At 35.5% G+C, this 288,358-nt stretch overlaps 1 long non-coding RNA gene across 1 annotated transcript; it reads right to left on the bottom strand.

Moving 5' to 3' along the window:
• Positions 1–102,582: 102,582 nt before the first annotated feature.
• LOC145674642 (uncharacterized) lies at positions 102,583–240,374 on the bottom strand. The gene is made up of 3 exons (XR_014129006.1): positions 240,338–240,374; positions 171,961–172,201; positions 102,583–102,691 (listed from the first exon to the last, which is right to left on the bottom strand). It is a non-coding gene; the product is annotated as an uncharacterized LOC145674642 (long non-coding RNA).
• Positions 240,375–288,358: the final 47,984 nt, after the last annotated feature.

Here is a 288,358-nt window from a genome sequence, read left to right as displayed (position 1 = left end):
TGAAAGTGATGAAAAAGATGCTCCTTTGGTTCCAATAGCTTACTGTTCTCGTGCTGTAGGGCCACACGAGAGATCATATCACCCATTTAATTTAGAATTAGCAGCTTTGATCTTTACGCTAAGACGCTTTAGATATTTTTTATTAGGACGTCACTTTTATTTGCGAACCGATTGTAGATCGCTGGTTTATTTACGTCAAACAAAGAATGTGGCTAAATTTTCTCGAATTCTTGCGGAGTTGGAGACCTATAATTACACTATTTCTCATATTTCGGGTGCTTCCAATAGTCTTGTAGACAGTATTAGTCGCCATGTAGATTGCACAAGAGACGAAGAGGATGAACAGAAGAATCTAGAAGATCCCCGGGTCTTTACTATAGAAGAAGATGATAAGTTAAAGGAAGAACAGCGGAAGGATTCCTGTTACAAAGATATCATTCTCTTTTTAGAAGGAAAAATATCGCAAAATTACGATATTGAACGACAGGCACTGCGATATGAGATGAAGGATGGTTTGTTGTACCGAAAACATAGACGTCCAACTGGTACACAGTTGCTGGTAGCTATTCCTGCTTCCTTACGAGAGAAAGTGTTTCAGTCAGCTCATAGTTCTTCTTTGGGTAGTTCACATTCAGGATTTACAAAAACATATAATTTGTTGTTAAATTCAGTATATTTTCCATACATGAAAAAGTTCGTCATTCAGCGATGCAAAAGCTGCCAGGTGTGCCAACGTTTCAAAAAGGTACCGGGTTCGCCTCCAGGTGTTTTACAAACTATGCCTAGCGTGCCTCCTTTCTTTCGTATTGGTATTGATGTAGCTGGGAGGTATTCTGATGCCAATATTCTGCGGCACAAATATTTAGCAATCGCAATAGACTACAATACTCGTTATGTAGTTACGGCTACGTTGGGTGAACAGACAGCCGCTGCTTTGGCAGATTTTTTGTACAATCATGTAATTTTACGCTTTGGTCTGTTCAAAGAAGTGATTTTAGATAGATCTACGGCGTTTACGAGTTCTTTATTTCAAGAACTATGTAATATTTTAGATATTAGAATGAACTTTGTTAATCCTTACTTTCACCAGACCAATGGACTTGTTGAGACTTCTGTCCGCCATATTGAAGCACTATTGAAAAGGAAAGTGGATTCTAACAATCATGGTAGTTGGGTGGATCACGTGCCAGCCGTCACTTTTGCCCATAATATCACTGTGAACCATTCCACGTCATTTAGCCCATTTAAACTGTTACACGGAGAGGGTCCTTATTTAGAACACCAGGCTATCATTAATGGACCGTGTGTACACAGTGTGAATCAAGAGCGTCTAGCCACTCTTGTTGACATTACAGAACAGGCTCAGGATAAACTTTTTAATCGATTTCGTACTTCAGAGAGATCTTACAATAAACATCATAGATCCGTACAGTTCACGGAAGGACAGCGTGTATGGATTTTTGACCCTTCAAGACGGAGAGGTAATGCCAAAGCATTTTCAGGATTATTTTTTGGACCTGCTGTTATTGTACGAAAAGATTATGAAAATGCTTATTTTGTGAAATACAAAACTTCAAAGGGAAGAGAAAAAATTGAGTCGATTGCCATTACTAGACTTAAACCGTATTACCCGGATGTTACCCCAGAACCGATGACAGGCGAGGAAGAAGAAGAAGAAATACGTGACATGCAAGTGATAAATATTGCCAAAGATTATTCTGATCATAATATAGAGTTTAACCAGCTAACATTCACCACTGCACTCAGTGATCCCGTGGAAATTCAGCGAGTTGTGGATGTGTTGGAGCTTCCAACTTTAATGGATTCGTCTCAGAAATTCGCATACAAGAAGCCATTATATAGTTATAATGAGGACATTAACAGGAAAGTGAGTGTATATTATGGTAATATTGCGGATCTGAAGTGTGACATCGTGGTTAATGCAGCGAATGAGACCCTTACTCCTTTGTCTGGAGTCGACGGAGCAATTCACAGAGGGGCAGGGAAGGAACTAGCTGAAGTTTGTAAAAAGCTAGGTTCGTTAAAACCTGGTGAAGCTAAGATCTCTTCGGCTTTTAATTTACCAGCGGAATATGTGTTATTCACTTGCGCGCCTAGAGATAATAATAAAAGAATTTTACGACAATGTTACACGAATTGTCTACAACGCGCTTTGGAGAATAATTGTCGGACGATAGCGTTCCCTAATTTGGGAACTGGGAAATTCAATTTTGGTAAGTTTCAGGCAATGAAGATTGCTTTATCCACGATTCGAAATGTTCTGGAAGCTAATTTGCAAGATTTCGATCGTATTGTGCTATGTATTTTTGATAAAGAGAACCGGAAATTATATGAAAATAATATGTTTGCTTATTTCCCAGTGCGGATTAAAAAAAAAAAGACAGTGGTTAGTAGCGCATATATGAAGGTTAGTAGAGTTCTTACAGCTATTCTTACCTACATGTATTACTAATGACTTAAAAGTAAAAAAAAATCACTAATGTTTCACATATTAGTGCATCACGCACGCACGGCACTGTATCAGGCACACACTCTCACTGATCACTAGTCTTCGGTTATATAGATCTTGGACGAAGGGTTTTCCTTTCACTTACCTGCAAAGGAAAAAAAGAAATTCAATTTGGATATTTATTATACTTTGATTTGACGTTAGTTTATTTTCTATTCAGATCATAAGCTTAAAAAAAAATTACCAATCATGACATTTTTATACTAGCTGGTCTAGTACTTATTTTATTTATTTATTTTGCAATTTTCATTATGACTATTTTACTCGAGTATAATTGCGTAGATCATGATCTATATATATATATATATATATATATATATATATATATATTGCATATTTACCTAATTGTGTATTTTATCCTGGTCTGTGACGTTTGAATTTCACTGAATTAAGACTTTAAACTGCAGTTTTCCTATTTTTGACATTAGTTTTCTCTATTTTGATATTAATTTCCTGATTATGACGTATTTTTTAAAATCCTAATTTAGTCTATATGCGCATTCTATGATATAAGTTTTGGTTAGTTGTGTTACTAATTACAATATATACCTGTTTGACTATCGATTTTAGTGTTATTTTTATTACAATTATGTCTTTATGACTGCTACGTTACGGTTTTTAAGTAATTTCAACATTTTATGAGAAGTATAGCAGTTTAATTTAATGGTACTAAGCTGAGTACTAATAAGAGTAATGTAATATTATAAATGTTATATTTTATGATTATTTCATAAAAGGTATAAATAGTTTATTAAATGGTTAGGGTTTAATAATTGCATAATAATTAAATAAATAAAAGTAATATAATATTATAAATGTTATCTTTTATGATTATTTCATAAAAGGTATAAATTGTTTATTAAATGGTTAGGGTTTAATAATTGCATAATAATTAAATAAATAAAAGTAATATAATATTATAAATGTTATCTTTTATGATTATTTCATTAAAGGTATAAATTGTTTGTTAAATGGTTAGGATTTAATAATTTGTATAATAATTAAATAAATAAAAGTAATATAATATTATAAATGTTATTTCATAAAAGGTATAAATTGTTTATTAAATGGTTAGTGTTTATTAAATGGTTATGGTTTAATAATTTGCATAATAAGTAATATAATATTATAAATTTTATCTTTTATGGTTATTTCATAAAAGGTAATAAAGTGTTTATTAAATGGTTTGGATTTAATAATTTGTATAATAATTAAATAAATAAAAGTAATATAATATTATAAATGTTATTTCATAAAAGGTAATAAAGTGTTTATTAAATAATTAGGGTTTATTAAATGGTTAGGATTTAATAATTTGTATAATAATTAAATAAATAAAAGTAATATAATATTATAAATGTTATCTTTTATAGTTATTTAATTAAAGGTAAATAGGATAAGAAGGTAAATGATAATTATGATGATGAGTGAGTTTATGAAAATGATTCAGTTTTTATCATATTAATAATGACTTTGATGAGGTAATCCCATAAAAGCCCTATACTAACACAACACACTAATATATGTAGACAATTGCAGGAGTGTACAAGTATTAGCAGTTGTGTTAGGAAAAATAAGTATGCTAATGTTGGTATATATAACATGAGAAAAATATTATGAAAATGAACTAAAATTTGGTAAATATATAAATAAACGATACAGTATTTTTTCATATAAGATGAGTATAAATAATGTTAATTTTACTGGTGAGGAGATGAAGGAGATGTCGATTACAAAACTAAAACTAATATGTAAAGTCAAGAAAATCCGTAACTATAGTTCTTTAAATAAGAGTGAATTAATCAAAAAAATCGAACAATATCAAAATGAACCAGATGAATTGAAAGTTATATACACAATGAAAGTTGATGAACTAAAAAACCATTGTAAAAGGAAAGGAATAAAAGGTTATTCTAAATTAAGAAAGGCTGAACTTATTGACCGCATTAAAAAATATGAAGATGAACAAAACAGATCACAAATTAGAAACATATTTCCATTTAAACAAGATGTTTTTGAAGAATCGAAACCACAACGAATACCAATTAAAGTAGAAACAAAGGAAACAGCAATACAGGAACGATTACAAACTATCACAATTGAAAACATAGGAGGATATAAAGATCCAGTGAAGTTTTTAAATATAAGTGGGAAAGTAGTTATTAATAAAATCAAGGAAGAATTAAAGCACCACCCATTAAAAGTTAACCTTGTATTCATTTGTGATTATATTAAAGATAAAGAAGTACAAGAACGCAATTTTAAAACTATGAATGAAAGAATATTACAATCAACTGACTTAGATGAATATATAACCTATGCTAAACAAAAACTATGTAGAGAGATGGAGGAATTTCAAGGTAGAGGATCAGGATGGACATTACATCAAATTAAACATTTAGAAATCAGACTAAATAAATATGTACCATTACGAGCTTCTTCACATATTGACCTTCCTAAACCAATTAAAGATAAGAAAGCAGTAATCAATATTAAAAATCAAGATAATAAATGTTTCTTATATTCAATTGCAAGTCATTTAAAACCTATTGATAGATGTTCTCAATATCAACGACCTTCACACTATACAGAAATTGTGAATGAGTTACAAGATAAATATTGTAATGGTATTGAATTTCCTGTACAATTAAAAGATATAGTAAAGTTTGAAAAGAGAAGTAACATATCCATTAACGTGTATAGTTATGATGATGAATATAATATATACCCACTTCAAATCACAAAAAATAAGCAGGACAAGCACGTTAATTTATTATATGTAAAAGATGAAAATAATAATCATTTTTGTTGGATAAAGGATTTATCGAGATTAATAAGAAGTCAAGTAACAAAACATAAGGAAAAATTGTACTTTTGTGATAGATGTTTGGTAAGACATTTTAGAAATGAGGAGCAATTACAACAACATGAACTATATTGTAAGGAGCATAAATCTGTTAGAATAGAACTTCCAAAACCATATGATAATCAAATACAGTTCCAAAATTATAATAGATCATTTAGAGTACCATTTACGATATATGCCGATTTTGAATGTTGGTTATGTAAAATGGAAGTAGACCATAATTGTTCTAAAACTGTGAAGTATCAAAAGCATTTACCAATGAGTTTCTGTTATTACATCAAATACTCAAATGGTGTGTATAAAAGTCCTGTTAGTTATATTGGTTTAGATGCTGCAAAGGTGTTTGTGGAGAAGTTAAAACAAGAAGCAATAGAAATAAAGAAAATATATAACAAAAGAGTTGAAATGAATGGTCTAACTAAAGATGAAGAAAATAGATATAATAATTCCAATAGTTGTCATATATGTGAGAGAAACTTGAATAATTTACCACCAGCAATTGAAAAACAAATAAATATGTTAAATAAGAAAATACAATTCGCTAAAGATAATGATAGCATGATTGAAAAGTTAGAAGAATGGAAACATGAATTAGGAAAATGTTTAAAGGATATAAATAAAAATAAAGCAAAAGTAAGAGATCATGATCATTTAACTGGAAAGTTTAGAGGTGCAGCTCACAGTTATTGTAACTTAAGCTATCGAAATCCTAATTTTATTCCAGTATTTATTCACAACTTAAGTGGTTATGATACTCACCTGTTTGTTAAAGAACTTGCTTATGATAAGAATGAAATAAAACTAATTGCAAATAATGAGGAAAAATATATAACATACTCAAAATATGTGAAGGTTGATAAAAAGAATGGAATTAATTTACGATTTCTAGATTCATTTAGGTTTATGCCAAGGAGTTTAGCAGAACTAGCAAATAACCTTACAAAAGAACAATATAGAGAAACGTCAAAGTACTTCCCTAATGATTTGTTAGATTTAGTAATTAAAAAAGGTGTGTACCCATATGATTATATTGACTCAATTGAAAGATTAGAAGAAACAAAACTACCTTCAAAAGAAATGTTCTTTAATAAACTTACTAAAACCCACATCAGTGATGAAGATTATGAGCATGCGAAAAATGTTTGGAAGTCATTCAATATTAAAAATCTAGGTGAATATACAGAACTTTATAACAAGACAGATGTATTAATATTAGCTGATGTATTTGAAAGTTTTAGAGATGTGTGTTTAAAAGCATATGGTTTAGATCCTGCTTGGTATTTCACTGCTCCTGGTTTATCGTGGGATTCAATGTTAAAGATGACTAAGATCAAACTAGAAATGTTAACTGACTATGACAAAATATTAATGATAGAAAAAGGTATAAGAGGTGGAATTTCACAATGTAGTAAGAGGTATGTAAAAGCAAATAATAAGTATATGAAAAATTATAACAAAGACGAACCTTCAAAGTATTTAGCTTATCTAGACGCAAATAATTTATATGGATGGGCTATGAGTCAGTACATGTCTTACAAAGACTTTAAATGGGTTCAACCTTACATAAACATAATGAATGTTCCAGATGATTCAGAAACTGGCTACATATTAGAAGTTGATTTAGAATATCCAGAATACTTACATGATAAACATACAGATCTACCATTAGCACCAGAAAATATGTGTCCACCAGGATCGAAACATTCAAAATTATTAACAACGCTTTACAATAAAGAAAGATATGTTATTCACTACAGAAACTTAAAACTATATATGTCACTTGGGATGATATTAAAGAAAATTCATAGAGTATTAGAGTTCAAGCAATCAAACTGGTTAAAGGAATATATTGATCTAAATACAAATATGAGAACAAAAGCTAAGAATGATTTCGAGAAAGATTTTTACAAGTTAATGAACAATAGCGTATTTGGTAAAACAATGGAAAACATTAGAAAGAGGCCATCTATTACCTTAGAATGTGATCCAATGAGGGTGGAAAAGTTAATAGCGAAACCAAACTTTGATTACAGAACAATATTTACTGAAGATTTGTGTGCGATACATATGAAAAAAGAAAAATTGACCTTCAACAAACCTATATATGTTGGTATGAGTGTGCTAGATTTGTCAAAATTATTAATGTATGACTTCCATTACAAGATTATGAAACCTAAATATGATATTAATATAGGCTTATGTTATATGGATACTGATAGTTTTATATATGAAATTAATACAGATGATTTCTACAAAGACTTAAAAGAAAGGGTTGATTTATTTGATACAAGTGAATATGGAAAGGATAATCAATATGGAATACCATTAGTAAACAAAAAAGTATTAGGAAAGATGAAGGATGAAAACAATGGTAAAATAATGACAGAATTTATTGGGTTAAGATCAAAGATGTATGCCTTTAAAGTTGAAAATAAAGAGAAGAAAAAAGCAAAAGGAATAACAAAATGTGTAGTAGCAAAAGAGTTACAATTTGATGATTATAAGCAAACCCTATTCAATGATGTGAAAACATACAAAAATATAAATCTAATTCGAAGTTGTAAGCATGATGTATATACTATAGCTGTAAATAAGTTAGCATTAGATTCGAATGATGACAAAAGATATATACTAGAGAGTGGTATAAGTACATTAGCTTGGGGGCATTATAAGATATAGTTAAAATGTATTTATGTGTAGTTTAGTTTTAAGTCATATTGAATTAACTTTTATGTATATTTTATTTTTAGGTCATATTTAATTAACTTTTATGTATAGTTTAGTTTTAGGTCATATTTAATTAACTTTTATGTATAGTTTAGTTTAGTTTTAGGTCATATTTAATTAACTTTTATGTATAGTTTAGTTTATTTTTAGGTCATATTTAATTAACTTTTATGTATAGTTTAGTTTTAGGTCATATTTAATTAACTTTTATGTATAGTTTAGTTTTAGGTAAAATTTAGTTAACTTTTATATGTGGTGTAGTTGATAGGTGTTAGTGAGTAATAATGTATAGTTTAGTTTTAGGCAAATTTATATTTTTAAGTCATAAAAGTTGTTTTTGTAATTTTATCCTTAGACATAGACAACCAGTAAATACATGAAAATAATTGTTTTGTAGTCTAGTATTTATGTCCTGTTTACATTTCCTTAATACATTCTTACATAGTGAAGATTTTTGATTTTTTATAATTTTATCCTTAGACATAGACAACCAGTAACGCGTTAGAAAAAAAATTATAAGAAAATAGAAACCATTTACCGTTTGAATTTTGAAAATCGGTTAATATTTGACGATTGTATAGCAAGTTCAAAATTTCGGGAATTTTTTACGGGTTTATTTTTGAGTTTTCGGGAAAATGTTATTCTTTAAAAAAGTCTTACAATTTTATTTGACTTATGGTATTATTTTTATTTTTTCGATTTGTTGAAATTTTGTGGAGATATTGAAAAAGGGAAAATTATCCTTTGGGTTGTGCAACCATTTATGCATTTTAAAAAATTCGTTATGTTATTAGTATTCATTTGTCGTTTGAATTTTTGAAATCGGTTAATTAGGGACCGAGGTATTAAATAATAACGTTATTTGGGGGTGGGACTCCCCAGTGTTGCCAACTCATTTTGAACAATTATCATATTTATTAGTAATGGGGTGAATTCATCCCGATATGTTTTAAAGCGATATATTGAAAAATTAAAATCCTGGAACGTTCCGAAAAAATATATGGAGTTGGAGACACTGCATGGTAAAACATTAGTTTCGTTGGCGGGTTTATTTAAACAGTTTCTCGTTCATGCTAGCTAAGTAACAGGGAAAGTTTTTTTAATTTGCATAGTTGAAGTTGTCCGTTCAAAAATTTTCATGAGCAACGATTGTGAATCAAGAAATCGAAGACAAACACAGACAGACAGAAGACAGACATGTATGCTGTTGCCTCTCTCAAGCAAACTGAATTGTAAATGTGTGTGTGCACAAACCTTATGTGTTGGGTTGTATAAATACAGGCGGCAAAATGCTAAATTCGTTATTTTTTATCCGATTTTGATAATTCAAACGACATTTAAAAGAGTATATATCAGAGTTTAAAATGCAATTGTTTATTCTTGTTAAATGTCGTTAGATTTGGTATTTTTTTTGTTTTTGTAACTAGATTTAGTGATATTTTGTAACCAGATTTAGTGATTTTTGAAGTCAAAACCGGTTATAACCAGATTTTGTAACCAAATTTAGTGATTTTTAAAGTCAAAACCGGTTATAACCAAATTTTGTAACTAGATTTAGTGATTTTTTTTTGCTTTTGTAACTTGATTTAATAATTTTTTGTATCCAGATTTACTGATTTTTGTAACTAGATTTAGTGATAGAATGCATTAGAAGTTATTATGAGTAAGATAGAAGTTATTTGAGATGTGATAGAAGTTATTTGGGATGGGGAGTGCGCTGCAAATTATTAGGGGGGTAGATTAGAAGTTATTAGAGATGATGGGGTGACATATAGATTAAATGGGCTAATAATGAATTTGTCTGCAGAATCCCCATTATCTATCTACTCTTTCATGTCTTATTTAGTGCGCGTTATGCAACCACATATGGCACGTATAAAACTGTTCACCATTTTGTGTTTGTGCGAGATATCCACTTAGTACATACGCATTATTGCTAGCAGTTTTGACAGCTATTCATCCGTATCCTTTTCGACCCATCTTTCTTGACAGATTATCCGGGAATCCCTACGCTCCTTTGGGGAATCCGTTGTGCACGAATTGCACGATCTCGACCTAAGCATTTTTGAATACAGCAGCTTCGGTGCCTTTGACGTGACCATGCCGCATTAGTTCTATCATTCACCATAGTCGAGCTATAGAGCTTTGAATGTTATTTTCCCACGCTTTCGGCACCTTGTAGCTTCGAAATAATGTACGTTGGACAAAAGTTTATTTGAACTTTCTTTCTTGTTTCTGTGTCAGGAATCATCCCTTAAATTTTGTAACATAGTTACGCGGTCACCCTGTATATATACGTGCCTGTGATTTGGTCTAGAACTGTAAAATGTCCCATCAAATAAAAACTGCACTTATAGGTCATTTTTGTATTCCATATTTTGATTACTTAATCAAGTTCTAAACACTGAATACTCAAGGTTTTACGCACCAAACAATGAAGATTTTCAACCATAGAAATTAAGCGCAAGTCACTGAAATCGCTAGTGTTGGAGGTCACGCCTCTCTACCTTTACACTCGCAGCTGAGAGGGATCGAGAAATGCAAAGTCCCAATCATCTCCTCCACTAGGACACATATCATGCTTTGTCAATTGATATTTAAACTTGGGAAGATTTAAATAACAAATCGATAGGCAACGTGGTCGGTTACGTACGAGCTATCAAAGTATCAAAATTAGCTTAGTTATTATTTTTCTCTTTTCTATTTTGGTCTAGGAATTAATTCGTGCGGTTGGTACGCACACATTGAAGCTGTAGTACAAACACAAAATACATAAATACCTTAAGAAAAATATTGTCCATCGTTAGCCACCATTTTCGCCCATCTGTCAGGCAATGTACGGATTCCGTGGCGAAAGAAGTCCTCATCCTTGGAAGCGATCCAGTCAGAGACCCATGTTTCGATATCTTCTGAAGAAGTAAACCGCTGTCCAATCAAATCGTTGTTCATGCAATCGAACAAGTAGTAGTCCGAAGGAGCAACGTCTGGTGAATACGGCGGGTGGGGTAAAACTTCACATCCGACATTTTCTAAATAGGTTTTGACCGGTTTTGCGACATGTGGGCGAGCGTTATCATGTTGAACAATAAGTTTATCATGTCTGTTCTCCCATTCTGGTCGTGTTCTGGCCAGAGCTTGCTTCAAACGCATTAATTGTCGTCGATAACGTTCTCCATTCATAGTTTCACCCGGTTGCAGCAGCTCATAGTACACCACACCTTTCATATCCCACCATATGCACAGCATAACCTTTGCACAGTGAATATCTCGTTTTGGTTGTGATGGACCTGGTTCACCTGGTTTCACCCAGGCCTTTTTTCGTTTAGGGTTCTCGTAATGGATCCACTTCTCATCACCCGTAATAATTCGATGCAGAAACCCCTTTCTGCTCTGTCGTTGAAGCAGCAATTCGCAAATGGTTTTTCGTCTTTCAACGTCTCTGTCTTTCAATTCATGTGGAACCCAATGTGACATCTTTTGAATCATTCCCATGGCTTTCAAGCGTTTGGAGACTGTTGTTTGATTAACACCTAATGCTGCTGCAAGTTGTTCCTGCGTTTGACACGAATCCTGCTGTCCAGCTCGCTCTTGGTCTGCCAAGCCGAAATCACCACTTCTAAACCGTGCAAACCACTTCTGACACGTTCGCTCAGCTAGAGCATGGTCACCATACACTTCCACCAAAATACGATTACTTTCAGTCGCACTTTTCTGCATGTTAAAGTAATGCAGCAGGACACCCCGCAAAAACACTTTATCAGGCACAAATTGCGCCATGTTCACTTAACTACAAACTGGTGTTGTTGACGCTTTAATCCACTGCCCTATACTACGAACGATACGCGATGACAGGGGTTTGCAACACATGTGTGGATACACGGAACTGTGGGACGCTCCGTTCGTTGCGCCATCTCTTGTCCACCCGCACGAATTAATTCCTAGACCAAAAATACTGTTTATACTTATTGTGAGGGATAGCTCGTTACTTCGACGTTGGATGCGAAGCACATCCCGTAACCTGCAACCTCGCGTTAATGAACGAATAGAATTTACAAAACGAAATGATTACTCAAAGAGTAATTACGTTTAACTACTCATATTTTTACTTTAAGATTGTTACTACATTTGATATTACACTTTGATTATCATAGCTTTATAACCCTCGAAATATGTAAGAACACTACGTAAGAAAATAATAATGTTTAGAACATTTACACAATATAGGCCGTTAAAATAAGAATATCAGATGTTAACTTTTGATAATTTCAACTAACTATTTCTCTTTCTCTCTTTTGCATTAATAATAGGTTGTGCACATTACTTATATGTAAGTGGTTCGTTAAGAATGAGCAATTGCGCGCTGTTACTTTTTTTCTGCAACGGTACTTTACGAGCTGGCGCGCTAATTGAGCATGTTATATTATTCTTTCAATATGACTTTCGAAATAATATTCCTCTGGCGATCCTAACATTGCTTTCTTCTTCTATCAGAAATGCAATTTTGGGGCTACTTACAATTTTCTTCAGTGTGTCAACCTATGGCACGGCTTATGCTCGACTTTCCTCCCGTGATGGGGGCTTCTTCTTCTGTTCACCGTGGTACACGTAACTGGCAACCACTCACCCAATATAGCATTGTCCACTATTGGTTGATGACCAAAAATTGTATAATCACTAATTAGTTTAGATGTCATTTAAGCAACTGGGGTGACTTGCTAATTTTCGTTCTCATGGGAACTGAAGTACAAAAAGTCTCTCAGCAACTTTTCGAACAAAGATTTATTGTTCTACGCACATACACATATATAAAGAAAAAGTTAATTTTGGCGTCTTTAAGTCGAAACTCATAAGACTGGTTTTACTGTTGCCAACTAGTGTCCTTTTCACTAAAATTGGTTGGGAAAACTAATAAAATAAAAGTTTTAATTTTCTTGCTTCGATAAGCGTCCCGCTGTCGATACCATCATGTCGATGAATGTAGGAGTAGCTATAGCTTTACACTTCCAGACCACTCGAATAAATGGTGCGACCTGGTCGAAAGCTCGAGCAGAAATGCTGACGTACCGCGTCACTTTAGCTTCCACTCAAACTATAAGCTTGTTAAAATAGTTTCGTATAAGAATATAAACAGTATACTAATGATCGTAAAAGGAGACGTTCCTCTTGTGAGTGCCACAATGACTTACTTGAGATATAATTATTTAATTCAAAAACAATGTTATATATACCTTATACGAAAATTACCTGGTTGGGGTGCAGTTTAAAAAGAGATTGGCAAGCATTTAACTCTTACGCAGAAAAGCGTGTTCGAATTCTATCCTGGCAATTATTTTTTTGTTTATTCGAAGGTGTGGTTACGTAATTGGTATTGTAATTCTGTTATTTCCTCCTCATCATCATCATTATTATTATTATTATTATTATTATTATTATTATTATATTGGAAATTCGAGATGTGCTACATATTTTATATTTTACGAAGTTTTGATTATTCAATTTCAAGACATTTTCTTGATATGGAACAGGCCTGAAAAGGTGAATTGCTACAAACATTAATATTTCTAGATGTTGTACTATTAGAAGAAGTAGTAGAAACTTCTAAGCAATTATAACTGGGACGTAAAACTCAAAGATTTCATTTCATTTTTCTAAGCAATTGTTCGGAGACAACCTTTGTTTTCGATCAGAAATATTTTGGATACATACTAACAATATGGATGACGTATTCATCAATTGCTGGTAACAGTACTAACCAAGGTTGATATAGCAGGGGTGATCTTCTAGTCGTGTTTCGTTGTACATTTTTATTGCAAGTGCATTGAATAAAGTCGTCTGAACACTAAGATCTAGAGAAATTGAATATTTTACATGTTTTCTTGCATTGGAATCTCAATATTACAAACGACAAAAAAATTAATTTAATTACCTAACCAGAATCGAACCCAGGACCACAAGTATGTGAATTCTATGCTTATTACACTAATCTAAGACATCGCTGTTAATTAAGGGAGGAGAAACTTGGGTGAAGTATCTTCAGCAAATTGCACACTTTTATCATTTCATTGCCGTCAAACTTGTTTCGGTCATAATAAAATAGAAAGTGTTATACAGAAACAATAGTCAAAACAATTCAAGTCTAAGTTCTCAATGTAAATTGTAGAAAATTAGTGATAGGGGTAGTATTAGTTGATGTCTTTGCAGCATTTAGATATCAGAAAGTTTATCACCCTGCTTAAGCATCGAGGCTAATGTTAAGTGAAACTACAGTTTAAATATATCTCTTCGGGTACTTCTTTATAATTAGATTTTTTTCCGAGCTAGTAACATATTTTGCAGATTGTAGACTTCAACATTTTATCCTCTTTACTCGATATTGTGGCAATAAAAATCTCTAACCGTTCGCCCGTGAAAACTAGATGTGTGGCCCTCGTACTCAAACGTACTTTTTACACATATTCCCTTTTCACTTTGTTTTGTATGGAAGTTTTCTTGTTGTTAAATATAAAAAAAGAAAACTTATTATGTAAACAACCTATTAATCAAGCTATCCCATGATGGAGACGTCGATGGACAAGCGAAAGCCAACTAACTACCTCTCGAAAAAAATGGATGAGCCGCAGCGAAAATCCGCTCTGGCTCCACTTCTGTTTTCAAAATTATACCACCAGCGTTCCACCAGCGGCGGAGAAGCGAAAAAACACCAACGAACAGCAAATTGACTCCCCTGAAATGTGTTAAATCGCCTATATGCGTTATTTGTTTACATTAAAGTGAGTCTGAAAAACACTACTAAGAGTACCACGAGGTGGGTGCACACCACCAGCTTTATGTTGCGTAGACGCGTGTTCTTCCGGCTTCGCCATGGAGGTGATGAAGGAGACCTCTCATGTAGAGGGATAAATCATTCAGATCAATTTAATGTGTACAATGAGAGTTTCCTTTAACCATATAATTTCGAAGATAACCGTTTGGGATCAGACAAAATGCGTTGGCCATGTAACTTTATAACAAAATTACGTGCACCTGTTCACCTTATTCACTTTCTAATGATCGGTACAGTAGCCATTGAAATTCATACAAGTTTTCGCACTCATCTCAATATTATTCCATTCGTGATGTAGAGTCAGGCTTTACTCTTGAACCTCCGTATCTCACTTTAAAAATAATTCAACTCGAAAATATCAAGTGTAAAAAACCGTGTACACATGACTGACGATACGTCTTCTTCGCGACGAACAGGGAGTAGTCCTCGCCAAAATAAAGTCCTCGCTTCCAGGGGTGGACTGGTTCGAGTGGTAAGGTGATTATTCCCGCCTCTGTCCCTTAAATTCAATAATAATTAGCAGAAAAAGAAGAAAAAGAGCAGGAGGAGGGAAAGGAAAAAGAAGAAGAAGAAGAATTTTCACATACTACCAATGCAGCAAAATTAATGTCGTGCTACGCTACGCTATTTTAAAAGGGCGTGCACCAATAAGCACAAGACTTCATTTTTACAGGCAAAGTTAAAGATATATTTTATAAAGAATGATGAACAAATGGCAGAACAGCCCTATCGTCACATTTATTAGTTATATTGAATACAGCTATATGAAGTAACTCAACACCCGATTCCGAGGCCTTGAAGAGTAGCCGGGACTCGTCCCGAATTTCCTGCGGTGGAATTCCCTTGAGATGATAATCGATTAATGGTGTTATCAACCAGTGGAGGCTGTTCAGCTTTGCGCCCCCCAGCAAAATATTTTGAACCCTCTTCATAGTAACATAATTTCACGAAATTGAATGGTTAGCAATGAAACGGGGTCTAGAAGTGCCACACTTCCCCGAGATTCCAAGGAACAGAGCCTGTAGTCGGGGGTCTAATTCCTAAGAAACTTTCAATTTACTAGAGTATGGCACATTTGGCAAGGATGTTCTTTACACATCATTCTGCATACTAGAGACTCACGCGAAAGAACTCTAAAGTAGGGCCCTGAAATCCTTACTCTGTAAGGTCTGTACTTGGAGCCCTATAATTTTGCGCTTAAATTGGATTTCGCTTGTGTTGCATACTTGGAAAGAGCAAAGATAATTAAAATTGAACATTTCTGGTAGATGTTGTATACTATTTGAATATCAATCAAACTATTTGAATTCTAATGTTGTAACCAAACGATCTTACACGTTACCTGATTGTTTTAAATTTGTGTGTATGTCGTTATTCATATCAAGCCCGATACGTTAAACTGTACGTTAAACTCACAAGTCAAGAGAAATAAAATAATTTAGATTTTTATCCGTGTGTACTACCAACGAAGTCATGTGAGTTAATTACTTGTCTTACATCTTACGTAGTTATACTATTTGTTAGTAATTGCAATAATTGAGAAATTGAATAGCTAGAATACAGTATGCTATATTTAGGCCACTTACGATATTTAGGGTGTATAAAAAATTTAGCGTACACTATACCTTATTGTTACAAACTAATATTAAACCTATGAATATCAGTCACAAAAATCCTAACCGCTATATGTAGGGCCGGACCCAGGATTTTATGACGGGGGTGCACCAGTACATTTGAAATTATTTGATTTTAAGTGCCTTTATACCTCTGCGGTGTGAATGAGTAAACGCCCTGAAAAAGCTGTGTGTCCGGTTACGGGAACTAAACCCAAAACTTTCCGAAATCGAAGTCAATGCATTACCAACGGAGCTAAGGCTGCTTTGAATCGGTACACTACAATTTCCATGATATAATTTATTTGATTCTTTAGATCTGGAACTTCTCTAATGATGGACACTTTGAAAATTATGGATACTTGTATCATGAGGAATCGCTAATATCTTTCAAAAGTGAAATAGTAGATCCACAATTACTTAACCCTCACTGGTGTAGTGAATTTTTAGTGCAAAGTTAGTGACGTGAGGTCCCTGGGACCCCTTATTAATTATTAAATACTAAAACTAGCACAATTACTTTTGAAAGACAAATTTGTTTTAAATATTCATTGTAGCTATAGGACATAATGCACCATAAGTATAATAAAGAAATATAGCAATGTGCATGGATATAACATGATCGAACCAGTCTGGTATAAGTTTTCTAATATGAATATAGATAGCTATATATATGGCTACACTGACACTTACATGCAAATTATAATAAACGAACTCCTCAAATTTATTGTCAATGGAAGGCAAGACATTGAACGATAAAAAGTGGTTATAAAGTTTTCAAAATGCATAAAATATTAACAGTGGCAAGATCCTTCATTGCTATTGATTTTCATGTTGCGGGAACAATTAAAAGAATGTAAGCGGTATCCTTCCAAAAATCACATTTCTAAAAACGTGTCAATTTTTTTGTAAAAGTTAAATAACAAACACTGAGGTTTTGTAGTTTTCTCAATATTAAAAATTGTTAACATGAATTTAAAACATTACTGCGTTGATATATAAATGAAAAATGGAAAATTAGAAAATAACATTATTTTAACAATTTTGTTCATAACAAACATCATTAATACAAATTTTATTTGTTTCAAAACTATTTTAACTTTCCATCTGTTGTAAAAGCCAAAGGCTTGGCTTTCAGGTTGTTTAAATTAAAGAGCACTCTGATTAGCCAAATTAAAAAAAAAAGAAATAAACTCAACGATTTATTCCTCTATATATGACGTCTTCTCCATCGTCTACATGGCGAATTTGGAAGAGCACGTGCGTACGGATTATAAGATTGGTGGTTCGCGCCCACACTAGGAAACTTCCTTAGTGTTTTCCTAGACTGACTTTAATGTAGCAAATCACTCATGTAGGTGATTTAACATATCTTGGGGGAGTAACTTTTTCGTCCATTGGCGTTTCGTCTCATCTCGCCGCTGGTAGAACGCTAATAGTGTAGCTTTCAAAACACAAGTGGGGTCACAGCAGATCGTCGTTGTAGGGCACCCACTTATTGCCTAGAGGTTACTAGTTGCACATACCTTGTCCACTGACACTATCGACATAGAATAGCTTGAGTTTCAGCTTGTTTACATTATTAGTTTTCTTTTTATACATGTCACAAAAGAAAAGCTGCCATGCAAAATAACGTAATACACAGAAAATATGTATCAAAAGTACGATTGAGTCACGGGACACACATCACGACGGCGAACGGTTAGAATTTTATTTCCCCAGTCTTGAGTAAACTGAATAAAATGTTGAAATCGACTATCTGCAATGCATATTAATGTCTTGTGAAAGAATATAATATAAAGAAATACACGAAGAAATATACTTAAACTGTGATATGTAACGTGCCTCTAAGTGCTCCGTCCTGGGCCGCTGGTTATAAAAACCAGGACAAATAATGGTATGCGGGATTTGTATTTTCAATGAATAATGGATATAATTGTAAGTTAGCATTTAAATATTTCCTTGAGATCCTAATCGGGTTTTCATCCAAAAATAGTATTAATACTCCAAATAAAATTGTGAAAAATAGGTAATAATGATAATTGAAATAACCGATTTTAACTTGAAAATTTTATAACAAAACTTGCAAAAAAATAAATATGAAATACAAAAATATGTTTTCAAAAAATATAAATCTGAAAGGATTATTAAAGCTATATTGAAAATTATATTTATCAATAATTAACTTGCTTTGTAAAGCTAGGTTAAATGGTACTATGATTCTTTTCTAATTTCAACAATTTATGTAATATATAATGGACCTCCTATATTCTGTAAATCCGACAAGAAATCTATATTTGTTCCATAGAAAATTTAACTATATAAAGAGAAAAATATACAATCAAAAATAACACTCACCCAATATATTTAGTATTGATTAGCCATCGTTCACCTTCGGGAGGAAGTGTTTCGATACGCCTCTTATTATCTGATAATAATTTCACACCTAATGTAGAAATTTCGAATACTCTCACAAATAAACAGGTAGATAATTTAACAACTATTTTCAAATTCACCTTACTCACGATTTAGAACACTATAATTTTTTTACTGTACAACTTTTATAATGACCATTATAGAATTCACAAATTCAAGTAGAGATTAACCTTGCCCAGTTCGACAAATCGTTTCGAATGACTGCTCAGGCTACCAGCAGCTCATTCGAACGTATGTGGTTCAGAAACTTCCACTAGTGGCGCTCGAGTACCCTATAGGTTCGGAACTGAAACCGTAACCTTCTAGGATAACAATGACTATATCAACTATATATATATATATATATATATATATATATATATATATATATATATATATATATATATATATATATATATATATATATAGTGTGATAAATCATCACACGTAACACATAACATTAGCTTCGATGCTCAAGCAGAACATTAAGCTTCCTCATATTTAATGAAGCAATAACTTTCACTAATATTACTAAGCAATAACATTCATTTTCAAAAATTTACTTTGACAACTTCGATTTGAATTCTCTTGCCTGCTCTTTCTACATAACACGTTCAATTTTATTGTGAGGGAAACATTAGTTTACGACATTGAATGCTAAAAACGTGCAATTTGAAGAAGAAACTTCACTCGAAGCTTTCCTCCTTACTTAAAAGCGATGTCCTAGATTTGTGTAATAATCGTTAGTTTCGCATGCTGGTGGTCGTGAGTTCGATTTCCGTTGGAAAATTAGAGGAAATTTTAATAATTTTTAATATTGATACTCCAATATAAGATAACGTAGAAAATAGTGAATTTCTCTCGTTCTTACTGTTGAGGCGACTTTCTTCAGTGTACTCGCAACAGAAAAGTGACATACGAAACACAACTAGATGACTATCTCAGCCGTATCGATCTTAATTCATACTGCCTGGGAACGTAATGTGATTACCGAACAATTGATGAATACTTAAGGCATATCGTTAGTATGTGTCACAAATGCGTCTGATTAAAACAAAAGGTATTGATTCCCAGGAATGGCTTATAGGTTTCTGCTACTCCTTGTACTACTACTACTACTAGAAATATTTTTTTTAAGTAACTCACATTCCATATTAAGAAAAATGCTTGAAATTCAATCAAAAACTTCATATAATATAAAATATTTAGCCAAGTTTCCATTTTCCAGTAATAAGAACAATAATAATAATAATACAGGAATAACATTATTACAATACTAATTACGTTAACAATAACTTCCAAGTAAGAAACAATAGCACGAGATTCGAACCCGGGTCTCTGGCATACGAGTTTTAAGCTCTGCCACTGTGCTGCAATTTACTTATACAAATATAAGAAAATAAACTAGTAGTTAGAGAAGATACAAATATATGTTTCCATTTCTACACATGTTGAAACATTTGAAAAAATGCGAAACAATATCTACCATCTTTTCTTCTTTGCAAAGTATTGTAAAGCCTTACCATTACTGAAAACGATGAGGTAGCCTCAACTTGAAGAACGTTTCGTGATATTTTGCTCATTCACGAAGGTCTGTATAACTTCTTTCTCAGTTGAAGAAGGAAATCTCGAGGAAGAAATTATGACACACTTATAAAGTCGGGGCCATGGATAAGCGACTATTTTTCCTGGAAGAAGGAAGACTTTCCTCTACCCCCTGTGGCTTAGTAACCGCAAACTGCACTGGAGGTCGCGAAGGACTCAATGATGCCAGATTTCTAAACTGAATGAACTGGTTCCTCTCTGTTTTGAAGGTTTCCATTCCAGATTGTCATATGGGAACAGCAGAAGTAAAAACTTGTTTTTTAGTTCAACCTAGACACAACTTGCATTATGTTAGTATTCGAAAGTTTTCGATAAAGTGATATGTTTATTTATTGCCCATAAAATATCTGTAGGGAAAATGAGCTAACCAAGTATCTCATTTTTTAAAAACGGATTCTATTTTCTTCAGGATGACATTTTTTAAAAGGAAAAAAGTGTGGAAAGGGAAAAATTTACGCACTTAAAAGGTAAATATTTATTCTCAATTTCTGCAAGAGCCTAACTTTTGGCGCTATAGTTTACAACTAAAGGCAGGTAGTAGGGTGATTTTCCTTTCTTCCCTTTTTAGTTTTCCGATTTTTGCAAGCCATAATAAAATGAATCATATATTTGTAAATTTAAGCATGAATTTTTTAAAGTTCATATATATATATAGAAGAAAGAAAGAAAGAAAGAAAGTATGTCTTACGTCTTCATCCACGATTGAGTAACAACACAAAAAGAAGTTAAAAGTTAAAACTTTTTTTGTATTGTTCTGCAAATTAAAGAAACGAAGAGAAGGAAGTAAAAATCTTAGCTTGGAATGCTTTCTCAAAAATTTGCATTCCTTATAGAACGCTTCAATTTATTGTTTATGCCATCAATGTTTTTCACGGTTGTCAGTTGGTAAGTTGTAGTTCTCTACTTTCCCTTGAGATTTTGTTCGAAGAGATTGTAGTATGCTGGTGGTGTCTTCGTATTTTCTTGCTGATTGGAAATGTCTAATTTCTTTCGGCGGTACCAGATGATAAGCAACCTAGTCCTTCTGGCCAGAAAAGTCTAAGTAACAAATAAAAGAATCAGGTACTTGGAAGTGAAGCAAAGCAGAGGAAGCAAAACATGAAAGTTTTAGGGGGCTGAAGGTGGTCGAAAGGGGCTCAAACCCTAGCTACCCCTAGCTAGGGTCTGGTTTCGATATGAATATTGGTTAAGATATCCGGGCGATATGTATCTTTTTTAATTAATGCAAATTATTCAACACTTATCCCCACAAAGCATTTAATTTTCTTATTACTAAGTGCAAAAATTGGCGTACATTACTCTCAAAAGTCAAGGATATAAAATTACTTAAAAAACGAGAACATTTTCGAAAGAGAGGATAAAGAATTATTTGAGAATCGAGACAAGACGAGATTTCTTCAACCTTAACAAGACGTCTCCTCTCGTGGACAACACTAGTCAAGGCTGAGTTAAATAGTTTTTGCTCGTCCCAAACCAGTGACCTTACTTTACTCAAAGAAGATCACATATCGGAATAATATAAAATAATTCTAAACAACATGTATTTAATATCACCAGTTTATTGGCTTCAATGATGAAACCATAGACCCAGCCCACGTCACTAACCTTAGGATACGTTTTCATGTAAGATACTTGCACTCAATTGAATTACATTGATTTCAATACAAAAGTAAAATATTTACAGATATCATTCTCAACAGCTTGTTTTCAATTTTATTTTAAGTTTCGGTACTGACAGATTTATCAACCGAGTGCTAATCAAATTTGCAATTTTGCTGACATTTTTCACTAATCTTTGTTTCTAATTACCCGAGGATATTTCTTTAGTAAAACTAAAATTATAATATTATAGAAATTGACCCCATTTCCCCTTCTCAGGAACAGAATTAAAAAAAAAAGAAAGAAAGAAAATCCGAGGGCGCGGCCTGTAATATTTTTTTAATGAGAAGTGTATGTGCTGAATTTTACGCCTTCTTAAGCGAATCCTCACATTCGGCATTTTCCAAACAAATAATCAGCAATTTGAATATTAATAGAAACCCCCTTTTTTCTCCTATAGGAGCGAAGTTTTTGCAATAATTGAAACGTGTTTTCTGTTAATTTTAATGAAGAATTTATCCCTTAGTTCCATCTTCTTAACTTCAAGAATTTATGATATATTGTATTTTTAGTATAAAAAAAATGAACTCTCTTTGTCTCCTATAGGACTTTTTTTTTTAAAATTGTTTTATTAGCCCTTGCCTTTTGACAAAGGAATATTCTGTACAAATCCATGTTTCTATCTATAACACTAGTTAACAAATTTAAACTTTTTGTTTGTTACATGAGAAAAATCACCTGATCTTAGAGGAACTTTTTGCGCTGAATTCGAATATGCACTCGGTTTCTCTCCATCACGTACAGTTTTCCCGTAACAGAGGGATTTTCGGGAAATTCCCTCAAAAATTTCCCTTTTTCAGATATTTTATTCCCCTAGCTCCTGTTCCCTTACATATAGTAACATAAAAATTATACCTAAGTATACCTTGATTTATATTTAATAAACCCTAAAAGTTTCGTAAAAATTTCTTTCTAGAGAAATAAATATATTTGTATGTATACTGTGTGCACTGTTTATTGCACCTGATAGTAATGCTTTCAGATCTCCTGAGTTGGGGTAAAGACGATTTGCTTTATTACTACAAACACAGACATAAAAATGAATATTTACAATAGTCAAAAACACACTTGTATTGCTCTCTGTAAATTAGAAACGTGTATAAAAATAGAATGTACTTCCAACGTATATTTTTTTTAACGTACAGTATATGTATATCTTAATACATATATATACAATTCTCCAAGTTTTTTCGTTTTGTTCATGAAATGGTTATCAATATTTGTTATCAATTGTAACAGAATGCAAAAGAACTTCCACTTCCCGAGCCCCCTACCAACTGGGAAGAGATATGGCCAAAAGACTCTGATGATCATGACCTTGATGAACCATCGACATCAACATGTACATCCAATGATCCAACATTCATCCCTGACTGTGTTCGCGAGCCACATTTCATCCGGCAATGTGAACTTAATGACCTAGTCCGTGATTTGCACCTGACAAAACAAGAGGCGGAACTTATGGGATCAAGGCTCCAGCAGTGGAACTTATTGGATGCAGAAACGAACATATCAGTGTACAGGAAAAGGCATGTTCAATTTTCAAGCTATTTCTCAATGCAAGATAATGTGTGCGTATGTACGGATATAAATGGGTTGATGGCGGAGCTAGGAATTCCTTACGTTCCAGAAGAATGGAGGTTATTTATCGACGCGTCAAAGGTCAGCCTTAAAGCTGTCCTTTTACATAATGGAAATAAAAAAACCTTCTATACCACTTGCGCACTCAGTGAAGATTAAGGAATCCTATGACACCATGTCAACTTTGCTAAATCTTATAAATTACAAGGACCATTGTTGGCAAATATATTGTGATCTCAAGGTAGTTGGTATTTTATTAGGACTGCAGTGCGGATACACGAAGTACCAATGTTTTTTTATGTTTATGGGATAGCCGAGCTGATGACAAACATTATGAAGTGAAGGAATGGGAACCTAGAGTGAACTACGTACCTGGATAATGCAACGTCAAATACGCTCCTTTGGTAGATCCTAATAAGATATTACTACCGCCACTTCATATCAAGTTAGGACTTATGAAAAACTTTGTCAAAGCCATGGACACATCTGGTGAAGGTTTCAAGTATTTGCGAGATAAGTTCCCTAACCTGAGTGATGATAAGATTTCAGCGGGAGTGTTTATTGGTCCCCAAATTAGGAAATTAATGCTTGATGATAGCTTTGACAGCAAGTTAAACAGTGCTGAGCTAGCTGCCTGGACAGCATTTAAGTGTGTTGTGCGCAACTTTCTGGGCAATAACAAAGCTGAGAGTTACACAGAAATCGTACAGGACATGATACAGAAATACAAAGAGTTGGGTTGTAGGATGTCTTTAAAAATCCACTTTTTGCACTCCCACCTCAACTTCTTTCCTGCTAACCTAGGTGATCTCAGCGACGAACAGGGGGAAAGATTCCACCAAGATATAATGGCAATGGAGAAAAGGTACCAGGGACGATGGGATCCTTCAATGATAGGGGACTATTGTTGGGGTCTTGTTAGAGAATGCAACATTTCTTACAAAAGAAGGAAGTAGTGTACGTTTTTGTAACCCAATGGAAGTTTCATATATTGCGATAGTTTTGATTGTCTTTTCATGACCTTTTGGTACATTTGTATTATTGTTTATTGTAAATTGTCACACTTGTAAATTATATTGTATTATATTTTATATATGTGTTTGTGGTAATAAAGCAAAACGTTTTACCTCAACTTAAGAGATCTGAAAGCATTACTATAAGGTGCAATAAACAGTACACACAGTATACATACAAACATATTTATTTCTCTAGAAAGAATAAAGCGATTATTACGAAACTTGGAGGGTTTGTTAAATATGAATCAAAGTATGCTTAGGTATAATTTATATGTTAGTATATGCAAGGGGACAAGATCTTGGGGTGTAAAATAAACGAAAAGGGAAATTTTTGAGGGATTTTCCCGAAAATCCCTCTGTTACGGGAAAATCTACGTGATGGAGAAAAACCGAGTGCATATTCGAATTCAGCGCAAAAAGTTCCTTTAAGAACAGGTATTTCCTTTTATGTAACAAATCCTTTGTTAAGTAGTGTAATAGTTTGAGTAAGGTATTGATGAGTAAGTCACTTTAGATATAATCTTTTTTTTAATTTTTTAAATATGATAGTGTATATATCTTTTTAAAAACTCATAAATAATTCGTGTTCAATTTTGGTATTTTCGCCCTATTTGAATTTTGTTGGCACTCGATCATAACATTTTTCTTAGATCGCTTCTTATTACACAATTCACGAGTCAATACTTTTCTACTACGGTTTTCTCAATGGCTCTCTCCAGAAGAAAGAACATATTGTGTCCAGACATTTTCAACAAAAAATGTGACAACCTTGTCCCTCAGCACGTGCAGAAAACACTTTTGTGGTCACTTGTGGTCATGCTTGTGGAAGGAGCTGTTTCTTACGAAGGGTATGGGTAAGGGTCGCTTAACGGTGGCCGCGACTTTACGAACATCGGCTTGTACGATCGATAGTTTATTATGATAGTATTACATTCAACGATTTTAACTAGCTAATATTTTGACTGGAAGCTGAAATGACGCGTTAGGTAAGCGGTTAGCGTATTGAATTCCTATTCGGCGGAACCGGGTTCAAATGACTACATTCCCAAGTCAGTGAACACTTACTCGCTGTAAACACTGACTGGCGAATGGAAACCCCCAAACGAAAAGAAAACATTCTCCTGCATGAGTTGACAGTTAAAAGAAGAATAAACAGAATTGAATATCATTGATATAACAAGCAACCAGAGAAGTAAGTACTTACGGAAATTTTGCCAAGTGTGCATTTTGAATTTTCTCGCATTCCTCTGATAGAGACATTCTTCACCAGTGCTGCTGTGGGTGTGATAAGACAGTGTTACAACTAGAGGAAAAAAACGAGCTTGAGAGCCTTCACTGGACTAACCATTCATCCTACCTTATTTTTCTTCACAACAACGAACTTTCAATTGAATTTATGAACGAAACACCTCCTGGAGTATGACGTCATTACTTAATACTTTGACCCCATTCTGCTTAAAAACACAAAACGCGCTTTGTTGTGTGTTATGGTATACTAAGGACTAACTATTCCAAAATTATCAGAGTTTTTAAATCCAGGCCCATTGGAGATATTGGACAGTGAAATATGCCAAATTGCCATAATTCTCCAACTTTACGATTTTTTCAGGCATTTGGGAGCAGCTATAGGTCTGTAAATTTTTGTGTATTAACTTATGACTACATGCACACCTCAAGTTCAGACTTCTACGTCTGTTCCTTACTCTTGCCAAAATGGTTTCAATGTCAAAAAATTGGTACTATAGGCCCTGATTTCACCCATTTCAAGTGGTTTTAGGCAAAAATGTTAAGAGATCGAAGTTTTAGCTCTGCAAAAGTTGGAAACGTACAGCAATTTTGAATTTCGTAGGACAAATACGTGCTTAAATATTGAAAACAACGTAAACGCCTGAAATAGAAAAGAAATTGGGGCACCCGCTGCGGCGCCATGGGATGTTGCAATAAATAATTAATTCTGGTTTTGAAGTACCTGATATAGGATAAACATTGATGAAAAAAAAAATTGAGATGGTCGAGGAGAACATGCTTTATCACTTAGAATGGATTGACTCAACATCAATTTATCTGAACTCTAGGTAATAAAATTAGAGCACTTAGGGGAGGACATACTTTTACTGGTAGCTGTACTGTTAGTGGAATCTGCTAGTGTATTACTTACATGTTTACACACAAAGTTTGGTTTTATGATACAATTCGTGGAGGCTTTGTACTAGATAACATGTGCTGCAAATACACTACTGACGAACTAACACATAAAAACTGAAGTAAGGAGTATTTACAGGGAAGCAGATACGGAAGCCGATGATGAATCATGCAGGTATATAGAATACGATGGGTAAAGTTGAACTGCTGGGTTTTCAAATTTTAAAAATGTATTAAGCTAATTATTCTTTGGTAATAACAAGGCTCAGAACTACGAAGAGCTATTCACCTTTATATTACTATACTTCCGACGATTGGGATGTAACATGACTGTGAAGCTACACCTTCTGCATAGTCACTGGATTTACTTCCCAAGTAACTTGGGACAGTTCAGTAATTTAGATGGGAGAGGGTTCACCAAGTTAATAGCCTCGTGGATAAAATATATCAATGAAGGTTCAATTTTAACTTGTATGCTGACTTTTATTGGCTTCTAAAGAGAGAATGAAGTTTTGCATTATTTTCTCTCTGAACTATCTTGATTGTTTAAATAGTGATTGTTATCGCTTAAATATGACTTACAAACCACTGAAATACTTCCATTTATGTATCTGTGTTAGATGGATATTTGCTGCTATTGTAATTACCAGGTGTTTTAACGTATGTTATATAGTACGTATATAAATATTAATATTGCTACTTCAAATATTACGAACACCATCATTCGATTAAAGCATTGCAGAAACATGTTTAGATGTTTTACATGAAGGTATAAGTATCCCTTGGTGAAATTAAAGTAATGATGCGTAGAGGTTCGAATTCTTGTTTATGTAATACATATGCGTAAGTAGATTTTAACGCATATGTAGATTAAAAGCATATGTAGAACTAATTTAGCTGTAGATTAAAAATAAATGTGCTACAGAAAAGTAATTATATTGGAAATCTACGCACATTTCTGATTTCAAATCATAGTGAACATTCTATTTATCTTGAAAGTCACATTATATATATACGTAGTAGTTTTCCCCTCTGTGGACACTTTTTTTCAACACTTCTTCATGTTAGCATAAAACGAAGTTCATTTGCGTAATCGTCATCCTCAATTTACATATAAACAGAAGAAAAATCTTAGTCATCAGAAACTTCATGTCAAAATTACGGATTGTGTAATATTACTCGCAAATATCAGGGACAATTAATTGAATTCATTCTTTTAAATGAATATTTATTCAAATTAAATTTGCTTCTTACTAGAGAAATAAATTGATTGCGTTCAGTAATACTTTCATTAACGCTATGTAAGCCTTTAGTAATACTAAGAATAAAACAGCAACTTCGCAAATTGTATTGTTTTTGTTTGCATGATTCATGTAAAGCGGAACAAGAAACTTTTATTAACTGCATAAATTACTAAAAGTAAATGCGATACCCTAACTATTTATATAAAATCTACATGAGCTGACATAAAATAAAGGGATACTTCTGGTTGACGTGGAAAGTCTAAATTTGGCATGATTGTACCTTTCCTGGACTAACCCACAGGACAATTACCAGAAGTTGATATTTTTAAGTTCTAGGGGGTCTAAAGGTGGAACGAAGAAATTTCCCATGTTATTTAAATGGGGCTTTTTTGAGATACAATTTCATGTTTTAGGTACTTTGAAATGGAATATAAACTTGATATTCGGTATGTTTGTACGTTCTCGCAGCGTTACCTAGATAAATAACTAAGAATAAAAATTTCCAAATCTAGAATCGTTTTATGGTGAACTGAAAAATTTTCCTATGCTATCTACATGAGACATATTTTATACCCCCAAATTATTGGGCACTTCCTCCAGGGCCTCAATGATTAAATTTGATATGATTGTAAGTTCTCATGATTAACTCACAGAAAAGTTGTCAAAAGTGAATATTTTTAATTTTTACGGGGTCTACGGGGAAATCCTCCATCTTATTTAAATTGCTTTTATTTGGACCTATAATCTCATAATTTTGGTATTTGAAATTGGAATAAAAACGTGGAATTCGGTATGGCTACACATTTTCGTTAGAGCTAACTAAGTAAACCGTCAGAACTAAATATTTATAAATGTAGAGTTGTCTTATTGAGAACTGGAAAATCTTTTCCATGTTATTTACATGGGACATGTTATACACCCCAAATGTTTAGGATCTTCCGGCAGGATTAAAATAGTGAAATTTATATGCTTGTAGTTATCTGGGACTAACCCACAAAAAACCCAAAAAATTAATAATTTTAGTATTTAGTGAGTACAGAAGAGGGATAAAGAAATTCCTATGTTATTTAAATAGGCGTTTATTTGGGATACAAAATCTTATATTTTACTTAGTTTAAATATGAAAAGAACTTTAAATTCCGTAGAACTGTGGGTTTAACTTGTGCGAGGCCTTAGGCAGAGTAAACTCGCTGGTCGGGGGCGAAGCACCCTGCGTGGCTAAATTCAGGAAATGTAATTGAAGAACAAATGCACGAAATTAACTCTTGACGCAAATTCGGATACACAAGAGACGTGAGACGTAGGCCGAACAAACGCGAGGAGTCTGGGGCGGAGTCCCCAGTTAGCCAAAAGCTAGTCAGAAACTAAAAGCAAATGCTTAAAAAAACTAAATTCGGAAAATAAAAGACGTTTTTCGTTCAACGAAACATTTGGACGAGAAAAATGCAAGACGTATTTCTTCATAGAATTAATAATAATGCCTCAGTTTTCATGTGAGAAAAGTGTTTACGGATTTGTCACTTACGTTTGTTTTGAATAATAATTGGCAACCATATATTTATGAAAGGCCAATTTGCTATTTTTTTGCCTATATAGTTTCTATCTGATCAAATACTTTCTGCTGTAATATGTATGACTACGCGTTAGGTCAACACAATGTGTTAAACTTTTTTTCTAATTTCAACACAACGCAAAGTAACTCATTATGGTTGATGAGAACCGAAACTTATAGTCTAATTTTTGAACACTTGTTATAAATCATTTGAATGTTAGAATTTCAAAACAATTCTAACCCTACACTACGCAAGGTATTTTTCCCTTAATATACGCAAGGTGAGCCTCTGAGGCTCAAGGCAATTTTTATAATTATTTCAGTATATATTTTCACTTTTTAAAGAATAATATTATCTTTTGTTCGTGGTCAGTGTATAAATATTTATTTTCATTCATTTCATTACATTCTATAAATATATCTTCACTCCATACATTACATCACACTTTTTAACGTATTACTCTGGGTAAACGGCTCTTGAACGGGACGTGTTATCATCTCCATGATCTTCAAATACACTCTCAATAAGTAGTGAGGTTTCTAGCTCAACAAGCCACTATCGCACTTCACATCTCTACAACTGGCGTTTGATAGTTGAATGAACTTTCTGTTTTTCCTGAAATCAGCATTGCAAACCTTCTGTCTTAAGATAAAAATTGTTAAATCTAAATATTTAACAGAATAAGGAGGTATCACTAATAAGTTTAATTTCGAGAATACACTAAGTAATACGAAGTACGTCGCACATAATCTTATTATTAACTTCCTGGTAATTATAGGAGACAAGACTTGAAACTTAAGGCTTTTATAAGATTTAGGAGTGGTAGTTAATCTTGCGAGTAAGATCTTTCTGGACTATCTTCTCAAACATGAATCAGTTTTATCAAAAACGACCCAGATGATTCTGCTTATATTTCATAAATAAATATTTAAATCCAATATCGTAAGACTAATGTGCAAAACAAATTCTTATATTAAAAAAATATATGCCGGAAAGGTAATTTCCTGTTGGGGCTGACCTTTTTTTCTCTAATACGGCGTGCGATTTTATTCATTAGTCGAACATACTTTACCAGAGCTTCGCTCTGAAGCGCCACTGAGAGAGCAGTGACGAGTTTTGTAAAGATCCTTCCTTTTCCATATCCTGAGCTCTTTCTCTGTCTCATTTGCGCGAACCGTCTGTCAGACTGATCAAGCCAAGGGCAGCCGGTTCTACAGATAGAGGCAGGGGACCTGCTCCCCCTGGACAACTATCCAAACGGGTTGTCCTACCTTCATTATAATCAAGAACTTCCATTCCATCATTCATTTTTTCAATTTCAAGCGTCACGGTTTTCCAGCACACATCGTTTTTTTGCGATGGGAGATTCAGATGCTCATCCTGGGTCCTTGGTGGATGGACGCCACTCTGGCTTACCTCCTGTCTTTGTCACTCCGTCCGCTTCGACCGCGAAGGTGGTCAAGCGGAAGGAAAAGGGCAATAGGCAGAGAACCCAATCGGGCAGTTCCACAGCATCCAATGTTTCAAATGTCTCCACAAGGTCCAGGTCTCCAAGACAGCAACTCTATGCTGACACCGTGAAACAGCCTCGCCATCAAGCCAAGAAACCGCACAAAGATAATGCATCAGACTGTTCTGATATGGAAGCCGGTGACATGAACTCTTCTGCAGTCAATCCAACTCAATATTCGCCTATCAACAAACCTTCTGATAAACCAATACTTCATTCATTTCTACTACAACACTACGACACTAAGTATAGCAATGAGAAATTCATAACTCTCCAAATTCGGAAATATCTTCCAAGTATACCGATCTCAGAAGTCATCAAAACCAGAAATGGCTACATCTTCAAATCCGCAGATCCGCAGTTTCTCACCACTGTCAGGAATAAGGCTTCATATGAAATATTTGGCAAGAATGCCACAATGTCATCTCTTTCTTCTGCACGCCAGAAACAACCGCCACCTCCCAAACGTCCGCCATTTCTATCCGTCGTGATCCGTGGGGTTGATCCATCATATTCTGATGACGAAATCCAAGAGGAACTTCAACTCGCTGGTCATACCATTCACAAAGTAATACGTATACGTAACAATAATGGTGTCACATATATGGTTCGTGTTCTTACTTCCTCACAAAACACCCTCGATTCCTTGCTTACTACTGGCGCTTACATCTATCATCGCCGGCACCGAGTTGAGCCCTCACGCTCGCCCGCTCCTCTTCTGTGCGGTGCGAAAATTGCCAGACTTACAGTAATCTTAGTACCAGTTGTTGCAAGAATCCGCCTGTTTGTGGGTACTGCGCAGGATTCCATCAAACACGCACTTGTCAGAATCTCCAACGGCCACCTGAATGTCCAACTTGTCACGAACAACATCCGGCATACAGCTATAAGTGCAAAAATAAACCGCAACCTGACCAACAACACCCAGATTTAGTAGTTCCACTTCGTATCCCAGACCCTTCACCTCTTCCTGCCCAACAAACTATAGATCCAGTTACCATTCAACAACACATCAATTTCTTACACTTACTTTACAGAACATCCATCCCTTCCAGCGTACTCACATTCTGCAACAACTCACCAAGGCCGCAAAGTCTGTTTTTAATGTCAACTTTTACGCCACATACACCAACTACTTTGTTTATTTTCATACATCACCACAAGAAACAGCCGTTGAAATATGCTTATCATGGATTTAGACTTTCTGTTTCTTAATATTCGCTCTCTACCAACAAACAAAATTCTATTCGAAGCACTGGTACTTGAGGAACACGTATCTGTTTTCTTACTAAATGAAACGTTCCTAACGAAAACCATTCCTTGCAGCATTCCTTGCTATACGCTTCTACGTCAGGACAACACAGCACCAGCATTACGGGCAAATGGCGGCGTAGCGATCGGTTTTCGCAATCATATACCTTACCGCCAACAAATTTGTCCCATTCCTCACCTACCCGAACATCTAATTTCTACATTATACTTCAAGTCTATCATGATCACCTTTGCCACTATTTATGTTCGACCTGGTCACCCTATTCCTCTTGCTTTTTTCAGTCATATATCCCATAACTTTAAACATTATATCATCCTCGCCGATATCAACTATCATAGTCGCACTCTTGCAGAACGCACACAGTTCTCTGACCATATTACCACTCATACTACTGGAATTCTGCATATTCCTCCGACTCCTACTAGGCCTATTTCAAATACCACTCCTGATGTAGCTATCACGTCCAATACACTTGCTGCTCACATCACCCTTACAGTTCTCGACCTCCTCGGCAGTGATCATGCTCCACTCAAGCTTTCTTATCATATGGGCCCTGCTCGGCCCCATGAAGTCCCTCCGCCGATTGAAACACCACGTTTTGACAAAGCCGACTGGGAACATTATCGCACCTATCTTACTACTGCCATAGCACATTTACATCCTCCCACTACATCTGAAGAGCTTTTCGCCCATTTTGACACTATAACTTCAGAAATTACCCATGCATCAGAGCTGTATATCCCTACTAATAGTTCAACACCATATAAGCCTAAATTGCCTCCGAATTATCTTGCTCAAGTCAAACGCTCCCGACAAGCTTATCGAGAGTACATCAGAACACAGAATCTCGAAGCTCTTCGTCTCCACCGACAGCTGCAACGTTCAGTCAAAAATTACATCCAAGCGTACAAACGCCGTCAGTGGATAAAAACTTGCAATAACCTTGCTGAAAGTGCTCATCCTTCACGTTATTGGAAACTTCTTAACGCACTCTGTGGCAAATACAGCAAAACCTCATACCCTACCATCATCAACAATAGCCACGCACCTTCTGATCAAGATAAAGCCAATGCCTTTGCCAATTATCTGCACGACATCTTTACACCATCCCCTCATACCCACATCTTTGGTCATCCAGTCGATCATGTAAACACCACAAATCCAATCCTCCAACCAAATCTTAATCATCCTTTGCCGCCACACAAACTCACATCTCCCATCACCATTACTGACATAACAACGGTTGTTCAACATAAACGCAACTCCGCTCCTGGCTTTGATTCCATCACATATCACCATCTTAAAGAAAGTCCTATTTCACTACTTCTTCTCCTTGCCTCCATTTACACTTTTATTCTTAGAACCGGCTTTTTTCCTGCTGAACGGAAAATGTCTAAAACCCTCATGTTCCCGAAACCAAACAAACCTCCCAGCGGCGTCTCCTCGTATCGACCAATACAACTAACATCCACTTTCAGCAAAATCCTTGAACGCATCCTTGTCAACAGACTTCATCCATATCTTCGTGCACGTCATTTCTTACCATCTTTTCAAGCTGGATTTCGACCGTCATATTCCATTAACGATCAGCTTCAACGTCTAACCACCCTCATTACAAATCACTATAATTCAGTCCGTACTTCCTGCCTTGTTCTATTTGACCTAGAAAAAGCATTCGATAAAGTCTGGCACCTTGCACTCATTTTCAAACTCATCAAATGTAAATTGCCCATGTCTTACATCCGCTTTATTTTTCATTTTTTGGCCTGCCGTATCATCTATGTTAATATCAACAATCATCTGTCACATCCTATATTCTTGAACTCTGGTGTTCCTCGAGGTTCAACTCTATCTCCTTTGCTCTATTTACTGTTTGTTTCCGACTTCCCTTCTCTTCCAGACGCTGTGTATCCTTTCCAATATGCAGATGACACCGCCTTCCTTGCCCTCGGACGCACCATTAGTCATATCAACATCATCTTGCAGGAATCTATAAATCGTTTCTCTCATTGGTGTAGTAATTGGCACCTCACCATTAACGCTTCCAAGACACAGGCCATAGTATTTCTGCCCCCACGGAAACGTTCCAGGACCCACAGAAATCCTTCGCTTCTTTCTTTGTCAGTTCAAGGTACGCCGATCCGTCCATCTAAAACAGTCAGGTATCTTGGTATTGTTTTTGACCACCATCTCACCTGGGTTCCTCATCTTAACTACACGAAAACCGAAGTCTATAATCGCCTCAATCTTCTTAAACGTCTCACTGGAACTACCTGGGGCCCCAGCGCCAAACTCATACTCAACTCCTACAAAGCCTTTCTCCGGCCCGTGCTCACATACGGTTTCACTGCCTGGATATCAGCTCCCGTGTCCTACTACTACAAACTTGCCACCTTTGAACGTCATGCCTTCCGTATTGCTCATCGCATATCTCTTCCCAGTCCAACTAGATACCTGTATTCACTCATCACTTTTCCTACACTACTTTATCACCTCGAATATCTTCGCCAAAAGTTCATTACTGTCCGCTATATGCAGCAACAACCACTCCTGTTAGCCACTATGCACTACCTTGCACTTTCATCGGCACCCCCTCGATATTACCACCTCCCACTAAATTTGCTGTTTACCTTGTATTGTTATACCTTACCACCAAATCATCCCGACTCAGAACTCTTGCAGGACCATCGATTGCATGTTCATCTTCCGCATATATATCCATCACATCAAGCACAGTGATCAACCTCTGTCTCTAACAGAGCCCCCCCCGTCTCCATCGGCCTAGCGTCGCCCCAAGGCAGAAGATAACCTGCATTTGTCCTTACTAATATTTCCCATGTGTTGTGACGTCATCTGCACCTCATTCCATCCCTCATCTTCATCTTTGAAAAAAAACTGCATTCCTAAATGTTATTGTAATTGTAGTTACTATTTATTATATGATATTTAACTTACAATGTTTTATACATGTGTTATGTATTACCTTCCCCAATAATGATTATGGACGCAAAGCCCACAATGACCTACAAATTGAAGTATTTATTAATAAAGGAACATCCCATAGCCGAACGCCAGTCATACCACATCCAAATAGCTTCCTTTACAACCCTTCCCTCCAAGAGGGTGTAGCCCTCTACAGGGTAGCTAGCCCACTGGCTAGCATTAAAAAATTTATTAGTGTCAAGAACATGAAATCCATTTAGAATTCACCAATAATATTCCTTCAACTTGCAGAAATAACTCTGTTTGGAGTTGAAATACATCTAGTTTACGTGAAGTAAAAGGGGTAAATTCTACTCATGTTTCACGTTTGAACATGCTCATAAAAAAAATTTCCAGTGAAACCTACCGAATAAATTATTCGATTTTATTAAGATATGTGTACATTTATCTTCTTTAGGCATTCAAACAATCCTCACTTCCTGTGATTGAAAATAGTAGGATAAACGGGAACAAATACCCCAGACTTTTGGATTTCCATATTTTAAATAATATAATAAGAAAATAATTTTCTTTGAAGACGTTCGCCAAAATTGCTAGATTTTGACATAATAAAGCCTATAGTTTGTTTATGGCTTAACAAATATTCCAATGCATGCAGTTAAAATAGATCAAGCCCTCTCTTATTCTCCCGATATTCTGAAAGTTATTTTCATGATAACTTTCGGGAAAATGATTCGCTTTTGAACAACGTAGTCTCTCTCTCTATATCTATCTATCTATCTATCTATCTATCTTGCTATCTCTCTCTCTCTCTCTCTCTCTCTCTCTATATATATATATATATATATATATATATATATATATATATATATATATATATATATATATATATATATATATATATATCGGGTGTTGCAAAATAAGTGTTACAACTCTTGGAAGGTGACTCCTACCACTGAAACAAGAAAAAAAGTTCTCTTGAATTTTTGGCTATCGGACATAGTTTCGGATCTACCAAGTGCCGAAAGCGTGGGAAGATGAATTTCGGACGCCAATAGTTCGGAAACTATCCAACGTAAAGAGGGCGGGTAAAAAGATTCACTGAAGAAGTCATACCTGCTGTATTAAATTTTGCATGTTTCACAATCCTACCATGCACGCGCAAGGGATTCCACAAAGAAACGTAGGGAGTCCCGGGTAATCTCCCAAATGAAAATTGGTATAAATCGATATGAATTGATAGGGTTTCTACCAGGTAACAATAATTCGTTTGTATTAAGTCGATATCTGGAACAAATACAAAATGGCTGGCAACTTCATACCCGTTGTGTGTGTGGTTGCATAATCGCCAGGTACGGATGCTGGCCAACAGAGACTTTCTGAGTATTAAGTGTAGCGAATGTGTCGTCAAATGTTCTAGAAAGACATCTGGAGTGTCCGTAGAGCATAACAGATGAAGCAGGGTGATTCACATGTGTGGAAACACTTAACGAAAAATGACCAGAAATGCACTCACACTAAGTAAACGCGAGTTCAAAGCGTCAGAAATGTAAGGATTAGTGTCAAGTACATAAAAGCCATTGAGAATTCACCAATAATATTCCCTCAATCCGATGCAATATGATGTGCACGGTTGCATACCAATAAGGATGCAACAACTCAGGCCAAGTTGAAATTGTGCAAGTGAACTCACAAAGAAACTGGGTAAACTAAATGAATGTTCTAGTGGGATCGCATGATCGATATTGAAATGTGGCCAATGTGTGTGGTCATATCAACATGTAACTAATGGACAAATGTCAACATGTCCCACTACTTCTGGGACACCGTCCCACGTGCGAAAATTAGGAAAATAACGTAGTACATTCTGCTAGTACATCTGGAGCACTTTTTAGTAGAACGAAGCTAGAACACGATTGTATCAATGTCCGTTTTGTTTGGGACATTGTCCCACAGTCGACACATATGAAAAGAAATCTCTTAATTCATGGTTCAAATTCTAATAGAGCGTGAACATAACAAACTTATATCATGTCCCACGAAATATAGGAAAATACCTCCAGAAATTCGTATCTTACATACAGTGCTCATGCCAAGACAAAGACGAACATGACCCAATTTCGCACATGTAACACTACAGCTGAAACACCATACATATGGAAAATAAAACATGAGAAACAGTAAGATACGTCTTAAAGCTCTGATTGTTTACAACTGTGCAGTAGGAGTAACAAATTGAAACACACAAGCATTTCGGGAGGCTGTACAAGAGCTCTTGCCAAACAAAATGGGTACTCCTCAAAGAAATGAATACAGAGAAAGTGAGGCTCCCTCGAAGCCTCAGGCTAGAACGCTCGCTTTCACTCGTGTGGTCGCAGTTTTCAATCCCACTGGGAGCCCACAGCCTCAGATTCAAGACCCAAGTAGTATTTTCCTATTTTTCGCACGTGGGACGGTGTCCTAGCAGCAGTGGGACAGGTTGATATTTGTCCATTAGCTACATGTTGATATGACCACACACATTGGCCACATTTCAATATCGATCATGCGATCCCACTAGTGACACTCATTTAGTTTACCCAGTTTCTTTGTGAGTCCCCTTGCACAATTTCAACTTGACCTCACTTGTAGCATCCTTATTGGTATGCAACCGTGCACATCATATTGCATCGGATTGAGGGAATATTATTAGTGAATTCTCAATGGCTTTCATGTTCTTGACACTAATCCTTACATTTCCGACGCTTCGAACTCGCGTTTATATTGCTTTCGATTTATACTACTGAAGAATGGTGATAATCATAGGTATGTTATCCCGCTGGCAGTTAAAAGTCTCTTCAATAGTAACTTTCGTAAAAAAAAAAAAAAAAAAAAAAAAGTGTAATATGTGCATTGTAGTATATTATTTCTGATGCCTGAAAGTTACCGGGATTTCCTTGAGTTTAAAATCAATCAAGAATGAAGAAGGTATTCTCTTGAATATGGCTTTAAAATTCATATTGTGATGATAAATTACATTTAAAAAAATCAAAATATCGGAATCGTAAATAAGAATACTGCATGTAGTCAAAATCATATTCGATATTACGGCACTAAGGGGGAGGGGTGGAGCTGGTGACCCCTCCTCGTTATGCCACTAACTCAAAGCATAATCATGGGACATTAAATTAGAAAAAAAAAACGTGTCAGAAGAAAATGGCGATGCTTATTATTATTATTATTATTATTATTATTATTATTATTATTAGTAGTAGTAGTAGTAGTAGTAGTAGTAGTAGTAGTATGAAAAATATTTTCTACTGTTTGCTAGACTAATATTCGCGTGAAATCTAGCATTTTAAAGCCCTCTGTTTTTAGGGGGGGTTCCAGGAATTGGCACCTTAAATTTGGATGTTTCTTCGGGTCTAGGTCAGAACCCCCACAGCCAAAACCCCCACAGTCAAGAAATGTCAAAACACCCACACAAACGGTCATAACCCCCACACAAATGGACAAATCTCCCAAACGCACGAACGGTCAAAACCCCCACAGCCAAAACCCCTACATTCAAGAAATGTCAAAACGCCCACACAATCGGTCATAACCCCCACACAAATGGACAAATCTCCCAAACGCACGAACGGTCAAAAACCCCACAGCCAAAACCCGCACACTCAAGAAATGTCAAAACGCCCACACAATCGGTCATAACCCCCACACAAATGGACAAAACAGCCACACATAGCAACGGTCATAATCCCCACATAAATGGACAAAACTCCCACAAAATCGGACAAATCCCCCACACTCTGAAATGATCGTCATTTCACGTCTTTGTTGCGGCTTTTTATGAGGCCCAAGAAGAATAGTTGCAACATCAGTTTAAGTGGAATAAAAAATGTTATTAAAAAGTACAAGGGCAATACATGAGTATGGGGGTTTTGTCAATTTGTGTGGCAGTTGTGACTATTTCTGCATGTGGGAGTTTTGTCCATTTGTGTGGGGGTTTTGTCCATTTATGTGGGGATTGTGACCGTTGTTATGTGTGGCTGTTTTGTCCATTTGTGTGGGACTTATGACCGTTGGAGGTTATGACCGACTACCAGTGTGGGGGTTTTGGCTGTGGGGGTTATGACCGTTCGTGTATTTGGGAGATTTGTCCATTTGTGTGGGGGTTATGACCGATCGTGTGGGCGTTTTGACATTTCTTGAGTGTGGGGGTTTTGGCTTTGGGGGTTTTGACCGTTCGTGCGTTTGGGAGATTTGTCCATTTGTGTGGGGGTTATGGCCGTTTGTGTGGGCGTTTTGACATTTCTTGAGTGTGGGGGTTTTGGCTGTGGGGGTTTTGACCGGTTCCCGTTTCTTCAAGAGATTATTCAGTGTGGTTTCACATCCTAGGCAAAATACTCCTGGTTAGAATATCTACAAGAATTTATGACATGCGACATTCACATTTATAAAATGTCACGATAAATTATATGGTGTCTGCTAGTAGGTCCTACTAAGTAGGCTACAACCTCGAAGCGCAATATCAACTTTCCTTCACACTTTATCCAGTCTTAGGACTGGCAGTGTAATGGTAGTGTATGAATTATTACCATTACATTGACGTGCTTAAAAGTTAACAATTGTAGGGCAAATATACTTCCGTTTGTCATCATTCATTTCATTAACTAAATAGCAAGTGCAGGGTTAATATACTCCCTTTTTCAGTTATTAGTTTCGTTTAAACGAAGACTAAATGAAGATTTTATATATATATATATATATACTACGTTGTTCAAAAGCTAATACTTTCCAAGAAAGTTATCATGGAAATAACTTTCAGAATAACGGGAGAATAAGAGGGCTTGATCTATTTTAACTGCATGCATTGGAATATTTGTTAAGCCATAAACAAACTATAGGCTTTATTATGTCAAAATTAACAATTTTGGCGAACGTCTTCAAAGAAAATTATTTTCTTATTATATTATTTAAAATATGGAAATCCAAAAGTCTGGGGTATTTGTTCCGATTTATCCTACTATTTCCAATCACAGGAAGTGAAGATTGTTTGAATGCGATAAAGATAAATATACACATATCTTAATAAAATCGAATAATTTATTCGGTAGGTTTCACTGGAAAATTATTTTTATGAGCATGTTCAAACGTGAAACATGGGGTAGAATTTACCCCTTTTATTTCACGTAAACTAGATTATTTCAACACCAAACAGAGTTATTTCTGCAAGTTGAAAGAAGTATCAATAAAATCGCTCGCCGTATTAGAGACGAAAGAGGTCAGCCCGAACAGGAAATTACCTTTCCGGCATATATTTTTTTAAATAGAAGAATTTATTTTGCACATTATTCTTACGATATTGGATTCAAATATTTATTTATGAAATATAAGCAGAATCACCTGAGTCGTTTTTGATAAAACTGATTCACGTTTGAGAAGACAACCAGAAAGATGTCACTCGCAAGATTAACTACCACTCCTGAATCTTATACAAGCCTTAAGTTTCAAGTCTTGTCTCCTATAATTACCAGGAAGTTAATAATAAGATTATGTGCGATGTACTTCGTATTACTTAGTGTATTCTCGAAATTAAACTTATTAGCGATACCTCCTTATTCTGTTAAATATTTAGATTTAAAAATTTTTATCTTAAGACAGAAGGTTGCAATGCTGATTTCAGGAAAAACAGAAAGTTCATTCAACCACGAAACGCCAGTTGTTGAGAGATGTGAAGTGCGATAGTGGCTTGTTCAGCCAGAAATCTGACTACTTATTGAGAGTGTATTTGAAGACCATGGAGATGATAACACGTCCCGTTCAGGAGCCGTTTACCCATTACTGTTTTTGGGAAACCTTTACATATGCGACGAAATACTAGAATAATGTTAGTTTTGATGCTTATATCAAGGTCACACGTTTCAATTTTGGAGTGTTGCACACTTGATAATAAACACTATGCACGTTTTCTTTTGAGGCATATAGGAAACGTGCGTGAATTGTCTTGTGAAACCAAAGACTGAAGAGATATTGCTCGAAATATAGGTGGTCCATATAAGCAACTCCATAATATCTTTGTGCTCGAGTAGTTAAATTTTTACATGTGTAGCCCTAATAAGCCACGCAACGAGAGCTTTTTTTTATTTCAGAAGAGTCACATAGATTCCAAAGAGGACTTCTCGACGCAAAATGTTTCTCAGCCATAGCATTTAAATATTTCACTGTATTTATGACATCGTCCGAAATGTACAGTTCAGAAGAACCACCTGGAGTTTCAACAACTTTCAAAAGAGACAATTTACTTTATTCATTTCTGATTTTATAATATTAGATTTAGGGGTTTTCCTTGCAATTGAAGTTCTTTACTCCATACACTACCGTCTTTTAAAAAGAAACTATTACCCACTTTAGATAGTTCAGGACTCTCGTCGTCATTATCAGTTTCGTCACTGTCGAGGTCTACTTTGTCGGCTCTTCACTTTATATATTAACGAGATCCACTTCAGTATCTGTTTCAATAAAGTCACTATCACCGTCAGAATTCAAATGTTATAGCAAGGTAGCACATATATCTTAATCAGACACTTTTTGTCGAGCCATCGTACACAGTAATACTATGTCACTATAATATTCGACAGGGATTTATACACAGAATTCTTCAGCGAACTACTCGTCATTACATCAGTATGTTCCCCACCCACATTATATCAGTAAACTAGAACAATTTATTTGAGGGAATATGTTATTACTAGGAGAACGACAACCAAATCGTGTACAACTAGAAATAACTACATACGAATAGTAAATTAGATACAGTTTATATATAAAAACTCAATAGTAAAAAATATATACAAAATAAAACTTCTATAAGCAAGCTTCGCATACTTGTAACGTCCGTTTACAATATTGTAAGTTAGTGCATGTAGTATAATCTCAGGACTTATTTCATCTTCAATACATAAACTGATATCAAACACATTGCAAATGTACTCCATAAAGGAATGAAATAACACATAATAATAGAACCATTCTTTATGTCTTTGAGTCTTACCTTGCGTCAATTCAGAATCTAAATATTCTATAGTTATAACTTTTTGTGGTACACGTCTGAGTAGTCTACCCAATTTCTTGACAATGTTGTACTATTTAAACAAACAAAGGAATCAATTTGTAGTAACCAGACTCAAAATTTTATATCATTTTGTAATACTCAAATGGACGAAGGAATAAACTTGAGTGGCTTAAGCAAAGAAGGTCAATTTGTACGTTTTTGTGCTATTAAAATAAACGAAGGGTTAAATTTGAGTGACCTATTCAATTTTGTACCAAGTAGAAAAAATTGAAGAATGAATAAATTTGGTGTGCGATTAAAAAAGCGGAGAAGGTCTATTTTTAAATAGTTCAGTATTTATGTACATTTTGTACTACTCAAATTCTACTTTCTGTATCAACCACAGAAAAACAAAGAAAGACCATATTCTGCTACTCACACAAACGAATTAATAAGCTCAGAATTTCTATACCTTTTTGTGCTATTCAAATAAACGAAGGAATAAATTTGTGAGACCTATTCACTTTTAATGACCCTTTTAGTTTTGTACTAACCACGAAGAAATGGGAAGAAGGTCCCATTATAACAAGCTCGGTATTTTTATACCGTTTGTATTACTCTAATAAATTTGGGTGGTCTATTTCATCTTGTAACAATCAGAAGAAAAGTTAAGATGATACATTTTAACTAGCTCAGAATTTTATACCTTTGTGACGGATTAAAATAAACGAGTGGTTAATTTAGTTGTGGTGCTACATTTTGTATTTTTTTGTCATCCAGAGAACAATTTAAATTGCCTCTCACGTCACTAAGTAAGGCTCATAAAATATTTGAACGTGAGATTTAACAAACAAGAGTTGCGTCATAATTCAATTATAACTTAAACCGTAGCAATCAGCGTACTAAAGAAAACTGATGAAGAACGACAAATCATGACAGCATGCATGGCCATTTTTGATGACAGCAGAAGAGATCATATCAAAGTAAAAATCAGCTCACCAAGGAAAAGAAAAGTTTTCAAAGTTCCGTGTTCCATACCATCTATAAAGAGTGCTAAAGAATTCATTCTGTTGCTGCAGATATTTAAGCAACGTTACGAATGCGTTACCTAACATTTGTATTGCTAGTATAGTGAGGCTCCTAAGGTACTACCTATTGCTCAACGAATCAATTATATTTGATTAATGGAATTATTTTTAAACTTTCTTTCCTCGTCTAAGGTAAATTATGTGAAACTTAAGGTCAAAAAGACAAATATATATTTTTGCATTTATGTATTTTATTATAATGAAATATATAACTTTATGGAGTATATTTGGAAAAAATAGAACATACATCATGATGTTATATTAACGAATTATTTCTTTGTATTGCCTTGAAACATATTATTAAACACGGAGAATACATACAATGCTTTTATTGTAGGTATGTAAATAGATGTATCACACTTGAAAAAATTATTTATTTGATTTGTTTTTGCTGAAGAGCAGAAAAAATGACTAGCATGGAGAATGTTTATGTTTCACCTAGCGAAAATGAAATTCAGCGTGAAAACGAAAACCCTATACTGTTAACTCACCCGTCTGACCCCGATTTTCCAGATGAATTACGTGATAAAGTGAGAATTATATATCCAACAAAAGAAATAGAAGATGTGTATTATTTTACATGCTATAATAGATATAATGATGAAATACTCCCGGAATGTGATGATGACAGTGTTTCAAATATTAACTGTTTTGAAGTGGAAGCTAATGAGTGCGAGTGTACTAGTGAAAGTATTAGTGATGAATGTGCTATACAATTATTTAATGAGTACACAACAAATTCAGTATTATTATGTGAAGCATGTTCTGAACATAATGAAAATGATAAAGATCACAGCTGTTTGCTGCAGTATGATTATGTTATTATTACAAAAGGTTTGGACGGTGTTAATTAAACGTGAAATGAGAGAGAAGATCTATAAACTTTATTTAAAGAAGCATTTTAAAGGTTGTAATATTAAGAGCACTTATACTTTGGAGAAAAAAATTAATCTGGTATATGCATACATTACAGAGTATGATTACTATATCAAAGAAATAGTAGAAATGTTTTTAGAGAAAGGTTAATAATTATTTAATTATGTAAATGAACACTGAGACATTTTAGCATATGCATTTGATTATGTATGAAAAGAAGAACATATTAGGGCTAATAATTTGATGTAAGTTGAGAAATTACAAAAGGTTACAGAGAATTGTACTGTTAACTATATTATTTTATAAATGGATAAATTTGTATTATTGTAATGTATTGTTTTCTTTAAAAGAAATAACTAAACTGATCTGGATGACACAAAAATATACAAAATGTAGCACCACAAGTAAATGAACCACTCGTTTATTTTAATCCGTCACAAAGGTATACAATTCTGAGCTAGTTAAAATGTATTATCTTCACTTTCCTTCTGATTGTTACAAAATGAAATAGACCACCCAAATTTATTAGAGTAACACAAAATGGTATAAAAATACCGAGCTTGTTATAATGGGCCTTCGTGGTTGGTATAAAACTAAAAGGGTTTTTTTCTGCTTGCTATAAAAGTGAAAAGGTCACACAAATTTATTGCTTCGTTTATTTGAATAGCACAAAAAGGTATAGAAATCCTGACCTTATTCCTTCGTTTGTGTGAGTAGCAGAATATGGTCTTTCTTTGTTTTTCTGTGGTTGGTACAGAAAGTACAATTTGAGTACTTCAAAATGTACATAAATACTGAACTATTTAAAAATAGACCTCCACTTTTTAATTGCAAACAACATTTATTCATTCTTCAATTTTTTCTACTTAGTACAAAATTGTAAAGGTCACTCAAATTTAACTTTTCGTTTATTTTAATAGCACAAATTACTGAGGTAGTTATCATTGACCATATTTGCTTAAGCTACCCAAATTTGATTAGTACAAAATATTAGTTTTTTTTCCTTTTTCCGCTAGCTACAAAAGTGAATAGGTCACACAAAGTTATTCTTTCGTATATTTAAATAGTAATATTGAAATATTGAACTAGTTAAAATGGGCCTTCTTCGGTTTTTCTCTGGTTGCTACAAATTTAAATAGCTTACTCATATTTATGCCTTCGTTTATTAGCCTAGTTTAAAATAATATAAAATTCGCAGCTAGTTAAAATAGTCTTTTTTTCCTTTTTCTTGTTAATATAAAATGGCAGCTTGTTAAGATGATCCAGCTTCGGTGTTCCTAATTGAATAGCTCACTCAAATGGATTACTTCATTTAATTGATTTTGAGTTGACACAAATTATAAGTCCTTTGTTTATTTGAATAATCCAAAATGGTGCAATTTCTTTGTTTTTCTCTGTGGTACAAAATTAAATAGACCACTCAAATTCTGAGCCAGTTAAAATGGCATTTCTCATTGGTACAAAAATTGAATAGGTCACTTAAATTTATTCTTTCGTATATTTAAATAGTACAAGATGATATAAAATATTCAGCTAGTTCATTTTTTCTCGTTGGTATAAAAAGTAGAACATCGAAATTATTCGTTCGTTACAGAAATTATGAACTTGTTAAACTCATCCTTCTTAGGTTTTTCTGATCGATACAGAAAATAGAACATTTCAGTAGTTCAAAAGTTACATAAATTTTAAGCTAGTTAAAATGGTCAATTTTCGTTTGTTTAAACAGTACATAATTATGTAAAATTCTAAGCTAGTTAAAGTAGCTCTTCTTCTCTTTTCCAGTTGGTACAAAAGAAAATAACCAACCTACATTTTATTCATACTTCACTTCTGTTTTTCTAGTTGGTATAAAACTAAATATTCCATTCCTTCATTTATTTGAGTAGTACAAAATGATATAAAATTCTGAGCTAGATAAAATGGCATTTCTCTTTGGTACAAAATTGATTAGGTCATTTAAATTTATCCTTTCGTCTGTTTAAATAGGACAAGATGATTTAAAATTCTCAGCTAGTTAAAACAGACCTTAGCACAAAAAGGCACATAAATTCTGAGCTAGTTGAAATGGCATATCTTTGTTTTATTTTTCGTTAGTCCATCCAAATTAATTTTTTCTTTTCTTTTCAATAACCCAAACAGGTACAGAAATTCTGAGCTAGTTACAAATGAGATTTCTCGTTGGTACAAAATTCAATAGGCCACTCAAATTAATCCTCCCTCACTTTTTCTGCTTTGTACAAAATTTTCCATCGCTCCGTTTACGAGTTATGTGGGTTTAAATATTTGACCTTTTTGGGGCATGTAGTTGCTGGTGACCAATTACTGAATGTGGAAACCCCACCTCAATATATTGCTTCTTTTACGAGTCTGATTTTTGACCTCCATGGTAAGTACCTTTAGGACATGTAGTAGTTGATGACCTGTTACTAAAATGTGGAAACCACCCCTCAATATGTTGCTTCCTTTTGGAGTTTGACCTTTGACCTCGATGTTCAGTATTTTTGGAACATGCAGTTGCTGGTGACCAATTACTAAATGTGGAAACACCGTCTCAATATGTGTCTCCGTTTTCGAGTTATTAGGTTTTAAGTATGTTGAGCTTTGACCTCGGTGGTCATTATTTTGAAACTTGTAGTAGTTGATGAACTATAACTAAATGTGGAAACAGCACCTCAATATTCGGCTCCGTTTTCGAGTTATTAGGTTTTAAGTATGTTGACCTTTGACCTCGATGGTCATTATTTTGGAACATGTAGTACCTGATGACCAATAACTAAATGTGGAAACATCGTCTCAATATTTATCTCCGTTTCTGAGTTATTAGTTTTTAAGTATGTTGACCTTTGACCTCGATGGTCATTATTTTGGAACTTGTAGTAGTTGATGACCAATTACTAGATTTGGAAAAAGAACCTCAATATGAGGATCCGTTTTCGAGTTATTAGGTTTTAAGTATTTTGACCTTCGACCTCGATGGTCATTATTTCGGAACTTGCAGTCGTTGATGACCAATTACTGAATGTGGAAACACCACCTCAATATGTTGCTTTGATTACGAGTGATTGGGTTTTAAGTGTCATACAAAGGGCTTTTCCCACATAAACTATAAGACCCCGGTAGAAATAAATATAATATTCGTGATCAGTATGTCCGAAAACCCCATATACCGAGTTTCATCCAAATTGGATAAAATTGTCATAGAAAAGGCATATCCCACATAAACTGTAAGACCCAGGTAAAAATAAGTGTGGTATTCGTAATCAGCATGGTCGAAACCCCCCCCATATGCCGAGTTTCATCCAAATCGGATCATAGGACGTATCGAATCGGAAAAGTAAATGTTTCTGCGCATGCGTGTTATTTCTAGTAAATCGGATTTGACATGCGCAAACAGGGGTTGAAAAATAAGCCTTAAATAGGTGGTTGGAAAATGTGTTATCGTTCTGCTATGTAAGTGCTCATAAAAGGGAACGAATACATCCCTTGAAGATTATCTGCTCTACTATATGTTCGTAGTCTCCACCGGAAAGTTAGAATAGGTGTTCATAATAAGCCATGCTATGTTCATAGCCTCTATGTAATTTCTGTTATGTTAAAAGTGCTCATAAATGGGAATGAGTAAACCCCTGCAATGTTATATAATCTTATGTAATATGTGATATATTAAATAGGCGGATGGAAAATGTGTTATCAATCTGCTATGTTAAAAGTGCTCATAAAAGGGAATGAATCTTATGTATTATCTGTTATTGTATGTGTTCGTAGTCTCCACTGCAATGTGGCATGTGAGAGGTACGTGACTCCGTTGGGAAGGGGGCGGCGCCAGCCAATCAGCTTGAAGGGGACGGGTCCGGCGCCAGCCAATCAGCGCGGCAAAAGACCGTGGGCGTGACCGGAGGCGTGGCCGTGGGCGTGGTCGGCCAATCAGCGCCAGGGGGTGGGGTCCGGCGCCAGCCAATCAGCGTGAATGGGCGTGACCGGAGTCCGGTGCCAGCTAATCAGCGTCAAGGGTACGGGACAGGGGACGGGACCGGGTACGGCGCCAGCCAATCAGCGTAAAGGGGACGTGGCTTGTTTGCGTATGCACAGTAGGAAAAAAAACTGCCCCAAGTGTCCCCATCCTATTCATGTGCGAGTGTATATTCTTCACATAGGCCTATTATGTTTCCCTAAAATATATCCTTTTCTAAACACCCTTACTAATTTTCCGGAATTATTCTTCGGTTTACTAGTAACGTCATTAGTTTATTGGATGTTGTCACTGGAGAACTAAAGTTTAATGTGTCGTTCGGTTGTCATCAGTCAGTTCTCAATATTTAAAGTGCTAGACCCTTGCCTTTGTACCTTCAGCCTAGAAGAAGTCGGTTTCTGTTGTATCGACAGTCTACCCAAATAACAGCCCTTCACTCTATGTCTTCCTCCACATGAAAACCATTGAATCGGGTTTTCCTCTCGAACCTGACCCATCCCAGTGATCGCACTGTACAGCCACTCACAAAAATATCTCCCCACTAAGCGTTCTAATTCCATTAATTGGGGTCCAGGTCATTTGCAGTTGTGAGACCAAACTTACACGTAACTTTTCTCGGCACTGACAGCAGTTGGTAGCACTGAGTCAGGTCTTTATGCAAGTAAAATTGTGAGTAGATGACTTACAAAACATTTGTCATACTAAGATCAATCTCTCTGGTTCAGAGCTTGTTGTCCAATGAACATCATATGCTAATATCAATATTGCTGTGCATGTGATGTATAATTTCATTATGTACTGTAATTCAAAGAAATAAAAACCCTGATCCAATACGTATCAGAACATGCTTGAAAGTAGACGAAAATAACAAAAATAGAAAAACTGCTTTAAATAAACTTGTAAATCACTGTCTCTGTTGACGGACTTTCTCCTTACTCCAACATCTTTATCTTTCTAGGAAAGAGAAGATCTTGCTTGTCACACTGACGATGCATTGAAATTGAAACTAAAATTGAAACAGAAACTCTTCAAAATGTTTCACCCCGCTCGGTATTCGAACCCGTGTCTACCGAATAGAAGTTCAATGCGCTACCCACTCATCTACCGCGCCACTTAAACTTTTACCGAAACTAATACCTAGTTAAAAATCTTTCATGGAGAAATATAAACAAGATGCTCAAATATAACAGAAAACAAACAAATGTAAACAAAATATAAATAAGAAAATTTAAGCGACATGTGAGAATTTCTTAATGACATCGAAATTTCTTTGTTTAACTCAAAAAGAAGTTATATAGACGTTCCTCAATGAGGAAAATATCACGAAACGTTCTTCAAGTTGAGGCTACGTCATCGGCAGAGTCGTACCTTGTGGGTGGCAGGGGGCAACTGCCCCCAGAGAAGCTTCCCGCTGTTCGAGGTGGCCTATTTTGAGACAAAAATTTTCTTACCCCATATACGATACGAACATTAAATTAGAAATGAATCATAAAATACGGTCGCTACATTACATAAACAAAACAGCATACAACAGGTAAATAGAACAAAAATGAGTCGTGGACCCATTTTAGTAAAAAATGTCTACTATTAGGGGCTCTAGAAATAATATTTATTTGTATGGCTTTGAGATTTATCAATATTGTCCCCTTAGTAATTTTGTCATGTATGGAATGGGCCCATGTCATGTATGTATGGATTAACTAATTTAACCACAGACCTTGCTGTACGGGAGGGCCCATAGGCTCCGGGGCGCCCATAAAGATTAAAAGAAAGTTGGAAAGAGGGGTACCAAGAATTAGAAAAAAAACAACCTTTTCTAGGGGACATAAATAAGCTTGTTAATGCTTGCCCCCCAGAAACAATCAACGTTATGGTCACCGGTTGCAGGGATGTTTCCTCGGTTGACAATCCGCGGTTCTCCTCTACCATTTTGAAAATAAAACCACCAGTGTCAGAGGGGCAACAAAACTCCAATGAGCCACAAAGTTACTTCCTCAAAATATGTTAAATCGCCTATATGTGTAATTTGTTTACATTGAGGTGAGTATAAGTAACACTAAAAAGCACAAAAAGTACCCCGGAGGCGGTTCAAACCAACAACCTTATGATGTCTGGGCAGGTGTTGCTCGAATCAAGAATCTTATGATTACTGGGAGGGTGTTCTTGCAACTTCGCCAAGAACGCGATGAAGTAAACGTCCCTTGTAAAGGGATCAATCGTTGAGATCTTTTTAATTTGGTCAATCAGAGTGCTCCTTTAACCGTGTATATGAGACAATAACTGTTTCGGATAAGATAAAACTTTCGACATGGAATTTTATATCAAAACGACGCGTGTCTATTTCCTTTATTTCATAGTTCTCCCATACTCACTTTCTAATGATCGACGACAGTTGCCACCTAAACCATAAATTATCGTGCTTATCTCAAGATTTTTCACTTCATGATGTTGATGTAGGGGTAATTCTTGGTCCCCCAGAAGTCACTTTAGGAACAATTCGTCAGGAAGAAATAATATATTATAATATCCACATGCACATGACTGGCGATACTTCGCGTTGGTCCCTTCTCGATTCTCCGCGACGAATCGAAGGAGCGCGGACCAAAACGAAATCCTCGCTGCTACGCGGTGGTAACTTCAATACCCCAAGGCGAGATATCTGTTTGGACTCCATGAAACCCTGCCGCCAGTGGGGCAACAGCAGCAATCCTTCGACTCGTCGCTATATTGACGATCGACGTTTACCAACAAGTCGGCCACTAGGTGTTTTAGACTTTTACGGCATTGGGTAAGTACATGTCTCATATAGCCTCGCTGCTGAAACGGACGCTAAACTCAAAATTAACTCAACTCAACTCAACAAAAAATACAGTGTTCCGCGTCATATATCCTTATATGCTTACCATGCGCTTTATAATAATTGCTGACGCTTGTTTAATATTTGGAGCGCTTAGAGTACAGAGCAAACAACCCACAAAGTTGAGAGAAAATTAGACATAAAATTTGCAATGTAAGCTTCCGTATGTTGGCCTACGTACCTTGATTTGAGACTTTCAAATTTCATCCGTTTCTCCACTGAAAAGTATCGATAATTCAACAACGAAATAGTTAGACCATGATAATTTAATTGAAATTCATCGTAATTTTCCACATGACAAACACTTTACCATTTTATATCGTAAAGGTCAGATTCATCGTTATTGTAACATCGTTATTTTGACCGTAGAAATTGAGGCTCCGATTAGTTAGAATTTGAAAACCCGGTTTTAATACAAGTAGAAACTTTTTAATCGGTACAGAAGAGGCCATGGATCATGTGTCAGAGTTGATGACGATATGTTTTAGTGGGTTATGGTGTGGGTAGTGGGTCAAGTTTTCATTGACCCACACCATCTCTGATCAAATCTGTAAAACCAAACCAAACAAAGAGCAATAATACAAAAAAAAACGCTCAAGATATTAGCTGTTAATGACATAACCTCTGCTTGATCCGAATAACTCTAATATTTCTACAATCATCATTTGTCATATTTTACCGATACACGTCATGACTTTTCCCACATCTTGATATTTTAAATGCTGTTAATACGCAAAGTTCATTGATCTGATCACTTATTCACTTACTCTCTACGATCATCAAAACGTTTTGGGTACTTCCCGTTTATACAGAAAGATGAAATGTATTATCCAGGATTGGTGTAGCGTGTAAGTAAACACATGAAAAGCAACAGGATAGTATTTCCCTCCCCCAAACCCCCTAAAGTAGCGTGTGTTGATTTTTCAACAAAAAAACTTGAAATCCAATTCGAAAATTCATAAAATTTAAAATATGTAGCCAAGTCTCGACTTTCCGAAATAATAATAATAATAATAATAATAATAATAACAATAATAATAATAATAATTGAATAACATAATTAGAAAATCAATTACGTAAACGACACCTTCCTATTAAGAAAAAAATGATTGCCAGGACGACGGGCGTAACTTGTGGGATCAGGGGGGGGCACTGCCCCCCCACCCAAGGAAAGCTTCCCGCCGTTCAAGGGGTTCAAGGGGTTCTGTAAAGACTTTATACTGGGTATTTTTAAAAATAATAATAATGGAAATTTGAATTAAATCTGTTGATACGTCATTTTGAGAGAATAAAAGATTACACGAACAATATGTGAGAGAGAATAAAAGATTACACGAACAATATGTGAGAGAGAGAATAAAAGATTACACGAACAATATGTGAGAGAGAATAAAAGATTACACGAGCAATATGTGAGAGAGAATAAAAAGATTACACGAGCAATATGTGAGAGAGAATAAAAGATTACACGAACAATATGTGATAGAATAAAAAGAAAATGAAATCTTTGAGTCCCACCTGTTAGGCTAAAGGAGATGGTGATTATTTTATTTGTTAAAAATAAGAAGGTGAGAACACTTATAATGTGTGATACGCACTGGGATCGAACCCGGGACCCTTAGCACCGGCGGTGTATACTGTATTGTATGGGGATTGAATATGGAACCCTTAACACCAGAGATGAACGTTGCATTGTACGGGGATTGAATATGGGACCCTTAACACCAGAGATGAACGTTGCATTGTACGGGGATTGAATATGGGACCCTTAGCAACAGTGGTGAATGTTGTATTGTACTGAAAATGAGCCTGGTACCCTTAGCACAAGAGATGAACGTTACATTGTACGGGGACCCTTAACACCAGAGATGAATGCTGTATTGTATGGGGAACCTTACCACCAGAGGTGAATGTTGTATTGTACGGGGACTGAACCAGGGACCCCCAAGCACCGGCGATGTATATTGTATTGTACTGAGAATTATTGCAATTCTCACATGTAAATTGGCGAGAATAAAACATATGGGAAATACGAAATGTGTGTGTATGATTGAATGCTTTATTTATTTTGTTAATATTCATTATTTTTATTCCTTATAGTTAACTCCGTGTTTACAGCCAAGTTTGAAATACGGAGCGAGTGAATTGTTCTTCCGTCTCTGAGAGAAGGCTGTCTTAGAATGAACAGAGTTTTATTTTTGTAAATTCCATTATTTCCGGGTCGTTGCCTTACACGCTTTCTCCTTGCTTCCGTTAGAACTATGACTTGTGACACGCATGTATAGAGTGTCAATGCACTTTCTAATTTTATTTCCGCTTGTACTGGAATAACCTTAGACACCTTCTCCCTTGTTTGTTGGAACTTTGACTGATGACATACTGAAATATTTTTCCATTAACTATGATTGTCACTACGATACTTATCGGCAGTGATGAAGAAGACAGATAGAAATTTTATGTTTCTTCCCCCTTTAGAAGATGTATTTTTGTGGCAATATCTGATTTTTGGCAGAATATCTAATATCTGATGAACATGTAAGCATTTTTCCTTAATTAGATGAAAACCGTATATAGCCTGTCCTGAATGTTGATCGTTCGATACCCTGTCTGAACGAGATTTCTCCAGCGGTTGACGAACTTGAAAATAAGAAATTTTTAGATTTCTCGCTGTGGCAATGAATGAATAAACGATGTTAGCGGATATGATGACCTTATTTATTTATTTATAATTAATGAAATCGGGTTGAAAACCCGGTGAAAACATGATGCTTGGGGGAGGGACATAATGAAATCCTTATATATATATATATATATATATATATATATATATATATATATATATATATATATATATATATATATATATACAGTATTGAAATAAAGTTTGTTATTATTGTTTTTACACCGTTTCATAGTGTGTGTGTGTTGATCTTTTGTGTGTTGAACTTTTTTGTGAGTGATTTAACAGAACGAACTCTGATTTTTAAGGTGAGAACTTTTTAAATGTCATGTATTATTCACTTAATTATAATAATGAGTTTTTTGAATAATTATTGAAAAACTACACGAGTTGCTTCTGAGAAACATTATCCGGGAAATAAACCTACGACCATTTTTTGTAATCATGCAAGAGGATAAGCTTTGCGATATACTGAAAACGCTTGAAATGTAATTGCGATTTTCGATTACTAAAGTTATTATTATTATTATTATTATTATTATTATTATTATTATTATTATTTTTCACGGATCGTATGTTATACTCTGAACAAATTTATTTGTGATTATTTTATTCGTTCGTGTTATTTTATTTCATTCATTCTTTCGCGTAGCAAATTCAACTTATTTATTGGATTGTATGCTAAGCAAACTCAGAACACTTGTAGTGTGAACCTACAAATAATTTCGAAAATTGCGAACATATTAAAAATGTGAACCTACAAATAAAAGACGGACCATTTACTTGTAGAGTTTTATTTGCTTAATTATTGGATGCTTAATTACAATATGTTTGATTCATTTGTTACGATTTTTTTTAACTGTTATACCGAGCACTTTAAATCAGTTATACCTAATATATATATATGTACGTTGTACAGATGGGACTTGAACTGTTTAAGTAACCTCATTTGCCAATAGATGACATACTACTACGCTTTGGTAACACAACTGATAATCTTTTTAGGAACGCAAATGTTTGAACTAAGACTAGTATTTGCAGAAAGAAATGTTTTAGTCTTGGGGGGAGCGCTTTTCCCCCAACATTATCGTGTTTTAATAGTAAATATTACTGAATGTTAGTTATTTTGCGTGGGTGGTAGCAACATAGCGCAAACAATAGCTTTAATGTCAAGAAAGAAAATTTTACGGAAATCCCTAAACACATTGGTTATTGAACACTGTCTTTTGACTTGAAAACCTGTTGTATATCCGCAAAGCAAAAGGAAAATTACGTAGCTATAACTGGCGGGGCCCATTAGTTATAGGCGATCCTAGATTTTAGCAGTATTATCTTATAGCAAAAAGAGAATTATGTACGTCTAATTGTAGTACATTTTTACAAGTAACGGGGAGCCCTTCCCCCATAGTTATGGGTTCCTCTAGATTTTAGCAGTATTGTATTACAATGAAGCGAATTGAAATGATGTCCCTCCAACTAAGTGGCTTTTGCCTCCCAGATAGAGCCCATGTCCCTCAACGAGGGGGTTTTGCCTCTCAGATAGACCAACATAGATTTAAACAGTATTATAGCAAAAATGAAATTATGTAGTCCTATTTGTACTATATCCCTCCAACTAAGTGGTTTTTGCCTGTCAGATAGATTGCCTAAATTTACCAGTATTATAGCAAAAGAGAATTACGTACGACTATTTGTAGTATATTTTTACAAGTAACGGGGGCCCTTCCCCCCTTAGTTATGGGTTCCTCTAGATTTAAACAGTATTGTATTACAAGGAAATTATGTAGTCCTATTTGCAGTATAACAGTATAACTGGCGGGTCCCAGTCACAGGATTACTTAGAAATTTTTGAGTCCCCACAATTATGCCGGTTAGGCTAAAGGAGACGATGATTATTTTTGGTTCGTTTCTTATTTTTATATTCTCCTAATAAATTAGTCGGAGCAAATTGTATTTTCGAACTTGCAAAATAAATCGTTTGCTGTACATACTCTGAATAATCTAAGGTGTTTGAACTAAATATGGGAGCTAAAATAAGCTCTTAAAAGTATATAGGAAGTGGGAGGAAACGGGAGAACCCCGAGAAAACTTACGCATTTGATGTTTGTCCACCACAATTTATAAAAAAATAAATCCAAACAATGTTTGTCATGAAAATGTTGAAATATTTGGTGTGAACCCGGAACCCCAAACACCAGAGGTGAACGCTTTACCACCGAGCCACCGCGGCCCCCAGGCTTACTTAGATTTTAACAGTATATTACATTATAGCAAAAGCAAAATTACGTAGCTATAATTGGCGGGACCCATTAGTTATAGGCGACTCGAGATTTTAGCAGTATTATATTATAGCAAAAAAGAGAATTATGTGTTTTTACCATATACATTGACATGTGTTAAAGTTCCCCATTAGTTAGTTAGTTCTTACAATTGCGGGTTTTTCTGAATAGGTAATAACATAATGATGATAATTATGTTCAACTGAAGGGTCATATGTGTTGGTGGGTTCCCCTTAGGGATTTGTAATATAATGAACGTTTGGTGGTTTACTGATAGAAGAAGAATCAACTATGCCCTCACAAATTATGTTTTATTAACAGAACACAACTGCAAGAAGGGTACTTATTTAATGCTATCAGTAGTATTTAATGGCTAAAAAGAAATATATATTATACTGTACCTTTAAAATATAAATATATATTCAGGACTAATAATAAATACGTCAACACGGCACACGGCTTAAACTAAACTAAAGTTAATTTAAAATTTCTCCGACAGATGGCATAGAACCACAATTTTCTATTATAGTTGATTTTGTATTAAAGTAATGAAAACAAATGATTGAAGAGAATTATATAATAATTAGTATGGGGTTATTCGATGAAAGAAAGAAAAAAAATAAGTATAGAAGAAGAAGAAATGTAATTTTACTGTTTTAATATGGTTATTGAAAACACATACACAATCTTATTTATAAGTTTAAAATTGATATAGAGATGCATAAGAAAACTGATATACATTTCGTTTGTTCATTTATGACCGATTCAAGGTTTGAACTAGAGACAATGCTTATATGAAGCGAACGTATTTTATTTTTAATAATCACTTTGTTTGAGTTTGTCCGGGTGGAAATTTGATTTATATACAGTGAAAAAAATAACTTAATTTGTTTAGTCCGTCAAATTTTGAGGGAAATGGCGTGAAAGATATATTTAAATATTGCAGAATACATTTGAATGTGGGAGAATACTTTATAGCTAACTGGATTGGAGTAACATTGAATAAAACCCGAGATTAAATATAAACCTTTGCAGCGTTGTTGTAGGGCATTTAAGGCTAATTGCTTATACGCGTAAGCGCACCTGGGATTTGAACCCGAACGCCGCTGTTAAGGTGACTTTGCTTATATGCGTATGCCCGCTCGGAATTTGAACCCACGCACTATTGTTAGGTTTACGCGGAAATTAAATCCGCACGCCGCTGTTAAGATGACTTTGTTTATGCGCGTAGGCTTGCCCAGGATTTGAACTCGTACGTCAGTGTTAGGTTTACGCGGGAATTAAATCCGCATTTTAATGTTAAGGTGACTTTGTTTATGCGGGTAAACCTGCACGGGAATTAAAATTGTACGTCTTAGCACAAAAGGCAATAACATTAAAAAATTATGACATGCGAAATTTGTACTTGAGAACGGAAATATGTTTGCAGTAAAGATGATGATAACTTTAGTGAATACGGTAACATGGTTTTGTTTGCACCAATGGCAGAAGCATTAAGGGGTTAGAACATGTTGAACCATTGGAAATTAAATTGTGATTCATTTTAACAAAATGCACCATCCTTAACGTGAAACTTTTAGGATACAACCGGAAATTGAATTTGTGTTTGTTAGCAGCGTTTATTAAAATATATGACCATACTGTAAGATTTAATAATAGTAGCTTAATTTCAGTTAATTAAGGCGTTCAGCAGCATTGACATATGAGACATGAACCTATTAACTAACTAACAATTATTGGAAACTTCGAGACGTATGCTATTGCCTAAGTTAAATTGATTTTGAGTTTGTTGTTGTTTCGTTCAGTAACATGGGTATATGAGACGTGTAACTACATAAAGTGAATTGATTTTAAGTTGTTATCCCGTTCAGTAGCATGACTATATGAGACGTGTACCTACATAAAATGAATTGATTTTAAGTTTACTGTTTTGTTCAGTAGCATGGCTATATGAAACTAGTATTTTACCACCACCGGAAATTAAATCCGGGACAGTTTGTACCAATAGCGTGATTATTAGCATTAATCACTATGTTAGGCTACACAGGAACACTAGACTTGATTTAAGTGTGTTATTTTTCTTATAGGTTTTTTCAGAACAAAAACTGAAAATTAAATATATATCTCACACAGATTTAAAACTTTGCTCCTGGAAAATTTTTTAGCACCAATTGGAACCATAAAATCCACACCGGAAACCAAACATAACTTCTTACATAGCGGTCAAATCTTTGTGAAGTTAACCCCTTTAAAATTATACATAAGTTGTCCAAGGTAAACAATGTAATTGAGTTTGTGATTAGAATAATAGAATTTTTATTAGTGTAGATTATAATTGATTCCATTCTGGTGAAAATAAGTTGTACTAATAATACTTTTCTTTATTTTATTTTAGAAAGATGGAACCGCAGCCAAGCACTTCCGCCGTTGAGTCCTCCTCCTTTTCCTTCTCCTCCTCCTCCGCCTTTTCGTACCGCCACATCCAGTGGTTTAATAAGATGGAAGAATTATTGGATGTGGTTGAAGGAAGGAAAAGAAGAAGAAGAGAGGGGGAGAATAAGTTAAGTAAAAACAAGCAAAAAAGATATTTACCAGTGGTGGATGAACTACCAAAAGAAGTAATATTGGTGGAAGAAGTGGAACAGATACCAGCACCGTCATTGGAACCAATGGTAGAAGAGGAAGTGATCCCATTGAGACCAATAGCAGCACCAGTGGGGGAGGGGGAAATGATGATTTATTGATATTAGAAGATGGGGAAGACGCTGTTTTTATAGACGCGTATAATAAATGGGAACGACTTCAAAAAATAAAAAAAACTAAAAGAAAAATTTTTGTAAAATACTTGTAAATATAATGTAAATAAATCATGTTTTTGGGTGAATGGGTAAATTTTGAGTTTCCTTTCCTTTGAATTTTTAAAACCTACCTAACAAAGGTCATAAAAATGTCTAACTTTTTTTCCGTGTCATATTGAACTTATAGATACCTTTTATTAACAGTAACGTTTCGAAGCATAGAAAAGATATTTTCAGAATAAGAATTGTTGTTAGAATTTTTAAAAACCCAGGAAAAAAAATCTTTATGCTTTTCAGTACGTTGCACTATTTAGTTAACAGTTTCAATTGAAAAAGATTTTAATTATGCTATCATAACTAATTTGATTTCCTTTAATATCAAATTGTACTTGAGTTTTTCTTTTATTTTTAACCAAAATACATAGTTGTAGGGTGAAACAAGCTTAATGAGATATTTGCTGGTGTCCATAAATAAGAATTAAAACAACAACATTTTCGTTTACTAATTAGTTGTTGCTATTAAATGATAGTATACTGAAAGAAAAGTCTGAATTTTTACTTTTTGATTAAATCCGTTTAAGATGACTGAATGCATTGATTTTATTCTCTCACTTGTATAAGATGTTCGAAGAATATGTGAGAGAATAAAAAGATACTCTCCTAATAAATTACTCGGAGCAACTTATTTTATGGAGACAAGATAGAGAATTTGAATACTTTTTTCTTCTGTGAACACTAAAATGTAGATGGTAGCAGGGAACATACAATAAAATCAGTTTTTTATTCCTTGAATAATTAACTAGGTATTTCTTTTGGGTTTGAAGCTGTGGATTTGCGAGCCACGGTATTGTATATAAAATTTGTGCAAAAACAGAATAATATCCAACTATTTAAGTAAATATAGATAAAGGGTTTCAGTGTAGAATGACATATATGTTAATTGGCATACCATTATCTATTTGGATGAAATGGAGTCCCATACACTTAGGTCATGAAGATTTGTTGTCTCTTAGACACTTTATAAAAAAGCGGCCATGAGAAACACAAATACTTGTCATAAAATGTTCAAATAATTGGAGCATCCTAGGATCAACCCCCAAGCACTAAAGGTGACCACTAACCCATCGCAATCCCCAAAGACAAAAGAACTTTAGTTCAGTTCAGTTTAGATACTTAATGCTGCCATCAGAATATTTTCTTTGTGCAGCATGGAATAGAACTCTGAATAAATGTAAAGATTAAATAGCAAATTGTTTCTTAGAAATAAAAAAAATTACTTACTTACTTACTATGGTGTCTGTGTACGCTTAATTATGAAATTATTTTGAATAATAAATGAAATCTGTGAGTCCCACGATTATGTCGGATCACTTTAGAAAAGGTTATGAAATTGGTGGAATGAAGAAAAAGAAGTGGGAGAACATGTTGTTTGTTCAGCACAATTTATAAGAAATAAATCCAAACTTAATGTTGTCATAAAAATGTTGAAATAATTGATGCAAGCGGTAATCGAACCAAAAACCCTAAACAGTGAAAATGAACGCCTTACCACTGAACCCTTATGGCTCCGCTATGAGAAATGAAATAATTGATGTAAACGGTAATCGAACCAGGAATCCTAAGCAGTGAAAATGACTGCTTTATCATTAAGCCATTATAATCCTATATTGATAAATGAATACCTAATGAAGAAAAGTCTAACTGTAGAAACCAACTAGCACTGAAAAAACTAAACATTGAAACTTTGTCAGCATAGTGATCCATATAATTTTATTTTATTTTATTGGATGCTCAAGGAAATTGTATTTTCAAAAGTGTTAAAATTGAATGTGAATCATGGGACGGACCTGTTATGAAAGAATAAAAGTTTGGTCTCAATAAGAAAACAATAGTGAACTATGGCTAACGTACTTATAGATTTATTATCAAATCTTTGAACAAATCTTTTCTGTTTTGAACAGTACATAAGTAAAATTAATGAACAACTGTGTGTCAAATAAGTAAGATTAATACATACTAAAAGATGGTTGTTTTCAGGAACTTGAACTGCAAATTGTTTCTACTGGCCTTCTTTTTAAAAAAAAAAAACAAGTGGTTAAAATGAAATGATAGGAAAAGGCGGTAGTTTAGTTGACCTCCCCTTTGAACAGTAATGGGTATTTTATATAATCTTACAAAGTTATTGTTCGTGAAGAAAAGTGTAAATAAAGTGATGATGATTTTCTACATGACTATGGTTTGTCACCACCGATAACATGGACGCTATCCGTTTAGCAAATAGGAGGAGGGACATGTTGGGAGATTGAATCTAATTCAATACAATAGAGATATATAACCTAACGCATCGACATAAAAAACCTGTTTAAATAAGTAAATGATCTTTGAATATATGTCATATAGACATGAAAAAAGAATACAAATAAATAGGAAATAAATCAGTGATTACTTGTACAAATAAATAAATTTTACTTTCATGAAACTTCAGACATAAGAAGAAGAAGTTTGTGAAACAGTTTATTCTCCTTTGCCATTGCAAAAGTTGGTGTTAGTTTTTTTTTCTTTCCTATGCTTTTAACATATAGCATGCCTAATGAAAATTCACAGGAATTTCTAGCACTGATCAAATACATAATGTAGGCTTCAGTTTTAACATATATTCACAACTTACTACATGGATTGTCTACAAGATTCCTTAACATTTGACGAGTTTTTGATAGCATTTTGTTTCTCCCTATTGTACGCAATACTTTATCTGTAAACATATTTAGCGAAAGTTCAATAATTATTGTCTTATGATAACAACTGTAATAAATTTTTTCAAGTGTGGAGTATTCTGTAAATAAGATAGCACTACTCGTTGCTAAAAGTTGTCACAAAAGGAAGTAATCCACCATGTCTTAAATGTAAAATAACCAAAAGTATATTTAAAAAAAAAAGGATTTAAAAAGCATTATTATTTATCGATACGTTGGAATCCAACAGGCTAATTAAAAGACAAGTAAATACAAAAGGAGCTATTGGGGTTCAGGTATAGTGATTTCTAATTATTGCTTTCAATGTGAATATATAGAAATTCAAGCACGTGCAGTAAACGATCTGAGTGACTTTGTCGCTTGTAAAACTGATGCAAAGATGAAATATTCAAGTTAATTTGGATAAAAGAATAGTATCTAAAACTAATAGGGGGTGGGAACTATGAGTTTCAGGTCTACCTTAAACTTGTTCAAACCTGTTTTCATTGGTTAATTCAAACATGTCATTACATCCCACGGTGAAAAGTATAAATACCGCGGTTAAGAAAGCGACATAAGAATATTCTTGTACTGGTTGTAGTCGATGAAAAGATTTCTTCTTTGTATGGTGGTCAATGAAGATATTTGTGCCTAGTGTTTTTTTATTTTAGTTTGATCACTTCATATTAATTTAACCTTTCGTAATAAATTACTCGAACACTTACAGTGTGATTATTTTATTCGTTCGTGTTATTTTATTTTATTGGTTCATTTGCCTAGCAAATTCAACTTATTTATTGGATTGTATGCTAAAACATACTCATAAGAGCAGCAACGCTGCGAAACTTACAAAAAATTTCTTATCTTTTACCGATCGCTTGGTACACAAGCTCAGAGCAACTACGTTGTGAACTATTATATAATTCGTTTACTCTGTCGAACTGAAAAATGTCTAATGCTGAAAACGTATTGCTCTGTTTCTGCGATAATATTCACATAACCATTCAGTGCTTAATAAATGCTTTTCAAATGTGGGAATCTAAAAGAAGAAGTATGTTTCTTTGCAGTGGGTGTGCACATGGATTGAAAGACGCAATAAACCATGACTGTATTCTGTTACATAAAAATATATTGAAAACAAAAGTACTAGGTGTTATTATGGATATGGACACACAAAACGAAATTTGGTATACGTTTCAAAAAATGCACGACAATACTTTTAATAAATTAGAACAGTTTTTTCATATATATGATGATGCCATTCATAATGATACATTTGTTAATCAACTAATAGAAATATTTTTGCAGAAAGATTTTAAGAAATTCTTAATTTGGAATGAAAAACAAAGTGATAGTGATAGTGTTTGTGATTGAAAAAATATGAAGACGTATGGATGAAAATGTTACTCTTCTGTAGGTATATTACATGTACAAACTGTAAAAAGGCACAATTTGCCATGCTTTTTTTTCTGTGAACGTTACAAGTAAATTTTACTCAAGTAAATATCTAAGAAAAAATAGTTACTGTGTAGTGCAGTGCAGTGCTATCATACTAAACATTTCTTCAAATATTTATGTAAATGAGTTGAAAACTAATTAACACAATACAAATTTTTTAAAAACTTGTGTAAAAAAAACAATATAAACTAATGAAAGATGTTTCATATTGCTGAATAAATGAAGACTTTATACAAGCTTCATATTGCTGAATAATAATAAATCGGAGATTTTTTTTATTGTACTTTTTGCAACAATAATAATCGCAAAAGCCTTTGGCTAGCAAAAGTTTACGTACACTAGTTATTAATTGGTAGTAATTATCTTTGTACAGTAAATATATTTGCTTACCACCCTTTATTTCTGAATATATCACATAAAATTCACGACTATTAAGTTTCTTTTCAAAGACAATGATTTGGTACTTGGGTGTCAGGTATTGTTGAAATTTTTTCACATCATTAATAGTACATCCATTTCGATGCTCAATAGTAACATTAACATCATCACACAAATCCTTAGTTTGCTTCAACAATCGCTTAGGATTGTTTTTTTAATTTATACATTTGTTCATATTTTTGATCGGCCCTAGCCTTTTCGAGGATAATAGCCTTAGAAAGACATTATATGTCCTTGTTTAATGGGATGGTACACTTTTCCAAAGTGTTGTATATTCCTCATACTTGGTCGATCCACGGGTTCGACCCCTTCCCTTGCATGGATTAACAATGTGGATCTTAAAATCCACCTTTTTTCCCAAAAGAAAATGTTCATTACTATTAAGCACGTTTTCAATGGTATGGAATAATACATCAGGGTTCAATTCCTTTTTAGGACGTCATGTTGTGTACATTGTTTTAAGTTTAAGGTAGTGCTCTCGATAGTTATTCCTATATAGGTGTTCTTGTCATCATCCTTTAATGCATGAGTCATTACGAAATCAAACAGATCTCGTACCTATTTTTCCGGATCTTCGATTCCATACACTTAATGGTTATTTTTGTCCCTTTTAACCCAAAGTAAACATATGTTTGTGATATACTCTTTACTATTTCAATTCTAATGCATCCATACCATCCATTATCTTAAGTACTTCTTGAAAACCCATTTTAGTTCTTAGGTTCCCCAAAACTAGGTGAACTTGGTCGTGGTAAGCTTACTTATTAGTTTAGCATTGTCCTTAACAAATAAGTGAGCTGTTTTACATGCTGCTTGAACTTTTCACAAGCCTGATTTTTTATATCATCTTTGTGGAAAAATCCGCACTGGTATAAATCAGAAATATCAGCAGCGGTTTCACAGGATGCCAAAATAACATCCTGTCTTCCTTTAAATTGTTTTAATAACTCTGTTAACATTTGATAATATTTTTCATTGGGTACACGCACACCCTTAGAATGATAAGTATCCACCAAACGCTTCCAAAATCGTTTCTACTCAAAACTACGTACATGCAACCATTGCTATGAAATTTATCTACTATCATTTTCCATCTGTAGTAAACAACTTCGGATGCCTCATATCCGAAACGTTTTGCCATGATTAACAGTTGGGTTAGTTCGTTTTCACTTGTAGAAGTCATCTGTAATCAAAATAATGTATTCTTCTATTGAAATAATAATAATAATAAAAACCTATAAATTTGTCTATTTCCCACTCCTCTTTTACTTCGTTGGTTAGTTCACCCAAGTAGGGCTCTAATGTAAGCGAAAATTTCTCATCATAGTGTTGTACAAACATTATGCTGTCCGTGTCACAATATAATATGGCTTCAGTCCCTACAGCAGTCAATAGGTCATACAGTTTTAACCGTACCCATAACGTATTGAACGCCACAAGAACAAGGTTTGAGAATTTCCATGGTTTGTTCTTATTCTATGTATTGTGATACGTAAGAATAAGATGTTTATCTCCAATGGGTAATACGCTTTGTACTTCCTATTGTTGTGCCCATAGATAATACAATCACAAATTGCAACAAGTCCGTTCTTTGTCCACATTTTCCCATAAACCGAATTAAGGAATATCTTGGAGATATACCTCAATCTTGGGTTCTTCCTCATATTGCTATGATTTAATTGAATGCCCTCATGGGCATGATACTCTTTAATGTATTTATTTTCGTCTCCTTTGGTTTTGCACCAAACAGGAAATCCTGAAGATTCCTGCTTCATTTGAAGGAAAGAATTCACATATTCTTTAAACAAACTATCTGAATTACTAAGTTTGTAAGCACATGAATTACAATCCAATCTTGTTTTCTCTGATATCATAATTTATTTATTTATTTATTTATTTTTCAATATATATATATATATATCGTTTTTGCCAAGATTGCTTTAGCAAACACTAAGTGTTAGTAAATGAGTTACAAAGTATGAAATTGTTAATATTATTATTATTAATTTCATCCCTAACAATCACGTACATGTCTATTATTACATATAAATGTTCTAATGATATAATAATAATGGTATGAAAAAAAAGCTTTATATAATCACACCTATTTCTTTTCACGATGTATTTAGACATAACAATATAAATTCTATGCGTGCGCATACTCGTACTAGATTTTCGCGCATGTCAAATGCGTATGTATACTTGTACTTGGTCTTCGCGCATGTCAGATGCGTATGTATACTTGTACTTGGTCTTCGCGCATGTCACAATTATAATATAAAAGCGCGCATGCGTATAGCTGTAGTAAATCATATAAAGGAAGTGATACGCTGTTACAATGTACAGTCAAAAGCAATTTGTTTCCGCAGTTAAAAAGCAAAAAACAAATTCTGGTTCTTCATCTCATAATAATAAAAAACGAAAAGGTGAAATTGAAACCAATCTTTCTTTATTGCAAAGTGAATGTGTAAAATCTAAATACATTTCACCGCGTGAAAAACGTTTTCAACTTGAAAAACAAAAGAAAATTATTCTTGTACATCCAAATGATCCTGACATTCCTGAAGAAGACGCTGAAAAATATAGGATTATTTATCCAACACAGGAAATTACCATAGACGATGCTGTGTATAGACGAAATTTCAGATACCCAAATGAAATACCCTTTGAAGAGGAAGTTGTAGTAAATCAAAATACAATTTCTAATGATATTCTGATATTCAATGATGTAAAGTGTGGTTGTACTCCTAATGAAGCAAATGAAGTTTGTGTAAAACAGTTACTAGAAAAATATAAACTTTCTGAACCATTACTTTGTGAAGGCTGTGCGAATCGTAGTGAAAAAGAAACTGATCATAAATATGTAAGTGAAAGTGATGAAGAATTAAATACTATTGTGTGGAATTTCCTAATCAAAAAATCAACACGTGATCAAATATTAAAACATTATCTAAAGATTCATGTGAAATATATAGATGTAAACATTATTCCCCATCTTATAAACAAATTTAATTATTCATATCAAGAAATCACGTTTAATGATTATCATATTTCTGACTTAAGAGAAGCATATCTTGAGTACGATAAAGATGTGTATCAACAATCCAGACTGTGAGTACCAATGTCGTTTCCTAAATACATATGACAATTGCGAATATCAATGTTCTTCTTTTTCTATAAAAGAACAATGTGTATTAATGTGTATTGATCGTTGGAAACCACCACGAGAACTTTTGTGTTATGGGTGTTTTCAAAACAAGAGCAAAATAGAAGAACACGATTGTACTTTAGACTATAATATGTTATGTTATAATGCATGGCGTACAATGGTAAGCGCACAAACTTTTGATGATTTATATGAAGAATTTGCAAGAGTGCATTGTGATACTGAAATTGATGATTGGGAATTTACATGGACATTATATAACATTTTATTAAACAAAGATAACATTCAGTTAATTACAGAGTTATTCTTAGTAAAAGATTTACATTATAATATGCATAAGAAATAGTAATAATGGAAAATAAAAACTCTTCTGGTAATCAATTACAAAATAATAATAAAAACAATGTGTATAAATTAACAAAAGCAAGTGATAAAAGACTTTCAGCAATAAATTGGCCAGTATGTAATTGTGCATATACTAATATAAATATAGATTGTATTAAACAATATATCAAGGAATGTATCTGTATGTAAACTATATATATATTATTGAAATTTGTAAATAAATTTTTTTCTCATTTTATATTACATGTTTTATTTATTTCCTTACACATCTTATATATTTTACTTCAACGCGAAAATTTTTTCAATACACTTACAGTGTAAAAGTAAACTATGTTTCAAATATGACTTACAATTTATACGTAGGGAAAAATTCTTTAAAAATTTTTTCATGAAATTAGAACTTTAACAAAAATCCGTATGTTATAATTCGCCTACATAAAATTTGTTTGTGCATTTTATATTGCATGCATGTGAAAAACGCTTTTCACATTTTTTAGTTTACGGTTTTGCATTTTCACAACTTGCATTTTCACGTTTGACAAGTTGCATTTTCATTTTTTTTTTTTTGAAAATTACATTTTCACTTTTATACGGATCGCTTGGTGTACAAGCTCAGAGCAGCTACGCTGTAAACTTGTAAATAATTCGTCTGTTACACAGACTCGTTTTTTAAAATTGGTGTTATTTGTTTTTGAAAAAAACACTTTTCGACATTTATATTACATATATGTGAAAAAACTTTCTGCATGTTAGGATTCGCATTTGTAAAATTAGTTTCTGCATGTTATATTGCATGTATGTGAAAACTTTTTGCATTTTGTAAGTATATAAATCATACTATAATATTACTGAGTTTCTGTTTTATATTCCCCTGTGCCATTGCAAAGTCGGTTAATTTTTTTTATTCTGAATATATATATATATATATATATATATATATATATATATATATATATATATATATATATATATATATATATATATATTAAAAATTTGTGTGGAACTCTGCTTATGTAATGGATCGTTTGCTGTGCAAACTCAGTGTTAAAAGAGATTGTGAATATTTTATTCGTTCATTTGCTAAGCAAATTCAACTTATTTATTGGTTCGATTTCTATGAAATCTCAGAACACTTGTAGTGTGAACCTACAAATAATTTCGAAAATACTAACTAAGCTCGTTTTTTTTTTAAATATTTTATTGGTTTGTTTGCGAAGCAAACTCGCTAGAGCAGCTACGCTGCGAAACTGTAAATAAATCGTATGCCAAAGCATACTCGCTAGAGCAGCGACGCTGCGAACATTTAAATTCCTATGGAAACTCATAAGAGCAACTACAAGAAACTATGTTTTCAAAATCGCAAACTTGTCAATGTAAAATACTCATCAAACTTTTAAATACTTCAAAGTATTAGTAAAAATCAAGAAAAATATAAAACACTCATCAAATACCAATTTTAAACGATTTTCCAAAAAAAAGTAAACAATAGAAAGCATAAAGGAGTTTCACCTTGTAAAATGTCAATAATACCTTTTATTTAGGAAAGTTTTAATATTAAATAAGAATCAAGAAATGAAATTCGTATATATTTATTTCGGTAATATTATATATATATATATATATATATATATATATATATATATATATATATATATATATATATATATACAAGCAAATAATATACAAGGAAAATAATAATAATAATATATATACAATCAAAATAATAATATACAAGCAAATAATATACAAGGAAAATAATAATAATAATATACAATCAAAATAATATACAAGCAAAATAATAATAATATTACATAAAAGTTAGACAATATATACAGAATCACCGAAAATTAATATTTCTTATTCTTTAATAGTAGAATATCTACTAATTCATTCAAATATCTTGGGTTTCTTATTAATTTGAAATATTCTTCTCCAAATATGTTTGTATTTACACACATTCTATGTGAGTTTCGAAATATGTTATAAAGGTCTTTTCTCACATTTTCTTTAATAAAAATTAACCATGTCTCTGTTTCTAAAGCTTCAATGTCCATAAAAAGGCATCGGTGAGACATTTGTTGCGGACAGTCAAAAAAACAACCCTCACATAATAATACACAATTAGGGTTCCAGTTTAAAATAGTGTTTTTAATACATTTTTCATCCACAAACACTTGTATACACTTACACTTTTCTTCTTCTTCTTCATTCTTCTTCTTCATTGATAAGTCTAAGGGCTCCGTTTGTGGTGGTGGTGGTGGTGGTGCTGGTGAAGGTGTAACACTTGCATGTGGTGTATCGGGTTTACACTCGTCCAGTTCGTCAAATAAGCGCAAAATTTCTTCTTCCTCTTCTTCAGTAAATAAATCAGGTGATGGTGTTCTTTCTTCTTCATCCTCCTCATCTTCTTCAGTAAATAAATCAGGTGATGGCGTTCTTTCTTCTTCTTCTCCATCCACCTCCTCTTCTTCAATAAATAAATCAGGTGATGGTCTTCTTTCTTCTTCTTCTCCATCCTCCTCCTCCTCTTCTGCAGTAAATAAATCAGGTGATGGTGTTCTTTCTTCTTCTTCTTTACTATCTAGTATCCATTTTAAAGATGCTGGTTGAATGTTTTTTACTCCTAATAATGACGAGGATGCTGGAAGTGTTGGTAAAGATGTCCTCACTCCAACAGGAGATGATGGGATTAATACTGGATCTTCTCTTAAGTCAATAATTTCTTCCTCTATAATAATTTCTGAGGATACTGGTGAAGCTGGAGAAAAATACTGAGTTTCCTCGTCAATAAATATATCTGGTAAATCTCTCGCAGTTTTAAACTTTTTCCTTGGAGATTCTACAAAGTCAAATGTAGAATCCCAATCTACTTCGTTGCAAAGTTGAATTTCTCGTTGTACTATACTGCCAGACGAATCCATAATGATACTATGCTAGTCTTCTCTTCATACCCAGTATATAAGGAAAACTTTATCGATAACATCATATCACGTGGTACTTTAAACATTTTTCAAACAGTCCTACCACGCCAATTAAAATATTTTCACATATACTTTTCCAATTCTCTATGGAATTTTTATAAATATAGAAATAGAAAGCATGTTCTCATATAATCTTTTAAAATATCAACATTTGGTATTTTCACTTTGGTAAAATCATTCCCCACATTTTACAACGGTATTCATAAGGCGTACTATTTAATCATCTGTCATCTATGTGCAGATTTAGATACATCACGTGTAAATAAATAAATAGTTTACATGCTTTTAAAATAAAATCTGTTATTTACAACTTCTATTATTATTCATGTCCCTACATACACCAGCATATTGTCCACGTAAAATAACGGATACCACAAACTATCTTTGTATTTGCATTCATTCATTCATTATTATTACAATAATATAACAATCTTCTATTGCAATCGTATTTAACATCCCTTCATGTTTCAACATGATCATCATTCAATAGGTAAATGTTCTTTTGCATTCGCGTTCAATAACCTCATATGTTTTACCATTCGTAATATACAACTTTCTTTGTATTCATTATTAACAAACTATCATAAAACTTGTTTTTTATTAGTCTGTCTCCAACCTGTGATGTTTATCTTCCGCGTGCCCAATCTTTCTTTTATGTTTTCACCGACATCACCAAAGTTATTTCTATTAGTTTGTCCCCAATTTCTGATGTTTTACATGTGCAATCTTTCTTTTATGTTTTCACCGACAATGTCTTTTGTTCATCTACCACGACACCAAAGTTATTTCTATTAGTCTGTCTGTCTCCAACCTGTAATGCTTATCTCCCACGTCCGTAATATTCCTTTTGTTCACCTACCGCGGTGCCAAAGTTATTTCTATCAGTCTGGCGGTATTCTGTAATGTTTACCAAACGTGTCAACGGTCTTCCTTTGTATTAAAATTCAAGTTTTAGCAACGACCTGCAAGTACACATCATCACTCTTACCCACCCGGGTTTCCAAAAGCGCGCGAAAAGTTCAGTTCATGTCTTAAGTTCATCAGCAACAGACGTACGGAAACCACGCTCTGTATATGTACCATCATAGTGTATCATACCGTACACGAAGTTTTACCACGCTCACCGAGTATGCCATGCATACGATTCAACAAATTAAAAAAGTCACGTATGAATAAATATTTCCCTCCCATCATACAGTATTCAGCTCCAATAATAAGGATCCCGGGTTCGATCCCAGTGCGTATCACACATTATAAGTGTTCTCACCTTCTTATTTGTAACAAATAAAATAATCACCATCTCCTTTAGCCTAACAGGTGGGACTCAAAGATTTCATTTTCTTTTTATTCTATCACATATTGTTCGTGTAATCTTTTATTCTCTCTCACATATTGTTCGTGTAATCTTTTATTCTCTCTCACATATTGTTCGTGTAATCTTTTATTCTCTCTCACATATTGTTCGTGTAATCTTTTATTCTCTCTCACATATTGTTCGTGTAATCTTTTTATTCTCTCTCACATCTTATTTTTTTTTAACAAATAAAACAATTTCCTACCACTTTATGAGATTTCATAGAAATCGATCCATAAAATAAGTTGTTCCGACTAAATTATTAGGAGAATATCTTTTATTCTCTCAAAATGACGTATCAACAGATTTAATTCAAATTTCCATTATTATTATTTTTAAAAATACCCAGTATAAAGTCTCTACAGACACGCATACAAACTCAAAAAAAAAGACCACATGACCTTTCCATGTCATCACAACTAAAAACAAAAATATAACAACTTTCCAATACACGTAACCAGGTCAACAAACCCTAATGACCTAACACTACCGGCTGCCAACACAGCCCGTGAAAGGACATGACTTTCTATATTAAATATAAAACATAACGGTACTGGAAGAAAAAGAGCGGCGGTCCTACTAAGGATGAAAAGATGGGGCCCAAGAATGAGCAAAACTACTTTTTCTAGCGGGCGCAAATACGTGTATTAATTTTTGCCCCTTCCCCAGAAAAATCTAAGTTACGGCGCTGCTACGGCGGGATTCGAGTCCGTGTCTCTGACATACGAGTTTCATAATTGTCCAATCTACCACAAATTCCTCATACAAAGACAAAACGATAAACTAGTACTTACCGTACTAGTAGATAAAAATAGAACTTTCTTTTTGTACACGCGTTGATGCAAGTGAAAGAATGCGAAAATAATATATGCCGCAGGCACGTAGCCAAAGCGTGGGGAGTTTCAGACCAGAATTGAAAAAAAATAAGGACAGATGATAAAAATTAACGAAAAAAAATGAGAACCAGCTTTAAAATTATAAAGCTACATCAAGCGTTTGGTTACTTTTTCTTATGAGGGGCTTTATGTGGGGGAAACAGAGGAAGAGTCAACTTAAAAATGAATATTATTGTAACAGAGCATTCTATCTCTATGCTAATCCTATGGGCTACAAATGAAGATCAGATAGACGCTCCGGTAGAACTCAGGAAATACCAATAATCCCCAATACTATGAGCCTGGCAACATAGAGTCCAGTGATACTTGTTAAAGAAATTTTCAATTTCGCGGCAACACATATCCATTTCGTGGCAGGATGTTTTCACTACCGAAAGAGATTTCGTTGCCATCCATAACGGCATTAAACGAAGACATGAAAAAGAAGAAGAAAAGACAAGAAGAACCGAGTGCGAAAGACCTCGGAAGACCATGTCTATTTCATTTTTTACATCCTTTTACTTGAGATTTCTTCATACTTTGCTACTAAAATACTTACTAACATACAATCATCTTATTGTCCTAACAAACCAATTTGGGTACGTCGTTAATAAAATAGTTTAGATTGATCGAGCCTTTTGTAAATAACCACAATATTTCTAGGCACGCCCCCTCATTAAAAATTCCTGGCTAAACGAACCTAAATATTTTACCAGTAAAATAGTTTAGAATGGCCCAGCCCCTTGTGTGGTAACCTCAATATTTCATAACTTAGCCCCTTTATTACGAAATCCTAGCTACGTGCCTGTCTGCCGGCTTCCATTTTTGCGGATTCCAAGAATATCATATATCCTCTAATCTTATTGGCCGATACAGGTAAGACAACAAGAGTCATGATCCACATATAGCGGAAATTAAGGCTAACTGCTATCACCCTTCGTGGCCGAGCGTACTAGGGCAACAGTCTAGTATTGAAAATAGTTTTTGGCTTGGGTTATAACCCTGCCCAAGATTTTTCTTTACATTTTTATAACACTTTTTTCATTAAAATAAGCTTGCAGTTTTACATTACGGATCCATAGTAAAAGTAATAATAATAATAATAATAATAATAATAATAATAATAATAATAATAATAATAATAATAATAATAATAATAATAATAATAATAATAGCAGCAGTAGTAATAGTAGTAGAAGTAGTAGGAACGTGTTAAAAGCCCCGTAGGGGTTGGTTAGGTTCAGTTTTCTTGCTCAAATTTTTCTGTACATTTTACAAGACCATCTTCAAACAGCTGACTAGGGTAGCGCGTGAATACTGAAACTCTTGGGATCGGCGTAATTGCTGCCGGATTTTCCTCTTTCGAAATTAGAAGTTACGATGAGGAAAAAGGAAATGAAATCTTTGAGTTTTACGTCCCACGGTTATGCCGGGTAGGCTAAAGGAGACGGTGATTATGAGAAATGAATGAAATGGTGGAATGAAGAAAGTGGGAGAACCCCGAGAAAACCCACGCACACGGTGTTTGTCCACCACAAAGTTCATTTGACGGGGGCTGGGATCGAACCCGGGACCCCAAGTACCAGGGGTGAACGCTCTACCACTGAGCCACCGTGGCCCCCTACGATGAGGAAGAATAGTAGTAATGTAAATCGGGAGCAGTTAAAAACGATGAGATATTCTCTGCTTGAAGAACGTTTCGTGATATTTTCCTCATTGACTAAGGTCCATATAACTGGTTTTTGCGTTAAGAAAGATAAGTCATTGCGGCAATCATAAAGAACGTCTCTTTATACGAGCATTAGTATTTTATAGTCTTACATGCAAGGATTTTAACTAGCTAAAAGTTTAGATAGAAGATGAAGTGACGCGTTAGGTGAGTGGTTAGAGTATTGAACTTCTGTTCGGAGGACTCCAGTCTGAACCCCGTCCAGGTTGAAACTCTTTCAAATGTTTCAATTTAAATTGCAATACATACTTAGTGTGACAAGAAAGATCTTATCTTCTTCAGAAAGAACGTGATGTTGGAATGAAGAGAATTGGAGAAGGTCTCTCAATGGAGGCAATGTTTTACAAACTTATTTCCAGCAGTTGCTCTAGATTTGATATTTTCAGCTACTTTCAAGCATTTCAAGCATTTCCATATTTGTGTAAACATACAGTATATAAAGAAATAATACATTACCTGCAGGTCAATAATGAAATTGATATATGATGTTCTTTGGAAAACACAATCCGAACCATACAGATTCATCCTAGAATGGAGAACTGTTTCGTTAGTCATCTACTTTAAAATTTTACCTGCATAAACACCTGGATCAGGTGTACCAACTGCTGTCAGTGCTGAAGAAAGTTAAGTGTAAGTTGGGTTTCATCTGTCTACTAGTTCTCACAACTGCAAATTTCCTGGATCCCAAGTAATGGAATTAGAGCGCTTAGGCTTGGGGAGATACTTTTGTGAGTGGCTGTACACTTGTGCATTCTTTTGAAATAATTCATAACGCTGAACTTCTCTTATTAGTTAATTTAGAGAGGGAGGTTTAGAATAGCGGAACAATTTGTGCTGGACTTCTTTCTTGATCCCTTTCCATACGTACTCAAGTATTTTTCTCTGATACCGTATACCCATAAAAATAGTATGGAGCTCCTCCGTGGCTAAGCGGTTAGCGTAAGCGCCTTTGGCGCGGGAGACCCGGGTTCGTTTCCCGGCGGGAGCTCATGTGGTTCGGATTCCACGTTAATCAGTAGGTCCACGTCTCATATAGCCTCGCTGCTGAACGGGACGATAAACTCAAAATCAACTCAACTCAACTCAAAAATAGTATGACTATCTACTACACTATGTATATAAACAGAAATCAATTGTATAGGTGGTTGTAGCCTATAAACATAGCTATGTATTAATTCCTTTTTTGTCAAGGGTGACACAAACCTATAAAATAATTGACCATATATCTCTATCCAATCACGTGTAGTACAAAAGGTATTCATTAGTTCCTCATTAAATATATATATATATATATATATATATATATATATATAGCTTTTTCCTAATGGAGCTTTTAGTACCGACTCAACAGGAAACAAATTCGGTTTTATTATTTTATAAACTTCTATACCAAGTAAACCAATTTGAGAAGTTCTATTCCATCACGTTCCGGAATTTTGCTTATGTACTCCTGAAAGCTGTATTTTGCAGCATCTACCGTTAAGTTAGAAAGAGAAGTGCAAACACGAACCAACGGATTACTATTATTACCGTGAAATTCCTTATCTTGTTAATCTTTAACATCGGATTGCCTGTTCTGTTGACTATCTACAGAAACACTTTCCTAAAGACATCTACTTCGTTCTGCTTCCTGATCTACCGTACATAGCTTACCACTAAATCCTCTTACAGGGGACATCGTTCGCCTAGTCATGTCTGCAAACAACTGAGGGCTCTCGCTCGTAGCAGTACTTCTGCCCACCCGTCTTTCTACAAACGATGTGCCTTATTGCAAAAACGTTAAATCCCAGGTATCATTAATTATATCAACAAATACTCCATGATTGCCATTATCAAAATTACTTAAAATCAACTGTGAATGAGCTATGATCAATAATATACATATAATTTTAACACCCAACGTACAAGTCTCGATAATATATACAAAATATAACTATTTGAATGTAATAAATGCCAGTCATATACACTGCTGTAAATGACAACTTCAACTGAATGCTGAGCTAGTCTCTTTCTTATTATTCCACACTGAACAAAAATTAGTAAAAAACAATCGGTAGAGAATTCATATTTCCCTTCTATTAACTATGTAACTTCCATTTAATGGCATCAAATTCCATATAAAGCTTCTTATGAAACCCAACCTGCTTCTAACTTCAAAAGTAAGCAGTATAGAAAAAAATATAAAGGATATTAATACTTATGTAACGTACCTATTACCTAATACAAAATTAGACTTCAGTAACATCCCTGGGAAAAAGAGTATTGAAGACTCAATCCATTTTGCAATAAAGGCAGAAATGGCCGCATGTAACATTGAAAAATATTATCTTTATAGATTGGCTTTCACCAAGCACTTTATTTATAGGCCATACTCAACATGTTATTATAGCTTCTATAGAGTAGAAAACTGAATTACGTATATATATATATATATATATATATATATATATATATATATATATATATATATTTACATCAGCTAATGCTTATGACAACAAATATTATTCGAAGCTTTCTTGCACCCACTGGAAAACGTAAAGAATATTAATATTTATTTGCATATATTGTTATTGTAGACTGTTCCCATAATGCCCACCGACTTCGATTCTACAAAATTTGAGAAATAAATTTCACTTTTTATTTAGTGGTCAATTTGAAGGCATTTTGTTATACTACCATTAAGAAACCCATATACATCATATTACGAATCAATCATTATGGAACAATATCATGTGTGACACGCAGCAGTGGTACCAATCTTTGAAAGTTTCATTTACAACTTTTTTCCTTTTTCTTTATTAACTGATTTTGTGAGTAATGGTGCATTCAGTATAAAGCTACAACAAGATATTCTCTCTCTCACTCACTCTTTCTCTCTCTCTCTGTGGGTGTGTGTTTTTGTTTCTACTTTCCGGCGTAAGCGTGTGGATACTACCAGGTATACTTTCGTGTGTACATATGCTAGTGTGTGTGTGTGTGGCGCGGGTATATGAAGTATTAATTGGGATCGCGTAGTAGAACTTATCGATATTAGTACGTACATATAAACGGCTGTTACTTTACACGATAACTTTGGACGAATGCGAATTTTTAAATTCTGCTTTTTGCAATAAATAAGTAGAGTGATTCCTCTCGAGGGAGTTCCTCTAAATGGTAGCCCCCACCATGTCCAATTGAATCACAAATTGCCGCAATCGTTTGTACATTGTTTGTACAGAAATAAGCAGGCCAAATTTTCGTTTGTACACTATTAGGGGCGCCGCCAGAACGAAAAAAAATTGGAGGCTGTCTAAGTGGTAGCCCCCCACCAACATGTCCTATTCAATCACAAATTATCGAAATTGTTTGTACTTCGCTTGTACAGAAATGTGCAGGCGAAATGTTTATTTGTACACAATTAGGGGCGCCGCCAGAACGAAAACAAAGTTGGAGGGCTGTCTACATGGAAGCCCCCTACCATGCCTAATTCAATCACAAATTGTCGCAATCCTATGTACGTCGTTCGTACAGAAATGATCAGGTAAAATTTTCGTTTGTAGACAATTAGGGGCGCCGCCAGAACGAAAACAAAGTGGGGGCTGTCTAAGTGGTAGCCACCCACCATGTCCAATTTAAGCACAAATTTTCGCAGTCGTTTCTACATCGTTTGTACAGAAATGTGCAGGCAAAATTTTCGTTTGCACACAAATAGGGGCGCTGCCAGAACGAAAACAAAGTGGGGGCTGTTTTAATAGTAGCCTCCACCATGTCCAATTTAATCACAAATTATTTCAATCGTTTGTACACCGTTTGTTCAGAAATTTGCAGGCCAAATTTTCTTTTGTAAACTATTAGGGGCGCCGCCAGAACGAAAACAAATTGGAGGCTGTCTAAGTGGAAGAACCCCCCCCCTAGTCAAATTTAAGCACAAATTTTCGCAATCCTTTCTACATCGTTTGTACAGAAATGGCTCCCCACCATGTCCAGTTCAATCACAAGTTGTCGCTTTCGTTTGTGCATTGTTTGTACAGAAATGTGCAGGCGAAATGTTTGTTTGAAAAAATTAGGGGCGCCTCCAGAATGAAAACAAAGTGTCTAAGTGTCTAATTAGGGGCTGTGTAAGTGGTACCCCCTGATGTCCAATTGAATCACAAATTGTCGCAATCGTTTCTAATTCGTTTGTACAGAAATATGCAGGCGAAATGTATGTTCGCACACAATTAGGGGGGCCGCCAGAACGAAAACAATTGGGGGCTGTTTAAGTGGTGGCTCCCCACCATGTCCAGTTCAATCACAAATTGTCGCTTTCGTTTGTACATTGTTTGTACAGAAGTGTGCAGGCGAAATTTTTGTTTGTACACTATTAGGGGCGCCGCCTGAACGAAAACAATGTGGGGGACTGTATAAATGGTAGAAACATTAAAAAAAGTGTCGCATTTATGGAGTATTTTTCTAAGAGGACTTTGTTCACACTATTTTGTGGTTTGGTATGTTCACACTATGGTGTGATTCACTATATTGATCTTATTCTAACGATGATGGAAATAAATGGTTTTCTTCTTTTGTTTTTTTTTATATTTATATTTATACTTACAATCATTATTGCTGAGTTAGTTTATTAAACTTATTCATTATTTCTTACGTGAGCTGAATCCTTATGAGAATTCTTTTCTTTCTATCTTGCGCAGAAACCGTTATTCTCATCTCGTACAGGAAATTGATAAGTGGATGATATAACAAATTCAGAAAGTAGACTGTTAAAGGGAAAATTATAACACAGTATTTTGTTTTATTTGATCATCTTCATTAAACTCATTTTGCAGAAACTATAGAATGCATGGTGAAGTATTTTGGTGCATTCAGCATTCTGATTTACGAGTAGAGTTGCTAACTGGCCGGTATTTGCTGTGATTTTGATTAAGGCCGGTGACCGGTACAAACTTCTTATTAGCCCCCTTCTGACCGGTATTTTGGAATCTGCAATCCAGAATATAACATTGAACATCGAAATTTTTCAACAGGGCCTTTACAAACACAAATTTCCGTTGTATTATACATTATCGATATTTTTTTAATGTATGGCAGTTTTTTTTTATTTATATAACATAAGAAATTTGATAACACTTATATTTTATTGTAAAAGAAATTTACATTTATTGAGAGTAGAAAATGACTTTTTAAAGCAATTTCCTTTGTTTGCAGTGTAAGTTTATAGAGTAAATTTCATTTTATGAATCAACTATTGTTACATAAAGATAAATATCCAGTATTATTCATCTGTTTCGATAATTTTAAACAAGTGGCAATTGCTGGTAAATTAAAATTTGTGCAGAAATTTTAATTCTTGTACTGTTTTTTTCTTTATTATTATTTTTATTATTATTATTAATTACATATCAAAATTTCTGAAAAGATAATAAAATCGACTTATTCCTTTTGCTTTCAATTCCGACAATACTATAGGAACAATTTCATTCTAATCTTTATTATTATTCCAAACGCTGCTTCCCCGCATATAACATGCAATGTTTAAATCCTCCTAAGTAGCACTCTTATCACTAAAAGTAAGAATGTATACCCCGAGGTGGCAACAAATTCTTGTGACGTTGCAGACCAGCCCCGAAAACACAGTTTTTTTCTGCTTCAGAAAAACAATTATGCGAATTGCTTTCTTTTAGTTCGCATTTTAGGTTAACAAAAATAAATCAGTCTATTGAAATTTGGAAACAACTTCATAAATCTGGATTTTTTTTCTTTATAGACATGTAGAGCATGTAAAGGTGGTATGTGTAATAATATTCAAAATATAATTTTTGCCTAAATATTGTATGTTCACTGATTGCGTTCATATTGTACAACAGCTTCTAGCTTCTATAATAATTTTTAGCACTGTTGATTAAGTATGGACTATATTAATACATTATTTTAAGTTGTATAACTAGTGCGATACTGTAGTAGAATTCGAACGATAAAATTAATACAAAATGCAATATTTACTACTAATTTGTAAGATGTCCCGTTTTTTCTGTTTTCAAAAAGTATGGTAGTCTTAAAGTATGCTAAACCATACAAAATAAATTGTACTGTAAATTGTACCCCTCTGATAGTGCTCTCAAACGGGTCGGGTCGGGTTGTCGGGTCGGGTCAGTCGGGTTAGCTCGTGTCGGGTCACTCGGGTGGGGTCGTCACATTCTTCACTTATTTTCTATACGGAATACTATAAGGAGCTTTGTTGTAGAATTCAATTCGAAGTTGGAGAATGAATGATAATTGTGACTAATTGAAGGTGAAATAGTAATAAAATTTTAATTTAACCCTATATTAACTAATTGGCATTGTAATTTTAATTATTATTACTACTGACTTTTTTCCTTTCTGCGTTTTTATGTCAAGTTGAATGTCACATTAAGTGAAATTGAAAGGAAATATCTAGTTAACGTCCCACGTTACGCACCAACGCTAAGAAAGACAGTGATGATGAGAAATAATTGAAGTGGTTGAATGAAGAAAGTGGGAGGAAATGGGAGAACAACGAGAAAGCCCATGCACACGGTGTTTGTCCACCAGAAAATTTACTTGGTACGAGCTGGAATCAATACCCATGGACCTTCGGGTCAAACATCTGCCTTTGGTCAGGATATATTATTATTATTATTATTATTATTATTATTATTATTATTATTATTATTATTATTATTATTATTATAACTTTAAGAGTGCCCAAGAAAGTTCCGCCGCCTTTTCACCAACACCTTCGAACATTGATATGTAACCTAAGACGTACCTGGAATATTAAAAATCGTCTCCATCAGCCTCGACGACCTTCTGCCGACGTTCTGGAAGGCTATGGATTCCATCGCAGTCTAACTTGGTGGGACGTGAAGTGAAGAAGGTAGCAAGTGCATATTGAACCTCTACTAGCGATTTGAATTGGCGTTCTCCAAGGTGATTGTCCAAGGAATGGAACAGGTGATAATCGGACGGTACAATGTCCGTGGAGTATGGCGGATCCAATAGTGTTTCCATCCAAGGCATAGAATGGTGTACAGGGTCATTTTAGCCACGTGGGGCTTAGCGTTGCCTTGTAACAGGAGGACCCCTTTTGCGATTCAGAACTGCTGGATTCAGACAGTACACAATGACAGTACACAGTTGCATTGATGATCTGACCAGCTGGTAGCAGTTCCCGATGGACGATGCCTCGAGCAGTCCACAAAATGCACAGGAGAACCTTATTCTGGTGTAGTGCTGGCTTGGACTGTTTTTGAACCAGTTCATGGGATGCTAACCAACAATCACGGCGCCGTGGAGCTTCGTACAGGACCCACTTCCCATCACATGTCAACACCTTGTCCAGAAATTGCTCCTTCCTCAGACGAGATACCAAAGAAACACAGGTTTCTGCTCGCGTTGCTTTCTGGCTCCAAGTCAAATCATGTAGGACCCATCAACCCAACTTGCAGTGCTTCCCAAGTTGATGGTGGTGGTGTCGAATGGTTTCTCCACTCACACTGAAATGTAGTACCAGTTCCTCACATGTCTGTCTTCACCTCAATTGCTGCCTGAAGATCTGTATTTTGAACATCTGTTTGTCTTCCGGCACGTGGTGCGTCTTCGAGTGTTTCGTCACCGTCCTTAAACCGTCATACTACTGCACTCTCCGCGTGGTCACGACACCCTCACCAAATGCCTGTCATATCTTCCGCCTCGCGGAGCAGCAATTTGAACTCGTACAGCAAACAAGCCCTTATGACGCTCTGTGAAGGCCCCATGTTCACTCACTCCTTACGCACGTTCACGGTGTATCTGAACAGCCACAACCAAGTAGTATGTTTTATATACTTACTAGTGTTGCTCACGAGACCAGGTTTGGGGCATTCTCGTCTCGAAAATGTGTCGTGAAGGTAGTCTCGTCTGGAAAAGTGCATATGTTTCTATTGAAAGAGCTCTGTCTCATCTCGTACCCCTTCATGAAAATTCTGTCTCGTCTCGTCTCGTCCAACAACTGACCTTCGCCTTATATCCATTCGCATTCAACTCACGGTGTGAGGGCCAATTGAACACAGGCCTCCACAAAGAGACAGAACTTTCTTGGTCACCTTTAGATTATTATTATTATTATTATTATTATTATTATTATTATTATTGCTGCGGTAGTGATTTGACTTTCTCCGCAATAAAATACTTGCTAATTTTATATAACGTTGCAAATATCTTCTAGATAAATTAATAAGAAAAAAATAAAAGGTAATTCCCTACAGAATGATATTTCAGTGCAATTAGTTCCTTATGATTCTATCAGACAGCAACGCTGTTTTTTTTTGAATCGGAATGTTAACGTGATGGAATTTTTGTTTGTTACACAGCAAAATATATTAAAAGAAGTTCTATATACATTCCTTACTAGAAAATAATGTTGTCTTCAGAACTTTTATTCTTTTAGTCTTCAGAACTCAGTCAAATTTTATTATGACTTTCGAAGTTGATTGCCTAAATTTTAACCTTGGAAATTTGTATGTGGAGTAAAATAAAGAAGGTTAGCAGGGTAGAGAGGAAAACGAATTAGGAAATGCTGAAAAAATGCAAGAGACGAGAGCAATATTAGACGATATAAGGAAGCGAAAAAATGGACGGATCACAAGTTTCGATCTTGCTAAGGGATTGCATTCTGAGAGATGTAGTAAAGGGGAGCGAGCGTGTGTAAGAAGGTTGCAATTGATAGATTGTAATAAGGAGGGTGGTACTTTATGTTGGGTTGCGAGGCAGATATTAGCGGGAAATCGCAAAAATGGAAGCTTCTTACCTAGTTCACGGAAACTGGCCTGTCATTAATGGCCGAACACTGAAAAGGAGGAGGAGGATAATTATACTACAAATAAAAAAAGCCGAAACAATGGTTTATGCATAAGAATTGGTCAGCATTTTTTACTGGTGGCAGTTTTGTAAGGTTCTAGCTCTCTCAAACTGGTTAAATTGTAAGGTCAGGTCACTCGGGTCGGATGTCGGGTTAGGTCACCTCGGGTCGGTTCACTCTGGTCACTTTTGGTCGAGCCAATCGGATCAGCTCGGGTCGGGTTGTCGGGTCGGGTCAGTCAATTCGTGTCACGGGTGGGGTCGGGTCGGTCTTCAACACTTTTAATTTACACAAAAATTACAATATACCACGGTTTATACCTCATTGGACTTCCAATAAAACATTTTCAATGATGTGTACACCATGTCACCATTTTTGTATGAGGGAATTTCTAGAGTGATTTTGTGGGAATTTGGTGGAGTGTAGATTCCTGTGTGTGTGTGTGTGTGTGTGATACCTTACAGGATACAAGATGTCGAGGAAGTGTGTAAATAAACTGGACAATTTCTGTTATGTATGTGGGGAGCTGATATTTAAATCACAACGTCGATGTTTTACTCCACGTGTGAGGAAGTATTATCAGTTATATTTTGGTTGCTGTGTAGGAGACCAGGATAAGAACTGGGTTCCTCACTACATTTGTAGTACTTGCGTGAAACGTCTGACTGGGTGGGCAAATGGTGGACGAAACATGAACTTCGCAGTACCGATGATCTGGAGGGAACCAAAAAATCATTCTTCAGACTGCTACTTTTGTATGACACAGATAAAAGAAATAAGCAGTAAATCTAACCACACAGTACAGTACCCTAATTTGCCATCTGCAATTAGGCCAGTTCCAAACAGTGTAGAATTACCTGTACCAGTACCTCCTCCTCATCTTACGGTAAATGAGGATTACGTAGTTGAGGCAACTATTGAAGTTCCAAATGAAGAAGATGATCCTACTTATGTAGGAAGCACATCTATATTGGATCCCCATCTGATAACTCCGGGTGAACTAAATGACCTCGTACGGGATTTAAAACTCTCCAAGATACAGACAGAACTTCTTGATTCTAAACTTAAGGCTGGAATATGCTCCATCGTGACACTAAAGTGTGTATTTTTCGAAACCTTCATACAGAGTTTCAAAATTATTATTCTTAAGAAAATGATTTAGTGTATTGTAATAATGTCTGTTCTGTGATGGATACACTTGGACATGCACATATAAGTACAGAGTGAAGATTGTTTATTGACTCTTCGAAAACTAGTTTTAAGGCTGTCCTTTTGCGCAATGGCAACAAATTTCCTTCAGTGCCTTTGGCTTATGCAACTAATATGAAGGAAACCTATGAAAACATCGAAATAGTGTTAGAAAAAAATCAGTATGAGAAATACAAGTGGATCGTTTGCTGTGATTTACAAGTCATTTCTTTGTTAATGGGTTTGCAGCTCTGTTATACGAAATATTGTTGTTTCCTCTGCGAATGGGAGAGCAAGAACAAAGCGGAACATTACATCAAGAAGGAATGGCCAAAGCATGTATTAACTCCTGGACAGAAGAATGCTGTTTATTCCTCACTGGTGAGCCCTGATTAGATAATTCTACCTCCTCTTCACATAAAGTTGGGGCTCTTAAAAAACTTTGTTAGGGCAATGGACAAAAGTAATGCAGGATCTTGTTACCTCAAGGAAAAAAATCCTCGGGTTAGTGACGCTAGGGATTTTTGTAGACCCCCAAATAAGATGTTTGATTCGTGACCAAAAATTTGAGGATCTCTTAACTCTGGTTGAGAAAGCAGCTTGGTGTCCATTTAAATGTTTAATAGAGAATTTTTAGGAAACAAGAAAGCCCCAAATTACCGTGAAATTGTGAATGATTTCCGGCAATCATTCAATGAAATGGGTTGCAACATGTCCCTCAAAGTTCACTTTCTAGACTCCCACCTGCATTTCTTTCCTGAAAATCTTGGTGCTGTTAGTGATGAGTAGGGGGGACATTTTCATCAGGACATTTCCTCCATGGAAAAGAGATACCAGTGACAGTGGAGTTCAAAAATGCTATCTGATTACTGTTGGACACTTAAAAGAGATGTTCCAGAAACCAAACACAAAAAAAAATGAAATGAAGTCTTTAAGTTTTATGTCCACGGTTATGCCGGTGAGGCTAAAGGAGACGGTGATAATGAGAGATGAATGAAAATGGTGGAATGAACAAAGTGGGAGAACCCCGAGAAAACCCACGAGCACGGTGTTTGTCCACCATAAAGTTCACTTGGCGGGGGGTGGGATCGAACCCGGGACCCCAAGCACCAGAGGTGAACGCTCTACCACTAAGCCACAGCGCCCCCCGAACCAAACACAGAAGAAAGTCGACAACTGAAACATATTAGTTGAGGTAAGTAAGTGTCCATTTATTAAGAAGATACCACTCACTTCGTTTGTATTATTTATTAAGTAGATATATAATTGTGACACGGTGTATACATAATTGAAAATATGTTTTATTTCAAATCCAATAAGATATAAACCGTGCTTATATTGTAATCTTCGTGGAAGTTATATGTGATTTTATCTGCACTAATGAATATTGTAAAATGAACAGTACACACAGCATATTTTTTATATAAATATGTTTATTTCTCTAGATAGAATAATGCTATTCTTATGAACTTAGAGGGCTTACTAAGTATAAATCAAGCTAACATACAATATAATTTGTGCGTTTTTATGCCTAAGGTACCCAAGCTACAAGTATGAAAATGGTTTTAAAGAAAGAAAAAAGAAAAAGAAAAGAAATTTGAGGGGAAATTTTCCGAAAACACCTCTGTCACGGGAAAACTGAGGGTGATGGAGAAAAACTGATTGCAGATTCGAATTCTACGTGAAAAGTTCTATTAGAATCAGGCATTTTCTTTCGCATGCCAGAGAAGATTTTTTTTCGACTAGTGTAATAGGTACCATTTTTAAACTCAGCAACCATTATTCAAACCTGTTAACGTTGATCGGAGATATTAAAAATACCCACATCCGTATATTATTTATTACAAACGAAAATTTTACCTGCAGATTTCTGCACAAACGATGTATAAACGATCGCGACAATTTGTGGTTCAATCGAACATGGTGGGGTAGCACTTAGACAACTCCCCCTTTTTTCGTTCTGTCCACGCACCTGATAGCGTAGAAAAAAACTTTCACCTGCACATTACTGCTCAAACGATGTACAAACAATTGAGATAATTTTCTTTTGAATCGGACGTAGGGAGGTGCTACCAATTAGGCAGCCTATTCTTTGTTATCATTTTTTCGCGCCCGCAATTGTGTACAAACGGAAATTTCGCCTGCAAATTTCTGTACAAAACCGTACAAACAAGTGCGATAGTTTGTGGTTGAACTCGACATGGTGGGAGGACTATCGATTAGAGAGCCCATAGTTTGTTATCGTTTTGGTGGGGCCACATTTATGTGCAAACGAAAATTTCAGCTGCACATTTATGTACCAAGGCGGACAAACAAGTGCGACAGTTTGTGCTTGAATTGAACATGGTGTGAAGGCTACCATTTAGACAGCCCCCCCTTTGTTTTCGTTCTGGCGGCGCCCCTAATTGTGTACAAACAAAACTCAACCCTGCACGTTTCTGTATAACTATATTCAAACGATTGCGACAATTTGTGCTTAAATTGGACATGGTGAGGGGCTGCATATTTCTGTACAAACGATGTAGAAACGATTGCGACAATTTGTGATTGAATTGGACATTGTGGGGGGGAGACCATTTAGACATCCCTCACATTGTTTTTGTTCTGGCGGCGCCCCTAATTGTGTACAAACGAAAATCTCGAGTGCACATTTCTGTACAAACGAAGTGCAAACGATTGCGACAATTTGTGCTTGAATTGGACATGGTGGAGGGCTATCTCTTAGACAGCCCCCAATTTGTTTTCGTTCTTGCGGCGCCCTTAATTATGTACAAAGGAAAACTTAGCCTTCACATTTTTGTACAAACGGTATAGAAACGATTGCGACAATTTTTGCTTAAATTGGACATGGTGGGGGGCTACCATTTAGACAGCCCCCACATTGTGTTTGTTCTGACGGTGGCGCTAATATTGTACAAACGAAAATTTGGCTTGCGCTTTTCTGTACAAACGATGTAGAAACAATTGCGACAATTTGTGATTAAATTGGAAAGGGGGGGTTACCATTTAGACAGACCCCACTTTGTTTTAATTCTGACGGCGCCCCTATTTGTGTACAAACGAAAATTTCGCCTGCACATTTCTGTACAAATGATGTACAAACGACTGCGACGATTTGTGCTTGAATTGGACATGGTGCGGGGTATCAGTTAGACAGCCCCCACATTGTTTTCGTTCTGGCCGCGCCGCTAATTGTGTACAAACAAAACTTTCGCCTGCGCATTTCTGTACAAACGATATAGAAACGATTGCGACAATTTTTGCTTGAATTGGACATGGTGAAGGGCTTCCATTTAGACAGTCCCCACTTTGTTTTCGTTCTGGCGGCGCCCCTAATTGTGTACAAACGGAAATTTGGCCCGCACATTTCTGTAAAAACGATGTAGAAACGAATGCGACAATTTGTGATTGAATTGGACATGGTGGGGGGCTACTACTTAGACAGCCCCCACATTGTTTTCGTTCTGGCGGCGCCCCTAATTGTGTACAAACGAAAATCTCGCCGGCACAGTTCTGTACAAACGATGTAGGAACGATTGCGATAATTTGTGCCTGAATTTGACATGGTGGAGGGGGTACCATTTAGACAGCCACAACTTTGTTTTCGTTCTGGCGGCGCCATTAATTGTGTACAAACGAAAATCTCGCCTGCACATTTCTGTACAAACGATGTAGAAACGATTGCGACAATTTGTGATTGAACTGGACATGGTAGAGGGGATACCATTTAGACAGGTCCCACCTTGATTTCGTTCTGGCGGCGCCCCTAATTGTGTACAAACAAAAATTTCGCCGGCACATTTCTGTACAAACGATGTAGAAACGATTGCGACAATTTGTGATTGAATTGGACATGGTGGACGTTCTAATATTTAGACAGCCCCCCACCTTGTTTTTTTCTGGCGGCGCCATTAATTGTGTACAAACGAGAATCTTGCCTGCATATTTCTGTACAAACGATGTAGGAACGATTGCGAGAATTTGTGATTGAATTGGACATGGTGGAGGGGCTACCATTTAGATAGCCCGCACATTGTTTTCGTTCTGGCGACGCCCATAATTGTGTGCAAACAAAAATTTTGCCTGCACATATCTGTACAAAAGGTGTAGAAACGATTGCGATAATTTGTGATTGAATTGGACATGGTGTCGGGGGCTAACATTTAGACAGTCCCCCACTTTGTTTTCGTTCTGGCGACGCCCCTAATTGTTTATAACCGAAAATTTTGCTTGCAGATTTCTGTAGAAACGATTGTGGCAATTTCTGATTCAATTGGACATAGCGGGGGACTACCATCTAGACAGCCCCCAATTGTCTTCGTTCTGGCGGCGCCCCTAATTGTGTACAAACGAAAATTTGCCCTGCACATTTCTGTTCAAGCGATGTAGAAACGATTGCGACAATTTGTGATTGAATTGGACATGGTGTCAGGGGCTAACATTTAAACAGTACCCCACTTTGTTTTCGTTCTGGCGACGCCCCTAATTGTCTAAAAACGAAAATTTTGCTTGCAGATTTCTGTACAAACGATTGTGACAATTTCTGATTCAATTGGACATAGTGGGGGACTACAACTTAGACAGCCCCCACTTGTTTTCGTTCTGGCGGCGCCTATAATTGTGTACAAACGAAAATTTGGCCTGCACATTTCTGTTGAAGCGATGTGGAAACGATTGCGACAATTTGTGATTGAATTGGACATGGTGCGGAGGCTACCATTTAGATATCCCCCCAGTTTTTTTTCTGGCGGCGCCTCTAATTGTGTACAAACGAAAATTTAGCCTTCACATTTCTGTACAAACGAAGTACAAACGATTGCGACAATTTGTGCTTGAATTGGACATGGTGGGGGTTATCTCTTAGACAGCCCCCACTTTGTTTTCGTTCTGTCAGCGCCCTTAATTATGTACAAAGGAAAATTTAGCCTTCACATTTTTGTACAAACGATGTAGAAACGATTGCGACAATTTTTGCTTGAATTGGACATGGTGGGGGGCTACCATTTAGACAGCCCCCAGTTTGTGTTTGTTCTGACGGTGGCGCTAATATTGTACAAACGAAAATTTGGCTTGCGCATTTCTGTACAAACGATGTAGAAACAATTGCGACAATTTGTGATTACATTGAAAATGGGGGGGCTACCATTTAAACAGTCCCCCCTTTGTTTTAATTCTGGCGGAGCCCCTAACTGTGTACAAACGAAAATTTCGCCTGCACATTTCTGTACAAATGATGTACAAACGACTGCGACGATTTGTGCTTGCATTGGACATGGTGGGGGCTATCACTTAGACAGCCCCCACTTTATTTTCCTTCCGGCGGCACCCATAATTCTGTTCAAACAAAAATTTAGCTTTCACATTTCTGTAGAAACGATGTAGAAACGATTGCGACAATTTGTGGCTGAATTGGACATGGTGGGGGGTATAACTTAGACAGCCCCCACATTGTTTTAGTTCTGGCCGCGGACCTAATTATGTACAAACAAAAATTTCGCCTGCGCATTTCTCTAGAAACGATCTAGAAACGATTGCGACAATTTTTGCTTGAATTGGACATGGTGAAGGGCTATCATTTAGACAGTCCCCACTTTGTTTTCGTTCTGGCTGCGCCCATAATTGTATACAAACAAAAATTTCGCCTGCACATTTCTGTACAAACGATGTACAAACGATTGCGACAATTTGTGATTAAATAGGACATGGTGGAGTGACTACCACTTAGACAGCCCCCAATTTTTTTCGTTCTGGTGGCGCCCCTAATTGTGTACAAACAAAAATTTCGCGTGCGCATTTCTCTAGAAACGATCTAGAAACGATAGCGACAATTTTTGCTTGAATTGGACATGGTGTCGGGTGCTAACATTTAGACAGTCCCCTACTTTGTTTTCGTTCTGGCGACGCCCCTAATTGTCTAAAAACGAAAATTTTGCTACGATTGTGATAATTTCTGATTCAATTGGACATAGTGGGGGACTACCACTTAGACAGCACCCACTTGTTTTCGTTCTGGCGGCGCCCCTAATTGTGTACAAACGAAAATTTGGCCTGCACATTTCTGTTCAAGCGATGTGGAAACGATTGCGACAATTTGTGATTGAATTGGACATCGTAGGGAGGCTACCATTTAGACAGCCCCCCAGTTTTTTTCTTTCTGGCGGCGCCTCTAATTATGTAAAACGAAAATTTAGCCTTCACATTTCTGTACAAACGAAGTACAAACCATTGCGACAATCTGTGATTGAATTGGACATGGTGGGGGGCTACCACGTAGACAGCCCCCACTTTGTTTTCGTTCTGGCGGCGCCCCAAATTGTGTACAAAGGAAAACTTCGCCTGTACATTTCTGTACAAAGAAAGTACAAACGATTGCGACAATTTGTGATTGAATTGGACATGTCGTGGGCTACCACGTAGACATCCCCCACTTTGTTTTCGTTCTGAAGGCGCCCCTAATTGTGTACAAACGAAAATTTCGCCTGCACATTTGTGTACAAACGATTGAGACCATTTCCAATCGAGTCTGATAAGGGGGGGCTGTCTAAATAGACATCTCCTTTAGGTGCATTTCGCCAGCCCCCCACCTTGGAGTTTCGAAACAAAACATATGCCAATCGTTTGTGCTACGTTTGTGCCGGAATGTACGGCAAAAATTTTCGTTTGTACCACTTTCGGTTTGAAGTTATAAGGGATTTAAAGTGGGGGGCTGGGGAAACGGCAGCCCCCCACCTAGGAATTTCAAAACAAAACCTATGGCAATCGTTTGTGCTAGGTTTGTGCCGGAATGTACCACAAAAATTTTCGTTTGTACCACTTCCGGTACGAAGTTATAAGGGTTTTAAAGTGGGGGGCTGGAGAAACGGCAGCCTCCAAACTTGGAATTTCGAAACGAAACCTATGCCAATCGTTTGTGCTACGCTTGTGCCGGAATGTACCGCAAAAAATTTCGTTTGTATCACTTCCGGTACGAAGTTATAAGGGTTTTAAAGTGGGAGGGCTGGAGAAACGGAAGCCCCCAACCTTGGAATTTCGAAACAAAAACTATGCCAATCGTTTGTGCTACGTTTGTGCCGGAATGTACCGGAGAAATTTTTGTTTGTACTACTTCCGGTACGAAGTTATAAGGGTTTTAAAGTGGGGAGCTGGGGGAACTTCAGCCCGCCACCTAGGAATTTCAAAACTAAAACTATGCCAATCGTTTGTGCCGGAATGCACCGCAAAAATTTTCGTTTGTACCACTTCCGATACGAAGTTATAAGGGTTTTAAAGTGGGAAGGGGGGCTGGAGAAACGGCAGCCTCCCTACTTGGAATTACGAAACAAAACCTATGACAATCGTTTGTGCTATGTTTGTGCCGGAATGTACCGCAAAAATTTTCGTTTGTACCACTTCCGGTACGAAGTTATAATAGTTTTAAAGTGGGGGGCAAACTTCAGAAACATCAAATTTTATACAAATAGAGATAGAAACATAGAGTTAACGGCAATCGTTAGTGCACTTAAAAGCACTAAGCACTAACGTTAGTGCTATCATATTTTCGGATTTATTCAAGATTTTTGGTGAGGGCCCAACTTCAGAAATATCAAATTCTATACAAATAAAGGTAGAAACAGAGTGTTAACGGCAATAATTAGTGCACTTAAAGCACTAAGCACTAACGTTAGTGCTACTATATTTTGAGATTTATTCAAAAAATTTTGTGGGTGGTCAACTTCAGAAATATCAAATTCTATACAAATAGGGATAGAAACATGGGGTTAATGGCAAACGTTAGTGCACCGTTAGTGCACTTAAACGTACTAAGCACTATGGTTGGTGCTACCATATTTTGGAATTCATTCAAGATTATCGGTGGGATGGGCAACTTCAGTAATTTCAAATTCTATACAAATAGAGATAGTAACATAGAATTAACGGCAATCGTTAGTGCATCGTTAGTGCACTTAAAATACTAAACACTGACGTAAGTGCTACAATATTTTGGGTTTTATTCAAGATTTTAGATGGGGGCCAACTTCAGAAATATCAAATTCTATACAAATAGAGGTAGAAACATGCAGTAAAAGACAATCGTTATTGCATCGTTAGTGCACTTAAATGCACTAAGCATTAAGGTTAGCATTACCATATTTTGGGATTTATTCAAGATTTTTGGTGGGGCCAACTTCAGAAATATCAAATTCCATACAAACATTTAGTGTTTTCTAGAAGCACTAACGATACACTAATGAATGGCATTAATTTTTTGTTAGTGCTTGAAGTTGACGCAAGTTCACCGTGCCCTCCAAAGATATTGTACCTGTAGCACCTACACTAATGAAGTACTAACGTTAGGGGTTGGTGCACTAAGAACCACTAACAATTGCACTAGAAGATATCATTAGTGCTTTTGAATATGGCGGAAATTTGATGCGATTAAAAATTCCCAATAAATGTCTTATAGGAGTTTAGTGACATGTAATTGTCGATAACTATACTAATATTGAAGGACAAACGAAACTGTTATTGTTTTCTAGAAGCACTAACGATGCACTAACGATTGCACTATTTATAGAATAGATCATTAGTACTCTTGAATTTGACGGAAATTTGATGCAATGAAAAATTTCTCATAAATTTATTATGTGTTTCGTTACATGTAATTGGCCATAACTAAACTAATATTGAAGTTCTAACTAAATTGTTAGTGTTTTCTAGAAGCACTACCAATGCACTAACGAATGACACTAAGGTTTTAGTTAGTGCTTGAAGTGGGGGCGCTAAGTTCACTCTGGCCTCAAAAGGTATTTTAATTGTAGCACATTTACTAATGAAGCACTAACCTTAGATGTAGATGCACTAAGAAGCCCTAACAATGCACTAACGATCGCTCTAGAAGAGATCATTAGTGATTTTGAATTTGGCGGAAATTTGATTCAATGAAAAATTTGCCTAAATTTCTTGTGAGTCTCGTGACATGTAATTGGCCATAACTACACTAATAGTGAAGCACTAACGAAATTGTTAGTGCTTTATAGAAGCACTAACGAATTGGACTATTTTTTCCGTTAGTGCTTAAAGTGTCGGTGCGAAATTCACGCTGACTTCCCCATAGGTTTTTTAACTTGTAACACCTACACTAATGAAGCACTAACGTTAGGTGTTTGTGCTCTAAGAAGCAATTACGATGCATTAACAATTGCACTAACAGCGGTAATTTGTGCTTTTGAATGCGATGGGAATTTGATACAATGAATAATTCCCCATGTGTTTCTTATGGGAGTTTTGACACTTATAATTGGCCATTTCTACACTAATGGTGAAACACTAACGAAACTACTTGTATCTTCTAGAAGTAGTAACAATGCACTAACGTATAAAACTAATTTTTTCGTTAGTGCTTGTAGTGGGGGCTAAGTTCACGATAATTTCGAAAGTTTTCTTTCCTTGTAACATTAGTGCTTCCTAGTGCACCAACACCTAAGTTTCGTGCTTCATTAGTGTAGGTGCTACAAGTAAGAAACCTTTACGGATCAGCGTGAACTTGGTTCCCACTTCAAGCAGTAACGAAAAATAAGTCCATTCGTTAATGTATCGTTAGCGATTCTGCAAAACACTCATAGTTCCGTTAATGCTTAACTATTGATGTAGATATGGCCAATTATATGCCACAAAAATCCCATAAGAGATTCATGTGGAATTTTTCACTGTGTCAAATTTCTGCCAAATTAAAAAGCACTAATGATCATTTCCAGTACAATCCTTAGTGCATCGTTAGTGCTTCTTTGTGCACCAACACCTAACGTTAGTGCTTAATTAGTGTAGGTGCTACAAGTAAAATATCTTTGGTGGTCAGCGTGAATTTGCGCCCTCTTCAAGCACTAACAAAGTAATTAGTGCATTCGTTACTGATTCCTGAAAATACTGACACTTTGTATGGAATTTGATATTTCTGAAGTTGGCCCCACCAAAAATGTTGAATACATCTCAAAATGTAGTAACACTAACGTTAGTGCTTAATGCATTTAAGTGCACTAACCACGCTCTAACGATTGCCGTTAACTCCATGTTTCTACCTCTATTTGTATAAAATTTGATATTTTTGAAGTTGCCCCCCCACCAAAAATCTTGAATAAATCCCAAAATATGGTAGCACTAACGTTAGTGCTTATTGCGTTTAAGTGCACTAACAATGCACTAACGATTGCCGTTAACCCCATATTTATACATCAATTGTATGGAATTTGATATTTCTGACGTTGACTCGGAACCAAAAGTCTTGAATAAATACCAAAATATTGTAGAACTGACATTAGTCGTTAGTGTGTTTAAGTATACTAACGATGCACTAACGATTGCATGTTTCTGCCTCTATTTGTATAGAATTTGATATTTCTGAAGTTGGCCCCTCCAACAAAAATCTTGAATAAATCTCAAAATATGGTAGCACTAACGTTAGTGCTTAGTCCGTTTAAGTGCACTAATGATGCACTAATGATTGCCGTTAACACTATGTTTCTACCTCTATTTGTATAGAATTTGATATTTCTGAAGTTGGCCCTCCACCAAAAATCTTGAATAAATCCCAAAATATGGTAGCACTAACGTTAGTGCATAGTGCTTTTAAGTGCACTAACGATGCACTAACGATTACCGTCAACCCCATGTTTTTACCTCTATTTGTATAGAATTTGATATTTCTGAAGTTGGCACCCCCACCGAAAATCTTGAATAATCCCAAAATATGTTAGCACTTACGGTAGTGCTTAGTGTGTTTAAGTGCACTAACGATGCGCTAAGATTTGTGAGAATCTGTCTGCATAAAGATGGGTGGGGGGCTAACTTCATATGAAGTTGGTCTCCCACCAAAATCTTCAATATCTCGTAAACGCTAATAGCACTTACGTTAGTTCTAAATGCAGTAACGTGCACTAACGATTCATTAACGATGTGCAACGTTTGGTGTGCTTTGGGAGAGGTGGGGGGCCAACTTCAGGCACGTAATTTTTCTTCCGGTACATTCCAGTAAAAATGTACCACAAACGATTGTCATAGTCTTATCTCGAAATTCCAAGGTGGGGGGTTCTGGAAACGGCAGCCCCCTAGTTAAAACTGTCATACGTTTGTACTGGAAGTGATACAAACAAAAATGTTTGCGATACATTCCGACACAAATGTTGTTAAACGATTTGCATAGGTCTCGTTTCGAAATTCCGAGGGGGTATGAAAACGGCAGCCCCGTAGTTTGAAACACTCGTATCTTTGTACAGGAAGTGGTACAGAAAAGAGTTTAGCGAAATGTTCCTGTTCAAAAGTAGTGCAAAGAGTGGGCATAGGTTTCATTTCGAAATTCCTGGGTGCGGGGCTGCCGTTTCCACAGCCCCTCTTGAAAACTCATATAACTTCGTACCGGAAGTGGAACAAACACAACTTTTTGCGGTACATTCCGGCACAAACGTAGCACACACGATTCGCATAGGTTTTGTTTCGAAATTCCAAGCTTGGAGGCTGCCGTTTCTCCAGCCCCTCCACTTTAAAACCCTTATAACTACGTACCGGAAGTGGTACAAACGAAAATTTTTGCGGTACATTCCGGCACAAACGTAGCACACACGATTGGCATAGGTTTTGTTTCGAAATTCCAAGTTTGGAGGCTGCCGTTTCTCCAGCCGCCACACTTTGAAACCCTTATAACTTCGTACCGGAAGTGGTACAAACGAAATTTTTTGCGGTACATTCCGGCACAAACGTCGCACAAACGATTGGCATAGGTTTCGTTTCGAAATTCCTAGGTGGGGGCTGCCGTTTCCCCAGCCCCCCACTTCAAAACCCTTACAACTTCGTACCGGAAGTGGTACAAACGAAAATGTTTGCAGTACATTCCGGCACAAACGTAGCACAAACGATTGGCATAGGTTTAGTTTTGAAATTCCTAGGTGGAGGTTCCGTTTCCCCAGCCCCTCACTTTAAACCCTTATAACTTCGTACCGGAAGTAGTACAATCGAAAATTTTTGCGGCACATTCCGGCACAAACGATATGCATAGGATTTGTTTTGAAATTCCTAGGTGGGGGGCTGCCGTTTCCCGAGCCCTACCACTTCAAATCCCTTAGAATTTCGTGCCGGAAGTGGTACAAACGAAAATTTTTGCGGTACATTCCAGCACAAACGTAGCACAAACGATTGGCATAGGTTTTGTTTCAAAACTTCACTGTAGGGGGTTTCCGTTTCTCTAGCCTCCCACTTTAAAACCCTTACAACTTCGTACCGGAAGTAGTACAAACGAAAATTTTTGCGGCACATTCCGGCACAAACGATATGCATAGGATTTGTTTTGAAAATCCTAGGTGGGGGGCTGCCGTTTCCCGAGCCCTACCACTTCAAACTCCTTAGAACTTCGTGCCGGAAGTGGTACAAACGAAAATTTTTGCGGTACATTCCAGCACAAACATAGCAAAAACGATTTTCATAAGTTTAGTTTTGAAATTCCAAGTTTGGAGGCTGCCGTTTCTCCAACCCCCCCACTTTAAACCCTTATATCTTCGTGCCGGAAGTAGTACAAACGAAAATGTTTGCGGTACATTCCGGCACGAACGATATGCATAGGTTTTGTTTTGAAATTCCTAGGTGGTGGGCTGCCGTTTTCCGAGCCCTCCCACTTCAAACCCCTTAGAACTTCGTACCGGAGGTGGTACAAACGTAAATGTTTGCGGTACGTTCCGGCACAAACGTAGCACAAACGATTGGCATAGGTTTTGTTTCGAAATTTCACTGTAGGTGGTTTCCGTTTCTCTAGCCTCCCACTTTAAAATCCTTATAACTTCGTACCGGAAGTGGTACAAACGAAAATTTTTGCAGTACGTTCATGCACAAACGTAGCACAAACGATTGGCATAGTTTTTGTTCCGAAATTCCAAGGTTGAAGACTTCCGTTTCTTCAGCCCCCCACTTTAAAACCCTTATAACTTCGTACCGGAAGTGGTACACACGAAAATTTTTGCGGTACATTCCGGCACAAACGTCGCACAAACGATTGGCATAGGTTTCGTTTCGAAATTCCTAGGTGGGGGCTGCCGTTTCCCCAGCCCCCACTTCAAAACCCTTACAACTTCGTACCGGAAGTGGTACAAACGAAAATGTTTGCGGTACATTCTGGCACAAACGTAGCACAAACGATTGGCATAGGTTTAGTTTTTAAATTCCTAGGTGGGGGTTCCGTTTCCCCAGCCCCTCACTTTAAAACCCTTATAACTTCGTACCGGAAGTACTACAAACGAATTTTTTTGCGGCACATTCCGGCACAAACGATATGCATAGGATTTGTTTTGAAATTCCTAGGTGGGGGGCTGCCGTTTCCCGAGCCCTACCACTTCAAACCCCTTAGAACTTCGTGCCGGAAGTGGTACAAACGAAAATTTTTGCGGTACATTCCAGCACAAACGTAGCACAAACGATTGGCATAGGTTTTGTTTCGAAATTTCACTGTAGGGGGTTTCCGTTTCTCTAGCCTCCCACTTTAAAACCCTTATAACTTCGTACCGGAAGTGGTACAAACGAAAATTTTTGCGGTACATTCCGGCACAAACATAGCAAAAACGATTTTCATAGGTTTAGTTTTGAAATTCCTAGGTGGGGGGTACCGTTTCCCCAGCCCCTCACTTTAAAACCCTTATAACTTCGTGCCGGAAGTAGTACAAACGAAAATGTTTGCGGTACATTCCGGCACAAACGATATGCATAGGTTTTCTTTTGAAATTCGTAGGTGGTAGGCTGCCGTTTCCCGAGCCCTCCCACTTCAAACCCCTTAGAACTTTGTACCGGAGGTGGTACAAACGTAAATGTTTGCGGTACATTCCGGCACAAACGATTGGCATAGGTTTTGTTTTAAAATTGCTAGGTGGGGGCTGTCTTTTCTCCAGCCCCCCACCTTAAAACCTTTATAACTTCGTACCGGAAGTGGTACAATCGAAAATTTTTGCGGTACATTCCGGCACAAACGTAGCACAAACGATTGGCATAGTTTTTGTTTCGAAATTCCAAGGTTGGTGGCAGCCGTTTCTCCAACCCCCCCCACTTTTAAACCCTTATAACTTCGTACCGGAAGTGGTACAAACGAAAATTTTTGCGGTACATTCCGGCACAAACGTAGCAAAAACGATTGGCATAGTTTTTGTTTCGAAATTCCAAGGTTGGTGGCTTTCGTTTCTCCAGCCCTCCCACTTTAAAACCCTTATAACTTCGTACCGGAAGTGATACAAACGAAACTTTTGCGATACATTCCGGCACAAACGTAGCACAAACGATTGCCATGGGTTTTGTTTCCAAATTCCAAGTTTGGAAGCTGCCGTTTCTCCAGCCCTCCCACTTTAAAACCCTTATAACTTCGTACCGGAAGTGGTACAAACGAAAATTTTTGCGGTGCATTCCGGCACAAACGTAGCGCCAACAATTGCCATAGCTTATGTTATGAAATTCCAAGTTTGGAGGCTGCCGTTTCTCCAACCCCCCCCCACTTTAAACCCTTATAACTTCGTACCGGAAGTGGTACAAACGAAAATTTTTGCTGTACATTCCGGCACAAACGTAGCACAAACAATTGGCATAGGTTTCGTTTCGAAATTCCAAGGTGGGGGGCTGCCGTTTATCCAGCCCCCCCACTTTAAAACTATTATAACTTCGTACCGGAAGTGGTACAAACGAAAATTTTTGCTGTACATTCCGGCACAAACGTAGCACAAACAATTGGCATAGGTTTCGTTTTTAAATTCCAAGGTGGGGGGCTGCCGTTTATCCAGCCCCCCCACTTTAAAACTATTATAACTTCGTACCGGAAGTGGTACAAACGAAATTTTTTGCGGTACATTCCGGCACAAACGTAGAACAAACGATTGGCATAGGTTTTTTTTCGAAACTCCAAGGTGGGGGGCTGACGATATTCACCTGTCTTCTTTTCACCTCAACTGTTATTAAATTCTTCCTCGAAATAATCTGTAATCAACACTGTCAGTAGCTACGTCCTCGACTAATATACCTTTACAAGTACAGCTTTATTTTCGTATATTTTTCAACAGTTAACCAATTTAAAACTATCGCAAACAAGAATATGTAGTCAAGTTGTTAAATACTTCGCTCCGCAGGAACCCGTTCAGCGCTTGCAACAAGCAAAAACAACATGTTTGGCGTCTCACAAATGAAAAAAAAAAAAAAGAAAAGCAAAAGCAGCACGGCAGTGCCTTATCGCAGTCAGAGCTGACAACATAGTTTCGGTCGTTACATACGCCAATAGACCTACAAGCGGTGTACAAGAGTTATACAGTTACAATATACGTTGTGCCACGGTAGCACTACAGGCGGAATGTGCACGAACTACAAATGAATATGGTTCTTACAAGTATACATGTCACTGTTGAACCCTCTTTACATTCTACACATCCTTTTTTCTCCCACTTTTTGACCTTCACAAGCAGAAGTACCAGGCTTTCCGAGTTCACAACCATAAACTGTTTGTGTACAGAGTACGTTTTCAGTTCTTCCAATGGCTCTGCGCGCGAAGAACAGGGGTGATGATCGGGCTACCGAATACGGCAGTCAGAAACACCCGGTTGCAACTTTAAATGTAAAATACAAATATAGAGCCTTGACAATGCCGTGAGGATGAATATATATATATATATATATATATATATATATATATATATATATATATATATATATATATAATTTTATTTTATTGAAGAATTTATATAAATATCATCTTTATAAATTTAGAGGGTCTTAAGATACTAAATATTTTGCATAAAATTTAAATCTCCCTCTCTCCTCTTAATATGGGCACTTTAATCAAAGAAATACAATAAAGGCTCAGGCTGTGCTGTAATTAAGTCACGTACCAAAATTATCAAAATCACTCTAATCGTCTAGAATTGAGAAGTAGAGATAATTGCATTTATTATATACTGTGTATAAGGCGTCTTGCACCTCTCAAATCGGAATTTCCAGAAACGTTGCAGATTGGGTTGTATAATTTTAATGACTAATTTATACAACAAGTTCGATCATTTGAATTTGAGAGGATCGTGACTTGAGATACTGAAATTTTCGCATAAACTTTTAGAACCCAGGCTTTCCCGCTTAAAATGCACAGTTTAACTAAAAATAATATGATAAAAGCCTAAACTACTCAGGGTGTCAATTCGGGTGTCAAATGCTATCAAAACTGGTAGGACGGTCTAGACGGAGATCAATAAGAAATATCAGTATAGTCTTTAAAAAATGCTGGACACTGCTTTTAGTACCACACATCATTCTGAATAAGATTGAAGATGAACAGTTCATTCAGTTCTAATGGTTTATAACACATTTTAATGTTCAGCCATTTTATCTTTACAATACACTTGAACAGCTAAGGTTGTTTGTAGGCCGAGAGCTTAGGCTGTCTCGTCCCGTAAAGTGTACATTGGATTAAATTTGAGCTTACCATCCCAGCCAGCATTGAAGCTATATGGGGCGTAAAAGTACAGTTTATAATGGGATCCATACCACATGAGCTCCGACCGGGAATCAAACCCAGATCTCTCACGCCAAAGGCTCGTACGAGAACCATATAGCCATGAGAAAGCTCGGGAAGTGTACCTGCCCCAACGAAGGAGCTTTGTGTCATATCTTTTCATGAAAATTATGTATCGTCTTGTCTCGTGAGCAACCCTAATCACTTCATGAAAACGAAGAAAAAAATATATATATACTAAAATTCGAGGTATAGACTGAAAAGCCAGTCAAGGCAACTAACAACAGGAACGTTAGGGAAAGATACGCAAGTACATTTCCTAGAACCTGTATTTAAAGGCATATCATCACGGATTTGCTTAGTGTAACTGAGAGAAGCTCTGGAATAGATCTGTGCCATCAGATTCGAACTTGGTAACTCTTGTTTGCGAGGTAAAACCTGTAAACAATAAACTACACAATATCACGATAAGCCTATTGAAAAAATAAAAGATTCTACAATATTGTAAATTTCACTTAAGTATATATTGCATCATTCTTATTCAGGCTTTATTTTTCTGTTAATATATTGATGTCAAATGTAAACAAAAAAATCTTATAAATCTTACCACATTTAGTGAATGTTAATGTTAGTGGGGTCGATTTCTATATAGCTTGCCCGGGAGAGCGTTCAAATATGCTTGTTTCATTGCTACAGGGGCTCAAGAAAACTTCAGGAATTGTTAGTTTGTTTTAAGTATAGTTCGGAGCAAATGAAGTTTATAACATGGATAATATTTTATTTGCACGTTCGCAACCTTGCAAACATCCCAATATCCTTGGAACAGAAGCTCTGGTGGGTATACTGTTGGGTCTGCATTTGGCCTTAACAATGGAGAAATCAACGCCTCGTGCTTGTCATAATTTCCCTCATGTTCTTTCACGTGTAGGGAAAGTTTGGTTCTAAGTCTCAGCACAGTGCAATGAATAACGTTCAATACTTTGGCCGCCAAGTTGGCTGAACTGGACAAGAGATTGGCTCAGTACTTAAGCTATTTCAAGTGCTATGTTAACTTAATGAATAACCAAAAGGAAAAAAAAAACAATCATCAGTCATTCCTTAATCCGGCCATTTATCGTAAACTACAAATCAACTCATGGACAGCTACAATTGTCTTACTAAAGTTGAAAGTATTTGTAAGAGAAAAAAAATAAATTGGAATATCCAAATACTCCATCAACAATGCCGCCACGGTAAATATCTATCAATTCGTACACCACTACGCTGTTAATATGTAAAGAAGCACTTCGCTGAGGGCCACGTAGGGATAATTCTAGAACTGCGGTGCCAAAATCAGGTAAAAAAAAAAAAAAACAAACACCTTAACAGAAAAAAAATGAGCTGATGTTAGATGAGAGTAATTACTAAGTACTAATATAGCCTAACAAACCCAACCTAATTTATCATAAAATAATCTAATCTAGCCTAAAACCATCAAAGATACAGAAAATATACGAGGAAGGTATTTTAAGCAAAGAATTCTGGCCCTCCACATTCAATAATCCTAACCTAACTTAACCGAAACTAACCCAAGCTGAGGTAAATTGATTTAACGTAACTTAAACTACGAAAAATACAGAAAATATAGCAAGAAAGCACGCAATTTAAGGAAAATATTCAGGCCCCCCAAATCCAAAAGTACGTCTCCACGTAATGCTGGAATGCCTTGGCAATTTTAATGGAAGATAACTGGTTTATAACTCCTTCATAACACAATGAAGTGTTTGGGAGAGATTGATAAATTTAAAACAAAAAAGGAAAACGAAATGAAATCTACTACCAAGGTTTAGAGTACAATGTGTATTAAATACTCAAAATGCTTCGTATTACAATCTCTGCATTACAATTTGTATTACAATCTCAGCATATCAGGCTTTAGGTACGTGTATCATAAATTTCTCATGAGTTCAACATTTTGTTTCTTACACTCCATTTAGGAAGCTGATGATTTCTGAAGCTCAGGGAATTATTCATGACACTCAATACCTGTAAAGAAAGAATTGTATATCGAACAGTTAGTGCTTATTTTACTGGTACTCACAATTACAGCAACATCTGCATGAAAAATGGAATGAAATCCTTGAGTTTTACGTCCCACGCTTATGCCGGTTAGGCTAAAGGAGACGGTGATGATGAGTAATGAATGAAATGATGGAATGAAGAAAGTGGGAGGAAACGGGAGAAACCCGGGAAAACCCACGCACACGGTGTTTGTCTACCACAAAGTTCACTTGGCGGGGACTGGGACCCCAAGCACCAGAGGTGAACGCTCTACCGCTGAGCCACCGCGGCCCCAACATCTGCATGAATCTGCATACAAAAATTTATTTTCTTGCAAAGTAAATTTTGATTTCCAAACAAAACAAAACAGAAAATACAATGATGAAGTTTCACCACCACTCAACATTTTAAATGTTGAACAGAAAATAACACATGATCGGATATTGACTTATAGCACACACACACACACACACACGCATATATATATATCAACAGGTGTTCCAAAACAACATCGACAACGTTCGGAAGTTGATTGCTGACACCAAGATAAGACAAAAGGTATAGACAACCGTGTGCACAAATGCTTCTTTTCTGAGTTATAGGCTGTCGAAAACATGAAAAAATGATCTTTAAAGGCCCAAAACTTGACTCTATGGCACGCACCATAGTCGGGTGAAGACTTCACTTAGGAACTAGTGTTTGCCCTATCAAATATCCATCTTTCAGAATCCTGCGGTACTTCCGCAACATTTTTTATTGAGGTAGTTGGCGAGTGCTTCAGATTGTATGGTCGTAGTCAATCTTCCTCTATAAAAGTTGTTGCGTGAGTACTTTAGGATTCTTAAAAATTGATCTTTGGAGAGTGCACATATCAGTTCCTAAGGGAAGTTTTGACCTGACTGCGGTAGGTCCCACAGTTTTGGAACTATGGATCTTGAAACTTTATTTTTTCATGTTTTCGGCAGTCTATAACTCCGAAAGGAAGAATTTGTGCACCCAGGTTTGTCTATACTTTTTGTCTTATCTTGGTGTCAGGAATCATCTCCAAAACGTTGTCGGTGTTGTTTTGAAACACCCTGTATATGTATTGCACACATTTATGTGTAGTAACAGTTTGTTTTCATTATGTGTCTGGTAGAACACGTTCGTTCACTTGACGGTAAGAAGCTCCTGGAAAACATGTGAAAAAGTTCTCTGTTGAAAGTTCCAGAGGTTGGCAATGGTTCTTTAGACCATGTGATCTACTCTCTTTCCACAGATGAAGATCGTTTGAATAAATGGTTTCAATTGGAGCATTTAGGACATTTCCGTTAAATCATATGTACAAAAGTTACTTCTCGTCCCCTCCCCGGACAATGAAATCTTTATGATGATGCGTGCAATATTAAGGACTGCAACTGAATAAAGCTATTCGCTGACAACACTGTCTTCTGTGGCACTCAGATAAGGCTACTATCCTGATTACACTTCTCATCTGATGTACAAAGTTTCAACGTACTGGCACAAGATGTATGTCAAGCACTCATACATATTTCATTTGATAGAATCACAATGTAATTTCTAGTTGTTTACCATATTCACAGTAAATTATCCTTTATGCAGAGCTCCTGCCACGATCTGCAAAGATAAACACTGAAGTTTTCAGGTTACCGGTCGTTCATATAGTGCAATAAACCACATTTCATTTTTATGACCGTTGTACAGAAATAATGTCGTTCCTAAAGTATAATCCGATATAAAGTTTAGAGAGGTATGATGCCCATCTCTTAACTTACACTTTATAATAGATTTCTCCAGCTATCAAACTATCAAAGCACTGAATGCGTAGTAGCGCGATCTATTTACAATTCTCTCTCTCTCTTTCTGAACAACTACCAATTCAACCTAGAATGTACCACAAATATTCAAAAACGACCACCCATACTATCTCTGAGGGATGTTTAGTTTCCTCTGAAACCTGGAGAAATATATAAACTCGATTTTCAAGTAACAGGTTTCAAAAGTACTTCCTCTCAACCTAAAGACTCACTGGGTAGTTTGAACAAGTGCCTTACTCAACGGAACTCCGATTACACACATATTGTGCATTTAGTATAAAAAGTCGAGTATTAAGCTATGTACTAATTCATTCAATATACTCTTGCAATCACGTACGTATATCATACTCTGCGTAAGATTTCACAAAATAGGAAAAATTAATAAAATAAACCAACAGCCCTTTACACAAGCATAGGAGTATAGGAGATCTACACCTTTCTATGTAGCAATCTGATGAAACATTGATGGTAGACAGCAATGCTCCCCTTTCATCTACTCGAAATTACCAGCACTAAACTGTGCGTTGTTTATACAAATATTATATAAGTGCATAAGAAAAAATGCACCAAATAGGAATAAATAAATGTACTAAAGGCTAACAGAACTGATATATCGCTCTTACCCATAGTATAATCGTCAAAAGAGATTTATATTTTTAACTTGAACAAAATTTAAAGAAAGGAAAGTTTAAAAGCCTTCTTTCGTAGAGAGACAGAATTAAATAGAAATTTAGTCCTATGCGGGTATATTCCTAGAACATATTTTTATTTCATAAAACTATCTCTATATTTTGGCTGTTACTTAACTGTTTACCTACTGAATTAAGGAGGAAGTAAACAATAACATAAGTTAACTTGTTTTCTTTTAAATGGAAGTTAATTTAAAGTTTTATATGTTTTTATTTACAAAAATCGTTCTGCATCTATGGAATATATCGTGTTCACATTATAATTTTAACATGTTGTAAAACTATTTACGTGAGTTTGCTCTTCTATTATTTGAGTCTAAACTGAGGATAAGTTTTGAACATTAGAATTACTGTGAAGAAAAAAAATAAATAAAACTTTGAATACAGTATTGTACTACCATGAGCAAAATAAATGACGCGTCTCTTTATTTTGAAGTTTTTTGAAAATATCTCCGTTTTCTTTATATGTTCGAAATTTCGGAAGGTTTCCCCAGCAGGACAGGTTAATAACAAACCCGTTTTTAATATTTGTGTTAGATATTAGCTTAAAATAAAGAAATTAGAAGCAAAAAACATTAAATCGACAGAAATCTCGAGAATTACCAACTCTGCTAAAGTGGGAAATTTTCAAGAACGCGAGGGAATTCTGCAGTTCAACACGAAGCAGCGACATCTATGTCATTGAGAGAAGAGTGGATTAGATCTACAAACGAAAATTTTAACGAAATATTTCTAGTATGTCTTATTATATGCATTATCAGCGAACTCCAAATATATGAATCTATGCTAAGTATTAACGTATAGATAGTGCAAATAGTGGAAATTACCTATGGAAAAAGACGAATTGTTAGCCCAATTGTAATGAAAAATCGTCTTTACTGTAGAACAGGTTCAGCTTACGTAAGAGAGCAAATAGCTCAGTTAAGTAAAGCAACGAGTTTGTATACCGAAGGTAGACGGTTCGAATCCCGTGGAAGTACTGTTGTCATTTTTATCACTAAGGTTATTTTATTTATTTTTTATTTGGGAAAGAATCAAATTGTAACATATGTGTAAAACTCATGACGATACCAAAAAAAAAAAAAGAGAGAGAAAATATCGTCGCATTTGCATTAGTGTCTCTAATTTTTGTTTGCAAACAGATTCGTAATTATTTCCCCTGTGCTCACTAATGCATAACGAATGTTTTCCAGTAAATGTTAATTCTAATTTGGAGAATTTTATAGTTTCACAATGTTTCTCACTACATAGTCTTCTATCTACGTGTTTGGATATTTTGATAACAGATTTCCCTATTAAATGTTTAATTTTCTCTATAAATATTTGTCTTTAATTGAAATTGTTTTGAATTTACTACATAAGCAAAGTTGCCCGAAGGAGGGGAGCTCAAGTAATAGATATTCTACGTAAAAGCAACCTATTGTAGAATGATGATGCTTCTTACCTTCAGCACATAATCTTAACGTTAGAGAGTCAGAGAGAGAAAAATCCTGGTTTTTCCTCCTCTATGACCACCCATCTTAAACCTCTACATATCATTGTTCGTCTCACATAATTTCGGCTCTCCAAAGACATTCATATTTATTATTATTATTATTATTATTATTATTATTATTATTATTATTATTATTATTATTATTATTATTATTATTATTATTATTAATGAATATGCCACCCTTACATAATGTTGTAACTTTACACATCTTAGTTTAAAGTGCTTTCTTTAGTAATAATTTGAGCAACCACGTCACAAAATTTAAAATGTATGAGGGGGCACGACGTTTTATTTCCCGTCCTCTCTTTTCAGCACCCTCCAACAGAAGGTATATAATTTCTGAGAAGCAGGGCAGACAAAATGAATAAGAAATATATTTAGAGCATCCTTTCCTCCTTCGTGAATGTAATATCACGTAGCATTTTTTATTCTACTGAAGACGACCCTAGGCCGTTATGGTTAGGTAACAAAAGAAATACCTAATATATTTATAGCGCCCCTTATCTGTAATATTACCTCTTCTTTATTTGTTCGAGGCTTCCTTACACAACCAAGGGTGACAAAAAGAATAGGAAAAGTGTCTAAAGATTACAAAAGACTTTATATTTTGTCAGAAACAAGGCAGTATATACACAACATTGCTTTCGTTAACAAGTGTTTCACCCTTGAGTCGCTTATAAAATTATGCAGAATAACTTTTGCCGATCATTGTTCTAGAGGGATTTGTCCAGGATGGTTTGGTGTCCAGCTAATAACGATAAGTATATTTATTTACATCACTGTTAAAGAAATAGCAAACTTTCTGAAAGGAACTTACTTAGGAAACAGATCTTCCTTCTACTTAGCCAGAGCCCACTCTGAAAAATTGCATCTGGCATTCTGAGTGAAAGTTCGTTGGGACTATTAGAAAAATATATTCCCGTTTTCACGCTGATGGTAGAATTTCTTAAACAGTTATTGAATTACGTTCGAAGGGTAGGCGTAAATAGCGCCCCCGCAACAATGTGGCGAGGGGACCGCACAAGCTGCAAGGCCAAAAAATATACAGAAAGTACGCAGGGGCGGAGCAGGCCAAATTTTCACACGGGCAAAGTGACTTTTTGGCGCCCTTCCCCTAGTAGTAGCCTATATTTTACATTTTATCATAGCGTTTTTAATAGTTTAAACCAGGAGCGTCATTTCAGATTTTGCTTTGGGGGGGGGCAAGACCTCTTGATATAAGTAAAATTTCGCGTTTTTCACTGATTTACTACTATTCTAATGATAAAATCTATATACATCTCAAACTCACGGGGGGCAAATGCCCCTTCCTGCCCTCCCTATATGACGCCCCTGTTTTAAACCCATTTTCAAAAAGAAATCCATTACCTAGGAAAAGTTCACAAAGAATATGGCCCGCTATAAACAATACCAACTCACCCCCCCTGGTCTAGTGGCTAGCACGCCTGCCTTCTGTGGTACCGGGTCCAATTCCCGGTGGATTACTGTTGAACGATAAAAGTGGTTCGGATTCCACTATAATTAGTATCCACATCTCCCTTGCCCATTAAGGCATAACCGTGGAACGCTAAACTCAAGCAAACAAACAAACAATACTTAATTCCCGGCACTCTTTATTCTACATGCCATCTCTCAATTTTTCGATACAGCCCCCTTAGTACTATGAAACTCTCTTCTTCCATAGTGAAATGGAAAAAGATCATATAATTGCCACTACTTTACAAGAATATAAACCAAAAACGTCAGTAGAAAGCACATTTTAAAATTTACTTTTTGAAGCTCGTTTTGGTGCCCCTCTTTCTCTGGCGCCCCGGGCGGTCGCCCGGCCCTTAGTCCGCCCTTGAAAGTACGGACGCATAACTAAGAACTGCGGAGGAGATGTTAACCTTCATGTTATGCCACTGGTTTGACGTGTTTGAAATGTTCAGTAAGTGATCAGTTGGTGAAATAATTTCGACGGTTACTGATGTTTAAAGTTTAGCTAAGACAAAGCTACCTAATCAAATACATTTGATATCGCGATGTCACAATTTGATTTTTCCTCACATAAAAAAGATAAAAACAATAGTAATAAAAACCCTTACTCGTACTGGGCTCCTAACTAACTAACAACCTAATTCTTACAGACTAGTTGCTCTGACCAACTGAGTTTCGATTTCTTACGCGAAAGAAGTCTGTTATATTAAGAGGCATGCTTTTCATTATCAAAACTGTTCGAAGTAATACGAACATGGCTTAAGAACAGAGACGGAACTGAATTACCACTCGATTGACCTTGAGGGCAAATCACCAAAGCGTAGCTATAAACGTAAGTTCAGCATGCATTTCTCTGGAGTTGTGTTCAGTATTCCTACCTGCCAGTCATGCTTGTTCGTAGGAGTAATATGTTACAAACCTACCCATTCGATAGAGCACAATGACAGAAAATCAAAATTAATGAATTCTTGCCCTTGTGAACTTGGGATACCACCATGTGCAATAAAACTGTCGCGTATTCTGAAGTGATATTTTATCGAAAATAACTCATTTTCCTTTATATATCCGAAGTTTTTGAGGGTTTCAAAATGAGGAAACGTTACTGACAAACAAGGACGCATTTAGGGGTGGGTCCAGGTGGTCCGGACTCCCCTCTGAAATCCCAACTTCTCTGTAAATTTAGCCTAAATTTAAGGATTATCTTTTAAATTTTATTATAATTTATCCTAATATTGAAGTCGGACTTCTCCCGAAATAAATTACTGCATACGTGCCTGCTGACAATTTTCAATATATTCCTTAAATAAGTAAAATAACTAAATTAGGAGCAAAAAGCTTCAACATGGGCTAACTTTTGTCCACTGCCAATATTGTTAGAAGGGATATTAATAGCAAAAACTGCTAGGCAATGCTGAACCTTGGAACTTCACTCCGAACAGCAAGCTTATTATTGAGAACTACATATGAAACATTTTATCAAAACTTATCTAGCTTTTACCTGGCATGAAATTATTATATACACCAAAATTCACTCTCCTAAAATGTGTATCTAAACATTGCTCTACGTATCTACGAAGCAATGAAAATTATTTATCGAAATATGTGAGCAGGGAATTCTAACAGCCAGCCATTTTATTTAAATCGTAGTAAACCCTGTAACCGGGCGTTAACGTGAAGACAAAGCTTGGTCCATTGGTAAAGTGTTGGAAGAATGTAAACTCAATGTTCGTAGGTTCGAATCTATCCACTCACCATAACATTTTGTTCTTATGTAACGATGAAATAAGAAAGAAAAAATGTATAACCGTTAAGACAAAACTTCAACCAAGTCTGAAGAGAACAATACTAAAATAGTAATACAATGACGTCAACCAAAAATTATTTCATGTAGCGTTTGGACGAAATTACAGCTGTTAACAATTGCAGAAATAAAAACAGACTGTAATGCAGTCTAGACTTCTGAATGCATTTACTTCCTGAAAACTTCCGTCTCGTCATTGGTATGCCGTTAATCATTGTAAAACCTTTATATTGGAAGTGAAATGACACAAACTAAAACAGTTTTAAATCAATAAATGTCTATGTGTAAAAGTAGGTGTATTTTATCTGTAGTTCTGAGTTCCTTTTACTTTGAAGTGACAAATGAGAGAAGAAAGTATGGTGTTCGAAAAAAAAAATCAAATTTGAGATTTCAACGAATTTACACGTATTATAGCCCCTAACACCGAGAAAGTTATTTTTCGATACATGTCCATTAGTTCGTCCATCCGTTCGCTACACTTTTCTGTGCACTCGCCTAGAAGCCATACCTGAAGCCATACCTCGCCTAGAAGCCATACTTGAACATACCGTAAATTAGTTGAAAAATTTACGGTATGTTCAACTTATCTGCACCAAATTTTAGTTTAAGATTTTCATAGTATTTCCTATAGTTTTTTTTATTTCCCTCCTACTCCCAAAACAAGGGTAGTTTCCTGTACGATGAAAATAAAAAAAAGATATTTTCTCATAACTGGCTCTAATGATCTTGTTTTCTTTCTTTTTTTATAAATCAATATTTAATTAGCAACCCTATTTTGTGGTATAAGGCATTTATCTGAGAAAAATATACAAGGGGTAGTTTATACTAAGGGGGTGAGTTTTTTCTCAATGATTTTCTCAAAATGGACTCAAATGTTTTCGTTCATATTTCATAAATAAAGATTTCATTAATAACTTATCAATATGGCATAACTCGTTTGTCCTAAAAAAATGCGAGGGGTAGTTTATTCTTGGTGGAGTGTTGTCTGGGCGATTTTCTCAAAAACGACTCAAAAGAGTTTATTCATATTTCAAAAATAAATATTTCGTTAATAACCGAACAATATGGCAAAACTCGTTTGTCCTGAAAAAATATGCGAGGGGTAGTTTACTCTTGGGGGTGTTTTTCCTCCACGGTTTTCTTAAAAATGAGTCAAGCAATTTTGTTCGTACTCAGAAATAAATATTTCATTAAAAACCTAGTAATATGGAATAACTCGCTTACCCTGAAAGAATCCTCAAGAGATAGTTTCTTCGGGGAGTTATTTTTCCCTCACGATTTTCTCAAAAATTACTCGGACAATTTTATTGATAATTCATAAATAAGTATTTCATTAATAACCCTATATTTTAGTATAAGTCATTTCTATGAAAAACAATTACAACGGATAGTTTATTTTTGGGGTCAAGGTTTTTTCCCCGACAATTTTCTCGAACGACAGGCGATTTTGTTCAAATTTCGCAAATAAATATTTCATTAATAACAAAAAGTATATCTTAACTCATTGTTCGAAACAATTCACAAGAGGTAGGTTACTCCTGACGTGTTCTTTTTGAACGACTTTCCCAAAGTGACTCATTTGATTTTTTTCATATTTCATAAACAATGATTGCATTAATTGGTCTATTATATGTCTAATGAAAATGTGATCAAAGTGTGAGTTAGTTTTGTAGTATGGATTTTCTTCAATCGAAGTTTTTTATTCGATAATCTGACATTCGATGTATTTGAATAATATGATAATTCGTATTATCCAAATACACACTTCAGTAACAACTGCGGCCTAACACAGTTAAGAAATTGAATTGAAAAAGTTTAGTGCGGTGGCCCTGTAATTGAATATTTTTTGTGAAACTCCCTAGCTTTTTGTGGTAAACTCAGGCTTTTCTTTTTCGAGCGACAAAAGAGAGAAGACAATATAGTGATTGTGAAAATAATATCAAATTCAGATTTCAACGGATTTACATGTTTCATGGCGTCTACATACCGAAAATGTGACTTTTCGACACCCGTCCTTCCGGTCCGTCCGTTCGGCACACTTTTATATGCACTCGCCTAGAGGCCATACCGTTCAACTTATCTACACCAAATTTTAAACTTAGAGTTTACTTACAGGAGCTTTTCCATTTTTTCCTACCACCTAAAATAAGTGTGGTTTACAAACAGCCGAAAATCGAAAAACGCTATTTTCTCAAAAATGGATTTAACAATTTTGTTTATTTTTCATTAATCAATATTTAATTAACAACCCTATATTGCAGTATCAGATATTTCTCTTAGAAAAATTTACGAGGGGTAGTTTATTCTTGGAGGTGACTTTTTCTCGACGATTTTCTCAGAAAAGACCCTGGCGAATTTTGTACACACTTCATAAATAAATATTTGACCTTACAACATGGTATAAGTCAATTGACCTGAAAAATATATGAGTAGTAGTTTATTCTTGGACTTGAATTTATTCCCAGTGAGTTTCTCAAACACGACTAGTTGGCAACCCTGTATCTCGACAACGAAGCTGAATTCGAAAACTGCAAGAGGACCATTTGTCTCCTTTTGATGTCACGAATCACCTCCCGAAGTTTGTGCACATCTTTCAGGTTCACCCTTAATGAAGCTTCTTTTCGAAAAGTTAACTATTAACTTTAGGCATTGTTTATCTTTTTTTTTAAATCACAAATGTCGTTATTAATTTTAAGGCAGAGAACTACTTCTGAGAGAATAGATCTTGAAAAATAATTTTAAAACTTAGACTTTTGTTTTCGAGACATTCCAGACAAGACGAGACATTTTACAAGCTATCTCGTGTCCAAAACATTTGCCTCGTATTATCTTGGATGTCACAAAGCGCGTCTTGTCTCTTTCTCGAGACATGTCTTATCTCGTGCGCATTCGTTAACACTTGGGAAGGATTATCTTTCTACTCAAAGCATTGTTTTTATAATCGTTGCATATTTATGATAATTGCTGTCCACATAAATTACAGTCCTTTCAGTTGAATTAATTTTTATTATTATTGTTATTGAAATTGCAATATCTAGTTTAACGTTGGACGATTATGCACCTACGCTAAGGGAGAATGATGATGAATGAAATGGTGAAATGAAGAAAGTGGGAGGAAAATGGAAAATCTCAAGAAAACACATACCCATGCACACGGTATTTGTCCACTTCAAATTTCACTTGGCACGAAGTGGAATCGAGCCACGGACCCCCTGCACCAAAGGTCCCTGCAATGCTTTATTATTATTATTATTATTATTATTATTATTATTATTAATAATAATAATAATAATAATAATAATAATAATAATAATAATAATAATAATAATAATAATAATAATAATAATAATAATAATAATAATAATTGAAGCGAGCTTAACGAGTTTCAACCGTACGACTCAACCAACGTTTGGGTGCCTGTTCGTTCGTCTGCTCCTCTCATAAAAGACATTTCATTTTAATGAAACTAGTAAGTGCCTTCTTTTAGCTCTGCAAAGTAACTATTGCTTGGAATATGAATCTGCAAAAAATAACAGGTAAAATTAACCAAATGGTGCAAGTTTCCACTTATATATACAAAACAATTTTGCCATATCAACTACGTGAATCTTGTCCCATAAAGAAGCCGAAACCCCTACACCGAAGAGCCCTCCGAGATTTGATCATTGTCCACACGGACTGAAATTGTCATTTGAAGCCAAGACTTTAATATGAAGCCAATAATTTCTTTAAAATAGACGGAAAATTCGGAAGTTATAAGCATTTTCATATTTTTGCCTTTTCCCATAAGGGAGCCGTAGCCCCCTATACTGAAGACCTCTCCGGAGATTTGATCATTGTCCACTCGGACTGAGTTTGTCATTTGGAACCAACACTTTAATACGAAGCAAAATATTTCTTTGAAATAGACGAAAAATTCGAAAGTTATAAACATGTTAATAATTTTGCCTTTTCTCATAAGGGGGCCGTATTAGCCTACACTGAAGAGCCCCACGAGATTTGATCATTGACCACTTGGACTGAAATTCTCATTTGAAACCAAAACTTTAATATGAATCCAAAAATTAAACTTTTACATCAATTTAAACTGACTGGGTTCCAGTTCCCCCCACTATTGTTTAGTTTAGTTAAGTGGTAATTTGTGACAGCTTCACATCATCAAAAGAATGTTTCACTTCCCCTCCCCTCCCCCAGGAGTTCGTGCTGGATCCACCACTGGAATCAATAGACACTCTTCCTATTCTTTTTGTCACCCTTGATTGTGTAGGGGCTCCCTCGTACAAATAAAGAAGCGGTAATATTACAATCAAGGGGCGCTATATATTAGGTATTTTTTTAGTTGCCTACCCCTAACCGCACAGGGCCATCTTTCGTAGAATAAAAAATATTACGTGATATTCCAATCATGAAAGGGGAGAGGATGCTGTAAATATATTTCTTATTCATTTTGTCTGTCCTGCTTATCAAAAATTACTTTCTGTTGGAAGGCTACTGAAATGAGAGGGGCAAAATAAAAAGTCGTACCCCCTCCTACATGGTTGCTCAAATAAGTACTAAAGAAAGCATTTTAAACTAAGATATTTAAGATTTAAACTAGGAAACTAAGATATTCTAAATTATGTAAGGATGGCATATTCAGGATTATTATTATTATTATTATTATTATTATTATTATTATTATTATTATTATTATTATTATTATTATTATTATTATTTGAATGTTTTTGGAGCACCGAAATTTTGTGACACGAACAATGATATGTAGAGGTTTAAGATGGGTGGTCATAGAGGAGGAAAGACCAGGATCTTTCTCTGTCTGACTCTCTAACGTAAAGATTATGTGCTGAAGGTAAGAAGCATCATCATTCTACAATAGGTTGCTTTTACGTAGAATATCAATTACTTGAGTTCTCCTCCTTCGGTCTACTTACCTTATGTAGTAAATTCAAAACAATTTCAATTCAATACAAATACATTGTAAAACTTTTCCGTAATTAAACATCTAGGGAAAATTAAACATTTAATAGGGAAATCTGTTATCAAAATATCCAAACACGTAGATAGAAGACTATCTAGTGAGAAATATTGTGAAACTTTATAAAATTCTCCAAATTAGAATTAACATTTACTGGGAAACATTCGTTATGCGCCAGCGAGCATATGGTGAGCAGTGAGCACAGGGGAAATAATTACGAAACTGTTTGGAAACAAAATTAGGGACGCTAATGCAAGTGCGACAACAGCATTTTTTCTTTTTTTGGTATCGTCATGAGTTTTACACATACGTTACAATTTGATTCTTTCCCAAATAAAAAAATAAAAAAAATAACCGTAGTGTAGTGATAAAAATGGTAACGGCACTTCCACGGGATCGAACCCGCTACCTTCAGCATACAGACCCGTTGCTTTAACTAACTGAGCTATTTGTTTTCTTACGTGAACTGAGCCTGTTCCGGTAAAGACGATATTTCATTACGATCGGCCTACCAATTCGTCCTTTTCCATAGATAATTTCCACTATTTGCTCTATCTTTATGTTAATACTTAGCATATATTCATATATTTGGAGTTTGCAGATAATGCATATAATAAGACATACTAGAAATATTCGTTAAAAGTTTAGTTTGTAGATTTAATCCACATTCCTCTCAATGACATTGATGTCGCTGCTTCGTGTTGAAATGCAGAATTCCCTCGTGTTCTTGAAAATTTCCCACTTTAGCAGAGTTGGTAATTCTCGAGATTTCTGTCGATTTAATGTTTTTTGCTTCTAATTTCTTTATTTTAAGCTAATATCTAACACAAATATTAAAAACGGGTTTGTTATTAACCTGTCCTGCTGGGGAAACCTTCCGAAATTTCGAACATATAAAGAAAACGGAGATATTTTTAAAAAACTCCAAAATAAAGAGACGCGTCATTTATTTTGCTCATGGTAGTACAACAATGTGAGCTTCCTCGTGGATAAGCGGTTAGCGTACGCTCCGTTGGCGTTGGAGACCCAGATTCAATTCCCACCGGGAGCTCATGTGGTTCGGATTCCACGTTAATCACTAGGTTCACATCTCATATAGCCTCGCTGCCGAAAGGGACGCTAAACTAAAATCAAGTCAACTCAGTTGTGTAACAATATGTAATATTCAATGCAAATCAAATACAACTGGAAATACAATACCATTTTATAATATTTACAGAAAAACAACATACATTTTACATTGCATCACTATCATCTTATTTAGGAAATCAATGGGTGTTGATTATTTTCTTGCAATCAAAGCACTGCATTGTACAGTTTCTTTTTCATAAGGAAACAGCGTCCATCAACTCATTGCATTATGAAATATCCATCAATTTTAATACGTGATACAGGAATCGGTTTGTTGCCATGGTCTTAACGCCATTCTCACCTTATGGCCATCAATAATGATTTCAAGATGCTTACTCTCATCACTGTCATGTATTTTCCCATGCATAAGCCAGCTAGCTGTCACAGCAATAATCAAGCCATTTGCAAACATGTTTCACCACAAATTTTGCAGCGAAGTTTGGGACGGTAACTTGACAATAATTTGTTAGAAACATCAACTCTCCCATACGTGCATTATATATTTTACAACATTAGATTGCATTACTTCGATGTTCTTACCAGTTGATCTGAAATAATATTACAGAAGGCTCTTGAGCTCATTAATTTGATGCAAATGTGACTATTGAATTGTCATGTCATCTGGAAGCATATACATGAATAATTTTAGTGGTCAATTTTCTATTATTTCACGAATAGACCCAGTTGCTTTAATAATTTGTTTACAAAGTTGCTTTATTAAGTGGTAATATGTGAAGATAAATATCAAAAAAAAGTTCTGCTCTCTCTGGTTCTTGAAAGATGCTCAATAACTCGTTTAGTACTCTGCTCCGAAATGGTAATTGATTCATATTGCACTGCGAGAGGTACTGGGATCGCTACCGAGCATCTACACCATTTGCCCTGAAGTGCCATCAGTATAGCTCAGAACAATCTCTAAATACTCATAAAATGAATTGCACAAATTGGGGATGAAACTGACGCCCAACACGGTAAGTAACTGTAAAAGTTATGACTGAATGTAAATAAAGTTCAAATGTTTCAATTTTATAAGAATGACTTGTTCGGAAAAGGTGTGTGAGAGAGAGAGAAAGGTTTAAACTACGAAACAAAGGATAAACACTATCCTGATAATTTTAACGAGACTGGTGTCGTACTGGTCATCTGGGTTGATGGGTTGTTTTCCCTGGAAGAACCTGGGTACTCTGGAATCAGCCAACAAATGAATCAAAATCCTGTTGCCCTGCCAGGGACGTCGAGTTCTCCTGTCACGCTATGTCTTTAACGCTGTTGTCCTTCCTCTCCATTTCACTAGTCAGGTGTCCAACTCAAGTGAATATGTGGCGATGAACCTACAGAATGGTATTCCCAAGAAATTATGTTAGTCGTTCTCTAATGGTGCGTTCTGCCTCTTATGACGATCCTGCACCTATCCAAACCTTGTGGCGAATACCCCATGTAGACATGTCTTACTTGGTTTTGTTTAACAAAAAACAATGGGTCTTATATTCAATCAACTAGGTAGCGTACGGATAGGCGGAAGGGAATGCAGAAAAGCAGGAAGGAAACTAGTCGTGTTTATTACCAATTTCAGTAATAGTCATTAAGAAATACATGCTTATCCAAACCGTCCACAAAGGTGCATCATAAATAGAAGTTTTGTTTCGTTAAAATTTAAGAGTTCATGATTATGTTAAGATTTAGTTATAGATAAACGCAACTTGATAAAATAATAAAATTGAATTTAACAAATTGAATCAAGAGTTCACACAATTATCTCATAGTCACCTCACAGTTACTTCACAATATTTATTTCCATTGTAAACTCCCATGGTATAAAAACAATCCACTCCTAGACCACAACATAAAAAATTTATATTCGAAGCGGATCGACTTGCCTTTCATATGCATTTTACAAGAATAATTTCCTTATATGATGCCATAAATTCGTCGATGTTGAATCTTCTGTGGAAAATTCCGAACTGTTGAAAATTTGTGTTCAGTTTTTGCACAATTGCCCAACTTTATTTAACTTGTGTATCTGCTTTAGCTTCATGTTGACTATCACGTGTAAGATATTTTCTTTTGCTTAGCATAACTGTGGGTAAGATTCGCACGGCGACATCTTGTGAATTACACCGATACACGTCTTCTTTGGCCTCGTAGTCCCTAAGGACAAGAACACCACAAAACTGTGCAATATCCTCCCTGCAAAGTCATTTCTTAGTACAGTTCGCGGCATAGAAATTGTTACAAGAATTCTAAGTCCAAATTAATAACAAACTCTTGCCCCGCTTTCTTATGCATCCAGAAATATGTCTAAATCGAGTAATTGCTTCTAGTATTCAATAAAACTGCTCCCCCTCCTCCACCTCTCCTTGTCTAAAGCAGTGAGTGTGACGTAGTACATTCTTTCCATTCAGCTGAAAAATAAACAGGATCAAGTTTACAACGTTATAGCATTAAAGCAGTCTTTTCCATTCGTTTGTTCTGAAATATTTTTAAGAGCAAAAACTTTAAAAAAAAGTCACACAACGTTTCCAGAGCTTCATAAATACATTTAGTTTCATTCTTTCCCTTCTTTAAAGACTGCAAGCCAGTAAGATGCTCCCTAAGAAATCTATGGAAATTGCCAATAACGGCAGTAAGTTTTGTGCTTCCTAAAGTCTGTAGTGCACGCACAGAGATCTAAAATATGTACTGACAGAAATGACTATTATTCAATGATTCGTTTCATTTCTTTTCAGTAATTGTAAGAAAATGCTCAGGGGGGTTCACTTGGGCAGGATCGGAGGGTGTTATTCTCACTCCCTTAAGCGTCATAAATACGCATTGTTTGATCAAAAGTATAGTAATACACTAATAAAAAATTAAAATCTTATGTCGGCGGAGAATCCCACCCCCGAATAAATTTTAAAAGACACTGCTTTTATAAAAAAAATCCTATAGAGTTACGATGGCACATTGCTAGAGAGCTTACATTTGGTGTCAAGTGTCGAAGGTTTGATCTCAAGTCATATGAGTCCCTGTGCGACATTGAGAGAGAGGGAGAGAGAGAGAGATTCAAGTATGCAAACAGAGAGGGATGATTTATATACACAGATTTAGAATTGGGGGAAAATGATCGGACAGCATTCGTATTAGGACGTAAATTGTGATTTTGTGAAACAGAAGAAGGGAAGGTTTCGAACTGTGAGGATCACATTAGGCAGTTGTCGAATTAAGGTGGAGAACTCTTTGTAGAGCATCAGATGATTACGAAGGCAGAGAAAGATCTTGAGAACTGAGTAATTAAGAATTTTAAAAATCTGAAATTTTCGAGACGGGTTTCGAATCTCGAACCTTGTAGTTATCGAACTATGACTTTATCCAATCTCCTACGCAGAACTCTATGTACTCGTTACTTACCTTTCCTTTAGCTACGTTGAAAACTAACTTAATGGGATATATCAAACGTTGACTCGGTGGATGCGCTGTTCAGATAGGACGTAAATCTCTTGTAAATTAGTTACAATCTATCGTGGCGGATATAAATCATTGATCAGGTAAGGGCGACTGCTTTGAAACAAATGCAGAGTATGAGAATTAAATCAGTCATATCTGTGGTTTCGTGTGGAGAAGAAACAAACCTGAAAAACAAAGGTTTAAGAATGACTCAAGTTATTATTATAAAATTTGCCGAATAGTATTCACTTATATCATCATAAAAGATATACGAAAGACGTTCTGAAGCGAAGAAATACAACTTTGTAAGCGGAGGCATAGAAACCTACAGCAGAGACTAAAGACGAATTATTTACCGCGTATTGATTGTGCTTCAGTGGTCAAGGCAATGGATTAGTAATCAGAGGTTTGTGGTTGGAATCCACGTCGGACATTTTTCTTTACTTTAGGATTTTTGATGGCGATTGATCGACGATGACACAAGTTTTATTATATTCAGATATTTGAATACTCGGATGTTTCAATACTTGATCTGTGAAATCTTCACGAATAATAATAATAATAATAATAATAATAATAATAATAATAATAATAATAATAATAATAATAATAATAATAATAATAATAATAATAATAAACTAACAACAATTATTATTATCTCGTAGAAAATTAAAAGCTAAGAGCTAACTATCGCACAGTTCATACAATTACAAGCAGAAACATGACATTTGGCAAGAATATTTTGGTTTTGTCTAATGTTGTCCACGAGAAGAGGAACTTTCCATCTTGTTTCTAAAACAAACAGAAAATAAGAATTTACATTTTACATTCGAGACGAGACAATGCTAAGTCAAATTATCGTCTCGCTTTGGAGATGAGAATCGAGACGAAACGTAAAGTATCGTAAACATTTCTCGTCTTGTCTCGATTCTCGAAATAGTGTATGTCCATTCTTTAAGTAACAATTGCTCTGTAGACTGAATCTTATAGGCTTTTTGTTACTTTGTATTTCAGAGCTCAGTGAATTATGGTGTGTGTAGGTATTTTTGTGGCGAAGCTTTTATGATTATCTCAGCATATCCTAAAAATTAGTTTATTATATGCCCTACTGTTTAGTGACATTCGGTTATTTTTATTACACTTGTTTTCCTTAAAACATACATTAGAATACTTTCTGCATGAAACTTCAGTGGAAAGGTTTTGGTTAAGATGTGAGTAGTTGCAGAGGGGTGTCTTGAAGGTACGGAACCCACTTTCCGAAATCCCTACGTTTAAGTAAGTTTTGTCAAATTTTTGGTCAATTTTAAAACTTTTAATACCGTTATTTATTATTATTATTATTATTATTATTATTATTATTATTATTATTATTATTATTATTATTATTATTATTACTGAAGTGTTATTATTGTAATGGCTCACACTCTCCCACCCAGCTTCCGCCTAGTGGGCATTGTACTGAACAAACACCCTGTGTGTAGGTTTTCTCCGGGTTCATCTTCCTTCCACTTTCCTTATTCCAATATTTCTTTCATTCTCATCCTCGACGTCTTCTGTAGCTTAGCCGGCATAACCATTACTTAAAAACAAATTTTCTTACGACTCTTGTGAGTTCTGTATCCCTACTTTCTACATGAAATTTGCATCGAAACCTTCCGTTTTAACATTTAGCTAGTTGTAGGGACGTATGCAGAGGGTATGTCCTGATAGTCCTGACACTTCTCTTCATACCCGGCTATTTTTTAACTTGTGCCTAACGCTGCGGTCGATTTTACACATTTTTATACAACGTGTCCTCATAGAAAATTTGTCTTATATTATTATTATTATTATTATTATTATTATTATTATTATTATTATTATTATTATTATTATTATTATTGTTGTTGTTGTGAGAAAAATAGACATAAAATTTGTAATATAAGCTTCTGTACGTTGGTTGGGACCTTGAATTGGGACTTAAATATGTGATCCGTTTTCCCACTTAGAAGCATCGATAATTCAACAAGGAAATAATTAGACCATGATAATTTAATTGAAATTCTTCGTAATTTTACCCATGACAAACACTTTACCATGTTATACCGTAAAGGTCAGATTAATAGTTATTGTAAGAGCGGTGCTTGTGCGATTGACGGTAGAAATTCAAACTCCGATTAGTTAGAATTTCGTAACCTGATTGCATTGCAAGTGTAAACTCTTTAGTCGGTAAAGAGGCAGTGGACCATGTCAGAGTTGATGACAATGTGTTTTGGTGAGTCAATGGTTCATTATGGATGGTGGATCGGAGTGGGTCATACTGGGTGGTTTGCCATAGTGGGTCACGATGGGTCATGGTTCAAACTGGGTCACTGTGGGTGGTCGGTCGTGTGTCACGGTGGGTGCTTGGTCAGTTTGTTGTGGTTCAAGGTTTCACTGACCCACGCCATCTCAGAGTTAACTGGTTTGGGTTCGGTTTAAACTTGAAACAGAATGTGTCCGTTTATTTCAGAAAACGAACCGTAATTTGGTTCAGTTTTGTTTGAAAATAGACACTATATTGCCAATTTTCAGAGTATTCGTACATATTTTGGAAAAGTTCCAAACGAAATGTAATGGTTACGTTTTAGGGTAAGGTATTATGAATCTGCTGTTTCACTTTTGAATGGAATTACGATTCCCCATGTTATTTTTCTACATATTTTTTTGTGAAAAAACGTTAATGAGCAATGGAATATACAACTGTTTCTCGATTTGGATTTGTTTGGGTTAACAGCTTGAAAATGAAATATTTACTTTTAATGTCGAACGATTATGCCTGTTAGGTTGAGGAAGACTATGATAGAAACAAGTGAATTATCATGGACGAAATGGTGGAATGAGAAAGTGGGATTGTCCAGAGAAAATCCACGAACACGATGTTGTCCGTCTCAAACTTACTTGCCTTGTGAACGAACCAGGCACCCCGACCATCAGATAGTTCAGTAGGCGGGGTCTCAGTTTCGATTCCTAGTGGGAGAGCCTTTGAATATAAATGTCCTCGCTATATCTGTGTTCGTGTCCCTGTCGTTCAAGGTTACTGGAAATAATTGTTAAACAAGAATAACCGAATATAATAGAAATAAGTTACGGAGATACTTTCGGTCTTTTTTAAAATTTAAAATTTGAATTCTCTGGACTATAGTATTTTATCATGACCGAAATCAGTGTTTCATCGTTAAGAAAATATTGGAATCGTAAACGTTTGCAATTTACTACACAGACGCGTGTTTCTTGACCCTTACTTAAAAGAGCAATCTTAGGGTAGTGGCTTGAGCATTCGTTTCGTGAGTCAGGGGTCCGCGGTTCGCGTCCCTCCGAGGATGTTCAGAAAAGTTTTATAAATTAGAATGTAGATATTTCTGAAGTATAATAACATGAAAAATAGTAAATTTATCTCGTTCTTACAAGTTAGATTTGAAAAGACTTCCTCCAAAGGGGAAGAAATAAAAACATGACGTCACAGTCTACAATCTCGACTCCTACTGTCTCAAAAAGTTCGCGTGTTTCGCAAACAATTCATGAATACAAACGGGACATCCTTCAGTCCTAGTATGAGTCGTAATTTTTTTCTGAAACATCATTGCGGAATTGTTATTAAGTTCTTCCACTCTTACTAGAAATAATAATAATATTTTCTTTCGCCATTTTCAACACGTTCCGGATGTTCGTTCAACAAAAATTGGTAAATAGGAACAATTCTTTTTTATATTTGTTTCTATATTTTGTTAAAATATTAATGTAAAGCATACATAATCCAATGTCTATTACCCAAAGAAAGGGAATTACTATGTATCGTAATGAACACAAATACTACCTAGTTTCTGTTAAGGCATCCGAAGGTTGCCTTATAAGGCAATTCATCCTTATAGAGGATCCAAAAAGTTTTTTTTTTATTTTTCTTGACTTCAGTATTAAGGTCTGAAAGATACAGTAATAATAATAATAATAATAATAATGATAATAATAATAATAATAATAATAATAATAATAATAATAATAATAATAATAATAATAATAATAATAATAATAATCTTTATTTTAGTGCCGCGAACAGCTTTTGGCAAAAATACAGCACTTGGTATCAGAATGTGCGATGGAATAATAATACTACTAAAAATAAATAATAACAAAGAAAACAATAAAAAGAAGGGTACTAAAATAAAGCACAATATAAATAAAAGTCAGTTAAGCAGAAATAATTCCTTGTCAACGCAGTAAAACCTATCAAGTTTTCCATCCATCTAAAACAAGAAGAAGCTAAGAACAGCAGTCATAAAATTACATTTGGCTTAATGTTTCTAAACGACATTGATTAAAAACTATCAGTCAGATCCCATAAAACTTTCACATTGTTTAATACAATAAGTCTAAAATGAGCTTAAAGAATATATCTATCTTTTTAAAATTTCACATTTTCAATTCGGAGGAACTAAAGTCATGGTATTTCTTATGCTATGATTTGGCACTTTAAAACCTATGTTTTGTAAACAATATTCACTGATATAAATGTTATCTAGTATTTTTTGCATGCATACTCTGTCGAAATTTTTCGTCTATTCATAAGGCTTTCTAAACCCCAATGATCAATCCAATATTCATAACTGTGTGAGTAATAGCTCATTTTCATTTTTAAACATACAAGTCGAATAAAAAGAAATTGCACATATTCAATCTTGTTTGTCAATGCTGTTCCAAATTACCGAATCAAATTTTAATTTTGATCTTACAAGTAATTTATATAGAAATACATACGTTTTATCTCTTTGAAATACAGGCCACTGTTTAAAAATAAAACCTATTATCATTTTGGCACCTTGTACAATACAATTTATATGATTAGAAAACTTTAACTGACTGTCAAATGTAATACCTAGGTCTTAAATAATGCTTACTTTCTCAATTTGTACACCGTTGACCTCATATTTACTGATATAATATTGAGTTTTATTGGTGTATGTCATAAATTTTGTTTTCTTATCATTAATTTTTAGAAAATTATTTCTACGCCACGTGTTTACTGCATTTAAGTCTTGTTGCAGTAAATAATTATCGAACTCATTGTTGACTAATCTGAATAACTTCATATCGTCAGCATATAAGAGAATTTTAGAGTATTTTATTTTTTCTGTCAGGTCATATAAAAATAAAGAAAATAAGAGAGGACCCAAGGGCGACCCTTGTGGTATTCCGTTTTTTACATAGCCTACACTAGGATGTACAGGTCCGATTTTAACTTTGTAAGTTCTGTTTGAGAGATAGCTTTCAAACCAGCGAATGTACAAAGGTGACAAGCCAATATTTGATAACTTGCTAATGAGATACTTATGACTGACAGAGTCAAAAGCTTTTGATATATCTATGTATATTACATCAACTTGCAGTTTATTCTTCAATGCGTTATAGATAAAGTCTGTAAAATGAATTAGATTTGTTACGATTGCCTTGCCCTTATAAAAACCATGTTGAGACGAATTTAAGATATTTCTTACATTAAAATATATGTGTTTATGGACAATTAGTTCAAATATTTTCGAGAATGCATTGACAAGAGCTATTGGCCTGTAGTTGCTTGCAATCCGCCTACCACCTGATTTATATACAGGAAGAACATATACTTGCTTCCACATTGAAGGATATATAACTGTACGTAATGAAACGTCAAATATATTTGCTAAATTAGTTGAAAGTTCAGTTGCACAAGCTTTTATTACATAATAAGGAATATTATCAGGATCTGGAGTAGTGTTTGGTTTAATTGGTTTAATTGCTTTCATTACATCTAAATCAGTAACGGTAGGAATTCCGATTAGAGCACTATTACTAACGATATTATCAGGCAATACCGCTTGACCTACTTCTAAGATAAAAGCTTCATAAAACACACTCTTAAATGCTTCAGCAATTTCGATAGTGTCTTGAATTAGCATACCATTAAAATTTATTTGCTTCGGTACTTGTTTACAGTCAGACTTTTTAAAAACGTTCGAAAGATATGAGCTGTTCTTATAAATACTATTTTCTAAACCTGAATAATAAGATTTTCTTTCTTCAATGTATTTCTTTTTTACAAGTTTCCTTAGGTCTGAATATCTCTGATACCATACGTCATGATTTGTTCTTTTGGCTTTAACAAAATATTTAGTTTTTTTTTGTTTATTAGTGCTTTCAATTCTTGCGTCATCCATGGATTCTTATATTTTTGTTTACAACCAATATACTTCTTAGATATATGCTCGTTAAATACAGAATAAATTAATTTTTTTAAATGGTCAGTGGTTTCATTGACACTGTTACTGCAATTATTTATTAAGTTAATTTCTCTAATGCCCTTGTAAATACCTAGGAAATTTGCTTGTGTGAAATTATATGTATCGTACTGAGGAACGGGACAATATTTGCCACTATCTATAATTTTCCACTCAAACATGAATGGGGGATGGAAGCGATCGACTTTAATCAGTGGTGGGATGTCAAAATGCATAGAACTGTTATCCAAATTTGTCAGCAACAAATCTAATACTCTTCAAGGATTACTATGGTCATATGACTTGTTTTTCTGGCTTAAATTTAAAATATTGCTTAATTAAAATATTTTTTCTGCTTTTTTCTTCGAATAATAAATATCAGTTGTTATGTTACCTGAAATCCAATCTATGCCTCCTGCGTTAAAATCTCCTAATATAATTACATTAAAATCTTTCGTCAATACAAAAGAACATAGCCAATCACAGTAGTTACTAAAATCTTGAAGTAACATGTCAGGAGGGAAATAAACTAAACATAAAATCAATGGGGTACTGTCAGGAATTAAAATTTTTGCTATAATAATGTCTAAGGAGTCGTCAGGGGGATTAAGGATTTCATAAGAATATTCATTGTTTATTAAGAGTAAACACCCTCCACCTTTAGACTTATTTGTGAGGGTTAGATTTCTATATTTCGTATCACACTGTAGTTTCTAGAGATTTGAGAAAGATAACAGTTTTCCTTTTTATACCACGTTTCTGTTATACAATAAAAATCATAGTTCTTAGAGTTTAATCTGTAAATTCGTTTTCTTTTGTGTTCAAACCATTAGAATTTTGATAGTATAGTTGTAAATATCTCGTATGCATTGATTATGTATTAATTACCTGTTGTTGCTCTTTTCCATTCCGATCGCTTGCTGACGTGGGTACCACTATTTCATTATTCAAACGTCCCATGAACCTTGTAAACAATACTCCTTCAGGCCACATGTCTGAATTGCACACAGTATCAACATGTTTTCATGTACACTAAAGTAAAAGGATGAATAACTGTTGTGTCTTGTCTTTAATTTGGCACACTTTACAACCTCAATGTTTGCACTATCTTTAATAAAAGCACTAAGCTCATCATACGAAAGACTATGATCAAGTCGAGTCACAAACACTCACAGGTGTTTTTTTTTTTTTTTTTTTTTTTGTTTACCTTTAGTTTATCACTAGCACTTCTTCCCTGCATTAGATTTGAGCTTCTTATAGGTTCGCGCGATTCATGTTTTATTATGATTCCTGGCTGTTTTGCTGGATTAATACTCCTGGCTTACAACCTTCCATTCACTATTGTTTGCATTTTTTTGCAACTCGCTCATATGGCATGTCGTTCGCTTCATTGAACTTGACATTGTTTTCATTCGAGCACCCTTGCACTAGATCATGTTCAAGTGTGGGTGGACTATTTACAACTTCTGCAAATGTCTTAACTCTGTTCTCACTACTTGCTTTCACTAATTCGTTTAATTTGATGTTTTCTTCCTTCACAGAAATTAGTTCAGCTTTTAATGCCTCATACTTGTCACTTATTTCCTGTAATACATGAAACACCTTTTGAGTTGTTATTTGAACAAATAGTATTTCAGGTTTTGTTTTCCTCATGTTCTAAAACTTCATCATCACTAAAATCACCACAATAATTGTCTATTTGATCAGTATCTATGGAACTTACGTGCTTCCTCAATGTAGGAGAAACTGCCGTGTTGTCGTCTCGTTCCTTTTGCAATTTTCACATTTATATGTTGAAATGCTTTTTTGTGAATACATATCGTACTCAACACGCCCAAATTTGACACAGTTCTTTACATGATATCTATTGTTGCATAGACAACATGCTAGAATTAATTGTTTTCCAAAAAAAATGGCTTACGACACAGACCACACATGTCGTCAGTTGGCGCCATCTTTAATAATAATAATAATAATAATAATAATAATAATAATAATAATAATAATAATAATAATAATAATAATAATATAGAAGACAAATTCTGTATGAGGACACATTGTATAAAAATATGTAAAATCGACCGCAGCGTTAGGCAGAAATTAAAAAATAGCCGGGTATTAAGAGAAGTGTCAGGACTATCAGGACATACCCTCTGCATACGTCCCTACAACTAGCTAAATGTTAAAACTGAAAGTTTCGAGGCAAATTTCATGTAGAAAGTAGGGATACAGAACTCACAAGAGTCGTAAGAAAATTTGTTTTTAAGTAATGGTTATGCCGGCTAAGCTACAGAAGACGTCGAGGATGAGAATGAAAGAAATATTGGAATAAGGAAAGTGGAAGGAAGAGGAACCCGGAGAAAACCTACACATATGGTGTTTGTTCAGCACAATGCACCTTAAGCGGGAGTTGGGTAGAACTGGTTGAAGCTTTAAATTAACAACATTTCAGTAGTAGTAGTAGAAAATGGAACGATCTGGGCCAGTATTGGCCAGCATTGAACAACATAGAACAACTCAGAAGCCCCTGGGAAATTAAGCACCTTACACCGTGAACCCACGGTCTTTTACGACCTCCATTTTAGGGGTGTATTTGTTCCCTTTTATGAGCACTTTTTAGGGGGTGTACTCGTTCTCTTTTATGAGCACATTTTAAGGGGTGAACTCGTTCCCTTTTATGAGCATATTTTAAAACCCTTACGAACACATAGCAGAACATCAGACTACGTAACATAACAGAAGATCAGATAAAAGATAATAATATGAAACATAGGAGGGGTGTATTCATTCTCTTTTATGAGCACATTTTTAGGGGTGAACTCGTTCTCTTTTATGAGCATATTTTCCAACCCCTATTTTAACATAGCAGAAATTACGAACACATAGAAGAGCAGACACACGAACACATGAGAGTACGTAACACATAGAAGATCAGATAACAGATAAGAATATGAAACATAGAAGGGGTGTATTCGTTCTCTTTTATGATTACTTTTTCAACCACTAGCAGAGACTATGAACACATAGCAGGGGTGTATTCATTCTCTTTTATGAGCATATTTTCCAACCTTTATTTTAAGATAACAGAAATTACATAAGATTACGAACACATAGAAGAGCAGATAACATAAGAATACGTAACATAGCAAAGATGTATTCGTTCTCTTTTATGACTACTTTTTCAACCCCTATTTGAACATTTTATCATAGCAGAGAATACATGGAGATTATGAACACATATCAGAGCATAAGACTACGAACACATAGCAGGGATGTATTCATTCCCTTTTATGATCATTGTTAGGGGTGTACTCGTTCTCTTTTATGACCACTTTTCCCAAACCCTATTTGAACATAGCAGAAATTACACTGAGACTATGAACACACAGCAGAGCAGATAATACATAGCAAAGCTAATAAAAGAGTATGGCTCATTTTTCAACCCTTATTTTATCATAGCAGAGAATACATAATATAGCAGATAATCTTTTATGAGTACACCACCCCTATTTTAACAGTAGAAATAGCAGGCAATGAGCAAAGATTACAATCGAACACCCACGGTCTACAGATAGTCATTTTAAGGGTGAATTTGTTCCCTTTTAAGAGCACTTTTAGGGGGTGTACTCATTCTCTTTTATGACATTTTTTTCCAACCCCTATTTTAACATAGCGGAAATTACATAAGATTCATTCCTTTTTTTCAACCCCTATTTTAACAGACAATAAATACCTATGTAACATAGCAAAGGGGGTGTGAGCATAAAACTGTATTCGTTTTTACCCCTATTTGAACATAGCAGATAATACATAAGACTACGTACTTTTTCCAACCCCTATTTTACCATAACAGAAATTACACAGAGACTACGAAACATAGCGAAGTCCATCTCTATTTAAATATAGTCCATTTTAAGGGCGGACTCATTCTCTTTTATGACCTTCGTTTTCAACCCTTATTCGAACACAGCCAAAACTAAAAAAAAGGAGATGTACTTGTTCCCTTTTTAACCCCTATTTCCCACAGAGGCTACGGACATAGCAGATTACATAACAAAGAATTCTTTTTACCTGGGTCTTATACTTTATGTGGGATACGCCCTTTCTATGACAATTTTAACCGATTTGGATAAACCTAGGTATATGAAAGTTTTCGAACATGCTGATTACGAATACCATTTCCATTTTTACCTGGGTCTTATAGTTTATGTGGTATACGCCCTTTGTGTGACACTTAAATCCCAATCACTCGTAAACGAAGCAACATATTGAGGTGGTGTTTCCACATTTGGCAATAGGTCATCAGGTACTACATGTCACAAAATTAGTGGTCATCGAGGTCAAAGGTTAAAATACTTAAACCCTAATAGTTCGCAAACGGATCCACATATTGAGATGCTCTTTCCACATTTAGTAATTGGTCATCAACCACTGCAAGTTCCAAAATAATGACCATCGACGTCAAAGGTCAATATACTTAAAACCCAATCACTCGAATATCGAGCCACATATTGAGATGGTGTTTGCACATTTAGTAATAGTTCATCAACCACTGCAAGTTTCAAAATAATGACCATCGGGGTCAAAGGTCAAAATACTTAAAACCTAATAGTTCGCAAACGGAGCTAAGTATTGAGATGCTCTTTCCACATTTAGTAATTGGTAATCAACTACTACAATTTCCAAAATAATGACCATCGAGGTCGAAGGTCAAAATACTTAAAACCTAATAACTCGAAAACGGAGCCACATATTGAGATGATGTTTCCAAATTTTGTAATTGGTAATCAACTACTACAAAGTTCCAAAATAATAACTTTCCAGGTCAAAGGTCAAATATATATAAACGCAAATAAGTTAAACAGAGCACCGTATTGAGGTGCTGTTTCCAAATCTAGTAATACGTCATCAACTATTACATGTTCCAAAAGATCTGACTATCGAGGTCAATGGTCAAATATTTAAGGCTGTGTGACCTATTCAGTTTTGTACCAAGCAGAGAGAAGTGAAGAATGAATAAATATGACTGGCTTACTTCGAGAAAGAAAGCAAAGATATTTCATTTTAACTATTTAAACAAACGAAAGGATAAATTTTATACCAACGAGAAATGCCATTTTATACCATTTCGTTTTACTCCAATAAACGAAGGAATACCAGAAAAAAAGAAGTGAAGAATGAATAACATTTAGGTGGATTATTTTCTTTTGTCCCAACTGGAAAAGAGAAGAAGAGCTACTTTAACTAGCTCAATATGAACTGTTTAAACAAACGAAAATTGACCATTATGTAACTTTTGAACTACTGAAATGTTCTATTTTTGTATCAATCAGAAAAACCCGAAGAAGGATCATTTTAACAAGTTCATAATTTCTGCAACGAAAGAATAATTTCGATGTTATACTTTCATACCAACGAGAAAAAATGAACTAGCTGAATATACGAAATAATAAATTTAAGTGACCTATTCAATTTTGTACCAATGAGAAATGCCATTTTAACTGGCTCAGTATTTTACTAGTCAAATAAATAATTAAGTATTTAGTTTTGTATCACCGAGAAAAAAAGAAATTGCACCACTTTGGAGTATTCAAATAAACAAAGGAATTATAATTTGTGTCAACTCTAAAATCAATTAAACGAAGTAATGCATTTGAGTTAGCTATTTAATTTGAAAAACCGAAGTTGAGTATTTTATACCATTTTGTATTATTTCAACAAACAAAGGAATAAGCAAAAAGGATCATTTTATATCATTTTAAACTAGTCTAATAAACGAAGGCATAAATATGAGTGAGCTATTTAATTTTGTAGCTGAGTATTTTCACGAAAGAACAAAATTGTACTAATCAGAAAAAGCGAAGAAGACCCATTTTAACTAACTGAGAATTTCCGTACCTTTTTGTACTATTTAAACAAACGATGAGATAAATTTGAGTGGCCTGTTTTATTTTTGTACTAACCAGAAAAATTGAAAAAGGTACCTTTGTACTAGCCCAATGAACGAAAGAACAAATTTGAGTGTTCTGCTTTTTATCAGGGGTAGATAACTTAACGTAACTGCAACGTAACGAAAATAGTTCTCTGTAACAAAATTATTGGTTATTTAATGTAGGTAGGTACAAGGTATAACACCAATTTTTGTTACGACGCCGTAACGTTATTCGAGCATGTAACGTTATTGTACCGTAACTAATTGAAGGAACAAATCTGTTTCGGGTATTCCTTTCACGCTTGGTGGGAGAAAATCAACAACTGGTACAAGCTGAATGAGGTTCTTTCCTCTGCGGGCATCTAATGGAACGAAAATGTGTGGAACAGGAGCTATTTCGTTACAAATACTATTTGCCACATGAGTAACACAGTTGACCAGACAGGGTTGGTAAAGGTATTGTGTTCATCAGTTACAGATCTTATCAGATCTTTGGAGAGTTCCTCGGACATGGTATCTATTGTATTGTTCTTCAGAGGGTCACATTGAATTTCGTTCTTCAGGTGGTGAAGCAGAATGAATATTTCACTTTCATATGTTGTTATTGCAAATATGAAGTAGAGACAGGGAGAAAAAAGAGATCGATTTCTGTGAAAATCATAGGAGGAAGTCAATCACATACAAGGAAAAAGGCAGGTGGAAGGGGATAGCAGGGTCAGGGGGAAGCACAGAGTGAGACAAAAGTAGCAAAGGGGAGGGAAAATAGACAATATCTTTCATTCTTCATCTTGCTTTGTTTTCATAGCGCTCTTCGCTGTCCACAACAAGAGTAAGATTAATTTATGTAAGAACTGTTCCATGAATGGTGGGCGCAAGCCTGTGAAAATCATATTATTATTATTATTAAAACAAAGCCCACAAAATAGCTAGGAAATTGTGTGATGCATGGCTACGTCATTGGCTATCAATCTGCATTATTTTTGGAATATTTCACCGTTGTTTGCTGATTCTTAATCCAGGCACATCCCCAATTTGTTCACTGTATTGAATCAAACTATGTTATTATTATTATTATTATTATTATTATTATTATTATTATTATTATTATTATTATTATTATTATGTCTAGCGAGCATAGCCTAGTAGCTAGCGTTCTTCTTTCGCAAAAGGGAGATCCTGGGTTCAAAGCTTGTGGCCTGCTACCCTGACCGGTTTTACCAGCTTTTTTCGTTGTTCCACAAAGTGAATGTCGGGATGTTATCTTTAAGCATAAATCCTGCCTGATTTTCTCCTTTCCTTTTTCCATTATTGATGTTAAAATATTATGTTGTAAATTGGCCTTAGAAGCTGCATTTGAAATATTTTACATAAATAAATGAATGTTTAGAGCACGCCAGGCACGCGCCCAGAATTTTTTTTCTGTTTGGAGGGATCCGAAGATTTTTGCAGGTCTAATACGTATATGTAGTATTTAACCTGTGTTATTCAACACCCGAAAAGACGACAAGTAATTGTTAATTAGTGCCTCTTATTAAACATGATAGAGCTAAAGATATTAAAATTTTTAGGCTATGTCAATCATTTCGATGACAAAGAAGTATACTTATAGTAAGAAAGTTCACAAATGTTCGTCGACTTGCGAAGTTTTGTGGGAAGGAATCTGAATCCTGTGGATCCCCACATAGGTCTTGGTTTCAATTCCCAGTGGGAGCTAAAGTACTTTTCCGGCGTTGATTCAGTATCTTGAGACAATTTAAAAGCTTACGGTAGACTAGCGGGTCCGGTTACGTATTATGTGCCTTCCTTTTACTTAAGGAATAATGCTGTTGTTTGAGGTTGCAATTCATCAAGTATAAAAGGGGGAAGGGAGTTAGTAAAATCAATCTCATGTTGAAAGTTTTCACATGTAGGCCACATGGAAGACAATATTTCAATATGCACTATGTAAAATATTTATAAGTCAAAACTTGGTGTATATTTTCGGGTCGCGGACATAAGCTCACCGGCATTAAGCTCACCTATGTTCATGCAAAAGCGGACATAAGCTCACCACTAATAATATATTTGTATTATAAGATAATTTACGAAATAAAGAATATATTATTCTCGGGGTTCTCCCGTTTCCTCCCACTTTCTTCATTCCACCATTTCATTCATTTCTCACCATCATCACCGTCTCTTTTAGACGGTGGTAGGTAAAACTGAAAGATTTCATTTCTTTTTCTTCTTCTTTATTATTATTATTATTATTATTATTATTATTATTATTATTATTATCATTATTTGCTTGTTTGTTCGAAAGCAGTGTTCCCAGAGCTACACTGACATCCTTCCGGTGTAGCACCGAGACTACAGGAGATGCAGACCAACAGTCTAAGGTAGGATTTAAACCATCGTAATGCCTTCAACCTCTTCCACCAAAAATCGTCCCGGGACCACGTCCATCAAAGGAGCGGGCTCTAGGTTTTAGACCAGCAGGAAGAGCATAGGCGTTACTAAAGAGGAACTACTCCCAACTAGCAACTGCTCGTTACTCCAAAGAAGAAGAGCTACTATTATTATTATTATTATTATTATTATTATTACAAATTGTTATTATTATTATTATTATTATTATTATTACACTTCCGATTTTAGTAGAGGGATTAGAATACAGACGAAATGTATATTTTTGGGACGCTTAACTGATTGCAGGAAACAGCTTCTTGTTATCTATTATAGATTTATTCTATAACTCTCAACGTTAAAACAGGAAGTTTCTGATTTTCGACCACTTCCGGTTTGAATAGAGGTCTACGACAGAAGATGGCAGCTATTTTTAGAACGCTGAATAGAATGCAGAAAACCGCTTCTTACTGTTACAATTCCTGTTCTATGGATATGACTATTGAAACCGGAATTGGTTCATTCCTACGACTTCCGGTTTCAATTGAAGATCAATAGAGGACATGAAAGGTATTCTTGCAGTTGCGTAGCGAGAAACTCATCAAGGTGGCGTTCACACACAAGCATTTCATATATATATATACAGGCATGGGCGCCGATCCTGGGGAACCAAGGTGACCCGGGACCCCCCCCACAAAGCACATGTGGGCCTCCTTATTGTATTTAAGAAGATATAATATTTGGAATAATTTGAATGCAACTTGTTTTAAAATCCTCATATATGCCTTCTCCATCTAAATGAGGCCCCCCATTTTACAGAGAAATCGGCGCCCTTGTATACAGGCGCGGATCCGAGGGAAGGCTATAGGAGCTATAGTCCCCCCTTGACGATCAGGTATACACTGGTTAAAATGGGCTTCAATTCTGCTTTACACTGGATAAAGCTGCAAGCTATGATTTAGCCCCTCCCTTGTACATATCCTGGAACCGCCACTGTATCTATCTATCTATCTATCTATCTATCTATCTATATATATATATATATATATATATATATATATATATATATATATATATATATACAGGGCCGGATTTAGAGACTGCAAAGATGCACTTCCCTCCTTTGTTGCAAATATACACTATCTAAAATGAGAAGCGAGCAGTGAAAATAGCAACACATTCCGAAACTTTTTGCCATCATGTTTCTGTTTGGGGCTTAAAAGAAAGCAGAGCTTTGCAAAAGCATGATTTTCTGAAGGTTGAAGGAAAAGAATTCACCAAGCAAAATAATATAACTTTTGTCAAGTAAGTAAGAAAACATAAGGCAAGAGGAGAGAAGGACATTTTTGTCCTGCATTCCACTTGCGTCCCTGTTTAAAATATTTCGGCCAGTAGTTACTGAAAAAGAAGATACAACGTAGAAGACAAGTCGAGTCGAGACTGTCGGCGACCGAGCCCAGACATAATATATAATGATCTTTATTCCTTAAGCGATACTTGGAAACCAAATTTGATTTAAATCTGACCAATAGTTACCGAGAAATAAAGTACAACATACAAACAGAGCCGAACCGAGCCTGTCCTTTGCCGAGTCGGCCACCAAGTATAGAGATGTTTATTGTTTGGATAATGGGCTATCTGCACACCAAAATTCGATTATATTTGGCCAGTAGTTACGGAGAAATAAAATAGAACATACAAGGCAAGCTGAGCCGAGCCTATCGCCGACCAAGCTCGGCCATCACATGTAGTGATCTTTATTCCTTAGATGATTGGGTACTTGTACATCTAATTTGGTTTAAATTTAGCTGGTAGTTACCGAGGAATAAAGTACTACATACACACATACTTAATTACATCTGGAGTAAAACTACAAGCTCCCTTATGCTTACTAAGGAAACTGAAAAGAAAAGTTCTAACATTACAAATGGAACATACTTCATTTAAGCAGAATCCACTTTCAACATTACAACTCTAATGGGGAGAGCTTGAGGCGGGTGAGCCCCCCTGACTACGCCACTGCACTTTTGAGACATTTGAGAGCTATCCGAATGGAGAAAACTGCTTTCATCTACCGCTCTTGCTCTATGTAGACCAATATTTATTGAAACGAGAAATTACTGCAATAAAGAGTTGAGTTGATAGATATTGAGTTGAATGAACCACTTCCGGTTTTAGTAGAGAGTTAATAATAGAGATTAAGTATGTTCTTACAAAACAGAAACCCGGATCTTAATACGTATTACGTTTTTCGATCTATGATGATCAATGATCAAAACGGAAATGGTTTATTTAAACCACTTTCGGTTTGAGAAGGCTATTTTAATAACAAACTCACTTCCTAATTCTTGACTCTGTATTTTTCCAAATTTGGTGATGATCCATGAAATACTTTATTTATTTATTTATTTTTGTCACACACTGACACACGCGAATATGGTAAATATATAATGGAGTTTTGATAAACCAAACTCTAGTTATTCAAAAAAAAAAAAAAACTTACAACGAAAACTTGATTTTTGCCATCCCTGCACACAATTAATCTGTTCTAACCACAGAAACATCGCACTGTGTGCATTTTTGTGATAAATATTATAAAATGAAAAGAAATCTATCCTTCCAGAAAACAAAAGAAATAGGCAAATACATAAGAAACATTTAGACTTTTTTTGGTTGTACATTTGTGAGTGGAAGAGATTAAAGCTACTGCTTCGAAGGAGAATCCATCCGTTTCAACCAACAAAAGATGTAGAAAGCAATTGGAAAGACATTCCATACTGAGGTTACAAAGATCATTATCTTTGTTCTACGAAGTATTTTGTTGACACGTGAATCATACCAACTTACGCCGAAAAATGTGTTGAGCGGGTGTGCACGGAAATAGGTGGTGGGAAATAGGGTAAACTTCAAAACAAAGCAAAAATAGCATATACATAACATACACTAAAGATCCTATGCACAACAAAAGCCAATTACTCGGTAAATGTCATACAGTGTCCACCTAGAACCTTGTTCGTGTAGGTGTCAACACCGGTCCCAGCGCTCACGGCGGCAGGACACAACTGACCAGGGCCTGCACTAAGTGCTCCGAGTGGGTCCTGGACCTCAAACCGTTGCACTGAGGACCAGAACCATAGAAGTCAATTGTGGAAAACTGAAATGACTAACACGACTTAGGATCAATAAGGAAATCAAAGTTTGCGTGATCGCAGAAAAGTGAATGGGTGTTGTAGTGTGCAGTGTGGTGATAGTGGTATGTTGTTTTTATTACGGAAAAGTTGTGTTTTCACACACAGGAGTGTGTAGTGCTTATTTAAGCGTGCAATATTTAAATGTAAGTGTACAATAATGATGCTGAGTTCAGTGGTGCAAATATTATCATCCTCTATTAGAAGAATGTAGTGAAAATTTATTTAAAAAAAAATCACACAGGAGGAAACCTAAATTTAAAAAAATGTCAAAAAATAAAATAGGTGGAAAGCCTATCATACAGGTGAAACCTAAATCCAATGAAGATGATACAAAAAATAGGTGGAAGGTTATTATATAGGTGGAAAGCCTATCATACAGGTGGAAGGCCATCACAGGTGAAATCTAAATCTAATGAAGATGATGATAGTACAAAAATAGGTGGAAAGGATATTATATAGGTGGAAAGCTAATCATACAGGAGAAACCTGACTCAATGAGGAAGATGATCATAAAAACTAGGTGGAAAGCCTATCATACAGGTGAAACCTAGACCTATGAAGATGATGATAAACATACGAGAAAGGCTAAGTATGATAAAAGGAACGAGGATGAAACAATTGAAGACTAGAGTAAGCTAAACTTGAGTCGAGAATAGAATAGAATAGGAAAATTAGAAGATGAACAAATATTAGGTAGTTAGGAGTTTATATATAAAAAAAAAATATATTTTTTTTCTTTCTTTGTTGATTTTGTCTAAATTTTATTTTGTTGTTTCTTAGTGTTGTGGTTTCGTCCATTTTTCCATCCCTCGTCCCTGTCCTCCCTTGTCCAAATTGAAAACCAAATGAATGATGAAAAATAATAAAGCAAAGAAGATTGCAATGATGATAGCCCTGTTTCGGTTAAACTTTCAGGTGCCGAAACTGAAAGGCGCGATCTGAGCAAAAAAAAAAAAAAAACTACTATAACACTCGGACACAAAGTTGCTTTTAGTTTCTTTAGATTTCACTGGACATGAATATGGGCATATGCAGAACAAATTTAATCAAGTACTCCTTCTCTGACATATGTTACCCACCTTGGCCGCCATCTTGGATTTAACTTTCGGTTTTTCAAATGGCAATAGGTTCAAATGATACATCAAATTAATATAAACTTTTCTTGGAATTTCATTGGTGTACTGAGTTTTATCGTAGCTTGTATATACCATTAAATGTCAAGCACTTCATATTGAACCAAATAGAAAGTTGTGCAGGCCCCGTGTGTATATGCAATCTTCTATGTGTTATCGTTGATGAAATATTCTCTGAACTTATATACATGCAGACACACAGATGTCAATACGGAAATGGTAGGTCTTCACCCAAATCTGGCCGTATCTGGATCTACATTAGGCATTTTGACAGTAATACAATACTTCCTTATTATAGTATAACATGGAAGTAATAACAATCACTCATGGAAATGTAATAAGATTATGACACCTATGTTGTAAGGAGTTTACCAGTTAGAAATTGTTTTGATTTGTCAACATCAAAAACGTAAGCGTAACTGATATTAACCTGCAATGTCTATTCGCAAAGTGGCTGGAGGGAATGAACATGTAATACCTTCCAAATGGTACAAGCTACGGTAAAATACATTACACCAGTGAATGTAAACGTAAATGTCCGATGTAACACTTGCACCTATTTCCATTTGAAAAACCAAAAGTAAAATCTAATATGGCGGATCTAAGATGGCGGCCGGGATGGGTAACATGTGTCAGAAGCAGTGCTTGATCCAATTTGTTTTTCATATGCCCATATTCATGTCCAGTGAGTAACATCTAAAGAAACTAAAATGAATTTTGTGTCCGAGCGTTATGGTAGTGTATGATAGAATTCCGGATAGCTATATGAAGGCCCATAAAAATGCCAATTACCGGCATGGGCAGCTAAATTTAGTACAATACACATCGGACAGCAGAGAACTTTGTATTTAAATCAATTTTACACGAATCTCGAGGGGACACTTCACGAATGTACCTGGTGAAAACCAACATGTAGGCTACTATATCAACGAATGCCTGCGATATATTAATTTCAGAACCGCAAGAACCCTATGTTTGTTTCCTGAATACAACATGAAAAATTTGTTTCCATGATAATTCTTTTATTTACTTTTTAATATCAGTTCTACAAGTAGTACAACCTTCGACTATGACACTTTCTCGCAAGTTAACTTATAAGCATTTAAACAATGCAATGAACATTAAAAATCAAAGGGAGAAAAAGAGACAAAATAAACTGTAGATTACCACATTGCCACGAGAAGTCAAAACATTCGCCTGAGAAGAAAATAGTCTTCAGAATGGGTAGCACTTTTTGACAATTTTCTTTCTCTGGCAGATTTTTTTTTTTACAAAAATAAGATAAAATAGAAATATGATTAAAGGTGCAAAGGTGCACGTGCACCCCCTTCCTTGTAAATATACACTACCTAAAGTGAGAAGCTAGGAGTGAAAATAGCAACACTTTCCGAAATTTTCCGTTTCGATTTGGGCTTAAATCAAAGGGAAGTTTTGCAAAATCGATAGTTTAAGTCAATTTTCTAAAAGTTCAACAAAAGGATTCACCGAGAACAGATACTTAGGATATCCAGGGCATTTTCTCATTCACGCCACAGGTGCCTAAAGGCATTTAAAAAAATCCAATTCAATTCAAATGTAAGCCTACTGGTAGTTATTGGTGCACCCCTCAGAAGATCCTTTCTACCAAATCTTGTGTGTTGGTCCCCCTTGATGTCTGATATGTGTTTGATTTATAAACTAACTTGCTTGCAAGCAAAGGAAATGTCCTTCCTGCTTCCCTGGGGGCCAGTATATGTGTAACTTTGGTGTATGTAGCTCCGGGTTCGATCCTTGTTGGGAAGTGAGCTCGAGCTTCAACCACATTGGTCAGTGCAAGACTGTTGTAAAATAAATATATATGGTGACTACCGGCAGTGAGCTCCTTCATGCCTAAGCGCTTAGCGTACGCGCCTTTCGCCTGGAAGACCCGGGTTCGATTCCTGGCGTGAGCGCATGTGGTTTCGATTCCATGTTAATATGTAGGTCCCGTCGCATAAAACCTCGCTGCCGAAAAGGACGTTAAACTCCAAATCAACTCAACTATCGGCAGTGTCATCACAAGAAGTAAAAATCTTATCAATAAGCTTACATTAAAAACTTCACTCTTTGATCATTTCTCTTTTTCCTCTTTTTAAATACAGAGCAATCAAAGTAATGCTATTCTCAAAGGACATGTGCCTGAGGGTCTAAGGTGTTTACTGAATCTTAAGTATGAGGAAAAAGAAAACAGACTGAAAAACGTGGAATTTACTAGTATAATGGAGATTCTTTTAAAGCCAACCTTAGACTCCCTGTCGCCAAGGATGTTTAAACGTTACTCAAGCGTAACTCCAAGACCATCAGAATTGAAGAAGATGAAATACAGGTACAAAAGGTAACCGATAAAGAAAAGAGAAACATAGAAATGGTAATCATCATAACAAAAATATGTCTACTTACACAAAAATGTTCTGCAGAATTTCAATACGTTTCATATCGCTAAAATCAAGGAACAAAACCCTTTGGGTTCGAGAGAGAACTGGTATTCAGTGGAACCAGTTTTATCTTAACAATCTCAAGCAGGTACGACATACGTGGGTATTTCGAGTAACGCTAATCCCTTGGTGACCGTAACTACAATACCAAAATGCAGAATGTTCCATTGAGTAACGTTACTCAGCGCAACATAATTCAGAGCGTACCATTTTAAAAGTTACACTAACCAATAACGTTATTAACTAGGTGCAGAAATGGGTTACAAAATAGTAACCGTAACAAATAACAAATTGTAAATATTGCACATTTCGTTAAGTTATCTACCCTTGCTTTTTATACCAGACAAAGAAGAACCATTTTGTACTACTCAAATAAACGAAAGAAAAAGCGTAAAAATACCAATTTCACTAGCTCAGAATTTATATACGTTTTGTTTAGGTGTCCTACTTTTTGTACCAGCGTGAAATGCCATTTTAACCAGCTCAGTAGTATTCAAGTAAACAAAAAAACGAAGAAGGATCATTTTAACTAGCTCAGAATTTCTGTTGGATGGAGTATTATTTTTTGTGCCAAGCAGAAAAAGGAAAAAATTTGTACTGACCAGAAAAGGCGAAGGAGGATCTTTTTATACCATTTTGTGCTATTTAAATAAACGAAGGAATACATTTGAGTAATCTATTCAATTTTGTACCAATCAGAAAAAAGCAAAGAAGGGTCATTTTAACTAGCTGAGTATTTTTGTGCTACACAAATCAACAAATGAATAAATTTGTACTAAGCAAAAAAAGCGAATTCAATTTTGAACCAACCATGAAGGTCCATTTTAACTAGCTCAATATTTTTTGTGCTACTCAAATAAACGAGAGAATAAATTCGAGTGACCTATTCAATTTGGTATCAACGTGAAATACCATTTTAAATAACTCAGCATTTTATACCTTTTTGTGGTATTTAAATAAACGAAGAAAGTAAGGGTGGACCATTTTAACTAACTTAGAATTTTATACCATTTTGTACTAATCAAATAAACGAAGGAATAAATTTTTGTTACCAATTCAGTTTTGAAAACAAGCAGGAAAAGAAATGAATTAACAACATTTTGTACTAATCAAATAAACCAACGAATAAATTTAGGTGGCCTATTTAGTTTTGTACCAACCACGAAAAAAAAGCGAAGAAGTTCCATTTTAACTAGCTCAATATTTCTGTACCATATTAACTAACTCAAAGAAACGAAAGAATAAATTTTGAGTGGCTTAAGCAAAGAAGGTCAATTTGTAACTTTTATGCTATTAAAACTGAGTGACCTATTCAATTTTATACCAAGTAGAAAAAAATTTGTTTGCAATTAAAAAAACGGAGAAGGTCTACTTTCTGTACCAACCAGAGAAAAACAAAGAAATACTATATTCTGCTACTCAGACAAACGAAGGAATAAGCTCAGAATTTCTATACCTTTTTGTGTTATTCAAATAAACGAAGGAATAAATTTGTGTGACCTATTCACTTTTACAGCAAGCCCCTTTTAGTTTTATACCAACCACGAAGGTTCATTATAACAAGCTCGGTATTTTTATACCATTTTGTATTACTCTGTTTTATTTTTGTAACAATCAGAAGAAAACAGCTCAGAATTTTATATCTTTGTGGTGTTACACTGAAATCTCAATTTTTTTCCGGTCATTAACTACATATTTGAACGTAAGATTTAACCAACCAGAGTTCCGTTATACATTGAATTTTAACTTAATTCTGTAGAGCAGACTCCATAACAATTAGCGTACTAAAGAAAACTGATTACAATACTACAAATTGATCCATTTATAAAATAATATAATTAACAGTTCAATTCTCTGTAACCCTTTGTAATTTTAGCCCTAATATGTTCTTCTATTCTTACACAATCAAGTGCATATGCTACAGTTCATTTACAGAATTAAATAATTGTTTATCTTTCTCTAAAAACATTTCTAGTATTTCTTTGATATAATAATCACACTCTGCAATGTATTCATATACCAGATTAAATTTTTTCTCCAAAGTATAAGTGTTCTTAATATTACAACCTTTAAAATGCTTCTTTAAATAAAGTTTATAGATTTTCTCTCTTATTTTATGTTTAATTAAGATCGTCCACACCTTTTGTAATAATTCGTAATTATACTGCAGCAAACAGTTGTGATCTTTTTCATTCTCATTAAGTTCAGAACATGCTTCACATAATAATACTGAATTTGGTGTGTACTCATTAAATAATTGTATAACACATGTATCACAAATACTTTCACAAGTACACTCGCACTCATTAGCTTCCATTTCAAAACAGGTATTATTTGAAACACTGTCATCACCACTTTCCGGGAGTATTTCATCATTGTATCTATTATAGCGTCTAAAATAATACACTTCTTCTATTTCTTGTGTTGGATATATGATTCTCACTTTATCACGTAATTCATCTGGCAAAACGGGGTCAGACGTGTGAATTAACAGTATAGGTTTTTCGTTTCCACGCTGAATTTCTTTTTCTCTAGGTGAAACATAAACAATTTCCATGCTAGTCATTTTTCTGCTCTTCAGCAAAAACGAATCAAATAAATATTTTTTTCAAGTGTTCTATGTATTCTCCGTGTTTAATAATATGTTTCAAGGCAATACAAAAGAATTCGTTAATATAACATCATGATGTATGTTCTATTATTTTCCAAATATACTCCATAAACTTATATTCCATTATAATAAAATACATAAATGCAAAAATATATATATTTGAAGTTTCAGGAAAGAAAGTTTAAAAATAATTGAATCGTTCAGCAATAGGTAGTACCTTAGGAGCCTCACTATACTAGCAATACAAATGTTCGGTAACGCATTCGTAACGTTGCTTAAAAATCTGCAGCACTCTTTATAGATGGTATGGAACATGGAACTTTGAAAACTTTTCTTCTCCTTGATGAGCTGATTCATACTTTGATATGATTCCTTCTGCTGTGATAAAAAAATAGCCAAGCATGCTGTCATAATTTTTCATCCTTCATCAGTTTCCTTTAGTGCGCTAATTGCTATGGAGTCTGCTCTACAGAATTAAGTTAAAATTCAATGTATAACGGAACTCTGGTTGGTTAAATCTTACGTTCAAATATGTAGTTAATGACCGGAAAAAAATTGAGATTTCAGTGTAACACCACAAAGATATAAAATTCTGAGCTGTTTTCTTCTGATTGTTACAAAAATAAAATAGAGTAATATAAAATTGTATAAAAATACCGAGCTTGTTATAATGAACCTTCGTGGTTGGTATAAAACTAAAAGGGGCTTGCTATAAAAGTGAATAGGTCACACAAATTTATTCCTTCGTTTATTTGAATAACACATAAAGGTATAGAAATTCTGAGATTATTCCTTCGTTTGTCTGAGTAGCAGAATATGGTATTTCTCTTGTTTTTCTCTGGTTGGTACAGAAAGTAGACCTTCTCCGTTTTTTTTAATTGCAAACAAATTTTTTCTACTTGGTATAAAATTGAATAGGTCACTCAGTTTTAATAGCACAAAAGGTACAAATTGACCTTCTTTGCTTAAGCCACTCAAATTTATTCTTTCGTTTCTTTGAGTTAGTTAATATGGTACAGAAATATTGAGCTAGTTAAAATGGAACTTCTTCGTTTTTTTTTCGTGGTTGGTACAAAACTAAATAGGCCACCTAAATTTATTCGTTGGTTTATTTGATTAGTACAAAATGTTAATTCTTTTCTTTTCCTGCTTGTTTTCAAAACTGAATTGGTAACAAAAATTTATTCCTTCGTTTATTTGATTAGTACAAAATGGTATAAAATTCTAAGTTAGTTAAAATGGTCCACCTTTACATTCTTCGTTTATTTAAATAGCACAAAAAGGTACAAAATGATGAGTTATATAAAATGGTATTTCTCGTTGATACCAAATTGAATACGTCACTCAAATTTATTCTTTCGTTTATTTGAGTAGCACAAAAAATATTGAGCTAGTTAAAATGGACCTTCGTGGTTGGTACAAAATTGAATTCGCTTTTTTATTAGACTAGTTTAAAATGATATAAAATGATCCTGTTTGCTTATTCCTTTGTTTGTTGAAATAATACAAAATGGTATAAAATACTCAACTTCGGTTTTTCAAATTAAATAGCTCACCCAAATGCATTACTTCGTTTAATTGATTTTAGAGTTGACAGAAATTATAATTCCTTTGTTTATTTGAATTCTCCAAAATGGTGCAATTTTTTTTCTCCGTGGTACAAAACTAAATACTCCATTATTTATTTGACTAGTAAAATTCTGAGCAAGTTAAAATGCCATTTCTCATTGGTACAAAATTGAATAGGTCATTTAAATTTATTATTTCGTATATCCAGCTAGTTCATTTTTTCTCGTTGGTATAAAAGTATAACATCGAAATTATTCTTTCGTTACAGAAATTATGAACTTGTTAAAATGATCCTTCTTCGGGTTTTTCTGATTGATACAAAAATAGAACATTTCAGTAGTTCAAAAGGGACATATTGGTCAATTTTCGTTTGTTTAAACAGTACATAATGAGCTAGTTAAAGTAGCTCTTCTTCTCTTTTCCAGTTGGTACAAAAGAAAATAATCCACCTAAATGTTATTCATTCTTCACTTCTTTTTTATGGTATTCCTTCGTTTATTGGAGTATTACGAAATGGTATAAAATAGCATTTCTCGTTGGTATAAAATTTATCCTTTCGTTTGTTTAAATAGTAAAAATGAAACATCTTTGCTTTCTTTCTCGAAGTAAGCCAGTCATATTTATTCATTCTTTACTTCTCTCTGCTTGGTACAAAGCTAAATAGGTCACACAGGCTTAAATATTTGACCATTAACCTCGATAGTCAGTACTTTTGGAACATGTAATTGTTGATGACGTATTACTAGATTTGGAAACAGCACCTCAATACGGTGCTCTGTTTAACTTATTTGCGTTTAAATATTTGACCTTTGACCTGGAAAGTCATTATTTTGGAGCTTGTAGTAGTTGATGACCAATTACTAAATTTGGAAACATCATCTCAATATGTGGCTCCGTTTTCGAGTTATTAGGTTTTAAGTATTTTGACCTTTGACCTCGATGGTCATTATTTTGGAACTTGTAGTAGTTGATGACCAATTACTAAATGTGGAAAGAGCATCTCAATATGTGGATCCGTTTGCGAACTATTAGGTTTCAAGTATTTTAACTTTTGACCTCGATGACCACTAATTTTGGGACATGTACTACCTGATGACCTATTGCTAAATGTGGAAACACCACCTCAATATGTTGCTTCGTTTACGAGTGATTGGGTTTTAAGTGTCATACAAAGGGCGTATCCCACATAAACTATAAGACCCAGGTAAAAATGGAAATGGTATTCGTAATCAGCATGTTCGAAAACTTCCATATACTAGTTTTATCCAAATCGGTTAAAATTGTCATAGAAAGGGCGTATCCCACAGAAACTATAAGACCCAGGTAAAAAGAATTCTTTGTTATGTAATCTGCTATGTCCGTAGCCTCTGTGGGAAATAGGGGTTAAAAAGGGAACAAGTACATACCCTGTTTTTTAGTTTTTGCTGTGTTCGAATAAGGTTGGAAACGAAGCTCATAAAAGAGAATGAGTCCACCCTTAAAATGGACTATGTTCAAATAGAGTGGAAAAATAGGCCAACTGCTATGTATTCTTTACTATGTTAAAATAAGGGTTGGTAAATATGCTCATAAAAGAGAATAAGTCCACCCCAAAAATGGACTATGTTTAAATAGAGGTGGACTTCGCTATGTTTCGTAGTCTCTGTGTGATTTATGTTATGGTAAATAGGGGTTGGAAAAAGTACGTAGTCTTATGTATTATCTGCTATGTTGAAATAGGGGTAAAAACGAATACAGTTTTATGCTCACACCCCCTTTGCTATGTTACATAGGTATTCATTGTCTGTTAAAATAGGGGTTGAAAAAAGGGAATGAATATTATGTAATTTCTGCTATGTTAAAATAGGGTTGGAAAAAGTGGTCATAAAAGAGAATGAGTACACCCCCTAAAAGTGCTCTTAAAAGGGAACAAATTCACCCTTAAAATGACTATCTGTAGACCGTGGGTGTTCGATTGTAATCTTTGCTCATTGCCTGCTATTTCTACTGTTAAAATAGGGGTGGTGTTCTCATAAAAGATTATCTGCTATATTATGTATTCTCTACTATGATAAAATAAGGGTTGAAAAATGAGCCATGCTCTTTTATTAGCTTTGCTATGTATTATCTGCTTTGCTGTGTGTTCATAGTCTCAGTGTAATTTCTGCTATGTTCAAATAGGATTTGGAAAAAGTGGTCATAAAAGAGAACGAGTACACCCCTAACAATGATCATAAAAGGGAATGAATACATCCCTGCTATGTGTTCGTAGTCTTATGCTCTGATATGTGTTCATAATCTCCATGTATTCTCTGCTATGATAAAATATTCAAATAGGGTTTGAAAAAGTAATCATAAAAGAGAACGAATACACCCTTACTATATTACGTATTCTTATGTGTTATCTGCTCTTCTATGTGTTCGTAACCTTATGTAATTTCTGTTATCTTAAAATAAGGGTTGGAAAATATGCTCATAAAAGAGAATGAATACACCCCTGCAATGTGTTCATAGTCTCTGCTAGTGGTTGAAAAAGTAATCATAAAAGAGAACGAATGCACCCCTTCTATGTTTCATATTCTTATCTGTTATCTGATCTTCTATGTGTTACGTACTCTTATGTGTTCGTGTGTCTGCTCTTCTATGTGTTCGTAATTTCTGCTATGTTAAAATAGGGGTTGGAAAATATGTTCATAAAAGAGAACGAGTTCACCCCTAAAAATGTGCTCATAAAATAGAATGAATACACCCCTTCTATGTTTCATATTCTTATCTTTTATCTGATCTTCTGTTATGTTACGTAGTCTGATGTTCTGCTATGTGTTCGTAAGGGTTTTAAAATATGCTCATAAAAGGGAACGAGTTCACCCCTTAAAATGTGCTCATAAAAGAGAACGAGTACACCCCCTAAAAAGTGCTCATAAAAGGGAACATATACACCCCTAAAATGGAGGTCGTAAAAGACCGTGGGTTCACGGTGTAAGGTGCTTAATTTCCCAGGGGCTCCTGCGTTGTTCTATGTTGTTCAATGCTGGTCAATACTGGCCCAGATCGATCCAATTTTCTACTACTTTCAGTAATAATAATAATAATAATAATAATAATAATAATAATAATAATAATAATAATAGTAATAATAATAATAATAATGGTATTAAAAGTTTTAAAATTGCCCAAAAATTTCACAAAACTTACTTAAACGTAGGGATTTCGGAAAGTGGGTTCCGTACCTTCAAGACACCCCTCTGTAACTACCCACATTTTAAACAAAAGCTTTCCACTAAAGATTCATAGAGAATGTATTCTACTGTATGTTCGATTCTCATCTCCAAAGCGAGATGATAATTTGACTTAGCATTGTCTCGTCTCGAATGTAAAATGTTAATTCTTATTTTTGGTTGTTTTACAAACAAGATGCAAAGTTCGTCTTCTCGTGGGCAACATTAAACGAAACCAAAATATTCTTGACAAATGTCATGTTCCTGCTTCTAATGGATTTTCCTGAGTGATAATTAGCTCCTAGCTTTTAATCTTCCACGAGATAATATTAATTATTGTTAGTTTATTATTATTATTATTATTATTATTATTATTATTATTATTATTATTATTATTATTATTATTATTATTATTATTCATGAAGATTTGATAGTTCAGGTATTGAAACATCCGAGTATTCAAATATCTGAATATAATAAAACGTGTTCCATCATCGGTTAATAGCCGTAAAAATCCTAAAGTAAAAAAATGTCCGACGTGGATTCGAACCAGGAACTTCCAGATTACTAGTCCAGCTTCTTGACAACTGAACCACTCTCACTACGCGCTAAATGTTTCACCTTTAGTCTCGTTACATTAGGTTTTGTTTGTCTCCTCTTGCAAAGTTGAATGTTATATTTCTTCGTTTCAGAACGTATTTCGTATTTCTTTTACGATGATATAAGTGAATAATCTACAGCAAAGTTTATATTAATAACTTGAGTTGTTCTTAAACCTTTGGTTCACAAGTTTCTTTCTTCTTCACACGCCTCCACAGATATGACTGATTTAATTCTCATACTCTGCATTTGTTTCAAAGCAGTCGCCACTACCTCATCAAGGATTTATGTCCGCCACGATAAATTGTAACTAAGTTGCAAGAGGATTACGCCCTATTTGGGCGGCCTCATCCGCCGAGTCATCTTTTGAAATATCCCAATAGGTTAGCTTTCAACGTCGTTAAAGGAAACATATGAAGGAGTACATAGAGTTCTAAGTAGCAGTTTGTAAAACTTCACGTTTAAATAACTACAAGGTTCGTTGTTCGAAACCCGTCTCGGTAGTTTCAGATATTTTAAAATTTTTAATCCGTTAGGTCTCAAGATCTTTCTCTGCCTTTGTAATCATCTTATGCTCTAAAAAGAGTTCTCCGCCTTAGTTGGACAACTACCTAATGTGATCCTCGCAGTTTGAAACCTTCCCTTCTTCTGTTTCACAAAATCACAATTTTCGTCATAATATGAGCGTTGCCCGATCATTTTCCGCCAATTTTATATTTGTGTATATAAATCATCCCTCTCTGTCTCCATACTTGATTCTCTCTCTCTCTCCCTCTCTCTCAATATCGCCTAAGAACTCACATGGCTTGAGATCAAACCTTCGATACTTGACACCAAATGTAGGCTCTGTAGTAATATGTCATTGTAACTCTATAGTTTTTTTTTTTTGATAAAAGCAGTGTCTTTGAATTTTTTCGGGGGGGGGGGATTCTCCGTCGACATAAGATTTTCATATTTTTATTAGTATATTACTATACATTTGATCAAACAATACGTACTTACGAAGCTCAAGGGACTGGGAATTACACCCTTCTGTCCTACCCAAATTACGCCCCTGGAACATTTGCTTGCAATTATTGAAAAGAAATTAAATGAGTCATTGAATAACACTCCTTTCTGTCAGTAGATATTTTGGAGCTATGTACGTGTATTACAGACTTTAGGAAGCACAAAACGTACTGCCGTTATTGGCAATTTCCTTAGATACATTAGGGAGAATCTTACTAGCTTGCAGTCTTTAAAGAATGGAAAGAATGAAACTAAAGGTCTTTATGAAGCTCTTGGAACATTTTTTAAAAATTTCGACACAGAGCTCGAGAATATCTGTCGACAGAAATGAGTGTTATTCAATGACTCATTCCATTTCTTTTCAGTAATTACAAGCAAATGTTCCAAGAGCGTCATTTGGGCAGGACAGGAGGGTGTAATTTCCGCTCCCTTCAGCTTCATAATAAATATTGTTTGATCAAATGTATAATAATACACTAATAAAAAGTGAAAAAGTTTTGTCGGCGAAGACTCTCACCTTTCTGCTTGTAAAGGTATGACCGGAGCAATAATTAGCTCCTACCTTTTAATCTTCTACAGGATAATGATAAGTATTATTATTACTATGGCGCATGGGGTCCTTGGTTTGATCCCCGCTCGCTCCGAATGGACTTTATTATGGACAAACACCGTGTGCATGAGTTTTCTCTGGTTTCTCCCGTTTCTTCCCACCTCTTCATTCCACTATTTCATTCCTTTCTCAGCATCAATGTTTCCATTAGCATAATCGGTATAAACGTGGGATGTAAAACTTAAATATTTCATTTCAGTTTTCTTTTATAACTGTGTTCTTACTTCTCCTGTGACGAGAGCAACATCAAAACGAGCATGCAGGGAATTAAACCACTAACGAGGAAACGGTCCCAAGTGTAAACAACCGATTTGGCTGGGGTCCGGATATGTGTTACGGGAGACGAAATTATGAAACACGTATTTTGGCGTTTGGGCCCATACGCAGAAATTTCCAAAATACGGGCCCCCTTTCCAAAATACGCCCCCCCCCAAAGTGGTCCTACATGTTATAACAAGCAAACGAATGGCGTTACTTGTATACAATTGATGTGGCTGGGGTCCGGATATGACTATTATAAACCCAAGTCGAAGAGATGTAGTTTGTTTTTTTTTCGACCTGACAGGCCGGCAACTTTACTTCCGCCACTCTACCCGGTTTCCCGACAACACACGCCGTATCGATTAAATATTAATGTTCACTCTCTTGCACAAAAGTTTTCCGACCCATTTTCGCACATTCTAGCCACAGAAATACAAGCGAAAAACGCGAAAATTCTTTCGCTCCTTTGACACCCTCGTGGTCAGCAGATCCCCCTCGACGGCTCGTACAGCTGAACATCGATTCAAAATTGCATGGGTACCACATACGGCAACTTCATGGCCTTATTGAAAATCTAGCAATATAGGACCCTGTAAATTCGACATTCCTTTTTGTGGGACCTAACAACAAACACAAGTCTCATACTTTTGGATATATTGCAACATATTCCAGCCCAAGCCAACATTCTGTACCTGTAACGTCATTCGCTTACTACTTATGGCATGCAGGGCCACTTTGGGGCCCCGTATTTCGGAAATTTCTGCGTATGGGCCCAAACGCCAAATTACGTGTCTGTTACCGTAATCTCCCGTAACACATATCCGGACCCTGCCAAATCGGTTGTGTACAAGTAACGTCATTCGTTTCCTAGTTATAGCATGTAGGGCCACTTTGGGGCCCCGTATTTCGGAAATTTTTACGTATGGGCCCAAACGCCAAAATAGTTGTCTCCTACTTTGGTCTCCCGTAACACATATCCAGAACCCAGCAAAATCGGTTGTGTATAGGTATCTTCATTCGCTTCCTAGTTATATCATGTAAGGCCACTTTGGGACCCCGTATTTCGGAAATTTCTGCGTATGGGCCCAAACGCCAAAATGCATGTCTCCTAATTTGGTCTCCCGTAACACATATCCGGACCCCAGCCAAATCGGTTGTGTACAAGTAACGTCATTCGCTTCCTAGTTATAGGATGTAGGGCCACTTTTGAGCCCAGTATTTCGGAAATTTCTAAGTATGGGTCAAAACAACCAAATACATGTCTGCTACCTTGGTCTCCCGTAACACATATCCGGACCCCAGCCAAATCGGTTGTGTACAAGTAACATCATTCGCTTCCTAGTTATATCATGTAGGGCCCTTTGGGGCCCCGTATTTCGGAAATTTCTGAGTATGGGCCCGAACGCCAAAATACGTATCTCCTACTTTGGTCTCCCGTAACATATATCCGGACCCCAGCCAAATCGGTTGTGTACAAGTAACGTAATTCGCTTCCTAGTTATAGCATGTAGGGCCACTTTCGGACCCCTTATTTCGGAAATTTCTGTGTACGGGCCCAAACGGCAAGATACGCGTCTCCTACTTTGGTTTCCCGTAACACATATCCGGACCCCAGCCAAATCGTTTCTTTACACTTGGGACCGTTTCGTTGTAAGACCTATATTCGTAGTACAATTGTGCAGATGAAGTTGAGCCCTTTGGAAAATTGTCAGCATGGAAATCGAAAAAGGGCAATACATTGATATCGAAAATGTAGTTAACGAATTCCTGTCCGAAAAAAAGATCACCTGTACAATATTTTTTTTCAAGGGATTATTTATAATTATACTTACGTTTGTTGAAATTTCTCCATAGTTATGGGGGCGAGACACTGAAAACACCCCTAGCAAGAGGTAAAGATGAGATGTTAAAAAAGTCAAATACGAACGATATTAGTGTCGAATTCATGTGCAAAGATGAATAGTGACACTGTGGATCCTGCGGAAGTCCATATTAAGCCTTGGTTGCCATGTATTTGACAATGGGAGAGTGACAGGCAAAAAAGAATCTTAAATATCCTATATTTGTGTTGAATGGATAGTTTCCGGGATCACTGACATAAAAGGTGATATTTCGGATCTGGATATGCGCAAGGTTGACCCTATAGGCATGAGATCATAGGGGGAACCAGTGAAGATTTCAGAAAAGCTCCTTTTTTTATTGCGTTTCAATACACTGCGGGTGAAAAGTGAAAATGCACAAAAACAGATATCACACTAGGAATTATTGGAGGTATAACTTCGGGGGAAACATTACTAACTGCTCACTCTCTAAAATTTTCACTGTTTTGCAGGGGCGTAGACAAGGCTTTGTGAGGCGTGTTTTACTAAGATGTCTATCACCTCTTCAGTCCCAAGCTGTTAGTTGGAATCGCAGAGATAGGAGTTTTATATATTATGAAATTGGGGTGCTATGAAACACATAAATGACAGTTTCGTTGGGGTGGGGTTGACGGGATGGGGTGGGGGGCCTGTTCAGCCGGCTGAACATTTGTAACAAGGCACTATATTTCTGTCCATAATCGGATACTTATCTTTGGAAGAACAGGGAGATTCACCTTCTTAAATTTTGAGTACATTTATTTCTATATTTATCGTGCATTTAGTTATGTATGTTGACTAAGTTAAACTAATATGGAATGTGTACCAGGGGCGGATCCAGGACCGACTTCTGGGGGGGGGCGATGGGTGTTCATACTGCAATTTTTAAGGGCTCCGAACTTTGGGATGGGTTATATATATATGATAAGAAAGTTTCGTCTTCTGGGGGGATATCGCCCCCTGGATCCGCCCTTGATGTGTACAATATTTATAATGTGTTTATATCGATAATTTGTGAACTATTAGTTCTTTCCATTTCATGTCCCTTTCTGCATTTCATTATCCGGTTCACTTTCCATAGAAATCATAGAAACAGTTCATGTTTTCCTGAATGCAGAATAATACTGCACTAGACACATTTGGAACCTGTTGATTTTGAATACCCTGGTTTATTGTTTATATGTCCACTCGCTCTTCTCTGTTAAAACAACTAGAAACAGTTCTTTACCTGGACATTCGACTAGCTACCCGCACGCTTAGTACTAGTCCTGTTGCCAGCCCTTATGTTGAAGCCAACGAACATTCATTAATATATCGTCGTAGGAGGCTTCTCCTTAATTATTCTGCACACGTGCTCTGTATTTCTAATCACCTGTGTAGATTTTTGTGTGTCATGGCCGGATATACGACCTCTATGCTGCACGTCATCGCTGTACACATGGTCCGTCCATGGTACATCCATGTGTGTAAGAGTCTCCTTTCTGACGAATTTGTGTGGCCCTCTCTTTCGTTGCTTCAATTTTTTGTTGTCCCGTCAAGGCTGCTTCGATCACCACGGTTTGAATTACGCTTGTCTTCACACCCCAAGCAGCATACTAATTCCCAGGTGTACCAGCAACAGTTTGCCGCACTCTTACGGATGATTTAAAGAGGGAAATTCTGTTGGCTGTGCCTTTGTCATTGATGAGAGCAACTCAGAATATAGCTTACATCGCCTGTGTTCCGTATATACTGCTTAATTTATTTCCATTAAGCTTGCCCTGGAACATGTTCTCACGCTCCGGTTCCGTCGTGTCCTGGCTTGTATCGATTCTCAGAGCGTAATTAGGGGCCTCCAGAAGTCTTCACTAAGCACGGCTTCGTTGAAAACATTTTTCTGAGATCCAGCCATCAGCTCTAACACCAGGACTGTGTCATCGTTGTCTGTTGGATTCCGGGTCATGTTGGCATCCGGGGAAACGAACGTGCTGCCACAATCGCCAAGAACGTCGCCTTGTCTGAAGTTGCATTGGAGCATATTCTTCCTTACTGCGATCTTTACTAATTTTTCCTCCTTGATACGCACTCATTGGCAAGCAGTTTGGGACAAGCCTAATGAAAATGAACGCAGTTAAGCCGCTTCTAGGAAAGTGACATACATCTTCTCGCTCTAGTCATCGACATGAAGTATCTTCTGACGCGTTTTCGTATCGGACATTCTCGCGTGACACATGAGTATTTGCTGCGTGGTTTGGGCTGTCCATATTGTGAGGAGTGTATTGTTCCTCTGAGTATTCAGCGCATTCTTGTGGAATGTCCTGAAAATTCAGATCTCAGAGAACGTCACGGATTGCCTTGTACCTTTACCCGCGCTTTGGTGGATGATGATGGTATTGTTAGCTTGGTACTTCAGTTTCTTCATGCTTCTGAGGTTGCTCACATTCTCTGTTCTTTCTAGTCTCTTTATTCTTTTAATTGCTGCTACGCTTTTAACTATTGTTCTATCTTTTTATTGTTTTATCTATATTTATTGTTCTTTTTATCTATTTTTATTCCATATATTTATTCTTTTATCATTATTTTTTTTAAATTTTGCAGCACGTTTTGTTTTTATATATTCGTTTTAGCTTTTCCTTGCTCTTCTATTGATGCAGTACTTGTGCGAGCAGCCGTGTCGGTCGTGACACGAACACATGGCCTCAATGCTGAGGTCCCCATTCACCCCCCCAACTCAGTCATACATACAGATTACTAAACTGGTAATTAGAAATATTAATAAGCTGGATACACTCATCCCCTCAATGAATGCAGCCTAAATTCAAAAATTACAAAAATGTGGAGCAACATTATGTTTACTTCTTCCTCTTCAGAGCTTAATACTTGAATACTAACTGTTTCATTCTCGATCCATCACTTTCATAAGCGTCAATATCGCTTTCATCAATCATTTGGAGTACATCATCCTGGTCAAGGCCTCGGTCTGAAATGGAAATCGAAACGAGTTTTCTCTTTAATTAACCAAAATTGTCAAGTTCTAGAGTTAATTCCTTAAAAAGAAACGCTAAATTAACATTTAAAATAATTCATACAACATTAAATAAATACAGCAACAATTCCAGCTAGTTAAGCATCCAACCCTGGCTACAAGCCTAAACAATTATACAAACAATTGTTCAATGTTTCTAGGAAGTAACAATAAAAATGAAATACGATGCAGTAGTACAAGGATTAGCCAGAATTTTATCAGTTGCGTACGATTGTTCAGCCGGCTGAACATGCCAACAATGGCGTCTTATATTTCCAGACTTTAGTTCATATCAATGAAATTTCTTACTAATAATACACAACAGACATTTCTTGATAAGCAAGAAGCGAAATGTATTCCCTAAAATAGGTTTCATAATGAATAGACGTACCTTTCTGAAAGGACGATGCAGCTTCCCGCTTCTCTGGACGTCCAGCCATACTTCGGAACACAAAACAAACAAAAGAGACGCGACACTCGCACTACTCACGTATACAGATAAAGTACAATGTTCAACGAGCTCGATGACGGAACTTGAGTGCATTTGCCCCGTTTGCAATAATACAACGTGCCCTTGAAATTTGTTCAGCGGGCTCGACAAGGGGACTGAAGAGGATCATCGTCTCTAAAATTAAATATAATTTAGAGAAAAGTAGCGATTTCTTGGGGCAGGAACTCTGGATTGCCAAGGCCTGCATTCTGTGTATGTCCCTGCTGCTCTGAATTATCACAAGCTCCTCTTCAATTGTAAGACGTAAAATGTAAATAAGAAGCGTATAACATAGAATACACTATACATAGAAAATATGTTATTATAGATAAGAAATACAGTAGAAAAGAATTATAAAACATAATGTTGAAGGACAAGTTTTTTTTTTTAAAAAACAGTTATACTTGAATGTAAAATATACTTTTAAAACAATTTTCCATTTATGCGAGGCTACAAACAAGTGATATGTGCCATCTGGTAGCCACTATTCATCTCTTCGAACCAGAAAACTATGAATTTGACACCAATATTTTTCGTATTCTATTACTTTTTTTTTTTTTTTTTTTTTTTTTACTTATAACCCCTTTGACTCTCTGGAATGGTTTCAGTGTCTTAGGCCCCATATTAGATTGTTGTGATGGTAATTTATACGTATAGTAAATTCGTTTGAAATTCCTCCAAGAGTCAATGTTGCACTGTACGTTTTTTTTTCTGTGTCAAACTTTATATATATGCACGTCGTTGTGCAAACATTCATGATGATATGCCTTAGGGAAATGAGTTACATCAAGGTTGTAAGATTTAATATGAAGTTTGAAACATCGCAAGTTAAAGAATCGCATGTAATAACAAATATCATATTTCAAAATTATTTCGAATTAAACTAGCTGTGACTACATTACTTCAAAATTGAACTTGTGGAATGCACAGTATGAGCGTAGCTCAGAGAAAATAATCAATAAGAATGGTCTTGTTTCGAAGCTCGGCCCATACACGTAGGAGTTACTTACGTTAACCATTCACCTAACAGACAAAATTGAACTTGCGGAATGCACAGTATGAGCGTAGCTCAAAGAAAACAATCAATAAGAATGGTCTTGATTTGAATCTCGGACCATACACGTAGGAGTAACTTACGTTAACCATTCACCTAACAGACAATGACGCACAGTGTTTGGCATTACTTTATCAGATGGTTCTATCAAATTTCACCTATTTAACACAATAGTAACAAATTTTACTGTCCTAAAAGTATTATGAACAAGGAGAAGTTCATTATCCACATTGTAGCAAAGTTACAAGAGGTTTATATCCTATCAGACATGGCGCATCCACCAAGTCAACTTTTGGAATATTCCATTAAGTTAGCTTTCAACGTAGCTAAAGGAAACGTATGTGTATGAGTACAGAATTCTCCCTAGCAGAATGCATAAAGTCATGGTTCGATAACTATAAGGTTCGCGATTCGAGACCCGTCTCGAAAGCTGCAGATTTTTTTTTAATTCTTAATTTTTCAGTTGCCAAGATCCTTCTCTCTATTCGTAATCATCTGATGCTCTCAAAAGTGTTTTCCGCCTTAATTCGACAACTGGCTAATGTGGTCCTCGCAGTTCGAAACCTTCCCTTCTTCTGTTTGTAACATTTTACAATGTTATTTCCTTTGCGTTGGCCTACTTTACATTGATTTTTGAGACTTTCAATTTTTTTTTGTATGTTCCACTGAAAAGTGCCTGTAATTCAACAACGACATACTTATATTTGAAAATTAACTTGAAATTCATCTAATTTGGCTCATGACAAACACTTTAGCATTTTATATCGTAAAGATCAGATCCATCTGTATCGTGACAGAGTGTTGCTTCAACGATTGGCAGCTAATTCTGCGATTAGTGATACTTTTACACCTTGTTTTATTACAAGTGCAAACTCTTTATTCAGTTGAGAGGAGGGCGTGGATTTATTGGTCAGAGTTGATGATGGGTTTCGTTGGTTCGTGGGTCAGCATGGATCATGGTGGGTGTTGCGTCACAATGGCTTATGGTAGATGAGTGGTGGGTCAAGACTCCCAAATACAAATCATACGACTTGTATTTGGTAGTCTTGGCGAAGATTTATGATTTAATAGCTATTACAAAAACTTGACTTAAAAATAAGGTTTATGACAATGAAATATTAGATAACAGATTTATAATTTATAGACAGGGGATGGGTTTTGTTTATATTGTGGAAGAACTCGATTTTCGAGAATAATAATTTGTATATTTTAGATTTATTGTTATGTTTATGTCTCGAAATCGTTAAGTAAGGTTATGGGAATTTAATGTTGAATATGTAAAGTTAATGCAAGCTGCACAATCTCGCTAATAGTTGTGTCAGCAATTCATTGTAAACAGTTGTGTATAAGAATGTCATCGTAACGTGTCTGGCAATGTAGGAAGGAAATGTTGACAATGTGTCTTTCCTCACATTAGCCAGATTCTAGAAATTGTACAAAACGTGAATTTGTGGGATTTTATGAATTTCATGAGATTACGGATGTACGGAGAATTGCTTAGAATCGGGAAGTCAGAACGTGTCGAGGATTGCAGTTTTGAGTTTTGACACATGGAAGGAATTTGTCTCTCCATGTGAAAACGGTGTCGCACGTGCCACAGCAGACGGAAAAGCAGACGATGGTAGTTGGACCCCGCCAAACAAAACCACAGGACGAGAAGGTTTTGAGAGGAGTTCTAGAGAGAGTTCGAGAGGATCAGTTCCTGAGTTCTTGAGGATCAGTTCCGAGAGTTCCAAGATTGTTCATCGACTTTGAAGATACTTGGGTTCGAGTCTGGAGAACCAAGTTCCATTGAATTATCAACCAGATGATAGGAGAAAACAGTACGTTGTACTTCAACATATTCTAACGACGCAGAACTTCGAGGGAGATTTACATTGAGAGGCCCATTCCTCAATGCCCACTTTCATCGTCCAACAACAAGGAGTGTCAGCTTAAGGAGCAGAGTTCAACACCAGAACGACGTGGGACAGCAACAGATTTATCCAGGTATGTGTGACTCCGAGTCAGAATTCAAAGCTCAATACTTGATCGTACTATACCTTACTGGCAAATGACTCCGAATATCCGTTATAGCAAACATTCAGAAATCTCACAGTTCATTCATCAGATTTTAGAAATACATTGTTTTATGTTAAATGAAGTGGACGTATATTTATTTGTTTAATCCCCATATGAAAACCTCTTGCAAGTTAAGTTATAATTTACCCACTCATTCTAGATGGTGAGTGGAAGGCGCCTAGTAGCACTCATCTTTGCATCCCCAAATAGGCACTGAGTGACTAGGTTGTCATGGTAGAGATGCTGGTTTGCGTTTGCAATTGTATCGTTCCCAGTAGATACGATTAGAGTCCCTCCCTTCCCTCCCATGGTGGAGTATGCTTAGGGTTCGAGTCCCGGCGGAAAGATCCAAGTAATTAAAACCCTCCAATCCCTCCCATTTTATTTAGAATTTAAATGATATTTTATTACGTAACTAAAGCCCACCCTTCCCACCCTCTCTATGATGAAGTGTAAGTTTAAGTAGTGTTTCGTGTTTTCTCGAATTAGGTTAAGGTTTAATGTGTTAATTGATATAGTGAATTTAAGGTTTTGCAATAAGAAATAGTGATCCGATTCTCCTGATAAGTTGATTAAGTAGCTCGTATATACGTATTATAAGAATAAATAAGTTTAAATAAGTTTTAAGTAAATGAGTAACGAAAGTATTCGTACAAGAGCACAAAAAGCGGCAAAAGGAGTACAGGTCGGTAGTTTGTTTAATATTGCAAGTTCAAGTAAGAAAAAGCAAGAGAGTGCGAAACCAAATTTGAAACTAGGACCCGTCGAGAATTTTCCTTCTAGTCCTATAGCAAAATCGTATACGGAGGATTTTACATCAATCTTTCCATTTGAAAGTAGTGTAGTTAGTAATAATCAATCGAGTAGTACAAAAGAGGATAAAATGGCGACTGGTGTAACATTTTATTCCGATGTTAACAAACTTCCAAAATTTGACTTGAAAACAGATAGCGATATAATAGGTTGTCAATATATAAAATAAGAAAAAGTTTCCTCTTTTGGGGCAATCGCCCCGATCGTCCCCCTGGATCCGCCTCTGATCACGTACCGATACTGCAACAAAGCGGAATGCAAATGATATTTTCATCACAGAAATTAATAATTTTATATCATTGTTAGATTTAACAAATGTGAATAATGTCTTAAATGTTAATCATAGAACACTTGATTTGGTTTTATAGGGCCGTGATGATGCAATTAAAGTTGATTTATGAACTCACCTCTGGTATCACTTGATGTACATCACCCACCGTTGGTATGTTATATTCCAGGTTATTATAAGGATACCCGAAAGAGATGTGACGATTCTTCTTATTATAATTATTGTAGGGCAAATTTTTGTGCTATCTATAGAGACTTAAGCAATCAAACATGGAATGACTTAAGAAATGTTAGAAACATAAATGTAATACCATATATATATATATATATCATATTTCTATATCTAACTATCTATCTATATAGAAATAGAGATATAAATAGAGATATATGGTATTACAAAATAAGTGTTGCAACTCTTGGGAGTTGACTTGTGCCACTAAGACAAGAAAAAAGTCATGTTAAACTTTCGGCTATCGGACATAATTTCGGACCTACAAGGTGCCAAAAGAGGGGGAAAATGATTTTCAGACGCCACTAGATCGGAAACTATCCAACGTATAGAGGGCTGATAAAAAAAAAAAAAGCTGAAGAAGTCATACCTGCTGCATTGAATTATGCATGTTTCAAAATCCTAAGATGCACGTGGAAGGTCTTCCCCACAGGTATGAAGAGAGTCTTGGATAATCTGCCAAATGAAGATTGATCTAAATGGATATGAATCGATAGGGTCTCTACTAGGTAACAATAATTCGTTTCTATTAAGTCGATATGTGGAAAAAATACAAAATGGCGGACAACTTCATGCTCATTGTATGTGGTTGCGTAATTGCCAGGTACGGATGCTGGCCAAGAGTGACGTCTTGAGTGTCAAGTGTAGCGAATTTGTAGTCAAATGCTCTAAAAAGAAATCTGGAATGTTGGTAGAGCACAACAGATGAAACAGGGTAATTCACATGTGTAGGAAAACGTAATGAAATATTCCCAGAAATGTAGTCATGCTCAGTAAATGTGAGTTCAAAGCGTCGGAAATGTAAGGAACATGAAGGCATGTAAGGAACATGAATAGCATCAAGAACATGAAAGCAATTGCTAATTCACCAATAATATTCACTCAAACAATGTAATATGATAAGCACGGTTGTATACCAATAAGGATGCAACGACTTGATGTCAAGTTGAAATTGTGCAAGGGAACTCACAAAGAAACTGGGGAAACAAAAGGAATGCCATTAGTGGGATCGCATGATCAAAATGAAATGTGTACAGTGTGTGTGTTGATATCGACATGTAGCTAGCGGACAAATGTCAACATGTCCCACTACTGCTACGACACTGTCCCACATGCGAAAACTAGGAAAATTCATTCCTACATTGAACACTCTGTTATTACACTTGGTTTGTATTGTAGTGCAACGGAAGAAGATCACAATGTTAGCCATGTCCCACCACTGCTGGAACACTGTCCCACACTCGAAACAGCAAAAAAAAAAAATAAATAAATAAAATAAAATAAAATAAAAAAGACAGTAAGATCATCTCGTACACATGGGTTACATTCTGGTATAACGTAAGTAGAACAAATTGAATCCATGCCCCCCTTCGTCTGGAAATTTGTCCCACACTCGAAACCTTTTAAATAACTCCCTAAATCCTTCTAGTTGACATGGTTCAAATACTTATACAACTTGAAATTAACAAAAATGTTACACACAACTACAAGTGCATCACAGCAAATCTGAAACTTTTACGTGTATCAAATGGCGCGTTATTATGTATAAATTTCGTTTTTGTCACTGATGCGCAGGATTTTGAAGCTGAGAATACGAACGAATATAAAAATGTGTCAACTGAGACAGATAAATGTATTGTGGTTTAAGATTACTCGTTTTATGCAGATATTTGCATCTTCACTCTGATGCATTTCTTCTTGATGAGTGCGTCCTCTTTCTGGGAGTACAAGGTTCAACCCGTAGTATTATGCTTAAGGGCCTTTATGAATACCGTGTTGGTCTTGGGTGTGGAGTTCAATGTTATCGCTTTGTTACCAGAGTGCGTTCACAAATATTTAATCTTGTTTTTAATTTTCCTTAGCAATTTCTTTTTATTTATTTATTTATTTATTTTTGTAGAAGGGATCTGATTTTTCGAGTAGCTTGGACACCTCTGAGCGGATTAATTCGGTACAGACCGTGAGTATTGTTCTCTCCTTTTATTTCTATTGAAGGCAATGGCTTTGTCGCTGATATCCCACAAATTCAAATAAATGAATGAAATACATAAACAATATAGAGCTTGCCTTAAATGTTTGAGAAGTTGATAGGAAAAGGAGTTTTCACTGTTCTGGATCACTTCCAGTTGAGATAATTGCATTATTCTCTGCTCCTTTACGTTTCTGATAACATAATTTTTCTTTCTTTCGATTTTGTGTTACTCGTATATCTTTTCTGGATTCCATCGCTTACAGATTTTAAAGTAGTCCAAATTCCACCAATGAAACAGTTCCACACTTAGACTACCACATATAGAACATAATTCTTACTACAGTTTTGGCGTCACAAATATGGAATTATTTGCGTGCTGTACGTTCTAATTGTGAGTAATGGTTAGCAAACCTAGCGGAATTGTACTGAAACTGAACTAGAAAACTCCAAATAGCGTTTGCATAACTACAATGAAGTTTATTTCTAACACTTTTCAATTCTACCTTTAAGAAGAAAAAAAGTTTGAGTTACATGCATAAGCGTGGTTCTTTTTATATTTTGAGGTTTTAGATGCCAGTGAAAACAATCGGTGTTGCAACTTATGTTTTTAAATTCGTTTATACAATTGTAAAATTTATTTTCTATGGATTGGAGAGGGTGAGATTATGCTTTATTGCCAATCGCTGTGAAATGAGATGTTAAGGAAATATCAGAAAGCTCATCGCTAATAGGGTTCCAAGTTTCGAAAATGATTGTCTTTCCGTGACCTGATTCCTTAGGAGGGGCTCTTCTTATTAAAGATCAATATGACCTTGTAATCCATATATTTCTCTAGGATGAATTATTCCACATAACACACGCATAAATGCAATTCAAATTATATTATGTTTAATGTTACTGTCAATATAATAACCAAGATCACATATCCCAAGCCCCCACAATCTCCGCAAATGGGTCCTTGTCAATATTTGTGCACTATTGATAGGCATACCGACTTAGACATCCCATCTTCCTTTCTGCCTTCCCCTTTATCGACTCAAACTTAAAAAATATGATTGCATCAGCTTCTACCCGTGTTTTGAGAACAACTAAAATAATAAAATAAAAATCACAATCTAAAAAAAAAAAAAAAATAGAAACCATAAGTTAGAAAATAGATTTACAAGAAAAGAGTGGCGCATTTAAAATGTGCTTCACTATCGCTCATGTACTTTATATATATTCGCTCATAAGAAATTGTCCTAATTGATGTCCTGTTAATTCCCAAAGGTTTGTAATGCTTTTGTTACTCTTGGATAAGAACATGGAGAATATTACTTGAAATCCTCCTACAGAAGGAAACCGTGTTAGACGTGGAAATGGAAACGCGAGGAGCGGCGTTGGAAAGAACAGTGTCCCCTAATACAGCGATTATGTTGAAAATCGGTCTCATGGCCCGATACCAAAAATTCGGGCCCCAAATGTTAGGCTCAGGTCCCTTCTATTCGATATCAAATTTATTACATTTGATACATATCTTTTCATTTTTTAACTTGTAAGATATATTATTTGAAGGCATTACGTTTGTAACTATTTCCTCATAATTGTTGGGACATATTTTAGATGCGTCTCATAGATTGAGTGGCCTAAATTTTATATTGGACATCCGATTTACAGAGCTATCAGGGGTGTGAAAACGATGGAATAAATTTAGAACTCTATCAAAGCTACGAAATCAACTTTTGTTGGTGTGATGCAAGACAGAGTGAAAATATTCCACATTACATGAGAACTCCTGTGGTCATTTTGGAAGGTATAATACTGGATTTAAATTAATTCAGTGAAATGAAAATTTTATGATGCGATACTATTTTTTTAAATAGGGTTCGATTCGTGAAGACATTGGTTTGGTAGTTTTCTCTCTTCTTGTTTGCACCCTGAACGACATTATGATCATGAAAATACAATGAAGAGTTGTTTTGCATATGTTCTAGTCCAATGTTATAAAAATTTCGTTCACAAAGAATATACAAAACAATCGTACTAATGTCTTTAGGAAATTGCACTTTATTTCAAAAATAGTAGCATATCGTTAAGTCCATATTTCATTGAATTAACTCATAGTATGGCACGGTCCGAAATGGCTGCAGAGGCTCTCATGTAATGTGGAATATTTGCACTCTGTCCTGCATCACACCGAAAGGCCTCGATTACATTCTTTTGGTACTGTTCTAAATGTATTTAATCACTTCCACACCCTTGCAAATTTTGTATATCTGGAGGGATATTCAAACAGCGAAACAAACCACTGTTTCAATTCATGCATGCATATGCTTCAGTAGGAGACCAAAAAAAAAAAAAAAGCATAAAATTTTGTGATTTCAGCAAAACGCATCAATTAACATAGTTTTCATTATGCATTTTGATACATCCATAAAAATTACGCATGTAAACGTTTTGCTGAAATCACAAAAGTTGTGCTTTTTTTTCTTTTCTTTTTTTTTGTGTTAACTAACGCGTCTGTGGTTCTATGTGTAACACGTACCACTCCTTCTGGGACAACATTACGCATTCAAAATATAAATATAGCTGCATATTTATAGAGTGCACATTTCAACGAAGAATAATTTAAAAAAATAACAGGCCCCACTACGGCTGCAAGAACATCTGAAAGTAAACAAATGACATGAAGGAAGGGGAAACACAGAACAAAAATTAGCGAACAATTAACAATAAGCTTCATGATCTGCATACTTGGAACTTGTAACACGCAGTTAAAGACACTATACAGTACAGAGAAATCCGCACAAACACTCTAATATTTAGAGACGTTGTTGGAAGTGTTCGCCATTGACGTCAATACAAAGATTACATCAGCAAAGCACAGCTTGTCTGCTCAGAGCAAATCCATGTGGCATATCACTAATGGTCCCAGCAGCGGCATTGATACGAGCAACGAGGTCCTCGGCACTCTCCAGGGGGTGTCTTACACAAGCCGTTTCACATCACCTCACATAAAGAAATCCACCGGTCTAATGTCGGGTGACCAAGGTGGCCACGGACGAGGTCCTCCCCTGCCAATCCAGTGATCGCTGAAAACGTTGTTGAATACAACCTTGGTTTCCCGGTCAAAATACGCTGAGGCACTGTCTTGCTAAAACTAGATACGTGGTCTATTTGCGAGCGGCACGTTTTCTAAAAGTTCTGGCAATACGACCTGAAAAAAAAACACACCATAATTCTCACAATTCAAGGTAGTAGGTAAAATGTAGGGGGCAATCAAATGGTCACCTACGATGCCACACCACATATTCACTGCGAACCTGTGTTGATGATGGCGCACAAGTATTGCGTGGGGATCGTCCATATCCCAGACGTGAGTGTTGTGGCTATTGAATATGTCATCTTTAGTAAACATGGACTCAAACCGTCCACAACACTATTGTTGGAAAATCTGGAATGGCATGTGTTTATTGTACATACCATTGACAAAAATCCATCCGCTACAGAAAGTCCGTAGGTAGTATGTTCTGCTCCATCTGCAACTTGAATAGATACAAACTCTCTTCCTGAAAAACGCGGAACGCAATAGTATGATGGGTTTGTCTCGGCTGAGCAATAGCCCGTGTGCTAGTGTTAGGATTGTCCCATACATCATCCGACACCCCGTCTTCAAATTGCACAGGGAGCACGTTGCGAGGTCGTCCACACTCCTACTTACCAGGTATTAGCAAGCCAGTTTCACGCAGTCGAGCATCAAATCGTACAAAGAGTATTTGTGCTGGTAGCTGCCCATTTGGAAAGCGTTCCTGATGCATGCGCCGTGCTTAATGGCTGTTTCGATGTGCTTCATCGTAGATGAGATGCGTATCGGCAAGCTTGTGGGTAGAGTATTCCCCCATTATCCAGAGCTGAGGGGGGATTTACATCCCAGTGACAGATGACGACAATTTTGATTCGCACCACGCAATGTCACATAGTTATCCACGCACAAACCGAAAAGGAACACTGGAATACGCACTGAAGGTAGAATATTCCTTGGCACAATTCAACGACACACACAAGCCAGACTAAACTCAGAACAGTAAAACGAATGACGTACAAGACGATCAATTGTAGACTAAGAACAATTGCTAGGTGTATTTACCAACGCTAATACTTCACAGAATACATAGCTGAACTTCCCACGCCCCTAGTCTTGCTTTCTTTATTACCTACCTGAAATATTTATCAACCTACTCTGGAAGCATGTAACACTACTGTCATTTTCAGATGTAACTCTTCAAACATCCTATTATGATTATTAAGAGTATGTTTTTTATTATTATTATTATTATTATTATTAGCCTTTATGGTCGTTTCTTTTATTGTAGCAATTTATGCCAAGCTGTCATTGAGTCGTACGGGTCCATCAGAAAGGATGGCTTTTACTCCTCCAATTGTTTGTGGAATGACTACCCTTGACAATCACAACTAATGGCGCTGAGGCTGAACGTAGTTCTGGACGGAAGTAAGTGTTCGATTCGAAGATTTCTGGGCAAGGTGAAACAAATGGTTTGCCATTGCCTTCCACGGGATGACCATGACATTCTATAGTTTAACATAGGACCCGAACCACTTGTGTTCCCACCCAGCACTACTTGATTACAAACAAGAACTATCCCTGGAAATACCTAGAAGATATTCTGTGCCAGGAAACGTTACCTGCCATCGTGCGTGTTTACTTCACATTTTACGTTTGATTTTGTTACGGAGTTTAGCGTCCTTTTAAGCGACATGGCTAGGCAGAGACGGAACCTAAGGTTTAAAGCGGGATCCGAACCATTACTCGAGTCTTGAACCTAAGGCCGTGGTCTCCCAGCAGTATTTGGAACTGCGACCACGCGCGCCAAAGCTAGTGTTCTAGCAATGAGGTTACGAGGAAGACTCACTTTGTTTGTATTCATTCCTTTGAGGAACACCCACTTTCTTTGCAAGCGCTCGTGTACAGCCTCCCGACATGCTTATGTTTCATGTTGTTATTCCTATTGCACAGTTGGAAACAATCGGAGCTTTTAGATGATTTCCTCTGTTTCTTATGCCGTTTTATTATCCACTTGTATGGCGTTCCAGCAGAAGTGTTACATGTGTTATAGTGTTTTTTTCCTCTTTGTCCTGACATGTGCACTGTGGGCAATATACGAATTTCTGGAGGTATCTTCCTATATACCGAGTACGTCATATGTCCCAGAAGACGTGGGGCATGGTACATGTTTGTTATTTGCACATTCTATCAGAATTTGAAAAATGGATTAAAAATTTTCTATTCATATGTGTCGAGTGTAGGGCAATGTCCCAGACAAAGAGGGACAGTGATAAAATCGTGTTCTAGTTACGTTCTACCGGAAAGTACACCAGATGTAATAGAATGCGCATCATTTTCCTATTTTTCACAAATGGAACGATGTCTAAGCAGTAGTGGGACATGTTGACATTTGTCCATTAGCTGCATGTGGATATCAACACTCACAAGGCCACATTTCAATATCGATCATTCGATCCCACTAGTGACTTTCCTTTAGTTTCCTCAGTTTCTTTATGAGTCCCCTTGCACAATTTAAACTTGGCTTCAGTTGTTACGTCCTTATTGATATGCAAAAGTGATCATCATATGCATCGCTTTGAGGGAATATTGTTGGACAATTAGCAATTGCTTTCATGTTCTTGATGGTATTCCTTACATTTTCGACCCTTTTTACTCATGTTTATTGAGTATGAGTGCATTTTTTGGTCATTTTTTCATTACGTGTTACCATACACGTGAATCAACCTACTTCATCTGTTGTGTTCTATTGACTCCCCAGACGTCTTTCCAGAGCATTTGACTACAAATTCGCTACAATTAATACTCAGAACGTCACTGTTGGCCAGCATCCGTACTTGGCGATTATGCAGCCAAACACAACAGGCAGTTTGTCGTTTGAAAACAAGTTGTCCGTCATTTTGTATTAGTTCCAGATATCGACTTCATAGAAACGAATTATTTTTAGCTGGTAGAAACCCTATCAATTCACATCAATTTAGACCAATTTTCATTTGGCAGATTTTCCGAGACTCCGTACGTTCCTTTGGGGAATCCCTTGCGCGTGCATGGTAGGATTGTGAAACATGTAGAATTCAATACAGCAGGTATGACTTCTTCAGCTAATTTTTACCAGCTCTCTTTACGTTGAATAATTTGCGAATTATTGGTGTCCGATATTCATTTTCCCTCGCCTTCGGCACCTTCTAGGTCCGAAACTATGTCCGATAGCACTTTTTGGAACACCCGTTATATATATACAATGTAATTTATTATTATTGTTTGTGCGGTTTCAGTATATTAATAAATACATTCTTAGTGCTCAGTATTTTCTTTTTTACCGTAGTGTCTTTTCTGGACGTTAATGAAATAAAACTTACGTACAATGAAACAAAAGTAATCACAATATATCTTAGACTTTGTTAGTTGTAATCCAAAACCATATTTTTCTATAATAATTGTATTTTAGTGACGAACTTTCGCTGTTTTGAATTTGATTACGAATCATTTCTCATCATAATAATTATATCCTTTGTCTAAGGAGTAAAAGCTGTGTTGCTGTTTCAATAAATAATAAATATAAAAACTGATTTGTGGTCTTCTTTGCATTGTTATCCTCCAAGAAATCGGGCTGGTTACAGGCCTGCCAATATTTATAGCCAAGTTTCGTCAAATAATCTGTCCTTCCTATGCTTCTATGAAAATATGGGTGTAATAATTCAAGCGCTGAGGAAAAAAGTCCGAGGCAAGTGGAGGCTAGTGACACCATACATTACTACCAAAAAGTAGAGCAAAGTCTTCCTTCTTAATATGATCGTGTTATATCAGCGGTTGTTAACTCTTCAGACACCAAAGAGGCTGGATATATCATAGATTTATCAAAGGTTTCAGCTCGATAGGCCACGCATCTTCTGACCCTTGAACAAAACCGCAACCTGTACACATTGTTATTGAAAAATTTCAAACCCTTTTAACGTGGTATGAACATTTTTTTCTCTATATTTATTATGAACTCATGATAAGCTTATCACCATAACCCAGAAAAGAAATAACAATGCAAACAGTGAAAGAACCTTTCATCCTCCCTCCCAAAGAGGATAAATGTTACATATTTCGCTGGTGAGGTGATGACATAAGTTATTTTATGGGACAGAAGGTTCTAAAGGAGGGATTCGTGGGAAAACTGGAAGCTCAAATCTAAGTCGATATTCCACAAATGTTGGCAGGAAGAATGGTTTAACACTAAGACAACTCCAAGCGCTAAAACACTAAGACTAAGACAAATACTCAAATCCAAACCTCCGAATTTGCAATAAGAAATATGACTGTGGATTTGAAGTAGTCCCTCGTACATTCTTTATAACAGACTTGAATCCCTTCGACTTCAATTTGTTCCCAATCTTAAAATTTGTCTAACTGGACGACATCTTGAAATAATACTAACGTCATTAAACCCATAGAATTATTGTGATCAGTACTTACAGTTCCATTTTAATTAGGAGAATGGCTCTTCATCCCACCTGGAGCAAGTATGGTTATGTTCGAATGCATTACATTTTAAAAATGCCGACATTCACGCACCTATTCCACTTTGCATAACATTCAATTATTTTTAGTCAACCATATACAAATACCGTCAAATGGGGTGAATAGAAACACATTTTTGGCTATATGAGAATATAAGTCTGGTAATGTTAAAGATTTCGCGTATCAGATTATTCCAAAAGAAAGGTCTTAATATGCTAATGAATTTCAGTAAACGTCATATTAATTTATCAACTCCACTTTTCTTCACCTTGATTTTTCTTAATGTTTCTATTCACCCCTACCCATGGGGTGAATTGAAACAATTACTTTATTTTCATTGTTGTTTCTTTTATACTATTGGAAAGGTAAAAAAGAAACAGCGTATTTGTTGAAACGAACTATTTATTTGATACCTGCAAGATATTAGTTCAATAAGACCAGTATTACATAAGTTACAAACTTATAAAACAATACAATGCACAATATAGGTATAAACGACCATATAGTTTTGATGATATTTGAATAAGATTTAAACCACTGAAATCATCAGGGAAACTTATCATGAGTTGAGTTGATTTTGAGGTTTACGTCCCGTTCAGCAGCGAGGCTATATAAGACGTGGACCTACTGATTAACGTAGAATCAGAACTACATGAGCTCCCGCCGGGAATCGAACCCGGGTCTTCCACGCCAAAGGCGCGTACGCTAACCGCTTAACCACGAAGGGGCCCGAAAGTTATCATATACTTAAAGCGTGCTGACGAACTCCTAATAAAACCCAACAGTTTCGTTCTGAAAATTTCATTGTTTATGTGCTCTCTTATAAAACACTCCCACATATGCATCATGTTCCCATTTTCGCACTTGGGTGCTGAATAGTCTCATCGAGTTTTAGCTTCTCATTTTTCCACAGCAAAATCACCAGCTTTAGAAAACCATCATCTAGTTCGTGATCGTCTGGAATGTTGTCTTCTGGAGTGTTGTCTTTCTCCTCTTCCGACAATACAAAGGTAGGTTGAGTTTCGTTGTGATTTGATGAAAATGTATCATTTTCAGAAAACAAACCAAAACTCTTACCAGAAACATCTATTCGTACTCTCTTCTTCCCTTATTTAATTTTTTCATCTTCTCTCATGCTCCTGAGAAGATCCATAAGGGAACGGTTTACAGTCTGAGATGACTTTTGCTGTTCTGTTTCTTCTCGTTCATTGTCTTTTTTTTTTTTTGGCAACATCCTCAGTATTTGGTCTCGACAAAGGGGAAAAATTCCACATTTTTCAAATCCAGCCCTGATATTTTCCTCCTTCAGTTTCACACTTTTTTTTTTCAGAAGACTTGGAAATTTGTTCTTAGAGATGGTTGATACATTCCTATCAGGTCCTTTTTTCTGCCCCTCAAGAATTTTCCACTCCTTGAGGAATTTCAAGAATTTCCCAAGAAGTGTTTCTATTCACCCCACTAATTAAAAATCATAACAATAACAAAGTAAAGTTAAATTTTGATTAAAAATAATTTACAAAAGAAAAACTTTTACTATGAACGTCAGTAAATGAAACAACAAACTACAAAATAGGCATATGTTCAAATGCAACAAATATGAAAATGTCATACTTACCAAGAAAGTTTAAGGAGCGCTAAAATACCGTCTAAGATTTCAGTAACACATTAATGCTACTGCCGTCTACCTCAGTGTTCCCAACTCAGTAAAACATTTTGTCTCTGCCCTGGACACTTTAGCCGTATAAGACTATGTTAAGATATTTCAGTTTTCTTGATTAATTTATCGTCCAGATAAATCCAAAACTAATCTGGGAGTTTTGTTTCTATTCACCCTCATGTTTCTATTCACCCCATTTGACGGTAAATAAACAAATATGAAAACGAAAATAAATACCTTTCGAAAAAATGATATTCCGCATATTCTTGTCGATAAACTGAGCTGTGGTACCCTATTAGTTAATGTATTAATCATCATCATAATCATAGTCGTCGGCGGCGTCGTCACCACGAACTAAACAATCGATTTGATACATTAACCAGTAATAGAACACTAAAATATGTAACCGTTCTTCACTCCAATTCAATTCTCCATTTATCATCCACAGCACAATGATAGAGGCTATGAAACAAAGCAACTGCAAATAAGAAAAGAATATTTATATAATGCATATTCTAACACAATCGAGTCGTAATTTCATACTTTCCTGTAAAAAAAAAAAAAAAAAAAAAACATAACATAATACGAATGTAACATCCAAGGGCAAACTATGTTATCATAAATGAATCCTTCATTTCGGAAACTGACCTGACCATATCAGCGGAAACCTAATATTTGGTACATTTCGAAACATTTCATATGCAATGTTTCATATACTTATTTTCCATTAAAACATTTCAATATCCTTAACGCACATTTTCCACAGACGGCAAAAGTCAGGGTTCTCTTGACTTCTGCATATTTACTCTTGTAGGTAACACTCATAAAATGCTAATGTTGTTTTATTCTTTTCCGACAAGTTGCATTTCTCAAACAAGTATTACACATGTTCTAATAAAGCTTTTGTTTTTAATTTTGCTGTTATCAATGTAGTAGTAAGCGCATGGGATTTAATTGAATTTTAAATTATTTGATAATTCAACTTATAGCTGTTATTTTATACTAAAGTACCAAATTTACACTTTAAGCAAAACATTTATGTATCGTCATGAACAACAAAAAAAGGTTGTGTATACTGTAAATTCCACATATTCATAAATAAGTCTGGTTTCTTCAAAGATCCAACAATTGATTTTTGTGCTTTCTTTAACAAAGCAGTGTAATAACGAATTACATTGTATTACTTTTGAGAAAAAATAGAGCAAAATACTTAAATAATTACGCGAAGAATAATAAGGGAGAAGTTACAGGGAAAATAACTCGACACTGCACTGGTATTTTGAATGTTCATAACATATAAGTGAAGTGTAAATAAGATCAAACTACATATTTCTGCCATGTCTATACAATTCCAACTTCGTGCACAGTCCAAATATACAAAAGCAATCAATATTTTTAGATGGAATTACTGAAAAATACGGAAAATTCATATTTAAACTCCAAGTGTGAGAGATTGGAGCAATATTAAAACGCGTTCTCTAGTGTGGTATCTGTGGTCAAGCGGGTTTAGACATGAAGATGGAATTTTAGAATCGAAGGGCGGCAGTTCGAGCCTGAGTTCGGGATTTTTTTTAAATATACGGAAACTTTTTAATATATAAAATTCCACTTTGAAGTACAACAAAACAAAATCTGATGTTGTCACGTTTCAAAGCTCAGTCACATTTATTCTCCATGTCCATATATGAAAACCCAAAAATGAGGAACGTTAACACTTCTAAAGAGAACAGATTTCTGAGTTGAACACCTAAAACCATGCCTCCAAAATGAAAATTATATATGTTCCTCCATACCATACCTCCAAATATATATATATTTGGATGTCCCTCATATGAAGTAATTTTGTTACGATACGCACACTCGCAAAATGTATTCTATGTGGCAGTAAACACACATTAGCGAAATAGCAGCTCCCTACGAGAACGTTAATCCGTGTCGACTTGACGACAAACTCATGAAATGACGTTTCCACATTATAATATAATTTAGTATGTTCATACGTAATAACTGAGAAACCGAAAGAGACAGAGAAACGAAACTTTGCACGAATCAATTAGAAAAAGAACGACACCTGCCGTGCATTACCCAATATCAACTCATTAACAGTAAGACTATTCATGGCTTTGGATTAATTGTTTTAACAAAAGAGACACTGACCAAAGCTTAAAACTTTACTTTATTTTAAATTATAATTTGTAACTGTTTCGGATTTTCATTAATTTCGATCGTGTCTGAAGAAGGATATGCTAGATATCCCAAACAGTTACAAATTATAATTTAAAATAAAGTAAAGTTTTAAGCTTTGGTCAGTGTCTCTTTTGTTAAAATCATTAACAGTGTTGCTAATCCAAGACAAAGTTGTGCTTTTTGTAAATAGATTGATCTAAATTGGATATCATGATTGGTAGCAATGAAATTAAAGACAAGAGGGATGGTAAAGCAGATCAGTGTTACACACTTTTTGAGAAATAATGTGAAAAACGTGCTAAACACAAACGTAGTTGGCACACTCAGTCTTGCCTACTTTTCAAACCACACTTCTCAGATTTAACAAGATACCGATTATCAAAGTATGTGATTTGTCGATCTCACATAACCACAGTGCTGCTCCTCATGCTCTACCGCCTTGCATTATAGCTTTTAAATCAATACGGCACTAGTGACATTTCAAGAGTTATTCAATCTTTTCGAAACTCAATCTCTCTCTTCTGTTAATCGTTAACAGATTTCAACGGAGCCACCTAGACTTGAAATCATCGTAAACAGTTGTTGTCAATATTAAATATTAGGTGCAGAAAACGTCAGCACATCACTCCCTGTATGCGCCAAAGGCGTTTGTATTTAACAAATGTTTTACGGTATTTCTCAAAAAGTTTACAAGAGTGATCTGAGTTAACCATCTCCTTTGTTGTTATTTTTATAGTTGTTTCCAATGTTGATATCAATTTAGGTCATTCTATTTACATAAACATAATTTTGCCTTAGGTTGAGAACACTGTTCATGTGGTGATGTTCCTCAATACAAGGGCAGTTGTCCTCCTTTCTCTAGTTGCTTCGTGCAAAGTTACGTTTCTCTGTCTCATTCGGTTTCTCAATTATCACGGTTTGACATTCTGAATTATATCATCGGTTTCAATACAAAAGGGCGTAAGTTACATTTATTTTCGGATTTTAAGATTTTAAGCTCTTCCGATATATGTCGATTTTTTGCAGATACTACCAAATATTTGTGACTGTTGGGTGAATCGTTCAGCTGTGGGTGGTAATTTTCATAAGGGCGTTAAGAGATACATAAGTAAGTTGTACAAGCATAAGGAATTAAATTACACATACGCTTTTCTGCAATGGACGATCGGAGTAAATAATGGTGCGCTCTGGCTTCCATACGCCACAATGTGTATTTAAACTTTAGGTTTCTTTGTGTGTAAATTCCACCACAGATTGTTTACGATTGTTAATTCGTATTTATTTACGATACAAACGTGGTCAATGACGTATAAGAATATAATTTTACCTTTACAAGAAGAGAAGCAACTTAGTTATTGTATCAGGAGGAGCTGAACGGTAAAGGTCATGGAAATGAACAGGCAAAGCAAAATTATTGCAAAAGAGGATATTCTCAGGTTTGTGACGTATAATGACGATGATAGTCACACTGAGTGTACAGATCTGGTAGATGATAGTGATGGGGATCCTGACTATTTTCCTGAAAAAGATATAGTATATTTTTCCTAACATTGATTTTTTTATCAAGATCAATATTTTAAATTACGAAAATAATAGCAACTAATTATTACTTTAAGATCACAATGCCAATTCATTACCGCAAAATAGTGTTATCGTATTTAATTAGTACTGAAACAGAATATCTATAATGAGTTTTAAGATGTTGGATGTAAAAATACTACACAATATATAATCAATAATCCTACAATGGTTTTAGAGTTATTTCTGTCCCTGTTCAACCGATTGGCACCACATTTGGACGATATAGACTGCCATGGTTATCCTTTCGTACCCCCTAAGGTTTGAAAGTGATCCTTGAATTTGTGCTAAGAAATAGAACGGAAACTACGATGGGTTATCAATAATCCAAAATATTATTGAATGCTATCAATCAATTTCATGTTAGTTCACTTCAAACAAGCTATACACATGCTGATGAGAATTTCGTGTTTAAATTTTGTAAAAGCTTATTTTCCTACCCTAGAGCAGTACCTATGTTTTGCAGAATAATGTTGCTGTGAGCTCAAAACAAATCAGTTCATGGGTTGCATGCTTCATTCATTTCCTTTCTTTGTTTTCCCTTTCATTTGTATGTGATCTTCCTGGACATGGAGCCCTAATTCCTTTTTCATGTTCGGCCGACTTTTCTTCAACATCTTAGCAAGATCTTAGCAAGGCAACGAGATAGGATGGCAAAAGTTGCGGTGGATGAGATTTACAGAAGAGGGCGTAAGCTCTGTTTTGCTCAAAGCACGCAATAGGGTATGAATTCTCCAGATTTTCTTCAATCAAAAGGTCCACGCGAAGTTATACACTAAACTAGCATAACTCTTACCACGGTATTCTTCTCTTCGACCTGTTTCTCAGCAAAAGAAGAAAGACTTGGAAAATATGTGCAATATAGGAGTGATACCGCGAGACTACTACATCTACTTCCGGAATCTCTAAAGTGATTAACATTTCGAATATTTTGTTAAGGTCGATTGTTAAAAGAACTTACTGTTGTGTCGTGTCACTACAGCAATAATGGCTACTTTAAAGACAGATTCATATTCATATTATATAGCGTGTAGCGAAACTTTAAAAAAAATATAATAATAAATACCTTTATAATTATAACAAAAATAAAAAAGAAATAAAACCATTTAAATGTCTTCTTAATGTTCATTATGTTCACAGAGGTGATAGAATCTGAAATAAAGCACTGAAACATACGCTATATTATTATTAAAACACTAGAAGTTAGCACACATATGTTCACTGCATAAGGGCGCAAGTGCAAATCTGCAATTTTGTCAAGGTAAACGAACAGCTTGAAAGTAACTTTTACATGGAAAGGAACACCAGTCCTTTGCCATTAAGCGTGTAAAAAAGTAAAGCTCCCTTAAAGTAGTAAAAACAAGTTATGTTGACTGGAATGTACCACAAAATCTTCATTTGCTCCTCCTGCAAACTTTTGAAAATGTTAGTTATTGTATTGAAAGCGATGATATTAAAATGTGGAAACGCCATTTCATGACTCTGTCGTCAAGTAAGCTTGGGTTAACGTTCTCGTAGGGAGCTGTTATTTCACTAATGCGTGTTTACGATCACATATAGTGCATGTAGCAGGTGTGCGCATTGTTACCCGCAATCGTTAGCTGGTGTACGAAATTACCTTATATAAGTAACACCCTATACGGGGTGAGTGGCAATTCAATTCACCCCTTGCATGGGAATATGCTGAAGTACTTTGGAACATTTTCACGTATATGAAGTAGTGGTCGAGAGAAAGAGAGAAGAGAGATAGAGTATATATATATATATATATATATATATATATATATATATATATATATATATGTGTGTGTGTGTGTGTGTGTGTGTGTGTGTGTGTGTGCGTTTGTATTTCTCATTAAACAATTAGTGAAATTTAGAATCTGGATTTTTATAAATCAATTTTCAACAATCATATAGAAAATCCTTACTGCTTAGAATGAAATTAAATCGCAATTTGTTATCTACTTACGTGGAATCTTTACTTGTTTTGTAATTTATAGCAGCAAGCCTTGGAATACTGGGCACTTAAAACTATAAATCCCATCACTTTACTTATTTTGCTTCAGTGTTCATGGAATTCAAACTAAAATTAACAAACAATCAAAACCTGATCTAGCAGTGACGATAAGTCAAATTTAACATATCTTATAATATTACCTTGAAAGCAAGGTTTCTGAAATACTCGATTTCGAGATGGCTTCCCGATAAAATAGTTTTGAACACATTAGCAGAGGTTTGCAACCGCCTTTAATATTTGAGCCCGCCTCTGATATAGTACTAATGCTCAGCGACATTAGACTCTAAAGTAACTATTATTTTAGCCCAAGTGATTAGAAACGTGATCCCGGAATTTAACGTTCCAATTTCGCTTCTTGACTTTCTCGTTGAAACGTAACTTTTCTGAAACTACAGAGACAAAGAAGAAATATATTGAACCATATAAACGGAAGACAATTGACTGCGTCAAGTGGGTGAAAGTCATAAAGCACCTTTTGATACAACGTTCAATCAAGAAATGAGTGCTTTAACCGCTAGTAGGCCCCATTTCCTAAAATATTTTAGGTTAGGGAGATTACTTTATACATTTCAGAAACCCATAGATAGATACGATGTCGACGAAAACAATATTGCAACCATATTAATGACACAGTCAATCGTAACCCTATATTAATCAATCGTAATCGTAACAGACAACCGTAACCATATGTCTTATGATTTCTCTAATCTTTAGGTACAGTTTGTCTTCAATGCTTACAACGCTAAATTGAAAGAAATCCTCACTCTTCCATTGAAATACAAACTATTTTTTTTTCTCTTGTTATTATGGGTGAAATGTATACTACAAGGGTCACGTGATGTTAGGCCATGCTTTTTTTCGGTTATGTGGTGTTAGGCCATGCCTTTATGGGGCAGTTTTACCGAGGGGATTTTTTTTTGTTTCTTTTACGGCATAAAATTAGGAGATTGTTACCTTATCATGGAGTACAGGTGTATGTATAGCTTATTTTGTGTTACTTGATTTTAACTTTTGCGCCCCTGGAGTGTGACGCCCGCTGAAATTTTGCGCCCATGGCCCCTTTACATATTTTACGCTCCGCCTTTATGGGGTAGTTTCACGTATGGGTTTATGTTGTTCCCTGTTGTGGGTATACATTTGAAGAATGTTATTTCCTTTTTTTACCTTATAGGGTGTATATATAGCCTACCTTATTTTTCTTCCCTTTGATACGCCCCTGCGCACACCTTAATATTGCCTTTAGGATTACGTCATGGGGTCACGTGGTTTTAGGCTTTATGGGTAGACCTACCGAAGGGGTCGATTTTATTTTCTTTTATGGGTATAAAATTATGGAGATTCTTATTTCTATTTCTCACCTTATAGGTTGTATGCATAGTCCTTTCCCTTTCATGAGTATTATTGATTGATTTTGGAGCCTTATTACATTATATGATTATATGGACGCGTACTTAAAATTATACCCTTAAATTTGATAAGTACTTTTTGATTCATTTTGTTCCGCTTCAGGGGTGAACATGGATACCTTACATGTGTTGACTACTACGTTATAGGCATTGCAATTGCCCCGTGTTCGACTCTTGGTGCTAGTTTAGGAAATTTTGAGTTAAATGCCCCCTCGAGGCTAAGGGAGACGATGATGAGAAATGATAGGACGAAACAGGAGAAAACATGAACTTACTTGACTGAGGATTGAAGCAGGGACCTCACACATTAGAGGCAAGCGCTATGCGACCGTGCTCCATTGAGAAATTTTAATTTTTTGATTACTACGTTATAGACAACGTAATGGTCCCGAGTTCGATTCTTGGTGCTAGTGTTAAGAAATGTTAACGTCCCCTCGAAGCTAATCAAAAGGATGATGATAAGAAATGGTAAAATGAGAAAACATCATAAACTTACTTGGCTGAGAATTGAAGCAGAAACCTCACACATCAGAAATAAGCGCTGAGCCACAGTACTGCATTGAGAAGTTTAGTTTGTTGATTACTATGTTATAGACATTACAATCGTCCGAGTTCAATTCTTGTTAGTTTCAGGAAATGTTGAGTTTAACGTCCCCTTGAGGCTAAGGAAGACTATGATGAGAAATGATAGGAAGAAACAGGGGAAAGCATGAACTTACTTCATTGTTGGTTCGAGTCTAGTTGTGTTCGCTAGAACAACAGTGAATCGGTAACAATGGTCGCGCGATTTTTCAGTGTTGCCAACACTATCAGAATGAATCGATTCATTTAGTCGGAGCAGTTTCGTGACGGAAACTGATTTTTGTCTCGTACACAATTATTTCTGAAACAGAATTTTGTTTTGTACACATTTTTTTCTGAAACAGTTTTGTTCGTATACAAAAAAAAATTCTGAAACAATTTTGTTTTGTACAAAAAAAATTCTGAATCATTTTGTTTCGTACACAAAAAAAACTGTTCTGAAACAGAATTGTATTTTGCACACAAAACTTTTCATTTCGTACACGAAAAAAGTTCTGAAACAAAAATTTAGTTTGATTTTTTTTTCGCAAAATATTTTTTTTTTTAGAAATTTTATTTACCGGTAACCTGATTCAGAAAAAGAAATTGAAATCACAGTACAGAGAAAAGAATTTGATTTTAGGATGTGAAATAAAACACAGAATTACTTTTTTTGTTTCTGTACATTGATTTTTAGCATGTGAAATAGAATATAGTATTTCTTTTTTCTCCATCTGTGTGTGCATTTATTTTTCTTCAAAGAAAGATTTTTCTTCAAAGAAAGTGACGGATACAAATTATGTAAAGAGAAAATAAAACATATAAATATGGGTGGTGATATTTCTTCTGTTTCCTGAAGAAGAAGAAAACAAGATTATTAACATCTAACAAGAACATAAACTAACTGATCAAGAGTGAGGTGAGAAAAAGAAAAGCAAATGTAACGCACCTGAATTCCATCTTTCTCTCCACTGGTTTGTGCAAGGTGATGTCATCTTCTGCACCTGAGTTTGCCTCCGCTGTGACATCATAAGAAACTCGTGCATCGTTGAAGCATGTTTCGTGTTGCAGTTGACTCTTTGCCCGTCTTTGGGAGGTGATGTTGGTGGCATTAGTGAAAAGTATGGCTGTCATTCCATTTTGGCTTTTTTTTATTTCCATAGGGCAATATTTCGTATGTATCTGGTAATAATCGATGCTTTTTCTAGTTGAAACTGTACTTCTTTTCTTCAGGTTTTGTGACAAGATAATGATCGTGGGTTCTGTAAATTTTGTGTGGTTTGCTAATGGATATTTTTTCACTGGATTGACTAACGATCATTTGCTCCAGACTATTGACATTTAACTTTTGACTTGCTGTATAACTGAGTGTGAATCCGCGAGTTTTGCATACATAACTGGTTGATTTCGTGTTGGGGTCGTAGATTTCTAAAGCGTATTGTTTTGGGGCCACCAGATACAAATTTTTAAATCTATGCTTTTGCTCCAATTGATTGCAGTTCATTTGACATTGGACCAAGAAATACTTCTGGTTCTATTGTGGGCTCTGATGGTCGCTGCGTGAATATAATGGAATCTGTATCGAAATATAGTACTCTTTCTTGCAGCAATTCTTAATATTTGTAGAGTTCCAGACGAGCTTGACACGTTGTAAATGCTTCAGGGACAACATTAGAATTGTGATTTTGTACTGGAACATCATCTTCATACTGCCAATAAAGGTATGACAACGAATCACTAACAGGTAAAATTTGGTTGACTTTTATATCTAGAGCAGTTAATTTCTGATACAGTTTTTGTGGTCGTTAATGATGGTCGTTTGGCTGAAATTGTCTCTTATAGCGAGTCATTCCCAGAAGGCATTCAAACAGTTTTGCAAGACTATGATGTGCTGAATTTGTCATATAATTGGTGCATCCAAAGTTATGCCTTCACGTTGTTGTACCATTTGAATATACTGCTGCTTTTCTTCTTCGGTGGCACAATTGGCAGGCCATTCAGAAGCTTCCAGCTTACGTTTCAAAAATATGTTAATGTATTCGCTGAATAATCCGCCAGTCTTGGATTCAGGATCATATACGGTGATGTCGTAATCCCAAATTTCGTAAATTTCAATGATTTGATAACCAACCTCAATTGCTTTCTGAATTTCATAGGACACCCACGTTTCTGTTAGACTTCGTTCACTGTAAAAATGTCTACATTCAGAATCTTGATTTAATGCTGTGGCACAGGCAGCACAGAGTGGAATCAACAACTTCTTATTTGAGCGAAATAGCAGTACTGGATGAAACACATTTCTGCTAGGCAAAATCTCTAACTTGATTAATCCGTTGACATCTTGAATGGCGGGCATTTCTCCATCTCCTTGCAGATATATTCGTGGGTGCCCTATTGGATATCTTCCACATTTATTTACATATGAATACGGAGAAACAATATCCAAAAATTTAATTTCTTCGCCTTCATTTTCATTTGCGACGTGATACAATTTAATGGCATTAACACGGCCACCATAGAAGCTGTTTCTTGCATTTAACGGTGTTTTATTAGTATAAGGATGTGAGCTTAAAGAGGAGGCCAAGTGGATTGGATTTTAACACTTGACGAAATTCACATTCCACATTTCATGTACTTTATATGGCATAGATCGTAATAATTTCATTTTACGCTGTGTTCTCTCGTAACGATAGTTCATCGTTTCTTCGGAGTTCTCATAAATTGGCTGATCACGGCCTGTAGGGACACAGAGAGGACAGGCATCTACCCTACAACCTTGAAATTCATACGCGTGTTCCTCTTCAGTGTCGGGATGTTTGTAGTAACCGTCCAGATGAAAACCAGCAACATAAACTTCTTTTCCTCTTGCTGCATGTAGAATTGGATGCCCCTCTTTTTTCTCCATGTACGCAAGCCACTGCAAAGCAATCCGTGAGTGGTTGTTTCTGTGACGGTAGTCTCGTGCAGGAAGAATGCTAATAGTATTGGGGTTTAAGAAATTTCGTCGAAATACTAAATTGCACGCACTCGCCAAAGTGATATCCTCCAGGAAAGGATTGACGTCGGTTTCTTGTTCTAAAGTAGACATGAAAGATATACAAGTCATTCGAAGTACGTTGACGTCCTGGACACAATATTTCAACAATTATTCTTGGAAAATAAAAGTATCATTCTGGTGTTTGTTGTACCATGTCATGAATTTATCTCGTTCATCCACTTTCATTTCAGCTGCACCATAATAATGGATGTCCGGTTATTTTCCCACATACGCTTGATTTGCAGCAGTATTAAAAAGTGTGGAAAATATCCTTTGGTCGCTGGTAAATGAAATGCCTTGGATAATTTACTTAAATCCATTGGCACGACATTTAATGAGTCAATAAACAACAAGTGATTCACTTTCATGCTTAAAATTTTTGCTCCGTTCAAGATCAAAGCAGGTTTCAATTCATGTTCTTCCACTAAGGATTTAAGAATGAAATGACCATCATATCCCTTAGAGTTATGTGCCAAAGATACAATAAGCTTGATGTTGGGTCGTGGTTGACGTAAATACGCAAGAAAGGCATTGATCGGATCATATTGAAAAATATGTTCCCGCTGTAAACAAACTTCATACGGATGATGTATATCTTCATCTTCAATACAGTTGTATCATACTTGTTGGGGCACCAGTAAATTGGGCTTATGCATGAAAGTGTCTTCATCAAAGAAAGTATCCTGTGTGGCTTCGATATCATAGAAGACAATCATAGTCTTCTTGGCCTGTAACACTGATGGAACTCCAGGCTTTAATTGAGTCGTATCAGGCTTCATGTAGCATTGGTGGGTAGGCATAACGTGTTTACGACATACATTACAAAAATAATCTGTACAATGATGTTCTCTTTCCCCTGTATGGACAAACGAATAAATGCGTAAACATTTAGCACACTGTTTCACCATCTTACATATTGGTTGGCTCTTATGATATAGTACAGTCAGATGAATCCTATAGCATGTTTCACCATAAAATTCACGATTGCATTCTAAACACTGCTTCTCCGTATTGGCCTTACTGCATGGCGGTTTTTGCAAACATTTCTCACACATGGCCGAACAGTTCATGACGTGTGCAATACGATGATCATTTTTTTGTGGCATGCAGCACAGTAATAGCTGGTAGAAAAACAGACGTTAATGACGTGATGATGTCATAATGAGATGTGATGCACATTAAATTGATTGGAATTTTGTCTTCCCCACCAGGCCCTTCATGCAGAATATCTTCTCCGGAAAAGCTGGTGTATAATTTGTCAAGTAGCGTTGCATTGTCGCAATTCTTCCACAGATCCCCATGATCTAAATTCACTGCGGATCTAGACAAAAGTTCATGTACGTCTGAAATAACAACAAACTTGAGCTGTTTGCGATATTGATTGTACAGTTTCTGATTTGTATCTTTATCCTTTTTCAATCCAATAGCAATCACAATTGCATAAGCCAAACATTCCTGTCGGTGTTTTTTTTAACACGTAAAATGCCTTTCTTGCACTTTAATAACTCCTCGTTTGATAAAAGACCTCGGCGCACTAATTCAAAACCACGGGGCACATCTACATGATGAAAATGTACAATGAACGGTTCGTCCATGAGAAAACTATCGTTAATTTGAAGGATGCGATCAAAGGAAATCCATAAAGTCTCCAGTTTCAAATTACTTACACAACGAAAAGATAAACAAAACGGCTTGTTCTTCTCATCATGAGATAAAATCGATAATCCAACCATCGATGATTCGTCGACATTTTCCAATAAGTAATCCAATTTGTTGAAAGGAGGTCTGAACCCACTCAACAATTTCGGTGTCACTGGTCGGAGCATTGATTTGGATTTCCAGCATTCGACCTTCAAAATTAAAACGCCGATAATGTCTATTGATTTCCCGCAAAACAGTAAACCCAGAGGTAGTCATACTCAAATAGGAAAGGGTAAGGCAAACCAGAGACCAACATCAACTGACCTAAGTTTCTGTAGTGATAAAAAGAATGAATGAAATTGTTTTTCTAACTGTGCTGAGAGAATCATTGTAGTAAGCACTTTTCCCTCACACTGAACTGTAAAACGTATTACGCACGTGAAATGAAAACAAAATCTCATGCGCTTGTTTTTTTGAGCTAAGCGGTTAAACAAGGAAGACTCGAATTCGATTCTGGGCGGGAGACCAGATCCCACATTAAACTGAAGGTACATGTCTCACTGTTAAAAGGTACGTTGTAGGGGAACAAATTCGTGCGTAGTTTTTCGAAAACAAAAATTTTGTAATTTTAAAATTACGTTAATGTTAACTTTCAGAAATTGAGCTTCCTCATAGCTAAGTGGTTAGCGTTAAGCACCTCTGACCCGTGTTAAACACCCAGTATGCGCTCAGATTCAACATTAAGCTGTATTCCTAGCCTCACTGCTGAATGGACGATAAACCAAAATCAACAAACCATGTCATTTCTCGTGCTTACTTCTAATGTGTGGGATTCCTAATGCGATCCCCGGTCAAGTAAATGACGGTACTCCCACTTATTCTTCTATTTGCTCTCCTATAGACTAAATATTTCATGCTAAAATATAAACAGTGAGAACTATGTTATCCTCATGCGTAATACATTTCAAAAGCATTTCATTGATATCAAGAAACGTGGTTAATAAACTCTTAATAATTTACCTCAAATTCAAGGAATGGAGTAAAGTCACGCTGACACAAGATGTACACCTGCTCAATTTCAAGATTTTCGTGGAGGTAATACTTTGAAAATGAAATTAAAAAAATTTATTTAGGTCTGAAACGTGTTCAACAAAAAGGTGACATCACTATCAGCCAATCAAAAACAAGGAAATTAATAAACGACATCACGGAGAACCAATGAAAGCACAGCTTTCATCATGTATCATGAGCCGAAACGTGATGTAACAAACAATCTGATTGGTTGAGACATTATTCACGTTTTTCTCCTTACACATCAATAGTTACATCTAGTATCACAATTTTGACCGTGACATCATACTGTTGACAAAAAAATGCTTTCGTTACTTTCTTATGACTTTCAAATTAACACATCTAAAATGTGATTCATTTTCCTTAAACTTCATTGAAAAAAAGGTAATACTCATCGATATGTTACGAAACTATCTTTGACATAAATTTAAAGTTGAGCTTTAAAAGTCCGTCAGCTGAGAAAAGTGCTGATGTAGTACTCTTCGTGAAAGCAATTCTGCAATTTGACAATAACAAACTTCTATGCGTAACAACGAGCAGAAATGTGTAATATAACATAATCTGTTTAAATCTGCTCGTCTTCTTTTCATACGCAAAACTGCTCGCACAGAAAATTAAAAGTTATCAATGGGGCACGGTGGCTCAGCGCTTGTCTCTAATGTGTAAAGTCCCTGCTTTAATCCTCAGTCAAGTAAGTTCATGTTTTCTCCTGTTTCGTCCTATCATTTCTCATCATCGTCTCCCTTAGCCTCGAGGGGACATTTAACTCAAAATTTCCTAACCTAGCACCAAGAATCGAACACGGGACGATTGCAATGTCTATAACGTAGTAGTCAACACATACAAGGTATCCATGTTCACCCCTGAAGCGGAAGAAAATGGATCACAAAGTACTTATCAAGTTTAAGGGTATAATTTTAAGTACGCCTCTATATAATCATATAACGTAATAAGGCTCCAAAATCAATCATTAATACTCATCAAAGGGAACGGACTATGCATACAACCTATAAGGTAAGAAATAGAGATAACAATCTCCAAAATTTATACCCATGAAAGAAAATAAAATCGACCCTTTCGGTAGGTCTACCCATAAAGCCTAACACCACGTGACCCCATGACGGAATCCTAAAGGCAATGCTAAGGTGTGCGCAGGGGCGTATCAAAGGGAAGAAAAATAAGGTAGTCTATATATACACCCTATAAGGTAAAAAAGGAAATAACATTCTTCAAATTTATACCAATAAAAGAAAACTAAATAAACCCATACGTGAAACTACCCCATAAAGGCGGAGCGTAAACTATGTAAACTAAAGAGGCCGGGGGCGCAAAATTTCAGTGGGCGTCAAACTCCAGGGGCACATAACTCAAAATCGCGTCACAAAAAATAAGCTATACATTCACCTGTACTCCATCACAAGGTAACAATCTCCTATTTTTATGCCGTAAAAGAAACAAAATAAATCCCTTTGGTGGACTACCCCATAAAGTCGGACGGGGTGTGGCCTAGGGGCGCCGGGGGCACAAAAGTTAAAATTATATATCGCAAAGCAAACTATACATACACCTGTATTCCATCAAAAAGTAAGAATCTCCAAATTTTTATGCCGGAAAAGGAAACAAAATCAACCCCCCTCGGTAAAACTACCGCATAAAGATCCTCAGAAGTTGGATCTTATAGACCCATTTGCTTGCTTAAAAACATCTCCAAAATTTTTGAAAGAATAATACTAAACAGGTTACAAAAATATAGAGACGTTAGGGACGATCAATTACAATATGGTTTTAGAATTGGAAAACCAACAGAAAGCGCTATAAATAGATTAGTAGATAATATAAAGGAAAAAAATACGAACGAAAATATGTCTTAGCACTCTTTATAGATATTGAAGGAGCTTTTGACGATCTTTGGTTTCCCTCTCTTCTAGAAAATATCAGAAAATTAAATTTGCCTAAATACATAATAAACTTAATAAGAAATTACTTATTAAACAGGAAAATCATAATGCCGAACGAAGAAGGAGACATAGAAATTGAGACCGAGAAAGGTTCCCACAAGGTTCTATCCTGGGACCAACTTTATGGGACATTGAGCTACAACCATGCTTGGAAGTATTAAACAAGATGCAGGAAGTGGGCATAGTTGTTGCATTTGCCGACGATATTGCAATAACAGCAAGTGGAAATAGCAAAAGAGAATTAGAAATTAAAACTGGAAAAATAATAGAACAATTAGACAAGTGGAGCAAAGACAGTAAACTAAAACTATCAACTAGCAAAACTAAATACCTAATTTTTGGAACAAAGTTACAACGAAACCCAATAATAAAGCTAAATAATATAAACATAAAAAGAGAACAAAAGATAAGATATCTGGGAATAATATTAGATGAAAGACTAAATTTTGATGCACATTTTAAATATATAACAACTAGAGGGAACAGCATAGCAAATAAATTAATTACGATAGCTAGAAAGAAATACAAACTACCATTGAAAATAATAAATTTGTACCAAGAAACCATTTTAGCAGCTGCAATAACATATGCATCAAGTGTTTGGATTGGGAGAACATTAGAAAATAAAACATATAAGAATAGATTAAATAGACCACAAAGAAACATACTAATAAGATTTAGTGGAGCTTTTTCATCAACATCACATAGCTCATTAAGTATAATATTAGGAGTAAAACCCATGAATATTGTAGCTGTGAAGAGGGCAGCGAACTATTAGTTAAGAAAAGGAAATCAAGACAAAATCAGGAATACATTTGATAAAGAATTAAATACCGAAAAAGAAATTGAAGATCATATGATAGCAATTTGGAATGGAGATTGGCAACGGTATGAAGGAGCTCACAGAGTACATAAGATATTTCCAAACATAAAAGATAGACTACAAATAAAACATTTAAATCCCACTTACGGAATAATTCATTTCCTAACAGGACATGGACCGTATGAAGATTACTCGTATAAAATAAAATCCAAACGAACACCAAGCTGTGAATGTGGAGAAATTGGCACACCAGAACACCACATTATGTGGTGCCCAACAATGGAAGATGACGTGATACTAAGAAGGGATATTCGAAACAAGACTTTACAAGAAATATTAACTGGTAAGGAAGATTGTGAGAAATTGAAAAAAAAAATAACTAATGAATACTCAGATATAAGAAGAAATATGTACAGAAGAAATTTAAACAATGGAGAGAACTAAAGTGATGAATGAAAGCAAATGAACGAATGTGAGACTTGTTCCTGGACCGGAGAAAAGACTCCAGGAGAGGAAACACAGGAAATCCGTGTCTCCCACCGGGAACAAATTGAATGAATGGATGCACCTCCAGCCTAGGGACTGGAAGAGGAATTCCGGTGCAAGAGTGTGTGAAGAAGAGTGCGTGAAGTAGAGAGTGGTGGTGGGTTCACGGGAGGGAATAGGGTAATGACAAGAAAGGACATAATGGAAAACACCGCATTTACCGTTCGGGCGCCAGGTGAGGTTGGTGAGGATAGCACTGGGATACAACGGACCGGGGTCCACACTAACTGCTCCGAGTGGACCCCGGACCCAGTCTATAAGAACCAGCCCAGATACCAAGGAACGCAAAATGAGCGGTTAAAATAAATAAATAAATAATGAATACAGTATTAGAGTTAAACGAAAAGATAAATTTTTAGTATGTGGAAGAGTGAAAGTAAACAATAAATGGAAAAACATACAGGCTGAAAAATTGTATGCTTAAGTTAAGCCAGAAATTCGTGTGGTGCAAGGTGAAGTTAAATATATATATAGAAAGGCATATAGGTGAAAAATAAGTGTCATTGATTATTAGTGTTAGTGACAGCAAAAGCATACAGTGTAGTGTAGAGTTAAGAATATTAGGTAGAAACATAAAAACATAAATACGCAGAGAACACAGATACCAAACACATACACAGAAATACACAATAAACAAGCAATCTAGATTCAAACTCATTTGTTAAATTTTTATAGCTGTTTTGTTTTTTTCGTATTTGTAAATTTTCCCTTTTTTTGGTCTCTTTTCCTTCCCTATCCTTTCCCTCCCAAATTTTCCTATTTTTTCACTTATGGAAATAAAGAAAAAAAATACTATAGAAATCATTCGCAATGATGATAACTCGTCGGTTTTCGAATGCTCTAGGTAACCGACTAAGAGTAACGCGACTGATCGAGCTCATAAAGGTGTGGCCTAACACCACGTAACCCATAAAGGCATGGCCTAACATCACGTGACCCTATGACGTCATACCACGAAACCCCAAATGGGTGCCGGGCGCCCGGGGGCGCAAAATTTTGGCGGCGGCGGGCGACACGCTCCAGAGAGCGAAAAAATTGCCTCAAGTTATGCGAGTACTACTATAGAGAACAAAGTTTATTAAGTGTAGGGAAAATTAGCATTCATTATAATACTTAAGAATATAGTATTTTGAAACTATGTATACATGTGAGCAAATGGTGGTTTTACCGTTCCATGCGTATAATAACATTTCCAATGAATTCGGAACCGTAGTAGAATACAAAAAGTTAAGAATGCTCGAAGAACATTGCCAAAACGACCTTAAAAGAATAGAGGAATGGAACGAGGAGGATAATGTGATTTTTCCTACCTATAAATGTAAATCTTTTTATAAGCACCTAGTTCGGTTTCTCATAAAAAAATCGCAAAATATCATTTCTCTATTACTTACGGTTCCAGAGGTATGGATCCTTAAATCTTCCGAAATTGGAACTTTTTTGACCAATACCTGAGGAACGGTGCAGAGTTAGCCAGTGGTCACCCGTTACAATTTGGTACCAAAAAATAATCTTATTCATTGATCAACACAAATATCTTTTCTATATGACTTACGGTTCCCATGATATGGCTCCTTAAATTTTTTGGCCAATATCTCGGGAACGTTAAGTATAGGCAGATAATATTGTTGCTAATCAATTCCAAAAGACGGTAAATATTTTGGAACCGATAATAACAGGCGGCCACTGGCTAAAAAGTTTCCAGTTGGACAGTGCTCATATGTTACTCTTTGGTACCAAAATGTTCAATATCTTATTGGGTATTGATTAACACCTATATCGTCTATCTAAACTTACGGTTCCCGAGATATATCTTCTTAAATCTTCGGAAATTGGCCATTTTTTTCAACATCTCGGGAACGGTTTGGGCGACAAAAAATTTTCCATCACTTTTTCAGATAGTTTTCGAAGCTCCATTACGATCAAAATTGAAGAAAAGAAACATCGAAAGTAACAGACACCTAGACAAACACACACACACACACACAGAGAGAGAGAGAGAGAGAGAGAGAGAGAGAGAGAGATAAATTAGTAACGATTTTTTTATGTTCGTTGAAAAGACAAAGGAGAAAAGAAACACAACAGCTTATCCTACGGATATAAATGTCGTTGTCTTGAAAATTCAGTTATGTTCCTTAGGAAAGTGATCACAAAAGTGTTGCTTAGTAGCCAATTACGTTTCTGCTGCCGATGAGGTAGCTCGTTTTTCGCTGGTGGCCAGTCCAGTGTCTTACAGTGCTAGTGGCATTGAATGCGCCTGGCGTACTCTGTGTTTGATTATAATTTACCATTTTACTTAATTGTAACATTTTTCAACCTATGGCGAGTAGTGAGCTTTATTTACATTATAACATGTATATCAAATGTGTGAATAGGTTAAAATTAGGATTCCGTGCGATTCCTAACCGTCGCTCAAAATCCAAATCCATGAATTTATTAAAAACACGTTTCAGTTAAAGGAAGAAGAAATACTAACAAGGGAACCTTCCGAAAATGATAGTTGCAGTGAAAGATGTGGCCTATGCCAATTAAAAGAGCTGTAACAGAGATGAGCATTCCCCCCCCCAAAAAAATAGCTGCCCATAGCAATAAGTTCAAGAAATATAAGGGGTGGAAGATCGGGAAACAGCAAGGTTGGACAAAGGGGAAAAGTGCAAATTCCGAAAAAAATGGGGGCACGGCAAAATACAATGCTGACAAGTGATGTATAGAAAGAGACTTGCCACAACAGGGAACAAATGAAGGCCACCAATGGGGTTAACAGTGTTGCCAACTTCAATGAAAAGTACGTGTTTTGCAAAGAGCACTATATGTAGTGAGTGCAATATTCAGTGTCATGTAGAACATAAGATATGACGTGTATAATTAGTGGTACAATCTAACAAAAGAGAATAGAAAAAACAGAAGTACGAAAAATACGGAAAAGACGAAGTTGGCCATAATGCGCCACATTTGATCACGAGCTGTGCATATTAGAATGAACAAAACAGGAAGCACCAACTATGCAGGAAACCGACGTACCTAGAGTCGAAAAGAAAAACGAGTTCCAAAGTTGGCAGCACTGGCTATGAAAATCCAGACAATTCTGATATAGTTAGGCCACTCGCTTCACAAAAAGAAAATTCCCACAAGAGCCATTAGCCTTCGCATCATTTGTATATGCTCGTCCACATTGTACGTGCAATTGTTAGATGAGACAATGGTCCAAACAGAAGATACATTTGCAGTGAGCACAGCGGAATACTGCCAATCCGTCATACATGGTACAATGATCGCCTGTGAATGTCTCGAAACAGTACTCTATAGGTGTCGGAACCTTTGGTGGTCTTTCTATCACATATCCACACCAGTAGAAAGCAAACATAATCAAAGGCTTGATCTGCTGTGTGTTGCTGTCTGCAGTACTATCACCGCCTATATGATTTATCCAGAGTGTCCCACCTAACTCTGCGACTGAAATAGTTTCAAAGCGAAAAAAACGTGACATATCCAGTTGTGCAGGAATGTACCCATGTCAGCGGGCGAGAAACTGCTGTGAGACGCAAGTGCCCCCAAGTCCCCCATCGTAGGGTCCCAGGGGCCAACTTCAAACTTTCAAATAGCACCATCGGTCGAGTTATATTTCTTTCGATAAATTATGGAATATGCAACAACGCATATCAGAAATATTTACTATATGGGATTTCAAAATGGCCGCCAAAATATCTGCTCGGTGACAAGAACAACGTGAATTTTTGGCGGCCATTTTGAAACCCGTGCTTCATATGGCAAATGTTTCTTATAGGCGGTGTTGTATCTATCCAGAGAAATATCATCCGCACCCTGTTCCCAGTTGAAGTGTTGCGGTTGACCCCTCGAGCCTTACGATGGGGACACTGGGGACTTGCTTCTTACAAAGTTTTCTTGGCCCTCGACATGAGTACATTCCTGTGCAATTGGATTTGCAACATCTCTTTTCGCTTCGTAGGAATTTGAGATCACAATGTTCGATGCCATGTAAGGACAGCATATATTTGTGGCGGCCATTTTGAAAAACATGCTTCATATAATGTTTCCTATATGTGTTGTTGCACATTCCATGATCTATCGAGAGTGGTACCATTTGAAAGTTTGAAGTTGCCTCCTGGGGCCCTATGATGGAGATCCTGGGGGCACTTGCTTCTCACAGACTTTATCATCCCCTGACATTGGTACGTTCCTGCACAACTAGATCCGTCACATTTTTCTTCGTTTCTCAAATCTTACAGGTCACAAAGTTTGGTGGGACACCCTGTATATTCCCACATACGACCAACCATGACATAATGTTTACTTCTGTTATAGGTTGTTGGCTCAACCCAACCATTTCATGTTCCCCGACTTGGCATTGCCTCAATCACTCTAGCATTGATGCATTCCGAGTGATGCCTGTTGCCGGAATTTTCTTTTTGTGAAGAGAGTGGCCTAACTATATTAGACTAGTCTGGATGTTCATGGCCAGTGCTGCCAACTTTGGAACTCGTTTTTCTTTTCGACTCTAGGTACGTCGGTTTCCTGCATAGTCGGTGCTTCCTGTTTTGTTCATTCTAATATGCACAGCTCCGTGTAACGTGGGTTCCTATCACCACGGCATGGCGCGTCCTCAGGTTGCGGATCGAGAAGAAGGCCTCTACATATAGAGGTTAGCTGCGAATATACTGAATAAGCAGTCGCGGACAGCCGACTAGGAGTGGTCCTCCAGCTTGGGGGTTTGGGTAGGGCTAACAACCTTTTCCTGTAAAAAAAAAAAGCACTTGTTCAGAAATATTCACAAAAGCCTCGGACAAGGATTGATAACTTGGCACGACCTCAGCAAAAGAAAATTGACATGAGATTTGGAAAATGGAATATTAGGAGTCTTTATAGGGCAGGCGCGTTAAAATCCGTAACGAAGTAGTTAGAGAAATACAGGATGGACGTAGTAGGAGTTCAGGAAGTTAGGTGGGAAGGAAATGGATCTGAGAATTCCGGAGATTTTACGTTCTTTTACGGGGAAGGAAATAAAAATCACCAGTTAGGAACAGGGTTTTTCGTTCATAAACGTATATTACCAGCAATTAAACGGGTTGAATTTGTTACTGAAAGAATTTCTTTTATTACTCTTAAGGGACGGTGGTGTGATATTGTTTCAAATGTACATGCCCCAACGGAAGATAAGGATGACGATATAAAAGACAGTTTTTACGAAGAAGTGGAACGGATATTTGACCAACTCCCGCGATACCATATGAAAATTCTATTAGGGGATTTCAATGCGGAGGTAGGACGAGAGGATATTTTCAAACCGATTATAGGGAACGAAAGTCTGCATAAGGAAAGTAATGACAACGGTGTTAGACTGGTGAAATTTGCAACATCCAAAACCCTAATCGTGAAGAGTACAAAATTCCCACATCGCGACGTTCATAAATACACTTGGACATCACCAGACGGGAAAACACATAATCAAATTGATCACGTTTTAGTAGATAGAAGAAGGCAATCTAGCGTAATTGATGTCCGGTCGTTTAGAGGGGCTGATTGTGATACTGACCACTACCTGGTAGCAGCGATAATACGAGAGAGATTATCGTTGAATAAAGGTAATATTCATTGCCCGAAAACGGAGAGATTCAATTTAAAGAAATTAGAAGAGAGCCAGGTAAGAGAGAAATACCAGATTGAAGTTTCGAATAGATTTTCGGGTTTAGAAGATTCGGAGTGCACTAGTGTTGAGGATACCTGGATTGAAATTAGAGATAGCATTAAAATTTCAGCAAAAGAAAAATTGGGACACGCGGAAATACGCAGGAAAAATACATGGTTCGACCAGGAATGCATAAAACTATCAGAGAAGAGAAAACAGGCAAAATTACGCTGGCTACAAAATCCGAATGAAATGACTACACAAAATTTCGCAGATATCAGCCGGGAAACTTTCAAAACTTTTAGAACAAAGAAACGCGATTTCCTGAAAGCTAAAATTAAGGAACTTGAAGATAATAGTAAAAATAAAAACATCCGGGACATGTATAAGGGAATCAACGAATTTAAGAAAGGCTATCAACCTCGTGCTTATATATTAAAGAAATCTGACGGTACAGTTCTCACTGACACGGATAGCATCTTAAAAAGCTGGAAAGATTTATTTGACGATTTGCTTAACACACAACCAAAAACTAATGTTCGTGGAGAAAAGGAGACACACACCGCAGAACCGTATATTCCAGAACCGAACCGAATAGAAGTAGAAACCGCTATAAAGAAATTAAAGAAACACAAATCTCCGGGTGTAGATGAAATTCCGGCTGAGTTAATTTTAGCTGGAGGCGAAAAATTGTGGAACAAGATACACAAACTCATTCTCCTTATCTGGAACAAGGAAGAATTGCCACAAGAGTGGAAAGAATCAATCATTGTTCCAACCCACAAGAAAGGCGACAAAACTGACTGTAATAATTATCGAGGCATTTCTCTTCTGTCAACATCCTATAAAATCCTTTTAAATATTCTGTTAGCAAGACTGACCCCATACGCAGATGAAATTATTGGAGGTTATCAGTTCGGATTTAGACGAAATCGATCAACTATCGACCAAATATTTACCATTCGCCAAATACTCGAAAAAAGTGGGAATACAATACCCCGGTACACCAACTATTTATTGATTTTAGAAAGGCGTACGACTCGGTTAGGAGAGAAACATTATACAACGTGCTTGCAGAACTTGGAATACCGAGAAAGCTAATTAGATTAATTAAGATATGTTTAAATGAATCCCAAAGTAAAGTTCGGGTAGGAAAATTTTTGTCCACGAGCTTTCACGTCGAAATTGGCCTGAAACAAGGAGATGCGTTGTCACCATTATTATTTAACTTCGTTTTGGAATACGCTATAAGGAAAATCAAAGATAGCAACCAGGGCTTACAGTTGAACGGTATTCACCAGGCTATGGCATATGCTGATGATGTAAATTTAATAGGAGATGATAGGAGGACAATAGAAAGAAATGCAGAGATCTTATTAAACGCTTGCAGGGACTTGGGTTTAGAAGTAAATGCAGAGAAAACTAAATACATGGAAGTGCGTCGGGACCGGAACACAGCAAATTATGGATGCGTTAAAATACTAAATAATACTTTTGATAAAGTTGATACTTTCAAATACCTAGGATCAATATTAACAGAGGAAATTCATATTCACGGAGAAATTAAATGTCGACTAAAAGCAGGAAATTCGTGTTACTATTCGGTACAAAATTTCTTGTCGTCGCGAATTCTGTCAAGGAATTTGAAACTTAAAATATACAAAACGATAATCATGCCTGTTGTTCTGTATGGTTGAGAAACATGGTCACTTACTCTGAGGGAAGAATATAGACTGAAAGTATTTGAGAACAACATCCTGAGACGAATATTCGGACCCAAGAGGAACGGGAATGGGGAATGGCGGAAACTTCATAACGAGGAACTACGTAATTTATATGGTTTACCCAACATTGTTAGGGTCGTCAAGTCTAGGAGGCTTAGATGGGCGGGTCATGTAGCTAGAATGGAAGAAAGTAGAAACGCTTTCAAAGTCTTGACTGGAAGACCAATCGGAAAACGACCAGTAGGAAGACCTAGGCGCAGATGGGAGGACAATATTAAGATGGATCTCGCAGAGATTTTAATACAGACTAGAAACTGGATGCAGTTAGCTAAGGATAGAAGTCAGTGGAGAGCTCTTGTGAACGCGGCATTGAACCTCCGGGTTCCATAGGCCATAGAGTTAGTTAGTTAGTTAGTTTAATATGCACAGCTCGTGATCAAATGTGACGCATTATGGCCAACTTCGTCTTTTCCGTATTTTTCGTACTTCTGTTTTTTCTATTCTCTATTGTTAGATTGTACCACTAATTATACACGTCATATCTTATGTTCTACATGACACTGAATATTGCACTCACTACATATAGTGCTCTTTGCAAAACATGTACTTTTCATTGAAGTTGGCAACACTGTTAACCCCACTGGTGGCCTTCATTTGTTCCCTATTGTGGCAAGTCTCTTTCTATACATCACTTGTCAGCATTGTATTTTGCCGTGCCCCCATTTTTTGCGGAATTTGCACTTTTCCCCTTTGTCCAACCTTGCTGTTTCCCGAAATTCCACCCCTTATATTTCTTGAACCTATTGCTATGGGCAGCTAATTTTTTGTGAATGCTCATATCTGTTACAGCTATTTCAATTGGCATAGGCCACATCTTTCACTGCAACTATCATTTTCGGAAGGTTCCCTTGTAAGTCTCGAGTTGGAAATTTATCGTAACTGTGTATATGTCGTTATCGTCTGACTTGTTGTATAAAAAATGTTACGAGGAATTGCTGAGAAAATTAGTGCTAATTTTCAAGACGATAGAGGAACATACCCAGTAGGGTGGGCCGAAAATGGACGATTTTGTTTTTTTTTTTTTTTTTTTTAGAAAATTAAGATTGAGTACCCTGCAAAAGTTGCAAAATGTTATATTATGTTTCCTCACCAAAATAGCGCCTGATAAAAATATATTTAACCGGGCCTCGGGGGCCCGAAAGAACGCTAATTTTGAAAAAAGAAGTAGAGACCAATGAAAATATTATTATAATATATTTTTAGAAAGTTAAGTTTCAGTACCGTGCAAAAGTTGTATAATATTATGTTATGTTTCTTCACCAAAATAGAGCCGGATAGAAAATATTTAACGGGCCCCGGGGGTCCCAAAGAACGGTAAGTTTGAAAAAAAAATGTAGGGACCAATGAAAATATTATTAAAATATATTTTTATAAAGTTAAGTTTCAGTACCGTGCAAAAGTTGTATAATGTTATGTTTCTTCACAAAAACAGAGCCGGAATAAAAGTTATTTAACAGGGCTTCGGAGGCCCTAAAGAAGGTTTATTTAAAAAAAAGATAGTTGTAAATAGTGAAAATATTATTGAAATATATATTTTTTAGCAAGTTAAGTTTGAGTACCGTGCAAAATTTATAATTTCATGTTTTGTCGCCAAAACAGAGCCCGATAAAAAGATATTTAACCGGGTCCCGGGAGCCCGAAATAACGTTAATGCTGAAAAATATGGTTGTGAGTAGTGAAAATATTATTGAAATATTTGTTTTCAGAAAATTAAGTTTGAGTATTGTGCAAAAGTTATATAATGCTATGTTTCTTCCCCAAAACAGAGGCAGATAAAAATATTTCACCAGGGCCTGCGGGTCCGAAAAGTGTTATTTTTTAAAATATATTCCATTACTTTAGTATGTATAGAAAATTCGTTAAGATTCCTAATACTTTAACTTGTCCCCAGGATTTTAAATGATCTGATCTGATGTGCAGCTCTTCGTCTGATTGGTGTTTAGTAGATATAATAGTACGGACTCAAATACATAAGGTAAGATTAAAAAATTGACCAACAAACACCAAACCAGCCCAGAACTCACCACGTGGAGATGGTTATACAGCGAGTTTCTCCCACCCACCTTCCTCTTACTTAAAGCTCCTTAGTTGAATCTTGGAACAAAATATTGAGATTTATGTTCGAAGCTTGGTAGAATCTTTCGTGCTTCCAGTTTTGAGCGAATATAACCGTCTCGTGCAACACTACTGCATATTTCTGAAGAAGATTGTGTTACTACCTCTACACACCTCTCCAAAGCCTGTGTGTGGAAGGGGAACGTGACAAACTGTGAAACCTCCTCTTTTCCACAATCATTTCGGTTAGTTCTTCTGTTGATACGTTAGCCAAAATTAAAGGTTTCGTTACTATTACTTCTGACCAATCGGTCAAATCGATATAATCCGCATATTCTTTAGTGCTTTGCCTACTGCAATTGTCAATTAGAACTATAGTTTGGTATTTTCGGCGATCAAAATATACCCTTAAAATTAGTAGCTTTACACTGTAGATGTTTTCTTTTTTCTCTTTCTTTTTTTCTTTTTTTTTGGTAGTTTCCTATGGATTTTGTTTTTATCTACTACCTTGTCTTGGTTAGTTTTGTTCAGAAAATTAATATCTTCTAAAACAGCCGATACAATCATAGCACCCGATCTATTCGAGACACCTGTTAAATCTTTTGCGGTACTCATTTGTTTAGGGCTCACTATTGTTTATTGAGGTTTACTTTAGATTTTATTCTATAAACTATAGTTCCATGCGAACTCTTCATCGTCTGAAATCGGGGTGGGAGCGCTTAATGTATGTTCCAAGTGCGGGATTGAGGCTAACGATTGTAACTATCTTGTATTTGGTACGGCAGCATCATAATCGATCTGTGTGTCATGCTTTCTTTTGAGCCTGTGGGTTTCTGCTTTATCTACATTGCAACTCGTCATTTGTCTCTGATTTCTCTGATCTAATATGAGCTCCCACGGCGGTATTTAATTTGATTTATCACATTAATTTGATTTACAGGTTAATATATTGCTGCATTTGCAAGAGAAAATATCAAATAACTTGTAAGCGCCGTTCTTAAATTTCTTTAATTTGGCTCTTAATGGAGGTATCTTGTTTCTTAATGGGGTTAATGATCGTTTTGCATTTTGAGTTGTAATTCAAAATCATATGCTTAATTCGAAAGCAAGACAATACAGGAAGAGAGGCTCGCAGCCATATCGTTTCTAGTTTATTTGAATTCAGCAATGTAAGCGCCGCCTTCGGAAAGTCCGTGTTGTGCATTTTGCACCCACATTCAAAAAAGTTATATTCTCTTAAAGTTTGAGAGTTCTGAGCTGGGCTCAACACGAAGGATTTTCGTGTGTTAATATGGTAGTTATGAAAGTTAGTTAAGCTCTTAATAGTTATTTGCGTATATTGAAACCGTGTATTTCATGTTTTATGTATTCATAGTATTGTCCGGTAAAATGTTCTTATTACCTAAAATCATTTTATTTGAACATAAAATTAGGCACTTTAGGGCCACGGGGACCCGGTTAAATATTGTTTTAAAATCAACATATTTGACATAGCTTCATTTCGTACCAATGCACAACTTTTAATAACTACTCAATCCTGAATATCTGAAAAAGATTTCTCGGCTCACCCTAATACCCAGTGACCTTAGAATTAGCTGATAGATTTTTAATTCACGTGTGAGTACATGTTGTTCCTACTGAATATTGTAATAATGATGTCATACGTGCCTTATCTGTCTATGGAGAGTGTAAAGTATCAAAGAAGACATTTATGATGATGCCTGTATTTGTAAAGTCAGATCTGAACGAAAGATTGTGACAATGTACTTGTTAAAGCCTATACCGTCATTGATATTCATAACCAAAGGTTCCTCATAACGCATTTCGGGCAGGACTGTAGTTGTTACTACTGTCATCACGTGACCAATTACAAGGCCAATGTTCTCGGCGTCAAATACGGGCCGTGGTTTCAACAACCTTAGAACACACAGACAGTGTTAAGGAATACTCTCGAGATTCGCAAACCCGAGAAATTCCTGCAGCTAAACCTGCTAATTTTCTGACTTTGATTTCAGATGTAGAGTTTACAAAGTTACTGATTGCTCTTGCTGCCCATGTGATACAGGGCCGTTCTGTAACCACTTCTCAAATAGTGCTTATTAGTAGTGTTTCTAACAAACAATGTTGCGGAGAAATTTCTGACAATTTCCATGCCCAGGATGTTAGTGACAATAACATCAGGGCCTCATATTCAGCCCCTCAAGCTTTACATCGTGATCCTCAACTGGCTGAGTCAGATCTTCCACATAAACCACACGTCATCAGTGAGAAGGATACAAAGAATGTCTTGCTAGAAAGTACTTTCTTTTCCTCTACTGTTGTTGAAGGTAATCAGAATCGAGATTGCATAGTGTATCAGACATTTTCTCTGCAAGTCTCATGTTCACAGTTCAGTCGAAGGATAAAGATCCCATTTACTACCCTGTGAGTTGTCCTAGTGGGAAAAAAAAGGAGCTGATGTCTAGAATTGCCAGGAAGAATCACGAGACAAAAAAGGCTAAAAAGAAGGAACGGTTATAGCTCAAGTCGAACAACATAAGACAGATCAGGGACTTTCAGCAGTATCACCTAGACTCACTCGATTGTCTGTATCTTAAACAGTGAGTACTGAGAATTTACTCGATACAGCAGTTACACTTCAGATGAGTCACCAACAGTTTCTAATCCTACCTAATCATTCAGCAGATCAGTTCTTGAAGACAAACAGATCTTGTTTATTATCAAGTGATACTAAATTTCGACACTTTTCACCACTATTGTTATGTGTACCATCTTAAAACTAGGAACTATAAATATTAACGGCATCCAATCCCCAGCAAAAATCGAAGCTCTCTATGACTTTTTACTTAAATCTGGAATAGACGTGCTTTTTCTAAAAGAAATTGGTACTACAATTGTAAACGTACATCCGTCGTATCTTCAATATAAAAATTGTACATATAATAATCTTGGTAGTGCACTTTTGGTTAAAGAAGGAATACCGTTTCAAATGTAAAATTATAAAATGGTAAAATTATAGAAGCTCAAATTAACGATACCACACCTGTTAATGTCTATGCGTCCACTGGAAGTAATAATATAAAAGAAACGAATACTTTTTATACGAATGTAGTACCATCGTATTTTAGTGGCACAAACAATGTTATATTTGGAGGTGATCATAATTTAATTATAGCTCACAAAAAAAAACGACTTACAATTATTGTCCTGCATTGAATGAACTAGTAAATAATTTATTCTTCGTATATGTGTGGGACATTAAACACGCAGACTTACAGGGAAACACATTTATTACTCAAAATTTAAGCTTCCGTATAGACAGGCAGTACATCAATGATATCTTGAAACCTCAAGTTGTTTCTGTATATCGAAATTCCTCGTCTTTCACGAATCATCTCTGTTTAACAATGGAAATTAAAATTACTGATACGAAGCTTGTTCGAAGATACGTGTATTATCACATGAATGAAAGTCTGCTTAGGAATGAGACATTTTGTCAGCTCTTTTCTAAAAAGTGGAATTATTGGTTTAAACAAAAGAGTCGGTTTAAGTATATTATGTGTGTTGGAATCAATAGTGTATGAATAAAATCCGAAGATTTTGTAGGTGGTATTTCTCTGACATCTATGCTGATAAGCGGACATTTTATAATTTCTGTTATATATGTCTCTCAGAGACATAGACTGTGGCTATAACAAATCAACAGAAAATTGTTGGAACTTTAAACACGCCCTTACCCTTGTACGTAAATACAAAGCAAAATTATTACAATTAAATAAACATAAAATTGGAGGGATTAAGCCACGTAGTAAAGTTCCAGGGTTTCCAGAAGAAGAACAATGCTCTCTTACACATGTGTTAAAGGAAGCCAAACGTGGAAGGAGGCAAGTAACCACTTCTCTAACAGATGATCAAGACAATTTCCATAATACTCAGGACAATATTTGCAACAACTTGTATGACTATTACTAACAGTTATTTTACATATATTCCGCTACCTGCTGCAACAATATTTTTTCACAGTGTGCCTCACGTGATAAATGACGAAAGAAAATCAAAAATTTTTATGCTCTATTTGCAAAAGATGAAATAAAAAGAGCTGTGAATGCTGCGAAAGAAGGGGAATCTCATGACCACTACTCTATCCCTGGCCGTTTGTATGTTAAATTTTGCGACACAATTTGCGATACACTATAAATGATTGTCAATGAATGGTTCTTTGCTTCAAACACCATAAAACGCCCTAATACAGCTATCACGATATTTTTTCACAAAAAATGCTCAACATTTTAATGTTAGTCATTATAGACCTATATCATTTCTTACCCCTCCATAACCCGCGTTTTCAGTTGTAACATCAAGACACTCACGGGGAGTTTTATTTCACAATATTTATTTATCTTACTTTAATTTGTATTTTGTTTTGAAGCGATATTAAATTGTTTAATATTTTCTTTGCAATGTGTTTGACAATTGCTCACGTATATTTTACAGCAAATACTCCTTTAACAGTTCTAAGAAAACTGAAATTTTTCTATCTGTGGAGTATCCATGGAGTGTGACTCAGCGGCGGGTGCTGCGGTGGGTTATATATATATATATATATATATATATATATATATATATATATATATATATATATATATCGAAAACCTTCTTATGGAATATATGGATAAGTTATTACATAATTTCTGTGGATGCATGCAATAACCTAATATGTTATAGTTAAAGCATTTTGAAATAAAGAGCTGCAAAGTTTCCGGGCTATAATACCTACATTAACTGTTTTGATCATTACAGTTTCGTTTCGGTATTTAGTAAATGGTCATGACATAATATCTAGAAATCGCTGTCTGGTTATATGCGAAAATATTACGTACACAATAGTTGGAGAGAAAAAATGGCACATTCGACAGACAGTTCTTAGCGTGCATGAACCTGATATGTTACATGATGGTGACATTAGTCTTCATTGTCACCAGTTTCTTCCTCTGCTAGCGTTTCTATTTCGCTTTGTACGTCTGGATCTCTTTGGGTATGATGACCTGCAGAAAGTTGTAATTTTTTGAAGGTGGAGTAACACTATGAATATATGTGACATTCAAATCGTTCTCAAGGCGCTTCTTTTGCACTCAAGTAGAACATTTATCCTAACGACTCACAAAAAAACACTTCAAACAAACCATAAACTACACGAGTGTAATGTCTATTCAACGGGCTCCTGCCATCGCTAAACTTATACCAAAAATTTGTATATTTTGCTAATGTATCAATAACCACGGTACTATCAATAATATAGAAAATGTTTAAAAAATCATTTTAAACTAAATCCAACATATTAAATATTTAGCTATAAAGATTATACAACGTATTCACTAAGTTTGTACATGGCTTTCTGTACAAGAATGTAAAAAATGAAACATCTTTTTTTTTTTTCACCAGCTCAATCGAAAGACCATCCTCAACTAAAACTACTTGTTGATTTATCCTTCTTACGCAATAAGGAAACAGGTAGCTTAATTTAATGGTGTTCAGATTCCTTTCAAACGGTGTGGGGATTTGGTTGCACTTGGTTTACTACCGTAGTAGTCTCGCAGTTCTTGTGGACCGTCTCATATAGCCTCGCTGCTGAAAGGGACGTTAAACTCAAAATCAACTGAACTTAGCAGTTCTGGTGGAATGTAAGTAAGAAGCTTTCGCGCATCCTTTACTTTCGCAACAGACAAGTTTCTTCATCCGAAGTACAGAGCAAGCGATTCCTTGAGATGTGGGTGCTGGCCACGCACGGCGATGATGACAGTTTGCCATTTAGTTGTATCTGAGAGTAAGCGATAAGGTCGACACCAGATTCCACATTCGTAATTCTAATTTTTCAAGCTTTCTGTGTGCAAACTGGTTCACCATGAACACATTCTTTGCAGAAGACTTATAATGAAATAACAGGAGCAAGGGAAAAGATCATATTTCTCGTCATTTCTGTTACTTGGAAAGATTTTGCTCTTTTTGATGCTCTAAAGAAGTCGGCCCACTTTTGGAATGTATACTGCTGTTGTAGACCTTTTCTTCTTTCCAAAATTCCAAACTCCCTGTCAGAATATAGGAACGTACGACCAGGTAACAGAAAATTGTGTTGTGCATCATTAAAAGTCCACTACAATGTCGTTTGCATCAAGAGTGGAAAGAGTAGAATGCAGCTACAACATTTCAGGTTCTTGCACGCTACAAGCGTTAATTCTAATTCCTGATACGATGTGCGTCCCAGCATTTGGTGGTCTTGTAAACTTCCAACAACTCTGAATATTTTACAGGAAGTCGAATGACCTCTAAAGCCTTCATGAATGGCGATAACTCACTATTCATAAAAATGTCATGTATCAGGTTATTGCATGCACCCACAGATTTGCAATATGTGGCTGTTAAAAAGAAAACCATCTTTCAACTTATGTTAACTATTAAAGATAGTAGTACTATTGGTAATGATTACGCTCTTAAAGCGGCTTGGATACATTTAGATTTTAACCCTTCACGAGTTTTCGTAATCATTTGGCTACACATTTTTTGATTTTGCCTATTACGTTGAAGAATGTTATATATTCCGGTATTATTCGTTGTAATTATTTGTGTACACACTTTCTGCGATGGGAGAGCAGCTATTGACCCTTTGTGGCAACTCCGATGAATTCTACGCGGGAAGTAGTGTGTGGATATGTTGTTCTTTAAAAAACAGTGCTAGAAGGCGATAGAAAATATTAAATGCTGAAGGGAAGAAGTTTATGTTTTTATTTTTCTCAATATGTTCTTGTCTGTAAGTCATTGACTAACAATGTGTAAGTATGAAAACGGCATAATGCCAACAATTGATTACTATTCATGATAAAAATATACTATGTAACCATTCGGTTACATTGTTCGGTAATGGATCAAACTTATACTTTGTACAGAAAAAGTACAATATATTCGGCTAGCTTATAATGATATATTTTTTGATATTTTTATAGAAAATCTAACCTGAAAAAGAAGCATAGTACTATGTTTATTAATCAAATCTTAAATTTCATACAGAGGCTCAGCATGGGATATATATATATATGACATTTGCAACGACCTCAATTTCAAGGAAACAGTGATGCAGTCCATTTTCACCTACCGTTATTGGTTCAGAAGTTATTCCGTCATAAACGCCTCTGCCAATCCGCATGGACTTGCAACAGCCTGTCCGTGTCGACGGTTTTACAATATTGTAAAATTCGCTCCATTGGATGGTGGATATCACGGATGTGTTTGTGATAAATCAGGTTCTTCAGATGACCCCAGAGGAAGAACTCTAGTGGCGTAAGATTTGGGGATCGTGGTAGCCACTCTATCGGTCTCCGTGGCCCTATCCAATGTCCCAGAAATGATTACTGAGCCATTGGGGTGAACATAATGCATACTGAAGTGGAGCTCCGTCTTGCTGAAAAAAGATGGGAAATCACCATCCTCATTCAAAAGAGGATCCTGAGTTTTCAGTTGTGTACTTTGATAATATTTTACAAGTGTGAAATTAATGCAATTTTTGAATCACACTGAGAAAAAAAAATGTAGGTGGCATACTTAAAAACGTAGGTTACATTCGTAATTCCTGTAGTTTCTGGACTTAACGTACAACCGTATATAACATCCTGCAGCAAACGTATAGCTGAAAAAGTATGTATTATACGCACTGTCTGCATAAGTGCAATGACGTCATTCGTGTGACGTCATCTGCAGTAACAAATATATACGGAGGTGATATCTAGCTTTGTGACGTCAGGATCGTATGTAGCATGTGGGTTAATAATGACGACACACACTGACTATCAGGACGGAGCATAATTTCAAGAAGTATGCAATATACGTTCTTTACGTATGTTTCTTTCGTTCAACCCCAAGACAGCATCTATATTGTACTTGTGCCCCGTACGTACGACTAGATACAGTATACGTATTGTACGTATGTATTATACAGATTTTCCTTATGTCGCACACAGCTTGTCCAGATACAGCATACAGAATATCCATATGCACCATACAGAGTGCACATATGTAGCTTACAGACTGTCTGCATGCAGCATATAGATTATACGTATGTCGCGTACAGGTTGGCCATATGTAATCTATGGATTGGATGTATGTAGCTTATAGATTGTCCATATGAAATATACGGATTTTACCTGTATCGCATACGTATTGCCTTCTTGTAATATATGGATTGGACATATGCAGGATCTAGATTGTACGTATAGTGCACCATTATTAAAGTGCTGCAACATACTGCAAAATGCATGATACATTCTTACTGTAATGTTGTCAAATATTGTTTTACTCTGTATGAAAACTAAATAGCTTAAAATATGTTTGATCTCCTTTGTGCCAATAATAATAAAATTAACAATCTTAGTTTGGAGCAGTGAAAGTGTCCAAAGAAATGTATTTACCTGCAGGGTGTCCTATAAGTTTGGATTTCCTGCTAATTCGTTGGGAAGCTACTGCAAAGCCAAGTGTTGAAAAGTGACACAAGCGTTAATTTTAAAATTGCGGGCACAAAGGAGGTTAACCATATGTTAAACTATTTTCGTTTTCATACAGAGTAAATCAATATGTGATATATTACTGTAAGAATTTATCATATGCTTTGTTGTTAGTTAGTTCCAGCACTTTAATAATAATGCAAAATGCACAGCCATATACAATCCTATATTCAAACTCAAACAACTTCTCTGTACATTTTAATTAACAGGTATGTTTTTTTTTTTTTTTTTTTAATGTCGCAACAATTAAAAGTATGGTGTCAGCTGAAAACGTGTTCGCTCACAAGATAATTTCTACTCAGTACTCGCCATAAAAATGCAACACCAAGAAGGAGGCTGGGTAGCTGCGCCAAAGTTCCCAGGCCGATACCTAATAGTAAGTGCAGAATACTCTTAAACGTCCGCCGTATTCGCTGTGCGACAACGTGGTGACAGCGGAGGCGTTGTGCAGCCATCGACTAAACATATTTATCCTTCCCTGCTCTAGACATTCTGCAAATTTGGATTTTCGTGGGTGCATCCTTCTTAGTGCAACATTTTAAGCAACGAGCGGATTAACAGTCTCATACATTGCTTAAAGAAAGAGCAATGCTTCTCAGAATTACTCGGAAGATATTATATATATATATACAATAATTTAAAACTGTTATTTCAAACTTTGCAATTCAGAGCACGAAAAGAACTATAGCTAAAGGAACACTGATTTTAGCCAGATAGTAACTAGTAAACTCAATCACACTCAGTACCATTAGTTCATGGTGTTATCCGTAAGTCAGAGATCATGGTATCTCATTTCGTGTAGACTTTTGCATTTGTTTAATGCTAAAAATGTATTTTATCGCTACTTGAACCCAGTACCATATATATATACCGACAGGACGTACCTTAGTCACAAGGTGACATGAGTGAAACACTAAACTATTCGATTGACACCTGCGGCCTTGTCAACACTAGAGAAAGTTACAAAGTGATTAAGTAAATACGGAACATAGTTCATACAAAGTATAGCGATGTATGAAGTCTCCGTTTCATACGACTTGGATAAAGGATACATCTGAAATTGCAACAAAAAATATATGATTTCTCTGGATAATTTGGATTAGTCCAGAATTCGAACACATATACGTTGGTAAGTCGAACTTTCTTTTTTTTTTTTTACTTCTTTCTTCGGATTCCCAATAAAGTTGACTACTGAAAAGCTGAGTTACAGATTCTGTATTAAAACAACACCTTTGCTAGACATGTTCAGTATACACATTGTCTTACATACAGAACAATACATTAGTTATTAATGCATGTCTGAAATAATAGTGCTTCGTATAGAATTTTACTTCATTCAAACGTAATAGCACGAAGATAAAAAAATATTGCGAAAGATAATGTTCTTATTACAGAGAAAAAGAGTTGAAATGACTTAACAGTAACAAACATTTTCTTTAAACAGAGACAATATTTTATTCTAATTTATGGAAGAAAGAAATAATTTGTAGTACAGTATCTTTATTAGGGTTATATGTTCGTACAAAAGAATGTAAGTACAATTGGGTCTGTCTTCAGAAAGGACGTACTTTTAGCCACAACCTACACTGCTTCTTTTCACTGTCTTTCAAGCAGAATCCTGGTTTGATGCACGAAATACCTGAAACAAAAATCAGAAAACATTTAAAATGTTACATTCGGTGTGCTCAACTTGGTTGTACTTAACAATACAAAGTATCTTAACATTTTTGAGATTAAATGGACAAAATCTGTTCGGTCAGGTATGGACTTTTAGGTTGCACATAGAAAAATTACGAAGTGTTTATTGATGCTGAATAACAACTCAAAATGTATTACTATTCAAAAGTAAGTGGGTACCCCAATGGTGTTCGGGGTACCATGAGGTATCTAATGTCTGTATTTTTTTAGATATATGGAAATGTATGTCTCTAAAATGTAAGGAACTGACATCTGTTTACCGAAAACCTCAACGCGGTAAGCCTTATGGATATTGAGATATGGGAAAATAAAGAGCGACACCATAGAAGTGTGGGGTTTGAGTACTAGATGGTGCAGTTTCGGAAATGTAATTACGAGGGCTTACAACAACCTCAAAAGTAATTTCAATTAAATACACTACACACGCCCTGATGGGGCTTTTCGGGTACCATGATATTCGCAGAACTCTCATTTCTAAATATTCTAAAATATGTCTTAATAACGTTTTAAAGAACGTTAGAGGTGTGTGTTTGCCGAAACTGCAAGTCGGTACGCCTAACAGTTACCGAAATATGGTGAAATAAAAAGCGACACCATAGGTACGTGGAGCTTGCATATTAGACAGTACAATTTAGAAAATTAATTAAAATATGACTATCAAGATATTGTCAAATAAAGGGAGGATCCATACAGTTATGGGATTTTCGTGTTAGGTGGTAAAGTTTCCGAAACCGGTCATGGAAAGTTAATAAGCATCAGTAGCAATTTCATCTTAAAGTAATTAGGTACTTCCATGGAGTTTAAGAACATCATGGGGTCTACCAAGGTTAAATTTTAAAAGCTTTGGAAAATATATTTTGACATTTGTAAAGAGTATTAGAAATATGTATTTACCTAAAATTTCCAGCTAGTACACCTAGCAGCTAGAGAGACACCATACAATAAAAGCGTATTAGATCTTGAAATTTCAGAAAACAATTATTGATCCTAACAAAAGTTAAATAAGATGGTACTTCTATGGGTTAAGTGACTACCTCAGACTTGTCAGTACAATTTCGATCGAAAGATTAATTCAGCTCTAAATTTTCTTTGGACAATTCCAAGCGTTCATCGGGCTCTGAAATAAGTGAACATTTTTTGTCAATATCTAATATAGCAAGCGAGATATAAGAAATTATTTTATGACGTCGTAAAAATAGAGACCCACATGGATTTGTACTTTTGAGTCTTTGCTGTAAGAAGAAATTTCAGAAAACAACCGTATATACCTTAATAGAAAATTAAATGGGCGGGAGCACGGTGGCTTAGTGGTAGAGTGCTTACCTCTGGTGTATTGTGTTCGTGGTTCGATCCGCGGCCGTCAGTTTGTAGTGGACATCGTATTCGTGGGTTTTCTAGGGGTACTACCTCTCCTCCCACCTTTGCATTCCATCAATTCTGTCAACAACATTCACTTGCTTTAATCGTAATCTCCCTGAGACTAAAATGCATAATCGTGGGTCGCTACACTGAAATATTTCCTTTTATTTAATTTTAAAATGAAATAGGGAGTTAAGTATGATCGTATCTCTATGGGATAAGTGAAAACTCCAATAGTTTCTGTAAAAGAAGACTAGTTAAAAACCCTACCACTAAGCTACTGTATCCCCGTCCATTGAATTGTCTATTAAGGTATATACAGTAGTTTCCTGAATTTTTTTCTTATGGGAAAGACCCAAAAGTACAAATCCATAAAGATCTATTTTTACGTCATAAAATATATAATTCCTTATATCTTCTCGACTATCTTAGATATTGACAGCGACTTTTCATTCTTTTGCACAGCTCGATGAACCCTTGGAATTGCCTGAAGAAAACCTAGGACTGAACTAAATTTTCGATCGAAATTATACTAAGGTACTCATTTAACCCATAGAAGTACCCATCTGATTTAATTTTGTTGCGACCAATAATTGTTTCCGAAATTTCAAGATCTCATACGCTTTTATTTCAGTGTTTCTCCAGATGTTAGATGTACTAGCTGGAAGTTTTGGGTAAACACATATTTCAAATATTGTTTACAAATGTCAGATTATATTTTCAAAAGCTTTTAAAATTTAATTTTGGTAGACTCCATGATGTTCTAACACCCCCTGAAGATATCTAATTACTTTAAGATGAAATTGCTACTGGTGTTTATTAACTTTCTATGACCGATTTCGGAAATTTTAGCATCTAACACTAAAACCCCTTAACTGTGTTGGTCCTCCCTTTATTTGACAACATCTTGATAGCCGTTAGTCATATTTTAATTCAATTTCCGAATTCTAGCGTCAAGTATGCAAGTCCCACATACCTATAGTATCGCTCTTTATTTTCCCATATCTCGGTATCCATAAGGCTTACCGAGTTGCAGTTTTCAGTTAAAAAAAAATCAGTTCTTTACATTTTAGAGACATGTATTTCCAAATATCTAAAATGCAGAAATTAGGTACCGCATTGGAACCCCATTGGAGTACTCACTTACTTTTGCATAGCAGGGTAAAAACGCCAATGGTTCTCACTTTAAGGTTGAAAACATACTATTTTGTCTCTTCTCTGAGCATCGTGAATCTGTCGGAGCTGTACCATAGTTGGAAGGACTCACTGATCCTTCCTATAATGACCATATAGTCAGAATTCAAAAAGGAGTAGCCGTTGAAGGAAAAACAATATTTTAAAATCCTTGCACCAGTAGTCGTCACCTTAAAATCAAAATGTTCCAGTAGTAGTCAGGATTTTCTACCAGTATTCGTCACTCAAATAACTTGATATAATTTATTCAAAAACGCACTGTGTATCAGTTTAGGGTTAAGAATACAATATAAAGTAGTAAGCTTAATAACTTTGCATCACTTTTAGCACTCAAGAAAGAAAATAGAAACGTTTTTACATACTTTTTAAAGCAATTTCAGAAAGAAAAATGTTAACTGAATTCAAAAGTTAACTGTATATCACTTTCACGTTAAGAGTACAATATTAAATACTATGTTTAATAACTATACATCACTTTAAACACTCAAGAATGAAAATAAACGTTTGTACATTCATTTTAAAAACAATCTGAGAAATAAAATAAGTTAACTGAATTCAAAATTTAATTATACATCACCTTAAGCTTAAGAATACACTATAAAATACTGAGATTAATAAAAAATGAAATCTTTAACGTCCCACGGTTATGCTGGTTAGGCTAAAGGAGACGGTGATAATGAGAAATGACTGAAATGGTGGAATAAAGAAAGTGGCAGGAAATGGGAGAACCCCGAGAAAACCCACGAGCACGGTGTTTGTCCACCACAAAGTCCACACGGCGCGAGCTGGGATCGAACCAGGGACCCCCTGCACCGGAGGTGAACGCTCTACCACTGAGCCACCGAAGAGTAGACGACTGAAGGCGCAAGTAGCATACAAATTTATGATGCTGAAGGCGTTATTTTTCACAGCTATGGAGGAAAGAGATAGAAACAAAAAAAATAACAGGAAATCTTTGTTTTACGTCCTACGAATATGCTATGTAGGTTGACGGTCAGAATTGAGTAATGAAAATTGATGATCTTGGAATACGATTTGGCCGAATAACGAGGGAGAAAATAATCATTGATTAAATATTAAATTGAAAAGAATTAAGAACCTGACGCTTAAATACTTATCTATCCGGCACCCATCTTGATCCCCATAAAATATCATGAAGTGCTTGATTGATTCTAAACCCAATAATAGTAATAGTAATTTAACAAGAAACACAGAATATATAATTTACGCATCTTGAAATGTAGAAATTAATGATTGTAATCCCCAGCTTTCCAATAGACCTTTGATTTCTTCAAATGAAGATTCGGATATCTTGTTTCTTCTCAAGCAATAATGGGTTACAATAATCAGTTGCAGTCCAAAGCCAAGTCACTAAGTGAAGCATGAATATAAAAGAATTCATTAGTTAGATGCATACAAAATCCTACGCATGTAAATCCGAATCTACTTATATTAAATTGTAAATTTAAACAAACTAAATTATACTACAGTTATAGTGACATAAAACATACATTAAATAAGGTATACAGGGTGTCTCAAAAGTCCCCTGACATAGGGTAACTCTGTTATTATCAGAGTTACAACAAAATGTAGGAGAGGAAAGCATCTCCAAATATGATGTTTTCAATCTAAAGTGAAGGAATTTTTAAAATCGGATGACTCGTTTGCGCTGTACACTCTTTATGCGCCTAATGTGAAATGAAAATGCAACGTTGCCATTTACCTGGACCTACAACATAAGTGAATGAAGTTACTTTCTTTTGCGCTAACATTTCGATGGCCAGCCCCCGTTTCAAACAGGAACTTCATTCACTTATGTTGTGGGTCCAGGTAAATGACAACGTTGCATTTTCATTTAAATTTGGGTGCATAAAGAGTATACAGCACAAATATCTCGTCCGATTTTTTTTTTTAAAAAAAAAGTGTTCACTTTAGATTGAAAACGTCATATTTCGATATGATTTTTCCTCTTACATTTTGCTGTAACTCTGATAATAACAGAGTTACCCTATGTCAGGGAACTTTTGAGACATACTGTATACATCATAAGAAGTTCCTTTCTAAATTCTACACGGATGTGGTTTCATTGAATGTGAGGTGGGTGATACACATTAGGCCTTTTGGGAGTACATCACACGGACGACCGTAATTTTGTGTTCAAAATTTTTATTATGAACTGGTGGGATATGTGATACATATGGCCACGGGCTAGAATTTTCTCAGTATGTCAAAAATGCAATCAGATTTCATGCAGCTTAATTTGGTGAAAAGCTATTGCCAATTGAACGTTACATTTACCTCTTTCTTGCAGATGTTAAACCATGCCGTTAGCACGTGAGGAATGGATCGAAATAATAAAACTGTGGGACTGGAGGAGTATATGTGCAGTGGTTGCCGATTGCAGAGTCATCCACAATGTGACTCTGTGTCACATGTTTCAGTGCTACAGTAATTAACTAAATTTGAGAAGACGAGCACATTCGTGAACATACATCGTAACGGTTCAAACTCGCGGGCCCTTTTTCCTTCCCCATTTTGAACCGGTACATGAAAATGCCATTTTCTCTATGTTTGCCTGCGCCGATTTTGAAAATTCCTTCACTAATCGATTTCTCTCGACGAGTACTACAAGAATCAGTTAAAATCGCACGGGCCCTTTTTTCTTCCCCATTTTGAACCGGTACATGAAAATGCGTTTTTCTTCATGCTTGCCTGCGCCGATTTTGAAAATTTCTTCACTAGTCGATTTCTCTCGTTGAGTACTACAAGAATCAGTTAAAATTTCGCGGCCCTTTTTCTTCCCCATTTTGATCCGGTACATGAAAATGGGTTTTTCTTCATGCTTGCCTGCGCCGATTTTGAAAATTCCCTCACTAGTCGATTTCTCTCGTTGAGTACTACAAGAATCAGTTAAAATCTCGCGGGCCCTTTTTCCTTCCCCATTTTGAACAGGTACATGAAAATATGATTTTCTCCATATTTGCCTGCGCCGATTTTGAAAATTCTTTCAGTAATCGATTTCTGTCGTCGAGTACTACAAGAATCAGTTAAAATCTCGCGGGCCCTTTTTTCTTTCCCAACCCAATATTTTTATATATTTTGAATGTATTCAAGTATGGAACAAAAGTGTTTAATTAATTCCCTTAGTAGGCTTCTCAACTTAATATTTTTCAACTTAAATTTTATTTGTTTTGATTATTTATTTTCTTGTGACTCAATATTTAATTGCAATCGTTCATTGGGGAGAAGGGTGGCCATTCTCAAATATATAAATATAGTATTCTTAAAATTTATGTCTTCTCGTATTATTAGTTTCTTCCACTAGACCTGGAAATTGCAAAATTAATACCTGGAAAACCTGGAAAATTCAGGGAAATTGAGTTCCATATTTATGTTGAACCCTGCTATTTACAATTTTTTTCGAATAGGGAGAATTGTACAAAAGGGTGTTTTGGGAATGGTATAACAGTAGGTTTCTGGGGGTGTTGTTCGAAATGAAATAAAATCTTTAAGTTTTACGTCCCACTATTATGCTTGCTAGGCTACAGATGACTTGGTGTTGTTCGGTGGGGGTCAATGTTGCCAATTTTGGGAAAAGTCACTAAATCAGGGGAATTCGACCTCAACGATAGCGTAGGGTGACCATAAAATTTTCAGTTAATAACGGGATAGGTTCTGGCTTTTAGATCTACCTTTGTTCTTACCAGTGCCTTGGGGCCGCGGTGGCTCAGTGGTAGAGCGTTCACCTCTGGTGCTTGGGGTTCCGGGTTCAAACCCTGCTCCCGCCAAGTGAACTTTGTGGTGTACAAACACCGTGTGCGTGGGTTTTCTCGGGGTTCTCCCGTTTCCTCCCACTTTCTTCATTCCACCATTTCATTCATCTCTCATCATCACCGTCTCCTTTAGCCTAATCGGCATAACCGTGGGACGTAAAACTCAAAAATTTCATTTCATTTCATTTATCAGTGCCTTGATATCAGAGTTCCCCCTCTCTCTCTCTTTGTTACTGAGCGGGTACTTATGAAAAAGGAAAGACACGTTGAAGTTTGTTCAACACACAACCAACTGCTAAATCTCTGCTGTCTTTCGAGCAGTACTACGAACTATAGAGTATGTTTAATATAGGGAATTTCAGTTCAATTTTTGCCTCTTTGTTGTTATTAATACTTTTAAAAGGAGTAAAGGTACTGGGTTTGTTATTTACTTCTTTCATTTACATAAAATGGGACGAATACTACTTTTTTCCATCTACTGACGGGAAGGCCGGGAAACGCCCCTAAAACGGGACTGTCCCGGTCAAAACGGGACGTATGGTCGCCCTACGAATAATTTTTCCGATTGGAGACTTTTATGGGTGATTTTTAAATGACGATTCAGCTACTTATACATTTAGCGACTTTTTGCTGCAAACAAAATTTTCATCTGTAGAGAAGCATTATTAGTTCAAAACAGTTTTTGAACTAATAATGCTTCTGTTTGTTCTTTTTTCTGTTTGTTTGTTTTAATCAGCGCAAGTGATGAAGAGTTTGGAAATACAGCGTACCCACTGGCCCACAATCCTGCATTGTTATGTTGCCCTTGTCCTCTAACGAAGAAGAACTACAAACTTGATGTCCTTTAGTTCGCAGTTTCCGTTGAGAGACACACGTAATACATCTTTACCGATAGCAAAAAGATTAGCTATAGATGCGTGAATAAAGGCGATGTGGATGTTTGTTATATTTGTTCTTTGGGGTCTTTTAATTATTCTGCAGTTTTTCTTTTACAAAAAATTGCTTAACGTAAGTACTGTAGTGTTAATTATTTCGGAACTATTTTGACTCCACAATATGAACAAAAGTACCCGAAACAATCTGAAATGATCCCTGAATTCAAGGATTGGTTGCGCCCTGTTTACAAAGATGTGAGTAGAAGCAGCGGCGCAAATCTGTCTTCAACATTGGGGGGGAAGGGTAAGACCGTTACCATACTTTTTATTTTGCGATGTCCAAAATAGTTATGAAGTTGAAAAACAATGTTGTGGAGTATCAGAGTTGTCTTCAGCATTAGGAAGCTGCAGATTTGAGCCTTATTCTGGGAGACGTCTATTTTATCTCACGTTCCTTTGTAGCAATTGGACAAAAATCATCAAATTTCTCCCAAAAAACACATTTCAAATCGGATTATTGGGGAAAACTCCCCCTCAGTTCCAAGATTGGAGGGGACATGTATCCGTCATCCCCCCCGGGATTTGCGGCAGTGAGTAGAACATATTGTTTAGTTTACATCTACAACTTTAAAACAATGCTTATAGACAATGAATTTCTCGATTATTTTTTATAGCGACTTTTCACCCAAAATTCGAGTCGCCACCTCTCGTTTCGCAAACTTATTGTCAACATTTTGGCAACACTGGTTGCGGGGAGAGCTACAATGGAAATGAAAATGAAATGAAATCTTTGAGTTTTATGTCTCACGGTTATGCCGGTTAGGCTAAAGGAGACGGTGATGATGAGCAATGAATGAAATGGTGGAATGAAGAAAGTGGGAGGAAACGGGAAAATCCCGAGGAAACCCACGCACGCGGTGTTTGTTCACCACAAAGTTCATTTGGCGGGAGCTGGGATCGAACCCGGGACCCCAAGCACCAGAGGTGAACGCTCTACCATTGAGCCACCGCGGCCCTAAGAGATTGAGAGTCATAAACTTAGTCACTTTCAATTTTGTAATATATATATATATATACTGTATATATATATTACAGTATATATTACTGTATATATATATTACATCACTGACTGATAACTAAAATGCTTGGATTGTATATATAAAAGTCACCCCCTGCCCGTAAAAAGCTCCATTCAAACTCGGAATCGAACAATTGCATCTGTAAAGCAGTGCTGAGTTGATTTTAACGTTCCTTTCAGCAGCAAGGCTGTATGAGACATGGACTTACAGATTAACGTGAAATCCGAACCACATAAGCTCCGGCCGGGAATCGAACCCGGGTGTCCCACGCCAAAGGCGTGTACACTAACCACTTAGCCACGAGGGAACCCATCTGGGTAATAGTTAAGAACAGGTACTTCTCATCTCCCGTGCACGAGGATACATCTTATTGTTGCACTACCTAAACACCGTAAGTACAAGGGCAAGAACTCAGTCTATTACCTGCTTTTTAACATCCTAGATCAGCGTTTCCTAACCTTTTTCAACTTGCGGCACTCTACGGATGTAACTTGAATTCTCGCGGCGCACTCATAGATATTATTATTTGTAAATATAAAACTAGTATTTTTTCTGCGATTATTGATCTCCTTCTCACAGAGAAGAAAGCTCAATCACTGTTTTTTTCCCCGTGGTAAATTATTATGCTTATTTTTCATTCTAATTTAAAAATATAAAACAATTGCAATGAAATATTGGACTCAGGTTTTTAAAACTAAGCTTTCTTGTTCGAAAACTGTATCCAACCTTTCACTAAGAAGTAAGATCAGTAAATAACGAACGAACAAACAAATCTTTTTTACTTTTAAAATACAAATGTATTTAATTTGTCGAAAGGATTGAATGTTATTTTAAATTTTCAAGTTACAAAATAGTCTGCAACAATAAAGAAGCAATAATAGTCACAACAATGATAACCAATATATATTTTCAACATTAAAAATGTACAGAAAAGTAACACGGTATGAAACTTAAAGTTGTAGATTCATAGTAGAGGTTCATAGTAATGTGAAATAAAAATATACATTTTTCCTTCGTCTTGCAATTTGATTGCTATAGAATTAATAATTTGCTTCGACTTCCTCGCGGCACACTAGCGGCCCATTCACGGCACACCAGTGTGCCGCGGCGCACCGGTTGGGAAACGCTGTCCTAGATAGTCAATGAATAATTCCTGAAAGTATGGCGTTTCTCGTCCTTCCCTAAATGGGAAGTACGGCTCCTTAACTATAACCCTCATCTGTAAGGCAGTGTAAGCAACAAAAAATTAAAAAAAAAAAAAAAAACGCACACTGGATGTTTGCGCAACTGAGGATCAAAACATCCTCAATGGAGTATGAGAAATCGTAAACGTCAATCAAAGTGTGTTTTTGCTTATTCATTACTTCGTTAATAGTTAATTCCTTCTAGAAATAGTGAAACAATACTATGAAGAAACACTAATTAAACTAATAACTATTACGTTGTGTTTCTTACCATACCGTTTTTACCAGCCATAGAATTTGAACCTAGTACTATACTGCATTAGTCACGCCGGAACGAAGGGTGAAATTCAAACGCCTGGCACTCGTAGGTGTTGAAGCTGTGTTGTAGTTACGCGGCCTGCGTTGGTACTCCTCAACATAAATACGTCACTGCCCAAAACCAGGAAACATCACAGACAGAAGACAGGGGCACAATCAGTGCCTGACACTTCACGAACTCAAACCCGCCAAGACTCAACTCAACATGACCTTCAATTACGTTCTACAGTAGAAACCAAACCAATGCTAAGGCACAAACTTACCAACTTCCTATATGAAAACACAAGAAAAAAAAAATTCAAACTTTTTGGTTCCAAAGTGACGCCATAACAATAATACTAAAAAGGTTTTAATTCTCAGTAACCCAAACATTAATTAACTAGGGAACATAACAAGCAAAAATAAATAAATAGAAATCAAATCAAATTAAATTTAAAAAATAAAAACCTGACAAGTAAGCTCTCCCTGACTACTTTTTTTTAAAATTTCAGTGAGGCTGTAAAATATATCAATATCTTCGTCAAATATATATATTTCAATGTAAACAAGTTCTTTAAACAAAAGAAAGCTCTGTAGTAGAGCGCTTACCTCTGACCTGTTAGGTCCCTAGTTCGATTCCTGCTCCCGACAAATAGCCTTTTGGTGAACACTGTAGGTGTGGTTATTCTTAAGACTTTCCAGTTTCCTTACATTTTCTTGATTCCACCATTATCATGTATCTCATCGTCACCTTCTCACTTACGTTTATGTACAATCATGGGGCGTTAAACTAAAAGTAAAAAAAAATGCAAATATCCTAATAAAAATGAGTTTTCTAGACTACACAAGTGGCCCCGCGTAGCGTAGTTGCTAACGCTCTCGCCTTCGGTGCGAACGGTCCCGGGTTCGATCCCGTTGGGGATCGATTTCCTCAGTCGAAAAAGTATCAAAAGATTTTAAGTCCAGCCATCCTGAATGAGATTTCCTTGGGTTTTCCTCATTCACAGCAGGAAAATGCCGGAGTGGTACCTAACATATAGGTCCCAGGCCGTTTTCTTCCTTCCCCAATCCTTTCTTCCCTTCCTTTACCCGGATAGTGTGCTCATCGAGGGACGTCATCCCTCATATGTGACGGGCTAACAAGGCCATTGATGCCGAAAGCCCAGAGACCTAAAGCCTAAATCTTCACTACACAAGGGAATTTTCGCGCTGAAAACGGTTTCTTAGCAATTATGTTAAGCAGTCCTGTAGTAACTCTGCACCACGTAATAAATCGTCACATATAAAACGGAATGAATAAACACATAACATTCATTTTGCTACCTTGTAACGTAAAATGTTTCAAAACATTAATATTCAAAGATTTCTCAAAATTCAGATTCACCCATTCCATTCTCCTCAATCATTAACGAGTTGTAGTCATAAACTATATTACTTACTTAGTACTATACTAAAGCAAGTTACACTAAAAGAATATATAATTAATGGAATATTTAACTAAAGTAATAGTTAACTAGTGCACTTACCCAGGTTTTTGTTTGCTTCCTCTCTTCTTTTCCGATTGTAACAACCTCGTTTCGCAAGCAAAAGACGGTAGTTCAATGACGTCAGCCATGGCGAAAGAAAGAGTGTCTATAGGCGGTCTGGATCTCACGTACAGATGGACGTATATAACGTATAACTGAAGTACTTAACATACGTATATGTATGTAAAATACAGAAGATTGTTAGATGTCAGACATCCTGCAGCGAAATGATGTAATATCTAAGCGGGTAAAAGGCAGTACCTGTGTAGTATATGGATAAAGTACGCTCCGTACAGATTTCCTTAGTAAACATAACGAATCCTTGTATTTGTACAATATACCGCTGTCCGGATAATGGATTTTTCTCAGTGCATGCAATGAAAGTCTCAACTCTTGGAACAATGAGACAAAATCGTTTATGAGGATGCCCTGTGGAAGAAAATAAGATTTTGACAAAGAAAGGAAAAGGAAATTATGATTATTATAGTCATAACGATATCATCATTTAAAGTCGGTAGACAATAAGCGCATAACGATCGGTAGCACGGTAGCAGGAATTCAGCCACTAGAGTATGTAAAGAGGTATACAAAGCGGAAAAAAGTTAAGTGTGTGTTACATGTCCTGATATCATGAAACGTTATAGCAAATACGTGAGATGTCTGGACAAGTGAAACATACTCATAAAACTTTGCGTACACTAATGAAATCCAAACGATGTTGTCTTAGATTTTTTGGCTAGATGCTAAATTTACCTTTGTATATAGCTGGTTACTTAATAAAAGAAAGTACTTGGGAAATCACTCAAACATATTAAAGTGTTTCGGGCTGATACTGCATCCGCACTAGTATCATGCAGAAAGCCTAAATAAGGGAGACCATCTTTAGAAAGCTTTGGCGAACCTCAAGTGAAACTATGTCGAGCTGTTGCTATGCGACCATGTGATGATACAAGGAGAGATTTTGTTGTTCACTGGCCAGGCCACACGTCTAAAGGAAGATTTTATTGTAAGTCGGGAGTAACAAGAATAATATGAGTGAAATGTGACACAAAACTATGTCTGACTCGGTAAACAATTGCTTTATGCAATTCCATCTGTAAGTATATGTATCACGATTAGGAATGTTTTTGTCACTTGGTAATTGATATTCTTTGTATACCTCTAAATCGTTGTTACATTACGTTGATATATTCAAATTTAAAAATATAACAAGTGAAATAAAAAATACTCTATAAAACTACGCATATATTTGAATATTATATTTTTTCAAGCAGTATTTTCAGGGAAATGTGTTATTATTTTTTGTATGTGGACTCATAGCTAGTATCTTACGTTTTCTTATACAGTTGATATTCCAGATTTAGATATTAAATCCTATAAAGTAATCAATTCTTACCATGTTTCATTTATTTCTCCTTTCTTATAAGACTACATTGTAAAAAATAATTTCTTAAATTTGTGAAATAATTTCTTACCTGTGCACCCAGACAATATTTTCTTAGAAATGAGATCTGGCAATTCTCATTCATAAGGAAAGTAATAGTATATTTCTTCGTTTCGCTTTATACAACCTCATCCACTTTTCTTCATTTCTCATTGATGAGAGTTTCATACTCTTGATTCTAAGAAAAGATCTCGGCGCACAGATAAGAAACAGTTTATCAGATTTAAGAAAGTATTTTTAACGTGTACTATTCTTTATTGAACTATGCTACCATATGGCTATAACTATTCGGAAAAACTGTGCAAAGTAACCATTTGGACACAACTCAGTTCTCGTAAACTATTGGCGGGAAAATTTAGAAAAATACTTTCAGATGATATACAGACCAAGTAGACAACATAGTGCAAATATCACATTTTTTGGTAATTTTAAAAGGTAGTGAATTGTTAAGGGTTAAAAGTACCTTTGCTAATATTGAACCCTCTTATTTATGGTCTAGTTTCCGAAAATTTGGTTTTAGTGATCAATTTGTTACCTGGATGCAATATTTTTAAGAAGACGCACATGCAGAGTTAAATGTTAATGGCCACCTCTCAAAAGACATTCCCATCAAGCGTTCAATACTACAGGCCGATTCCCGTTCGTCGCTGATTTCTGCTATTTGTCTTACTCCTTCGTTTTATTTAACGGATGACCGACTAACTAGTTTAAATGTTATTACATCTGCTCTCAAGGTGGCTAGTTACATAGATGAAGTAACAGTGTTCGTATCCTCAAAACCTGATTATCCTCTCATAATGGAATGTGTTCAAGATAATGAGATAACATCTGGAGCTAAATTAAATGTCTGCAAATCACAGATGCTAAACATAAAAAAATGAAATCTTCGAGTTTTACGTCCCACAGTTATGCCGGTTAGGTTAAAGGAGACGGTTATGATGAGAAAAGAATGACATGGTGGAATGAAGAAAGTGGGATGAAACGGGAGAACCCCGAGATAACCCACGAGCACGGTGTTTGTACAACACAAGGTCCACAGGGCGCGAGCTGGGATCAAACTCGGGATCCCATTCACCAGAGGTGAATGCTCTACCACTGAGCCACTGCGATAGGAATTTCGCAATTGCAGATAGTGAAAATCTCATAATCTAAAACGTGAGACATGACATACAAAGGCATACAAAGTTGACGAAGTTGTAGGAAAGTAACTGTATAAATCCACGCTTTCACTAATTCAGTAAGGGAATAAACTGAAATGCTTTCATTGGTATTTCATGTTTAAGTGTGGTCAAGCATTTGCTATATTGAAGATCCGGGATTTCAGAGTATCCCTAGTCTAATACAACATATTCAACACATATTGTTATAATTGTCCTCAAAGACTGGAAATTCAAGGTCATATTTATTCAGAAATGCTTTGTAATTGTGTCCATATTAGCTCGCTGATAGAGGGCGGGATTTTTTTTTTAAATCCAAATCGCACAGTCTTTTACTGCATTAACAGACTAAACGAAATTATAAAAACATGAATGGTTGCTACAAGAAATATTTTAAGAAATATCTTGTTATCAATGAAGAGGACTGTTTCAGTGTTATGGCAATCAGATGACATTGGACTTTATAGATATTTAAAGCGTCACTATACATTTCAGCGACCCAGTAACCTTTGAATTGCACACTAATATTCTTAAATGCTCCCCCAAGTCCCATCCCTTGGGGTGTTTTACTACTACAGTATTTTTTTTTCAGATTCAGACTCATATGTCTACCAAGTTTGGTTAAATTTTCTCCAGACATTCCGGAGTTACACTGTATTATTCATACACATGCATCTAATATTTAAGAATGTGAGAGAAAGTCCTTCGGCGCTCTCCTTGTAAATTCCCAGTCCATCTGACATGCTTGTTCATTGCTAAACTTGGGATTAAATATCTTCGCAATTGTAATCTAATAGCTTAACGAGCCCAAACTATGTATTCGACTCTCATCTCAGTCATTTGAAACACTTTATTTTTCACTTTTGCCCAATGCTATCAAATTTGTAATTATTAAACTGAGCGACATCGAGAAGAGTAAAATCGACACTAATATCGATTATTTTGGATAGTTTTATGTTACTCTCTTCTACTTTGTCTAAGTTTCATAGAGGGTCTTACCACTACTGGAGGCTGACCTTAAGGCCGTGTACAACGTTTTGAGCTGAGATCATCAGTCCCTATATAATAACACGGTGAACTTCTTTCCAAAATATTATGAAAACTATTCGTCTTATGCAGTTCAAACTTTCTCCAGATGTTAACCTACAACAATACTACATGTTCACTTTTCTATTTTTAATCTAGCTCTTATAGTTCATTAATATTACTTTTTACAAGGAAATCTGACAACGCTGGAAATAATATAAAAATAAACACAAATTCAGGTATTGGAGAATCACCAGGGTTTCTCTTCCTGCTCGTGAAGTTGCAGATACAATCTGTCCTGATTCATTCACACCATTGTTCCTCACTGATCTTCAAACCGTTGGTAGGGGAGGAAAACAAGTTACGAAATGGGAAAAGATTGTTCATCTAATAATGTGGAGAATGGATATCTTCAAAGTTACTGTATGTTAGTTGACAATCTGATTATGTGATTCGGAAAAAGAAAGGGTTGCGGGAGGCAAGACTGGCCGCTGTCAGAAATGAGACAACGTTATCTGCCTACATATCTTCTTACTTGTATTTTGTAACAATACTTGTCAAACAGGGTGAATTTTCCCATATTTTCATTTTTCAACCATTTTTGATCCTAAATTTTGATTTTTGCAAGGTGAAAAAAGGAGACACGACAGAAGGAAAACAAAATTATTGTAAGAACATTATCATTAATATTTTTCATTCCAAAATAAGAAATGTTACTTGAAAAAATAAAGAAATATCTGGGAAGATGAAAGAAAAAATCATGGCATTTTGGGCGAATGCGTAAGAGTAATACACAAAATAAATAAATAAATAAATAAATAAATAAATAAATAAATATTACAATACTTTAGAGGATCTAGATCATTTGGACCAGATATTGGTATTCTAAAGGTAAACAAATGAAATATTTTTTACTTGATTTTGACTGAAAAAGTGATTTACAGAATTATGTGTGTGTGTGTTTTTGTGTGTATGTATGTGTGTGTGTGTGTGTGTGTGCGCTCAACAAAATACATAGATATCATCCTTGCTTGTAGTGACTAGCTGGTAGATGTTGGTGCATTTTTGTGCATGAATAATCGATTTTATGGTATATAAATCTCCAAGCATATAATCAATCTGTACGCTATTGTTGGGTATTAGCCAAGAATAGAACGCTGTAGAATGCATTAGGTCATTATTTAGAAATGAAATGAAATCTTTCAGTTTTAGTCCCACGGTTATACCGGATACACTAAAGAAGACTGTGATAATGAGAATGAACAAAATGCTGTAATGAAGAAAGTGGGAGAAATGTGAGAACTCCAAGAAAACACACGCACATGGCTTTTGTCCACAACAAAGCTCATTGGCGCGAGCTGAAATCGAACCTGGACTCCATACACCAGAGGTGAACACTCTACCACTGAGCCACCATGGTCCACATTATTCTTCAGGGCAGAATAACTGATGTAAAAGAACTCTTGAAATTCCCATATTCTTAATCTTCACGAAAATAGATTTGATGAATAATATTTCCTCTATCTGGGTTTATTATACTTCCAAACTATGTTATGCATAAGTACTATCGGAAGTCTAATATAGCGACTCTGCCTGTTGACAGGTATCAGACCAAAAGCCGTAAGAGATATTGAGAAGGGTTTTCCGGAATAAATTTAGCGTCATAAGAACAGGTTCCATCTCCTCCGTCAATCTTCTATATAAATCGGAAGTGATAGAGATCGATCACTTACGAGTCATAAATCAAAAACTATAATAGCTAGCGACAAGCGGGTTTAGGGAATCGATTCAACGTCTCTCGAAAATGTACCATTCCTACCCCCATCTCTCTATCGAAACCGAAACTGGTAGAAATTTACTACTACTTCCAGTTTCAATATTGATTTTCATAGAGCAAAGACGATATGATATATCGATAAGCACTTTTCTGGAATCCATTCAGCACCTCAAGAATAGGTTCCGTGTCCGTCTCCTCCAACAACCTTCTATTTAAACCGTAAGTGGTAACAATCGACCACAACCAGTTTCAATATTAATGGTCAAAAACCAAAGACGGAAATAACTAGCGACGAGAGGATTTCGGAAATCGATTCAGAAAATTTACTACCTCTACCTCTATTTCACTATTAAAACCTGAAATGGTAGAAATTTACTATTTCCGTTTTCAATATTGGTTTTCATAGAGCAAATCTGTCAGAGAGCTCGAGAAGTTTTCGGGAATTCAAACAACGTCTCAAGAATAAGTTTCCTTTGTTCCGTTAGCCCTGTATTGAAATCAGAAGTGGTAGGAATAAACCGTTTTCGGTTTTAACACTGATCGGCTTAAAAATAAATTAGTAGTAGATAGAGACAGTTTTCGAAATCGATTTAGCATATCAAGGGAAATACCATCTTCACCTCCCTCTCTCCACTGAAACCGGAAATGGTAAAACAATTTCACTCTTTCAATTTCAATATTGATCCCCATAGCTCCATATAGCTCCCTCGGGCCTACGTAGATAGCATACGCGTCTTTGGCGCGGAAGACAAGGGTTCGATTTCCGGTGGGAACTCGTGTGGTTCGTGTTCCCTTGCTGTAGGTCCACGTCTCATATAGCCTCGCTGCTGAATGGTACGCTAAGCTGAAATCAAACTAAAACCAAATCCTTAGCTCCATAGAGCAAAAACGTTAAGTGGTATCAAGAAGCAATTTTTTATTATTATTAATATTATCCCACGATTTTCTTCTGTCCCACCAGCTGAATATCACCAGGTTAATTTACTCCCGACATATGCTCTGCCTGATTTACACATTTCCTTGCTTTAGTTTTTAATGTTTCGGTATAGAATGACCTTTTGGCTCCATGGGACATTTCCTTTTCGAAAATAAATATTAATTAATACATTTAAATTTACTCGTCAGTAGTGTGTGTGTGTCTAGCACAGCAGCGATGAATTTCTCAAGACTACTCGTCTTGTAATGTTTTTTTTTTTTTTTTTTTTTTTTTGAGAATCCATCAAATACCGTGAAGTAGAAATACTAGAATAATAGTAAAATTCATTTCTAAGTACTATTGCTGATATTTTTAATTTGCCGCTTTTTACAGTATATACAAGTGTAAAATATTTAAAATATTTGATTTTGTGTAGTTTCACACTTGTATTACAAGACTAGTAGTTTTGAGACGTAGGCCCCTGTAGTCTCAAGTTTGATTTTTTTTTAAAAAGGAAAAGAATTAGGTTCCCGATGCCATTCAAAACGCAGATAAGTAAATAAAATATATATAGTAAAAGAATCGTACGGACCGTTCTTTATTTTTACCCATTTCTAGATTATTTACCCCTAAGACTTATCTTTGATCTATATGTAAACTTTTATCAGTTGTCGCAACAAATAAGTGAGTTTGCTCTACGCTATACATTTCGAAACTAATTTTATAAGATGAACAGACTTCCCTCACTTGAAAACAAAATAGACAGATTTTCTTAAACTTTCGTACCTTGTTAGCTGCAATATGCCTGTACAGGTAACTAATCGCGGAGATGTTTACGTAGAATCAAGGAAATCTTTACGATCTATGATGAGAGAGAAAACAGACTTTGCTCTTATCTGCTGTCAATCTGCATTCCATCGGTTTCTTTATCTCCGCGGACAACCCTAAGTTCACGCACGTGACCTAGCGGGGGCAGAGAATGAAAGGAATCTACCTGGTTAGCTTCCTATCTGCTGTTCTGCACTGTTGCAAGATGCAGCCAATATCTTAAACAGCTTTTAAATGGAAGAAAATTAATTTTTATAATATTAACTTAGCAAGAAAAAGTAAAAGTGAACATGCAGTATTAATACTAACAAACATTTGGCAGAATTTTGAATCGTATAAAATAAAGAACGGCTCTCGTGTCAGCGCTCGTGCAAGCAAGACGTGTAGTACAACCGCTCCTGCAGATTTGCTTTCACTGCAAATATGTCTGACTTGTGTGGTAGTTGCAAGAAAAAAATTTCAGCCGTCAATCTGAAAGAAATTATTTCGTGTACCGGTGGTTGTGATAATTATTTTCACGCCAAATGTACATCCTTGAAAAATGCAGAAAATATTCGAAAACTCTGAGCAAGAAAAGAACAGTGGAAGTGCGATGTGTGCAAATCGGGCAATAGTGCGGAGTGTACGCTAAACCAAGATACTGACTTGGAAAAGCTAGTGCAACAAGTGAGTGAAATTCATGCAAATATGCCAAAAATTATGCAAATGAAAGATAATATTCGTGATCTGGAGAAAACCATAAACTTTCTGTCGGACAAATTTGATGACTTTACTAAGGAAATTTGTGATCTAAAGAAATCAGTTAGTGATCTAACGAAAAAGTCGGAAACTTTGGAAACAGAAAACAAAAAACTGAAAGAAGCAATTGGAACACTAGAGGACAAAGTAAGTGAACTAGAACAAAAACAGTTAGATGAAACTATTGAAATAGTTGGAATTCCCGAGACAAAAGAAGAACAAACCAATGAAATGGTAATGAAGGTAGCGAAGGCAGCTGGAATAATAACAAAAAGTGAAGATATACGAAAATCCTATAGACTGCCCACATCAAGAAGAGACAAGCCCAGAATAATTATAGCTAAACTTTCTTCAAAGGTAATTAGGGACAACTGGATCCAGAAGTTTCGAGAAAAAAAGAGTTTATTAGCGTCAGAAGTCAAACCCGAGTTCCCGAACAATCGAGTTTTTGTAAATGAACAATTAACACCAAACAATCTAAAAGTGCTATACGAAACAAAACAATTCGCCAGGAACAATGGTTTCCGATTTGTTTGGGTGCGTGATGGAAAAGTGCTTCTAAGGAAAGACGAAACATCCCGAGTGAAACATATCAAAAAGCTAGAAGATCTACAAGACATGCAAAACTAAGTGGCTCAACAGGACTGTCAACTTCACTCAAGATGGAACAGGTAATTAATGAAATTTTCTTATACCAAAATATAGACACTAACATCTGTAATAATATAGACTCTTTTAATGAATTATTTAGTGATAAAACAGGAATCACGATTATTCAACTGAATATTAGAAGTGTTAGAAAAAAATTAGATGAATTTTTAGTATTGTTACAAAATATTGCTATAAATGTAGATATAATTGTCTTAACAGAAATATGGAAAAATGAAGCAACTTGTAACATTAGCATAAACGGATATCGCTGTTATTACACAAAGAGGTCTTTAACACGTGCAGATGGAGTCATGATATTTGTAAACGAGCAAGTTGACATTGACAAGGTAACGGAACTGAATCTTGCTGACGCCACTGGAATGCGCTTACATTTAAACAATGCAGAAGGTTGTAACATAATAGCTATATATCGCACTCCAAGTGGTGATGAGAAAGCATTTCTACAATCACTAAATGATGAGCTTAAAAATTCATCAACTTGCTCTTTGCTTTTAAGTGATGTCAATCTAGATATATTAAGTGACAAATACTGTGAAAATATAGACACGTATTTAAACTTACTATATAGTCATGGTTATGTTTCATGCATAAATAAACACACTAGAGTTACAGAATATAGTAAGACTTGTATAGATCATATATTTTTAAAGTACCAAAGTCCACTGAATGTCACATCAGCTGTGTTGCAAACAAGTATAACTGACCACTTTCTCACTAGTATAAATGTTCCCATTACAATGCAAAAGAGGGAAAAAATATCATATGAAAGAACAATTATAGATTATACTTTATTAAATGAAGAATTGAAAAAATGTAACTGGAATTTGGTAATACACAGTAATTGTGTTAATACTGCAACCTCGAATTTCATCCAAATAATGAAAAATTGTATAAGCAATTCATGTATTAACAATAAAAATAAAAAACTAAGTAGTAAATATCGCAAAATAAAACCATGGATAACAAAAGGATTAGTCAACTCTGTAAGAGAAAGAGATAGATTAAGTCGTTTAGTAATAAAAAACCAAAACGATTTAGAATTTAAGGAATATTACAGAAGGTATAGAAATAAACTTACACAATTAATAAAAGAAGTTAAAAATGACTACTATAGAAAACAAATTACATTATGTAATAACAATGTTAGTAAATTATGGAAGGTAATAACAGATATTATAGATAAAAATGACAAAAAGTGTATAGAAAAAAATGAACTAAACACAAAAAATGGTCTAGTAATGTTTGAACGTGATCCAATGTTAATAGTTGAAAGTTTTAATGAGCATTTTTCCAGTGTTGGCAAAAAACTAGTTAACAAAGAGATTGATGATAAAATAAATTTGAATTTGAATTCCCAAACTAAAGTAGTAAACTCTATATTCTTCACTCCAATCACTGAACAGGAAATTGAACGCCTCATAAATGAATTGTCACCAAACACAACATCTGGTATAGATGGATTATCAGCAAGTGTATTGAAACATACGAAATCTAATATATTAAAACCTTTGCAGTATATCTTTAACCTAAGCTTAGAAACAGGTGTATTTCCTGATGATTTTAAGACTGCTGTAATAAAACCTATATATAAAAAAGGATCAAAGGCTGATCCTAATAAATATAGACCTATATCAATCCTCAGTAACTGTGCTAAACTGTTAGAAAAATGTATGAAGAGAAGATTAGTTAATTTTCTTGAACAAAATAAATTCTTTTCTTCAAATCAATATGGATTTCAAAAAGGTAAAAGTATATCAGATGCAGTATACAATTTAACAGAGATTGTTTGTAAAAATGTTGATAAAGCTGAAAAAGTAATTGCAGTTTTCCTAGACCTAGCTAAAGCATTCGACACAATATCACACAAAATTCTCTTAAATAAACTAGAAAGATGTGGAATAAGGGGTATATCGCTATCTTGGTTTAACAGTTATTTGAAAGACAGAAAACAGGCCGTTCAAAGAGGTAATTTTCAAAGCAATTATTTATATGTAAAACAAGGAGTCCCTCAAGGAACTGTATTAGGCCCAATATTATTTTTAATTTATATAAATGACTTGTGTAATTTAAAAATGGACGGGCATATACAATCATTTGCTGATGACACCTCACTTATATTTACTGGTAAAACATGGACAGATGTATTTAAAAAAGCTGAAGCAGAAATGAAGAAAGTAAAACAATGGCTTGATAATAATCAGTTAGTATTAAATGCTGAAAAAACCAGGTATATAACGTTTTCACCAACTTTAACAGGACAGCCAGAAAACATGTCACTTAAATTGCATCATTGTCAAAATATTGAAAAATGTAGCTGTAGTCCTCTTATTAGTGAAAATAAAGTAAAATACTTAGGTATATTTATTGACAAGCATCTAAAATGGTCTTCTCATATTACACATATCGCCACAATACTAAGAAAATTATTATATAAATTTGTTCAATTACGAAACATTGTAAGCATAAAAATATTACGAACTGTATATTATGCTCTTGTAAATAGTATACTTACATATGGTATATTAATTTGGGGAGCTGCTTACCCTACTCATTTAAAACCTCTGATTGTCCAGCAAAATAATATTGTAAGAATATGTTTAAAAAAGGGACTTGAGAGTAGACTAGATAGAATCTATGACCAATTCTCAGTATTACCACTTTCTAAATTATATTTGCAGAAGGTATTAATATATGTTAAAAAGAACAGAAACAAATGGGAAGACATAAAACATACGTATATAACCAGAAATGTGGCAAACAAAAATTTAGAAATTAGAGCTACGACTAAATCTATAACTCAACACCAAACATATTACAGAGCATCGAAGATCTATAATGAACTCCCACTCCGAATCAAAGAAGAAAGTAATTTCAAAACATATAAAAGGTTAATTTTACAATGGTTAAAAGAATTAAAAAGTATTTAATAAAACTATTGTTAGTTAAAAGTAAGAATAAACCTCATATGTTACGATAAGAAAATAAATAAAACACGAGAATCAGGCTCACACACAAGCATTTGCTTATGTGAGCCATTTTCTTTTTATTCTTTGCATAAAAAATACAAAAAAATAAATTCGCAATATTGAAATAAGTGCATTGAATTAAGTTACCCGACACTGTGAGATAGACATGACTTCTGGAAGTCCGAAGTCCTGTCATCTCTGAATACTGGGTACGTTAAACTCTACCAATAAAGGGAATCAGGAAGTCCGATTTCCTTTAGAGAAGTAATAGCACTTATAAGTAGAAAATTTACTTGTTAATTTCTGTAGCAGTTATTTTTCTTATTCTTTTATTTTATTTCATTAATATTTTGTATACTGTTATTTTATAATTTAATATGTTTATGTATTTTTTATGTATATTCTTTAATATACTGGATACATCCAATATATTAATTTTCTTCTTCAAATAAAAATAAAAATAAAAAAATCGTTTTCATAAAATTTTGGAAAGAAATATGCCATGTTATTACATAGGGAAATCCTATTGCATTCCGAGTGTTGGACACAGCCTTAAAGATCACTGGAACTGCTACCAATTAACTTAGGAACCCCAAAAACTATGGATTCGACACTAATTAAGGTCATTTTCAATTATTTTTAAATGTCAGAATTTCACACTCCCCTTCAGGGAACTGTTGCGAACTGTACTTGAACTTATATGGCATCTGAAGTCTTACTCGATTTCTAAGCGACCTCTAAAACTATGAATACGACACGAATATCAGTCGCTTGTTATCATTTGTACGTCAGCCTCTCCCAATTCCCACAGGAATGTTAAGGCTGGTATTGCCACCACTGGAGGCTGAACTTGGAATTAAATGATAATAGAACTGCCATCAATTAACTTAGCAACCCAGAAAACTAATGATTGGACACAAATGTCGATCAATTTCCATATTTTTACATGTCATTATGTCACTTCCCAGAGCACAAATGAGAGCTTAAATAGGGGTTAAACGGGATCGCGGGTTTCACTATTTATCTAACCGACCCCGAAACTTATGGATGTGCTTCTATATATGGAATGATAAATTCACCATGGGCTCACTTTCGAAATAATGTCTAATTAAGTATTACAATGAAAACTACCTTTTTTCTACACTTAATAACATTTAAACATATTACACTTAAAAGAAGAAAAACGCATGTGAACATTTTTTTTTCTTTTTTCAATTCCGAAGGTTTACTTGTATGTACGAACCTGTAATATTTGGTTACTGTTTCCCGAAGATACCTGATCTTGGAGTTTGATAATTTTTGCCTCAAAACAGCCATAATTAATGTGCTCTATTTTCTACATGTACTTCAAATCGATTTACTCTCAAGCTATATAGCAATGAAAATTAATGTAGTAGTTTAAATATCGGACTTCTGTCTGTAAGATTCTAGGATCGAATACAGCAAGTGGAAATGAATTGTTTTAATTTGCTGTATCATATATTTTACCTTTAATAACAAGAAAATAAAATAGTTTGTATTTCCGTGGAAGAGTGAGAACTTCTTTCAATCAAGCCTTGTGATCATTGAAGCAAAACTAATCGAGGTGACTCATGCTGTCCAAACAACTGCTAAACAAACTTTGAATTAATCATAAGGCACACCATTAGTAAGGAGCTAAAGGGATTTCAGATATGTATAAAGTAATCTCCCTGACCTAAAATCAGTTAGAACATACAGCCAGCAAGCTCTTAAGCACTGTTGATTTACGTAAACGTTGTACCGAAAGTCACTATACGAAGTTTCACCACTTGACGTAATCAAGAGTATTCGGTTTATTGGTTCAGTACATTTCTTCTCCGTTGTCGCTATCTCCCCTTTTTACCGTTGCTTTATTTCGTTTCTTCACTCACACATCCTATCCTCTTTCAAGTTCGGTTCCGTATATCAGACAATTTAGTTTTATAATGACTCTTCGATGAAGTACAAACTAATCAATATCTCACAAAATGTTCAAACCGAAAAGAAAGCGCTGTTGCTACCTTTCTAATAACGATGAGTACGATTTGTGGATAGTTCATTGTAAATAACCTTGCAACCAATTTCTAATTACTACGATCAATTAGTTCTCTCTCATGAAATTATATATAAATACTTGACTTTGGCTAGCTGGGGGCGGAGACTCCAAACCCATAGGTCTGCTCGGCCTACGGCCTCGCATTTCCTATAGCAACAGTGAAATTCGTGAGCTTGCTCTTCATATTTCCTGAATCTGCCCATTCGGGCACACTCCAATATGAAGAGCTTCACACACTGTCTTTGCTCGGCCTACGGCCTCGCACCTCTTGAACCCATAATTGTATCGTTTCTTTTCCTATTTCAACTATCTAAGATATAAGATTCTATATCCCTTCCAAAAGAAAACGTCCATTTATATAGCATATGAATTTCTTCATCCCCTTTTAGACCACTAAAAAAAATATTCACTTTTGGCAATTTTCCTGTGGGTTAGTCACATAAGGCTACAATCATGCCAAATTTCATCCTTCTAGTCCTACCGGAAGTGCCTAAACATATTGCGGTGTAGGAGACGACCCACATAAATAACCTAGGAAAGATTTTTCAGTTCTCCATAAAACCACTTTACGTTTGGATTTTTTTTTTTTTTTTTTGATGATTTACTTAGGAAACGGCAACGAAAACGTACAAGCAATGGGATTTTCAGATTTTTAATTCAATTCTCTGTACCTAAAACATGAGATTATAGGTCCAAAAAAGGCCCGTTTAAATAACATGGGGAAATTCTTCATCCCCTCTTTAGATCCCATAAATTCAAAAATATTCACTTTTGGCAATTTTCCTGTGAGTTAGTTCCGTAAAGCTACAATCATGCCAAATTTAATAATTGTAGCCCTACAGGAAGTGATCAATAATTTGGGGGTGTAAAAGGTGTTCCTTATAAATAACATGGGAATGATTTTTCAGTTCCCTATAAAACCACTTTAAAGCTGGATTTTTTTATTATTATTATTACTGATTTGCTTACGTAGTGCTAACAAAAACGTACAAGCATACCAAATTTCAAGTTTTTATTCCAATTCTAAGTACCTAACATATGAGGTTATAGGTCAAGAAAGGTTCTTTTAAATAACACAGGGAAATTATTCACGCCCTCTTTAGAACCCCTAAAAATTAAAAATATTCACTTTTGGCAATTTTCCTGTGAGTTAGTTCCGGAAAGCTACAATTATACCAATTTTAATCATTGTAGCCCTAAAGTATGTTCTCAATAATTTATGTCAGCTCATGTAGTTTTATATATAGCTAGGCTATATATATATATATATATATATATATATATATATATGGCAGTGCCCTCCAAATCGAATGGCAATACTTCGTCTGCAGATAGTGAGCTTTTACACTCTACTTATTATAAATATCTAAGTCAAAATTAGACATACTTACAGGACAGAAACGTTAAGTAGGTAATAAAGCTGTTCAAGCCAATATTATTACTTCAATCTGTTCAGTAGATTACAATTATTATGGGAAGAAATTGAATATTGATACGAGCATGATTTTATTGAGCATGATTTGACATGAAGAGACAACTAAATTAAATTAATGAAAATAATATATTTATCACTTGAGGTTTATTACATGTGTTTACTGTATTAAGTTTCAAAAAAATAGTTTTAATGAGGAAGTCGAGAAGCGAAATTGGGAGGTTCAATTTTAAAATCAACTCCCTAAACTGTTGGCTACGTTAATCGTAACTTTTGTGTTTAATGTCGCTGAGCATTAGGACTATATGAAACGTAGTATAATATTCCAAGGAGGATTTCCAACACCTTCTAATGCATTCAAAGCTATTTCATCGGGAAGTGAGCTGGAAATATAATATTTTAAAGACATGAGCTTCAAGAAAATCTTTATTTTAAATTTCTTTTCACTTTTCACTATGTTAAATTTCTTTTCACTATATCAGGTTTTTAATGTTTCGTAGTTTTATATTGAATTCCATGAACAGTGAAGCGAAGTAACGAAAATGATGCGATTAACAGTTTAAGTGCCAGTATTCCATACACTATTAGGCAAAATATGTTTCACATACAAGCATTGTTACCCACTTCAATTAAAAAAAATGTTCTTATAGCAACTATGTCGATATCCTAATTAACCCTAGGAACTCCAAGGTATTTTTGGGTTACATGGAAAACGAACGGAGGGGACCATGTAATTTTTTAAGTTGCCGTTTCTTATTTATGTCAATAACTATGACCTATTTATTTTATTTGTTTGTGTAAAAAAATATATTAAACAGATCAATAGCAACTTAGTACAGTGTAGTATGTGTACAAAGGCGGCTTCTAAGAGCATTTTGGTGTGTTACTGTAAAACGGGGACGAGTGATGTATATTTCAGTATTCTAATGAATTCAGGATTAAATTTGTGTATTTCCATCCCGGTTATCCGAAATTCTGTCATATTTTGTTTCCATAAAAGAATGGACAGTGTGAGGAACGTTCATTAGACACTATAGGTATGTCACCAGAGAAGCAGTGTTGCCAACCCAACAAAAAGTTACAATTTTTCTAGGAGCACAACGTGAGGTTTTTGCATTTATGGAATGAACATGTAAGACGCAAGCAAACAAGCTGCGACTTGTCTGCCAGTTTTGTAAACTAACACCACTACAGCATCACGAATATTACCAGGGTTTCACTGCAAGGCATAGTTACTTTCCATCACTATTGAAACTATTGAAACTTGATACCCTCTCTTATATGTATATATATATATATATATATATATATATATATATATATATATATATATATATATATATATGTGTGTGTGTGTGTGTGTGTGTGTGTGTGTGTGTGTAGCGGGTGTGAAGGAATAAACTAATTGAAAATAAAATATTTAAGTTCCCAAAAATAATCAGAATATATATACTATTTTTATAACGTGCAGTTGGCAACACTGCACCAGAATAATAGCTCAGAGTGACCCTGCATGTTGTAATACCAAAATTGTTTCAAAGGAAAGTAAAATAAGTAGCCAAGACACTTCAATATAACAGTTAGTGTATGCGGTGAATAGCCCCTCAGCACTAACAAGGGGGGGGGGGTACTCTATGTCCCGCAACGATCTCTTTATTTAAAAATAGAAAAGAACAAAACACTAAGAACTAAGAAAGTTCGTTTTTTAATTAATGGGGTCAAGCTTGACAATATCAATTTTTTATCAGACCTTTTATGCAATTAGAAATGTTAGAAAATGTAACAAAAATAACTTGTGGGCCTCCGAGCCCCCAACCCCACCCTGGCTTAGTGTTCCTAGCACTAAATGCAATCTGTAGATAATTGTGCCTTGTATAGCAGATAAAACTCATGTCATAAACTGTAAAACAACTACACTTTCAGAACCAGTTTTTGAACGTTAAAAGTGAGGCGACAAATGCCATCACTTTCAATATAAATAAATAAGAAATATAAGATATCACAGACTACTGGTATTGCGATTTAGTTTGACCTTAAGCAGTATATATTTTCTATGTGACTGTTCAAATTACTTTATAAAATCCAGATTATGAATTACACTATTTTTAATGGAAGATAGGAGCATACATTCTCTGAGCATTGAAACGTTACAGTTCATCTTAGTTTGTTTCTTCAAACACTTCAAAGTTGAGAATGCTAAAATAGCATTGTCAGAACGAACTTAAAAAGAATAGAGAGATGGAGCGGCAAGGATAACTCCAATTGTTCCTACATGCAAACCTTATTATTCGCAAATTCTTCTCTTTCCACCAAAAGATCGCAAAATATTATATATCAATAACTTTCGGTTTCCGACGTATGGCGCCTTAAATCTCCCGAAATTCGTACTTTTTTGGCCAATATCAGAGGCGACCCATTAGCCAGTGGCCTTCGGTTACCGTTTGGTACCAAAATTTCCATCATCCTCTTAGGTATTGATCAACACCAATTTCATCTCTCTGTAACTTACGGTTCCCGAGATATTGCTCCTTAAATATTCGGAAATCGGCCAGTTTTTGAACGATAAAAGTGAGGCGACAAATGCCATCACTTACTCAGGTAGTCTTTGAAGCTCAATCGAATGGACGGCTCAAAATTAAAAGAAAAAGAAATCGCAAAAAACAGACAGATAGACAGACACACACACACACACACAGAGAGATAGAGAGAGACATAGAGATCTCAGTAATGAACATTTTAGATTCATTGAAAAATACTTCCGTGTATTAGAAAAGAAATACGCGCTCAGGCTTGAACTGCCGCCCTCCGATTCTTGAATTTGAGCACCACTACTAGACCCGTTTGTGCACAGAGGCAACTTACAAGAGAGAGTTTGTAATATTGCTAATATAATAGTTCCAAGAGCAGATACACACTTGGAGTTTTAAATATGCATTTTTTTGTCTTATTCAGTAACTTCAACTAATGATATTATTGATTTTGTATATTGAAACTATGCACGAAGTTTGAATTTTATGCTCATCGCAGTAGTACATAATTTGATCTTCTGATCTTTACAGTTCACCTACATATTGGGAGTGTTCTTGATACCTGTGCCGTGTGTGGAGTCATTTTCCCTCTATTTTCCCCCAGAATATTCTTCGTGTAATTATTTCACTAACAAAGGCTTATAACAATAAATTCTTTTTTGCTTATAGTTTTCAATTTTGCTTTATTTTTTTTCTCAAAAATCAGAAATAATTATTCATTACTACACTGCTTTATTCAAGAAAGCATAAGCAGGTAATATTTGAAGAATGCTGCGTTATTAATTAAAATGTGGAAGTTACTTTATTTGTGGATGACGGTGCATGGTTACTTAATAATAAAGAAAGTTTGTACTACAATCTTTTAAGCAATCATTTAAGCAAGAAAGATGTCTTTCCACAAATGAAGTAATATGCAAATATAAAAGATATTATAAAACCTAATACAATGAATTGTTACTTTATTTTGTAAGGAAATATTAACGAATAATTAACACCAATAATGATGATTTCTTAATGTAATTCACTAAAATAATTTTAGAATTTTAACCAAACTAGATACAAAGACTTAAAATAATTTGATTGATTTTTTTCAGGATCATTAAGTTAGAATAGGAAGAAGAAGTAAGAAAGTCGCCCAGTACTAGAGTATTTACATCTGGTGGATAGTGCACCTAGTTCGATACTAGCACCAAGCAAATGGAGTTTATATTAGACAAACACCTTGTGAGGGGCTTTCTTAAGGTTATACTGTTTCCTCCTACTACCGTAAGACCTACTAGTTGGCACTTCAGGAATAACTTCGAACAAAATATTTAAAAAAAAGTTTCACAGTCCTCTGTCTGTAAAACCATGAACTGTAAAGACAAAGTGTGAACTGCCACTGTAAGATAGAATGAATAACTGTATTTTGACTATAATTTTGGCCTGAGAGCCCCAAACCTCATATATCTCCCACTAGTTACGGTTGGAATGACATTTTTGGACATAAAGAACAACTAAGGCAAATCAGTTCACGGAGATTTTTATTTTTTTATTAATTTTTTTCCTTAATTGGCACTTTTGTGGGATATTTGCTAAACTATAAGAATGTTGTTAATGAGCCGGTACCAGAAAATACATATTTCTCTATACAGATATCGATAATATCTTAATAGATATCTTAACATACTTTTTTTATATGGTGCAACGTATCCTTTTCTACGGGGCTACGTTGCACCAAAGTTCGCATTTGAATAACTATGGTCATACTGAATGTTTACTAATGCACTTGCACGAATGTTTCCCTTATATACGTATATCTAGCTATTATATGTTTAAAATACAGTGTTCTAAATCATTACGTTTCTAAGTTAGATGCGATTTTCTTTAAAATTTCTTAAATCAGGTGCAAAGCATTTTATGGTATTTTAATTCCACCATTACCTTATTATCATCAACGTCTCCCTTTAGTTTAAGATATAGTGATCAGGCTTCATATGCTTAAGTGTTTGAAACGTAGCATTATCTACTAAAGTTGTTACATTTATGTATGACATATAAATGTGTAATACGTGGAATCGGAAATGCATACCCAAAACACAGCAATAAACGTTTTCATTCTAAAACTTTGGGTGCTGCAGCCCCCACGATTTTTTTTTTTTGCATCATGGAAATAGAAAGTGGTTGTTTCACACAAATAGTCACAATCATGAAACAAAACTTGACGCACAACTATGTGTCGAAGTATATTATCAAGGAAATGGTTGTACTTTGAATTACTGATGTAATGAAATAATGACATTTTAAGTGTGTAATAAAATCTGCCCAGTTATATTAGATAAAAAATTACTTAAATGAGTGATGTATCTGAAAGCATGAGTGTCTGTCTGTCCGTCAACGTCCCTCTCTCTCCTTTTATCGATGAATATATTATTGAAAATGTTTCGTTTGACTCTCAATAATCGTGTTCTTAGACTATTAAAATGCCTAAATATCGAAACTAGAGTTCCAGACTGTGTTACGTATATGCGTCGGAACTCTTGTAGAATAGCTTTGTCCTTCCGTCTATCTGTTCAGAGGTGTCAGAATAAAACCGGCCAGGAGCGTTGTCAATCGGTTTCTTAGAATCCTTTCAGTATTCTAGGAATATATCCTATCGCCTTCATAAGTACTCAATTCAAACTGCAATTGTAGAAACCAGTCGTTTCCTGTTTCAGTGTTGATCTTCATAGAACAAAAATGTAATAGATAACGACAAACAGTTTTGTGGAATTGATGCAGCATCTCAATGAAACGTTCCATACCCACCCTAACACTACTAAAACTGAAATTCATAAAGAAAAAAGGTTAGTTCTTCCGGGTTCAGTATTCATTTCTACAGAAAACAAGTAGCATATACAAGTAAGCTGTCTTTTCAAATTGATTACGAGTCTCAAGAAGAAATTAATCTCCCCCGTTAACCCCCTAATCAGACCAGAAATATTACAAATGAAATGTTTCCGCACTAAACCACCATAGAACTAGTAAGATATTGGTCTTCGCTACCTTAAAGTATGAAAGTGTTTTCGTTAATTTTTAAATTATGTTAAATCAGTTCGTTTGTTTAAGATATCCAATTTTGAAGTTTGAAGTTATTTTTACGAAGTATAGTTATTCATGTATGTTAGTAGCTAATAATGTAAGTTTTAAATAAAGAAGAATACCATGCTAATTGACATTTCTTATTATTTACAAGAAATTGTTACAAGGCACTTACCCATAATCCACGGAATGGTAGAGGAAAGTCAGCCATCTTTAGGACGAATGAAGCTCCTCTTTCACTTAGTAGCGGATTTGGAACGTGCAATATCCGTCTTCTGACGCACTACCAATAACTGTGCAGTGGCTTGTTGCATAACATCCGTTTCACATTCAATTCGTTGTTTTTTTTTGTTTGTTTTTTTTTGTTTTTTTTTTTTTTGTTTTCAAGTGAATCATGTTGTATCTATGCTTGATACATATGTCTTTAGGCTTCTCCTTAGTCATTATTTTTCATTCGGTCAAATAACATAAGCTTAGACAGTATTTGTAATTAGACGCTATGGATTATTCATGCCTTACACTCATTTCAGAAATTATAATTAATAGAATGGAATTCACGTATGGCAAGATAGTCCCCCGACTTTAGAAAGTTGGAACAATGACTAGGTCATTCGTTTGTACTACGTTTGTACCGTTTGAACAAAAAATATTTTCGTTTGTACCATTTTCCTTATAGGGTTACTTGAGAGGTCAACTGGGGGGGGGGGGGCTATCTTGGCGCTAAGATAGCCCCCGTATCACAGCACAAAAAAATGAAATACACCATTGGAAAGCAAATCGTTTGTACCGTAAAAAGTTTTGTTTGTGCCCTGATAGTTTTTTGAGAAAGAGGGGATGACATTTGGGGGGGCTATCTTTGGCATAGAATCGTAGCATATTCCACTGCCTTCCTCTCTTCCCTGCCGTCCCTCATGATTTAAGACATATATTTAATTCCAAACGTTTATATATATTTGCAAAATAAGCAACCCTTATTTAAAAACAAAGTCATTATTTGTTACTTTGAAGTTCTATAGGCCTGTACCTAGGTATAAAATTTCGAATGTTTTACTACTCACATCACTGAACAAACCGCATCCCTTACATAATAAGACATGCTTTTAAGGGTTTAGGTTCCTTAACGTAGAATTATTTACACTTTAACTACAGTTGAATGCTCAGTTTTATTTCACATAAGTGGTGCTTTTTGATGAACAGAGGTGGGTTTTGGTGTGTATGATTTCACTGTATCATTATTAAATGTTGGGTTTCTAACTTGTTACACGTGTTGCTTTCATACGTTATTTTATTTATCTTCTTTTTACTTATTTCCGAATTTTGCTGACTACGTAAAGGAATGCACTGCTCCATCGTAAGGATTCAAGCCTCCAATCTTTTGCATTATCACTTTTATTATTATTATTATTATTATTATTATTATTATTATTATTATTATTATTATTATTATTATTATTTTAGCAATGGTCTACCGGTCCAGTTGTTATTGAGGATTAATTTCTGGCTTATATAGGAACCTTGTCAAGAAAATATGTGGTACGCATTTGTCGATAAAAAATTTCCTCCGTGGACATAAGGTATGTATTAATCAATATCTGGATATAAAGGTTAAATCACATTTCATGGGTACACATCTCTTATCGCCATCTCCATCAGAACTTTGGTTTAAAAAAAAATAATTACTATTTTATCAGAATTCAAAAAAAAAAACTAGAAAGCCGATATTTACGATTACTATGTTAAAATTTATTTTCCAATTCTAAGTTTTTATAATTGTTATTTATCGTTTATAAAATATTCCTTGATATTTTCTCACTTGGTCCCGTCTGCACTGGAACGAGAAATTAAAATCCAGCCCGATTGATCACTTTTGGAACAGTTTCCGTAATGATTTATTATTATGATTTAAGTATAAACATTCAGAAGATTTTAGAACGCAACATGGAAAGCATATTTCCGTCTCAAATACCATAAAACTCTAAACATTAGAGGTGAAAGAAACGGAGGCAATTGTTTAGCAGTTCACTTACATAAAATTCCCCAAGAATTAAATCTTGTGACAAACATCTTGGCATTTCAGCTAAACGAATAAATCGCAAGCTCTGACGCGACGTTGCCGAATGCTATGGGGTGTGGCTATGGTTAAGCAGGCAAACTACAACGCGATCATGTGCCAGAGGGTAGACTTGGATGTATACAAAATAAACATGGCAATGCCGCTGGCCTCTCATTTGCTAGCAGCATTTAAAGGGAACTTCGAGCGCCGCCTTCAAATGCCCAGATGTCTGTCACGCCGTTTAGTTTTAAATAATCAACTGGCTAGTGTAGGGACTGGATGTAGATATTCCACTTCGCTTATTTTGTTTGGATGATTGGAGTTGAGTTTAGTATACCTTTCCAGCATCGAGGCTATATAGGATGTAGACCTAAGCTTTAGGTAGAACACGAAAGATTGCAATGGGCTCAAATTTCAAAATTGCTCTGCGTTAACTGAATCTGGAACCTTGTACACCGAAGGCATGGCCCAATTGGAAGTAGAGATGTAGAGTTGATTAGGTAAGTTTCCTAGGCAGAAAGTCATTGAGGAAGAGGCCCTCCCCCTTACACACACATATACTACAAACATAGCCGTGAATGTAGGAACATTAATAAGACATCACTACTTTCTAATAAAAATACTAATAAAATTCAATATGTAAACGATTCTTCTGTCACATATATGAAAGAAGAGTTGATTACATACTGAATTTCATTAGTATTTTATTAGAAAGGAGTGATGTTTTATTAATGTTCTTGCGTTCATCCCTATGTTTGTAATGTTATATAGTGAAGATTAAAAAGACACAAACTTACATTTCAGAATCAGTTATCTCAGAGAAATGGAGCAAGGAAACTGTTTCCTAAGGTGTAGCAACACCAATTAAGGCTAAAAAGGAGTCACAAGAATAATAAAAAAACTAAAGATAATAATATTCCGTAGAACCCCCGCTTGGGCTAGCAACGCTTGATTTCTATTCGCGTGGTCCTGGGTTCGATTCTCGGTGGGGGTAAAGTTGAACGACCAAAGTGGTTCGGATTCCAGTATAATCAGAAGCCACTATAGTCAGTAGGTCCGCCTCACATACAGCATGCAATCCTCCAATACACTTCAAAGACCGGCCAGTTGATGAGAAACATCCTTATTATTATCGCCTCGCAATTTTTGTGTGTTACAAACTAAAAGTGTTTCCATTATTTTGGCGGGAGCTCATAAGGTTCCAATGCCACGTTAAGCTGTGAGACCATCTATTATAACTTCGGTGCTGAAAGAAACGATAAATTTCTTTTAAATCAATCAATCATGTTTCCATTATTTTGCTAATTACCTGTATACAGCGGCTTTGTAACATTAAGAAGTAGAATGGCCTCGATTGGACCCATAACTAGTTAAAAAAAAAAGAGAAAATATATTATCCCAGGAATAAATAAATAAGGATAAACCATGTTTGTGTAGAAACACAGTTGCTTTTTTCGTCTGCTTTAAATACCATCAAGCCTGAATTCAAACTCCCGAATTCCAAGAAACCTTTAAGGGTTTTCTTATAGTTTACAATATTCATCCATTCAAATGTACTTCCAGAAAATTCAAGTATGATTATTATATTATGTGGCATATAAGATTTATTTTAAGTTCCTGCAAATTAATACTGTTCATGTTAATGAAAGTCGCCTTTAAACGTAGATTACTAATGGTGAAATGGAATTAAATAAATAAAAATGTGTCATATCTAGCAGTTATGACCGATGCACTGAAACAAAATGAATAATAAACTGCAATAAATTAAACTGTCAGAAAACAATGGATTGAGAATGGGAATAGCAACGAGAATCGTGTTCCTAACCAGAAGTTTGTATGACTGATTCGAACCAGGAACCTTTCGCTCCAGAATTTATTTGATGTCACATCTGAACCAAACCTTTATTCAGATACAAAGGAATAAATCATATCACATAAATATTGAAATTTTAGAAACAGAGCGACAGTTTGTTGGATTCGTTTCCTAACATTGGTGTTTTTTTTTTGTAAAATGTTTTTTTTTTTAATCATAAGCAACAATTTGTACGAAGCTTATCTGAATATTACGTCTATTGAAGGGCATTTTAACTCATTGGTCCAAACCATGTTCTTTAAGCTAAATGTAATTTCACCATCTCATATTCAAATATGACCCTATTATAACACTAAAAAAGAAAAAAATGAAAAAGAAATGGAGCCTCATTTCGTAAAAGTGTTCGGAAGATTTAGGGACCTAGATGCAACGCAAAATGTACTAAAAAGAACTTCCAGGGGGAATTTGTGAAAAAAAAAAACAAGCTCTCCAGCATTCACTAGTCATAATATGCTATTCTACAGCGTTAGTCAAGCAAAATTGTATCTGCAACTAAAATGTATGCATTTTTTTTTTTTTTTTTTTTTTTTTGCAATCATCATCTGTTACGACTAATTGAGCTCAAAATTTTCAGTTAACCATCTCAACATTATCCTCTTTAGGCTAAGGGAAATACGTTATTGAGGCAAGTGAAAGTGGGAGGAAACGGCGGTGCCCAAGAAAACTCAATGGCATGTTGTTAGTAGAATAGAGGGGGTTCATTCCCGTGGGAAAATTTTGGCCGTGGGAATGTTCCCACGGGGGCTTAAACCGGTGTAAACCAGTATGTTGCTATGCTAGTATAAGGAAGTATACTCTTGGACGTCTACCAGATGTAGAAACAAGATGAAACATGCATTTTTCGTGTTCTTGTCGTGTATTGGCTAATAATTTGAATCCCCAAACCCCCACCCCTCCTGCGAAGAGCGTAAGCGGAACGTATGTGCATGTGTCGATCATTCTGTTAGCAGCTGTTGCAAAGGAAGAAACATCAAAATTTAAAGATGTCATCGTCAATGAGTTTATTAGATAAGCTTAATAAGCCATCAATGGTACCCTTTAAAAAAATGCGAGATTTGGAGATTGGAGTACCATTTCGTATTGTAAACTTTGAGATAATTACAACGGTATATGGTAGGAAGGCGTGTGTGACATTTGAAGGAGGCGAAAAAGTGATTTTACCAGGACGTTGTACTGAAAAATTGGAAGCAGATAATGGTACATTATTAACGTATTTATAAAGTGGAAATGTCTGTTTAATATATAAAGGAATGGAGATTAATGTATTTAATATCTGGGCGCAACATGCACGATCTTGAATTTACTGAACTGGTATACTCATCTTAAGTGTATGGTAACATGTACAAACAAGATGAAACATGAATTTTCCTCTTCGCCCCCTTCCTCTTCATGCATGCGCAGTCATCTGTATGCATAGTGTCGTTATTCTGTGTTGGCCAGCGACTGGGGTAACATGTCTTTGAGTGCTTGTGCATCAACTATGGATACCAAAAAAGAGTACTTGTTAAATGTTGAATATGGACTTAATTCAATGAAAACCAAACTAATTTGTATTGGACTGGATAGTGATACTTTTGAACCAGTGATTCGTGTTGGCAAAGGACTTGTGTTTTTAGTGGAGTTAAATTTGGCAGAGTGGGAGAAACTTGTACATTTGACCCCATTTGTTACGGACTATTTAAATTCTCAAGTGGAAATTACATTTATAAAATCTCTTAGTCGAAAAAACGAACTGGTGGTGCGAAAACTAATGGGTGAAAAATTAGTGATGTTAGAGAAGAAAGGAACACTTCATGCTCCTCGAAACACTGTGTACTTAACTTCAAGTGATTGGCTTTATTTCTTGCAAATATTGCCGTGTATTGAACATTCTGTGAAAAACAGTAAAGTTTGTAGTGTTGTGCTACGTGAATATTTTGACTTGTGTACAGATACTATTCGTAATCATGTACAATTGCAGTGTCTTACATGCAGAGGACTTGCCGGAATCCATACCTGTGTAGATGAACAGAGTATTATTAATGGTATAAACATCAGTTTTCCAAGTGTCTCTCTTAATGAGAACAGTGATGTGAACATTGATGGTGAACGATTAAAATTGGAAATGAAAGTATTTTGCAAACAAAAATTCATAGATTCAATTATGGCTGATTTATTTGATAGTGTATCGACACAGCCATGGTGGGGGGAAACCGATACTCAACCTTCGGAGGGTGTCAATGAAGTGAACGTCTCTTCATAAAGAAGAAGAACATTGATTTGTTTTTACATGTATACTAAACAACGTAATATCAAATGTAATAAAATATATAGTGAAAGTGAAATGTTTTATTTGTGTGTTTTGTGTTCGTTTCATACACCTCAATATGATAGGATTTTTAATTAGTATACTAATTGTTATAAGAAAAAAATCCCAACATATTTTTTCCTCGTATACTATAAGTGATACGTATAATAATAATAATAATCATAATGAATTCAAATTCTTGAAATGAATTTTAAAATGAAATTAGTATTTGAAATTATTATTATACAACTTTGTCTTAAGTATGATAGGACTTTTTTATTTTTTTAAAAAAAAGAACTAAAATAATTAATATTAAAATTTTAAAAACAAAAGTCCTATCATAATAATATTGAATTCACATACTTGATTTAATTTACGAAAGAATAACTGATTAAGCATTTGAATTCATTATTATTATTATTGTTAGGTAGTTATGTGATTATATCATTGAATTAAAAAATCAGTTTTAGAATCTTTTTTTTAAAAAAACACTATGAAATTCTTTAATTCAATGACTTAAAAATATGTTTTATGATATGTGTATTTAATTACATAATTGATCATAAAACATATTTATTTATTAGGAAACGGAGAAAATAAGAAATAAAACATTTGTTTTCAAAGAGAAAAAAGAATACAAAGTATTTATTGCTGATGAAACTATTTACACAATTAAAACGACGGTAAGTATAGTACATTTTTAAAAGAACGTTAGATTTTTTTCATTGTTCAGGTGATGATAACTTCACAGCTGCCATATACTGTTCACTGATGCTGTCTTTTTTACACAGTTCAATTAATGATACTAACTTCACAGATGATACTACTGCTGTTGATGATGGTGATGAAATGTAGATAGAAGTCATACTGTACAATGATGATGTCCATACACACGATGGCGATCTTTTACTCTCTGAAATGAAAAAAAATTGAAAACCATAACTTAAAATTTATTTTAACTATAATCATGAACAAATAAAACAACAAATGATAATATATACAAACACATTCTAATAAATAAGAAGAAGAAGGAGAAATTATTACCTGCAATAATATGAAAAAGTAATCAAAACAAACGAAGAAGAGGAATGAAGACATGATTACCTGTAAAAGTAAATACAGTAAGCGACGATCATTTTTTCTGGAGTTCATGAAAAAGTGTAATGAAATTCATTTAAGGACTTTCCTTTAGCTTTGAAGCATAAGAAAATATATGAATAATGCCCACATAGGGACGATTTCACACTTTGAATTTGTTTATTATTAAATGTATAAGAAGTGGAATTTCTACGTAGAAATTGAATATGTTGCATTACATATGGAGGAAATCCAAATGTATCGAAGTAGTGGACACGTCCATCAGTATGAATATATACGGAAATCCAGTGTGTGCCAAGTTTGTTCGAGGGATCTGTATTTATGATGAGAGCTGCAGGTAGTGGAACATGTGTTGGTAATTGAGTGGCTGCATATACGCCAACGAAATGATTGTGAAATAAAGAATTTGTTTGCAAAGCATTCAATAAATCTAGTGTAGAGGACATCATGTATAAAAATGCAGACATATACATATATGATACGGTATTTAAATAACGTACCTTTAAAAATCCACGATGATGTTCCTCTGATGATCCACTTCTAAGAGAGATTGGAACTCGCCATACGTAATGCATGAAACAGGTGCTGGTAGAGGATTCTTAAAATGAACTTCCAGACGAACACATCCATGTTTGATTAGATTCCAATGGTAAAGGTTTTGAAGGTACAGGTTTTCCATCAATGTATAGAGAGAAGAAATTGATGTCAACATGTTTGAAATGAAATGGATTTGAAGTTATTGTTCCTGTATAGGCATCATTTTGTGTAAACGCCACAATCACTCGAGTTGGTAATACTCCCATAAATAAATTTTCAATTGTTTTTGATTGAAGATTCTTTGGAATGACGAATGACTTCATTTGCACTCTTGTGAGAAGATATTTGGCTGTTGTTGATTGTAGAAGCTTGTTATGTGCTAGTTTTATTGTAGGACTAACATTAATCTTTTTAATATGTAAAGCAGCGTCTAAAATATTCACTTTAGCCTCAACAGACGAATCACTAGCGATGAGACAAAACTTTGGCTTTGCAGGAATTAACTTGAGACGTAATTCTACTCCTTGGATTAAAAATTTATCTTGATTAAAAATATCACAATGAAGATGTCCAAGCATGTCGAATTCTGCACCTTTTTTTTTTTTTTTTTTTTGTTAATTCATAACGTTGTTGAAATCCTCTATTACCACTAGATGTTGCATCCATATGTCCAGCAGTATCTTGAAACCAGAATGCACATTGAAGATGAGATTTTTAGCAGAATCATCACAACTTAACAGTTTTTCAATGTGTGATCGATATGGATGATTATGAGATGGAAATGAAATCAGTTTGTTATTTAAATACACTTCCACTTCACTGAACATAGAATTTAAAGTCATTAATAGGAGCCACAGCTTTATCACTTTCAACAAATGCTGATCCATCAGGCTTAACGATTTGAGCTTCGATGTAAAGAAGAGTATGTGGTAGATCTATGTATTCATCACTTGATCCTGGGATGACAAACTCTATAGGAGCATTATCAGCTAGTGAACTGATTGATTTGTATGTAACAACATGATTATCCAATATACTGGTTTGCGTTGGTTTTGTAGAAAAAATATCTACTTCACTTTTTACACTCGCAGGATTGATGATGTAAGAAAGCCATGATGGTGATGATTTAATCAAAGATATCGTGTGATAACTTCCTCTTCTTATAAGACTGATTTTTTTTCTGTGTACGTTTCCTCTTTCCCTTCTTATTCTTGCGCTTGATGATGTGTAATGATGAAGGGTTAAAGATGGAATGATTTGTAATTCTTCTTTTCCTTCGTTGATATACAGATCCTAGCATAGATTTCAGTTTATTTTTTGCTGTGTCTTGCAAGACGGATCTCGCTTCACCCATTCTTTGATGAAAGGATTCGTTAATAGTTTGATTATCGATGATGACATCAGTAATAACGTTTGCTCCAGATTTTAATAATTCCTTTCCTACTGTTTTAGCTCCTTGTTTTACTAGTGGCATGACAGAACGAAAAAATCCTCCAAGGAAACTTCCAATACCATGTCCAACTTGATAAGGGGAACCAACATAAACGTTTCCAGTTCCAGAAAGAGCTTGTTTTTAATAATAATGTAAATATGGATTATTCATATTTGTCGATGTTGACGCACTGGTCGAAAATGTAGTTTAACGCATACAGTTCCGAAAGTGAATGCCAGTGGAGAGCCTGTACTATCTCTTATATCTATTTTGATGTGTTCAAAATGCATCTTCTCTATAGGCACATAATGTGGCGGATTAAAAATTTCTATAACACTACTTCCAAATGTATGATTCACAGGATTCATATTTATGATACGTAATAATGGTGCTACTGTATCTCCAACAAATACAGATTGAATTATATCACAACACACATACATTGTAGATGGAAGTTCTAAACGTAAATTTGGAATGCTTTGGCCTTGTTGCATATCCTTTAAATCAACGTTTGGATCAAACCCCAACATCGCAGTAACACTTAGTGATAATGAAACGTCTACATCTATGTCTTTATAAAGATGTCGTATAAAACAGGTATTACTCTCACGAGTATAAGAAATATGTAAATTTGTGAATCTGTTGTACGTATTTATTATCTTTATCAATTCTGATATGTCAGTGTAATAACGTACAGGAATAGTTATAAATTTCCATTCATCACTTTTTGCAGGTTTGTAAAAAAAATTATTATTTTCTTCATTAATATTTAATATTGAATGAGGATAATGAATTTCAACAATAGCCACTTCCCACTTTTCATGGAATTCCATTCTTTGATGAAGTTTCGTAGTGCATGATGTTAAGGTGTTGTCAGGAAAATATTCCATAGAACTATTACTGGGAAGCGTAACGTAAAAATCTCCATCAGGTTCGATTGTACTTCTCGATCTTCTTTACGGATGATGCAGGTATCCAGGAATCGAAAGAAGAAGGATATCCTTTCCAATGAACAAGATATTCTTTTCTGCTGCCTTTTCATCTTGTACGTATGATTTTATCTATGTAAAATGTCTTTGATAACTTCACAGGTTGTAATTCCTCTCTGTAAAATCATCCATGCAGTGGTTCTTTGTTTAAATCTTCAATTTCATAAATAGGTGGATCTCTTGGTATTATCTTCTTCACTTTAAATATTTCCCAAGTCCAATTTTGCATATATCCTTTATCAAATGTACGTTTAGTTTTACTAATTCGTACTGTATCACCAATCTTAAGATGTTTTGAGAAAATTGGAATCTTCTTCTTCTTCTTTATTTTATTATCATATTGATTATACCATACTTGTAATAGGCTATTTTGAGAAACATTTGCAGGTTACATCTTTCTGCTTAAATGATAAGCTTCATTGTATGATTTCACAAGAAGAGGTAATGCATTTATATAATTATACGTTTGATACTTTGTAAAATACTTCCACATATTTTATTTTATAGTTCTGTTAAAACGTTCTGCAATACTAGCTTTTATATCAGGATTTTTAGTTGTAATATGCTTTATTTTGTTGTCCTCTAAGTACTTCTGTGTTGTTTTATTAGTAAACTCACTTCCTTTATCTGTTCGGAATGTAATTGGTTTTCTGTCTTTGAACACAATTTGCAATGTTTTTAAGACATCATTTGTACTTTTAGATTTTAATGGCACAGCCCATGCATATCGACTGAACACATCTATCACTGTAAGAATATAACGATATCCATAATTAAATTTATGAAGAGATTGAATATCATTAATATCACTTTCCCACTCACCATCAAAGTTATTCACTACATAGAAATCTCTTTTAAAACGACGACGTACAGGTTTGTGTAACGTATATGTTGTTTGTTGCAGTAACCATCTTCTTATACAATGTGTAGGAATTTTCTTCTTTGTAGCTATCCACAATTTTTTTAACAGTTGAAAACGAGGCAGGATGTGAAGGGTTGTAGAAAATCTTGCTTAACTGTTTGTTTACGGTTTCCACCTTGACCAGACTGGATGTTTACAGGCACGTTTCCTTTTCCTTATAGGAGATATTACTTTTTCCTTTTCTTCTTCTTCTTCTGCTTCTTCGTCGTCTTCTGGAAACGATTTCAGAGGTACTTTTTTTCCTTGACGATGATGCTGTTGGTGATCCTTTAGTTCGTCGTAAAATATATGACAAACGTTTTGGATTTCCAATAAGTTCTTGAGGTGTGTTATTAGAAGATAAATAAATACAAAATTTCTCCCATCCCGGTGGATTTGTGTGTTTCCGGGGTCGCGACACATCAGAAATTAAGTCTACAATGTGAGATCCTTCTAGTTTATCACCTCTGATGTAAACAGTTCCTTTATTATCCCACGTGATATTATCATCATGTTTCATTCTATGTAGTAGTAATTCAGCTCTTTTACGAAACATTTTGGGTATAGATAATAATATTTCTTCTTCTACTTCAGGCTTCTCTGATTTAGTTGACGTAATTGAAAGTGTCACAGGTTCTTCTTGTTTTCGTATTAAATGTAAATATTTTTGAAGAATATTATTATATTGATTCCACTTTTCTTCATCACTAAGAGATGATAACTGTAAAATCTCTTGCATTTCTTGATCCAAATTAGATTCACGTTTCTCCAGGGCTGATGATGATGATGATGATGCTGGTGTTTGTATATGATTAAGAACTTCAGGTGGAAATAAAACCATCTTCTTTGCGTGTTCCATTGCACTAACGAAATAGTAAACTTGATCATGCACCAGTTAAAATAGGAGCTAATAATGGCGGCAGGAATCCACCCTGCTGCTGCTCTAATAAATGCTTCTTCTTCTTTTGGATGGAGTTTCCTTTCTTCACAAGATATCGAAGCGTCTTCTTGTATCGCTTTAATCTTGCTTTCTGTGTCTTTGTAAGTGGTACATTCCCTTTTAATACATTATAACAACATTCGCAAATACTTCGAATCACTGAAGAGTCTGCATTGGCGAGTATAGCTTTACGTAATTTAGGATTTGCTTTGCTCAGCGTACGAAGAAGATCTCCGTGTTTTACTCTTGGAGACATATTGTCAGAATGAAGAAACACGCTTTAAAACAATTATAAACACATCTTCTTCTATTTCGTTGGAACATAAACGTAATGATAAATATCATCAGGAAAGATATTTGTTTGAAAACGAAGTTCATCTGACGTATCCTGTTTTAAATCAATAAACAAATATCCATATGGTAACTTTGTTGCGTCGTTGAAACTTTCATGAAGAAATTTTGGGTTCTCAGGAGTTAGTTGATAACTCAAATGTTTAATTTGTGATTTATCTCTTGGACTTTTAAATAATACGAGATAAGAACAATTCAAGCTCATATATCTGCTTCCTTTTCCCTGATGAAATATGTTTTGTGTAATAAATAGTACACTAAGATTTCTATGATGAGAACCCTTTGTAAAGAAATTAACTATATTGCGGTTCACTTCACACATTTGATCATCAATAATAATAAGATGTGTTCCAGTTTCAGAAAAAAAGTCTTTTGTTCGAGGTAACCCTTCAATAAATTGTACTTTTGTCGAAATTTCTCTGTATGCATTTTGCCATTCTGCATAGTACCAATAAATATGACGAAACGATGTATTAACCATACGTGATAAATTGGACAGGAATCGTATTACAAAGGAAGTTTATCCACATCCACTTGGTCCGGCAACAATACATGAAAAGGGATGATTCCACGTCGTGTCCATGTTAAAGAGTATGATCATTCTTTTTTCATACGTATATATATAAAGGGCCTTATTACATTTCTCTTCTTCTTTTCTTGGAAGTAGTGTAGCCATATGGAAGAGTATCATATGAATTTGGTATTTTACGTCGTTTAATATAATTTATCTTATAAATTTTTTTCGGGCATGCTGACAATAGTATGTTCTTTCCTGCGGCAATTTTTTTCTCATTGGTAATTTTGACTTCCGTGGGACGAGCTTCTTCTTTTTCTTCCTCTTCTTCCGCATCCTTTTCATTAGCTACTATCATTTTCTTCATTACATCAAAATTTAGGTGTTTTGAAGATTCATAGTTTAATGAAAAGCCTCGTATCTTGCATACTTGAAACTCATTCTTCGTACTGGGATCAAAAATACGTAATCCATAGTTCTTGGGTCCAGCCGATACGTATTCTGAAATATAGGTCACTTTACCATACTCCAGTACTTCATTTGTTAAATCGCCTAAAAAGTCACCAGTTGGGATTGTAGTTTCACCAGGTTTTTGCGTATAAATGACTGAATCTGTATCAAAATACAATACTCTTTCTTGCAGTTGATCTAAATACTTGTACAATTCTAATCTTGCTTGTGCTGTTGTGTATGCGGCTATGACGACGTTTACTTGGTAGTGAAACAGGAACTTCATCTGTGTATTGCCAATATACAGATATCATATCATCATTTACTGGAAATATTTGATGAACGTTTATATCATGAGATGTTAATTTCTCATATAATTCCTTTGGATCATTAATAATGCTTACACGACCCATGTTCTCACGTTGTCCAAATTTTCCCCAAAATGAATTTAACATTAATTTAGCTAAACTCCTAAGTGTTGGATTATGTGGAAATTTATTTTCATCTAGACGTATTCCTTCCTTTTCATAAAACTGCTGAATGTACTTCTACTTTAGCTCATCTGTTTCACACCTTGTTGGCCATCCACTAGCTTCCGTTTTTGCTTTCAGGAAGGTGTTTATGTACTCTGCAAATAAGCCCAACTTTTTGTTTCATCATCATATTGAACAACATCATATGCCCAAATTTCATGAATATCTATTATTTTGTATCCTTTTTCTAATGCTTTTCTTACTTCGTCTGCTACCCATGTACCATGTAGAACTCGGTCTTCATCGCTGTGATTACAAGATGACTGGTTTAATTCATCACAACATGTACGACAAAGTGGAAACATCAATCTATCATTTGATTTGTAAGGCAGTACTGCGTGTAAGAGATTTTTTGCAGGTAGAATACTTAGTTTAACTAATCCTTCTACTTCTTCAATGGTGGGAATATTTGAATCTCCAGGCAGATAGATAGTAGGATGACGAATTGGAAACTTCTTAGTCTTAGAGATATATGGATAAAGTGATATAACATCTTTATATTGAATTGTTTCTCCTTCAGTTTCTTGTGCTTTATGATACAAACATATGGCATTCACATGTCCTCCATAAAAAACGTCACGAGGATTTAATTGTGATTTATTTGTATACGGATGATTACTAACATACTTCTTCATCTCTTCATTTCCTGCCAATTGGTTCTTTAAATTCACAGCCCCATATTTCATGCACTTCACAGCCAAAATCTTTTAATTTTTGAATTTTCTTCTTTGTTGCATCATATCGAAATTCCATGGTATCTGTAGCATTGTTATAGATGGGTTTATCTCTGTCGTTAGGGTAACAGTAGATACATCCATGTGTGAAATCGCCTTCATATTTCCACACGTGTATTCTTCCTGTGTTGGGATCTGTCCATACACCATCTACTTTCATTGATGCAATTCGTTTTTCCTTACTACGAGCAGCATTGGTAATTTGTATGTTTCTTGTTTTTTTCTTCCCAAGCTATCCATTTTACTGCTTCAACTGATTGGACATCTCTCCATCGATACCCGTTCTTTGGTATGATACCAATCGTATTTTCCTTTAAGAAATTTCTACGATATACCAAATTACATGTACTGGCGATTGTAATGCATTCAAGTAAGGGATTTACACTTGTTTCAGATTCAAATGTATTCATAAAGGAAATACATGCTTGGCGCAATACTTCAACATCCTGTACACAATATTGATGAGTTCTTCTTTCATTTTAAAGGTATCGTTTCGATGTTCAGTATACCATTGGAGAAACTTGCGTCTTTCGTCTACTTTCATTGTATCTGCTCCATAATATCTAATGTCTGGAAGTGTACCTTCATATGTTTGGTTCTCGCGTCGATTGAAAAAGTGTGGGAAATACCCTTTGCACGATTTAAGACCAAATGCACCATTTAATTTACTTAAGGGCATAGGAAGAAAGCTTAGTGAATCAATGAATGTTACGTTCCCTATTTTAAGAGATAGAATTTTCGCTCCATTCATGATTACTTCTGGAGTCCAATTCATCTTCTCAACCATGGTGTTAATGAAGAAATGTGCGTCATAGCCCTTAGAATTATGGGCAACACATGTTACTGATTTAATGTTTGGACGTCGCTGTTGAAATTGTTTTAGAAAGTCTTCTATTACATTTTCTCCGTCAAATATATTTTCTCGTTTTCCACAAACGATACAATTATTTTTGATGTCGTTGTCTTCATAACAATGGTAACATGTATGTTGACTAACCAAGACATTAGGTATATGTTCATATATGTTTGAGTCTTCCTCTTCTATTTTCGTGTCTTGTGTACATTCAATATCATAAAATACAACCATAACTTTCTTCTCCATGATATTTTTTTCATTGGCTTATTTTCTTCCTTCATTCACTTGCATGTAACATTCATGATTGGGTGGTACTATAGCATAGCAAATGTTGCAATAAGTTTCTCCACATACGTGAGGACCTTTTTCTTTTAATACATACATTTTCAAACATTGGACACATCATTTCACAACGGAACATAATGGCTTTCCATTTTGATACGGCGCTGACTTGTGATTGACATAGCATGACTGGCCATAAAATTCTCGATTACAATCATTGCAAGTAATATGGGTTTCTTTAAAATCACATGGTGCCTTCTGATGACAACGATAACATACAGCTGAACAATATTTCAAATGAGCATGCTTGTTTTCATATTTCTTATGACAGCTTTCGCAATAATAACTACAGCTAAAACACGCTGTCAAGCTTTCAATGACGTTGTAATGGTTATCTACGAAGAGCAAGTTAAAATTTCGAGAAAATGGCATATTAACTATTGATCTACTTGTTAATATGAATCGAATGATACCCATTTCGTCCCTGTCGAAAACTGGGCTCCAATGGATAAATTCCAGATTTTTTCATTTTTGCGGGTAAAAATTGAACTTTTGGGAAAACGGCATTCCAACTATTGATCTACTTGTTATTACGAATCGAACGATATCCATCTCGTCTCTGTCGACAACTGATCCCCATTGGCCAAATTCCAGATTTTTTTATTTTCGTGGGTAAAGATTGAATATTCAGGAAAATGGCATACCAACTATTGATCTACTTGTTAATACGAATCGAATGATACCAATCTCGTCGCTCGCGACAACAGGTCCCCATTGGCCAAATTCAAGATTTTTTCATTTTTTTTTTGGCTATACTTTGAATTTTCGGGAAAATGTCATACCAAATCTTGATCTACTTGTTAATACGAAACGAATTATACCCATCTCTTCCCAGTCGACAACAGGTTCCCATTGGCCGAATTCCAGATTTTTTCTATTTTCCCGGGTAAAGATAGAAACTTCGGGAAAATGGCATACCAACTATTGATCTACTTGTTAATACGAATGGAAAAATACCCACTTCGTCCCTGTCGAAAACTGGTCTGCAATGGACAAATTCCAGATTTTTTCATTTTTTTGGCTAAAATTTGAATTTTCGGGAAAATGTCATACTAATTAATGATCTACTTGTTAATACGAATCGAATCATACAAATCTCGTCCCTGTCGACAACTTGTTCCCATTTGTTAAATTCCAGACTTTTTTATCTTCCCTATTTAAAGATTGTATTTTCGGGAAAATGGCATATCAACTCTTGATCTTCTTGTTAATACGAAACGAATAATACCCATCTCGTCATTTTTGACAACTGGCCCCATTGGCCGAATTCCAGATTTTTTCAGTTTTCCCGCGTAAAGATTGAATTTTCGGGAAAATCACATACAAATTATTAATATACTTGTTAATACGAATCGAATGATACCAATAAAGTCCCTGTCGACAACTGGAACCCATTGGCGAAATTCCAGATTTTTTTTTTATTTTCCCGGGTTAAAGAATCAAATTTCGTGAAAACGGCAAACCAACTATTGATCAACTTGTTAATACGAATCGAATGATACCCATCTCGTCTCTGTCGACAACTGATCCCCATTTTCCGAATTCCAGATTTTTTCTAATTTCCCGAGTAAAAAAAGAAATTTCGGGAAAATGACATACCAACAATTGATCTACTTGTCAATACGAATCGAATGATACCCATCTCGTGGCTGTCGACAACAGGTCCCTATTGGACAAATTCCAGATTTTTTTCATTTTCCCGGGTAAAAATTGAATTTTTGAAAAAACGGCATACCAACTATTGATCTACTTGTTAATACAAATCGAATGGTATCCATCTCGTAGTTGTCGACACCTGCTCCCCATTGGCCAAATTCCAGAATTTTCATTTTTGCGGCTAAAGATTGAAATTTCGAAAAAACTATTGGTTGGCATACCAACTATTCAATTGATCTACAGATTTGATCCTGGATTTGATTGATCCTGGATTTGAAATTCCAGGATTTTTCCCTGGTAAAGAATTAATTTTCGGCAAAATGGCAAACCAACTCTTGATCTACTTGCTAATACGAATCCAAAGATATCTATCACGTCCATGTCGACAACTGGACCCCTTTGTCTAAATTCCTTTTTTTTTTCTCGGGTGAATATTGAATTTTCGGGAAAATGTCATACCAACTATTGATATACTTGTTAATACGAATCGAATGATACCCATCTCGTCTCTGTTGATAACTTGTCCCCATTGGCCGAATTCCAGATTTTTTTTATTTTCCCGGGTACAGATTAAAATTTCGAGAAAATGGCATATTAACTATTGATCTACTTATTAATATGAATCGAATGATACCCATTTCGTCCCTGTCGACAACTGATCCCCATTGGCCAAATTCCAAATTTTTTTTTATTTTCGTGGGTAAAGATTGAATATTCAGGATAATGGCATACCAACTATTGACTTACTTGTTAATACGAATCGAATGATACCCATCTCGTCCCTGTCGACAACGGTACCATTGGCCAAATTCTAGATTTTTTTATTTTCCCGGGTTTAAGAATTAAATTTCGGGAAAATGGCATACCAACTATTGATCTACTTGTTAATACGAAGCGAATTATACCCATCTCAGTCGACAACAGGTCCCCATTGGCCGAATTCCAGATTTTCTCTATTTTCCCTGGTAAAAATCGAAATTTCGGGAAAATGGCATACCAACTATTGATCTACTTGTTAATACGAATGGAAAAATACCCATCCCGTACCTGTCGACAACTGGTCCCTATTGGTGAAATTCCAGGTTTTTTTTCCGGCTAAAGATTGATATTTCGGCAAAATGGCAAACCAACTCTTGATCTACTTGTTAATAAAAATCGAATGATACCCATCACGTCCACCTCGACAACAGGTCCCCATTGGCCAAACTCCAGATTTTTTTTTTATTTTCCCCGGTAAAGATTGAATTTTCGGGAAATTGGTATACCAACTATTGATCTACTTGTTAATGCGAATCGAGTGATACCCATCTCGTACCTGTCGACGACTGGTCCCCATTGGCGAAATTCCAGGATTTTTTCCCGGGTAAAGATGGAATTTTCGGCAAAATGGCAAACCAACTCTTGATCTACTAGTTAATACCAATCCAATGATATCCATCACGTCCCTGTCGTCAACTGGACCTTATTGGCCAAATTACTGTTTTCCCTCCGGGTGAAGATTGAATTTTCGCTAAAATGTCATACCAACTATTGATCTACTAGTTAATACGAATCGAATGATACCAATTTCGTCCCTGTCGATAACTTGTCTCCATTGGGCGAATTCCAGATTTTTTTTTATTTTTCCGGGTTAAAGATTCAATTTTCGGGAAAATGTCATACCAACTATTGATCTACTTGTTAATACGAATCGAATGATACCCATCTCGTCCCTGTTGACAACTTGTTCCCATTGGCCAAATTCCAGATTCTTTTTATTTTCCCGGGTAAAGATAAAAATTTCGGGAAAATATCATACCAACTATTGATCTACTTGTTAATATGAATCGAATGATACCCATCTCGTCCCAGTCGAAGACTGGTCTCGAATGGACAAATTCCAGATCTTTTTCATTTTTGCGGGTAAAAATTGAATTTTTGGAAAAACGGCATACAACAACTGGTCTACTTGTTAATACGAATCGAACAATATCCATCACGTCTCTGTCGACAACTGGTCCCCATTTGCCAAATTCCAGATTTTTTTATTTTCGTGGGTAAAGATTGATTATTCAGGAAAATGGCATACCAACTATTGATCTACTTGTTAATACAAATCGAATGATACCGATGAAGTCCCTGTCGACAACTGGAACCCATTGGCCAAATATCAGATTTTTTTTATTTTTTATTTTTTGGCTAAAGTTTGAATTTTCGGGAAAATGAGAAACAAACTATTGATCTAATTGTTAATACGAATCGAAAGATATCCATCTCGTCCCTGTCGAAAACGGTCCACATTGGCGATATTCCAGATTTGTTTTATTTTACCGGGTTAAAGAATCAATTTTCGGGAACATGGCAAACCAACTATTGATCAACTTGTTAATACGAATGGAAAAGTACCCATTTCGTTCCTGTCGAAAAGTGGACTCCAATGGACAAATTCCAGATTTTTTCATTTTTTTTGGCTAAGGTTTGAATTTTCGGGAAAATGGCATACCAACTATTGATCTACTTGTTAATACGAATCGAATGATACCCATCTCGCCGCTGTCTACAACTTGTCCCCATTGGATAAATTCCAGATTTTTTCATTTTCCCTGGTAAAAATTGAATTTTTGGAAAAACGGCATACCAACTATTGATCTACTTGTTAATGCAAATCGAATGATATCCATCTCGTAGTTGTCGACACCTGCTGCCCATTCCCTAAATACCAGAATTTTCATTTTTGCGTCTAAAGATTGAAATTTCGAAAAAATGACATACCAACTATTAAATTGATCTACAGATTTGATCATGGATTTGATTTATCCTGGATATGAAATTCCAGGATTTTTTTTCCTGTTAAAGATTGAATCTTCGGCAAAATGGCAAACCAACTCTTGATCTACTTGCTAATACAAATCCAATGATATCTATCACGTCCCAGTCGAAAACTGGACCCCATTGGCCAAATTCCTTCTTTTTTCCCGGGTGAAGATTGAATTTTCGCTAAAATGTCATACCAACTATTGATCTACTTGTTAATACGAATCGAATGATACCAATCTCGTCTCTGTCGATAACTTGTCTCCATTGGCCAAATTCCAGATTTTTTTTATTTTCCCGCGTAAAAGATTCAATTTTCGACAAAATGGCATATAAACTATTGATCTACTTGTAATTATGAATCGAATGATACCCATTTCGTCCATGTCGAAAACTGGTCTCCAATGGAAAAATTCCAGATTTTTTCATTTTTGCGGGTAAAAATTAAATTTTTGGGAAAACGGCATTCAAACTATTGATCTACTTGTTATCAAGAATCGAACGATATCCATCTCGTATCTGTCGACAACTGATCCCCATTGGCCAAATTCCTGATTTTTTTTACTTTCGTGGGTAAAGATTGAATATTCAAGAAAATGGCATAATAACTATTGATCTACTTGTAATTATGAATCGAATGATACCCATTTCGGCCCTGTCGAAAACTGGTCTCCAATAGACAAATTCCAGATTTTTTTAATTTTTTGGCTAAAGTTTGAATTTTCGGGAAAATGGCATACCAACTATTGATCTACTTGTTAATGTGAAGCGAATGATACCCTCTCGTCCCTGTAGACAACGGTCCCATTGGCCAAAATCCGGATTTTTTTTATTTTCCCGGGTTAAAGAATCAATTTTCGGGAAAATGGCATACCAACTATTGATCTACTTGTTAATACGAAGCGAATTATACCCATCTCATCGCAGTCTACAACAGGTCCCCATTCGCCGAATTCCAGATTTTTTCCATTTTCCCGGGTAAAGATTGAAATTTCGGGAAAATGGAATACCAACTATTGATGCACTTGTTAATACGAATGGAAAGATACCCTTTTCGACACTGTCGAAAACTGTTCTCCAATGGACAAATTCTAGATTTTTTCATTTCTTATTTTTTGACTAAAGTTTGAATTTTCGGGAAAATGGCATACCAACTATTGATCTACTTGTTAATACGAAGCGAATGATACCCATCTCGTTCCTGTCGACAACAAGTCCCCACTGGCCGAATTCCATATTTTTTTCTATTTTCCAGGGTAAAGATTGAAATTTCGGGAAAATGGCATACCAATTATTGATCTAATTGTTAATACGAATGGAAAGATACACATCAAGTCACTGTCGACAACTGGTCCGCATTGGCCAAAATCCAGATTTTTTTTGGCTAAAGTTTGAATTTTCGGGAAAGTTGCATACCAACTATTGAACTATTTGTTAATACAAATCGAATGATATCCATCTCGTCGATCTCGAGACCTCCTCCCCATTGGTAAAATTCCAGAATTTTCATTCTTGCGGGAAAAGATTGAAATTTCGGGAAAAAAGCATACCAACTATTGATCTACTTGTTAATGCGAATCGAGTGATACCCATCCCCTACCGGTCGACAACTTGTCCCCATTGGCGAAATTCCAGGATTTTTTCTCGGGTAAAGATTGATTTTTCAGCAAAATGGAAAACCAACTCTTGATCTACTTGTTAATACGAATCGAATGATACCCATCTCGTCGCTCGCGACAACAGGTCCCCATTGGCCAAATTCCAGATTTTTTTCATTTTTTTTTTTGGCTATAGTTTGAATTTTCGGGAAAATGTCATACCAAATCTTGATCTACTTGTTAATACGAAGCGAATTATACCCATCTCTTCCCAGTCGACAACAGGTTCCCATTGGCCGAATTCCAGATTTTTTTCTATTTTCCCGGGTAAAGATAGAAACTTCGGGAAAATGGCATACCAGCTATTGATCTACTTGTTACTACGAATGGAAAAATACCCACTTCCTCCCTGTCGAAAACTGGTCTGCAATGAATAAATTCCAGATTTTTTCATTTTTTTTTTTTTTTGGCTAAAGTTTGAATTTTCGGGAAAATGTCATACTAATTAATGATCTACTTGTTAATACGAATCGAATTATACAAATCTCGTCCCTGTCGACAACTTGTCCCCATTTTTTAAATTCCAGACTTTTTTATCTTCCCTATTTAAAGATTGTATTTTCGGGAAAATGGCATATCAACTCTTGATCTTCTTGTTAATACGAAACTAATAATACCCATCTCGTCATTCTTGACAACTGGCCCCATTGGCAGAATTCCAGATTTTTTCAGTTTTCCCGCGTAAAGATTGAATTTTCGGGAAAATCACATACAAATTATTAATATACTTGTTAATACGAATCGAATGATACCGATCAAGTCCCTGTCGACAACTGGAACCCATTGGCCAAATATCAGATTTTTTTTATTTTTTATTTTTTGGCTAAAGATTGAATTTTCGGGAAAATGGCATACCAACTATTGATCTACTTGTTAATACGAAGCGAATGATATCCATCTCGTCCCTGTCGACTACTGGTCCCCATTGGCCAAATTCCAGAATTTTTCATTTTTTTTTGGCTAAGGTTTAAATTTTCGGGAAAATGGCATACCAACTATTCATCTATTTTATAATACGAAGCGAATGATTCCCTCTCCTCCCTGTCGACAACGGTGCACATTGGCGAAATTCCAGATTTTTTTTTATTTTCCCGGGTTAAAGAATCAATTTTCGTGAAAATGGCAAACCAACTATTGATCAACTTGTTAATACGAATCGAATGATACCCATCTCGTCTCTGTCGACAACTGATGCCCATTGGCCGAATTCCAGATTTTTTTCTAATTTCCCGAGTAAAAAAAGAAATTTCGGGAAAATGACATACCAACAATTGATCTACTTGTCACTACGAATCGAATGATACCCATCTCGTCTCTGTCGACAACTGATCCCCATTGGCCAAATTCCAGATTTTTTTCTAATTTCCCGAGTAAAAAAAGAAATTTCGGGAAAATGACATACCAACAACTGATCTACTTGTCAATACGAATCGAATGATACCCATCTCGTCGCTGTCCACAACAGGTCCCTATTGGACAAATTCCAGATTTTTTTTTCATTTTCCCGGGTAAAAATTGAATTGTTGAAAAAACGGCATACCAACTATTGATCTACTTGTTAATACAAATCGAATGATACCCATCTCGTCTCTGTCGACAACTGATCCCCATTGGCCGAATTCCAGATTTTTATCTAATTTCCCGAGTAAAAAAAGAAATTTCGGGAAAATGACATACCAACAATTGATCTACTTGTCAATACGAATCGAATGATACCCATCTCGTAGTTGTCGACACCTGCTCCCCATTGGCCAAATTCCAGAATTTTCAATTTTGCGGCTAAAGATTGAAATTTCGAAAAAATGGCATACCAACTATTAAATTGATCTACAGATTTGATCCTGGATTTGATTGATCCTGGATTTGAAATTCCAGGATTTTTCCCTGGTAAAGATTGAATTTTCGGCAAAATGGCAAACCAACTCTTGATCTACTTGCTAATACGAATCCAAAGATATCTATCACGTCCCTGTCGACAACTGGACCCCATTGGCTAAATTATTGTTTTTTTTTTCTCGGGTGAATATTGAATTTTCGGGAAAATGTCATACCAACTATTGATCTACTTGTTAATACGAATCGAATGATACCAATCTCGTCCCTGTCGATAACTTGTCTCCATTGGCAAAATTCCAGATTTCTTTTTATTTTCCCGGCTTAAAGATTCAATTTTCGGGAAAATGTCATACAAACTATTGATCTACTTGTTAATACGAATCGAATGATACCAATCTCGTCTCTGTTGATAACTTGTCCCCATTGGCCGAATTCCAGATTTTTTTTATTTTCCCGGGTACAAATTAAAATTTCGAGAAAACGGCATATTAACTATTGATATACTTGTTAATATGAATCGAATGATACCCATTTCGTCCCTGTCAACAACTGATCCCCATTGGCCAAATTCCAGATTTTTTTTATTTTCGTGGGTAAAGATTGAATATTCAGGATAATGGCATACCAACTATTGACTTACTTGTTAATACGAATCGAATGATACCCATCTCATCCCTGTCGACAACGGTCCCATTGCCCAAATTCTAGATTTTTTTTATTTTCCCGGGTTAAAGAATTAAATTTCGGGAAAATGGCATACCAACTATTGATCTACTTGTTAATACGAAGCGAATTATACCCATCTCAGTCGAAAACAGGTCCCCATTGGCCGAATTCCAGATTTTTTCTATTTTCCCTGGTAAAAATTGAAATTTCGGGAAAATGGCATACCAACTATTGATCTACTTGTTAATACGAATGGAATGATACCCATTTCGTCACTGTCGAAAACTGTTGTCCAATGGACAAATTCTAGATTATTTCATTTCTTATTTTTTTGACTAAAATTTGAATTTTCGGGAAAATGGCATACCAACAATTGATCTACTTGTTAATACGAATGGAAAAGTACCCATTTCGTTCCTGTCGAAAAGTGGACTCGAATTATACCCATCTCAGTCGAAAACAGGTCTCCATTGGCCGAATTCCAGATTTTTTTTTATTTTTCCGGGTTAAAGATTCAATTTTCGGGAAAATGTCATACCAACTATTGATCTACTTGTTAATACGAATCGAATGATACCCGTCTCGTCCCTGTTGAAAACTTGTTCCCATTGGCCAAATTCCAGATTTTTTTTTTTCCCGGGTAAAGATAAAAATTTCGGGAAAATATCATACCAACTATTGATCTACTTGTGAATATGAATCGAATGATACCCATCTCGTCCCTGTCAAAGACTGGTCTCGAATGGACAAATTTCAGAATTTTTTTTTTCATTTTTGCGGGTAAAAATTGAATTTTTTGAAAAACGGCATACAACAATTGGTCTAATTGTTAATACGAATCGAACAATATCCATCACGTCTCTGTCGACAACTGGTCCCCATTGGCCAAATTCCAGATTTTTTTTTTGGGGGGTAAAGATTGATTATTCAGGAAAATGGCATACCAACTATTGATTTACTTGTTAATACAAATCGAATGATACCGATCAAGTCCCTGTCGACAACTGGAACCCATTGGCCAAATATCAGGTTTTTTTATTTTTTATTTTTTGGCTAAAGTTTGAATTTTCGGGAAAATGAGAAACCAACTATTGATCTACTTGATAATACGAATCGAAAGATATCCATCTCGTCCCTGTCGACTACTGGTCCCCATTGGCCAAATTCCAGAATTTTTATTTTTTTTTTTGGCTAAGGTTTAAATTTTCGGGAAAATGGCATACCAACTATTGATCTACTTGTTAATACGAAGCGAATGATACCCTCTCGTCCCTGTCGAAAACGGTCCACATTGGCGATATTCCAGATTTTTTTTATTTTCCCGGGTTAAAGAATCAATTTTCGGGAAAATGGCAAACCAACTATTGATCAACCAACTATTGATCAGATTTTTTCTATTTTCCCGGGGAAAGATAGAAATTTCGGGAAAACGGCATACTAACTATTGATCTACTTGTTAATATGAATGGAAAGATACCCATTTCGTCCCTGTCGAAAACTGGTCTCCAATGGACCAATTCCAGATTTTTTCATTTTTTTTTGGCTAAAGTTTGAATTTTCGGGAAAATGGCATACCAACTATTGATCTACTTGTTAATACGAAGCGAATGATACCCTCTCGTCCCTGTCGACAACGGTCCCATTGGCCAAATTCCAGATTTTTTTATTTTCCCGGGTTAAGGAATAAATTTTCGGGAAAATGGCATACCAACTATTGATCTACTTGTTAATACGAATGGAAAGATACCCATTTCGTTACTGTCGAAAACTGTTCTTCAATGGTCAAATTCTAGATTTTTTCAATTCTTATTTTTTGACTAAAGTTTGAATTTTCGGGAAAATGGCATACCAACTATTGATCTACTTGTTAATACGAAGCGAATGAAACCCATCTCGTTCCTGTCGACAACAGGTTCCCATTGGCCGAATTTCTTTTTTATCTATTTTCCAGGGTAAAGATTGAAATTTCGGGAGAATGGCATACCAATTATTTATCTACTTGTTAATACAAATTGAAAGATACCCATCACGTCCCTGTCGACACCTGGTCCGCATTGGCAAAATTCCAGATTTTTATTTATTTTTTTTTTTTGGCTAAAGTTTGAATTTTCGGGAAAGTCGCATACCAACTATTGATTTACTTGTTAATACGAATCGAATGATACCCATCTTTCCGCTGTCTACAACTGGTCTCCATTGGATAAATTCCAGATTTTTTCATTTTCCCGGGTAAAAATTGAATTTTTGGAAAAACGGCATACCAACTATTGATCTTCTTGTTAATACAAATCGAATGATATCCATCTCGTCGCTCTCGAGACCTGCTCCCCATTGGTAAAATTCCAGAATTTTCATTCTTGCGGGTAAAGATTGAAATTTCGGGAAAAAAGCATACCAACTATTGATCTACTTGTTAATGCGAATCGAATGATACGCATCCCCTACCTGTCGACAACTGGTCCCCATTGGCGAAATTCCAGGATTTTTTCCCGGGTAAAGGTTGAATTTTCGGCAAAATGGCAAACCAACTCATGATCTATTTGTTAATACCAATTTAATGATATACATCACGTCCCTGTCAACAATTGGACCCATAGGCCAAATTCCTGTTTTTTCTTCCGGGTGAAGATTGAATTTTCGGGAAAATGTCATACCAATTATTGATCTACTTGTTAATACGAATCGAATGATACCAATCTCGTCCCTGTCGATAACTTGTCTCCATTGGCCAAATTCCAGATTTTTCTTATTTTCCCGGGTTAAAGATTAAATTTTCGGCAAAATGTCATGCAAACTATTGATCTACTTGTTAATACGAATAGAATGATACCCATCTCCTCCCAAAAGGAGGCGCGATGGCTCAATGGTAGAGCGTTCACCTCTGGTGCTTAGGGTCCAGGGTTCAATCCCAGCCCCCGCCAAGTGAACTTTGTGGTGGACAAACACCGTGCTCGTGGGTTTTCTCGGGGTTCTTCCGTTTCCTCCCACTTTCTTCATTTTACCATTTCACTCATCTCTCATCATCACCGTCTCCTTTAGCCTAACCGGCATAATCGTGGGACGTAAAACTTAAAGAATTTATTTCCATCTCGTCCCTGTTGACAACTTGTTCCCATTGGCCAAATTCCAGATTTTTTTTATTTTGCCGGGTAAAGATAAAAATTTCGGGAAAATATCATACCAACTATTAATCTACTTGTTAATATGAATCGGATGATACCCTTTTCGTCCCTGTCGAAAACTGGTCTCCAATGGAAAAATTCCAGATTTTTTTCATTTTTGAGGGTAAAAATTGAATTTTTGGGAAAAAGGAATACAACAATTGGTCTACTTGTTAATGCGAATCGAACGATATCCATCACGTCTCTGTCGAAAACTGGTCCCCATTGGCAAAATACCAGAATTTTTTATTTTCGTGGGTAAAGTTTGAATATTCAGGAAAATGGCATACCAACTATTCATCTACTTGTTAATGCGAATAGAATGATACCCATCTCGTGCCTGTCTACAACTGGTCCCCATTGGCTTAATTCCAGATTTTTTTTTTATTTTCCCAGGTGAAGATTGAATTTTCGGCAAAATGGCATACCAACTCTTGATCTACTTGTTAATACGAATCGAATGATATCCATCTCGTCCTTGTTGACTACTGGTCCCCATTGGCCAAATTCCAGATTTTTTATTTTTTGTGACTAAAGTTTAAATTTTCGGGAAAATGGCATACCAACTTATGATCTACTTTTTAATACGAAGCGAATGATACCCTCTCGTCCCTGTCGACAACGGTCCCCATTGGCGAAATTCCAGATTTTTTTCCCGGGTTAAAAATCAATTTTCCGGAAAATGGCATACCAACTATTGATGAACTTGTTAATACGAATCGAATGATACCCATCTCGTCTTTGTCGACAACAGGTCCCCATTGGCCGAATTCAAGATTTTTTTATTTTCCGTGGTAAAGATTGAAATTTCGGGAAAATGGAATACCAACTATTGATCTACTTGTTAATACGAATGGAAAGGTACCCATTTCGTCCCTGTCGAAAAGTGCTCTCCAATGGACAAATTCCAGATTTTTTTCATTTGTTTGGCTAAAGTTTGAATTTTCGGGAAAATGACACACCAACTATTGATCTACTTGTTAATAAAAATCGAATGATACCCATCTCGTCGCTGTCGACAACTGGTCCCCATTGGCGAAATTCCAGATTTTTTTTTTATTTTCGTGGGTAAAGATTGAATATTCAGGAAAATGGCATACCAACTATTGATCTACTTGTTAACATGAATCGAATGATACCCATCTCGTGCCTGTCGACAACTGGTCCCCATTGGCTAAATTCCAGATTTTTTTTTATTTTCCCAGGTGAAGATTGAATTTTCGGCAAAATGGCAAACCAACTCTTGATCTACTTGTTAATACGAATCGAATGATACCCTCTCGTCCCTGTCGATTACTGGTCCCCATTGGCCAAATTCCAGATTTTTTTTTTGACTAAAGTTTAAATTTTCGGAAAAATGGCATACCAACTTATGATCTACTTTTTAATACGAAGCGAATGATACTCTCTCGTCCCTGTCGACAACGGTCCCCATTGGCGAAATTCCAGATTTTTTTCCCGGGTTAAAAAATCAATTTTCGGGAAAATGGCTTACCAACAATTGATGAACTTGTTAATACGAATCGAATGATACCCATCTCGTCTCTGTCGACAACAGGTCCCCATTTGCCGAATTCCAGATTTTTTCTATTTTCCCGGGTAAAGTTTGAAATTTCGGGAAAATGGCATACCAACTATTGATCTACTTGTTAATACGAATGGAAATGTAAGCATTTCGTCCCTGTCGAAAACTGCTCTCCAATGGACAGATTCCACATTTTTTCATTTGTTTGGCTAAAGTTTGAATTTTCAGGGAAAATGACAAACCAACTATTAATCTACTTGTTAATACGAATCGAATGATATCCATATCGTCGCTGTCGACTATTGGTCCCCATTGGCCAAATTCCAGATATTTAATTTTTTTTGACTAAAGTTTAAATTTTCGGGAAAATCGCATACCAACTTATGATCTACTTTTTAATACGAAGCGAATGATACCCTCTTGTCCCTATCGACAACGGTCCCCATTGGCGAAATTCCAGATTTTTTTCCCGGGTTAAAAAATAAAATTTGAAGAAAATGGCATACCAACTATTGATCTACTTGTTAATACGAATGGAAAGGTACCCATTTCGTCCCTGTCAAAAACTGCTCTCCAATGGAAAAATTCCAGATTTTTTCATTTGTTTGGCTAAAGTTTGAATTTTCGGGAAAATGACACACCAACTATTGATCTACTTGTAAATACGAATCGAATGATACCCATCTCTTCGCTGTCGACAACTGGTCCCCATTTTACAAGTTCCAGATTTTTTTTATTTTCCCGGGTAAAGATTGAATTTAGGGGAAAATGACATACCAACTATTGATCTACTTGTTAAAAGAAACCGAATGATACCCATCTCGTAGCTGTCGACAATTTGTCCCCGTTGACCAAATTCAAGGTTTTTTTATTTTCCCGGGTAAAGATTGAATTTTCGACAAAATTGCATACCAAATATTATCTACTTGTTAATACGAATCGAATGATACCCATCTCGTCCCTGTCGAAAACTGGTCACCATTGGCCAAATTCCAGTTCTTTTTATTTTCCCGGGTAAAGATAGAATTTTCAGGAAAATGTAATACGAATTATTGATCTACTTGTTAATCCGAGTCGAATGATACCCATTTCGTCATGTCGACAACTGGTCCTTATTGGCCGAATTCCGGAACTTTTATTTTCCAGGTATAAATTTAATAATGTTGTAAATGCCATACGAATTATTGATCTACTTTTTAATACGAATCGAACATACCCATTCAGTCCCTGTTGACAACTGGTCCCCATTGTTCAAAATCACGAATTTTTATTATTTTCGCAGGTAAAAATTGAATTTTAGGAAAAATGGCCCTAAAAATATGCACCTCGCCCCTTTTGACAACCGATCCCCATTGCCCAAATTCTAGAATGTTTATTATTTCCCGGGAAAAAATTGAATTTTTCGGAATAACGCATACGATTTATTCATCTAGTTTTTAATCCGAATCGAATGGTACCTATCTCACTCCTGTCGGCAACTGGTACCCATTAGTCGAATTCCAGATTTTTTATTTTCCGCGGTAAAGATTGAATTTAGGGGAAAATGACATACCAACTATTGATCTACTTGTTAAAAGAAACCGAATGATACCCATCTCGTAGCTGTCGACAATTTGTCCCCGTTGACCAAATTCAAGGTTTTTTTATTTTCCCGGGTAAAGATTGAATTTAGGGGAAAATGACATACCAACTATTGATCGACTTGTCAGAACGAATAGAATAATACCCATCTCGTCCCTGTCGACAACTGGTCCCCATTGGCCAAATTCCAGATTTTTTTATTTTCCCGGGTAAAGATTGAATTTAGGGGAAAATGACATACCAACTATTGATCTACTTGTTAAAAGAAACCGAATGATACCCATCTCGTAGCTGTCGACAATTTGTCCCCGTTGACCAAATTCAAGGTTTTTTTATTTTCCCGGGTAAAGATTGAATTTTCGACAAAATTGCATACCAAATATTATATACTTGTTAATACGAATCGAATGATACCCATCTCGTCCCTGTCGAAAACTGGTCACCATTGGCCAAATTCCAGTTCTTTTTATTTTCCCGGGTAAAGATTGAATTTTCGGAAAAATGTCATACCAATTATTAATATACTCGTTAATACGAATCGAATGATACCCATCAAGTCACGGTCGACAACTTTTACCCATTGGCCAAATTCCAGATTTTTTTTATTTTTAAGTTTTTGGCTAAAGATTGAATTTTCAGGAAAATGGCATACCAACTATTGATCTACTTGTTAATACGAATCGAATGTTACCCATCACGTCCCTTTCGACAACTGGTCCCCATTGGCCAAACTCCAGATTTTTTTTATTTTCCTGGGTAAAGAATGAATTTTCGGGAAAATGGCATACCAACTATTAATCTACTTTTTAATGCAAATGGAATGATACCCATCTCGTACCGACAACTGGTCCCCATTGGCCAAATTCCAAATCTTTTTTATTTTCCCGGGTAAAGATTGAATTTTCGTGAAAATGGCATATCTACTCTTGATCTACTTGTTAATAGGAATCGAAAGATGCCCATCACGTCCCTCTCGACAAGTGGTCCGAATTGGCCAAATTCCACACTTTTTTTATTTTTTTGGCTAAAGTTTGAATTTTCGGGAAAATAGCATACCAACTATTGATCTTCTTCTTAATGCAAATGGAATGATACTCATCTCGTCCCTGTCGACAACTGGTCCCCATTGGCCGAATTCCAGATTTTTCTATTTTTTCAGGTAAAGATTTTACTTTCGAGAAAATGGCATACCAACTACTGATCTACTTGTTAATACGAATCGAATGATTCCCACTCGTCCCTGTTGAGAACTAGGTCCCCATTCGCCAAATTCCAGATTTTTTATTTTCCCGGGTTAAAGATTCAATTTTCGGGAAAATGTCATACCAACTATTTATCTACTTGTTAATAGGAATCGAATGATACCCTCCGGTCCCTGTTGAGACTAGGTTCCAATTGGCCAAATTCCAGATTTTTTTTATTTTTCCGGATTAAAGATTCAATTTTAGGGAAAATGAAATACCAACTCTTGATCTACTTGTTAATACGAATCGGATGATATCCATCTCGTCCCTGTCGACTACTGGTCCCCATTGGCCAAATTCCAGATTTTTAAAATTTTTTTTTGACTAAAGTTTAACTTTTCGGGAAAATGGAATACCAACTTATGATCTACTTTTTAATACGAAGCGAATGATACCCTCTCGTCCCTGTCGACAACTGGTCCCCATTAGCCAAATTCCAGATTTTTTTTTTATATTCCCGGGTAAAGATTGAATTTTCGGGAAAATGGCATACCAACTATTGATCTAGTTGTTAATACGAATCGAATGATACCCATCTCGTCCCTGTCGACAACAGGTCTCCATTGCCCAAATTCCCGAAATTTTAATATTTCAAAGGGTAAAAATTAAATTTTTGGTCGAAAAGTCATATATATTTTTGGTCTACTTGTATATATGAACCGAATGATACCCGTCTCGTGTATCTCGTCAGCTAGTCCCCATTGCCCAAATTCCAGAATATTTAATATTTTTAGGGGTAAAAATTTAATTCTCTGGAAAGTGGGTTACGAATTGTTGATCTACTTGTTAACACGAATCGAGTACCCAAATACTCATTTTTTTTTTAATTTTCCCGTGGAAAAATTGAATTTTTTCGAATGGCATACGAATTATTGATTTACTTGTTAATACGAATCGAATAATACCCATCACGTCCCAGTCGACAACTGGTCACCATTTTCCAAATTCCAGATTTTTTTATTTTCCCGGTAAGAATTGAATTTTCAGGAAAATGTAATACGAATTATTGATCTACTTGTTAATCCGAGTCGAATGATACCCATTTCGTCATGTCGACAACTGGTCCTTATTGGCCGAATTCCGGAACTTTTATATTCCAGGTAAAAATTTAATAATGTTGTAAATGCCATACGAATTATTGATCTACTTTTTAATACGAATCGAACATACCCATTCAGTCCCTGTTGACAACTGGTCCCCACTGTTCAAACTCACGAATTTTTATTATTTTCGCAGGTAAAAATTGAATTTTAGGAAAAATGGCCCTAAAAATATGCACCTCGCCCCTTTTGACAACCGATCCCCATTGCCCAAATTCTAGAATGTTTATTATTTCCCGGGAAAAAATTGAATTTTTCGGAATAACACATACGATTTATTCATCTAGTTTTTAATCCGAATCGAATGGTACCTATCTCACTCCTGTCGGCAACTGGTACCCATTAGTCGAATTCCAGATTTTTTTTTTATTTTCCGCGGCAAAGATTGAATTTTCCGGAAAATGACATACAAACTATTCATATATTTGTAAAAGCGAATCGAATGATACCCATCCCGTCCCTGTCGACAACTGGTTCCCATTGGCCAAATTCCAGATTTTTTTTTTATTTTCCCGGGTAAAGAATGAATTTTCGAGAAAATGGAATACCAACTATTGATCGACTTGTCAGAACGAATAGAATAATACCCATCTCGTCCCTGTCGACAACTGGTCCCCATTGGCCAAATTCCAGATTTTTTTATTTCCCCGGGTAAAGATTGAATTTTGGGGAAAATGACATACCAACTATTGATCTACTTGTTAAAAGGAATCGAATGATACCCATCTCGTAGCTGTCGACAATTTGTCCCCGTTGGCCAAATTCAAGGTTTTTTATTTTCCCGGGTAAAGATTGAATTTTCGACAAAATTGCATACCAAATATTATCTACTTGTTAATACGAATCGAATGATACCCATCTCGTCCCTGTCGAAAACTGGTCACCATTGGCCAAATTCCAGTTCTTTTTATTTTCCCGGGTAAAGATTGAATTTTCGGAAAAATGTCATACCAATTATTAATATACTCGTGAATACGAATCGAATGATACCCATCAAGTCCCGGTCGACAACTTTTACCCATTGGCCAAATTCCAGATTTTTTTATTTTTAAGTTTTTGGCTAAAGATTGAATTTTCAGGAAAATGGCATACCAACTATTGATCTACTTGTTAATACGAATCGAATGTTACCCATCACGTCCCTTTCGACAACTGGTCCCCATTGGCCAAACTCCAGATTTTTTTTATTTTCCTGGGTAAAGAATGAATTTTCGGGAAAATGGCATACCAACTATTAATCTACTTGTTAATGCAAATGGAATGATACCCATCTCGTACCGACAACTGGTCCCCATTGGCCAAATTCCAAATCTTTTTTTATTTTCCCGGGTAAAGATTGAATTTTCGTGAAAATGGCATATCTACTCTTGATCTACTTGTTAATAGGAATCGAAAGATGCCCATCACGTCCCTCTCGACAAGTGGTCCGAATTGGCCAAATTCCACACTTTTTTATTTTTTTGGCTACAGTTTGAATTTTCGGGAAAATAGCATACCAACTATTGATCTACTTCTTAATGCAAATGGAATGATACCCATCTCGTCCCTGTCGACAACTGGTCCCGATTGGCCGAATTCCAGATTTTTCTATTTTTTCAGGTAAAGATTTTACTTTCGAGAAAATGACATACCAACTACTGATCTACTTGTTAATACGAATCGAATGATTCCCACTCGTCCCTGTTGAGAACTAGGTCCCCATTCGCCAAATTCCAGATTTTTTATTTTCCCGGGTTAAAGATTCAATTTTCGGGAAAATGTCATACCAACTATTTATCTACTTGTTAATAGGAATCGAATGATACCCATGTCGTCCCCGTCGACAACTGGTCCCCATTGGCCGAATTCCAGATTTTTCTATTTTTTCAGGTAAAGATTTTATTTTCGGAAAATGACATACCAACTATTGATCTACTTGTTATAGCGAATCGAATGATACCCATCTCGTCCCTTTCGACAACTAGTTCCCTTTGGCCTAATTCCAGAATATTTATATTTCCCGGGTAAAGATTGAATTTTCGGGAAAATGGAGTACCAAGTATTGATAAACTTGTTAATGCAAATGGAATGATACCCATCTGGCACATGTCGACAACTGGTCCCCATTGGCCAAATTCCAGATTTTTTTTATTTTCCCGGATAAAGATTGAATTTTCGGGAAAATGTCATACCAACTATTGATCTACTTGTTAATACGAATCGAATGATACCAATCGCGTCCCTGTCGACAACTTGTCCCCATTGCCCAAATTCCAGATTTTTTTATTTTCCCGGGTAAAGATTGAATTTTGGGGAAAATGACATACCAACTATTAATCTACTTGTTAAATGGAATCGAATGATACCCATCTCGTCGCTGTCGACAATTTGTCCCCGTTGGCCAAATTAAAGTTTTTTTATTTTCCCGGGTAAAGATTGAATTTTCGAGAAAATGGCATACCAAATATTATCTACTTGTTAATACGAATCGAATGATACTAATCTCGTCCCTGTGGAAAACTGGTCACCATTGGCCAAATTCCAGTTTTTTTTTATTTTCTCGGGTAAAGATTGAATTTTCGGAAAAATGCCTTACCAATTATTAATATACTTGTTAATACGAATCGAATGATACCCATCTCGTCCCTGTCGACAACAGGTCTCCATTGCCCAAATTCCCGAAATTTTAATATTTCAAAGGGTAAAAATTAAATTTTTGGTCGAAAAGTCATATATATTATTGATCTACTTGTATATATGAACCGAATGATACCCATCTCGTGTATCTCGTCAGCTAGTCCCCATTGCCCAAATTCCAGAATATTTAATATTTTTAGGGGTAAAAATTTAATTCTCTGGAAAGTGGGTTACGAATTGTTGATCTACTTGTTAACACGAATCGAGTACCCAAATACTCATTTTTTTTAATTTTCCCGTGGAAAAATTGAATTTTTTCGAATGGCATACGAATTATTGATTTACTTGTTAATACGAATCGAATAATACCCATCACGTCCCAGTCGACAACTGGTCACCATTTTCCAAATTCCAGATTTTTTTTATTTTCCCGGTAAGAATTGAATTTTCAGGAAAATGTAATACGAATTATTGATCTACTTGTTAATCCGAGTCGAATGATACCCATTTCGTCATGTCGACAACTGGTCCTTATTGGCCGAATTCCGGAACTTTTATTTTCCAGGTAAAAATTTAATAATGTTGTAAATGCCATACGAATTATTGATCTACTTTTTAATACGAATCGAACATACCCATTCAGTCCCTGTTGACAACTGGTCCCCACTGTTCAAACTCACGAATTTTTATTATTTTCGCAGGTAAAAATTGAATTTTAGGAAAAATGGCCCTAAAAATATGCACCTCGCCCCTTTTGACAACCGATCCCCATTGCCCAAATTCTAGAATGTTTATTATTTCCCGGGAAAAAATTGAATTTTTCGGAATAACACATACGATTTATTCATCTAGTTTTTAATCCGAATCGAATGGTACCTATCTCACTCCTGTCGGCAACTGGTACCCATTAGTCGAATTCCAGATTTTTTTTTATTTTCCGCGGCAAAGATTGAATTTTCTGGAAAATGACATACAAACTATTCATATATTTGTAAAAGCGAATCGAATGATACCCATCCCGTCCCTGTCGACAACTGGTTCCCATTGGCCAAATTCCAGATTTTTTTTATTTTCCCGGGTAAAGAATGAATTTTCGAGAAAATGGAATACCAACTATTGATCGACTTGTCAGAACGAATTGAATAATACCCATCTCGTCCCTGTCGACAACTGGTCCCCATTGGCCAAATTCCAGATTTTTTTTATTTTCCCGGGTAAAGATTGAATTTTGGGGAAAATGACATACCAACTATTGATCTACTTGTTAAAAGGAATCGAATGATACCCATCTCGTAGCTGTCAACAATTTGTCCCCGTTGGCCAAATTCAAGGTTTTTTATTTTCCGGGTAAAGATTGAATTTTCGAGAAAATTGCATACCAAATATTATCTACTTGTTAATACGAATCGAATGATACCCATCTCGTCCCTGTTGAAAACTGGTCACCATTGGCCAAATTCCAGTTCTTTTTATTTTCCCGGGTAAAGATTGAATTTTCGGAAAAATGTCATACCAATTATTAATATACTCGTTAATACGAATCGAATGATACCCATCAAGTCCCGGTCGACAACTTTTACCCATTGGCCAAATTCCAGATTTTTTTATTTTTAAGTTTTTGGCTAAAGATTGAATTTTCAGGAAAATGGCATACCAACTATTGATCTACTTGTTAATACGAATCGAATGTTACCCATCACGTCCCTTTCGACAACTGGTCCCCATTGGCCAAACTCCAGATTTTTTTTATTTTCCTGGGTAAAGAATGAATTTTCGGGAAAATCGCATACCAACTATTAATCTACTTGTTAATGCAAATGGAATGATACCCATCTCGTACCGACAACTGGTCCCCATTGGCCAAATTCCAAATCTTTTTTTATTTTCCCGGGTAAAGATTGAATTTTCGTGAAAATGGCATATCTACTCTTGATCTACTTGTTAATAGGAATCGAAAGATGCCCATCACGTCCCTCTCGACAAGTGGTCCGAATTGGCCAAATTCCACACTTTTTTATTTTTTTGGCTACAGTTTGAATTTTCGGGAAAATAGCATACCAACTATTGATCTACTTCTTAATGCAAATGGAATGATACCCATCTCGTCCCTGTCGACAACTGGTCCCCATTGGCCGAATTCCAGATTTTTCTATTTTTTCAGGTAAAGATTTTACTTTCGAGAAAATGGCATACCAACTACTGATCTAGTTGTTAATACGAATCGAATGATTCCCACTCGTCCCTGTTGAGAACTAGGTCCCCATTCGCCAAATTCCAGATTTTTTATTTTCCCGGGTTAAAGATTCAATTTTCGGGAAAATGTCATACCAACTATTTATCTACTTGTTAATAGGAATCGAATGATACCCATCTCGTCCCCGTCGACAACTGGTCCCCATTGGCCGAATTCCAGATTTTTCTATTTTTTCAGGTAAAGATTTTACTTTCGAGGAAATGGCATACCAACTACTGATCTACTTGTTAATACGAATCGAATGATTCCCACTTGTCCCTGTTGAGAACTAGGTCCCCATTCGCCAAATTCCAGATTTTTTATTTTCCCGGGTTAAAGATTCAATTTTCGGGAAAATGTCATACCAACTATTTATCTACTTGTTAATAGGAATCGAATGATACCCATCTCGTCCCCGTCGACAACTGGTCCCCATTGGCCGAATTCCAGATTTTTCTATTTTTTCAGGTAAAGATTTTATTTTCGGAAAATGACATACCAACTATTGATCTACTTGTTATAGCGAATCGAATGATACCCATCTCGTCCCTTTCGACAACTAGTTCCCTTTGGCCAAATTCCAGAATATTTATATTTCCCGGGTAAAGATTGAATTTTCGGGAAAATGGAGTACCAAGTATTGATCAACTTGTTAATACAAATGGAATAATACCCATCTCTTCCCTGTCGACAACTGGTTCCCATTGGCCAAATTCCAGATTTTTTTTATTTTCCCAGGTAAAGATTGAATTTTGGGGAAAATGACATACCAACTATTAATCTACTTGTTAAATGGAATCGAATGATACCCATCTCGTCGCTGTCGACAATTTGTCCCCGTTGGCCAAATTAAAGTTTTTTTATTTTCCCGGGTAAAGATTGAATTTTCGAGAAAATGGCATACCAAATATTATCTACTTGTTAATACGAATTGAATGATACTAATCTCGTCCCTGTGGAAAACTGGTCACCATTGGCCAAATTCCAGTTTTTTTTTTATTTTCTCGGGTAAAGATTGAATTTTCGGAAAAATGCCTTACCAATTATTAATATACTTGTTAATACGAATCGAATGATACCCATCAAGTCCCGGTCGAAAACTTTTACCCAATGGCCAAATTCCAGATTTTTTTTTATTTTTAATTTTTTGGCTAAAGATTGAATTTTCGGGAAAATGGCATACCAACTATTGATCTACTCGTTAATACGAATCGAATGTTACCCATCACGTCCCTTTCGACAACTGGTCCCCATTAGCCAAATTCCAAATCTTTTTTATTTTCCCGGGTAAAGATTGAATTTTCGGGAAAATGTCATACCAACTATTGATCTACTTGTTAATACGAATGGATTGATATCAATCTCGTCCCTGTCGACAACTTGTCCCCATTGGCCAAATTCCAGATTTTTTTTATTTTTAATTTTTTGGCTAAAGATTGAATTTTCGGGAAAATGGCATACCAACTATTGATCTACTCGTTAATACGAATCGAATGTTACCCATCTCGTCCCTGTCGACAACTGGACCCTTTCGGCCGAATCGCAAATTTTTTCTATTTTCCCGGGTAAAGATTGAATTTTCGGGAAAATGGCAAATCAACTCTTGATCTACTTGTTAATACGAATCGAAAGATGCCCATTACGTTCCTGTAGAGAACTAGCCCGAATTGGCCAAATTCCAGATTTTTTTTAATTTTATTTTTTTGGCTAAAGTTTGAATTTTCATCAAACTGGCATACCAACTATTGATCTACTTGTTAATGTGAATCGAATGATACCCTCTGGTCCCTGTTGAGAACTAGGTTCCAATCGGCCAAATTCCAGACTTTTTTTTATTTTTCCGGATTAAAGATTCAATTTTAGGGAAAATGAAATACCAACTCTTGATCTACATGTTAATACGAATCGAATGATACCCATCTAGTCCCTGTCGACAACTGGTCCCCATTGGCTGAATTCCTGATTTTTCTATTTTTTCAGGTAAAGATTGAAATTTCGGGAAAATGGCATACCAAATATTATCTACTTGTTAATGCGAATCGAATGATACCCATCTCAACCATGTCGAAAATTGGTCACCATTGGCCAAATTCCAGATTTTTTTTATTTTCCCGGTAAAGATTAAATTTTCGGGAAAATGTCATACCAATTATTAATATACTCTTTAATACGAATTGAATGGTGGGGGCGCCGTGGCTCAGTGGTAGAGCTTTCACCTCTGGTGCTTGGGGTCCCGGGTTCGATCCCAGCCCCCGCCAAGTGAATTTTGTGGTGGACAAACACCGTGCTCGTGGGTTTTCTCGGGGTTCTCCCGTTTCCTCCCACTTTCTTCATTCCACCATTTCACTCATCTCTCATCATCACCGTCTCCTTTAGACTAACCGGCATAAACGTGGGACGTAAAACTTAAAGATTTCACTTCATTTCATTTTACGAATTGAATGATATCCATCAAGTCCCGGTCGACAACTTTTACCCATGGGCCAAATTCCACATTTTTTTTATTTTTTGGCTAAAGATTGAATTTTCAGGAAAATGTCATACCAACTATTGATATACTTGTTAATACGAATCGAATGATACCAATCTCGTCCCTGTCGACAACTTGTCCCCATTGGCCAAGTTCCAAATTTTTATTTTCCGGAGTTAAAATTTGAATTTTTGGAAAATGGCACACCAACTATTGATTTACTTGTTAATACGAATCGAATGATTCCAATCTCGTCCCTGTCGACAACTGGACCCTATTGGCCGAATCCCAGATTTTTTTCTATTTTCCCGGGTAAAGATTGAATTTTCGTGAAAATGGCATATGTACTCTTGATCTACTTGTTAATACGAATCGAAAGATGCCTATCACGTCCCTCTCGACAAGTGGTCCGAATTGGCCAAATTCCACATTTTTTTTGGCTAAAGTTTGAATTTAGGGAAAATAGCATACCAACTATTGATCTACTTGTTAATGCAAATGGAATGATACCCATCTCGTCCCTGTCGACAACTGGTCCCCATTGGCCGAATTCCAGATTTTTCTATTTTTTCAGGTAAAGATTTTACTTTCGAGAAAATGGCATACCAACTATTGATCTACTTGTTAATACGAATCGAATGATACCCACTCGTCCCTGTTGAGAACTAGGTCCCCATTGGCCAAATTCCAGATTTTTTATTTTCCCGGGTTAAAGATTCAATTTTCGGGAAAATGTCATACAAACTATTTATCTAGTTGTTAATGCAAATCGAATGATACCCATCTCGTCCGTTTCGACAACTGGTTCTCTTTGGCCAAATTCCATAATATTTTAATTTCCCGGGTAAAGATTGAATTTTCGGGAAAATGGAGTACCAACTATTAATCTACTTGTTAATGCAAGTGGAATGATACCCATCAAGTCCCGGTCGACAACTTTTACCCATTGGCCAAATTCCAGATTTTTTTATTTTTAAGTTTTTGGCTAAAGATTGAATTTTCAGGAAAATGGCATACCAACTATTGATCTACTTGTTAATACGAATCGAATGTTACCCATCACGTCCCTTTCGACAACTGGTCCCCATTGGCCAAACTCCAGATTTTTTTTATTTTCCTGGGTAAAGAATGAATTTTCGGGAAAATGGCATACCAACTATTAATCTACTTGTTAATGCAAATAGAATGATACCCATCTCGTCCCTGTCGACAACTGGTCCCCATTGGCCGAATTCCAGATTTTTCTATTTTTTCAGGTAAAGATTTTACTTTCGAGAAAATGACATACCAACTACTGATCTACTTGTTAATACGAATCGAATGATTCCCACTCGTCCCTGTTGAGAACTAGGTCCCCATTCGCCAAATTCCAGATTTTTTATTTTCCCGGGTTAAAGATTCAAATTTCGGGAAAATGTCATACCAACTATTTATCTACTTGTTAATAGGAATCGAATGATACCCATCTCGTCCCCGTCGACAACTGGTCCCCATTGGCCGAATTCCAGATTTTTCTTTTTTTTCAGGTAAAGATTTTATTTTCGGAAAATGACATACCAACTATTGATCTACTTGTTATAGCGAATCGAATGATACCCATCTCGTACCTTTCGACAACTGGTTCCCTTTGGCCAAATTCCAGAATATTTATATTTCCCGCGTAAAGATTGAATTTTCGGGAAAATGGAGTACCAAGTATTGATCAACTTGTTAATGCAAATGGAATGATACCCATCTGGCACATGTCGACAACTGGTCCCCATTGGCCAAATTCCAGATTTTTTTTATTTTCCCGGATAAAGATTGAATTTTCGGGAAAATGTCATACCAACTATTGATCTACTTGTTAATACGAATCGAATGATACCAATCTCGTCCCTGTCGACAACTTGTCCCCATTGCCCAAATTCCAGATTTTTTTATTTTCCCGGGTAAAGATTAAATTTTCGGGAAAATAGCATACCAACTATTGATCTACTTGTTAATGCAAATGGAATAATACCCATCTCGTCCCTGTCGACAACTGGTTCCCATTGGCCAAATTCCAGATTTTTTTATTTTCCCGGGTAAAGATTGAATTTTGGGGAAAATGACATACCAACTATTAATCTACTTGTTAAATGGAATCGAATGATACCCATCTCGTCGCTGTCGACAATTTGTCCCCGTTGGCCAAGTTAAAGTTTTTTTATTTTCCCGGGTAAAGATTGAATTTTCGAGAAAATGGCATACCAAATATTATCTACTTGTTAATACGAATCGAATGATACTAATCTCGTACCTGTGGAAAACTGGTCACCATTGGCCAAATTCCAGTTTTTTTTTTATTTTCTCGGGTAAAGATTGAATTTTCGGAAAAATGCCTTACCAATTATTAATATACTTGTTAATACGAATCGAATGATACCCATCTCGTCCCTGTCGACAACAGGTCTCCATTGCCCAAATTCCCGAAATTTTAATATTTCAAAGGGTAAAAATTAAATTTTTGGTCGAAAAGTCATATATATTATTGATCTACTTGTATATATGAACCGAATGATACCCATCTCGTGTATCTCGTCAGCTAGTCCCCATTGCCCAAATTCCAGAATATTTAATATTTTTAGGGGTAAAAATTTAATTCTCTGGAAAGTGGGTTACGAATTGTTGATCTACTTGTTAACACGAATCGAGTACCCAAATACTCATTTTTTTTTAATTTTCCCGTGGAAAAATTGAATTTTTTCGAATGGCATACGAATTATTGATTTACTTGTTAATACGAATCGAATAATACCCATCACGTCCCAGTCGACAACTGGTCACCATTTTCCAAATTCCAGATTTTTTTTATTTTCCCGGTAAGAATTGAATTTTCAGGAAAATGTAATACGAATTATTGATCTACTTGTTAATCCGAGTCGAATGATACCCATTTCGTCATGTCGACAACTGGTCCTTATTGGCCGAATTCCGGAACTTTTATTTTCCAGGTAAAAATTTAATAATGTTGTAAATGCCATACGAATTATTGATCTACTTTTTAATACGAATCGAACATACCCATTCAGTCCCTGTTGACAACTGGTCCCCGTTGTTCAAACTCACGAATTTTTATTATTTTCGCAGGTAAAAATTGAATTTTAGGAAAAATGGCCCTAAAAATATGCACCTCGCCCCTTTTGACAACCGATCCCCATTGCCCAAATTCTAGAATGTTTATTATTTCCCGGGAAAAAATTGAATTTTTCGGAATAACACATACGATTTATTCATCTAGTTTCTAATCCGAATCGAATGGTCCCTTTCTCACTCCTGTCGGCAACTGGTACCCATTAGTCGATTACCAGATTTTTTTAATTTTCCGCGGTAAAGATTGAATTTTCTGGAAAATGACATACAAACTATTCATATATTTGTAAAAGCGAATCGAATGATACCCATCCCGTCCCTGTCGACAACTGGTTCCCATTGGCCAAATTCCAGATTTTTTTTATTTTCCCGGGTAAAGAATGAATTTTCGAGAAAATGGAATACCAACTATTGATCGACTTGTCAGAACGAATAGAATAATACCCATCTCGTCCCTGTCGACAACTGGTCCCCATTGGCCAAATTCCAGATTTTTTTTATTTTCCCGGGTAAAGATTGAATTTTGGGGAAAATGACATACCAACTATTGATCTACTTGTTAAAAGGAATCGAATGATACCCATCTCGTAGCTGTCAACAATTTGTCCCCGTTGGCCAAATTCAAGGTTTTTTATTTTCCGGGTAAAGATTGAATTTTCGAGAAAATTGCATACCAAATATTATCTACTTGTTAATACGAATCGAATGATACCCATCTCGTCCCTGTTGAAAACTGGTCACCATTGGCCAAATTCCAGTTCTTTTTATTTTCCCGGGTAAAGATTGAATTTTCGGAAAAATGTCATACCAATTATTAATATACTCGTTAATACGAATCGAATGATACCCATCAAGTCCCGGTCGACAACTTTTACCCATTGGCCAAAATCCAGATTTTTTTTATTTTTAAGTTTTTGGCTAAAGATTGAATTTTCAGGAAAATGGCATACCAACTATTGATCTACTTGTTAATACGAATCGAATGTTACCCATCACGTCCCTTTCGACAACTGGTCCCCATTGGCCAAACTCCAGATTTTTTTTATTTTCCTGGGTAAAGAATGAATTTTCGGGAAAATGGCATACCAACTATTAATCTACTTGTTAATGCAAATGGAATGATACCCATCTCGTACCGACAACTGGTCCCCATTGGCCAAATTCCAAATCTTTTTTTATTTTCCCGGGTAAAGATTGAATTTTCGTGAAAATGGCATATCTACTCTTGATCTACTTGTTAATAGGAATCGAAAGATGCCCATCACGTCCCTCTCGACAAGTGGTCCGAATTGGCCAAATTCCACACTTTTTTATTTTTTTGGCTACAGTTTGAATTTTCGGGAAAATAGCATACCAACTATTGATCTACTTCTTAATGCAAATGGAATGATACCCATCTCGTCCCTGTCGACAACTGGTCCCCATTGGCCGAATTCCAGATTTTTCTATTTTTTCAGGTAAAGATTTTACTTTCGAGAAAATGGCATACCAACTACTGATCTACTTGTTAATACGAATCGAATGATTCCCACTCGTCCCTGTTGAGAACTAGGTCCCCATTCGCCAAATTCCAGATTTTTTATTTTCCCGGGTTAAAGATTCAATTTTCGGGAAAATGTCATACCAACAATTTATCTACTTGTTAATAGGAATCGAATGATACCCATCTCGTCCCCGTCGACAACTGGTCCCCATTGGCCGAATTCCAGATTTTTCTATTTTTTCAGGTAAAGATTTTACTTTCGAGAAAATGGCATACCAACTACTGATCTACTTGTTAATACGAATCGAATGATTCCCACTTGTCCCTGTTGAGAACTAGGTCCCCATTCGCCAAATTCCAGATTTTTTATTTTCCCGGGTTAAAGATTCAATTTTCTGGAAAATGTCATACCAACTATTTATCTACTTGTTAATAGGAATCGAATGATACCCATCTCGTCCCCGTCGACAACTGGTCCCCATTGGCCGAATTCCAGATTTTTCTATTTTTTCAGGTAAAGATTTTATTTTCGGAAAATGACATACCAACTATTGATCTACTTGTTATAGCGAATCGAATGATACCCATCTCGTCCCTTTCGACAACTAGTTCCCTTTGGCCAAATTCCAGAATATTTATATTTCCCGGGTAAAGATTGAATTTTCGGGAAAATGGAGTACCAAGTATTGATCAACTTGTTAATACAAATGGAATAATACCCATCTCGTCCCTGTCGACAACTGGTTCCCATTGGCCAAATTCCAGATTTTTTTTATTTTCCCAGGTAAAGATTGAATTTTGGGGAAAATGACATACCAACTATTAATCTACTTGTTAAATGGAATCGAATGATACCCATCTCGTCGCTGTCGACAATTTGTCCCCGTTGGCCAAATTCAAGGTTTTTTATTTTCCCGGGTAAAGATTGAATTTTCGAGAAAATAGCATACCAAATATTGTCTACTTGTTAATACGAATCGAATGATACTAATCTCGTCCCTGTGGAAAACTGGTCACCATTGGCCAAATTCCAGTTTTTTTTTTTATTTTCTCGGGTAAAGATTGAATTTTCGGAAAAATGCCTTACCAATTATTAACATACTTGTTAATACGAATCGAATGATACCCATCAAGTCCCGGTCGAAAACTTTTACCCAATGGCCAAATTCCAGATTTTTTTTTTTTATTTTTAATTTTTTGGCTAAAGATTGAATTTTCGGGAAAATGGCATACCAACTATTGATCTACTCGTTAATACGAATCGAATGTTACCCATCACGTCCCTTTCGACAACTGGTCCCCATTAGCCAAATTCCAAATCTTTTTTATTTTCCCGGGTAAAGATTGAATTTTCGGGAAAATGTCATACCAACTATTGATCTACTTGTTAATACGAATGGATTGATATCAATCTCGTCCCTGTCGACAACTTGTCCCCATTGGCCAAATTCCAGATTTTTTTTATTTTTAATTTTTTGGCTAAAGATTGAATTTTCGGGAAAATGGCATACCAACTATTGATCTACTCGTTAATACGAATCGAATGTTACCCATCTCGTCCCTGTCGACAACTGGACCCTTTCGGCCGAATCGCAAATTTTTTCTATTTTCCCGGGTAAAGATTGAATTTTCGGGAAAATGGCAAATCAACTCTTGATCTACTTGTTAATACGAATCGAAAGATGTCCATTACGTTCCTGTAGAGAACTAGCCCGAATTGGCCAAATTCCAGATTTTTTTTAATTTTATTTTTTTGGCTAAAGTTTGAATTTTCATCAAACTGGCATACCAACTATTGATCTACTTGTTAATGTGAATCGAATGATACCCTCTGGTCCCTGTTGAGAACTAGGTTCCAATCGGCCAAATTCCAGACTTTTTTTTATTTTTCCGGATTAAAGATTCAATTTTAGGGAAAATGAAATACCAACTCTTGATCTACATGTTAATACGAATCGAATGATACCCATCTAGTCCCTGTCGACAACTGGTCCCCATTGGCTGAATTCCTGATTTTTCTATTTTTTCAGGTAAAGATTGAAATTTCGGGAAAATGGCATACCAAATATTATCTACTTGTTAATGCGAATCGAATGATACCCATCTCAACCATGTCGAAAATTGGTCACCATTGGCCAAATTCCAGATTTTTTTTATTTTCCCGGTAAAGATTAAATTTTCGGGAAAATGTCATACCAATTATTAATATACTCTTTAATACGAATTGAATGGTGGGGGCGCGGTGGCTCAGTGGTAGAGCTTTCACCTCTGGTGCTTGGGGTCCCGGGTTCGATCCCAGCCCCCGCCAAGTGAATTTTGTGGTGGACAAACACCGTGCTCGTGGGTTTTCTCGGGGTTCTCCCGTTTCCTCCCACTTTCTTCATTCCACCATTTCACTCATCTCTCATCATCACCGTCTCCTTTAGACTAACCGGCATAAACGTGGGACGTAAAACTTAAAGATTTCACTTCATTTCATTTTACGAATTGAATGATATCGATCAAGTCCCGGTCGACAACTTTTACCCATGGGCCAAATTCCACATTTTTTTTATTTTTTGGCTAAAGATTGAATTTTCAGGAAAATGTCATACCAACTATTGATATACTTGTTAATACGAATCGAATGATACCAATCTCGTCCCTGTCGACAACTTGTCCCCATTGGCCAAGTTCCAAATTTTTATTTTCCGGAGTTAAAATTTGAATTTTTGGAAAATGGCACACCAACTATTGATTTACTTGTTAATACGAATCGAATGATTCCAATCTCGTCCCTGTCGACAACTGGACCCTATTGGCCGAATCCCAGATTTTTTTCTATTTTCCCGGGTAAAGATTGAATTTTCGTGAAAATGGCATATGTACTCTTGATCTACTTGATAATACGAATCGAAAGATGCCTATCACGTCCCTCTCGACAAGTGGTCCGAATTGGCCAAATTCCACATTTTTTTTTGGCTAAAGTTTGAATTTAGGGAAAATAGCATACCAACTATTGATCTACTTGTTAATGCAAATGGAATGATACCCATCTCGTCCCTGTCGACAACTGGTCCCCATTGGCCGAATTCCAGATTTTTCTATTTTTTCAGGTAAAGATTTTACTTTCGAGAAAATGGCATACCAACTACTGATCTACTTGTTAATACGAATCGAATGGTTCCCAC

The sequence above is a fragment of the Thermobia domestica genome, chromosome 17, assembly GCF_964235325.1.
Source record: "Thermobia domestica chromosome 17, izTheDome1.hap1.1, whole genome shotgun sequence".
Taxonomy (NCBI): Eukaryota; Metazoa; Arthropoda; class Insecta; order Zygentoma; family Lepismatidae; genus Thermobia; species Thermobia domestica.
This window is presented reverse-complemented; position numbering and strand designations above follow the sequence as displayed.